This window comes from Ctenopharyngodon idella, chromosome 7 (genome assembly GCF_019924925.1).
Source record: "Ctenopharyngodon idella isolate HZGC_01 chromosome 7, HZGC01, whole genome shotgun sequence".
Classification (NCBI taxonomy): domain Eukaryota; kingdom Metazoa; phylum Chordata; class Actinopteri; order Cypriniformes; family Xenocyprididae; genus Ctenopharyngodon; species Ctenopharyngodon idella.
The window spans coordinates 31536357-31763637 of NC_067226.1; the positions used below are offsets into that span (position 1 = coordinate 31536357).

Below are 227281 nucleotides of genomic sequence, written 5' to 3' on the forward strand. Positions count from 1 at the left end.
GATCATGTTCCATGAAGATATTTTGTAAATTTCCTACCATAAATATATCAAAAATGTATTTTTGTGAGTGGATATGCATTGCTAAGGACAAATAGTTGTATCTCGGCCAAATATTGTCCTATCCTAACAAACCGTACATCAATGGAAAGCTTATATATTCAGTTTGCAGATGCATAAATCTCAATTTCAAAAAATTGACCCTTATGACTGGTTTTGTGGTCCACTGTCACAATTATTGGATAATCACAGAAATTAATGTCTGCCACATTTGGCACTTAAAGGGTTAGTTCACCCAAAAAATGAAAATAATGTAATTTATTACTCACCCTCATGTCGTTCTACACCCGTAAGACCTTCGTTCATCTTCGGAACACAAATTAAGATATTTTTGATTAAATTTGATGGCTCAGCGAGGCCTGCATAGGTACTTCGTCTCTCAAGATCCATAAAGGTACTAAAAACATATTTAAATCAGTTCATGTGAGTTCAGTGGTTCTACCTTAATATTATAAAGCGACAAGAATATTTTTTGTGCGCCAAAAAAAACAAAATAACGACTTTTTGACAATATCTAGTGATCTACTGCTCCGGAGCGTTATGAATCTTTTGAGTCGAATCAGTGATTCGGATCGCGTGTCAAACCACCAAACTGCTGAAATGACGTGACTTTGGCGCTCCGAACCACTGATTTGATTCGTAAAGCTCTGAAGCTTCATGAAGCAGTGTTTTGAAATCGGCCATCACTAGATATTGTTAAAAAGTCGGTATTTTGGGGCTTCTTGGCACACAAAAAATATTCTTGTCGCTTTATAATATCGGATTTAATCAAAAATATCTTAATTTGTGTTCCGAAGATGAACGAAGGTCTTACGGGTGTAGAACGACATGAGGGTGAGTAATAAATGACAGAATTTTCATTTTTGGGTGAACTAACCCTTTAACTATTCATGTTGAAATCAATAGTGCAACAAAAATATAATCATTACAATATTTTACATTAAAATATAAGGCAAATTAAAGATTACAAGAAATTATATTTTTATACTTCCAATATATATGTTACATTGTTTATATAAACATAGTTTATATTATGTCCTTTGAAGAGATTTTGGTTTGGTTTTCAGGTTGATGTCAGTCTATTCCTCACCATTGAGTCACTGCTTAAATAACAACCGGTTTGGGTTACTGAAAGCAATATTAACTCAAAACCAAGAGCAACTGCTTTGGGCTTCTCAACAAATTATATACATTTAACACTGACACATTATGAGTTGAAACATCAAAATGAATAGTTCCATTAAGCTGTTTTCTTTGAGACGCTGCAAAATAGGAGACTCTAAAAACGAATGACACACCATCTACTCATCCCCTACATGTCTAGACTAAGAGCGTACAGACTAAATTGACGCTTCTGGCCTGGTATTTTGTAATTATATATATTGTTTTGGAAACTGATATTGATATTGCTATTTACCTGTTTCAGTGTTGTTATTTGCTTGCTTTTAAGTTAAGGTCATATATGCTTGAATGCTTGAATGATTATGAAATAAAGTAACTGCAATACTTCCTTTGCTTGTTATAAGATAAGATTAAGCAACAGTTGTGAAAGTTAGGTTTTTGAGTTTGATGATTGTAACCAACCACAAAGGTGAAAAGAGCATGTTGCAACCTCTAGCGGAGGTAAGCCAGCTTCAGTGAAGAAGAGGAAGAGTGCTAGAAGAAGACAACAGCGTAGGCGACAGAGGAAGAACCTTTATTTTGCATTAACTGCTTGGTACTGTAACCAATAAAAGAGGTATTTTATTGCTACGATTGCCTTCTGTGAGACTTTACATATAACTACAAACTGAGCCTCAATAAAGGTCATTCCTGAAGGACTTCAACCTGCCGGCTGGTGAGTACTTTATGGTTTAGGTTAGATTTGACTAACCTTACCCTACCTGAATAATCCTAGGGTTAAAAGGTCACACTGACTAACTATATATATATATATATATATATATATACACTTAGCATTCAAAAGATTTTTAATGTCTTTAAAATAAGTTTCTTCTGCTCACCAAGGCTGCATTTATTTAATTAAAAATACAGTAAAAACAGTAATTTTTTTTTTTTTTTAAATAACTGTTTTCTATTTGAAAATATTTTAAAATGTAATTTACTCTTGTGTTAGCAAAGCTGAATTTTCAGCATTATTACTCCAGTCTTCAGTGTCACATGATCCTTCAAATATAATTCTAATATGCTGATTTCTTTTCAAAAAAATAAAAATAAAAATTCTTACTGACCCCAAACTTATGAACGGTAGTGTATAATGTTACAAAAGCTTTGTATTTCAGATAAATGGTGTTCTTTTGAATTTTTATTCAAAAAAAAAATCCTGAAAAAAAAAAGGACAGAACTGTTTTCAATATTGATAATAATAAGAAATGTTTCTTGAGCAGCAAATTGGCATATTAAAATGATTTCTGAAGGATCATGTCATGGGCGAGCTTCGAAGCTTTATGAATCTTTTGTTTCGAATCAGTGGTTCGGAGCGCGTATTAAACTGCCAAAGTCACGTGATTTCAGTAAATAAGGCTTGGTAGCACCGTGTCCTAACCAGACGCGACGCAATGCCGCGACACGCAATAAAAGGTATCTTTTCCATGTTAAACTGGGTTTTTGTCCTAACCAGCCGCGACGGCGACACGCGAATATTCTATTTTAGAAACAGCTTCTATTTCTCCGCGACGTCGCGGCTGAAACAGCAACACAAAGTATGGCAATGTTAATATCAGGTACTGTTTATGTGCTTTATTTAATGTTAAAAGTGTTTGAATATCATTCTGTGTTCCCAGCTTTTTAGCTATAATGAAAACAACTGGCCAATTCACCTCAGATCTTGAAAATAAATAAATGGGCACAAGAACATTCAAACTGTCAACTCAGTGCGAACAAACAAGTGTATTCTATGACAAAGATTGGTTCAGTCACTCTGTATGTACTTAAAACAATGTTTAAATTGTGTAATATTCGTGAATTTTACTTTGTACTTACCCATTTAATTGTGTCTGCTGTGCTCCTGCCGACAGAGCCCGCCCACACTCTCTTCTGATTGGCTATGTTTTTTGATTGATTTTATCGCTTCTCATTGTCGCGTCGCGTCTAGTGTGGACAGTCAAATTGCTCGTCGCTGGAATCTTATCGCATCGCGTCTGGTTAGGACATGGTGTTACATCATAAGTGTTTCGAAATTTCAATGGTTCACCACTGGGGGGGCCGTGACTTTGGCAGTTTGATATGCACTCCGAACCACTGATTCGAAACAAAAGATTTGTAAAGCTTCAAAGCTTCATGAAGCGGTGTTTTGAAATCGCCCATCACTAGATATTGTTGAATAAAGTCGTTATTTGTTTTTTTTGGCGCACAAAATGTATTCTCGTCGCTTCATAACATTAAGGTCTTTTAGTCTTTAGTAGCTTTCTGGGCATCTGAAAGTGTTAATTGTCTTGCTGGCAATGCAGGCCTCACTGAGCCATCGGATTTTATCAAAAATATCTTAATTTGTGTTCTGAAGATGAACGAAGGTCTTACGGGTGTGAAATGACATGAGGGTGAGTAATTAATGACTGGAATTTTCATTTTTGGGTGAACTAACCCTTTAATGGGGTTATGAACTGAAAAATCAAATTTTCCTTGAGCTTTTGACATATAAGAGGTCATCGTACTATAAGAATATCCTGTAAGTTTCAGAACTGAAAACTTCCTTGTTAGTCCAAAAACAGCTTTTATTGTAACCAAGCCCAGATATCGACTCGTTGTGGAATGTGTCTCTTTATTACGTAATAGTGTGACAAAAGACCGCCTCTGCAGAAGAAAATCACCGCCTACTTCATCATTGCAACTTTAGCCCCGCCCAGCGTCGTGTTAGTGAGATGATGAGGAGAGAAGAGCACAGGATCACTCACTGGGCAAAAAAAATAACATTATCTTCCAAAGGATCCTAATGCTAGGAATATGGTTATTTATTTTCAACAATGTGAATGTCTCAGTTGAGCTTTATTTATTTGTATTCAGTACATTTCACTCTGGATTCTTTGGTAAATCAGTCACAATTTAGGTGCAGGCTTTGCAAACAGACTTTTACGATATGGACTCGACAGTAATGCAATAACATGTAAGTAACTGTGTTAATTCTAATGCCTGATCTGTGACCAGTGATTTCTGATATGTAATGATTCATATTGCTTCTCTTAAAATGTGATTAAATTACATATAGAAAGCAATCAAAGAACGCTTTCTTTACAATCGCTGGAGAAGCTGTCAATCAAACAGCACAAGTTTATCAGTTCTGGAAAAACTCCTGTTATAATAAACAGATCTCTTATTTACATTGTGTTTGCACTGTTTGTTATGATGAAAGCATTTGTTAGTGTGCAGAAATCGAGATGCAATGATGAGATCACTGCATTCATGTGCTGAACAACATGTCTGTGATCGGCTACATTCTCATCACTACAACCTTTCATGCCACAATCTCAATATAATCCCATAGATCTAAATGTCATGCTATAATCAACACTTTCATGATTAGTTAACCTTGAGAGCTGTAATAGTAAAAACGTGCTAAAAGTTTTCAAGAGAGTAATACTTAGCTATTTCATATGCAAAGGTGTTAGCCAATCACAGCAGTGGGTGTTTACACTGAAGTCTCATAGACACGCCCCTTAAAACAGTGTTCAAATCAGAGGGCTAAAATCAGGGTAGCAAAAATGCCTTTTATTTCTAAATTATGACAATTTTTGACATAAAAATCATACTAACATTATAAGTGCACCCCAGGAAACATTATAAAACAATAAAACAATGCAGTTCATGACTCCTTTAATCATTTAGCAGACAAAATGAATAAAACAAAATACAAATAGAGAAAAATATAATAAAGTAAAATATAATAAAGCTAATAAAATAAAACTGCCATTATTGTGAATATTTTCAGCCCTCCACATTACATTGACAATGATGATGATAATAATAATAATAACATTAAACATAATTAAACAATACACATAAAAATTGAAACACTCTAAAAAATGCTGGGTTAAAAATAACCCAAGTTGGGTTAAATATGGACAAACCCAACGATTGGGTTGTTTTGACCCAACCTGCTGGGTAGTTTTATTTAACTCAACTATTGTTTAAAAATGACTGTATTGCTCACTTAAAATAAACCCAAAATACATTGGAAATTAACATTTATTAATATGTTTAATAAATGAACATTTATTGATAAGTTTAATAAATAATAAACATTCATTAAATTGCTTATTAATAAATGTTCACCTTTTGATTATTATTGTTGCCTCTAGTAATTATGTTTCTGATTTTTAATTTCCAACCTATTTTGGGTTCATTTTAAGCCAGCCATACAGTAATTTATAATCAATATTTAAGTTAAATAAACACACTGGTCAAAACAACCCAATCACTGAGTTTGTCCATATTTAACCCAACTTGGGTTGTTTTTAACCCAGCATTATTAAGAGTTGAAGTAATAAAAAGTGCATCATCATTAATATTTTCAGCCATCCACATTACAGTGTCCATGATAATAATTATTATTATTTAAAAATATGTCTCAAATAAAACAAAATAAATAATAATAAAATAAGTAAAAACTGCATTAGTGTGACTATTTTTCGGTCTCCACATTACAGCATGGTCACAAATTTCAAGTATAATATGGGAGACAAGGGTCTGACTATTAGGAACGGGCATCATTACTTATTTTGAGATGGTCAAAAATATATCAAAATGCTCTCAATGAGCTCCGAATTCCCATATTTTAGACAAAGGTGATTCTATATATTAGAATTTATAAATAACTGTAATTAACTCCCTTCCAGTGCTGAATATCATAATTTAACCCCGAGGCTGATACGATCCGTTTTCAAACAAACAGGAGATAGACAGTAAAACAAGCTCAGGGTTTGTTTGGATGTTGGTGGTCCTTTCTCTAATGAAACAAGAAAAGCTTTTTTGCTGAAGTATAATCTGTGACAGTCTTGATTATCAGCATAATTACAGAGCTCTTTCGGCCCAAAGAGGAGAGCACAAAAGAACTGTGTTAACGCGGCACAAATAACTCGATCCTGGCACACACATTTAAGCTCCTGTCACATTTCGAAAATTATAGGGAGAGAGCACACATACACCCATTTAACAAAGGACTGTACATCCACGGCCACCCAAGACTACAACTACTGCAAACCAGCCTTGAACGAGCACAAACTGTACCAACGTGCCCTTCCGATCTCCCCCACCCCGTTCCACCCGCTGAATGTTTTGCCTGTCCTCTTGCATTTGTTAAATCCTCATAAACCGTCCCCATAATACAGCCCACCTACCTCGAGCGCCTCTTGTTGGTTTAATTCTCTCTCTGCGCTCAAGTGGAAATAAATGTGTTTACCACCAGCGGGTCACACATGCTAATGAGCGATTTTTTGTTTTTGAGGAGTAATGGAATTCGGGATGAGATGGGAAAAGGAGAGAAAAATTATAAAAGTGCCTGAATCCAAATATCTCCTTACACACATAAATGTTCTTTATTGGCATCTATGGTTCTGTGAAGACCCTTTAACTTCCATTGAACCTTTCTATTACACAGCAGGTTCTTCATGGTGGAAACAGGGTCACACCAAGAACAATAACTGTAACGATAACGATACAGTTTTAAATGAATAGCACAGTCCACACCACAACTGTAACGATAACGGCATAGAGGAGCAATGTCGCTGAAATCGCTTTCAGATCGATTGTTCTAGCTGATGAACATTAACAGCCAATCAGAATCAGACCTGCTTTAAAGAGCTCAAGCATTTAAAGCGACAAAACTGCAGCACATGCTTATAGACCAATTTGGAGCAGACGTCACAGTTACGTCACATAGTGGTGACAGACAAATAGAGGTAACAAGTGGTGGAAAATGGACAAAATCCACAGAATAAGAGAAAAATGTTTAGTTGTGCCTTTGGATGTCAGTATTGGAATGCAAAAAATACAGTCTTATTTTTCTGGACTGATGAAACTTGCAATGATTAGTCTACTATTAAAGCATGAATTTGATGTAAACAGTAAGTCTACATAATATTCACATATGCAATTCATAGAGGACATTCATACATAGCAGTTACAGCATGAAATAATATTTAAACCTATAACATTTTACATAGATAACTTTTAAACATAGCCTATAACATTTTTTATTTTACAATTCTGACTTTTTTTTCTTGCATTTGCATGTTTATCTCCCAGTTCGGACTTTATAACTTGCAATTGTGAGTCTATATCACAATTCTGAGGGGAAAAAAGACAGAATTGCGTGATATAAACTTGCAATTCTAAGGAAAAAAAAGACAGAATAACGAGTTTATCTCACAATTCTTGGAAGGAAAAACAATTGTGAGATAAACTCGTTATTCTGTCTTTTTAAAGACAGAACTCGGATATAAACTCGGACTTGCAAGAAAAAAAGTCAGAATTGTGAGATAGCCTATAAACTCGAAATTGACTTTTTTTTAAATTCTTTTATTCCGTGGCTTCCACAGACTGCTACCAAAGACTATAGAATAACACAAGACGCGTCACTCATATTGTTTTGAACGGGAGAAAGTGCAACGCGCAATATGGCGGAATAAGTCTCGCCCAGATAGGTCTCGCCTTATATCAGTCGCCGATTGGTAAAGTCATCGCGTCACTGCAGCGGCCGTTAGAAGCTCCTGTTCCTATAGAAACCAAACAGTCAGAAGCGCGCCTCCGAAACAAAGAGTTTAGAAGAGACGCGCATTTAGGATTGCGCATGCGCATTAGCTTGATCCATCCTGAAAAATACAATTTTTTTTGTCATGATTCGAGCGTTTAGAAACAAAATTTATGAGACAGTTGTTGTTAGATTTCATTGATTTCAAATATGAAATTTAATCGAAAGCTTGGCAAACAGCTTTGGAGAATTTGATGTTTCCCCATTCAAAGAGATAAGGAGCTGCACTTGAATGCCCGAGAAGTGTTTCAAAGATGGCCGCCGAGTGAAATGACTTGTCTTAAAGGGACTTTGCTGCTACTGCAGAACTGTCGTCTTCTGCCACCAGGTAGGCTCCGCCCACAAAAAACATCATCGCTACACAAAATAGGTCTATAAAATTAATTTAAACAGGGTTAGTTCACCCAAAAATGAAATTTCTGTCATTAATCACTAGGGCTGGGTAAAGAATATCGATTTCTCGATTTTAATCGATTTTCATTTTTACCAACCGATTGATTCTTAAATCCCAAGAATCGATTAGTCTAGTCTGTTTTCAGTTGATGAATGAACATATAGCGCGCCTCCCATCCAATAAATCGCAATAATCTTTGCACTTTGTTAAATTTTTGATATTGGTAGATCCAAAATGGTCAATATTCATATTCATGCATTTTATTCATATTTTATGTTAATCATTTTTGCTGCTGATGATTTATCAATATTACTTTTGATTTCATATATTCATGTACTCCTACTCTATATATTAATCCTCATCATATTTTCAAGTATTTACTCTTTATTGTACCCCTTTATGGTTATTATTCTTTTATATTTAAGAGTATGTATGCTTGTTATATTCAGTTGTTCTTTAAATGTTCCAGTGTGACAAGTCACGTTGACATGTTTGTGGTTAGATATTAAACGTCTGCCAAGTACTGCAGAAGCGATGTTTTCGGAATTAGTTGCTCATTTGAACTCGATGTACTTTTGTATCAAAATATGTCCATTTCTGTTTCTGCTGACATGTGATAATGTAAGATCTGCAAAATTCCCTTAAGGGTGTCAAAACAACCCCTATATCTATTTTCATCTATTTTTGACATCTAACCAGTCTATGACATAATGGATAAATCCATCTGAACTTTTTTTATTAGACCAAAACATAAGTTTGAGTGGGATGTAAGTTTCCCTATGCTAATGGTATAAAGCAGACTGGGTCTTTGATAGTTGAGCTTTTTCTTGGCTTTTCTTTACTTCTTTGCTCTTTTTGCTTCCAGCATCTCTTCTGCATCGTCTGCTTCTGCTTCTTCTCTTCTATCTCTCATTTCATTCTGCAAATGTCTTAATTTTGTTCCTTCTTCCTGTATATTCTTCATCTTCATCTATTAGATACAATACTCTGGATTTTGTTATTAACTATTAATTACTTAATGAATTTGTTTGTCTCTATAACTTTTAATGAATAAATTTGTTATTCCTTATTCAAATTTGATCTCTGACATAATCATTGCTGGACTGCCTGGATCTCATTTTCTCAAGTTTTTGCATCAGATATGAAGCAAAGTCTCAGATTTCAAATGACGTCCATCTTATTTTGAGATTCAAAAAATAAATACCGTTTTGGCGTATAGTACTGTAACTGATATACTACATCCAAAATAATCGATATCAAATCGAAATCGTAATCGAATCGGATCGCAAGCATGTGAATAGAAATCTAATTGAATTGTGAAAATTGTGTCAATACCCAGCCTCATCAATCACTCACCGTCATGTTGTTCCTAACCCGTAAGTAACCCGTTCCTAACCTTCGTTCATCTTTGGAACACAAATTAAGATATTTTTGAAATCCAAGAGCTTTCTGACTTCTGATAGACTGCAATGTTATTGCCACTTTCAAGGCCCAGAAAGGTAGTAAAGACATTGTTAAAATAGTCCATGTGACTACAGTGGTTCAACCTTAATTTTATGAAGCGTCAAGAATACTTTTTGTGTGCAAAAGCAAAACAAAAATAATGACTTTATTCAACAATTTCTTCTCTTCCATGTCAGTCTCCTACGCTGTTGATGTAGTGAATTCAGTGCAACGCTTCCAGGTTCCACGTCAGAACACAGACTCAGTGTTGGCCGGCTCCTGCATCATCAGCATCACACGCATGTGTCATGCTACTCACGTGAACATCATCGGAGACTGATACGGAAGAGAAGACATTGTTGTTTGAAATGATGTCAGTAACCAAGCAGATCTCGCCCCCCATTGACTACTATAGTATTTATTTTTCCTACTATGGCAGTCAGTGGGGGGGTGAGATCTGTTTGGTTGTTGACATTCTTCCAAATATATCTTGAGTGTTCAGCAGAACAAAGAAATTCATACAGGTTTGAAACTACAACCCGAATTCCGGAAAAGTTGGGATGTTTTTTAAATTGAATAAAATGAAAACTAAAACTTTCAAATCACATGAGCCAATATTTTATTCACAATAGAACTTAGATAATGGGGGCATGTTTACCATGGTGTAGCATCTCCTCTTCTTCTCCAGTTTGTAGACGTCTGGGCATCGAGGTTATGAGTTTCTGGAGTTTTGGTGTTGGAATTTGGTCCCATCCTTGCCTGATATAGGTTTCCAGCTGCTGAAGAGTTCATGGTCGTATTTTTCGTTTAATGATGCGCCAAATGTTCTCTATAGGTGAAAGATCTGGACTGCAGGCAGGCCAATTCAGCACCCGGACTCTTCTACCACGAAGCCATGCTGTTGTAATAGCTGCAGTATGTGGTTTTGCATTGTCCTGCTGAAATACACAAGGCCTTTCCTGAAATAGACGTAGTCTGGAAACCTTTATATACCTTTATATCAGCATTCAAAGTGCCTTCCAAAACCGTATGCACTTATGCACCCCCATACCATCAGAAATGCTGGCTTTTGAACTGAACGCTGATAACACGCTGGAAGATCTCCCTCCTCTTTAGGCGTCCGTGATTTCCAACAAGAATGCCAAATTTGGACTCGTTTGACCATAGAACACTTTTCCACTTTGAAACAGTCCGTTTTAAATGAGCCTTGGACACAACGGCGCTTCTGGACCATGTTCACATATGGCTTCCTTTTTGTATGATAGAGCTTTAGTTGGCATCTGCAGATGGCACGGTGGATTGTGTTTACCAACAGTGGTTTCTGGAAGTATTCCTGGGCCCATTTAGTAATGTCATTGACACAATCATGCCGATGAGTGATGCAGTGTTGTCTGAGGGCCCGAAGACCACGGGCATCCAATAAAGGTCTTCGGCCTTGTCCCTTAGGCACAGAGATTTCTCCAGTTTCTCTGAATCTTTTGATGATTTTATGCACTGTAGATGATGAGATTTGCAATTTAACGTTGAGGAACATTGTTTTTAAAGTATTCCACAATCTTTTTACACACTCTTTCACAGATTGGAGAGCCTCTCTAAGACATCCCTTTTATAGCTAATCATGTTACAGACCTGATATCAATTAACTTAATTAGTTGCTAGATGTTCTCCCAGCTGAATCTTTTCAAACTTTCTTGCCTTTTCAGCCATTTGTTGCCCCCGTGCCAATTTTTTTGATACCTGTAGCAGGCATCAAATTTGAAATGAGCTCATTAGTGGATAAAAGTGAAAATTTCTGAGTTTAAACATTTGTTATGTTATCTTTGTTCTATTGTGAATAAAATATTGGCTCATGTGATTTGAAAGTCTTTTAGTTTTCATTTTATTCAAATTTTAAAAACATCCTAACATTTCTGGAATTCGGGTTGTATTTGAGGGTGAGTAAATGATAACAGAATTTTCATTTTTGGGTGAACTAACCTTTTAAACAGAACGTTATCATGTGCAGTGTTGGGTGTAATTAATTACTAAGTAATCTAATTACTGTCATTTAATTACTTTCCCTTGAAAAAGTAAAGTAAGGGATTACTCTGAGTTTTTCTGTAATTTAATTACAGTTACTTCTGATGTAACTGCATTAAATACTGTAGACTATAGAACAATTCTATATAAAACAATAGTGGATTTAACATCAAAATGTAATATTAAAATATATGTTTTTACTGTAAACTTCTCCCTTTACACACTTTGGTCATTTCAAAAATAATTTATGCAATTGCATATTATTTGAAAGAATTGAAAGAACAGTGTCTGTCCTTGTATTGTTTAGCTGGTCGAGGTTGATAGGGGATTTACAAAGTTATTAGTAATCAGTAATCCAATATATTTTGTAAAGTAATCTAATTATACTGTCGAAGATGTAATTAGTAGCTAGTAATTCATTACTTTTTTTAGAGTAACTTACCCAGCACTGATCATGTGTTGGTGTAGATGCTAATATAGTTATTGTTTAAAGTTATGATCAGGCCTTCATATGGCATTGCTGCGCAAATGGAACCTTTATTTTTAAGAGTGTATCAACAAAAACATCCTGGATTTATGGAAAGGTTCAGTCTATCTTTTTGAGAATGATTTCAGGCATCAAGGGAGCAGTGAGTTATCCTGCCATATCTGAAGAATATAACCAGACTGACTGAATGTTGGCTAAACAGCATGTTGTTTTTTTTATTTATTGCGCAAGTCGTCTCAAGATTGAGTGGGTCATCTGGATATTATAGGCTTGTAATCAAGGGTTCCTTTCATAAAAACAGTTCAGACTCTACACATACGTTTAGTAAGATGGACTGTACAATAGCTGGGCCAACAAGTATTATGTTGAATGGATGCATAGTATTACACTTCAGAATGATTTACACTAATACAGTTTACTTCGTCTGCAAGAAGGAGTGATTCATAATAATGGCATGAAACCACAGTACTGCAATTGAGTCCTTTCTAACATAAAAATCATTCTGGAACTAACTGAATATTATCTTACTAGTGCAATTAATAAATTACAATTTACACAAAATATTTGTGTAGAGGCTTGACTAGGTTGTATTCAGGTTGATTTGTTAGTGTGACCAGCAGAGGGCACCACAAAACAAATCTACAGCCTTCATCACTGAACCAAAACAACTGGAATGGGCTGAGTTTCTCAAAAAAGCTTGTGAGCTTAAGTTGATCGAGGAGACCATTGGTGGCTTATACAATGCTTTTGGGAAAAACAGTCCTGGATGTAAATTTGAGATGATGTCTGACTTTAAAAAATGATGAAATAATACTTAATGAAATAAAATAAATAAGAAACTTGTGAATTAGGTTAAACAAATAGGCTACAGTTTTTAGAAAGTTTTCTTGGATGTTTTTTTAAATAAATTTGAGGACTTTCCCCCCAGTTTAAAATAAAAGATGACGACTGCTGATTTTATGACAGTTGGATATTCATAATTTATATAATTGTTTATATAATCTTATTTAAACTAAATAATTATATAATCCATGTTTAGATAAAACATAACTAACTTTATTTGATTAAAAATTTGATTTCAAAATGTAAAATATTCGTAAATATAATATTCTTTTAATTTCATTTAATATAATATAATTTAAAGAAAATGTTAAAAATTACATATTTGGCCTGGTATTTTGTAATACAAAAAAAGAAAAGAAAAAGAAGATAAAAGGAAGATAAAAAAGAAAGAAAAGTTAAAAGCCCATAGTAGCACTTAATATCACTTTTAATATAATTTTTAAGAAAATTTATATCACTTTTTTATAAAACAATATATTTTAAAAAAATAAAATCACATCAATAATGTTTTGAGTGTGTTTAATTTAATTATAAGCATTTCAAAACATCTAATGTAAAATGATACATTAGAAATTCTTATAAATATAATGTTCATTTAATTTAATTTAATAAAAAAAAATGCTCATATAGCATATGCTTCTGTCCTGGTATTTTGTAATTACTTGTGTCCAACGAGAGAGAGAGAGAGAGAGAGAGAGAGAGAGAGAGAGAAATAAAGAAACCTGCCAGTACATTCACTACCATTACTGAAAATTAAAATCACTTTTTATATATTTTATAACTAGTGTTGTCAAATCGATTAATCGCATCTAACATCAAAGTTTGTATATAAAATGTGTGTGTATATATATATCATGTGATTAATTGTGGTGAATCGATTTGACAGCACTATTTATAACAAATTTAAACAGTATTTCACAGAATACTGACTATAGTTTCCTCGCTATATTCTTTTCTATTAGAGTCAGTCATCTTTATAATTAATTCTCTATCATAAGATTGATTTAAGACTGATTTTAAAAATGTGAAGAAGAGGTGCTGGTCTCATCATGCTGCAAGTGGTCAGCGCTGCAGTGAATCAGTGCTCATGTTAAGCACCACTTGACCATCCAAGCTGTAGAGACGAGAAGCTCATAAATAGACACTGTAATGCATTTCTGTATTCTAGCCATGCAAATAATATTGATGGTGTTATGAATTCAAACCAAAGGCTTCCCTCACAGCAGTAAGTTCAACCAAATGTCACAATTTTAGAGACACATGAGATAATGATATTAATGAAATCAGCATGAGCAAGGAATGTGAAAAGTGCAAGGGGAATTTTCAGACTCTCTGGGCAGGAAGTCTGGATTTCAGCTATGACACTATATATAATATGATACTAGATGGAAAAGCTAGGTCAGAAAGAAGGAAAATAACAGAAACACACCTATGCACACATACCACTATCCTCACGATGATTCTAGCTGTGCATGTTCACATGCATCTGTCTTTACGAGACTTTAAACATCATTGCATGACAAGATTAGATGGCTCATCTAGCTGATATTTTGATCCTGAGGGTCAATGCCTTACTAACATTATACCTTACAAATTAGACAAAATGTATAAAATTGTATAAAAAACAAACATACGAATTGGTTGCAAATGTAGCGTTGTTAAGCTGTAGATCAAATGTTGGTTTATATATACAACCCGAATTCCTGAAATGTTGGGACGTTTTTTAATTTTGAATAAAATGAAAACTAAAAGACTTTCAAATCACTTGAGCCAATATTTTATTCACAATAAAACATAGATAACATAAATGTTTAAACGGAGAAATTTTACACTTTTATCTGAAAAAGCAAGAAATTTGTAAAAGATTCAGCTGGGAGAACATCTAGCAACTAATTACGTTAATTGATATTAGGTCTGTAACATGATTAGCTATAAAAGGGATGTCTTAGAGAGGCAGAGTCTCTCAGAAGTAAAGAATGGCAAAGCTGTGAAAGAGTGCGTAAATAGATTGTGGAATACTTTAAAAACAATGTTCCTCAACGTCAAATTGCAAAAGGCTTTGCAAATCTCATCATCTACGGTGCATAACATCATCAAAAGATTCAGAGAAACTGGAGAAATCTCTGTGCGCAAGGGACAAGGCCGAAGACTTTTATTGGATGCTCGTGGTCTTCGGGCCCTCAGACGACACTGCATCACTCATCGGCATGATTGTGTCAATGACATTACTAAATGGGCCCGGGAATACTTCCAGAAACTACTGTCGGTAAACACAATCCGTCGTGCCATCTGCAGATGCCAACTAAAACTCTATCGTGCAAAAAGGAAGCCATATGTGAACATGGTCCAGAAGCGCTGTCGTGTCCTGTGGGCCAAGGCTCATTTAAAATTGACTGTTTCAAAGTGGAAAAGTGTTCTATGGTCAAACGAGTCCAAATTTGACATTCTTGTTGGAAATCACAGACACCGTGTCCTCCGGTCTAAAGAGGAGGGAGACCTTCCAGCGTGTTATCAGCGTTCAGTTCAAAAGCCAGCATCTCTGATGGTATGATGGAAGTGCATACCGTATGGGCAGCTTGTTTTGGAAGGCACTATGAATGCTGAAAGGTATATAAAGGTTTTAGAGCAACATATGCTCCCCTCGACGTCTATTTCAGGGAAGGCTTTGTGTATTTCAGCAGGACAATGCAAAACCACATACTGCAGCTATTACAACAGCATGGCTTCATCGTAGAAGAGTCCGGGTGCTGAATTGGCCTGCCTGCAGTCCAGATCTTTCACCTATAGAGAACATTTGGCGCATCATTAAACGAAAGACCACCATGAACTCTTCAGCAGCTGGAAACCTATATCAGGCAAGAATGGGACCAAATTCCAACACCAAAACTCCAGAAACTCATAACCTCGATGTCCAGACGTCTTCAAACTGTTTTGAAAAGAAGAGGAGATGCTACACCATGGTAAACATGCCCCCGTCCCAACTATTTTGAGACCTGTAGCAGGCATCAAATTTGAAATGAGATCATTTTGTGCATAAAATTGTAAAATTTCTCAATTTAAACATTTGTTATGTTATCTTTGTTCTATTGTGAATAAAAATTTTGGCTCATGTGATTTGAAAGTCTTTTAGTTTTTATTTTATTCAAATTTAAAAAACGTCCAAACATTTCCGGAATTCGGGTTGTATTTTATAGATAGACCTACACTAACCTTCAAAAGTTTGGGGTCAGTAGTTTAAATATCCATTTTCAAAACTTTATTAACTATAATAACTAGCTTCCGGCAGACGGCCCATACACATTGATCTGCTGGAAGCTAGTTTTTTTTAGATTGTATGTTTTAACTATAGATATTTGTCTTACAAAAACACATCACTTCGCTTCAGAAGGCCTTTATTAACCCCCTTGGGCCGTGTGGAGTACTTTTACAATGGATGAATGCACTTTTTTGGCTTCAAAATCAGGCCCCCCATTCACTACCATTATAAAGTTTGAAAGAGCCAGGATATTTTTATTTATATCTCCGATTGTGTTCATCTGAAAGAAGAAAATCATATACACCTAGGATGGCTTGAGGGTGAGTAAATCATGGGGTAATTTTCATTTTTGTCTGAACTATCCCTTTTAAATTCAGAGGACAAACCCGAGTTCACGTGTCACTTTAATTAATGCATTAACTAATGTTAACAAATGAGACCTTATTGTAAAGTGTTAGCAATATTCTTAAAAAATGTTATGGTACATATATTTTTTTTCTCAGAAGTGTTCAGCTCAGTACTTATGCACATGTTTCTGGTGGACCAATTCCAGTAAATTGCATTGCAGCCAGTCGATCAGTTTAAAGTTTACCAGTTTGAGAAAGCTCTTGCCATTTTTGTGTACAATATGCATCAGCCGGCCAGTCAACAGACTGTGGGCGGTCCATGGGTGTGCCGTCTGAGGCTGAACCTCTATTTGACAGCACTTTATCTAAACACTCCCCGTAATGTATCAAAGGTCGCCGAAGGTTGAGTGAACCTGCTGTTGCTCCTCAGATCTCCTGAAAAGCATAACAGCCATATATTCAGTGCAACGAGGTGCAATACTTGATCTGAGAACAGCAGTAGGCCGTCCAGGCCACCCACCACTGCTGGGCTGTGTCTGAGCTCTACAGGAGGCTGCTGTCCCTGCCACAGTTGGTCCTTGAACTTCACAGCTGTGATGCATCAATGCCATCAGCCTGTGAATCAATCTCTAGTTTGGATATTCGCTATATAATGTAATCTGTTGGAGACATGGCCTGCCAAGCAATGCATGCACTTTGACATGTGCAGCGATGTGATTATCAGCTTCCTCAGTGGATGCTCTTTTAATTAATAATGCACATTTATTTTCATTTTAATTTTTTTTATTAATGAGGTAAATACTGTGCATATATATATATATATATATATATATATATATATATTTACACACACTCTGCTCAAAAAAAATTAAAGGAACACTTTGAAAACACATCAAATCTCAGTGGGGAAAAATATCATGCTATCTATACTGATATGGACTGGGTAATGTGTTAGGAACGAAAGGATGCCACATCGTTTGATGGAAATGAAAATTATCAACCTACAGAGGACTGAATTCAAAGAAACCCCGAAAATCAAAGTGAAAACATGATGCAGCAGGCTAGTCCATTTTGCTGAAATTTTATTGCAGCAACTCAAAATGGTACTCAGTAGTTTGTATGGCCCCCACGTGCTTGTATGCATGTCTGACAACATCGGAGCATTGCTCCTAATGAGACGACGGATGGTGTCCTGGGGTATTTCCTCCCAGATCTGGACCAGGGCATCACTGAGCTTCTGGACAGTCTGTGGTGCAACCTGGCGGCGTCGGATGGACCGAAACATAATGTCCCAGAGATGTTCTATTGGATTTAGGTCAGGCGAGCGTGGGGTCCATTCAATGGTATCAATTCCTTCATCCTCCAGGAACTGCCTGCATACTCTCACCACATGAGGCCGGGCATTGTCGTGCACCAGGAAGAACCCAGGACCCACTGCACCAGCATAGGGTCTGACAATGGGTCCAAAGATTTCATCCCGATACCTAATGGTAGTCAGGGTGCCATTGTCTAGCCTGTAGAGGTCTGTGCGTATGTGGATATGCCTCCCCAGACCATCACTGACCCACCACCAAACCGGTCATGCTGAACCATGTTACAGGCAGCATAACGTTCTCCACAGCTTCTCCAGACCCTTTCACGTCTGTCACGTGCTCAGGGTGAACCTGCTCTCATCTGAAAAGCACACAGACCTGCCAATTCTGGTGTTCAATGGCAAATGTCAATCGAGCCCCACGGTGCTGGGCAGTGAGCACAGGGCCCACTAGAGGACATCGGGCCCTCAGGCCACCCTCATGAAGTCTGTTTCTGATTGTTTGGTCAGGGACATTCACACCAGTGGCCTGCTGGAGGTCATTTTAGTGCTCATCCTGTTCCTCCTTGCACAAAGGAGCAGATACCGGTCCTGCTGATGGGTTAAGGACCTTCTACGGCCCTGTCTGGCTCTCCTAGAGTAACTGCCTGTCTTCTGGCAATGGCACAAATTGATGTGCCATCCTGGAGGAGTTGGACTGCCTGTGCAACCTCTGTAGGGTACCAGTAGTGACACTGACTCTAGCCAAATGCAAAACTAGTGAAAAACAGTCTGAAAAGATGAGTAGGGGAAAAAATGTCAGTGGCCTCCACCTGTAAGTAAAAGTCGGTGGTGATTGTGGTACAAAGACGTGAACAGACAAATTCAGACATGCACAGAATAGTACAGCACTCTACAATATATAAACAGTATTAACAAGGAGCAACACAAAACTAAGCAAAGCAACTATTAAGGTGTAAACAACTAGGCCTGTTGATATATTTATATTATTATAAAAGGTATTTGCCACCTACTTTGCTCTATGATTCACAAGAGTTTTGCCCAGCACACAGGAATTAATTTGTGCCAATGCTAATGGACATTAATAATGGAAAACAGGAGAGAAATGTTTATAAACGCAAACCTCTGCACTTATTAATTGGCATTCGCTTTAGTGCACACAATCCAAAAGAAAGAACCCCACAATAAACAACAGAACTTGAAAGACAAGACAATGAGCACCAGATGTTCGTGCCCTCATTTAGATCAGTCAGAAATTATGTTTGCCAAACTTCTCTCGACTGCCCGGACGCTTAAAGCTGTATCTCTCAGAGAGCATTCTGCAACAAATATTTTTTCGGATTTTCTAGACTATTTTGAGTTGTAAAGTGAGCAGGGTATATTAAACATTTTTGTAAGGCTTCGGCAAGGATGTATGTACTGTATTATGATACCAAGCCGGTCTCTGAGCCCTCCCCAGCTCTACAGCGCCCCACAAATTTCCAATATAAATCTGTGGTGAAAAATGGAACTGCAGCGTGCTCTGATCGAGAGCCATTGGGGCAGATTTCAGACTGGCCTGCTTATTTTCACATTATCTTACGTAAACCTCGCTCCAGACCAAGACGATATCAGTCCGCTTCAGCTGTGTCTGCATCAGGTCAGTAACTAGTTGGCATGTCTGTTCTTCCCATGTGGAGTAGCATATTAAATTAATCCTTTAGTTTAAATGTGATCATAGCCTTTATATACAGTAGTTCTGTTGTGTTTGTTTTATGTTTGTTCTGAGAATAGACATGACTTTTTGTTTTCTTCAATGGAATTCCTACACAACTTGCAATATTCGGAGGCAATAAATACCACATTAAGGCAATTCTAAGATGGCATTCTATGCGTTTTGTTGCGTGTACTTAAATCTGTCAATCATCATTAGAGCAAAACCTTCAGGCAGAATAACGCAAGGACATTAGAATTCTACCAAAAGTGTCTGATGTGTTACAAAATGTTTATCATAAACTAGTGCTAAGAACCAGAATCTGCCCTACCTAAATTTACGGCCAAGAGCTGCTACTGAAAACAGACACAGTGCTAGTGTCAATAACTTCAGACAGAAAGATCTGATGTTCTCTGCTCTAAAGAGGTTAACAGAGTCAAGTGAGGTATTCTAAAGGTCCAAATGACCATCCTGCATTCATTTTCACACAGGAAATGAGATTCATGTGTTTAGAGGCCAAGGTATTTGAACTTAACCACCAAGATCCACAGAGACCAAAATGTTCTACATTCTCCTGACAGTGGTGAAATTCTTTTGTGGAAATAATCGAATACTCACCAGTTTTAACCATACTGTCAGTTCTCTCTCACATTCAGCACATTTCTTTTCTACAGTCATTATAGTTTGATATAAAACCTAAAGACACTGACTTTTAGGGATAGGGACAATTGTCATTATTTACTCATCCTCAAGTCGTTCCAAAACCTGTATGGCTTTCTTTCTTCTGTGGAACACAAAATGAGATATTTTAAAGAGGTTCAAATGTTTTTGACAACACATTGAAAGTCAATAGGGTCTAAACATTGTTAAACATCCATAGAAGAGACTAATTGACAAGTACAGATTTTATGTGATGTTTAGGGGTGGATAAATCTGAATTTAACAATATACTGGCATGGAAAAGAATCTTTTAAATAATTTGACAGTATCTCTGAATGGTAATACAGAAAACATTAAAGAAATTCGTGAAAATCACCAGCTGAAAGGCAGGACTTCCATTCCTACAGCCGCCATATTGAGAGTTATTACGTGTGGCCTGTGCGACATGTAGTTCTCCTTAGAAAGTACACACACTATCTATATAAAACCCTGAGGTTCTTGATTCAATTTTAAAGAACCTTATTAAGGAGAAATGTCTTGTATTACTATATAATACTTTCGTGTTTAATTGGTTATTTCTATTTTTTGTAGTGATAAAGTTTACAAGTATGATTAATTCAAAGAATTCAATCAAAAATGAATTAAAACAAAAAGGGAGAAGACAAGACAGGTTTTAGTAATGAGACATGAAACGTGGGGTTAATTCTAAGGGAACGGGGGAGAAATAAACGATAAGAAACAGGGTTAACTTTCCTTGCTATGCGAAAAGGGCCAATGTATTTCTGGGAAAGTTTCTTGGACTCGACCCGGAGGGGCAGGTTCTTTGTAGCTAGCCAAACTCTTTGACCGGCTCGGAAATTAGGGGCTGTCCGGCGGCGGCGATTAGCCTGACTTTGGTATCTCTGGGAGGTCCGAAGGAGGGTATGCCTAGCCTTCCTCCACGTTAGCCGACAGCGTTGGACAAAGCGCTGGGCTGAGGGAACACCAACTTGCGCCTCTTCCTCAGGGAATAATGGAGGGGTATATCCAAACTGGCATTCAAAGGGGGATAGTCCAGTGGCCGAGGACTGGAGGGTGTTGTGGGCATATTCAGCCCAAATGATATAGGTGGCCCAAGACGTGGGATTACTGGCCGCCATACACCGCAGAGTGGTCTCCAGATCCTGATTAATCCGTTCCGTCTGGCCATTAGACTCTGGATGGAACCCAGATGATAGGCTGGCAGTGGCCCCAATAAGCCTGCAGAAGGCTCCCCAGAACCGGGACGAGAACTGGGGACCTCGGTCGGAGACAATGTCCAGGGGAATACCGAATATCCGGAAGACATGGTTCATGAGGAGCTCTGCAGTCTCCTTGGCCGTAGGCAGCTTGGGCAGGGGAATGAACCGGGCAGCTTTAGAGAACCGGTCTACAACCACCAGGATGACTGTGTTGCCCTGGGATGGTGGGAGTCCCGTAACAAAGTCCAGAGAAAGGTGCGACCATGGCCTGCGGGGGACAGGTAAGGGACGGAGCAGTCCTTGAGGACGCTGACGTGTAGACTTTCCTTGATTGCACACGGGGCAGGCCTCCACATAGACCTTAACGTCATCTTTGATGGACGGCCACCAAAACCGCCGCTGGAGGAAGTCAAGTGTGCGAGCAGTTCCTGGATGGCAAGTCAAGGGAGACTCATGACCCCACTGCAAGACCTGGGCCCGGGCAGATAGAGGAACGAACAGGCGTCCAGCAGGACCACCTCCTGGATCGGGCTCACGGGCAAGGGCCTCTCGCACCACCCTTTCCAGTTCCCACTGAAGGGGCGCGACAATCCTAGACCTCGGAATAATCGATGTCAAAGGCTTCTCTTGTGTCTCGGGAGAGTAGGCTCGAGACAAGGCATCCGGCTTGACATTCTTGGTGCCGGGTCTGTAAGATAGGAGAAACTGGAATCGATTAAAAAACAGAGACCATCGAGCTTGCCGAGTGTTTAACCGCTTAGCCTGCTGGAGATATTCTAGGTTCTTGTGGTCTGTAAGAACCTGGAAAGGGTGCTGAGCCCCCTCGAGCCAGTGGCGCCACTCCTCCAAGGCAAGTTTTACCGCGAGCAATTCACGATCCCCCACGTGGTAGTTGCGCTCAGCATCTGACAGACGGCGGGACATGAAGGCGCAAGGGTGTAACTTTCCATCCTCACCCCTCTGAGATAGGATGGCCCCTACCCCCACCTCTGAGGCGTCCACCTCCACCACGAAAGGTTTTTCTGGGTCCGGGATCACAAGAATGGGAGCGGAAGTGAAGCGGCGCTTGAGATCCTCGAAAGCCCCTGCTGCCTCTGGACCCCAGTGAATCTTGGCTCCTCCTCCCTTGGTAAGCGCCGTCAAGGGGGCCACCACAGAGCTGAAATTCTTAATGAACCTCCTATAGAAGTTCGCAAAGCCAATGAAACGTTGAACCTCCTTGAGTGTGGCAGGTATGGGCCAGTTGTGAACTGCCTCAACCTTCTTAGGGTCCATCTCCAGGTGGCCAGGAGTGACGATGAACCCGAGAAACTGAGCCTGGGTAACATGAAAATCACACTTCTCGGGCTTTACGTAGAGATGATTGTCAAGGAGTCTCTGGAGAACCCTGCTAACATGCCCCTCATGCTCCTCCAGTGACCTTGAGAAAATGAGGATATCGTCCAGGTATACAAAGACGAATTGATTAAGCAGGTCCCGGAGAACATCATTAATCAGTGCTTGGAACACTGCGGGGGCATTGGTGAGCCCGAACGGCATCACGAGGTACTCATAGTGGCCCGTGGGGGTGTTGAAGGCAGTCTTCCATTCGTCCCCCTGCCGGATACGCACAAGATGGTAAGCATTGCGGAGATCCAGTTTAGTAAAAATGGAAGCCCCTTGAAGCAGCTCAAAAGCCGTGGCCATAAGAGATAATGGGAAAAAACCACATGGGAAAATAAAAACTCCACGAGGGGAGAAAACAAAACTAGAGAACATTAATAACCAAAATAACTCAGAACACCTTACTTGAGATAGCTTGGAAAGACTTGGAGAGACAAAGCAGGAAGCACGCGGCCAAGACTCAAAAACCAAGTGAGGAACAAGGGGAAAAAACACAACTAAAATACCCTAGGAGAAACAAGGCACAGGTGACCTGGATAATGCTAACAAGGATCCATGTGGAAAAACTAAGGCAGAGGGGAACACAGGGGACCTCTAGAGGCATGGAGACAAACTACAGGAGGTAGGATGCTGACAGTTATACATATCATGAATGCATGAAACGCATGATTTATGGCTTGTTTTAACTTGCATTAAAGTTCCTACTGGAAAGGAATTTTTTTTGGAAAAGAATAGCAAGCAATAAGAACTGATAAAAGAATCAAACACCTGAATGTGTTTCCCTGATTTGAAAGAAACTAAAACATATGTTTAGCTATTAGTTGTCTGTCTATTAGTGTATTTGATGCAAACTGTACTTTCATTTTAGTCACTTAAAGAGCGTCTTTAAAGCTGTGATTTTCTGGTTATTGCCATTTGAAACACATAACAGCGGTTCTTGCGGGAAATTGCAACATCCCTGGAGATGCTTTATAGCTCTGTTGGCAGTTATTAGAGGCGGAATATGATCTCTAACCTTTATTAGGTGCAATACTTTAACATGTGCAACGACACATATTCACACTTCAAAACTTCAAAAAGTTCCCATCAGATTTGGGGTTAAAGTTACTATAACTTGTTTGAATCATCTCTTGAAACAATAGCTGAAATAATATGAGGCTCACTTCTGGTTGTGAACATCTCCTTTAAGACTTTCTCTCTCTCTCTGTTTGGCATTCCCTGCACTGTATTTCAGCTGAAATGGTTTATTGTATCCTGTTGGCAAAATACTATCACTTGCATACTGAGAACAGATGAGTCTCTATTAATTTCATACTGTTTGTTTCATTTCGCCTTTATTTTTTAAAGGAAATGAGGAACAATACAAATAATATACAAATATTTTTAAAGAAATTAATACTTTATTCAGCAAGTATGCATTAAATTGATCATAAGACATTTATACTGTCACTAATGATTTCTGGCAACAGTATAAATAATGATGATCTGGATCATGGTTTCTACAAAAGTATATTAAGCAGCACAACTGTTTTCAACATTAATAATTATCAAAAATGTTTCTTGAGCAGCAAATCATCATATTAGAATGATTTCTGAAGGATCATGTGACACTGAAGACTGGAGTAATGATGCTTTGATCAGGGGAATAAATTACATTTCACAATATATTTACATACATACAGTTGTTTTAATTTGTAAAAATATTTCACAATATTACAGTTTTTTTTGTATTTTTGATCAAATAAATGCAGCCTTGGTGAACAGAAGAGACTTCTTTAAAAAAATTAACCAAAAGTCTTTCCAACCCCAAACTTTTGAATGGTATATTATATTTTTTTAAGGTGTTTTTTGTTTGTTTGTTTTTCGGTTGATGCGTGATGCTTATTTTGTCCTAAAGGTCAGATAAACAGTGGGAGACTTCAGTATAATCAAAACACGTCCAAATCACCTTTCAAGATCATGAAGGTTCGTCACAGGATAATGATAAACAGTATAACAGCAGCATAATGAGCCTTCCATTTTTGCATTTTGCTCAATAATACAAAATATAGCCGAAGTAAAGAAATCTTCATTTTAATATATCTTAATACTGTATCTAAATGTTTAAGTTTTTAGTTTCAGAAGAGTCTTATTGTCTTTCAGCTTACAAACATAATCTGAAAGACAATCATCTCCAGCGTGATTTTTCCCCTTAAAACCCTCAAGAAAGTTGTCAGATAAATCTCAGTCTGTGTGTGTATACGTGTGTGTGTGTGTGTGTGTGTGTGTGTGTGGGTGGGTGACTTGGCTTTGGGGTGTGTATTTGTGTGAAAAAACCTGAGCTTCGTTTTGCCCCTCCTCCCAACTGGGAAGGAGTGTGTGTGTGTGTGTGTGTGTATGTGTGTGTGTGTGTGTGTGAGAGAGAGAGAGAGAGAGAGAGAGAGAGAGGTTTGTTTTTCCCATCAACCTCATCATATACACAACTCTCCCACTTCTGTGAATTTCCCTATGGATACCTGGTATGTGTACTTTTACTCTTCTTTTCGTCTTAGTCGAGCATGCGTATGTCTTTATTTGATTTGACTTATCTCACACAAGAACTAAGAAGTCTTTTCAAAACTGCTGCAAGATTTCTGCGTTCCTGCGCTGTTGCATGGCTTTCCAGACAGAGTGATTTAGCATATGGTCAACGGATAAGATAGGATTCTTTGCAATGTGGGTGTTTAATATTTGTAGTGCAGCTGAGAATTTGTTCATGTATTACTTACTTACCTCTAATAACTTCCAGGTGGAGATGGTTGTACACAGTAGTATGAAATGCTTAAAGCTGTCAGTCTGTGTAAGACACAAGCGTTTAGTATAAGCAAGACGATTTTACATGATAGTGATCGCATTAATTTGTATATGCAAAACTATAATATGCGACAAAGGGTTTGGCATATCTGTTAAGATACGTTGAGAACAGCATGAATTTCCATACTGGTTTATACTGGCTTGTGCTGATCCAGTTGGTGGACTTGCTTGGCCATATATATATATATATATATATATATTCTCTAAAAAATGCTGGGTTAAAAACAACCCAAGGTTGGGTTGGGTTGAAAATTGACAAACCCAGCGATTGAGTTGTTTTAACCCAGCAGTTGGGGTTAAATGTTTGCCCAACATACTGGGTAGTTTTATTTACCTCAACTATTGTTTAAAAATTACTGTACTGTTTGGTTAAAATGAACCCAAAGTATGTTGGAAATTCAATTGCTTATTAATAAATGTTCACCTTTTGATTATTATTGTTGCCTCTAATAATTATGTGTCTGATTTTTAATTTCCAACCTATTTTGGGTTCATTTTAAGCCAGCCATACAGTAATTTTTAAACAATAGCTGGGTTAAATAATTTTTAAATAATAGTTGGGTTAAATAAAACATTTAACCCAACCGCTGGTTTGGGTTTGTCCATTTTCAACCCAACTTGGGTTGTTTTTAACCCAGCATTTTTATATAGCATTGAAGAAATTTAAAAAAATAATAAAATAAAAATGGGAAATAAGATAATTTTTGTTTTTCATGAAAAACCTTATTGGTGTAACGATGATTATATTTTCATTGCCCCCTTATGTGACAACTGCACATTCTTTTTTTTTGTATCTCAATGCAAAAACATCTGCAAGTTGAACTTTCACATACATCTCCCACTTACAAGCACAAAATTATTCTTCTTTTAAAAAGACAGCTCACATTATCCATTGGTTTAAATGAGAATTAATCATCGGGACAGGGAAAGCATCCCATCTCATTCCGTCCTACCAGCTGTTGCTATAGATCACCAATGAGATGGCCCATTCACACATAGGCCTGTTCACTTTTGCACATATTTCTTCCCATATTTCTTCATCCTAACACATAAACAGCCGTTAAGTGTTAAAATATGTGCATGTGTTTGTTGACTGAACTCACATGATAACAGGAAGATGGAATGTGACACCAGCCATCAAGAGGAAGCACCTGTGAAAAAGAGCACAAAACAAATTAGTGCATTGAATTATTCCAGATGTGCATTATGTGACTTTTTGTACTAAGACTAAATATTAGGTATACCTAATGCTTAGATTGAGTGTAACAGCGATTGTTTCATTCTTCAACACAAAACAAAATTGCCGATTTATCAGCAAGTACTAAAAATTAAAATACCAGTATCGGACTCGAAAAAGTGGTATCGGTTCATCCCTAGTAGAAAGAAAGTCATTCACTTTGAATCGACATATTAGGGTGAACTAGATAAAAAGTTCATTGAGACAAACTTTGAGAAAGCCTGACCAGAAAGTTTGAAGAAGTTTTAAAGTTTTTTCAGTTTGTAATAGTTTTAAGTTTTAGTTTAGTAGTTTTAAAAGCTAGCTAGCTAAGCTAGATCTATAAGTTTAAATAGCATTTCACAAGCAACTTAACTATTCCTTTACTACAGTCATTTTACTTGAATCTTTAATGAAACATTGCTTCTTCTATGTATTCTAGGTGTCACCGAAGATGGAAACCATCTATTTGTTTTTGTTGAAAGCAATGTCATGCTAGCATCATCTCAACAACACAGCAAAGAAGTAAAACGCACATAGACCACCATTTCTTCAACTCAAACTGCAGTGAACAATGGGGAAAGGATATTACATCAGCAAACAAATGGCCACTGCAGCCATGGTACTGGCTGCAATAGCCTTGTTGACCATCATTGCGTTATCAGTCGTTTATAATCGAGAAAAGTCCAAAAATGCAGCAAAATTCACTAATGTAACTACATCACCAGTATCTCCCACCTCGAAGACTTCGAACGAACCCTGGGACAAATACAGACTGCCCGATACTTTGTCTCCGCAGTACTACAACGTGACTCTTTGGCCTCGTTTGGTGATGAACGCCGACGGGATGTATATTTTCACTGGGAGCTCGGGGGTGATGTTTACTTGCGCGAAGAAGACAGATCTGATATTAATTCACTCCAACAAACTGAACTTGACTCTGTTCGAGGGGCACCATGCAAAGCTCACGGGTCTGAACGGCGTAACAGCTCCTGAAATAAAGACCACCTGGTTTCAGACGGAAACACAGTACTTGGTGATTCGACTGGAGGGAAAACTGAAGCCTGGGAAGTCCTACTGGCTCTATACAGAGTTCAGAGGAGAGCTTGCTGATGATCTGGAGGGTTTCTATAGGAGTGAATACATGGAAGATGGTGAAAAGAAGTGAGACGTTGTACATGTTTGTGCTAATACAATTTCCCCAAAAAGTACACAGACACTAAAGTAGATAAAATGTCCCAATGTTATTGCATTACACACAATCTATCACACCAAGCGGCACATGCAAAACAGATGATGTGAGAGACTTTTCGCAATTACTTCTGTTCCCTTCAAGTTCTCAGTTCTAACCACAAGCGTACATTCCTTTTTGTTCAGCATTCAGAAAATGTCAAAATACTTTATATTTATGTTTATTTTGAACAGTATACATTACTGTTCAAAAGTTTGGGGTCAGTGCGATTTTTTTAAAAATACTTTATTCAGGAAGTAAATCGACCAAATGTGACAGCAAAGACATTTATACCGTAACAAAAGATTTATATTTCAAATAAATGCTGTTCTTTTGAACTTTCTATTCTTTAAATAATCCTGAACAAAATGTATCTTGGTTTCCACGAAAATGTGAAGCAGCACAACTGTTTTCAACATTGATAATAATCATAAATGTTTCTTGAGCATCAAATCAGCATATTAGAATGATTTCTGAAGGATCATGTGACACTGAAGACCGGAGTAATGATGCTGAAAATTCAGCTTTGATCACAGGAATAAATTACATTTTAAAATATATTTATTGCACTAATATTTCACAATATTACTGTTGCTTAAACAAATAAATGCAGCCCTGGTGAGCATAAGACACTTCTTTCAAAAAAAAATCTTACCAACCCCAAACTTCTGATAGTTGATCTGTTGTTTTATGTTTTAAACATCTAACAAACGTCTTTTTTTCTGAAATGTTTTACAAAAGTGTGCTTGTGCTATATTTCAAAATAAATGCCACTTGGTTTGATATTTTTGTATGTAATGCAAATCAAGACATTTTGAAATTTAGATGACTTTATAGTGTTGTGATCAAACACTTCTCTCATGTTTTCCAGAATTATTGCCATCACTCAGATGCAGGCCACTTACGCTAGAAAAGCTTTCCCATGTTTCGATGAACCTGGCATGAAAGCTGTGTTTTACATCACTCTCATCCATGACCTGGAAACTACAGCACTGTCAAACAGCCAGGCATTTAGTAAGACAATCAACCCATCGCAAAGAGTATAATAGCACCGTAACTAATGCCATTTGTGCTCACTGAAAGACTGAAGGTTTCATCTGTATGCGCTAACAAGCTGCAGCAAGGGTTTTTTTAATTAGGCCAACTGGACATTTTACAATTCAGTTATTCTGTCACCTGCCAATTCTACTTCAAAGGGATTGAAATTACTAACTTAAAATTATCAAAATAAATGATCAGCAGTGCTGGGTAGTAACTGATTACATGTAATATGGATTACTTAATCAGATTCCAAAAAAAATAAGTACTTCAATTATATTACATTTTAAAATCAGACTAATCAGACTACAGTTACTTCTCTATTGATTACATGTTATTCTTACAATGGCAGTAAATTATTCATAATTAATTGATTCTACTTCTTTGCTATATTTTAAATGTTCTTTTCTAAAAAAGTCTACTGCCTGTATACGTGCAGAAGTTCTTCCAGGTTTGTGGAATTGCACACACTGACCACCAGCCTCTGGTCATGTGACTATCACTGAAAACTGAGACCCACACAGCAATTGATCACTGGATTTACAGAAATCATTCACTTTTAATAACTGTTTTCTCAACATTGCAACATTGCACAATCAGCTCCTGACAAACATTATTATTTGAATGATCACTCATTTAACCATGTATTGCTGTCTCTGAAAGGCTTTTGTCTCTCAAACACATTAAAATGTGCAAATTCACATCATTTCATATTTACATGTAAAGCAGGGATTCTCCAACTTTTTTTGTCAGCTGAACCTCTAATATATTTACTTGAAGTGAGCCCTTAGATTTTAAGTCAATAAGTTAGGACAATAATAAAATTAACACAAAAATAAATAATAAAAAGTTTGCACAATAAAAAGTTCACATGATAGGTAAACAAATATTTTTCAATCTTTTTTAGTAAATGTTTTATTATGGTTGTTTTTATTTAAAATATGTAAATTGATTATATTTATTACTTATTAATTATAACTTTTGAGCATTAGTGATGAACACCTGCTGTTAACAAGCAGAATCTCTGAAGAGAAACACAGTAACTACAAATGACTTCCAGCCACAGCCTTAGATGAAATCAACTGAAGATAAAAGACATTAAATCTCTCAAGATCTGATTAAACAACTCCACAAACAGCATATCTCATTAACTTCAACTCTGCTTCAGTGTTATTTTAACTCTGTGTAGAGAGGGACCATATGTTCTCTGAGCAGAGTTGATTTAACTGAGGATTTTGCTGTGGTAGGAAACCCTGTTGTTGATGTTGTTGATAACAAATGACAAAATATATTTTCTTTCTCTTTGTATCTTTAAATCAATATGGTACAAGATTATCCTATTCAAATCAATGTGATGAGTTAAGTCAAAAGTAATCTAAAAAGTAATCAAAAAATAGTACCTAAAATTAGTAATCTAGATTACATTACTAAGGGTCGATTCACATAGAATGCTTTTTTGCTGTTAAAAACGTGAGACGCTGGAGAATGGAATGAAAAAACGAAAGGTCTAGAGACATGTTTTTTAAAAGTTAAACTTCTTTTAACTTGAGCCCCATGTTAAAGATGCTGCAAAAGATGCAAGAGATGCTGCAAAAGATGCAAGAGATGCAAGCGCAATGGTCATGAACATTCGTCTAGTGCATGTTTACATAGAAAAACAATGGAAAAGTAGCACATTGGAATGGAAAAACACATTCTGTGTAAACAGCCCCTGACTACATTTTTGGTACAATTTGAAATCAGTAACTGACTACAATTTGTTAGTAATCTACCCAGTACTGATGATTAACAATATCAAAAAAACTAAAACTAACATGCTCTCGCGTCAACACAACATGTATGTGTTGTGGTGCTCACGTTAATGCGTGTTGAAGATTAATATTTTGTAAATAAAGTGGTATATATATATATATATATATATATATATATTTTTTTTTTTTTTTTTTTTTTTTTGGCGCAAACAAAGCACTCACGTTGCTTCATACAACTGAGGTTAATCCACTGGAGTCACATGGATTACTTTAATGATGTCTTTACCACCTTTCTGAGGCTTGAAAGTGGTAGTTGTGTTGGATCTCTATGGAGGGACAGAAATCTCTCAGAAAGTCTTACGGGTTTGGAATGACATAAGAGTGAGTAATTAATGACAGAATTTTCATTTTTGGGTGAACTAACACTTTACAAATGATATTTAAAAAAAAAAAATCACTATGTGTGAATCATGGAAGAAACAAAGTCACAGGTTTAGAACAACATGAAGGAAATGACTAATTCCTTTAAAAGTGCAAAGTTTGCATGTTGTGTGTGGTTTTTGAGTCATGGTAGTCTGCTGGTTATGTGTCATTCGCAGCAAGTCAGCATTTGTTTTCTTTGCAATTATTCCCTCAGCTTCCATCAGCTTCAAACTTAATCTCTTGACTATCTGAACAAACCATGAGCAAACCAGGAAAACTTTAGCCTCAAATCATGTTTTGCTTGCAGGGCCAATTTCAAATCAAAACAATGTTTCTGTATCCCATTAATTATATCCTGTCAAGATTTTCTAATCTATCATTGTTAAAAATGTTTTTCAAATGCAGAATGGATTGCTGCAGTCAGGCCAGTGACAGACTTATGAAATTAATTAACAATAAATTGACTTCTAAAACCACTTTATTTATTCAATGATTTCACCTGCCATAATATATGTAATGTCTTTTAACTATCTTTTTGTTATATGCAATTAGTTTATATGATTAATTAAATGGCATTTGATTAATTAATTGGCATAATTAAAGGCATTTTTATAGCTCAAACAGTACAGCATGGCACTACCTATACTGAAGTCATAAGTTTGATTCCCAGAGAATCCGTGAACTGAATAAATAAATCCGTTAAAGAGATAGTCCACCCGAAAATGAAAATTCTGTCATTATTTACTCACCCTCATGTCGGTTCAAACCTGTATGCATTTCTTTCTTCTGCAGAACACACACAAAAAGATATTTTGAAGAATATTGGTAACCAGACTGTTTTGTATCCCATTGACTATCATTATATTTCATTTATAGTCCATAAAATGTAAGTCAATGGGAACTGAAACTGTTCAGTTACCAACTTCTTTAAAATATCTTACATACAGGTTTTGGAACAATATGAAGAAGATTTAACTTTTTGGGTGGACTAGTTCTTTAAAAGCAAAGTAAGTCATTTTGAACAAAAGAATCTGCCAAATTTATAAAGTAAATGCATAAAGGCAAATAGTTAATTTTATTCAAAATCCTTAAATTAATTGACAAATATGTCTGATTGTAGTTTCTTGTTTTTTCCCAAAGTCCCTTTAAGACGAGTCATTTCACTCGGCGATCATCTTTGAAACGCCTCTCGGGCATGCAAGTGCAGCTCCTATCTCTTTGAATGGGGAAACATCAAATTCTCCAAAGCTGTTTGCCAAGCTTTCGATTAAATTTCATATTTGAAATCACCAATGAAATCTGACAAGAACTGTCTCATAAATTTTGTATCTAAATGCTCGAATCATGACAAAAAACAACATTTTTTAGGCTGGATCAAGCGAATGCGCATGCGCAGTCCTAAGTGCGACTCTATAGGAAGTACGCATCTGACTGTTTCTATAGGAACCGGAGCTTCTAACGGCTGACTTTACCAATTGTGCCATATTGCGCGTTGCATTTTCTCCCATTCATAATAATATGAGTGCACCGTCTTTCTATATATAATGTCTTTGTTTTTTCATCTTAGAGAAAGAAAATGTCATCATCAATGGAACAGCCATTACCAGAACAATATTTGAACCCACAAAGAAGATGTCAACATATCTCGTCGCATTTATCATCAGTGATTTTACCCACATCAAGGCTCAAGTCAACAAGGGTGTTTCGGTAGTACCTCCATGCCAATTTATTAATCTAAATTCTGTGATGGGGAATTTTTTTATAGCCATGAAGTTATGTTTGTTTGGATTGTCACAGGTAAGAATATGGGCACGGAAAAAAGCCATTGAAGACGGGCAAGGACACTATGCGCTCAACATCACTCAGCCAATACTGGAGTTCTTCGAGAAATATTACAACACTAGCTATCCGCTTTCTAAATCAGGTACGGCCAACTACATTAAGAAAACATTTAACCTTCAAAGTACAGCAGAATGCAAAGTTATCCTCCTCTTTTCTTAGATCAGATTGCGCTGCCTGACTTCAATTCGGGAGCCATGGAAAACTGGGGTCTTGTCACTTACAGAGAGACTGCGCTTCTATATGACCCGCAGACGTCTGCCAATGGCAACAAGCAGAGGATTGTAACTGTGGTTTCTCACGAGCTGGCTCACATGGTACGTCTAGGCCCAGTAAAGGGAACTCTGAGTACTTTTGCTTCACACAGTTTGCCATGTGATTTATGTCTTCCAGTGGTTTGGAAACCTCGTGACGCTGAAATGGTGGAATGATCTCTGGCTGAACGAGGGGTTCGCTTCATACGTGGAGTATCTGGGCGCTGATTATGCTGAGCCAACTTGGAACATTGTAAGAACAATGTTCAAAGGATTTGTGAAATAGTCCCATTGTTTGAGATAATTTCAAGATGTCCACAAGATAATCATGTGCTCACACTATTACATAATCATCAAAGCACTTACATAATGCAGAAAATCTTGCCTGTATTTAAAGGTGAAGTGTGTACATACTTTTTCTATCCCAATTTAAATGAATAGACTATAAACCATTTTTAGGCTGATTTCCTGAGAAGTGTAAACACTGTGTTTAAGCAAAGGGGTCAAGGTTTGGCTGGTTAGCATGGTTCAGTTAGTCCCTGCTGGTGGATGCAGTAACTACAACATCCCTGCCCGAATAGCGTCTTTCTCCTTTGATGGTCATTAAAAATGGAATTTTGTTTGCAGTCAAAATATAAAAAAGTGCTTATTTATTTATTTTGAGGCCCAAAAAAATCTTGGTAAACCTGAAAATGGTTTAATAAATTATTTATTTATTAAACTCTCCATTTATGATGGATGGATGGATACTATAGATGGATGGATGGATGGATAGACGATGGATGGATAGATAGACGTACGGATGGATGGATGGATGGATGGACAGATAGACGTATGGATGGATGATGATAGATGGATGGATAGACGGATGATGGATGATAGATAGATGGATAGATTGATGAATATATGGATGGATGGATGTATAGATAGATAGATAGATAGATGATGGATGATGGATAGATATACGGATGGATGGATAGATGAATAGATAGACGGATGGATGATAGACAGATGGCTGGATGGATGATAGACAGATGGATGACAAATAGACAGATGGATGGATGGACAGATAGACGTATGGATGGATGATAGACAGATAAGTGGATGATGGATGGATAGATGGATGGATGGACAGATGGATGGATAGACAGATGGGTGGATGAAAGGATGGATGGACGGATGGATGGATGAATAGATAGACGGATGGATGACAGATAGATGGATGGATGGATGGATGTATAGATAGACATGGATGACAGATGGATGGATGGACAGATAGACGTATGAATGGATGGATGAAAGACAGATAGATGGATGGACAGACGGATAGATAGACAGATGGATGGACAGACGGATGGGTGGACGAATGGACAGATAAATAGATGGATGGATGGACAGACGGATGCATGGATGAATGGATGGATGGGCAGACGGATGGATTGATGAATGGATGGAGAGACGGATGGATGGATCCACCCATCCATCCATAGTCCAAATCACTTGTCCTATGTAGAGTTGCAGGGATGCTGGAGTCTAAAATAAATAAATAAATTCTTCTTAGTAAGAAAGTTAATAAATTCTTATTCTTCTTAAGTTCTTGGTAAATCTGTAAATATTTATTATTTTTGCAGTTTTGTTTATAGCCATTAGTGGTGCAGAAATGACACACTTCACCTTTGAGAGAGCATGATGCAGTGTTGCAGTGCAGCTAAAAGTTTAGAAGAGACACCTTGTAACACTTAATTGATGATCAACTCTGTCCCTCTCCAGAAAGACCAGATCATTCTGTACGACCTGCAAAGAGCGTTTGCTGTGGACAGCTTGACTTCCTCTCACCCTCTCTCCCGAAAGGAGGAAGAGGTCAACACTCCCTCAGAAATTAGCGAAATGTTCAGCACCATATCCTACAGCAAGGTACAAAAATCTACTGCATTATCATAATCTACTGCATAAACCTAGCAACACCTAGCAACCAATAAGAACACCCTAGCAGCTGGACTGAAAAATGCTAAGAAAGTTCAAAATACCATAGAAACCACCCACAACCCCCTAGCAACCAGACAGCAACACAAAGAACATCTTAACAACCACATAACAACGCCCTGGCAGCCATAAAGAAAACCCCAGCAACAGGATAGTATCGCACACTAAGCAAAACAACCATTCAGAATATCCCAGCACCAGACGGCTCTAGCAACCAGATAGTGACACACTAAATAGCACTCTTAACAACCATATAGCAACACCCTGGCAACCATCCACAAACCCTTCTGACCCCCAAGAACTAGAAACTGGATAGCAAACAGGATAAAGACAACTCAGAACACCGTAGAAACAGGAAAGCAATGTGCTAATAATTACAGAACACCTTAATGACAACCTAGCAACGCCCTGGCAACCACCCACAACAATGTAGTTTTACACCCATTACTGATTAAACTTTGAAAAAGTGCATTATCATGAGACCTGCTAATTTAGCAATGCCCTAGCAACCACCAAGAACTGAAAAACACTAAGAACACTCAGAATACCATAGCAACCATCCACAACACCCTAGCAACCATTAAAAATACCCTAGCAACTGGATATCAATGGATTAACAACAGTTCAGAACCATCCATCCACAAACCCAGACACTGGATAGCAAACAGAATAACGACCAGTCAGAAAACCCTAGAAACAGGATAGCAATGTGCTAATAATTACTCAGAACACCTTAATGACCACCTAGCAACGCCCTGGCAACCACCCGCAACATTGTAGTTTTACATCCATTACAGATTAAACTTTGAAAAAACGCATTATCATGAGACCTAGAAATATAGCAATGCCCTAGCAACCACCAAGAACTGAAAAACACTAAGAACACTCAGAATACCATAGCAACCATCCACAAAACCCTAGCAACCATTAAAAATACCCTAGCAACTGGATATCAATGGAATTAACAACCATTCAGAACCATCCATCCACAAACCCAGACACTGAATAGCAAACAGAATATCGACCACTCAGAACACACTAGAAACAGGATAGCAATGTGCTAATAATTATTCATAACACCTTAATGACAGCCTAGCAACGACCTGGCAACCACCCATAACATTAGTATTGATTACAACATTGAAAAACATTTTGGATCTTATGTTGGATGATCCATGTTGGGTTTCAGCTTCAGCACTGATAGTGTGGAATTTCGAAAGACCATTAAAAGCACTATCCCTTAAGGGGTTACAAATACAGTCATAAAGCTGTCAGGGAAGTTTCAGTCCAGTCTGAGATAAAAGCATTACATATGTTTGTCATTACAGGGAGCTGCGGTGCTGAAAATGCTCTCAGAATTCCTGACAGAGCCTGTGTTTGCCAAGGGACTTAGCGTAAGTCTTACGGTAGTCTCAAGTTTTTGAACAAGTTGAAGAGTTCATGCAACTTTAACTCCAGAGCTGCATGATCTATCATTAAAAGATCGCAACCTCATTTCAAACACCCACTCAAACTAATTCCTAAATGAGAATGATTTGGCTATGTCTATTAAACCTTAGACAAGTATGAACACATCCTATTCTTCTGTATTCCGGAATGGCAGCACAGCTGAAAGGCTTGTTTGTTTGAACTGCGCCCTCTACTGTACAGGCATGAATTTGCGTTTCCTTCAGCCTCAGGCCTATAGACCTATTTTGTGTTTGCAAACAGTGATGACGTTTTGTGGGCGGAGCCTACCTGGTGGCAGAAAATGACAGTTTTGCAGTAACAATCAATGGAAGCCACAGAATAAAAGAATAATAATAAAAAAAAGTTAATTTCGAGTTTATATCTCACAATTCTGACTTTTTTTTCTCATATCTGAGTTTATATCTCACAATTCTTAGAAGGAAAAAAAGAACTGTGAAATATACTTGTTATTCTGTCTTTTTTCCTCAGAATTGTGATTTTATATCCCACAATTCTGACTTCCCCCCTCAGAATTGTGATTTAAACTCATAGTTACGAGTTACAAAGTCCGAACTGGGAGATAAACATGCAAATGCAGGAAAAAAGTCAGAATTGTGAGATAAAAATGTTATAGGCTATGTTTAAAGAAGGTTATCTATGTAAACATGTTATAGGTTTAAATATTTCATGCTGTAACTTGAATGTCCTCTATGAACTGCATGTGAATATTATGTAGACTTACTGTTTACATCAAATTCATGCTTTAATAGTAGACTAATCATTGCAGGTTTCATCAGCTGTGACTTGCAACATAAACTTCTCAGTTTAGCTTCAAAGGACGTCTTCAATGACGGTATTCTATAAAAATGAAGACTATATTTTTTGCATTCCAATTCTGACATCCAAAGGCACAGCAAAACTTTTTTCTCTTATTCTGTGGATTTTGCCCATTTTCCTCCACTTGTTACAACTGTTTTTCTGCCACCACTATGCGCGCAGCTGCAAGTGATGTAACTAACGTCTGCTGACGTAACTGACGTCAAGTGACGTCTGCTCCAAACTGGTCTATTCATTTCACTTTTGGTGTGAAAGGGCCTTTATATTTGCCAAAAATAAACTTTTTTGTTGTAATAAAAACAAACAGCCAGTAACGCAAGTAGTTACTTTTTTAGGGAGTAACGCAATATTGTAATTCATTACTTTTAAAAGTAACTTTCCCCAACACTGCTGATGTATATGGTAGCGATTAAAATAGAGCAAATCTGCAAGTAACTTGGCACTTCAAATAAAGATTGTAACTATTACATCATTACACCAGCAGGTGGCGACAAGGGACTATTTAGAAAAATTATTCGTTCAATCATTCATTCAAGAGATTCGTTTAAAAACACTAGTAATGAAACAAGCAAAGTCTTTATGAGTGAGTCGTTGAATCATTTACTCAACCCGATTTTTTAAAATAATTAATTCAAATTAATTAAATGTTTTAAATAGATTTCAGCAATTAACATTTTGTCAGAATCAGTTGTAAATAACATGTTATTTTTTTTTAGTTGTCTATTCAGAACCGTGGGAGAATCATGATCTCTATTTTAAACCAAAAAATCGTGATTGTCAATTTATCCAGAATCGTGCAGCTCAATTTTACTCCACACTTAATGACCAGAGAAAAAAAGTTTGTGTTGTTCCTCTCCCACAGAATTATCTGAACCATTTTGCTTTTGGAAGCTCAGTGTATTCAGATCTCTGGGATCATCTTCAAAAGGTGGGATATTTATTAACTGTTTGAGATTTATATGTGGTGTAAAGAACATACTGTGAGGCATGCTGGAATTCAACGTTATGCTCATTTTCACGTCTCAACCAGGCAGTAGATCAAACTCCAGGGGTGAAACTACCGTATAGTGTTCATGACATCATGAACCGCTGGATACTACAGATGGGTTACCCAGTAGTCACCATTGACACTCGAACAGGGAACGTCAGCCAAAAGCACTTTCTCCTGGAGAAAGAAGCAGTGGTGGAAAGGAAATCTGAATTCAAGTATGTTGTCAAGCATCTTCATTGCAATATATAATTTCTAGATCATTTGAAACCCCTTCCTATAAGTCTAACTGCTGTGTTAAACCTCAGTTATGAATGGTTTGTGCCCATCAAATGGATGAAAACAGGCCAGGAACAGGATCAGCTGTGGCTTCTACAGAAATCAGGTACATTAAACCTTCTAAAGTCACTTTATACTTAACATCAACCTCAAGATCTTGCAACAGGTCTTACAAGCTCTCACTCAGCCAATAAAATTGCAGGTCACTCGGTTATGGGTCTCTGCACTCCATCACAAGAGCCAATCCGTAGTAGGCAAAGAGTCAAATGTTACTAAGTAGCCTATTCTACAGGGGGCTGGATTTGCATGAAATCCTGGATTTTGGAAATTAGATTTGATTTTGGAGGACAAGGGAGTGAAGCTTACAAAATCTTTTTGGCTCGAGAGAAGGCCTTGAGTGCACGCATTGTTTTTTTTTTTTTTTACTTTTACTGAAGATAAAAAAGTGTTTTATGTGCAAAACTTGCAATCACAATGCCAGGATGTTTTGGGTGGTTGCCAGGGTGTTGATAAGGCACTTTGAGGGTCTGTTAACATGTTGCTCTGTAGTTGCCAGAATGTTCTGAATGGTTGCTAGGCTGCTCTGGGTTGTTAGTAGGTTGACTACTGGCCCAGGTCTAAAGAGTCTAAAAAGTAATAGTTTTTCTGTCATTTTAAGTTTAGCTAGGGTTTGTTCAAATATTTGTATATGTAATGCACTATTTAGAGTCATTTGTGCAAACAGCTTTAATTGATTCAAGTTTAGAATTCTGAAATATTGTTGGCTCATTTTAATTTAAACATACACTGCTGTTCAAAAGATCTCTTCTGCTCACAAAGTCTGCATTTATTTGATCAAAAATGCAATAAAACAGTAATATTGTGGAATATAATTGGAATTTAAATAATTTGTATTTTTAAGAATATTTAAAAATGTAATTTATTTCTGTGATCAAAGCTGAATTTTCAGCATCATTACTCCAGTCTTCAGTGTCACATGATCGTTCAGAAATCATTCTAATATGCTGATTTGCTGCTCAAGAAACATTTAATAATATTATCAATGTTGAAAAACAGTTGTTCTGCTTCATATTTTTGAGGAAACAGTGATAAATTTTTTCAGGATTCTTTGATAAATAGAAAGCTCAAAAGAACAGAATTGATTTGAAACAGAAATCTTTTGTAACATTTTAAATGTCTTTATTGTCACTTTTGATCAATTTAATGTGTCTTTGCTGAATAAAAGCATTCATTACTGACTCCTAAACTTTTGAACAATAGTGTAATAATTAATTACTTACTGTCAAATTAAATGCTTTTTCCTTGCTTGAAGATACTACATGAATTATGACCTTATTTTATCTGCTCTAAGCTATTCACAAACTCATGAAAGTCAGCAAAAGCGAATGGGTGCTGGCCAACCTCCACGTGTCAGGATACTTCAGAGTGAACTACGACATTGGAAACTGGGAGCGACTTCTCAGCCAACTGGAGTCAGATCACCAGGTCCTACATTAATTATGAGAAAGAACATTCACGAAAATGCCAAAAAGACATAAAAACAATCTTTCATATCTTTTCTTTACATAGGTGATACCTGTGGTGAACAGAGCTCAGATTCTGGATGATGCATTTAATCTAGCAAGGTGAGAGTTGTTAGGTTTGCACTCATTTTCACATTTCATGTACACTATTGTTCAAAAGGTTTTTTTTTTTGTAAATTATTACTTTTATTCAGCAAGTACGTAAGTAAAATGAATCAAAGTGACAGTAAAGACATTTAAAATATTACAAAAAAAAATCTATTTTACATAAATGCTTATCTATGTATTGCAGTTTCCACAAAATATTAAGCAGCACAACTGGTTTCAACATTGATAAGAAGTAATGATTCTTGTAGCAGTTCTTTTAAATTGTAATAATATTTCACAATATTACTATTGTTACTGTAATTGTGATCAAATAAATGCAGAAGAGACTTCTTTCAGAAACATTTAAGCATCTCACCAACCCTAATCTTTTAAATGATTCGTTTCAGGGTTCCCACGATCTTGGGGTGTGTTTTTGTTCTGGGAAAGTAATGGAAATTAATCAAATTAAATTAAACATAACATGATATAATAACATGATATTTAGCCCCTGGAATGTGACTTTTACCAGGGGAACCCTGCCAAAAACGTTTATTTTAGCACGATTTTTACCGAGGGACCCCCCCTGAAATGCGATTGGGCTAGTTTTGGGCTAGTTTTGGGCTAGTTTTGGCCTAGTTTTGAGTAGCAATTGGGTGGGTTTTGTTGTGAAAATCTGGCAACCCTGCTAAAGATACAAAACACAGAAAAACTGCGCTCATTTTATGTGCGTACGTATGATGGTATATGATGGAGCTAACTCGTGAAGAGCTTATAAAATGTGTAAAGGTATCAAAACAGAAGCAAGAATCCCTCTGTTGCACACACAAACGAAGATCTGCTGCGAGGAGACGCGGTTCTGATGCCTGTTGCAGTGTTGCCAAGTTTGCGTTTTTTTCAACAGAATTGGGTTACTTTAATACTGTTGCCGCGGGTTGTTTTTCATGTCCGGGGGTTGAAGTGACCCCAAATAACATGATATTTAGCCCCTGGAATGCAAATTTTACTAGGGAACCCTGCCAAAAACACAGATTTTTACTGGGGGACCCCCCTGAAACACCATTGGGCTAGTTTTGGGCTAGTTTTGAGTAGCAATTGGGTTTGTTTACCGCATCTTGTGACATCACGTTCTGTTTTCGGTTCGTTTAGATGTCTTTGGTCCATGTTGCACTCATATTTCACTCAAATCTCATCAGAGTTCATTTGGAAGCGGACTGAGACCCACCTTTTCAAGGGTCCCGGTCCGCTTGTTTGGTGCGCACCAGGGTTTGGATGGCAGCATTCACACTTAATCAAATGAACTGCACTAACAGAGCAGACACACCAGAGTTTGTTTTTATAGAACCAAACCTGCCAAGTGTGAACACATCCTTAATTATTTTTTAAAAATCTTTATCGATCCAGTAATGACAAACAACTGTAAAAGTCAAAAAGTGTGGGAACTGTGAATGCATGAATTCCTTGTAAAACTGTCATCTTTTTGTTTATTTTTCCAGAGCATCCATTATAAACATAACACTCGCTTTGAGAACCACTAAATATCTCATTAATGAGCGGGAATACATTCCATGGGAGTCGGCGCTTCGGAATCTGAACTATTTTTTCCAGTTGTTCGATCGCAGTGAAGTTTATGGCGCCTTGCAGGTTGGTTGAATCTCATCTTTATAATCAAATGTAAAGGAAAACAGATAGATTACAGGGACTGCTGTATGGATTTCTTTCAGGCTTATCTCAAGAAACAAGTCAAACCTCTGTTTGAACATTTTGGTACTATCAGCTCAAACTGGACAACAGTTCCTAAAGGCCACACTGATCAGTAAGAACCAATCTTTTATGTCACACACTTCCCAGACTCTATTTGATTAATATTAAGTAATGTTTAATAATATGCTATTTTTTTTTTCCTCAGGTTCACACAGATCATTGCACTCTCACTAGCCTGCAGTACCGGCGTGGAGGGATGCAGAGAACTAACCAAGAGCTGGTTCAAAAGATGGATGCAGAATCCTCATATCAATGCGTGAGTGCACACTGCAGAGGAAGTTAAGCAATTTCCTATGTGGCAGATTATACTCCATGTCTGAAGCAATATAGAAATGAAGAAATTTTTCCGCCAGTTAACAGTTAAATTTGCAACGCACATACGCACATCCGTTTTTAATTCATGCGCCAAATTAAATGGAAGTGCGGCCACAACTTCCTTTTCTAGTAAAATTAGCTCTCATCATCTACTGAAATATTTTCTCATTTCAGTAATGCGCATGAATGAATTTCACTGAGGTTGATCAATGTTTTCACTAGTGTTTGTAAGTCTTCTCAGTAATGTGTATGAATGAATTTCACTATGGTTGATTAATGTTTTTCGTTTCACTAGTGTTTGTAAGAGGCTTTTCAATAATTATGGCCTATATGGCCCCTCATAAGAGCCAGTTATTCTACTTTGAGATGTGTGTTCCTTGTTGGAATGTCTGTTTTTGTTTTGGTCTGTGTGTGTCAACATGATGTCCTGTATTGTCTGCACCAGTTCTCGTTAGTCCCTGATTAGTTTACCTTCCTCCACCTGTGCCCGTTTAGCTCCCTCATCACTCTGTGTATTTATACTCCCCGTTCTGTTCATCCTGGGTCGGTTATTAAATGTGGTCACACTGTTTGCTACCTGGGGGGTATTCCAGAAAGCAAGGTTAACTTACCGTCACATATACCCTGAACTCTCGGTTGAATAACCCAAACCTTGCTTACTCGAGGTATGCTGGTTCCAAAAACGCGTCCGGGAGTAAGTTCAGCCAACCCAGAGTCTGTTCCTGGTTAAAACACAAGACATTTTCAAACAAGCGACGAATCGATGATTCACCATGGAAACAGACGCTAAGAAAATGCGCGCCATTCTACTTCCTCTGTATTCTACACTATATTGCCAAAAGTATTGGGACACCCCTCCAAAGTATTGAATTCAGGTGTTCCAATCACTTCCATGGCCACAGGTGTATAAAATCAAGCACCTAGGCATACAGACTGTTTCTACAAACTGTGAAAGAATGGGTCGCTCTCAGGAGCTCAGTGAATTCAAGCGTGGTACCATGATAGGTTGCCACCTGTGCAGTCCATTCATGAAATTTCCTCACTACTAAATACTCCACAGTCAACTGTTAGTGGTATCATAACAAAGCAGAAGCAATTTTGAGCAACAGCAACTCAGCCACAAAGTGGTAGGCCACATAAAATCACACTTTCTGCAGTCAATAGCTCAGATTAGCTCAAGAACAGTGCGTAAAGAGCTTCATGGAATGGGTTTCCATGGCCAAGCAGCTGCATCCAAGCCTTACATCACCAAGTGTAATGCAAAGCGTCAGATGCAGTGGTGTAAAGCACGACAACACTGGACTCTAGAGCAGTGGAGACGTGTTCTCTGGAGTGACGAATCACACTTCTCTGTCTGGCAATCCGATGGACGAGTTTGGGTTTGGCGGTTGCCAGGAGAACAGTACTTGCCTGACTGCATTGTGCCAAGTGTAAAGTTTGGTGGAGGGGGGATTATGGTGTGGGGTTGTTTTTCAGGGGTTGGGCTTGGCCCTTTAGTTCCAGTGAAAGGAACTCTTAATGCTTCAGCATACCAAGACATTTTGGACAATTTCATGCTCCCAACTTTGTGGGAACAGTTTGGGGATGGCCCCTTCCTGTTCCAACATGACTACACAACAGTGCACAAAGCAAGGTCCATAAAGACATGGATGAGTGAGTTTGGTGTGGAGGAACTTGACTGGCCTGCATAGAGTCCCGACCTCAACCCCATAGAACACCTTTGGGATGAATTAGTGTGGAGACTGCGAGCCAGGCCTTCTCGCCAACATCACTGCCTGACCTCACAAATGTGCTTCTAGAGGAATGGTCAAAAATTCCCATAAACACGCTTCTAAACCTTGTGGAAAGCCTTCCCAGAAGAGTTGAGGCTGTAATAGCAGCAAAGGGTGGGCCAACGCCATATTAAACCCTACGGATTAAGAATGGAATGCCATTGAAGTTCATGTGCACGTAAAGGCAGGCGTGTGTATGTATATTATATATATATATATATATATATATATATATAAAACAAATTTAGTTACATTAATATAACTATATTAATTATATAACACGCCCTGGAACATAACCTGCTTTCGGGAATACACCACTGTTATTCACTGGTTAACTTAAATGTTATTTGTATCCTGCATCCCTCATCTTCTTTACACGGTTGGACCGTAACAGTGTGATTCCGCCCACAGCCAATTTAACCAATAGTATTTCGACACCCCGGGTTGCCAGTTGGTGAAAAACACAGCGTATTGCAGCCAAGGAAGCCAGCAAATGAACTGGGTCAGAGATTGCAGGTTCTACCCAACCAAAACAGCTTCAGCAATAAAAACATTGCAAATGTGTACATTAGCCTTGTACACTTTCCATCGTCAATTGCGCTTGTTCGAGTCTGGCAACCTGCATGAGCATGTTGACAGCTAGCAGTCAAGTCTGAGGACGACGGGGCAGGGGAAACAACTGTCTGCAGTACTTGCAGTCCAAATTCAAAATATTGGAGAGAGTTGTTTCCCCCGTCTTGTCCTTCTCTGACTCGACTGTTAGCTGTCAATAATACATACTGCACATTTAAGCTGATCAAAGACTTTTATAATGTTACAAAATATTTCTATTTCAAATAAATGCTATTTTGAACTTTCTATTCCTCAAAATATTCTGAAAAAAAAAATTATCACATTCTCCATAAAAATATTAAGCAGCACAACTGTTTTCAATTTCTTGAGCAGCATATCAGAATGATTTCTAAAGGATCATGTGACACTGAAGACTGGAGTAATGATGCTGAAATTCAGCTTTGATCACAGGAATAAATTACAGTTTATAATAGATGAAAAGTTATTTTAAATTGTAATAATATTTCATAATATTACTGTTTTACTGTATTTGATTAAATAAATGCAGCCTTGGTGAGCATAATAGATTTTTCCAAAAATATTAAAAAAAAATCTAAGTAAGCCCGAACTAGTGTTTGTAATTATAAGTACTTTTTTTTATTCACAACAATCCTTAAATAGGGAGGACAGACGTTAAACACCTCCACCACTCTCACACACACACACCTCCTTATAATAATTCACACCCTGGAATTGGTCCAGATGGTCTTTTTTTCCTCATTCCTTTCAGGATTCATCCTAACCTGAGGTCCACAGTGTACTGTGACGCCATCGCTGCGGGCGGAGCAGAAGAATGGAACTTTGGCTGGCAGATGTTCAAGAAGGCCACAGTTGCAGCTGAAGCGGTCAAACTGAGATCGGCGCTGGCCTGCACCAAAGTGCCCTGGTTGCTGAACAGGTATAGCTATGGGAAAGCACAAGGCTCAAAGATGAATAAGAATCTCTTAAATGATGAAAAGGAAAAAAAATATTTTCTAATTTAAAATTCTTGTGCAGTTCTTAGAAATTTCTGAATTATCAATTTTGTTTTTAAACATTTTTCACATATTAATATTGCTTAATATTCGTATGCTTATTATGCAGTATGCTTTTTAGGTGTTGAAAAAAGGATTATGGGGCAACGTTTTATTTATTTCTTTTTTTTCTTTTTGAGAATTTCAGCCTTTTAAGTGACTCTCAGGACAATTACAGCACCTAGACTTTTTTACTTTAACCCTCTGGTGCTGCTCATGTGGCAGTTATTTCAATTAAATGAATGTACTATATTTTAGTTCAATAATGTTTTTTATTTATTTATGCAGTAGTTATAATCCATGTGTTCACTTTTTGAGAAATTTCCAACTTAAACTGTCATAAATCTTGAATGCTTTAAGACTTAAAAGGTTAGTTCACCCAAAAATGAAAATTCTGTCATTAATTACTCACCCTTGTCATTACTTACTTACTTGCATGTCGTTCCAAACCCGTAAGACTTTCGTTCATCGAGGTCAGAAAACTCTCTGATTTCATTAAAAAGATCTTTGTGTTCTGGGTTTGGAAAGACATGAGGGTGAGTAATTAATGACAGAATTTTCATTTTTGGGTGAAACTAACCCTTTAAGTTTGGTCTCTTTTTAAAGATGACACTTGGCAGATTATTGAAGTGAAAAAGCCTTTCGTACCTTACTGCTTTTATAAAATGGTTACCACACAATACAAATATTAAAGCCAGAAATATGTATCAATGCAAAATTTATAAAGTAAACTTTTTCTAAAAGCTTTCCTTCCACCGGAAAAAATAGTCCCTGACTGTGAACAGCAACAGCAGTTACATTATTACAGCATTAGATGGCAGCAAAGCCTGTCTTTATGAGTGTGTCAGTCAGTAGCGAAAACTTTTACATTGAAAAGACTGAATTTTTGTGAACACGGAACAAGACGCAACTGACAAATGCTTTGACTAGTGCTGTCAGTCATGGGAAAACCCCTTAACTGTTAAAAGGACAAGATAATACATCGGACATTTAAACAGATTTTTTTATTATGAACATAGGACTGACCTAAAGGAAAATGCTAAATCTAAATGCAGGTAATAAACTCGCTCACTCGATCTCTTTCTCAAAATACTCTTCTACATAATACAGTAAGCTTCAATGAACAATGTTGAGAACAAACAGTTTACGTTGCTAAGAGTGGTTGTTAAGGGTGTTGTGTAGTGATACACAGAACCGTTGGGTGAAGCGGTCATAGCCGTGTTTTATTGTGAATAAAACACAGCTATTGACCAATCAAGGACAGGAACCAACCGTTTTATAATATTTCATAAAACATGTTTTACTCTAAAACTGCAAGAAAATCAAAGCCATAAATCTAAATAGGCTGTGTTCCAAATTTGAGCTTGATATCTCAAAAAATTAGCAGTAACACTTTACAATAAGGTTCATTAGATAACATTAGTTAACTACTTTAGTTAACATGAACTGCACTTATACAGCATTTATTAAACTTTGTTAATGTTAATTTCAACACTTACTAATACATTATTAAAATCTTGTTAACATTAGTTAATGCACTGTGAACTAACATGAACAAACAATGAACAACTGTATTTTCATTAACTAACGTTAACGAAGATTAGTAAATACAGTAACAAATGTATTGCTCATGGTGAGTTCATGTTAGTTAACACATTAACAAATGTTTAATTAATGAACCTTATTGTAAAGTGGATGAAATTCAATGGGTAATGAAATTCATTACCCATTGTGCTCATTTTTGACCACGAGGAGTACAAGTGTACAACGACCATTTAACCTTTTCTAATCATGTCCATGTTTTTTTTGTGTGTATGTTTACATAGCAAGTGCCAAAACCTTTATCAAGTTTCATTACATTCCGACGAAGTAAAAAATTCTAAAAGAACAAAACATAACTTTTTCGTTCAAAGATGACTGAAGAGCATCAGACGCTTAAGCCCTACAAAACAAATATCAAAATGAATTTTAATTCAGAAATGAAAAACATGTTCATTATAGAATTGGTGTTCGAATGCCTGTATGAGCTGCATTTTTTTTTATGTATTTTGAACGCAGGGACAGTTTATGTACATACATGGTAATACGAAATACAAAGAATAATGTGTAAATTGTTTCATGTTTTACTGAGGTACCTGGAATATACTATGAATCCAGAAAAGATCCGCAAGCAGGATGCCACTTCCACCATTGGGTACATTGCCAGTAATATTATTGGCCAACCTTTGGCATGGGACTTTGTCCGGGCAAACTGGGACTATTTCTTCAAAGTGTAAGTATGGCAAATACCACAACACACAAACACACTCACTCACACACAGATAGAGCAAAAGATTAAAAAAAAAATATGTGAAAGTATCCATTTTTGGTTTTACTCAACAGGTACGGCACTGGATCATTCACTTTCTCCAGATTTATTGGTGACATCACCAGTAGATTCTGCACACCATTTGAACTCATTCAGGTACATGACCTTTGACCTTAGAACCACATTGCAAAAATCTATTGCATGCACTGTAATATGATTATGAGGCCGATACAAACCAACCTGACTTAAGTGTTAAATCCTTGCCGTCTTTGTTCAGTTGAAACGGTTCCAACAGGACAACGCTGAGACTGGATTTGGCTCGGGAACTCAAGCGCTGCAGCAGGCCATCGAGAAGACAACAGCCAAGATTAAGTGGCTGGCAGAGAACAAGGAACCGGTGCTGCAGTGGCTCACCTCACAATCAGTGTAAACTTCATATCTGATCAGAGTCAGTTCAGGTATTACTTGAGTTATTTCAACTGGATGCACTAGAATTCAGAAATGAGCATTCTGTCATCATTTACTCACCCTCTTGTTGTCCAAATGTCCAATGACTTTCTTCTTCTGTAAAACATAAAAAGGGGCATTTTTTTAATATCCTGGGTGTTCCTTTCTGTATAATAAAAGTGAATGGGAATGATCGCTGCAGTCAATCTCCAAAAATGTCCATTAAAAGCACCATAAGGTAGCTTGAAAATGTCCATTATAAGCCATAAGGTAGCTTGGCGTGAGCAACAACTGATATTTAAGTTGTTATTTACTCAAAATAACCATACACTACCTTTCAAAAGTTTGATAAGATTTTTTTTTTTGTCTAATCTATAATAATGAATGTTTCTTGAGCAGCAAATCAGCATATTAGAATGATTTCTGAAGGATCATGTGACACTGAAGACTGCAGTAATGATGCTAAAAATTCCGCTTTCCCATTACAGGAATAATTTTTTAATTTTGAAATATGTTAAAGGGGACATATCATAAGAATCTGACATTTTCCATGTTTAAGTGCTATAATCAGGTCTCCGGTGCATCTACCAACCCAGAAAATGTGAAAAAGGATAACCCAGTAACTTTGTTTTGGCAAGCCTTTCTCTGCAAGCATGTGAAAAAACAAGCCGCTCAGATTTCGCTCCCCTTGTGATGTAGGAAGGGGATCTTATTATAATATTACCGCCCCTTAATCTGCACGTTTCCACCCATGGCGCCGCCATTTTGTTTTCACAAGTGAAAACGGTGTACCAGTTCTAAGGCCATGGTAAAACTTCGAGCAAAGCATGCTAACTGTTCTTTCGTTGGCTGCACAGACAAGCACACAACACTATTTAGTATTTAGAGTCTTGTTAGCTTGGATAGCCTGCAAGTTGCCCCTGGTGAGCTTGATTGCTAGAAAAGGAGCGTTTCTGTTCAAGCGATATTTTTGAAAAAAATATTAGACCATTCACAGCATTTGATAGCAATCAGAAACGTTAGCCTGGTGTGTATGGCTCTGTTTGGCAAACAGGTACATTATGTATAGTGGGCGTCCATACGGGTTTTGCACAAAAGATTAACATGACGGCACATGCTAGTCGATGAGTTGAATCAACTCCACAGCAACTACATAAATTTATCCACTAACCATTCAGAAACGTCCAGTTTCATTCTAAAAGTTTTAACTTCTTACAATTGTCATTTTGGCTGCGTGAGATTCTCCAGCTTTGTTGTTGTTGAGCAACCGATTCCTCAATATTACTGTTTTATTATATACTTTCGCTAAAAATCTTACCATCTCCCAAACTGCTTAACAGTAGTGTACAGGTGCTGGTCATATAATTAGAATATCATCAAAAAGTTGATTTATTTCACTAATTCCATTCAAAAAGTGAAACTTGTATATTATATTCATTCATTACACACAGACTGATATATTTCAAATGTTTATTTCTTTTAATTTTGATGATTATAACTGACAACTAAGGAAAATCCCAAATTCAGTATCTCAGAAAATTAGAATATTGTGAAAAGGTTCAATATTGAAGACACCTGGTGCCACACTCTAATCAGCTAATTAACTCAAAACACCTGCAGAGGCCTTTAAATGGTCTCTCAGTCTAGTTCTGTAGGCTACACAATCATGGGGAAGACTGCTGACTTGACAGTTGTCCAAAAGACGACCATTGACACCTTGCACAAGGAGGGCAAGACACAAAAGGTCATTGCAAATGAGGCTGGCTGTTCACAGAGCTCTGTGTCCAAGCACATTAATAGAGAGGCGAAGGGAAGGAAAGGATGGGGTAGAAAAAAGTGTACAAGCAATAGGGATAACCGCACCCTGGAGAGGATTGTGAAACAAAACCCATTCAAAAATGTGGGGGAGATTCACAAAGAGTGGACTGCAGCTGGAGTCAGTGCTTCAAGAACCACTACGCACAGACGTATGCAAGACATGGGTTTCAGCTGTCACATTCCTTGTGTCAAGCCACTCTTGAACAACAGACAGCGTCAGAAGCGTCTCGCCTGGGCTAAAGACAAAAAGGACTGGACTGCTGCTGAGTGGTCCAAAGTTATGTTCTCTGATGAAAGTAAATTTTGCATTTCCTTTGGAAATCAGGGTCCCAGAGTCTGGAGGAAGAGAGGAGAGGCACACAATCCACGTTGCTTGAGGTCCAGTGTAAAGTTTCCACAGTCAGTGATGGTTTGGGGTGCCATGTCATCTGCTGGTGTTGGTCCACTGTGTTTTCTGAGGTCCTAAGTCAACGCAGCCGTATACCAGGAAGTTTTAGAGCACTTCATGCTTCCTGCTGCTGACAAACTTTATGGAGATGCAGATTTCATTTTCCAACAGGACTTGGCACCTGCACACAGTGCCATAGCTACCAGTACCTGGTTTAAGGACCATGGTATCCCTGTTCTTAATTGGCCAGCAAACTCGCCTGACCTTAACCCCATAGAAAATCTATGGGGTATTGTGAAGAGGAAGATGCGATATGCCAGACCCAACAATGCAGAAGAGCTGAAGGCCACTATCAGAGCAACCTGGGCTCTTATAACACCTGAGCAGTGCCACAGACTGATCGACTCCATGCCACGCCGCATTGCTGCAGTAATTCAGGCAAAAGGAGCCCCAACTAAGTATTGAGTGCTGTACATGCTCATACTTTTCATGTTCATACTTTTCAGTTGGCCAAGATTTCTAAAAATCCTTTCCTTGTATTGGTCTTAAGTAATATTCTAATTTTCTGAGATACTGAATGTGGGATTTTCCTTAGTTGTCAGTTATAATCATCAAAATTAAAAGAAATAAACATTTGAAATATATCAGTCTGTGTGTAATGAACGAATATAATATACAAGTTTCACTTTTTGAATGGAATTAGTGAAATAAATCAACTTTTTGATGATATTCTAATTATATGACCAGCACCTGTACAGTATATGTCAGAATTTTCATTTTTTGGTGAACTATTCCCATTAATCTAAGATGTAATTGAATTTCTTTGTGTGTGTATGTGAGTGTGTGTGGTCCAGGTAATGCAGTTATGGGGACAAAATGTCCTCACAAAGATGGCAATATCTGAAATTCTTGTCCTTGTGAGGACTTTTTTCTTCCCCATGAAGAAAACAGCAAATGAACCATATTAAATTATGTTTTTTGAAAATGTAAAAATGCAGAAAGTTTTCTATGATGGGTAGGTTTAGGGTTACGAGATAGAATATACAGTTTGTACAGTAAAAAAAAATCATTGTCTACGGAAAGTCCCCATAAAACATAAAAACCCATTGTGTGTGTGTTTGTGTGTGTGTGTTGCAGGACTGGCTCCAACCTCACATGTATTCATCATCCTGTAACTTGACTGAATGAAAATGAACGGATGCTAACAGCATTTTGGCAGCATGTTTTTAGGAGCATTCATATCACAAGGACAGCCCCTCCTGAAGTAACCTGAGAAATGTCTTGCTCAAGGACACAGTGATAGTCAATGGAGTGCTTCATTACCAGCTAAGATATTTAACCACTACATCACATTACTCTGATGCAAATGACGATACATAAGAGACAATACAAAATACTTGGATTGAAAAAGCAGGGAACCTTTCAGAATTTGTGTATAATTAGCAGTGTTGCCAAGTCGAGCATCACTATTATTATTATTATTGCTCATACTTATTGTTAGGAATTTAAACAAAGTCCCGATCCTATGCATTTAATGCACTGACTCATCCTGCACCATATCTGCTATGAATATAAGTTATACTTCAAATAATGCAGGTTGTTCAGAAGAGGTGTGCTACTTTTCTGAGCGTTTGCACTTGGGTGAAAAAAAAAATCCTATAGATGAATCCCGAATCTGAGCCTTATCATAAACGAAAAACTTGTCCTTTTGACTTGAGTAAGTAGCATCCTAGCATCTGTCCAACCACACACGAGACCAGTTGTTACTGGGAAACTGGCACTCATATTTTCGCATAATTAAAATGTAAAATATTATTCATTTTTTTATTGTTAACTTGCTATTATTGACTGGATTATTCATTTGATATTATGCTGCCATGAAACAGTACAGATATACGTTACTGTTTAAAACTTGGAGTTAGTATGGTTTTTGGGGGATGAAATTAACACTTTTATTCAGCAAGGACACATTAAATTAATTAAAGACAAGACATTTATAAGGTTACAAAAGATTTCTTTTTTAAATAACTGTTGTTCATTCATTTGAACAAAGTATCCTTAAAAAAGAATCATTTCCCACAAAAAAAAAAAAAAAAAAAAAAAAAAAAAATTAAATAGCACAACCATTTTTAATATTGATAATAATCAGAATCTGGTCACACTTTATATTAGGTGATCTTATCTACTATGTACTTACATCAAAAAATCAGTACAATGTACTTACTGTGTTCATATTGTATTGGAAAACACAAGTACTGCTTTTGAGGTGGGATTCGGGTAAGGTAGGGGTCCTTGATTATGATTTCACTTTTTTAACTTTAGTTAGTGTGTAATGTTGCTGTTTGAGCATAAACAACATCTGCAAAGTTACAACACTCAAAGTTCAATGCAAAGGGAGATATTTTCTTTTACAGAAATCGCTTTTTAAGGACTACATCAAACGGCTGTTAGGGACTACAATGAGCTTCTTCCTGGGTTGGTGACATCACTAACCCTAAAATTTACATAAACCCCACCCCCGAGAACACGCAACAAAGGTGGTGCGGCCATGTTGGGCCGCTTTAGAGAAGAGGAAGAGTTGCTGTAGTAGAGTGTTGTTGACATGCTGTCATTTTACTCCGGACTGCTTCACAAACGAGGGTCAATTCAACGCTGGATTTACACAAAAGATTAACATGACGGCACAAGCTATTAAAGCTCCGCCCTCTTTTGGAAAGGGGGCCAGGAGCAGCAGCTCATTTGCATTTAAAGGGACACACACAAAAACAGCATGTTTTTGCTCACACCCAAATAGGGGCAAATTTTTACAAGCTATAATAAATGATCAATGGGGTATTTTGAGCTGAAACTTCACAGACACATTCTGGGAACACCAGAGACTTACAGTACATCTTGTAAATAGATCCCCTTTAAAATATAAGTACAATGTAAAAACATGCATGTACACAATAAGTGCATTGTATCAAATGATTCATTTAAAGGGATAGTTCACCCAAAAATGAAAATTTGATGTTTATCTGCTTACCCCCAGGGCATCCAAGATGTAGGTGACTTTGTTTCTTCAGTAGAACACAAATGATGATTTTTAACTCCAACCGTTGTGGTCTGTCAGTCGTATAATGCTTGTCAATGGGAACACCATCTATAAGAGTAAAAAAAACATGCACAGACAAATCCAAATTAAACACTGCGGCTCGTGACGACACATTGATGTCCTAAGACACGAAACAATCGGTTTGTGCGAGAAACCGAACAGTATTTATATCATTTTTCACCTCTAAAACACCACTATGTCTCTAACAACGGAAGTGATGTCTCGCACTCATTGAAGTATAAGCGTGAGACATCACTTTCATCATCAGAACGCGTGTTCAGACCTCACCAACCGGATGCTCAAGGCAGTTGGACATAGTGGTGTTTTAGAGGTGAAAAATGATATAAATACTGTTTGGTTTCTCGCACAAACCGATTGTTTCGTGTCTTAGGACATCAATGTGTCGTCACGAGCCGCAGTGTTTAATTTGGATTTGTCTGTGCTTGTTTTTTTTTACTCTTATAGATGGAGTTCCCATTGACAAGCATTATAAGGAGTTAAAAATCATCATTTGTGTTCTACTGAAGAAACCTACATCTTGGATGCCCTGGGGGTAAGCAGATAAACATCAAATTTTCATTTTTGGGTGAACTATCCTTTTAAATGTTAGTACATAATAGTTAAAGACACCTAATATAAAGTGGGACCCAGAATTTTTTTCTTGAGCATCAAACTATATTAGAGTGATTTCTGAAGGATCATGTGACACTGAAGACTGGAGTAATGATGCTGAAAATTCAGCTATGATCACAGGAATAAATTAAATTTTTACTATATTTCTGATCAAATAAATACATAGTCCTAGGAGACTTCTTTCAAAAACATAAAAAAATCATACTAACCCCAGCTTTTGAAAGGTTGTGGTAGTAGACATTGTACAAAAACATTTTAAGGCATTTTTTGATACATGTACATCTGTTATTTTTTCTCTTGAATAAATAATCAAGGTGTTGAAACTTCTTCCTCTTGCATCTTCCTCTTTTCTGTATGAGCTTATACATCGTCATAATGACACATTAAACACGTAACCTTAAAATAAAGAATACATGCTTGTTGACCTCAGCTGGAATCATTTATGTCATCCACGATCATAACCACATGTAAAATGAATGCCAGGAGGCTTCTCATAATATCTGAAATATTAACTTGGAACAGGTTTAAAGCGATTTCAACAGTATGCAATAACCCTGAAGTGATCAATAAGCCCTGCAACCCAGTTTCACTTGGCAAACAAAAGTCACATGCAAGTCAATTGCAAAGAATAAAGACATATTTGCCATTGTTTTGTTTTGTTTTTATAGGAGAACTATGCTAACATTTAGAGCTTGAGTAACTATTTTCCACAGAAGTGGTAGAGCAACCACAGCATGATTCATCACAGTCAGCACTATTTAATCACACACACACACACACACACACATACAGTTCAAGACTGTCCAGATAGACTTGATTCTGTCCTGGCCCCATCATTAACTCCTGTATCTTTCCTCACAACATCTCCTGAGACTTCATTCTAACTCTGCAGTCATGGGGAAAGGCTTTTATATCAGTAAGTCCACAGGGTTTGTGCTACTCGGGTTGGCCGCTGGGGCCGTGCTCACCATCCTTACTTTATCAGTGGTCTACGCTAAGGAGAAACGGAAAAACGAGGTGAATAGCACTGACAAGACTCATATGGTGACGACCACAGCACCCTACAGCACCTCAGCACCATCAAACGAACCCTGGGACAAGTACAGACTGCCTGACACCCTTCGTCCTGAGTACTACAATGTGACGCTTTGGCCTCGGTTGGTGGCAGACAAGCAGGGCATGTACATTTTCACTGGGAAATCTGGAGTGGCATTCAAGTGCGTGAAGAAGACCAACCTGATTATTATTCATTCCAATAGACTGAACTTCACCTTGCTGTCGGAGATGCACTATGCGAAACTGACAGGTTTGGAAGGGACACACGCTCCGGCCATACTGAAAACCTGGTTTCAAGAACAAACACAGTTTATGGTAATTCAACTGAAAGAAGATCTACATGTTGGAAAATCCTACTGGCTCTACACAGAATTCAGTGGAGAGCTGTCAGATGACCTAGGAGGATTTTACAGGAGCGAATACGTAGAAAATGGCGTGAAAAAGTAAGATGTGTTGTAGCTATAATTGCTGCTGAAATGACTTTGGTAAGGAGAGATTGAAATGTTTGCATTTTAACAACTTTTGCAATCAGTATCGAAGTAAATACTTATAAAAAGGATATAATAATAATAATAATAATTATTTCATAAATATGAAATGATTTATTATAAAACAATATTTTAATTTTATAAATCAGTATTTAAGTAGGTATCTTTTTTAATTTATAGTATTCTTATGTATAAGGTAAAGGTATTTTAGGTCCTTTAACAGATTACCATTTCTTATACACTATGTTTTTTTTCCCTACAAACTTTAATCAAATTTATAGTTTAAAAATTTAAAAATATTTAATGTATCTCAATTACTAAAAGATTTAGCAAATACAAAAATTTGGAAAAATATATAAATGTAAAAAAAAAAAAAAAAGTTTAAAATAGCTCTGCACTCTTAAAAAATCCATAAAATAATAAAATAGGGCACTGTATTAATTTAACAGACTTTTCCGTGTTTATTTTTTACAGGTGTTTTACATGTATTTTGCATTTTGTGCTTCATTGCGTTGTGTTTTAGGGTTAACGGAAATGTCTGTAAAATTACCGGATAATGTCCTGGTAATGAGCTGCCAGTACTTCTTATTTTATGGATTTTTTTACAGTGTGGAAATCTCAAAAAGTGGAAAAGTCACTGCTGTATATTTTCATAGTTATTGAATTACTAGATGTTTCAGTACACTTTATAATAAATATACAGTAATAAAGTTCTTACAAATCATTAACAAACCATTAGTTTATAGTTAATTCATAGTTAATATAGTCTCTACATTGTAAATATAGTAATATGCTATATACAAATAGTGAGGTCTTCTTTCATTGTCACTGTAATTAACACAATTATTATTGTTTAATAAGCTTGTTTAGGAATTGTTAATTAGCTATTATGAATAAATAGTTCTCACTTTAGATCATGTCACGGAAAATGAGAAAATGTCATTAATTAAGTGCTTTAAACCAACCTTAATTTGACATTAACTGCATTTATATTGAATGTTCCTTAAAAATGTTTACAAATACATTAAGCGCACGCACACACACACACACACACACACACACACACACACACACACACACACACACACACACGTTGGAATATGTTGTTTAAGGGAACTCTCCATAGGCCTAATGGTTTTTATACTGTAAAAACTGTTTATTCTATCCCCTTACACTAACTCTACCCCTAAACCTACCCACCACAGAAAGAATATATATATATATATATATATATATATAAATAAAGAAACACTTAATACTAATGCAGTTAATTTCTAATAAAGGTTGATTTAAAGCAGCATGACTAATCTAAAGTGAGAACTAATGCAGTTAATAAGTTAACAAAGCATAAAAAACATTATATAATGCTTTAGCTAATTAAACAATAACTTGAATGAAGAACTCACTATTTGTATATAGCATATTAATATATTAACAATAGTAGAGACTACAATATATTAACTATAAACTAATAGCTTGAAAATGATTTGTAAGTTCTTTATTACTCTATACTTTTATAAAGTGTTACCAATGTTTTCCTATGAATTCCCTTGAATTACACACTGAATACTAAACATGATATTTGTAAAAACTAGATTGCAAACAGCTGGAAAATTTCCGGAAACTTTTCATGGGAAGTTAAGCTTGGGAATTTTAGAAACTTTTCAAGTTGGAAACCTAACAGGAATTTACAGGAATTAAAAGGTATTAATTGGTAACGTCTTGGGATAATTTATACAAACTGCATAATATCCTAACATAAATATAAACATTTTGTTTGGTCATATGCAGACGTGCATGCAAACTTACATTTTTGACAAACTTACATTCATATATTTGTGAGTATTTAATCGATTCTTCCTTTGAACAACTAAAAAGCATGAATGTTGAATAAAATAAACATATTCCCTATGACCCCCCTCCCCCATTCAAAATGTAAAATGAAAGCAGATTCAGGGGTGTGGCCTCAACAGCCCTGCAGTAAGTAGTGTGCATGTGATTGAGGAAGGGTAGAAATTCATCCGAATTTGCATTAAATATGGTTCTTTTAACCAAGATTATGCTGCAAGATGTTTTTTTGTTTTTTTTTCAACTATATTTAAGTCCCCTGTAACCTGCAAAATTTCCAGTTTATTCCCATATATTCCCGTTAACTCCCATGGAAAGGTTCCAACTTTGAAAATTGCTGGAATTTTGCAACCCAATTGAAGACTAGCTAAATCACATACAAACTTAAAAATAACTTTCATTCTGTCAGAGTTGTTGCCACAACACAAATGCAGCCCACTGCCGCCCGGAAAGCTTTCCCCTGCTTTGATGAGCCGTCAATGAAGGCCGTCTTCCATCTGACTCTCCTACACCCTCCTGGAACTGTGGCCCTTTCTAACGGCATGGAGCTGGGTTAGTGCTCACACCAATGACACGTGTAATAGGTAGCCTATTGAGGGTATCATAATATTTATATATTTATAACAAGCTCAACATTCAAACACATCTAGCCTATATAGCCTACTAAGGGTTTGATTGTGTTGATTGAGACAATAATTAAACAATTTTCACAACTGAAATAACTTTCTGAAATAAATATCATATAAATTATGAAAATCATCAATTATGACATTGAGCATGTGCTTCTAGATTCAGTGGGATGCATATCTTATGACGACTTTTATTTTTATTGATTTTTAAAAAAAATAGTAGGCTTAAACCAGAGGATCTACATCATGGCTTTTAAAGTAAGACACAGTATCAATCAGAGATTTTGAGCTCACAAATCTTTTGAAGTTGAAGACACATTGCCAATCTGAAAGACTTTAGAAGTTTAGACCTTACCAATTATGTCAGCTTGACTGAAGTTTTTCCAAAGTTGTAATGGTAGCCTTGATTGTTTGGTGTGGTTTATAATCTGCTCTTTAATCATTGATGCTTTATCATATTTTCCCCTACAGCAACAGTGTTATATGACGAGATTTGCATTTAACATTTATTTTCAAAGGTTTTTTTCCTATATACTGCTTGGGGTCATTAAGATTTTTTTTAAAGAAATTATTACTTTTACTCAGCAAGGATGCATTAAATTGATCAAAAGTGACAGTAAAGACATTTTAATATTACAGATAATTTCAAATAAATGCTGCTCTTGTGCACTTTTTATTAATCAAAGAAATGTTTTCAAAACACACTGTTTTCAACACTGATAATGTTTCTTGAGCACCAAATCAGCATATTCGAATAATTTCTGAAGGATCATGTGACACATGATATTTAAAATATATTAAAGGTGACCTATATGCCCCTTTTTACAAGATGTAACATAAGTCTCAGGTGTCCCCAGAATGAAAAGTTTCAGCTCAAAATAATACCCCATGGATTTTTATTATACCATGTTTTAACTGATTATTTTTGTTGTCACTTGTGAAAACATAATAGCGGCGCCGTGGGTGAAAACCAAGCGGCAACCTCCCCCAGTTTCTCTTGAAGCCAATACGGAAGTGACTTAAACTGCAATTCATCGACTGGCCAAAGGCTCCAAAAGAGAGCAGAATCTCATTGACCCCCATGTTAAAATGCCCAACTTTACAGCAGAAAAAAACATGTTTACAGCCTGGTACAAATTGTGGTTTTGGTCTGTACAGCTAATTTTGCCCTTCATGATAACTCTGAGGGGGGTGAATTTTTTTATAACTCATTCGTTTAAATTATATTAAGCCTTAAAGTTCTGCATAATTAAGGGCGTGGTCACTTGAGTGACAGGTGGAGTGCTGCTGCTGTCTGAGCCGTCATGTTACCTCAGCTAATTCCAGTCGCTGAATTTGGCATCTCTGGCATGTTTGTGCTTTTTTGGGATTATTTTATACAATTATAAAATAATAATATATACAATTATAAAATTATATGGCTTGCTGCGTTAATGGTTGAGACTCGAGACAGATGTGTGTGTGTGTGGAAAATAAACAGAACACGCGTTGTTGGATCGTGGCATTGGCTAAAAGTTTTGTTTGTGAGATTTACTATGACAATGGCGGGAGGATATAAAACTTCGACAGCAGTGCTTGGATATAATAACTAAAACTGCTGCATTTTGAAAAATTATACTTTGGATGCGGGCTCATTTGTTAGTGAGATATATACGATCATATACAGCTTTACAACATAAACGCTGCCCAGGTTGCATAATTTCTTAAAGAACGATGATGGAGAGCAGATCGTTCAGAAGAAATGTGATGCAAACAATGGATAATCTGTATCTGGTTAATATCAATATTTCATGGATTTAACACTTTTGTGGACAAAAAGTAGTTTTTAGTTTTTCGATGGACGGAATATCATGGATATTTTACCCAAGTGCAACGGATTGGATTCATCTCGCGATCGCCATTTCATTATAAAGGTATAAAGTCCCGTTTGATTTTTCGTGTTGTTATTTGCACACCCGACACAATTTACAATTACTGGTGCTGGAGCATCTATATCATAAAAAAGACACTGTAGATTGACAGTAAACCTTTAGAACTTTCTAATGATATAACTTGTTATCTTTAGGTGTCTAAGATAGATAGATATCTCCTTTGCCTGCTTACATGATCACGTCGCGCTAGGCGGGCGTGCTTGCAGCGACCAGGCGCCTCAGTTCCAACCATGTCCCGCCTCTTTGCCCATTTTCAGTTATCCGGGAGTGACAGTGCTAAGATGGCAGCAGCCTCATTTTCGCTTCAAAAATGTTTTTCAGAAATCTACGGGTGACGTCATGAACACTACGTCCATATTTTTTTTACAGTCTATGTTGAAAACATACAGATTAAGTGGTGGTAATATTATAATAAGATTCCCTTCCTACGTCACTAGGGGAGCGAAATCTGAACGGCTCGTTTTTTTTTCACATGCTTGCAGAGAAAGGCTTACCGAAACAAAGTTACTGGGTTGTCCTTTTTCACGTTCTCTGGGTTGGTAGATGCACCGGAGACCCGATTATAGAGTTATAGAAAAAGTCAGATTTTCATGATATGTCCCCTTTAAAATAGAAAATACTTATTTTAAATTGTAATATTATTTCAATTATAATTTTACTCTTTTAACTGTATTTTTGATCAAATAAATGCAGCCTGATAGGTGAGCTTCTTTCAAAAACACTAAAGAATCTTATAGACCCCAAACTTTTGAACTAATGTATTGCATGGATTCAACTGCAGACATTTTAATTCTTAACTCATGTTCTCACATTTCTAGGCACTGAAAGCATCAGCATAGATAATCAAGAGGTTTTACTGACCAGATTTGAGCCAACTGAAAAAATGTCGACATATCTGTTGGCCTTCGTCGTCAGCGAATTCATCAACATACAAACCCCACCAGAGACCAATGTTTTGGTAGACAATCAAGATATTCTCACTCTCTAGCTCTCTTCTTTCCTTTTATACAAATCTTTTAAATGCAGATAACAGAATAAAATTTTTTTTATTACATCCCCTGTTTGTATCTTTCCATTAAATGCATAAAAAAAACACCTTTTTATTTTAGATCAGAATCTGGGGACGTAGAGAAGCCATTGCGAATGGACAGGGAGATTACGCCCTTAATGTGACATTCCCTATTTTGAAGTATTTCGAAAAGTATTACAACACCAAATACCCCCTATCCAAATCAGGTGAGAGTTTAAACATGCAAGTTCTTTCCAAACTTTGTGTCTCAATCAGTTACATACATAAACAGTGGGGGGCCATTAAGGGGAAAAAAACGGTCAGACTAATACTTTCCTATCCCTAGACCAAATCGCACTGCCTGATTTCGCTGCTGGAGCAATGGAAAACTGGGGTCTGGTCACATACCGAGAATCATCTCTTTTCTACGACCCAAAAGTATCCTCTAATGAAGATAAAGAATGGGTGGTCACTGTAATCACACATGAACTTGCACACATGGTATGTGGACTATGTGGTATGTTTCTAATAGTGGTCTTATTTTAAAAACTACTTTATCTAATCAATTTAACCAATGACAATAAATAAATTTAGTGGTTTGGGAACCTTGTGACCATGAGATGGTGGAACGACCTGTGGCTCAACGAAGGCTTTGCGAGTTATGTGTCATATCTTGGAGCTGATTATGCTGAACCCACCTGGAATGTTGTAAGTTTTTATTCACTATATTATTCACTATATTTAATAAAGATCATTTATATGTTCACAAAATACACAATAACCATAAATTAGGATTAAACTAACCTTCACGCAGATGACGTTTCAGACTGCCATTGTTTGTTTTCTGTTGCTGTCCATCCAGATGACTAGTAAACGAGAACGTTTTTGTATTTACTCAGGTTTTAATCTGCATTTTAATCAGGGTTTTAGCGGCTTGCTCCATGAACCGTTGTTTGAGTATCACGTTAAAATATTTACGTCACGCAAACACCCGCTTGCTATTTTCCAACGAAAATCACTCCTTTTTGCGTACGTTATTAAAGGTATCATTTTGATGTGAATTAAGCCATACACGTAGCTTAATTAATACTTATTCATTCTTAATTTGCGACATGATTAGCAGCGTCTTCCTTTCACCCTAAATGCGTGGCCTACGGGGTGAACGTCACGTCACGTAATTAATATTCATGAGCAAAGTTAAGACGTTTTTGCTGGCTACAGATAGTTTGTGCTCTTTATAGAAGTTACTGTTAACACGTATGTACTTTTTAATAACATTAAATAATGCTTAACAGATAATTTGTTAAAATACATAATGAATAAATATATATGAAGATGTAACAAGTTAGCTGTCTTTTGTCTCTCCCGAAGAAAGATCTGATGGTGCTGCAGCAGGTTCAAAGGGCATTTGCAGTCGACGCTCTTGTTTCCTCACATCCGCTGTCTTCAAGAGAGGATGAAATCATTACACCGGATCAAATCGATGACCTATTTGATACCATCACGTATAGCAAGGTTGTCAAAGACAACTTAAAATAACACTATTAAAGGGTTAGTTCACCCAAAAAAGAAAATTCTGTCATTAATTACTCACCCTCATGTCGTTCCAAACACGTAAGACCTTCGTTCAACTTTGGAACACAAATTAAGATATTTTTGATGAAATCCGTGAGCCTTCTGGCCTCCGATAGACTACAACACAATAATCAATTTCAAGGTCCAGAAAGGTAGTAAAGACATGGTTAAAATAGTACATGTGACTACAGCAGTTGTTATGAAGCGGCGAGAAAACTTTTTGTGTGCAAAAAACAAACAAAAATAACAACTTTATTCAACAATTTCTTCTCTTCTATTTCAGTCTCCTATACTGTTGATGCAGTAAACAGAGTGCAGAAGAAATTGTTGAATAAAGTCGTTATTTTTTGTTTGATTTTGTGCACAAAAAGTATTCTTATTGCTTCATAACATTAAGGTTGAACCACTGTAGTCACATGGACTATTTTACCGATGTCTTTACTACCTTTCTGGACCTTGAAATTGATTATTGTGTTTAAGTCTATCGGAGGCCAGCAGGCTCTTGGATTTCATAAAAAATATCTTAATTTGTGTTCCGAAGATAAACGAAGGTCTTACGGGTGTGGAACGACATGAGGGTGAGTAATTAATGACAGAATTTTCATTTTTGGGTGAACTAACCCTTTAAGCTTTGTTATATTGCAATGTTTTTAGTTAGTTTTAGTTTACCATAAATCTTTGTCGTTGCAGGGGGCTGCAATACTGAGAATGCTGTCTGAGTTTCTGTCGGAGCCTGTCTTTGCTAAAGGACTTCATGTAATTAAAGGGTTTGATGTTTTAAAGTTTGAGTGACTTTTCCCCTCAGAATAACACTTGTACATGATTCCCACAGAATTACTTGCATGAGTATGCATACAGCAACACTGTGTACACAGATCTTTGGAAAAAACTGCAGGAAGTAAGTTACAAAATTGATGGAATGGATTCCTTAAATATTAGTGTTACTGTGTTTGTTTTTCAGCCATCATTTTTATGATAATTTGATTCGTATGAAATCTTTTTTTTTTTTTTTTTTTTAGGTTGCAGATGCAGATTCAAGCGTCCAGCTCCCAGCCTCAATAAATGAAATTATGAATCGCTGGATTCTTCAGATGGGTTTCCCTGTAGTAACTATTGACACTCAAACAGGAAGTATCTCTCAGCAGCACTTCCTGATAGACCCAGAGGCAGTAGTAGACAAGCCATCTGACTACAGGTATGTTTACCCTGACAATATTAGTCATGTTCTATTGTTTTAGAACTTGTTTAAAGTGTACTCTGTGTATTTTCAAAAATAATTGCAGTTACGAATGGTTTGTGCCAATCACATGGATGAAGAGTGGCAGTAAAATGGGCCAGCGCTGGCTGCTTACAAAATCTGCTTCATATGAGTCCATGAAGACAGATACTGACTGGGTATTGGCCAACCTAAATGTCACGGGATACTACAGGGTTAATTATGATTCCCACAACTGGGAACGTCTTCTTACACAACTGACTACAGATCATAAAGTGAGTATCCCTTTACATTTAAAGGTAGGGTAGGCAATATCGGAGAGACTAGCAATAGCAAGCTAGCTTTGAAAGCATAAGATCCCACCCTCCCTTCAAAACACATGAACGCACACATCAGAGTCTGCAAAGCATCACGAGAGATGGCGTTACATTACCTCATGTCTCAAAGCACATAACCTTACAATAATAATGAACGTAAACAACTTACAGAGCTCTTACTTGTACCACCTGACTGCTGCAGATTCATTTTGGTGTTGATAGTGTAGATTCGGACCAAATGCAATGATTGGACGAACATTTTTTGGTCCTCAGACTTCCATAGAAGATATATACGTACATGTTTTTTTAATATTTAGACCACTTCTGTTATTGATTGCTATCAGGATGTGAAGAGAGTTTCAACCAGTATAACAAAAAGTGTTCATAAAAAATATATATATTTTTATAAGTTACATATAAGTTTTTTTAACCCCTTTACACATAGGTTATTTCAGTTCTTAACAGGGCCCAGATTATTGATGATGCATTTAATTTGGCAAGGTAAGCTCTCAGACATTTAATCAATGGACAAAATTAATTTGCTCTAAATAATAATAAAATTGATAATCTGAATCTGATTCAAAGGGCAGAGATAGTCAACATAACCCTGGCTCTGAGAACAACCATGTATCTCTCCAAAGAGAAAGAGTACATACCATGGGAATCTGCCATAAGAAATTTGGAGTACTTTTTCCACATGTTTGACCGATCAGAAGTTTATGGACCTTTGCAGGTATCCATTTTAATCTATTATAATTAATAATATGCTTATATATTTATATACATACATACATTCTACAATTTTATTAATTTTCATAACCCACAGTCAGAAAATGTTCATTCAGGACTGTAAAATACCAGATGTTTATTTATCTATTTCTTTAAAACAATCCAGACTTACCTGCGGGGAAAGGTGCAACCTCTTTTTGACCACTTCAAAGTTATCACATCAAACTGGACTCAGAAACCCCCAAGATACTTGGACCAGTAAATACAAGATTCCCTCTTTCACATTTTATTCTAAAATTACTTTAATATCACAACACACATATCCAGGGCTTGACATTTACACCTGCCAACCCGCCAAATGCGGGTGGATTACAGCAGTGGCGTGTAACGCAGTCACTCCTACTAGCCACACTGTTGGGTTGAATTTTATATATAATATATACATTTTTCAATTGTAGTCTTCTGAAAGGCATCTTAAGTGCAATGTAGTGTTGTCAAAAATATTGATTTTTCGATACTGAAATATCTGAAACACTTCCAATACTCATTTTCCGCAGAATAGATACACGATACCAGCTGCTCTTTCTCTCTCTCTCATCTCTCCGACAGCGAGTCGACACACAAACCCTCCTCCGCTCACTCACTCGTTTCATTTGCTCCGAATGAAATATTGTTGGTGTTACAGGGCATGAATTTTGGCGTGGGATTGCGCATAATTTTACTAATTCCTGCAGATTTTGTGATCACACCCAAAGTGCGCCACATAAATCCGCCTCTCAGTACTAAATTGAGTTCTTTTTCGCTGCTTATTGCACTTAAACAGTCAAATACACACAAAATAATCAATCGGATTGAAAAACGTCCATGTAAACACCTTAATTGATCTGACTGAGCTCGATCCAAATGAAATTTCGATTAGATTGGAAGGGGTGGTTTATTCCTTTTCTAATTCGATCCAACAGCAAAAAATGACCATGTAAACGCTCGAATCCGACTACTTTCTCAATCGTATTCAGAAGTCTCTGGGGCGCATGCGCAGTGCAATGTTAACACGCATTACGCAGTGCGCAAGTTTCACGTTCACAAAAAAAAAATGTTGCTAATTTATGAATGTGTATGCCAACAGGGCAAAAATAACGATGAGCTCTGTTTGTGACACGTCCATGGTTGTCTCCGCAAGTGTGATTGATATGACGTCACATGCAGAGCGCGTGCGCAAAAGTTTTAATCGGAATGTATATAAAACACATATAAACGGATATTTGAATCAGATTACAATGTTTAGAGTACATGTAAACAGATCTGCAATCAGATTCAATTAATTCTGATTGATGAAAATAGGAGCATGTAAACATAGCCAATGACACTCAGGATCTGTTGTGCACCAAATCCTTTGACATCCTGTCAGTCATCTCTCCTTACTCTCGTCACTTGATAAGTGAAATCTGATGTACTGTGATCTACCGCAGCAAGCCTAACCATGTCCCTTTGGGGGCTCCGTAGAATGCATTATTCATTTTTTCCGTGACTTTCCAAATTCGGGCACATCCCTACTAGGCATTCTAGAAACTTCCAGGCAGGTGTGTTGAGGCAGATTTAGTGCTAAACTCTGCAGGACAGCAGCCCTCCAGGACAGAGTTTGGAAAGTTAAACGTACTATGAAAACTTCCTTCCCAGTAAAAAAAAAAAAAGACATTTATTGAAACTAAGCAACTCGTTCTGTATTGACGTCAGACAGACCATAAGAAGACATGACCACCCATTTTTAAACATTAACATGACCACATTGAGGTAATGAGGAAATTAATATATACTATTATTCATTATCATAAGAACAATCTGTCAATGCTTGTGCAAACCTACTGGTAATTTCGCGTGCAAGAGAGGATGTTTACATAAAAATCATATACTGTAGGCACAACCACAAACAACATCTTGTTTAATTATAATGGTCAGAGTGGAATATGGTCTTAAAAAAACAAAACTATTTCTGTTATTGCTGGCACTATACGTGGACCTCAGTAATAATAAAAAAATGAAACAATGAAATGACCCCTTTAAACTCTCCTCTAAATGGAGAAGTTATATAACATATGAGAGTTAAAATCACTTCTGTTTTTGCATAAAAATTAGGGATGGAGTTTACTGAAATACTGTCTGATTTGTGTGATTTCTGTTTATAGATACAACGAACCGAATGTTATTTCAATGGCCTGCAAAACTGGAGTGAAAGGATGTTCAGAGCTCACTAGGATGTGGTACAGACAATGGATGAAGACGCCTGACAGTAACCCGTATGACAACCACTTCTCTCAGCCCGAAAGTTTATTTCATGCCAGTTCAGTCTGATTCTGCTAATCACTTTTAGTTTTGTTACAGTCAGAATACAGTTCAAGCCAGTTTAGTTCACTTCTCTGTTCTTTTCATTTGGTTCATGGGAGTTTAATTCAGTTCAGTTCTACTCTGAAGCTAGTTCAGCTCGTTCCAGGTCTGTTCACACCATTGATTTTAGTTCATCAATTTAATTCAGTTTAAGTCGGAGTTCAGTTCAAACCAGTTCAGTTCTTTCTAGTTCTGTTCATTCAAGCATTGATCACTCTTACTGGTTCGGTTCTGTTCAGTAAATTTCAGTTTTTTTTTTTTCCACTCAAGAATTCCCCCACATCTGAAGCCCACCGTGTACTGTAATGCCATCGCCGCTGGTGGTGTTGAGGAGTGGGATTTTGGATGGAAGATGTTCAAGAACAGTACTATTGGTGGAGAGGCAAAGAAACTGTTACTTGGTCTATCATGCACTAAAGTGCCCTGGCTGTTAAACAGGTGAGCCCTATATATACTGCATCTCAGAACATACACTGTTGTTCAAATGTTTGGGGTCAGTAACTGATCAAAAGTGACTGCAAATACATTAAAGGGGTGGTTGATTATGATTTCACATTATGAAGTATGAACTTTAGTTAGTGTGTAATGTTGCTGTTTGAGCATAAACAACATCTGCAAAGTTACGACGCTCAAAGTTCAATGGAAAGGGAGATATTTTCTTTTAAAGAATTGTCTGTTTAAGGACTACAACAAACGGCTTGTAGGGACTACAACGAGCTTCTTCCCGGGTTGGTGACAACACTAACCCTAACATTTACATAAACCCCACCCCCGAGAACACACAGCAAAGGGGGTGAGGCCATGTTGGGCTGCTTTAGAGAAGAGGAAGAGTTGTTGTAGTAGAGTTTTGTTGTCATGCCGTCATTTTACGCTGGACTGCTTCACAAACGAGGGTCAATTCAATGCTGGATTTGCACAAAAGATTAACATGACGGCACATGCTAGTCGATGAGTTGAATCAACTCCACAGAAACTACATAAATTTATCCACTAACCGTTCAGAAATGTCCAGTTTCATTCTAAAAGTTGTAACTTCTTCCTGAGTCTCTCCATCAGTGTCGACTCCGGTTTGAACAATGTAAGGCTGAACACCGTTACTGACAATCCTCATTTTGGCTGCGCGAGATTCTCCAGCTTTGTTGTTGAGGAACTGCAGCACGAGCTGTTAAAGCTCCGCCCTCTTTGTAGGAGCAGCAGCTCATTTGCATTTAAAGGGACACACACAAAAATGTGTTTTTGCTCACACCCAAATAGAGGCAAACCTAACAAGCTATAATAAATGATCTGTGGGGTATTTTGAGCTGAAACTTAACAGACACATTCTGGGGACACCAGAGACTTATATTACATCTTGTGAAAGCGGCATAATATGTCCCCTTTAATAATGTTTTAAAAGATTTGTTATTACGAAATGCTGTTCTTTTAAACTTTCTGTTCATCAAAGAATCCTGATACAAAGTCTTTTACAGTTTCCTCAAAAATACGAAGCAGCACAACTGTTGTCCACTTGGATAATAATCAGAAAAGTTTCTTAAACATCAGATCAGCATATTAGAATGATTTCTGAAGGATCATGTGACACTGAAGACTGGAGTAATGATGCTGAAAATTCAGCTTTTAATCACAGGAATTAATTACACATTAAAATATATTCACATAGAAAACAGTTATTTAAAATTGTAATAATATTTCACAATTTTACTGTATTTTTTATCAAATAAATGCAGCCTTGATGAACAGAAGAGACTTCTTTCAAAAACATTTAAAAAATCTTACTGACCCCAAACTTTTGAACAGTATAGTATGTATTGGTATTCTGTTTATTTTAATGAATTTGTTTTAATAGTTTATCTCTTGTCAACTTAGATACTTGTATATGTAATATATACTGATTTAATTGCCTTTTGTTTTATAAAGGTACCTGGAATACACAATGGATCCGAACCAGATCAGGAAGCAGGACATTATGTTCGCCATTTCGTATGTTGCGGGCAACGAAATAGGGCAGCCGTTGGCTTGGGACTTTATCAGAGCCAACTGGGAATCTTTAATTAAAGAGTAAGTAGTGTGTTTCCTTCTATCTGCAAAACATGTATTATTTATTCTCTCTATTGACCTTTTCTGTTACGTGATCTCCATAGTTATGATGGCGGATCCTTTTTTGGAAGTTTGATTCTGCGCATCATAAAAAAGTTTTCTACAAAATTTGAACTGCAACAGGTTTGTGCTATTTGAATGGGACGGGTCAAATACAAAACAAATATTAATACACTACCGTTCAAATGTTTGAGGATGATATGATTTTGAAATAAGTCTCTTATGCTTACTAAGACTTCATATATTTATATAGTAAAAACAACAATTTAAATCGATAATTTTCTAATGTAATATATTTTAAAATGTAATTTATTCCTGTGAGGAGAAAAAGGTTTCTAATTATTTCTAAAGGTAATTTTTATAAAAACAATTATTGAAGCCAAACTTTTGCACAGTAGTGTCTATGTAATATTTTGTATTTTAAATTTATGCTTAAAATTAATGTCTGTTGTTATGCTGTATTCTATTTTTTCTTGAGATATGTAGTAGACATGACACATGAAAATGTGTGTATTTATCTCTTTCTTTCTCTCTGTTTCTTTGACAAACCACAGTTACAGCAATTCAAAGAGGACATTGCAGCGAGTGCTTTTAGCTTTGGCACACATGCAATAGAACAGGCCATCGAGCAGACGAAAGCCAACGTTAAATGGGTTTCTGAAAACAAAGCTCAAGTGATGAATTGGCTGACTGAACAGTCGGTCTAAACACAGTCTCATTATGACTGTTCTATATTTTTGTATATACTGTAATATTTTCATATTTACATAAGTATTTTACAGTATATATTTATATTTTGAAAACACACAGAGCTTTTCTAATCAAGTCTGATTATCTGCTGTGCCTTTGATTTATAAATTAACTAGATAATTAAAATATTTATTTTATATCTTTGTCATTTATAATCCTGAAGTCAGTCTTCCTACACTCAAATAATGTATTTTTATGCATTTAAATATTTTGCAATAAACATCAAATATGTTTATGCTCTTAATCTCTAGTGTTATATTGTAATGTCAACTTCAAATCAAAAAGTTTTGAGTGTGTGTGTGTCTGAGTGTGTCTCTTGAGTGTGAGTGTGTGTGTGTGTTTGAGTGTGCGTGTTTTTGTGACATATCAGGACACAAATTTGTATAATGACATGGGTATGACATAGGTATTACAAGTAGAGGGTGACTTATGAGGACATTACCCCATGTCACCATTTTTCAAAAGGCTTATAAATCAAACAGAATGAGTTTTTTTGAGAAAGTAAAAATGTGCACAGTTTCCTGTGATGGGTAGGTTTAGGAGTAGGGCGATAGAAAATACGGTTTGTACAGTATAAAAATCACTACGCCTATGGAATGTCCCCACAATTCACAAAAACAAACCTGTGTGTGTGTGTGTGTGGTTCAGTTAAACTTAATGTTATGGGGACAAAATATCACCACAAAGATGGAAATATGCGAAATCCTTGTCCTTGTGAGGACATTTTTTTTATCCCCATGAGAAAAACAGCTTATAAATCAAACTAAGTCATGTTTTTTGAGAATGTAAGAATGCAGAAAGTTTTCTGTGATGGGTAGATTTAGGGTTAGGAGATAGAATATACAGTTTGTACAGTATAAAAATCATTATGTCTATAGAAAATCCCCATAAAACATAAAAACCCAACATGTGTGTTGTAAACCCTACGTTATGGGGACCAAACGTCCCCACAAGGATACCAGTAATTTTTTGTCCCCATGAGAAAAACAGCTTAGAAATAATTTGAAATTATTATTATTATTTTTGAAAATGTAAAAATGTAGAAAGTTCAGGGTTAGTGGATAGAATATACAGTTTGTACAGTATAAAAATCATGGAGCGTCCTCATAATGATAGGAATACCAGTGTGTGTGTTTAAAACATCTATGAAGAAAATTAATGGAGAAAAAACTTATATTGCACATACTATTTAAAAAGGTACAGTGAAATGGAGCACCAATAACAAGGGCCAAGATGTAACAGCACTTCAAAGCATTACAGGACTTCCTGATTCTGTAGGTAGAATGTTGTTAATTCTTCTGTGTCATTAGGGACTCAACAGAGGAAGTAGACAAGACTGCACAAATGGGAGGAAGGGAGGGTGAGGAAGTGATTCATTATTATGAGGTCTGAAAGCAGCTGCAGACTTGTCACCTTCAAGACTCTTAAGACATAAACGAACATTGAACAACAGCTGTCACTAACGTCACTAATGGTGCTGTTAATATATTTAACAAAGTCACAGCAAGGGTTTTTGTTGTTGTGCAATCTGATCTGATCATGAGATGCTCAACACACTGCCTTGTTGCTAGCACACAAAGTCGGCACTAAGCAGAAATTGCAACAACCTTTTCTTAACTGTTGTGAGTGAGATGGCATTTAAATGAAGAAGTGTGGGGTGAGACTTAATTTTGTCCATAGGGATTTGATTGGATGGTAGTGGTTTGCTATTGGTGGATCTCATATGAGTGACAGGTTGCCCCGCCCTCATCATCAGAGAAGAGATGTCGCTGCAAGAGGGAGGGGAGGTTATTTTGATTAAAGATTACAAGGCCACATGAATATGAAAAAACAACAACAACTAATTATGTGCATGGATATTCCATTAAAAAAAATAAAAATAAAAAAATAAAAATTGTTCATTTTGATTTCATGGTGACTTTAAAATGTAAGAGGTCAATATTGCTCTTAAAGGGATAGTGCACCCACAAATGAAAATTCTGTCATTATTTACTCACCCTTAAGTTGTTTCAAACCTGTATGAATTTCCTTCTTCTGCTGAACACAATAGAGGATAATTTAAAGAATATGGGTAACCAAACATTTGATGGACCCCATTGAAGTCAGTGGGGTCCATCAACTGTTTGGTTTCCAACATTCTTCAAAATATCTTCTCTTGTGTTCAGCAGAAGAAAGAAACTCATACAGAAACAACTTGAGGGTGAGTAAATGGTGAAAGAATTTTTTTTATTTTTGGGTGTACTATCCCTTTAAGAAAGACATGTGATTGTTTACAGGCAAATGCAGAATGCAAATGAACTCCATTAACAAACCTGAGTTTATCTTTCTTGCTTGAAAGAGGCATCAGACTCTTGCATTTTAGAGGAAGAGCCCCACAGAGCTTTGTTTACCATCTGAGGGGTATTAAAGGATCTCACCTGTGAGAGTTAGTTTACTATCCTGCCCACATTAATGCTCGCTCTGCAGGGGTGTTTCCTTAAACATGTGAATTACAGCGTGGAATGACCATCAGGCAGCTGTCTCTCATTAGGACACATGCACTATTAAGTTAAAAAACTACTCACACAAATGATGTAAGACTTTTCAAGGCTTTATTCGCTGGAAAAATTACAATTCATAAATATTAATATATTTTTCAACATACAAAAAAATAAATAGCTGTACAAACATATTTACAATAAAAATAAAGTATTTCATTTTCATTATCGTACAAAAATTGCACAAATTAATATTTGCATCCAGATTGTTTTGATCAGATCAGCACTGTCCATGGAAGAAATCGTGTTGCTGGGGAAACCAAAAATCCTGAGCTGGGAATGAAAGGAAATCGCCTTCAACTGGATTCTGAGTCTGGAAAAATAAAATGCAGATCGTTAAGAAAAAGAACAGGAGCATTTTTCAATGTAATTTATTTTTGAAATAAAAAGAATGTTATTATTTTTATTAAAATTAAAATAGGGTCAACTTTAAGTTTTTTTAACCGTAAAAAAAAACAGGATTATTATAGTAAACCAAGCTAAAACAAAAACTAAAATTTTTGTTACTTGAAATAAATGTTAAATAAAAATAAATGTACAAAAACTTGATGTACTAAAATAACTAAATTAAATTAATAAATTAATATAGACAAAAAACTAATAAAAATGACAAAAACACGCAACAAAAATACTAAAACTTTAACAAAAAATAAGATAAAATATATTTAGATTTTTATTCATTTAAACTATTAATAAAAACCATAATAGTATCTCAGCGAAACTAAAATAACATCGTACAATATTGCCTATAAAGTTTAAATTTAATTAAAAAAAAATAGTAGTAGTTTGTACACTGTAAAAAAAAATTGTTGTTTTAACTTAAAAAAAAATAAATAAATTACCTGTTGCCTTAATTTTGAGTTCATTGAAATTAAAATTTTGAGTTAATACAATGAAGGTGATTGGTTTAATCAACAGAAACTCAAAATATTATCTGAACTACATTAATTATCTAAGTTGATTTGACAAAAGAAAAAATGTTGTGATAACAAATCATGAAAATAATTTTTTACAGTGTAGTATATTAAGTAAAATGTCCGTACCTGATAACAGGTCATCGATGGGAACTGCTGAGCTGGAACTGAAGGTGCCGCGCTGAAGCTGTCAAACATGGTTGATGGGGCGATGACCTCGGCCTGATCGCCTCGATTCACCTCGTCTTCACTGAGTTCAAGCTGAGCAGACAGACAGGAGATGTACTGGATAGCGAGCCGTAGCGTCTCAATCTTGGTCAGGGTTTTTCCGACAGGAGCCACAGATGGAGGCAGGTACGTCCTGAGGTGATGAAGAGCTTTGGTCAGATCCCTCATCCTCAGCTTCTCCCGTTCACTTGCGGTTTCACGCTTCACTCCAGGGAATTTTGACCTCGGCCTTCCAGTTCTCTTGGGTGGCTGGACCTTGTTCTTCTCCTGGGTGGTGATGCTGTGGAGTGGGAAAGCCGGCAGTATGTCGTGTCCCGCTCCGCAAGAGTACGCTGGAGGGGAGAAGCCGCAGGAATCTATGGAAGAGGTTGGAGACAGGCTGCTGCCGGCGCTGTAGTAGCCCGCATCTGAGACGCCGTAGCTCGGATCCAGAATGTTCTCGCAGTCAAGAAGGAAAGCGCTGCTGTCTTGGAGCTGAAGAGCAGAGCTGGAGGTATCCATGGCTGTAGAGTTGAGACTGAGGTTGTGGTTGCTGGTGGACCATGTTCCTCCTGTATATATCCTCTGTGAGGTGCGAGTTGGCACCTCTGAGGATTCCAGTCAGTACTTGAGAGGAGAAGTGACACCAAGAGTAGGGGGTCTGTGGGAAACAGCAGCTTCTCCAGCCTCAGATGTGAGGTGTGACGGCCAGAAACAGTTTAAATGATAGATAGATAGATAGATTTCCAATTCATTTCCATTTCATAATGAATAATGAATGTGTAAATAGTAAATACATATACACTACTATTCGAACATCTTTTTTAAAATTAAATAATACTTTTCTTTGCAATGATGCATTAAATTAATCAAAAGTTACAGTCCAGAAATTTGTAATGTTACTTAATTTGCTGTTCTTTCGAACTTTCTTTTCATCAAAGAATCCTGAACATTTTTTTTCATGGTTTTCAAAGAAAATTTGTTTTTTTGTTTTTTGAAAGAAACTAATACTTTTATTCAGCAAGGATATGTTAAACTGATAAAAAGTGATAGTAAAGACTTATATTGTTAGAAAATATTTCTATTTTGAATGAATGCTGTTCTTTTTAACTTTTTATTCATCAGTGAATCCCGAAAAAAAGTATGTTGTTATTATCAATTTTTCCAACATTGATAATAACAGAGTATCAAATCAGCATATTAGAATGATTTCTGAAGGATCATGTGACACTGAAGACTGGAGTAATGATGCTAAAAATTCAGCTTTGATCACAGAATATATATATTAAAACAGAAAACCATTATTTTAAATTGTAATAATATTTCACAATATTACTGATTTTTCTGTAAATGCAGGCTTGATGAGCATAAGAGACTTCTTTCAAAAACATTAAAAATAGTAATAATAACCTATACAGTATATATATATATATATATATATATATATATATAATTTATTGCAGTTTCAAGTACTTTACTATAGTAGAGCAACTACTATACTAATTGAATATTTGTACTTCAAATTCATTTGTCACACTGAAGGATTGTAAGTGAACTGAAAGGAAAAAATTGAAAATATTAAAAATATTGAAAAACATATACGAAATTTAAATATTGAAAATATATATATAAACATGACTGACCAGTCACATCACTTTCCCTTATACACAAACATCTGAACCTACATCTTGATGCCCAGGTTATTTGTTATTAACTAACCAGTACAAAGCCAGAGTCGAATTAAATGCAGAACAGTTCTTTTGTCGCACCTATACAGCATTTCAGAGAAGTTTAGCTTTAGTGCTGCACTCGGTCTGAAGCTGATAATGAAGAACTTCTATCTGTGCTCATGTGTATTTGCCTCATGAACAGTCCAGTGTCCCTGGATTTTTCAAGGTCAGTGCTGATGACATGCTAGCATCTCGGGTTACAAATCCAACTCCTCCACTGACTAACAAACACACAGAGTAGCACACAGTTTATCAGTAAATCTGGCTTCTATCAAAATATGTGTGGAGAGGACCATGAGAACAACTCATGGTCCTCTCACATCACACCCGTTCCTTCAAGTTAACATGATTAACACCACTTTGATTACATTCTTAGCTAGACATGAAATTTTGACCTCAGGGGTCTGAATATGACACCTTCTTAGGGCTCCTGCAGTGATGAAGCAGATGATGGTGGTGGACGAGATCAGTGGCCGCAGTTCCCACAAACAGAAGTGTCGCATTTGACTCCTGCATCAACAGAGACACACATACACATAGTCATAAACACAATTACATGCTTTTTAATGTTATCTGAAAGGTTTCAGCGATGTGCTCAATGAATGTGATCACAATTGATGCATTAGTTTCATTTTAAAGGTCAATTTTAACAAAGAAGATAGTTTCCCAATCATAGGTGTGAAGTCACACCTCGGAAATGTTTACAGGTGTTAGTTCAGAAAGTTCTCATGGATTTTAATGTTTGTACTTTTAGGGGCAGTTTACACTACACTGTTTTTAACTAAAAATGTAAAACTTTTTTTATGCATTTTGTTCGTTCATTTACACAACTTTTGGGTTTCAAAGTGCATCGTCTTCTAAAACGATACCGTCATCGTCTCAGTATAAACTATATAAATGCGAATTTGTGAAAACGGTGACGTCATGCGCATGTGTATTACGTACGGAGCCCCGGACATGACATGCAGGAAAAAAATAGTAGGCTAAATCGTGCGCACGATTTATAAATCGAGGGAACGAGATAGTAAATCGTGCACACGATTTAATATTTTTTCTTGCATGTCATGTGCGGGGCTCCGTAATTACGTGTTCAGTCTATAGGTGCGTAGTGTTTCTTTACAAAGGGACATCAACTACTTTTTAGTTGTTTTTTTGCGCAGATCCGTGTGAACAGGGACCATTTTGTCAACGTTGTCTGTAAGTAAAAAAAAAATGGAAAGGAAAAACTTTTCTGTTTTTAGTACATCATTGTCATGTGAACATACTCTTAAAAAGAAAAAGTTCTATATAGAACCATAAAAGGTTCCGTCAGGAGCTTCATATATAGAACATTTGAGGATTTAGTTTAAATGAATTTAGTTTTAATTCATTTTAATTAAAAAAAAAACAAAACAAAAAAACCTTTACCTAAATCTATTTAAAATACATTTATTTCATACTAAGTATAAGGGTCATTGACGAATAAGGTTTTTAAAGGTGTAAAAAAAACATAATGGAGATAAAATTAATTATGAAGTTTTAAGTGTTAACAATGAGATTATGTGGTTTTTATAATCAATTAACACTGCTTTTGTCATTTTTTGCAAGATGGACAAAATTTGTCACCAAAAAAGTCATTCAGTTTAACCAAAATTTCGGTTTTACCGAATGACACTTTTGGTTACACCGAATGACAATATTTTCAAACAATGCTAACAGGCTAATATCTAGCTAGCTAACAAAAGGACAATCAAAAATTTTATATTTAGTACAAGTTTTTAAAATATTACAACATTTTCCATGTTTTACAACGGTTGTACCGAATGACCTGATGCGTATGAGCAAGTGAAAACATGAACTTTTCAGATAGTTAGGAGAGAGTTAGTTACTTTGCTTCACGACCATGTGGTCCTTTGCAGGTGTCTGAATGATGTCACATCCTGTCACATGATACTGAACGCATGACTTGATCCAAAATGGTCCCTTTATATTGGTTACTCCGAATGACATCAATGAAATTCATTTTTCAGGACATTCTTTCTCATAACAAAGCAACGGCTTCTACACATAATTTTAATACCATTTTGCACTATGTTGATATATAATGTTATAAAATCATGCCAGAATAAAAAATATATACATTTATTACATTTTAAGATATTTTAATCACAAATGAAATGGCTGTATTGGCCTTTGGACGGTTAAACCGAATGACCTTTTGACACTTCAAAATCTTTAAAATACCTTTATATGTAGAAAAATATAATTAAAACCTTTTGGATTCAATCAAAGAGATCTAGTTGTACTACCTTACATACTTCGGATGTCATATCATTGTTTTTTGTATTATTATTAAGGCCTTTGGACAAAAAAAAAAAAGACCCGTCACATCATTGACCCATACTCAAAGACTATGGTTTACTTCAAATCCATTAACATATTAATTGACATATCACATATCAGACTATAATTAAACTTTATTTGGCGTATTTCTTTATTGCACAATGCACTTTTTTTAATATTATGCCTAAAGAGGGTTTTAATATCACTATTAATTAGGACTGTATGATCATTGTATAATATCAGTCTTTAAATGCAAGATATTTAAAGTGTACCTAAAGTATACTTGCAATAGTTCCACTTTAGCACAATCAAATATACTTAAGTATATGTTTAGTTGGACCTTAGCACTACTTCCGCACAATTAAAGTGCATTAAGTACAAAATTAGTTGTTCCAATTTAGCAGACTTTAAGTATACCAGATTAGTATACCAAAAGTACAATTGCAGGGTATTTTTATTTTTCACATAAATATGTAAATGTATTTGTAGTATACTTAGCACAAAATAAATGTGTTTCAAATACATTTTCACTAGGGAGTTCATAAACACAATAGAAAACTTTAAATAACCCATTAAACAAAATTATTATGCAATCATTTAACACATTTCTTCTTATATTAAACCTTTTTGGCATAAAGCGTTCTTTAAAATTGAGTTATTGAAACATAATAAATGTGATAAACCTGACTAACCTACCTGAATGAGCCGGTGTCACATCCAACCTAGTTTGAGGGATTTCCTCTAACTTTGTTTAACACCCATGTGATTATGAGCCGATTAACACGTGATTGTTACACATTCACACATTTTAATTGTGTATTTGCCTTCCAAGATGAAAGAGCTGAATGTGTGTATTTGACATTGGGATTTGCACATCAAATATCCCTTATTAGCTGCCAAAATAAACTTTGTTGGCTAATTCCACAGCATACTGTAATTCACACGCAACTGTTCTATGCATTTAAAACGCAGCTCACTTACATTAGGTAATGTGAGGGGGGTCTCGAATGCTAGATTTGTGGCTAGACTTAGTGGTGTGAACGGGCTTTTCACACGTAGTTGAACTTCATTAGCAACAATAAGCTTTACTTGTCACCATCTAAATACACATCACATCTGAAGGAACATGCCTGGTGCTTAGATGGAATATATACAACACACAAAATAACTAACATTTGTGATCATCAGAAGTCAAAGTAATTTCCTTCCTGGTTATTTAGTCAAATCGTCCAGGATATGTCACATTTGCTTTCTTATTATGATGCAGCTCTGTGCTAGATTCAACAGATGTAGTTACATTGAATACAATTACAAGATTCAATGAAACAGAACGTAAAACATTGTAAACAGGTAAACAGATGTGAAAATGTCTAATGAGGGTGAAATATTGTCCAAAAAGTGGTAAAATCTTAGTTAAAAAACAAACAAACAAACAAACAAATCTTGTTTCCCTTGATTTTGCCCAAATATTTTAGTTTTACTCTCAACTCGTATTGTTTTCTGAGGGAGCCTGAACTATTTTGTGGAACGTATTAGTGCTTAGAATAAACTACTATGTCCAGAAACCTCGATATTGCCATGATATACCCTACTATACGCTAAGGTTTGGGGTTGGTACAATTTTTTAATGCTTCTAAAATACATTTATTTACAATAATAATAATAAAACCGTCACTTTCAATCATTTTAATGGTAAATAAAAGTATTATTTTTTTATTTTTAAAGAAATCTGACAGCAGTATATGTCCAAAAAGCATGGTATTCCCATAGTAATGGTATGGTAAAAATAACCATAGTCTTACAACAAAATGGCTGTTACTGGATTATTTATTGTTGCACTGCATCTATCTCTACTGTCACCTTCCTCTGTACTACATACAATTATATAAACTCTATCCACCTTATTTTTCAACGCAGAAGTAAGGCTTTCTGTGAATGTACGAGACTTCCGATTATATAGGGAAATAATGAGAAGAACATCAAAGTGCAGTAAACTGTAAAACGGTTTGCGCTACAAACCAGCGTGTTTATGATTAAGACCAGTGTCGTAGTCGAGACCAGCTCATTCGAGTCTGAGTCGAGACCGAGACCAGAGAGGGTCGAGTCTGAGACCAGAGAGGTTGGAGTCCAAGACAAGTTCAAGTTCACATAAGGTTGGGTCTGAGACAAGAACTAAAAAAATCTTCAAGAATATGTAAATGTTTGGTGGAAACAATAAAATTGGCACCATACTCATCAAATATACCATGGCATGTAAACTGTATTTTATTTACTTAGAGTGATATTGGTTTAAAAAAATATTATCAGTTAAGGGTAAAAAGGTCACATAGTAGGTGGTGTAAAGGTAATTTGTTAGAAAAGATTTCTATTTTGAATAAATGCTGTGATTTGTAACATTTTTAAATCAAAGAATCCTGAAAAAAAGATCATGTCCAAAATGCATAGTAATGGTATGGTAAAAATAACCATAGTCTTACAACAAAATGGCTGTTACTGGATATTAAGCTTTAAAAATTATTTATTGTTGCACTGCATCTATCTCTACTATCACCTTCCTCTGTACTACATACAATTATATAAAGTCTATCCACCTTATTTTTCAACGCGGAAGTAAGGTTTTCTGTGAATGTACGAGACTTCCGATTTATTAGCCGCTATAGGGAAAAAAAGAGGAGTATATCAAAGTGCAGTAAACTGTAAAACGGTTTACCCTACAAACCAGCGTGTTTATGATTAAGACAATACATTAAAACATTATGGTAAAAAAAAAAAAAAGCTACCAGTTTACAATATCAAGCAGCATAGCGAGCTGTTTTGTACAGCTAAAAATAACCGGAAGCGAATGACTCCGGAAGCCAGACACATAAAATTTACAAATGGCCGCGCCCGCTCTTACCTGAAAAATAAGGCTGTATCGAGTTTAGTTACCCTTTTGCTACATCTACTTCAGTGGTTCCGACTCATTACTGTTGTTTTATTACGGACTGATGATTTTTTATATATATACAAGGATTTCACATCTATGAATAATTCATATATACTCACATTATACTGCCGATGGTCTGTAGGCTACTTCCAAGTCTGACTCCAGCGAACACTATGACAATTAAACACTGACTTAAACTTTTTCTTGTCTTTCATATGTTTTTAAAACAAATAAAGTGACAAAAATATTATCCAAACCTTTTAATAAATCTATAGTCTTGAGTTCATTAGGCTACATCTTTTGAACTTTCTATTCATCAAAGAATCACAGGAATACCCTTGTTTTACAATTAGCCTACGTTTTTTGAGTTAACAGACCAAATCACATTAATGTTAAAGACAAACTTAACTCGAGTATGAACACGGTCAGTCATCAATCTACAAGTTATAACTATATTTACGTGTGAAACAACGCGGATGAAAATGTTTTCTTTTTATTTTTGAGTACTTGGATTTAAGTCGGCTACTGCTAAGATGTTCTTTTACACATGCAGACGTTACTGACATCTGGTGGAAATTTTTTGGATTAACTCAAATTAATCCTAAATCTGGAGGTAACTGAGGAGCATTTTGGGACATGTAGTTTTTCAGGCACGTTAGACATTTTCATGTTATACTGGTGTGTATTTGTTTGCTGTATACCAAATATGTGGTAGAAATACTATTTGTGTCATATTATAAATGACTGCATCTGATTGGCTTCTATACACATATAGGTAATTGACCACAATATAATGTAGATTTTGAGGTCATGATAAAGCTGATATTTCAGTATACAGCCATGGCCAAAACTCTTGGCAATGACAAAAATTGTGTGTTTCACAAAGTTGGCAGCTTTAGTAGATTATTGTTTCACATAGTCTGTTATAATAGCTGGAAAACAAATAAGCATTTCATAAGTTTGAAAGAATTTTATTGGCAAAAACATTTAATATATGCAGAGAGTGAATATTTACAGTGTTCTGCTTCTTCATAACCTCTGCAGTTCACTGTGGCATGCTGGATATCAGCTTCTGTGCCACATCCTGACTGATGGCGATCCATTCTTGCCTTATTAGTTCTCAGAGTTGATCACAATTTGTAGGCTTCTGCTTGTCCACTTGCCTTTTTGGGACTGACCACAGGTTCTCTCTGGGATTGGAGTTGCCTGGCCTTGGATCCAAATTTTTCTCTGAGCCTCTTCGTTATCACTCTTGCCTTGTGACATGGTGCTCCATCATGCTGGAAAATGCACAGATCTTCATCAAATTGGAGGAAAAGCAACCCCACACATGGACGATCTCAGGATGCTTCACTGTTGGCACGACACAAGACTCAAAGTGCTCACCTTTTCTTCTCCAGACAATCGATTTTCATGTCCCAAACAGTAAGTGGGCTTCATCAGAGAAAATAACTTTGCACCAGTCCTCTGGTGTCCAATCCCTGTACTTCCTGCATAATTTCAGTCTGTCCTTGATGTTTTTCTGACACAATTAGTAGCCGATTCCTCAGGAGGAGACGTCCTGGCTCTTACTGGACACTCTGCGATGTCCTGAAGCCTTCTTCACTGAAGCTGAACCTCTGTTCTTGAAGTTCTTGATGATCCAGAAAATGGTTCTTTCAAGTGCGATATTCTTTTCAGCAATTTCTTGCATGTCAGGCCATTTTGATGCAAAGCGATGATGCCTGCATGTCTTTCTTTGTAGGCAACGATTGTTAACACAAGAACACAATGACTGGAAGCACTTCTTCCCTCCTTTATATCAGTTTGCTCTTATAATCCAATCTGTATGATTTCCCCTGATTAGTACTCGTTCACACTTTTTTTCCATGATGATATGATTAGTGAAATGATGTTAACTGATTATTTTGTGCAAGATCAAATAAAATAAAATAAATAATTTTTTTTGTGATAAAATTCTTTTTGCAGTTATTTAAAATGCATCTGATCACTCTGCCCAATAATCTAGAAACAATGTGAATCAACACCACAACAAATGAAGCAGCAAACTTTTCAGAATACAAAATTAATGTCACAGCCAAAACTTTTGGCCATGACTGTATATTTCAGTATACTGTCATCACTGTCAGTGAATGTTGTCAGATTTCCAATAGAGGGCGCTAACTTTAATAATGTTTTATTCAGACTCCCATGCCAAGTCTGCCTTGCTGTGAGAATTCAGAACAGACCGGAAAACAAATAAATTTTATTTATAAAATCCCATTGTAATTTCTCTTATATATATATACACATATATATATATATACATATATATATATATATATATATATATATATATATTGCAATGGGATTTGCAGTTATTATATATATATATATATATATATATATATATATATATATATATATATATATATATATATACACATACAGCCAAACCAAAATTTATTCAGACATCTTGAACATTTCATTCATTAATACAGTTTATTCACTATAGTTTAAAAAAATGGTAATAAAATATGACAAGATCTCAGAATTAAACTGTGTCAGAAAAAATTAATCTTAATTATGTCAGATAACACTTAAGCAAAACATGGTCAGGTCAAAGTGTCTGAATAATTTTTGGTTCCAAATTTTTATCAGTTTTACTGGTAGTCCACTGTATGTATATAATAGTCACAGTTTATTTCGCTATCCTCACTTACATAATAGAACTATACACTTTTGATGCTGTTCACTTTATTTAAACAATTTATTTTGATTCAACACCATCAGGTTTCTGGTTTAAATGTGATTGATTCATGTTAAATTGACTTGAAACGATTACTCTTTGACTTAACTTGATGTTTTCATTTTGAAATAACATGTTTCAATCAAGTAACCCAACCAGGAGTTAATCAAACAGGACTTTTACTTCCCATCATGCTTTGCAAAGGGGCTGAACAGAGAGAGTAAATGTTGAAATAAAGTTATTTTGAGCATTTTTTTAGCAAGATGAGAAAATGGAGTGTCTTTTTAATGATTACTGTTCTATTATGTTGGTATTTAAAAGTTTCTGTTATGTTAATGGTTTTGGGGTTAAAATAAAGTGATCACTATGGTAGTGCTCTGGGTAGTGCTTCCCAAAAGCATCGCAAGCCTAAGTTGATCCTAGCTGTATTGGTGGCAATGGTTCAACTTAGGCTTATGATGCTTTTGGGAAACGCAGCCCTGGAAGAAGCCAGTATCACTTTTAGACTGCCAACACAGAACATCACATCATGAATTTTATGTAAATCACAGGCAAGCATTAATTGTAGGATTATTTGCATAAATCAATTTAAATTCAAATCTAATTGAAACAACAAGATAGATATTCATTAAACTACCAAAACCATACATAAACAAGACATTAACTAGTTGATGTAACAAGGCAGAATTTTGTTGAATTAAAGTGCATTACCACAATAACACAATACAAGTATTTTGACTCAACTAGTTGCAAAGAAGTTACATTGACATATTAAAATCATGTTTAAACTACAAATGTATATTGTGTTCATATAAAATATTCAAAGTATTCCAAGTTTACTTGATTTGATTAGATGCATAATGGATACGATTAAATCATGTTCATTCAACAATTTATTTTTTTGAGTGTAGTGTCCTGCACCCACTAGTAAAAATAAATCAAAAATGTCTGAATAATTTTTGCTTTGACTGTATATATACAGACACTCTCAAAAAAGTCTTTTTCAAGATTTGCGCATTTCAATTAGTAAAATTCCATCAAATTTAACTGAATAATCCTTATGTAAAAATATGTAAGGATTATTCAGTTATTCAATTAAAATATGTAAGGATTATTCAATTCAATTTGATGGAATTTTACTATTAATTGAAATGCGTAAATCTTGAAAAAGGCTTAAAAACTTTAATAATTTTATATATAAACACACACATACATTTTTCATGAACATAATAATAATTCATAAAATTGTAATCAACACGTCTGAAACACCAGTAAATATCAAAAAAGAACCAGAAAAAAAGCTATTTTCAATAATGCAGGTTTTATTATAAATACATATCAAATATAGTTTTGTATTTACAGAAGACAGACATGGATAAGACACATAACTTAAAATATAAGAATATCAGGAGTAACGTTGGTTCACATTTATTGCTTTCACAAAATAGGATGCCAAACATCCACATCGATGTACTGTACACAAAACAGTATAGCTTTAGATGTGATGAAGAAGTTTCTGCTGTCAGCTCCAGTAAGCTTGAGGAACAAGATGATAGCCAAAGTTTCTTCCATAAACCTGAAACAGAGGATAGAGAATTGGTTAGAGCATCTAAAAAGTGCTTGCTTGATTTGTTCATTTAAAGTGGTTAGTTTTGTGTCATGATGAAACTATTAAAAGTTGAAGAAGAAAATGCCTTGCAGTCAACGATTGCTCAAACAGAAATCATAAAGATATTAATGTTTTAAGCTTATCTGAATTCCAGTATTATATATCTAGAAATAATCTTTTAAAATGTATTTGTTAAATATTTAGCATGTAGGTAAGTAAAATAAAGAAATTAAGCAACTAAATAAACTATTTTTTTGACACACTCAAAGGCTATTTAATTGCACCGTAAATAACCTAAAAGGTGATTTAAAAAGTGGAAATAATGATCAGTTACATAAAAACTGCAATTATACGAGGTATCTTGCGACACCTAGGCGGTCCATGGCGGTACTGCAAGGAGTCCACCAATCATTATTTTGATTTCAAACTGATTAATTAAACTTAAACTAAACTTGAACTAGTTAAAGCTAAAGTTCAACTAAATATTTTGTTGACCCTCCCGATATATATATATATATGTGTGTGTGTGTGTGTTTAAAAATATAAGTATTATTTACATACCTGGTATGTCTGTGTTTGAGCACACTGTTGTGACTGGAAGAAGTCTATATTTGCAGAGATGTTTTGCTCTGTTGAATGTTGCTGTGGATAACCGCTATACTGATCCACACACTGACTAGAGTTGCCCTCATACTGTCCATCACAGTGACCGTAACACCGTCCCCGTCCGACACAATTTCCAGCCATAGAGCTGCACTGAAAATAGCCAACGATCTCTGGAGAATATGAGCCGCCGCTGGAGTTCATGTGCTTCCTGTGGGTCAGTTCTTCCTCACTCAGACCCAGCTGAGCTGACAGAAACGAGATGTAGCGTATGGTGAGCCGTAGCGTCTCAATCTTGGTCAGGGTTTGTCCGACGGGAGCTACGGACGGAGGCAGGTACGTCCTGAGATGGTGGAGAGCTTTGGTCAGATCCCTCATCCTCAGCTTCTCCTTCTCACTGGCATTCTGCCGTTGCTCGCTTGGGTTCTTCAGCCTCAACCTGCGTTTTCTCTTGACGACACCTGTAGATTTGACTGATTTGGAGCACGCAGGCTGCGCCCGGTGGGACGGGGAGAAGCCCTGGTCCGGCGAGACGGTGTCCGGAGAGGAAACGCTGCAGAACTCTGACTCAGAGCTCGAATAGATCCACTGGTTCTGCTGGCTGTGGCTTGAGCTTTCCATAGTGTGACTCTGAAGGCTGGACTGAGGGCTGGAGGTTTATATGTTGGACTCAGAGGTGCGAGGTGACACCTCTGCAGGCTTACGCTAGCCATCGCTGTCTCTCAGACCCCAGGACTCGGCCTGGATCTGTCTGGGAAAGGCTCGGAGAGGCCACAGGAGCAGAGGTGTGAATTTTGACTCCTCTTCAAAACAACAAACCAGAGCAGCTATTCTTCCAGGGAACTGATCTTGTACAACTGACCAAACAATGTATGGCTTCTGTTTAATCTGTTTTCATGCATCTATGAAATTCACTAGCTCTGATAAATCACAAAAAAAGGGGTGAAAAAGTACTAAATTCTGTATGTGTAAAAAACCCTACCGGGCATAAATGAAAAAATAAAGCAATCACACTCAATAAACGTCTAACTTTATGGTCAGTATTTTTAATACTTTTATTCATCAAGCATTAAATTAATCATAAGTTGTAAAGACATTTAGAAAGTTTCAAATAAAAGTTGTTCTTTTAAACTTTCTATTCATCAACAAATCCTGAAAAAAGTATCACTATTTCCACAAAAATATGAAGCAGCACAACTGTTTTCAACAATAATAATAATCATAAATGTTTCTTGAGCAGCAAATCATCAATGATTTCTAAAGGATCATGTGACACTGAAGACTGGAGTAATGATGCTGAAAATTCAGCTTTGATCACAGGAATAAATAACAGTTTACAATATATTCAAACAATTTATTTTAAATTGCAATAATATCTCACAATATTCTTTTTACTGTATTTTTGATCAATAAATTCAGCCTTGGCGAACAGCAGAGACGTTTTTCAAAAACATTAAAAAAATCTTCCCAACCCCAAACTATGTTATTTTTATATGTTTAGTTTTAGGTTTAGCTAGAAAAGTATAAAACACTCGAGTTTAGTCATTTGATAAATTCGTCTAAAGCAGCCTATTATATATTATATTTAAGAGACAGTCCCAATAATTCAAAACTGCTGCTGATTGTCTGTATGGGGTTGTATTTCAAAGAGCTAAGCAGAGTAACTGGCCTTAATGATGTTTAATGATGCTTAATAAACTCCATTAGCAGGTTGCACTTGAGGTGTGACATTCACACAAACTGGCGAGCAGGTTTGCAGTTTAGTGGTCGAGATGGTCATTCGCTCAGTGAAGTGGGTCTCATACAGAGATTCAAAGTGATAATGAGTTCATTATTTAAAGAAAAATTGTATGAATGAAGCAGTGGCCTATAACCTATTTATATATATATATTTTAATTTATTTAATTTTAATAAATTAATTTTATAAAATAAAATTTAAATTAAATTAATGTTAAAATATATTAATTTATAATATAAAGACTGCCAAGTAAGATGTAAGATTTTTACAGTTTTTGTCTCTTATGCTCACCACCAAGGCTGCATATATTTTAATAAAATACAGTAAAAACAGTAATATTATTACATTTTACAACTGTTTTGGTCCTTCAGAATTAGTATGCTGAATTAGTATGAATTAATATGCTGATTTAGTGCTCAAAAAACAGTTCTTATCTTAATATTTTGTGGAAACATCATACATTTTTTAGGTTTCTTAGATGAACAAAGTTCAAAAGAACAGTATTTATTGTACACAAAAATCGTTTGTAGCATTATAAATGTCTTTATTGTCACCTTTGGTCGATTTAATGTATCACAGCTGAATAAAAGTACTAATTTCTTTAATAAATAAATGATACGTATCATACACGACGTCTAGTAAATGTGAATTGTGGCGTGTGCTTGTTAGCCTGTGGTTGCTAGTGTGTTCTGAGGTAAATGCTGTGTTTACTTATTGTTCACACTGGATTTTGATTCCGGAAAAATGTATATGAAACTAGTGGAGAGCCATGGCTAGGGGAAAGAGGCCAATTTTGCAAATGGTGCTGGAGGTAAGTAGTTTTAAGTTTTAGCGCCATATCACATTGATCAGTACGCCATTTCTTGTTGCATTTTGGCTAGTCAGTAGACATACAGTAGGTCGTAGCAGCAACACAATGTGAGATGATCATGCTAAATTTCTGACACAAAATGGCCGTCTTTGAACCTCTCTCACTGCACGATGCAGGACCACCATTTAGGATCCATGACCACACACAGAAATCGCCACGATTGGTCATCTTTTGTCTGGGACAGCCCAAAATTGTACAATGTGTAGAGGGCATAAGTGGTCGCACGAAGCAGGGGGGAAAAAAAGTGTGCAGCCATCTTTAGAATTTTGTCTTTGAATTTCAATTTTTGAAGTAGCTCTGCTCTGTATATTTCTATGGCATGTGGAAGCATAATTAGCTGGTGAAGTGGATTTACTTAATTTAGAGCTAACTAAAGTTATAATGATCATTGTTATGTTTGAAGCGGATGTCATAACAAATATAAGTTGACTGGAAGATTTTAAAATGAGCTGTTCATTCGTAAATCCGTAAGATCTTCCCTTCATTCTGTGAAAAATACATCCCGGAAGACAGAACACAACGAGCGCAGCGCTAAAAAGGGGCGGGGCTACAGAAGATCTATAACAGACAGAAAATAAATAAATAAAATAAAAATAATAATAATAATCTCAATAAAAAATAACAAAAGACTATGATGAACGATAAACTAGCGGTGGGTAGGCTATAAACCTATTTTGTGTTTGCAAACAGCAATGACGGTTTTTTTGTGGGCGGAGCCTAAGCCATGAGAGTATAAAAGAATAAAAAAAAAAGTTAATTTCGAGTTTGTATCTCACAATTCTTAGAAGGAAAAGCAGAATTTTGAGATATACTCGTTTTTCTGTCTTTTTTTCCCTCAGAATTGCGAGTTTATATCCCACAATTCTGACTTTCCCCCCTCAGAATTGTGATATAAACTCGCAATTGCGAGTTATAAAAGTCCGAACTGGGAAATATAAACACGCAATTCCAAGAAAAAAAGTAAGAATTGTGAAATAATAATGTTATAGACTATGTTTAAACGTTATCTATGTGAAATGTTATAGGTTTAAATATTATTTCATGCTGTAACTGCTATGTATGTGTGTCCCCTATGAACTACATATGTGAATATTATGTAGACTTACTGTTTACATCAAATTCATGCTTTAATAGTAGACTAATCATTGCAGGTTTCATCAGTCCAGTCTGTGACTTGCAACATAAACGTCTTCATGGTAACGTGGTATATTCTATAAAAATAAAGACTATATTTTTTTGCATTCCTATTCTGACATCCAGTGGCACAACAAAACATTTTTGTCTTATTCTGTGGATTTTGCCCATTTTCCTCCACTTGTTACCACTGTTTTTCTGCCACCACTATGTGACGTAACTGTGACGTCTGCTCCAAATTGGACTATCCTGGATGTGTGTACGAATAAAATCACACGGGAAAACTAAAGCAGTTCCACCAAACAGCTTATCCATATCTAATACCCGTAATAACGGAATTTCCAAAGATGTTATCATGTGAACTGCCCTGTGGTTTTTAAATGATATACAAATTAACATTTGTTTCACGATAGTTTTATTGTTTGTCCTCACAGTTATAATGTAACCAGGTACCATTTTCAGGATCCATTTCCTGAGAACTGATTCTCTGATGACCTCTGTAACCAGTGCTGTGACCTCCAGGCCACCCTGACCCTCTCTCTGTCTTTCTGTAGTGTGAGAGTGAATGAGAAGCGTGCGAGATTTGGCACCTCCTTACTGCAGAAGAATGAGTGAAGCTGGCACCTGTGTGTGTCTTTCCAATTTCTGCAAACCAAACTCCCACAGAAACTCAACTAAAATATCTGTTGCTTGTGCTTTTTTTTGCAGGGGCAGCATATATGATAATGCATTTGAACATTTAGCAATTTGCATGATTTTTACTGTGCCCTGGCAAGATGTAGCACAGTGAGGCCTTTCACACCCTTGGTATGAAATGTGACAAGCAACTTAATCACAGGGTAAATATAAAGCAAGAAACACATGATGCATGAATAAAACTGCCATTGCACAAGAAAATTCCCTGTATTACATCATTGAAAATAATGCTGATGATGGTTGCCTAGATGATTAAATAGAGAAATCTGGTGAAATAATTATCTAGATTTTTGTTTCACACCTTTGCATAAATAAATGGCCATCACAAGAGGTGTGACTGATTCACACGTTTGCCCCGGCCGTGTTTTCACAAGTGCCTTTCCGTGCACTCATACTCACGGAAAAGCATGGGAACTTTATCCAAGACCAAAATACTGTGCTTTTACCATTTCAATATATTGTGGTGAGAAAGAACATGAAGCACTGAAGACCAAAATTATAATGTTTTATATTTTATTTTTATACCATCACAAACCAGAACAAACAAAACAAAAGGTGAACTGATCTTTTCTTATTTGAACATGAAATATAAAAAGAATTTCTTTTAGATTTCTCTCGACATAAAGCTGTTGTAGCATTTAATCAGTCTTTTTTTAAAATACAGCCTTTTCTGTGGTCAAACGTGAAAAATAATAATAATGATCATTTGTGAGCCATTCCTACATATTTACTAAAAAGGAGACAAATAAAATCAAAATCACATGATCTACTTTTTTTTTCCTCACAGGAAAATGAGCATTATACATACTTCACATACAAGTCAATTTTAAAAATGTCTATTTTCATACAAACAATGTCATTCTGCTGTAGTATGATGATCGTCTTCTACTGAAAGGCATGACAAATAATAGTTGAAAAGATCCAAGAATATTAGAATTAAAACACAGTGAAAATATAATTATCTAATGTGAAATAAATATATACCACAGTAGTTAACAAATACGACACAACAAAAACTAGCTGATGACCAAAAGTTGGTGAGCGGATGAAGTTGGAGAATTTTAATATTACATATTAAATAAAAGTAAAACGCAGAGATCTCATTAAAAGATTGAACTTACACTCAAAGTTATTTGTTCCAATATAAAAAAAAGTGAATTTGATATCAATACTCATCTCTAAATCAATTTGTACCATTGTAGCAAAGATATTGCCCCATATTTCCACATACTGGATTTCTTACTCAAAATACAGCCACCGTGAACAACATAAACATATGCTCTACATCTTTAGCTTAAAAGAAGTAATACTATGAAAGTAATATTACGGTACGGTGGTTCTAACATACATAACACCATTTCAGCTTTCAGCCCTCTTCCTGTTAGTGTTCATTAGTCTAAGCATGCGGTCATCCAGTGTCCAGCTGGACCAAACGCTGAGGCCTTGAGGAGTTTGGCTTTTTCACTGAAGAATGACCTCCCGAGTCTCAGGTAACTTAAATGCTAGCAGTCCTCCGCACACCAGCGCTGAGAAGGACAGGATGATCGGGATAATCTTGGTGATGCCGATGAACTTGCCAAAGATGAAAGTGCTAATGATAGCTGCCAGTTTACATGTGCCATTCAGCACACCAAAAGCTGTGGCTCTGAGGACACAAGTGATGGATCAATGAGTATGGAAGAATAAGCACATACTTTACACTCTTAAAAATAAAGGTTCCAAAAGGAGGGTTTCGCAGTGATGCTATTGAGGAACCGTTTTAATAACCTTTCAGTGACTAGTTCTTGTGTTTTTTCTTAATTTAAAGTACATTTTAATAATCTAAAGAACCTTTTTTCACTATTAAGAATCTTTTGTGTAATTGAAAGGTTCCATGGATGTTAAAGGTTCTTCATGGAACCTTCAATGTCAATAAAGAACCTTTATTTTTTTTTTGGAATTTATGGAATTAAGAGCACACACCATATTAAATTTGATGTAATTTAGGTTTTAATATGTTGTGCTGTTTAGTGAAAACATCATAAAAAAAGTGTCTTTACACATTTCCAGACAAAAACATTTGAAAAAACTTTAAGATGGAATAACCTATTGGACATACTTTTATCTCTTATAGCCTCAATCTCATTTGCATCAAATGAGAAAAATGCTCATTTGTATATGTTCACCCAAAAATGAAAATTCTGTCATTAATTACTCACCCTCATGTTGTCCCAAACCCGTAAGACTTTCGTTCATCTTTGGAACACAAATTAAGATATTTTTGATGAAATCCGAGGGTTTCTGACGCACACATAGGCAGCAACGTCATTGCACCTTTTGAGGTCCAGTGGTTCAACTTTAATGTTGTGAAATGACAAGAATAATTTTGTGTGCAAAAACAAAACAAAAATAACGACTTTATGTAACAATTTGAACGGTTGTCACACACAGTTGACGTAGTGAATACAGTTCAGCGCTTCCAGGTTCTACATCTGAACAGCGGCTTATTATTGGCCGAAGCTATTCACGTGAGCAGCACGACACATGCATGTGATGCTGATGCAGGAGCCAGCCAATAATCAGCCAGCGTTCGGAAGTAAACACGGAAGTGCTGCACTGCGTTCACTACGTCAACAGCATAGGAGACTGAGGTAGAGGAGAAGAAATTATTGAATAAAGTTGTTATTTTTGTTTTGTTTTGCACACAAAAAGTATTCTCATCACTTCATAACATTAAGGTTGAACCACTGTGGTCACGTTGACAGTTTTAACAATGTCTTTAATACCTTTCTGGACCTCAAAATGTGCAAGGTTGCTGTCTATGTGTGGTTCAGAAACCCTCTGATTTCATCAAAAATATCTTCATTTGTGTTCTGAAGATAAACGAAGGTCTTACGGGTTTGGAACAACATGAGGGCGAGTAATAAATGACAGAAATGTTATTTTTGGGCGAACTAACCTTTTAAATGTTGACCACAGTAGCTAAAGGATCTGAATTATTTAAATCAATAATAATAATAATAATAAGATTTACACTACCATTCAAAAGTTTGAATTCATTAAGGACAGTAAATACATTAATAATGTTACAAAAGATTTCTATTTCAAATAAATGCTGTTCTTTTGACCTTTTTATATAAAAATATCAGTTTCCACAAAAATATTAAGCAGCGAAACTGTTTTCAACATTGATAATAATCAGAAATGTTTCTTAAGCAGCAAATCATCATATTAGAATGACTTCTGAAGGATCATGTGACACTAAAGACTGGAGAAATGATGCTGAAATTCAGCTTTGATCACAGGAATAAATTACATTTTACAATATATTAACATAGAAAACAGCTATTTTAAATTGTAATAATATTTCGCAATATTACTGTTTTTACTGTATTTTTGATCAAATAAATGCAGCCTTGGTGAGAAAAACATTAAAAACATCTTTTGAATGGTAGTTTAGTTCAGCAAGTAAATGGAGTTTTGAGAAAGTACTCAATAGTTGTTGAAAAGCATCTGCTTTATATTAATTCTAACTATCAGAGATGTCTTTTGGCGATGGATCTTTTTGTACCTTTTCGAGGCTGGATAGAGCTCCACAGTGACGACCTCGATGCCATTCCAGGCTGCCGCACCGGCTGCGAAGAAGAGGCACTGGAACAGGACGACAGCCCACTGACTGAAACACAGGAGCAGGAAGAACGTGCAGAGGGCGGAGACTAACATGGATCCCCCTGCAAACAAATACACACAAACCCTCAAACAGAATTCATTTACATATTATAATAAACCATTTGAAAGTTATTGATAAAGTCGTAACTGTTAGTGCCCCTATTGTGCTATTTTAAAGGTTCCTAATTTTGTTTTGGAGTCTCCTCCTAGTTTTACATGCATCCAATGTCAAAAACACTTTAATTTTCTCATAATATACATTGCAGCATCACCTCTTTCCTCGTCGTGTCTGAAACAGTTAGATAAAGGATTCGGTCTCTCTAAACCCCTCCTTTCTGATAGCTGACTCTGTTCTGATTGGTCTGGTGTGATTGGTCTACTCTGCTCTGATTGGTCAGATGGGCCAGTCAGGTCGGATTACACACTGCATAACAGGTAAAATTCAAAAAAGCATAACAGAGGCACTTTAATAACCACTCACCTATAATTTTAAGTCGTCCTATTTTATCCATTAATAGACCTGCTAAGATGTTGCCCGGTATCACAGACAAACTGCCCAGGAAGCTGACTAGATAGATCAGGATGTCATTTTCCTCTTGGAAATTTAGATGGCAGCCTTTTTTGGGGTGCAGAAATGTTGTATTTTCCAGCTTACAGTTAATAAACTTGGAATCTTCCCACAGGTCTGTAAGGAACATGACAAAAAAACTCCCCCTCAAAAATCATTCAAAATCTAATAAGATGAAGGTTAATATATTAAAAAAAACACTTTGTATGAATTGCATACCAGTATTGTAGAAGACTGTGTTTTTAAGGGTGCAGTTTTCAAAGAAGGTCTCTGTTGATCTGATGTCCTCAAAATAACAGTTCTCAAACAGGGACTCCTCAAACTTCACGTTTCTTATTTCTATGTTGATAAACCTGTGTGTAAAGTAAATAAAACTGACTACTCAACCAATACACAACCATTCAAAAGTTTGGGGCAAAGATGCATTAAATAAAAGACATTTATAATGTTACAAAAGATTTTTATTTTAAATAAATGCGGTTCATTTGAACTTTATATTCATCAAAGAATCCTAAAAAAATAAATAGCATAGTTTTCCACAAAAATATTAAGCAGCACAACTGTTTTAAACATTGATAACAATCAGAAATGTTTCTTGAGCAGCAAATCAGCATATCAGAATGATTTCTGAAAGATCATGTGACACTGAAGACTGGAGTAATGATGCTGAAAATACAGTTTTGATCACAGAAATAAATTACATTTTAAAATATATTCAAATAAAAACCTAGACTTCTTTCACATTATTTCAACATTAAAAAAAATCTTACAGACCCCAAACTTTTGAACAGTATGTACCTGCATTTTATAAAACATCATACTGTATACAGAGACAGAGGGACGGTTAAGCTGATAGTCTATTTTACTATTGTAAATTAATAATGAAATAAATATACCTGTCATGGATATACTCCCCCTCTTTGTGGACCTGATTTTGCAGAGTGAAGTTAAAATGAAAGCGTTCCACTTTCTCACGATGGAAGATCTTGACGTTGGACTCGTACTCCTCAAACTGGAGGTACTTGATCTGGTCAGGAAACCACGCTCCCAGGCCATAAAAGCTGTGTGGTGGAAGATTGATTAATACTATAGGTTGTTTACTGTTAAAGGAGTCATTTTGCTTTGTTCCAGAACCTACTGAGTTGCCTACAGAAAGATCATTATATACTGTACATGCACCAGACATGATGGTGACAGTATACGGACTCCTAAAATTCCACATTAAGCAGCATGAAATGTAATTTTCATTTAAAAGGCAATCCCAGAATGCACGTGTTGTCAACACGCACACACACACACACAAATCCACTAAGATGGCAGATAAACCAATAAAAATGTTGATTGTTAAAAATGTTGAAATTGTTTTAAATATAGCTTACTTATAACTACATCCAGGTTACGGCACCAATGTAACCCCACTGGTTGTATTCGCACCGCTCAGAGTAGGAATCAAACTGGCGTCACTGGCATGGGAGGCGGGCGCGCTAACAAGGACGCTCAAGACTGCAGCCTCTAGTGTCAGTTGCCAGTACACCTCTTGAGGCTGCGGGGGTGAGATTTACACATACAGCTTTTTACTAGCTAACCTCCATTACACTCACCCCTAAAACCTCACTCCCATCCGGATCACGGCAACAATGTAACCCCACTGGTTGTGCTCGCACCGCTCCGAGCGGATTCGAACTGGCATGGGAGGTGGGTAGTTAACAAGGACGCTCAAGACTGCAGCCTCTAGCGTCAGTCGCTAGTGCGCCTCTTGAGGCTGGGGGGTGAGATTCACTTGCACAGCTTTTGAATAGCTAGCCTCATTTACACTCACCCCCTAAACCTCACTCCCATCTGGTTCACTGCACCAATGTAACCCCATTGGTTGTACTCGCACCATTCCGAGTGGGATTCGAACCGGCGTCACCAGCATATGAGGCTGGTGCGCTAACAAAGATGCTCAAGACTGCAGTCTCTAGCATCAGTTGCTAGTACACCTCTTGAGGCTGCGGGAGTGAGATTTACACATACAGCTTTTTACTAGCTAGCCTCACTCACCACATAAACCTCCCTCCCATCCAGGTCACGGCACCAATGTAACCCCACTGCGCCTCTTAAAGGCTGGGGGAGTGAGGTTTACTTGCACAGCTTTTTAATAGCGAGCCTCCATTACACACACACCCTAAACCTCTCTCCCATTAGGGTCACGGCACCAATTTAACCCCACAGCGCCTCTTCAGGCTGGGGGAGTGAGGTTTACTTGCACAGCTTTTTAATAGCGAGCCTCCATTACACTACCCCTCTAAACCTCACTCCCTTCCGGGTCACGGCACCAATGTAACCCCACAGCGCCTCTTCAGGCTGGGGGAGTGAGGTTTATTTGCACAGCTTTTTAATAGTGAGCCTCCATTACACTCACCTCCTAAACCTCACTCCCATTAGGGTCACGGCACCAATTTAACCCCACTGTGCCTCTTGAGGCTGGGGGAGTGAGGTTTAACTGCACAGCTTTTTAATAGCAAGCCTCTATTACGCACACCCCCTAAACCTCACTCCCATCCGGGTCACGGCACCAATGTAACCCCATTGGTTGTACTCGCACCATTCCGAGCGGGATTCGAACCTGCGTCACCAGCTCAAGACTGCAGCCTCTAGCATCAGTTGCTAGTACACCTCTTGAGGCCGCGGGAGTGAGATTTACACATACGGCTTTTTACTAGCTAGCCTCACTCACCCCCTAAACCTCACTCCCATCCGGATCATGGCACCAATGTAACCCCACTGCGCCTCTTAAAGGCTGGGGTGCGTAATGGAGGCTTGCTATTAAAAAGCGAGCCTCTATTACGAACACCCCTAAACCTCACTCCCATTAGGGTCACGGCACCAATTTAACCCCACTGTGCCTCTTGAGGCTGGGGGAGTGAGATTTAACTGCACAGCTTTTGAATAGCTAGCCTCCATTACGCACACCCCCTAAACCTCACTCCCATCCGGGCCACTGCACCAATGTAACCCCATTGGTTGTACTCGCACCATTCCGAGCGGGATTCGAACCGGCGTCACCAGCATGTGAGGCTGGTGCACTAACAAAGACGCTCAAGACTGCAGCCTCTAGCATCAGTCGCTAGTACACCTCTTGAGGCTGCGGGAGTGAGATTTACACATATAGCTTTTTACTAGCTAGCCTCACTCACCCCCTAAACCTCACTCCCATCCGGATCACGGCACCAATGTAACCCCACTGCGCCTCTTAAAGGCTGGGAGAGTGAGGTTTACTTGCACAGCTTTTTAAATAGCGAGTCTCCATTACACACACCCCCTAAACCTCACTCCCATCCAGGCCACGGCACCAATGTGGAGGGAGGTTTACTTGCACAGCTTTTTAATAGCGAGCCTCCATTACACTCCCCCCCAAACCTCACTCCCATCCGGGTCACGGCACCAATGTAACCCCACTGCGCCTTTTGAGGCTGGGGGAGTGAGGTTTACTTGCACAGCTTTTTAATAGCAAGCCTCCATTACGCACACCCCCTAAACCTCACTCTTATCCAGGTCACGGCACCAATGTAACCCCACTGTGCCTCTTGAGGCTGGGGGAGGGAGGTTTACTTGCACAGCTTTTTAATATCGAGCCTCCATTACGGACACCCCCTAAACCTCACTCCCATTCGGGTCACGGCACCAATGTAACCCCACTGCGCCTCTTGAGGCTGGGGGAGTGAGGTTTACTTGCGCAGCTTTTTGATAGCGAGCCTCCATTACACTCACCCCCTAAACCTCACTCCCATCCAGGCATGCCACCAATGTAACTTCACTGGTTGTACTCTGGTTGAGACAGGCACGCTAACAGGGATGCTAAAGACCGCAGCTTCTGGCGTCAGTCTCTATTGTACCTCTTGAGGCTGGGGGAGTGAGATTCACTTACACACTTTTTACTAGCTGGCTTTCCTTACAAGATCATTCCAAATCCATCACGTATGAGATTATATGACTGTTAGAATAGGCTATATAGAGAGTATGCTGCAAGAAACTCACTATAGCAGCTATATGAAGTTGCTCTATAAGGAGTTTCTCACCTGAAGGCCATCGTAAACCACACAATGGCAATGAACAAACCATGGAGTCTGAGATCAGGTGCAGCCAGTGACATCATGTTCTTCATGACCTTTTGGAGAACAATGGAAACAATCACTTCATTTGAAAAACAAGAATCTTAAGACCCAATCTGCAAAAATGACTATTTTTACATTTTCTGAAGAAAATGTTGGTGGTGCTTGGCCTGCCATGCTAGGGTGGTTGCCAGGATACATGACAATGTAAGTCTATGAGATTTTTATTGCATGTTTCAATCTTTTTTATCTTCTGCCGAACAAAAACTCTAATTCCAGTCACTTAGAAAGGTAAAATCATCACTCTCCTCAACAAGCTTCACACTTTTAGCTATCATTCAGGTCTGAAGCTCAAATGGTGCAGAACGAAAAAGAATATGGTGGCAGATACTGATTGTACTATAAATTGTAAAAAGGATAAATTGGTTTATGTCAGCATACCTGTTTAACCAGGGTCATATGTCTGACCATGAATCTCTGAAAGGCAGTTCCAGTTTCACTCTGAATCTCAATGAACTCGTCATCTTGTGTTTGAGGTATCTTGAGCTGCGAAATCTGAAAGAAAGGGATATATCTCTTCATAGTTAAGACCATGTAAGCTGAGCCATTTATCAAGTGTCGCCAATTTGGTTACTAATAAAATCAAGATTTTACTCAGTAAACTCATCACAGATGTGGATCTAGGGTTAATTCTGCTGCTTTGCTGTTATTTAGTGGTGTAGTAGTTTAAAAATGGACAACATTACTTGAAACACTCTTTCTGGCTCTCCCTTTGCCCTCCAGTTGGTGTCATGGACCTGCCGCAAGACCATCCAGGCCTCATCGTGTCTTGCAGTCTGAAATTCACAAGAGACAGTGTCATTTTAGTTTTCATTCATATTAGCTTTTATTTTTATTTTTAGCTTTGATGTTAATTTTAGTTTAACTTTTAGTAATTTTTTTTAGCAATGTGCTTTTGCCATTTTATTAGTTTATTTGTTTAAATATTAAATATTTAGGTTTAATTTATTTTTAATGTGAGTAGTCCAGTTAGTAACTGTAGTGTCATTCCAAACCTGTAAGACCTTCATTCATCTTCAGAACACAAATGAAGATATTTTAATGAAATCTGAAAGCTTTCTGTCCCTCCATTGACAGCTATGCAACTGACACTTTCCCAGAAAGGTATTAAAGACATCATTGAAGTAATCCATGTGACTCCAGTTGGTTTAACCTCAATTTTATGAAGCGACTTGAGTGCTTTGTTTGCGCAAAAAAAAAAAAAAAAAAATGCAATTTATATATAAAATATTAATCTCCAACACGTTCACTCAACAACATCTGCTCTCACATCAACACGCATGTTGGATATGAATATTTTGTAAATAAAGTGGTACTGTGTTTTTTGCGCAAACAAAGCACTCGCGTTGCTTCATAAAACTGAAGTTAAACCACTGGAGTCACATTTACTACCCTTCTGGGGCTTGAAAGTGTCAGCTACATATATTGTCAATGGAGGGATAGAAATCTCTCAGATTTCATTAAAAATATCTTAATTTGTGTTGCGAAGAACGACATGAGGGTGAGTAATTAATGACAGAATTTTCATTTTTGGGTGAACTGACCATTTAATAATGTATCGCAATGGACTAAAATGACTTTACATGAAATTTCTATAAAATTCTGAATTTTGAGAGGAGAAAAACGAACTAATGTATTATAAAGTTTTCATTTATAGATAAAGAAATGAAAAATATAAATATAATGAAATAAATATGTGATAATTAAATAAATTCATGTGAAACAAAAATATATACAGTATGTGATAAATACCCAGCATGCTCTACTAGTAAACTATCATACACTATATTACCTCCAGGAGGAAACGGGGACTTTCTGGCATGAACACCAGCCCAGCGAGAGCAGCCACAGAGGGAAGGAAGCAAACCAGCACAAACACCCTCCAACTGTGGAACTGGAACTCAGTCCCCATACTGAAACCCCAGCCTGCAACAGAAAAACAACCCAAACCTTCAGAAACCTCATGCGAAACATGGCAACATGGATCCTGAAATGTAGTTTTATGTCCAACAACTTCTAATATTGTTATAGAATTACACTGACTTTGCTCCAAAATGTCCTGCTTTACATTCGCAAAGGCACATTTAAATGAAAACAAACAAAGAAAAAACACATCCTGATTCTTTGCTCAATTCAATTCTGTTATCCAATTACCCTATGTTTTATCATCTATTCAACAGCGTTATTTTAGTATATTATTTATATACTATTATAGTTTTTATACTATATTTTGGTAACACTTTAGTTCAGGGAACAATTCTCACTATTAACTAGTTGCTTATTAGCATGCATATTACTAGTATATTGGCTGTTTATTAGTACTTATAAAGCACATATTAATGCTTTATTCTTCCTTAATCCTACCCAATACCTAAACTTAACAACTACTTTACTAACTATTAATAAGCAGTATAATAGGTGTTTCTTGAGGCAAAAGTCGTAGTTAATAGAGACTAATCTAACCTATATTTTAATTCAGTTATTTTTATAGTTGTTATTTCAATTTTAGTTAGTTTTTTTTTTTTTTTTTTTTTCTTTCTAATTAATTAATTACTTTTTTTTACTAGTTATTAATTTTAGTGGTTCATCTTCAACTTATTTTATTTCAGCTTTATTTCAATTACCATAAATATTTCAAACCATAAATTCAATTAATAAATGTATAATGCTTTTAGTTTTTAGTTAACGATAATAACCCTGCAACCCTCAAGTCTGCTCTTACAGCTGTAGTAATTGGCATTATTAAAAACATTATAAGGATTTACGATGAGTGACCATAATGTGGGATGATTCCCCATGCGGTGAAGGAAGCGTACAGTCCTCCGAGCATCCAGAACAAGCACAGCCAGCTGAGATGTTCTCCTCTCTTATCCATCTGCAGGAACTCAGCGTAGTATGTGTACACGACAGGGATTGATCCTCCGATCCTGCAGGAGATCATCAAAAACTGTTTCTTGATATCATTTATTGGACATATAAAATACAATTTTACCATAAAGCCAGTAAGAGATTTCATCATTTCATTATTTAGCTGCAATATACAACCATTGGGCAGAATTTAATGCTTTTTTTTTGCAAGGATGCATTAAATTGATCAAAAGTGTCAGTAAAGACATTTATAATGGTACACAATATTTATATTTCAAATAAATGCTGTTCTTTTGAACTTTCTGTTCATCAAAGAATCAATAATTATTATTATTAAATTTCAGTAATATTTTATGTTAATAATAATTTCCCTGTAATGTCTTATTAATTAAATGTATTATTATTGTTATCATTATTATTATTATTATTATGCTTTGCAATGAATATATATTACTATTCCATTTAAAAGTTTGGGGTCAGTAAGATTTTTTTTATTTTTTTTTTTTTTTTATTTTTTTACAAATACCTTTTATTCAGCTAGAATGCATTAAATTAATTAAAAGTGACAGTAAAGACATTAATAATGTTCAAAAAAATGCTGTTCTTATGAACTTTCTATTTGTCAAAGAAACATGAAAAAATGTATCATGGTTAGCACAAAAATATGAAGCAGCACGACTGTTTTCAACATTGATAAAAATAATAAATGTTTCTTGAGCAGCAAATCAGCATGTTATTATGATTTCTGAAGGATCATGTGACACTGAAGACTGGAGTAATGATGCTGGAAACACAGCTTTGATCACAGGAATAAATAGACAGTTGTTTTAAATTGTAATAATATTTCACACTATTACAGTTTTACTGTATTATTGATTAAATAAATGCAGCCTTGGTAAGCAGAAGAGACTTCTTTCAAAAACATTAAAAAAATCTTACCAACCCCAGACTTTTAAACAAAAGTGTAGATGCATAAATAAATTCCTGCTGCTTTCTGTGAGTCTCACCCAATTCCCGAGCAGAGTCTGAAGAAGATGAAGAAGCCGTAGCTCTGTGCGAAGCAAGACAGGAAAGAGAAGATGCAGTTGATGGCCAGAGCGTAGAGTAAACACTGTCGTCTGCCCAGTTTATCAGCCAGACCCCCCCACACGACAGCGCCGACCATCATGCCCACGTACACTATTAAACCTGAACACAGAGACAAAACACAGAGGCAGACAGTTACTGAGGAAGAATAACACAGTATAGTAAAACTATGTGGTACTTCTGCAATATTTAAAAACCAAACAACAGTTTTCAACATTCATGTCTTCCCTGACATAAAATGATGCAGTAGGTCATTTACAAGCATTATATAAATAAAGTTCATTAGCAAGTTCATGCTTTATAAAGACTCAGTCCTCATTCACTTACTGAATTAGTCTCCAGGATATTCTTCAGAAATTATTTTGTGTGTGTGTCCCACAGACGAAAGAATGTCATATGGGTTTGAAATGGTATGAGGATAAATAAAAGATTTTAATTCTGACAGAATTTTAATTGTGGATGAAATATCCGTTTAAATTCACCATGAAATAAAAGTTGACTATTCTTTTTTTATGGAATATAACAGTATTTATTATGAATGATTTATCTGTTTACATCATTATTAGTTTTTTTTAATTCATGTGCCCTTGTAATCTCTTCTCTTCACTGATTTTGTGTGTACTGGCGTGAGGGGTGGGGCAACCTGTCAATCACATGACATCCACCGTTCCACGATCCAATCAATTCCTCATGGACAAAATCAAGACCCGCCCTACATTTCTTCTTGTTCAAGAAGATGTTTCACTCAGATGTATATACAACTCACAATAGAGTAGAAAAACTATCGCAACTTCCGTTTCATGTCAACATTCAAGGGGACCTATTATGCTTCTTTTCACAAGATGTAATATGTCTCTGGTGTCTCCAGAATGTGTCTGTGAAGTTTCAGCTCAAAATACTCCACAGATCATTTATTAAAGTTTGTCAAATTTGCCCCTATTTGGGTGTGAGTAAAAACACGCCATTTTTGTGTGTCCCTTTAAATGCAAATGAGCTGCTGCTCCCGGCCCCCTTTCCTAAAGAGGGCGGAGCTTTAACAGCTCATGCTTCGGTTGCTCAACAACAACAAAGCTGGAGAATCTCACGCAGCCAAAATGAGGATTGTCAGTAACGGTGTTCAGCCTTACATTGTTCAAACCGGAGTCGACACTGATGGAGAGACTCAGGAAGAAGTTACAACTTTTAGAATGAAACTGGACGTTTCTGAACGGTTAGTGGATAAATTTATGTAGTTGCTGTGGAGTTAATTCAACTCATCGACTAGCATGTGCCGTCATGTTAATCTTTTGTGCAAATCCAGCGTTGAATTGACCCTCGTTTGTGAAGCAGTCCGGTGTAAAATGACTGCCTGTCAACAACACTCTACTACAACAACTCTTCCTCTTCTCTAAAGCAGCCCAACATGGCCTCACCCCCTTTGCTGTGTGTTCTCGGGGGTGGGATTTATGTAAATTTTGGGGTTAGTGATGTCACCAACCCGGGAAGAAGCTCGTTGTAGTTCCTACTAGTCATTTGTTGTAGTCCTTAAAAAGCGATTTCTGTAAAAGAAAATATCTCCCTTTGAGCGTCGTAACTTTGCAGATGTTGTTTATGCTCAAACAGCAACATTACACACTAACTAAAGTTAAAAAAAGGGACATTATAATCGACCACCCCTTTAACGTATAGTATTTATTAGTTTGGAGAAATTAATTGTGATTTTTATCATAATCAAGTGGATAATATTTAACAGAAGCATCAAAATTTCACACAACATCCTGTCTCTATTGCCTTCATCAGTGCTCTGCTACTCTCTCTCTCTCTCTCTCTCTCTCTCTCTCTCTCTCTCTCACACTCACGTGGGTTTCCATGTTTTATGGGGACATCCCATAGACATAATTTTTATACTGTACAACCTGTATATTCTATCACCTAACCTTAAACCTACCCATCACAGAAAACTTTCTGCTATTTTAGATTTTCAAAAAAGATCATTTTGAATGATTTATAAGCTTGTTTCCTCCAAAAAAACGTCCCCAACAAGGTCAAATTTTACTAGTATGGGGAATACCAGGACCACACACACACACACACACACACACACACACACACACACACACACACACACAGCTAATTAGAGAATGGGATAAGTGATTATCAGGCACGTGGCAGGGATTGTGAATCTCCCTGTGGATTACACACCATACTAGACAGCGGCAACTTTCATCCCTGACTGAAACTTTTCCTGCTTCTCCCTCACTATTGCACGCAATCTAGGAAATATTCTCATTCAACTTGTGCTCTCATTCTGTCACCAACAGAGCTGTTTAAAGAATCAGTACAGGGAGATATACTTCGGGGTGTGAATGGAGTCTGATATATGCTTGAGAAGGAAAAAAATATTACAATTTTTGGATGGCAATATTTGTTCAAAATCAATAAATATACACTATTGTTGAAAGGTTTAGGGTTGGTAAGATTTTGTTTTTGTCTCATTTTTTATCTCATTAAATCTCTCACACTCAAGGATGCATATATTTAATGAAAAATACAGTAAAAACTGTAATTTTCTGAATTTCACAATTTAAAAGAACTGTTTTCTATGTGAATATATGTTAAAATGTAATTTATTCCTGTGATCAAAGCTGAATTTTCAGCATCATTACTCTTAAATTAAACTTTGCATTAAACCACATTAAAATCAATCTAAATCTTTGCCAGGGCTTTCTTATAAACAAAGTCTCATCAAATTGATTTTGTGTGATCAGAAATGAAGCCGATTCTGATCCCCACTCACTCCTTCACTCACCCAGCATTCCCTTGTCAGCATTCGACAGGCACATGTCCTTCTCAGCACTGGGCAGGGCGAAACTCACTACAAAGCACTCCACACCATCAGCCATCAGGGCCAGACCCAGCACCGTGAAGAGGGTCCACTGGAAGCGCCCGTGACCGCAGTCTTCCATGATGCTCTCGTATTGCTCAGGCAACGTTTCATCTACGACCTCAGCTGCCATCCTGGCCTTCATACGAGCCTCCCTTCGTGCGGCTCTCCGCGCCTCCTTGATCTCGTCCGGATGAGGGATGCCTTGGTACTCCCCCTCATACATCTGCTCATCTTCATCATGCCCTTCGGTGGCATCACTAGCAGCATCTTCGTCCTCCTGAGGAGGGTAGTCTGTCTGATAAGGGTACGTGTACTCTCCTCCTTCTCCATATGTGGGATATGTATCTCCCTGCTGGTTTATATTGTTTTGGTAAGGGTCATCCATTTTGGCTTGAGTTTGTTAAATTCTTAAAAGACAAAAATAGCTAAATTAACATAGTCCTCAGAAATCTCTGAGTCTTTGTTGACAGTTCCAAATCCAAAATGGTCTTAAAAATATAAATTGCACCTCAGTTAAGTTAAGGCCTCAATATTTATGAAAGCAGTGAGTTATTTCCCTTTGGTTGGTTCTACACAAGGCCACATGCTGCACCTGAAAGACAAAGAGCATAGTTAAAAAAGTTAATTAGTTAGTTAATCAACCTTATTCATGGTTTCATTTTACATGAATGAACAAGGCTGAGAGGTAAATGCAATTCCATTGCATTTGGGAATCGCACTACACCGTGGCGCTGTATAACGTATGTTTGATTTATTCAAATTACCAAGTCAACCGACTCATTTGTCATTTGTTTGGGAATTGCACTGTAGACTACTGGACTGTGTCCGAAATCGCCCCCTATACCCTTAAATAGGGCACTAACAGCCATTTTTAGTGGTGTCCGAAACCATAGTGGATGTTATCGAGTGCACTCATTCAATCCCATAATGCACCACAACAACTGATGTACACAACGACTAGAGAATACCCATAATGCACTGTGAGAGTCAAACGCCATATGAATTCCTGCGTCTGACCAGGAGATGGCGCCGCAGCTGAATCTTCCGTCCATCCATTTTCCAAACCGCTGGTCCAATGTGGGTACATCGTAATATCATCCAGATATAAATTCATTTTTAATTGATTAATAAATTGTTTAATTAAGGTTTATACATGCTTGCTTCCATGACAGAGTTCAGGATACATCTTTTAATTTCTACTTGAGCTGCCAGTTTGTTAAGTTTCAAGTGATTATTAGGGCCCTAAGATCCAGAAATCTTGGTCTCCTCTCTGTTCCTAGATCTAGGTTCCATTGCAGAGGTGATCGAGCCTTCGCTGTTGCTGGTCCTAGTCTATGGAACAATTTACCAGCTTCTATTAGAGCTGCGCCCTCTTTGCCTGTTTTTAAATGCCGGCTTAAAAATCATCTTCTGTCAATAGCTTTTATCTAGCCATGTAAATTGTATTGTTATGCTGTGTTTCGATGTTTTGTTGTCTCTTATTCGTTTTATTCTACCTGTATTGTACAGCACTTTGGATCAACCGGTAGTTGTGTGAAAATGCTTTATAAAGAAAGAAAGAAAGAAAGAAAGATTACTAAACAGCAAGCACAAAATGCAAAAGCGGCAGCCCTTCTGGCGCACTCAGTGTCCGAAATCACTCACTCATCGTTTTCATATCCCTCAAGTGAATTATATTAGTGGACTAACGTAGGGAATAGTGAATGAGGGTACAGGGGACAATTTCGAACACAACCCAGGTTGCACTGTATGGTCGATTCACTAAAAAGAACCAATTAATTTGTCATTCATTTGAGAATCGCACACTGGTTGCACTCTAGACTATGTTTGATTCAATGAAAAGAACCGATTTTAGTCATTCGTTTTGAAATCGCACTACGCTGTTCGCGCTGTATGATTCACTGAAAAGAATCAGCTAATACTGTCATTCGTTCTGTAATTATACTTCACTGTTCTTCTCATTGTCACTTTAGTAGTGATGGGAGAAATGTTACTTTTCAAAGCTTCAAATCAACTAAACTAATTGCTTCACAAAATGATTCACTGTTTTTAAGTGTTCGAAACACCACACACTGGTGACACCTGCTGGTTAGAACAGTGTAAATACAACAAAAAAACTCCGTCCAAACACGCATAAAAACTACTATTATTCATTTTAATTATACAAATGTCTAATTAAAACGTCTACAAATGTGTAAAACGGATCAGAGATCAGGTAAAAACCAGACACTTGTTCAATGGTTCGCCGCTGGGGGGTGGTCTCAGTGAATCAGCATGATTTATGGGTTCACAGAGATCAAAGACTTTAAATTTATATGGGAGAAAGTGCAACACCAATATGGTGGAATAAGTCCCGCCTTCTAAGTAAGAGCCAATCGCTGACTGGTAAAGTCATCGTATCCCTGCAGCAGCCATTAGAAGCTCCAGTTCCTATAGAAACAGTCAGACGCGCGCGCTTCTTATAGAGACGTGCACTTAACTGCGCATATGCATTAGCTGGATCCAAAATGCAGTTATTTGTCATGATTTGAGCATTTAGAAACAAAATTTATGAGACAGTTGTTGTCAGATTTCATTGGTGATTTCAAATATGAAATTTAATCGAAAGCTTGGCAAACAGCTTTGGACAATTTGATGTTTCCCCATTCAAAGAGATAGAAGCTGCACTTGCATGCCCAAGAGGTGTTTCAAAGACGGCCACCGAGTGAAATGACTTGTCTTAAAGGGACTTTGACAGAGATCATTGGAACGTTATTTGGCCCAGGTATTTTAAAAAGGGGACCGGTTCTTAGTTCACAAACCACTGAACAAACTGCACGCCGATCCCTTACAGCCTCATTTCCATTCATTAAAAAATAAATATGGCATTTACCCACGACTAAGCTCAATATATAGGCTATAGTATTTTCAATGAAGCATTAAAATAAATGCAATATGATCACATAGAGGAGTAAAATACAAGTGACACACAAATGTCATACAAAAATAGAGTTTTATCAAAAGGTTATCAGAAACAGTTTAGCTTACTGTTCAAAATGAAAACAAGTAATTGGACACTTTGTGGTTGTCAAACATTGACTGTCCAAATGCTTTTTGGTGCCACTTTATTAAACATATATGTCCCTATGCATTGATGTGTAGATGCTGTCGATATCTTTGTTAACAGAAGCTATAAATGAGAAGTTTACAAACAACTGTAACTTCCTCTTGTCCCATGCTGCCATTACAGTGTCTGATACAAGACGACAATCACTGGTCAAGACTAGACCTCATTATAAGCCCCTACTTATCCAACCAAAGCCATTTGATCTGACCATGCCAGAGGCAAGACTTCCTGCTCATTGCATGCCTGATAATATCAAAGTATTTTATAGTGAACAGTCATGTATTTGAGCATCTGTCATATACGGATATTATGAATATGAAAATGAGGCAGCTTTAATGGCCATGCACATATGTTCCTGTGTGTGTCTGTTTAGCTATATGGACCAAAATGTGACCATATCAAAATGTTTAAGTACTATAAAGACAGACTGCTTTTCTTGTGTCCTGACATGTGCCATATTTTCTCCTGCTTTCCAAGTGAGAGCTATGATTTAATCCAGCTTAAATCCAGATGAATTTATTCATTCCCAGAAGGCCAGATTAAATTTGGAGTGTGATGAACATGTCTCTTGATGAAATTATCAAATGTTAGGAATATAATATATAAGAGCAAAATAGATCCACAAATTGTGCCAGTTTGCAAAGAAAATGTATGTTTTTTTTTCCCAATACAGTAAAAACAAACCATTCATCCATAAACACCGACAATTGTCCCTTGCCCAAAGCATTTGAAAAGAGATTACTGAGTGAATACATCTACATTCACTGAGTATCCTGTCTCGACCTGTCATCGTGATCTGACGGTCCCAGATGGGCATTATGTAACTTCAGACTTGTACTGTGACCAAATAAGCTAAAACAAACGTTCTAGCAAATGCATTAAGTCTGTAGGGACTGTTATGGGATTAGATCATGATATTCATCCATTTACAATGTTCTACATGTATTTTCTAATGTTTCAATGTTCATATAAAACACATTATGCTAGTATGCACATACATGTCCTAGCACTTTATTAAAATATTTATGAGTAGATGACATGAAAGTAAGCAGTGACAAGTTTCCTAAAGTGTGACATGCTATTCTTCATCTAAAACTACAACTAATAATATATACAAAAACTTCAAATTTCATTTAAAATATGAACCAACATTACAGCATATTATGGTCTGATGTCCGAAAGCTAAACTGAAAGCAATAATTAGTTATTTATAGAGAACCTTCACGACAGGCGCTGTAACCAATCAAAACAGACTGGGCCATCTGGCCAATCAGAGCAGAGCAGGCTTGCGGAAAGGCGGGATTTAGAGAGACTGATTCATCGGATGAGTCATTTGAGAATCACTGAAAAATGTGGTCATGTGCGATGTATATTATGAGAAAAGTGTTTTTTGATCTTTGATGCATGTAAACCTGTTGTAGGAGACCTCCTAAACAAAATTAACAGCCTTTAAAATAGCATAATAGGGGCACTTTAAATTCATCTTTCTGTCAGGTGATATATCCATATATGGCTGAAAGTGCACATGGTGTGGGCGGGTCTTTAGTGATGTCACCGGGAGGAGATGGTAGCTAATGGAGGGCAAGTCTGAAGGGCACGTTTGCTTAAGCATGTCACCTGTAAAACTATAGAGAAGCCTCTAGATAATGGCAATCATGCACCTTTATCCTTGTATCAACATACTTTCTTTATAATAATTCGGATATGTTCGGACATTTGAATTGTTTGTGGTCATTATTTGCCATTGATGTTTATTAAATATTTAAATAATACTTAAAAACCTTTGTAAAACATCTTAAGTTTAATAATTTTCCCTTATTTTCTAGATTCACATTACTAAAAATCACTCAACTTTTACATTTGGATCATATTTCTTTTTCTTTTCTCTTTTTATTTTTTAGAAAATAATTACAAAATGTTATGATATATAATGGTATACAGATTGCAAAATGTAATGGAAAAAATATATATATTTTTCAGTAGTTATTTTCATTTTAGAGCTGTTGTCTTTTTATAATTATAACCTCATTGGAGGACACATAGGTCAAAAAAATGTCAATGGCTAAAAGTCAATAAACAAATCTATTGTACATAATGAAAGGCAACATGTCATGATGTAGGATGGAGCTTTTCCATCAGCTTTATAGATCTGCAAAATACTAGTATGTCACTTTCAAAGTGTAAATCTGATCTCTGCTTATGGTTATCATTTCACAGTTGTGATCGAAACGGCCGAAGTCAAATATTGTGATCTGTGATTTTTTTGGAGGATTATAGACATTTAAAGTTGAATGTAAAGCATTCACCAAATGCCGTCCTCTATCAGGCATAATTTAAAAGCAATGGCACTGAAAGCAAAATAACCTTAACATTCAAATGAAACGAAATGAAGTTAACTTACCGCAAAAAATATTCCTTTATGTATTATGGCGTTCGATATAAATCATAAAAAAATCCAAAGAAAAATCCTGGCAGAGTTTCAGAAGGCAAGTCCTACATGTCACCTTAACAGGAGTCTGTTGGGCAGACCAGGGGATTATGGGTCGACTCCGGCTCATCCAGATGGAATCTCCCTACGCTTGATGCTGCCAGACCAAATGGTAGAGTCCACATCCAGTGTAATGAAGACATGCTGCAACAATAGAACAAATCAGATGTGTTCCTGTTATGATACATAATGATTTTACCTACACTAAATAATCACTGAGAAGTTACTGAATGAGAAAAGATGACCCCATTGAATATGTTTTAACTCATTCATTTATATAAAGCACAGATTAAATGGCCAAATGTTTGCTTGCCACAAAGTGCAATATCTTTCAAAACTTTATTTTCATTAAACAGAAGTTGCAGAAGTTCCCTAGCCAGTATATCCTGGCTTCTCGAACAGGAAAAAATGTAGGGCGGGACTTGATTTTGTCCATGGGGAATTGATTGGATGGTTGTGGTTTGCTATTGGTTGATCTCACGTGAGTGACAGGTTGCCCCGCCCTCAAGCCAGTAAACACATCATCAGAGAAGAGATGTTGCTAGTGGGAGAGAAAGTTATTTTGATTAAAGATTACGATGGTGCATGAATTAAAAAAAATAATGATGTGCACAAATAAATCATTTATAATAAATATGACAATATTCCAAAAGAAAAAAAAAAAGAATGGTCAATTTTGGTGATTTTAACATGTTCTTTCAAAACACACAGACGGGATGCTGATATAATTTCCTTCTCAAACTGACATCAACCACACATTACGGCTTAACTAGCTGAAGTAAAACGCTCATTTCTGGTGTTGTGCCGAATTTCAACTCCCCCGCCAGATTATTACCCCCCTAGTATTGGTAGGTTTAGGAGTAGGTGTGGGGGAGGGGTTAGGATTAGGGGTGGGGTTAGGATTAGGCAATCAGGTAGCGACTTTAACAGGGTCGATAATTTGACAGGGGGTCGAAATTTGGCACAACACCAGCCACGCTCAGAGTTAGTTTGTACGGCCTGCTATGGGACGGTATTATAGAGGGTAGATGTCTTGCACACAGTAAAGCTGCCTAATCCCTCAGCCAGTAATTCTGCTGCAAAGAGGATTAGCTCCACCCCAACAGAACCATTGGCTATATTTAGATCACATATTCCTTGTGTTTTCTCCGCTCGCTCCGCCTCTTTACTTTCCCCTCCCTCTAATTCATCTAAACTCCCCAAGTGGGCAGCTGTACCCTGATCTACTGTAAAACTAGCTTCACCTGCACAAATCATTGGTTTAACACCGTTGTTCTCAAACCTTGACAGGTGGCAGACCACTTAATACACCACATTTAATGTCCTGTCTTGACAAATCAATCCATAATTTTGCTATGTCATTGAATATAACCCCTGCATGAGCCAACTGTTCGCTAGCTACATGAGCCCAAACACGTACGTATGTTGTGCATAACATGACTGAATTTAAGTAATTTATTATATTAATATAATAATTAACTGTATGTAAATTATGTCAGGAATTAGGAAAAAATACCTTCCACTGAATGACAGAACATCTGACTGTTTGTGTTGGTGTCAGATATACTCGGTCAGTCTTACTCTGTCTTGTTTTCCAAAGGCCAGAGGTCTGCAAGTGTAATCCCACAGTATTAAAGGGAACAGAGGTGGGAAGGAAAGACAGTAAAGCACACACAACCAATCTGAGCCTATCAAAACCTTCAAAGCTGATTGGAGCGTGACCGCAGTTCAGATCACCTGACTGACAGACATGAAAGCCTCTCAATACGTAATAAGTATTTGATTTCTTTAGATAATGATTTTCTTTAGATAATAAATATGTGGCATTGAAATGCCACTGATAGTTAAGTTCTTATTTTGTATCTGTTCATCAGAATAAGAAAGCGTTGTGAAATTGACTTTATCCTCAAATCTACTCCACAGTGAAAGATAAAGTCGCCATCTAGTGTTTCTTTGTGGAAGAAAAATAGCAACTAAGGAATGGAATATTAGCTTACTATTTATTGAATATTGTGTGCATTATACAGCCTGAAAATAATGAATCACAGTTTCCACAAAAATATTAAGCTGCACATCTGTTTTCAACATTGATAATAATAATAATAATAATAATAATAATAAATGATTCCTGAGTGCCAAATCAGCATATTAGAATGATTTCTGAAGGATCATGTGACACTGAAGACTGGAGTAATGGAATATAATAAAATACATTTTAAAATATATTGAAATGTAAATTTTAAATTGTAATAATTTTTATAAAATATTACTGTTTTACTATATTTTTGATCTAATAAATGCTGCCTTGGTGAGCATAAGAGACTTACAGACTTACAGACCCCAATAACATAAATAAATTAATTAATTAAACTGATAAATGTTCACATTATGTTAAAAAGATCAAAGCATAATTTTCAAAAAAGAGGGATATCACAGAATATAGATATTGAGCAGAGAGCCAAAACAAATTAGACTCATGCTTTATCTTAACATTTGCATGTTTTAACTGAAAACAACTTTCTTAAAATATGTCAGTGCCATTGTTTTGTCTCAAGGTGCATACCATTTTTTCTTTTTTTTATTTCTTTTTCTAATTCACGTTTATAAACCGATTTAAAGGTAGGGTAGGCATTAGGCAATTTCAGAGCGGCTAGCAATAGCTAGCTTTGAAAGCATGAGATCCCACCCTCCCTTCAGAGCGCCTCCAAAGCCACGCCTCCTCCAAAACACATGAACGCGCACAGCAGAGTCTGACGCCTGTTTCACACATACTCTGTTTGCAGTGCGTGTTGCAGTACTTATGTGTTGCAGAAGCAGCACGTGCTATTGCTCTTTCACATATGCCGTGTGAGATGTCATTTGCTGGTGTGTTGAGCATCAGTAGTGTAATACTTAGTTTATCATCAGAATATAGTCACTTAAATAGTCAGGCATAGCATTAATTTAGTTATTCAAATGTAAGACAATAAATAAATAAAGATGTACCTCAGTGTTCCTCCTCAGCTAAATTCAATTCGACCATCAGTTTTTACACTTTCGTGTGAAAAAAAGCGTCAAAAATTAAATATTTATTGTGCACTTTAGTTTGATTCATTAAATAAATTGTGTTTTCACAAGTGTGCTGAAATTATTGATGTTGCGCTGCACTGACTGACAGCTTCAGTGATTACAAAGGGAAAGAGCGGTGCTCGCTTTCTGTGTAATTCATTCACAAGAAAAGTTATTGTTTTTTGTAAGATTTTGTGAGTACTTCACACTTCACACTGACAAAATGTATTTTTAAACCTAGTTATTTTATAATGTTTAATATTTAGTCAAAAACGAAACTATAGGTGAAAAACGATTAGAGGAAATGGCTGCTACTCTGGCGCCACCTGCTGGTTATAGCAGGGCCGTAGACACCACCATAGACATTGAGGGGGACAGTTCCGTAAACAGCTCTGGGTAGAATGTCACGGGTTGCCATCATGTAATTACGGTTATGACATGTCTTCAACGCAGCATAAGCTTGTTGTTTTGGTTCAGGAGGAACTGTAAAAGGCAGCTCCTGTTTGTTTGTGGCGCTCTGTGACTGTCTCTGTCTACTCTGCATAGGGGAGGTATGAAAATACATGTTGACAGGCCCGAATGCAATGACTGGACAAACATTTTTTGGTCCTGAGACTTCCACAGAAAATTTACGTAGATGTATTTTAATATTTAGACCACTTATATTATTGATTGCTTTCAGGATGTGAAGAGAGTTTCAACCAGTATAACAAAAAGTGTTTATAAAACAATTTGCCTTGCCTACCTTTAAACGTCCTAATTTAACGAAGGCCTAATCCTGGCTTAATCTAAGCCCTGTCTGTGAAATCAGGCCTTTTTTATAACCTTGAATTTCTTTTAAAATCCCCAGAAGAGGAAGAGGAAAACACAATGACATCCACAAACTTCCCAACTTAGCATGAATCAACTTTGACATATCTGGCCAGTGTCTGACAGCCCACCCTGTCACTGCTAGCCTCCTCCTCCTCCAGCAAATCCTTCAACGTACAAAACAGCTTTTGTGACGGGACAAAACTGGCAATGTACTTCATTGTGCCAAGCTTGTTTCCCATCTCTCTTCATTGGTGGCAGACTGGGAACATCGGATTACAGATGGCATATTGAAATTCACCTCACGTTTTCCTCTACTCCGGCTATCGTAAATGTGTTCAAGTGCAGCTCAGCATGACATAGAGAGAGAAGAGTCTTTTCTTGTACTTTTTCCTTATTTATCTAACACCAGAACTCTGCTGGGGGAGAGAATGGAGGCCTGGGGCTTTCTGAAGAAGACACAGTTCATTGAGGATCATGAAGCTCATTATTCAGAGACCCTTGAACTTCCATTCACAACACACACAAGCAGTGCTTCACAATAAATATGCAAATAATGTGTTTTGGAAATATTATTTGTTTTCAAAAGGGGTTAATAATGTCAGATGTAGCAGTAGGCACATCTCTACTGTATCACACTTTCATCTGGACCTTCATTGTTCCAATGCAAGAAGAACCGATGGATATTTTGAATATGTTTTGATAAACTTTTTGATGCTAAAGACCCCCAAATACAACCTTGTTGATAAATACAAAGGCAGTTTTATATTTTTATGTGTAAAAATCCATACAGAATGAGAAAATATTAAATGTAATATTATTAATTAAATCAAATAATTGCTTCCAAAATTAAATATTTTGCTCTTCCATTGTCAGTTTACTAAAACATATGGTTAAAATATTATTTGGAAAATATTTATTTTCTTTTTTATACATGTTAAAAATTATCAGAATAATAAAAAATATAAAATAATAGAATTAATGTCTTGATTTTTGAAAGGACAGTAAAATAACTACATTAAGTGAATGTCAGTGCAAGATTTCTTAAACATATTTCATTAATATTTTAAGTGCACACATTCATTTTGTAAGCCCTACAATGCATTTTTGTAAAAACAATAAATAAATAAAATTAATTACCCTAATAAAAGCTCTCAAAATTTTATTCAAAATACCCTCTGGTTTGAAAAACCCATAGGCAACATTATTAACATTAACAGAATGCTCATATAATTAGAAGAATATTCTTTATAACACACTTTGTTTTGTCAATATGACCGACTGTTTTCTCACTTTTGTTTTAAAAAGAACTCGAGTTTTTGAAATGCAGTCTATTTACCTACCAATAGGGGGCGGAACAACAAACTAAAAAACACCTGCTGATGACAAATCCTGTTGAAAATATTAATTTTAACATCCTTAAACAAAAAAAGTAGATTGTGCGGGCAGTAATATCAGTAATATAGTCTTAATTTACCCTGTATTATAAACTAAACTCCAGAAATGTCTCTGGTGGAGACGCTCATCAAACTGATATTTGGTTTTATTCACGAGGGACATTAGAAGGGCGTGGCTTAGACATCCCGTAGGTTGTCAAGTTACGATGGGTCTAAATAATAATTTTTCTATTTAAACTAGTAACTATGTATTTTAAATTCAATGTGTATAAATGTTTCTCAGTCTCATTACTCATGTGTAAATTATTATTCAGACCGTTGCTGAGCAGTCCATAGACAGTGTTGTCACCTGATTCGTATTACTTTTTTCAGCGCTGGTAAAGATGGACCAATCATATTCGTTTGCGATTACAGAATAATGTGTTTTTTTGGTGACAATTTTATAGAGATTACTGTGGCGTAGTTCTTTTTGATTGTCAGGTAATATTCCTTATAAATACCAGATATAAATGATTAAACTTTTAGTGTACATATGTCTGTAATAAGGAAATAAAACGACCCTAAGATTTCAATGCTCTCCAATGGTAGATTTGGATTTCTGGGCCACCAAAAAAAAAAAAAACTGATAGGAAAGTTTTTGGTCATCAACATTTACCTCCCACTGGTTAAAGATCACGGTTGATTTGTTTCTTCAAAGAGTATCATGAAACATGGATTTCATCTGACCTGTTTCCAGTTTATTTGTACCCTCATGCGTCCAAAAGGGAAACTACGGCGGTAGACGTGTTTATTTAGAGGTAAGTGGTTTATTTCATGCGTACTTGGAGAAATATAGAGACGTGTGAATGTGATTGACAGCTTTTGTTTGGTTATAACTTATGGATACACCTGACGTGTATTAATACAGACGTGCTATGCTATTAACACGTCAAAAAACAAAACAGGTTTCATGTTCTCACGTGTTTACGGTTAAAGCGGCTTATTAAATATAAGGAAATTACATTTGACTTGAATCTCGTTAAGTAGTCAACAGGTGCACAAACCGACCATAGTATTTAAACACAGTATAGGGTGAATTCAGGTTGATTGGGACACTTTTCAGTCATCTCAATGGCAAAAAGTGTCCCAATCAACCTGAATTCAGCTCTACAGATTGAATCAGTTTTTCTTTGTGTTTCATTGTTATTTTTTTCTAGCTTAATTTAGTTTTTAATGCTCTTTAATACAGCAATATCTAAAACTTAGGCTTGCGTTTGAAAGAAGTTAGTCAGTTACTTAGCTTGTTTGTATGTTTATTTATTTAATAAATGACTAGCCACTGTATTGTGCTTTACTTCAAAATTTAAGCAGTTGTGTAACATATAAGTTCCACATTTCATCAGTTTTTCTTGTGTTTTGTTCTCTATATTCTTTTTAAATATATGTTAAAAGCTTTCAGTACAACACAAAAATATCTAGCTAGTATATATCTATTTATTTACTTATTTATTTATGCTCATGTGTTGTAATATCATATGATAATTGCTTTAATTGGAGCTTAATACGTTTCATTCAAGTCTAACAACTAATGCACTCAACGTTAAACCTGCTCTTTAAAGATTATAGTTATTTCTCAATCTCTAGTGGGCTGACCAATCAATCATTTATATCAATTAGTTATGTTTGTTGTATTTAGTGTTTCTTCTTGGCATGGTTTCCTCTTTCAGTTTTTACAATGTGACATCAGTAAGGAAATACAGGTAAATATTGCCCCATGAAAAGGGTGACCGTTCCCTCAGGGAGTAAAGCAGCAGGAACAAACAGCAGTTTTTGAGAGCATCAGGTAGGAGAACATTAACCAGACGCAGGCATCAGACGGCACAGCGAACATCAGTGGCCTCTGTTACTCAAGTGCTCTTGGAAACAGACACCTGAGCCACAACCTCCTTGTCCTCCCCCACCCATGACATCACACGCCTCTTATCTGCTGCCAAACACAAAGCCGCATTTAGCTCGCAGTAATCAGCGCTGTGACCTAACCTGCCATGCACTGGAGTTGCATGAAGATTCAGGTGTGCTTTTTGGTACGTTTGATTCGCGTAATATTCTAAAATAATAATGGATCTATGAGCTCTGCTGGACTCAGCTTGGAGTTCTCAAGACCTGAGGTAAGATGTCATCCAAGGAGTTTGTTAAAATGTGAGAAATGCATATAAAATATATGTATTAAAAACCTGTGGCATGAGTTCTGAGCCAATGAAAGAGCAAACTGAGCTTTGGCAGCAGACACGGTTTTAGAAGCAATGAATTTAGAATTTCTTTTAAATGTGTTTGTCAGTAGTTTTTAGGTTTTTAGCTGATCTTTAAAGTTACATCATACTGTCATGTGTCACATGAAGCACAAAGGGAGCCAACAGGCTAGAACTAGTATATTATTATACTCTACTGTTCAAAAGTTTGGGGTCAGTTAGACATTTTAATGTTTTTGAAAGAAGTGTCTTCCATGCTCACCAATGCTGCGTTTATTTGATCAGACTCTGATAAAATTTGTGAAATATTATTATGATATAACTGTTTTATACTTGAATATATATTTTAAAATGTAATTTATTCCTGTGATGGCAACTTTTTTCATCAGCATCATTACTCCAGTCTTCAGTGTCACGTGACCCTTCAGAAATCATTCTGATAGGCTGATTTGGTGCTTAAGGAACAGTTCTGATTATCAATGTTGAAAACAGTTGTGCTGCTTAATATTTTTGAGGAAACTTTTTTCAGGATTCTTTGATTAATAGAAAGTTCAAAAGATTTTGATCAATTTAATGCATCATTGCTGAATGAAATTACACATTTCCTTAAAGGGGACCTATTATGCCCCTTTTCACAAGATGTAATAGAAGTTTCTGGTGTCTCCAGAATGTGTTTGTGAAGGCACAGCTCAAAATACCCCACAGATCATTTATTATAGCTTGTCAAATTTGCCCCTATTTGGGTGTGAGCAAAAATTCGCTGTTTTTGTGTGTGTCCCTTTCAATGCAAATGAGCTGCTGCTCTGAGCCCCCTTTACAGAAGAGGGCGGAGCTTTAACAGCTTGTGCTTCGGATACTCAACAACAACAAAACTGGAGAATCTCACGCAGCCAAAATGAGGATTGTCAGTAACGGTGTTCAGCCTTACTTTGTTCAAACCGGAGTTGGACACTGATGGAGAGACTCAGGAAGAAGTTACAACTTTTATGGGGCGTTCACACCAGACGCGACTTGCGCGAATACATAGTTGGACGCTTGAACATTTTGGGTTTACTCGCTTCATTCGCGTGTGAAATTCGCTTCACAACAGACGCAAATTCACTTCATGGGAGGGGAAAGTAGTTGTAAAATACGGCGAATAAGCTCAATTTGCCGGCTTTAGCTAGCTTGTAGTCTCAATATAAATATATAAATATATAATATATAGCTCAAATTGAGTAAAGAGCATTTTTTACAACTTACCAGATTGTCTGACCTCCTCACTCACTTTCTTCCAAGCAAGATCCTTTTTATTCCTGTTTCTATAAAAGTACGAAGATGTGTCGTACAGCTCCGGGTATCCACATACAGCAACAATGATTTTGTCCTCCATTGCTGTTTCAGATTTCTGCCTCCGCTCGCTACGTCGTAATCACGTCACTACTAGAGCAAGCTCCTGATTGGTTACCGCGGCGCGAATATTCGCCAAAGTTCAGATTTTTCAACTCGCATCAAACGCCCGAAACGCTCAGTTTGCGCCACAGGATGTCTATCGTGTCTTTGCATTGACTTAACATGTAAATCACTCGCGCTTTACGCTTCATTCGCGTCTGGTGTGAACGCACCTTTAGAATGCATCTTAACGTTTCTGAATGGTTAGTGGATAAATTTATGTAGTTGCTGTGGAGTTGATTCAACTCATCGACTAGCATGTGTCGTCATGTTAATCTTTTGTGCAAATCCAGCATTGAACTGACCCTCGTTTGTGAAGCAGTCCGGCGTAAAATGATTTGCACAAATATGTAACACTTACTTCGGCACATTTCCTTCGTATATGAAATTCAACTACGCTGTCTTCAGTGGCTCAGATGCTGGGAGTCTCTGGAGATTTGTTTATTAATGCATCCAATAACAGAACATTTGTAATTTTTTTTGCATAGACATTGTATATCTCCAACTGCTACAGCGAGTAAACAGAAATGACGGACTGCTGCGGCTCACTCAAGGTGGGATCTATGCTAATAGGGCAGATCGTCACCAGTCGTGAAACCGTGGGTTAGAAGAGACTTTATGATTTATGGGGATTACTATAAAAAAAGGATTGCATGGATTTTTACAATTATAGACTGGTTGTTTACACTGCAGTGCCGACACACATCTGTATTCATATTATTTTGCATAATAGTTCCCCTTTAAAAAAAACGTACTGACCCCAAACTTTTGAATGATAGTATATAAGGAATAATAGTGGTACTTGTCTTGGCAGGTAGAGATCTGATTCAAACAGATAGTTTTCAGTGGTTAGATTGATATTTTAGAGATAAATATGCTGTGGTTTTCCAGCCGTAAAACTTGGATAGAATGGTGGCCCTCACGCTTTGAAGTGTCAATCATTGTCGCTATGGAAATTCAAACAAACCAAGTAGTTAAACATCAAGCTCCACCTCCACACCTTTCAGTTGTGACCCTCCCCCAAAACACACACATAAACGCTCACTCAGTCACTCAAGCATTACTAATGCGGCTCTCTGGAGATAGACTATAAACAGTTACAAATTCAGAGCAGCTTTTGAACTGCAGTACATCAGGAACCACTTCAAAACGTGCATTGATCAGAAGGTGTGGTCTTTTCAGGTCAGAGTAATAAAAGAAGCTTTATGTTTCAAATGACATTTAATAACACTCAGTTTCCACACCCAGAAGGACAGTTTGTGTTCATGACTCAGGATTATTGTTGACATGATATTGACAAATCTTTGATATTTTTATTTTATTTAGTTAAGCTGAGTATAAAGACTGATTTTGCCAAGTGTTTTCTAATAGGATGTAAAAGCGAAGCAGGCTCTGCCTTGCCCGACAGTACCGTCATGATCAGATGTCAGTAAGGGACACCAGTATCACATGTCACTATTGAGTGTTGTTGTTCCATGTGCTTGAACACTGTCACACCACAACAAAAACAGTGGTATTTACCTGATGTCGTACAGTTTTCAAAATTGTATGATCACACAATTGGCAAGGGACTGCATTAAACTTGGTCATATGATGTATGTTTCAGTGCTTCCTTAGTTGTATCATTCTAAATAATGCCTAAAACCAACAAAGGTATATCCTACACACATCCTAAACCTATTTACAGTGCCTATAGAAAGTCATCATACTCTGAAAATCTTTACCTTTTGTCACATTACACTGTAAAAAGTAATACGCTATATCTACTCAATAAAATTGTAGCAACAGATTACAAGCAATATTATTAATTAAATTCAACATATAAGAATAGAGTTAGAATTAATCAAATTAATTCCTTAAAAGTCAACCATTTAAAATGTGTAAAGTTAGCAAACACGTTACAAAAACCACAAACTGACATAAAAAGCGAAGAGTCAAACTGCCCAATTAAATGAAACACTGATAACCATAATAGTGACCAAACATTTAAACATCTAAACCTCTCTTTCCTTCAGTGATTCTGCTTGTTATCATCAGGTTTCTTCAATGTTGGCAATAAAAAATAAAGAGTTCTTAGTTCATCTTTGACACTGTCTGTTATTCAGATATTTTTGTTTAAATTTTACTTGTTTTAAATGGTTGACATTTAAGGAATTAATTTGATGAATTCTAACTCAATTCTATTTTAATAGATAATATTGCTTGTAATCTGTTGCCAAAATTTATGGAGTAGATAATAGCGTATTACTTTTTACAGAAAATAAAATAAATATTCTTTTTTTTTAGCTGTATGTATGTACACATTATAACCCTCATCATCAAAGTGAAAATAACATTTTAAAACATTCTATTAAAAATAGAAAAACTAGAACAACAGGGTTGGAAAAGTCATCAGTCCCCTGATATAATACTTCATCAAGCCACCTTTTGCTTTAATTACAGCCATTAATCTTTTTGGATATGTCTGTACTAGCTTTGCACACCTAGTTTGGGGAATATTTGCCCATTCTTCCTTGCAGAATTGCTCAAGTTCAGTCAAATTCTGTGGTGAGCGGCAATGGACTTCTCCCTTCAAGTCCATCCACAGATTTGCTATCGGATTTAAGTCAGGGCTTTGACTTGGCCACTCAAGGACATTCACCTTCCTATCCTTAAGCCATTGCGCTGTTCTTTTGGTGGTATGTTTAGGATCATTGTCTTGTTGGAAGCTGTCTAGCAGAGGGACGCAGGTTTTCCTCAAGAATTTGGATGTACTTGGCAGCATCCATTTTCCCTTGAATCCTGACCAATCGCCCAGTCCCCGCTGAAGAGAAACACCCCCACAACATAACGCTGCCACCACCATGCTTCACAGTAGGTATGGTGTGTTTTGGGTGGTGTGCCGTGTTTTCTTTTCGCCAAACATAGCGCTTGGAGTTCAGACCATGGCACCTTTTGGCAGATGGCATCAGAGTCTTCCAGGTGTGTTTTTGCATAGCGCAAACAAGGCTTTTTCCGGAAAGGCTTCTTTCTTTCAGCGCTATATGTTCTAATCTAATCTGTGGATGGACTTGAAGAGAGAAGTCCATTGCCACTCACCACAGAATTTGACTGAACTTGAGCAATTCTGCAAGGAAGAATGGGCAAATATTCCCCAATCTAGGTGTGCAAAGCTAGTACAGACATATCCAAAAAGATTAATGGCTGTAATTAAAGCAAAAGGTGGCTCTATGAAGTATGAAATCAGGGGACTGATGACTTTATAGTTATTTTAATTAAGTTATAGATTTCCATGAAATAGTTTCAAGTTACATGTTGCTTGCAACAACCTACACGCCCCAGCATTAAAGCTCCAGATAAATTATTTATTAAAGCGTCTACATTCACACACTGTTAATTTTAACAGAAGAGAAAGCATACTGTATGCGTGATTTTGCATGGCAGCCGATACAAATCATAAATAACAGTTGCCTTACCTGATGCACCAAAATCCTATGTTTAGACTAGGCCTGGTTCCAGAATCAAATCACGGAGGGTGCTTCTGAAATTATTGAGGGTATTTCTCATCCTTTGCAATAGCCTACAATTATCACTGTGTCAGTCATCACAATTTCGAGAGTGTTTATAAGTGGATGGGCCTATGTATTGAAGTGTGTATGTGGCAATAGGAAAAAAAGTTTTATTCAGATTCTAAATATTATATTATTATATATCGCCTAGACAGGGGGCAGTTGTGGCCTAATGGTTAGAGAGTTGGACTTGTAATCCGAAGGTTGTGGTTTCGAGTCAGTACTGGCAGGAAATGTTGTGGGGGGAGTGAATGAACAGCGTTCTCTTCCACTCTCATTACCCACAACTGAGGTGCCCTTGAGCACCGGGCACCGCATAGCACTTGGAGTTCAGTCCAAAAAAGCCCACTGCTCCGGGTGTGTGTTCACGGTGTGTGTGCACTTATGTAAAATGCAGAGCACAAATTCAGAGTATGGAAGACCGTACTTGGTAGGGGTGGGAATCTTTAGTCACCTCACGATCCGATCCGATTCCAAAACGATTCTTTATCTACTTTTTTTTTTCTTATTCATTAATTAGTTTACCAACTTAACCTTAAAATCCTTAAATTCACTTATCCTTACATAAGTTATTATAAGTAGGCCTACTTTTTAAAATAAGTGAAAAAAATTAAAACAGTTGTATGTTAAGAATTTTAAACTAATATAACTTCAAAACATACAAGCAAGTAGCAAATAATAAAGAGGAGCAATGAAACCTATTACAAGCAATAAACAAAGAGTGCTTTCAGTATTTAAGATTATCTGAACGTTTTCTTTCTCATCTTTACTGTCTTTACATCATAGACAGCGGGAGATTTAAGTTTCATTCGCGCACGGATCTCTTTTTAAATATAAGTAATACGGTTTGTCCTGTCCATTTAATCCCTTAAGACAAAACTGGCTGTGTTTACATTAATTTTGCGTCATAAATTCATTTTGAGATGCAAGTACATTAAACCACTTAGACGGAGTCGCGCACAGCCGCATTGCTCACCGAAGCGAAAACATTAAATCATTTGATGCTCTCCAGAGCACAAACACAGATACGCACTGGATCGTTTGCCAACTCTTTTCCACCAATAATATGCTATTATTACGAAGATATTGTTGTATTCAATTATTTGCATTTAGCTTTATTTTCCCAGTTGTCTACAAAATATGCAGGTCAAACTTGCAACCCATTTTTGATTGGGTTGTTTTAACCCAGCGTTGGGTGAAATGTTTGATCAACCTGCTGGGTAGTTTTATTTAACTCATATATTGTTTAAAAATTACTGTATGGCTGGCTTAAAATTAATCCAAAATAGTTTTAAAAAAAAATTACAAATCAGACACATAATTACTAGAGGCAACAATAATAATCAAAATGTGAACTGTTATTAATACGCAATTTAATAAATGTTTATTGTTTAATTATTATTCATTAAACTTATTAATAAATGTTCATTTATTAAACTTATTAATAAATGTTTATTTCCAACATATTTTGGGTTCATTTTTAGAAAGCAAAGCAATACAGCAATTTTTAATCAATAGTTGAGTTAAGTAAAACTACCCAGCATGTTGGGCAAACATTTAACCCAATTGCTGGGTTTGACATTTTCAACCCAACTTGGGCTGTTTTTAACCCATAATTTTTTTGAGTGCACCAACTGAGAACCACTGTCTGATATTATCAGAATCCACTAGTATTTATAATATTTTATATTGATCTAACTATCTAGAATTCTATTTGGACTTGTACACTTTGTATAGTGTGGTCTTTTGTATCGTGTGTGCATAATTTCTCTGCTTTGTTTAGAAAAGACAGGCTTATTTCATATGGAAATCAATTTCAATATAGAGTAAAGCTGCTTTGAAACGATATGTATTGTGAAAAGCGCTATACAAATGTGAGTAGATTAGGGGTTTGTTCTGTCACTTAGGAAGGGGGAAAAAAAAGAGTAAAAAGCAAAACAAAAGCAGCTGCTACTTCAGCCACATTTTAGACTTCTGCTAATTAAATCTTCACACCTGAGGCACTAATGCAGACCTGATTATTTCTACACTACCAAGTACCTGAGCATGTTATTGCCTGTTTTAAACACTGACTGTGCTTTATCTGCTGCACAAAAGTCCAGAGAAAATTGCACAATGCTGATCACTCCGAGGTTTATGCAAAATCAAAGGCCCCATAATCTTCATTCAAAGTCTTGACACATAATAATTATCTCATAATTCAGATAAGCTGCCCCGATTATTAGGTTAGATCAAATTATTATAATTTGTCATTTTGCAGTCGCTTGTAATTCCAAAAGGCCTTAAAGACATTAATTGCAGGGTCCTCGTGGATCATCATGCGATCAAGTCCTTCGCTCGAGGGTGAAACATGCTGATAGGTTTTTCTCAGTAATTCTCTAGTGCTCAAGCTTGAGATTTAACTTTTATTCTCTGCAGTACAAGGTCAATTCAAAAGTTTAAGCTTGGTAAGATGTTTTTGAAATAATTCTCTTATTGAAATCAAAAATCTTTTGTAACATAAATGTCTTTACTCTCACTTTTGATCAATTTAATGCATCCTTGCTAAATGAAATTATTAATTTCTTTAAACAAAAAACTTAATACTACCATACATCAGATGCATCAGAAATGTGCAGTATATATGAACCTGGTGGTTGGTCATGAATTGCCCCTTTAAGGGTTCGAGCCTAGCTACAGGTACATTGTTTCAGTGATCAGTACAGATCTTTAACCCTGTTTACATTTGGTATTATCATTGTCCATTGGTGGTCAGTCAGAGGAGATGCCTTACACCAACTTGTATCATCTCAAATGCTTTCTGACCACTTAAGATGTGATTTGGAGGAGCGGGTCTCTGATTTTGTGATTAAAAATTGTGCATCATTTATACTTATGTGCTTTTCCAGATTTTCAATTGGAAAATTATTTTCTCCTAAGGCAAAATTTAATACCCTTTTGCAGGACGCATTAGCGTACAGACTACAAATCCAATGTGGTCGCGGTTTTCAACTACTACAGAATGTGTTTTGAGTGATTGGTGTACCAATCACCAGGTGTAAACTGAGCCAAAAGAGCCAAGCTGACGGTCGGACGTCGGGCAATGTCGACCCATTTTTGAGCATCAGTCGGCTTAGTTTTGTCAGCGTGTTCCACACCTTTGGCTCTAGTTGGACACTGTCGGGGGTTTTTGGGTTGATTCAGCATGTTGAATCTGTGTCAGTGAGAGAACTCTGATTGGCTGTTCAGCTTAGCGAACGAGTCAATGCAAGAGAATAAAAGCGAAAGTGATGAAAGCGAGCAAAGAAGTCACGATGGTACAGACAGAAGGCTATTCTAATTTTACATAATCTTACCTGAGCATTCCAGTGCACAAATATTTTCATAATAACATGAGCCATCTGTAATGAAGAAAATGATCAGCGCGATTGATATTCAGAATCATAAGCAAGCACTGCTTTGTTTACGGCTTGTATATCTGCAGTCCTAGTTTTGGATTCCTTTTTTGAATGATGAATGTAGACTATTGATACCTGCTGATTTAGACAGATATTTACTTACACACAGGCACAGAATGCACATGCTTGTTGACAGTCGCCTTTAGTCCTTTTGGTGTGTTCAAGCGCAGTTTTTTTGGCCGAGACACAGCCGACGAGAGGCGACAACACAGTCAGCTTGGTGTGCCCCGGGCTTAAGTCTCACCAGAATAGCATCTGTTAGTTATGAAAGCTTGTTTCCGCCATGGTATATAAAAAAAAAAAAGGTAGTTGAGACTTTTTATCTCACAATTCAGACTTTTTTTCTCAGAATCGTGGGATATAAGCTTGCAATTGCGTGTTACAAAGTCAGAATTGCGTGATATAAGTTGCAATTGCTTGTTATAAAAGTTGTCACCTCTCGTCAGCTGCATCTTGTCCAAAAAGCTGCGCTTGAGCACACCAAAAGGTCTAAAGGACCTTTTTATAGTTTATATCTCGCAATTCTGACTTCTTTACTCACAATTGTGAGTTTATATCTTGTAATTCTGAATTTTTTCTCACAATTGCGAGTTCATATCCCGCAATTCTGACTTTATATCTCACAACTCTGACTTTATATCGTGCAATTCTGACTTTATATCCTGCAATTCTGACTTTATATCTCGCAATTCTGACTTTATATCTCGCAATTCTGACTTTATATCTCGCAATTCTGACTTTTTTCTTGCAATTCTGACTTTATATCTCGCAATTCTTACTTTTTTCAAGCTTACAAAGTTCATGTACTATAACTGATTTATGAAGCTAAAAATGACACTTATTGGTTGTATTTGGCCTTTAATGGTTTACAGTTGATTTTAAAAAGAATCAGTCATATTATATCCATATTTAGAGTGCTGTAAGAATAAGTCCTAAAACCAATAAATAAGCCAATGTTTTTTTTTTTTATCAGTAATACCTCAATTGTGATTTTTGTACATTTTACACGTCTTGAAAAAGGTGGTTGCTAACAAGTGGCTAAGTGGCACAAACATCATTTTTTTTATTTTGTGTCTTACATCACCCCTTCATTTTGGGAAAGGTTCCTCTATGTATTCACATGTTCCTTGTCACTCTCAAATGAAAATAACAAAGCAGTCCTGCCTGGTACTAGAGATTTCCATTTGACAGGTCTCAGGTCTACTCATTTCCTTCCTCCCTCATAAAGTCAGTACTATTGCTATTGTTCATTAGTATGTAAAAGCAGGTGTCAGAAAAAGAGGTTTCCGTAACCATTTCAGCTGGGAGGAAATCTATATTTGATCTTTGTTCTTGTCACATGAACAGCAAAGTGTTTCAGTGCCTATGAGTGATGAAACAACTTCCCCTTTTAAATTGTTGCTGGTATTGCTCTTTGTGCACTTTATGCAATAGAACATTATGAAAGGAACCCAGAAGAGCCACACCTCAAGGTGGGAAGTCCAGTTTCTCCTTTGATGTTCTGATGGCTGTAGATGAACTCCATTGCCAAGTATTTGAGGTATAAGATTGTATTGGTATATATCCGCTTACAGCACAGGTGTATTGTAGTGAAATGCTAGACAACTTAAAGGCAGTTTCACTGGTCATTACTGCATTCAGGTTCAACCAGGTGTTTCTGTCTTATTTCATGGAGAAGAATACCACACTTGACCTGCACAGCAAAAACTTTCTTCCTCAATATTACTGGGTCTCATAAATGAATAATTGCATGGATTATTTATATTTATATACACATTGGAGAACTTCTCACAAAATTGTATCCACCTAACTCACAACGTTGTGTTCGTAACCTCATTAATGAATTTGGAGTATTATAAATGAGAGAATGCTTGTCCAAGTTTATAATTTGCATAAATATTTAGATTTAGATTCATGTTCAGAAGGCCACTCATAATAATTTTGCATGCATGTTTGTTTCTACATTTTTTTTTTTTTTCTTACATTTTCTCACATTTTGTTGTACTGGTTGAAACTCATTTGTTTATCCTGATCGCAATCAATAATAGAAGTGATCTAAATATTAAAAAATGTACATATTTCTTCTGTGAAAGTTAGGGATGCATGATATATTGGCCACCATACTGGTATCGGCCAATATATGTTAATTTTTAATGGTTATCGGCCCAATAAGAAAATTTGGCCGATATATTAAAGCCGATAAATAATGGATTATTTTTCATTCAGCTGAGACACTTCAGATGCGCACTGTTCGCCATGATGGTTTGCTTAAAATATGATTGGAGTCACTTCAAAATAGAAAAAATACAGTTAAGTGCAACATGTGCAGCGCAAATATGTCATATAGGCTACATAAAATTATAATGATATAGTATAACATCATTATAATTGTGTGCTTGGGACATGGCTTTTAATGGTGATCAGACTCTCAAAAATTATATAACATTTGGATTTAGATTTATCAACCAATATATCGGTTATCGGCTTTCAAATATAAAGAATTATTGGTTATCGGTATCGGCCATAATTTTCATATTGGTGCATCCCTAGTGAAAGTCACAGGACCAAAAATTGTTTGTTCAATCATCACGTTCCTCCTGAACTAAAACAACGAGCTTATGCCACATTCACGCCATGTTGTAATTACCATATAATAACGAGATGGCCACGCGTGACGTTCTACCCGCCGTTGTTCACGTCCTCAGACTCGGATTTATTCATTTCTGTGTCCACACTATTAATGCTGAAGTGAATCTGCAGCAGTCAGGTGGTACAAGTCAGAGATCCTCAAGTTGTTTACACTCATTATTATTGCAATGTTATGTGCTTTGAGACATGAGGTAATTTAACCGTCTCTCATGACGCTTCGCAGACTCTGCTCTGGCTGTGTGCGTTCATGTGTTTTGGAGACTCTCTGAAGGGAGAGTGGGATCTTATGCTCTCAAAGCTAGCTTGCTATTGCTAGCGCTTCGAAATTGCCTACCCTACCTTTAAACTTCTTACCGTATTGGCAAATAATTTGTTCATGCTTTTAGATTTATGCTTACAACAAGACTGTCAATGCAGTAAGAAAATTAAACTTAATTCATGATGTATTTTCTAAAAACAAGACTTCTCAAGTAAATGTATATTTTCTTCTTGAAAACAAGAAAAACAAAGTGATTGGCATTTGCAGAATCAGATGTTAAAGGTAAAAAGTGTGTGTGCATTGACTTCACTATTACTTTTGGTTGTATGAAGAGAGAAGGCAGAGCAAACTGAGCACAGGAGAAGAGGATTAGGATGGGTATTATTAGAGTCATCTGTTTATCCTTTCACCTGATCCTCCTTAAATCTAACAGCGCTGCTTTTATTTACTAGTGTGCACTGAAAATGCATTAAAAGAATGGATGGCCAATGGATTGCATGTCAGATTGTGGGTTTGTTTGGTCAATGAGGGTAAGCTGCAAGAAAATATGTCCATGTTTCACCCCAAAAAACAAAACAAAAACTTAAAAAAATTAAGCCAATTTTCAGGACCATAAAGATTCATTCTAATTTATTGAGACATTCTGTTAATGAAAATGAACATTTACATACAAACTAATGATTACAGAAACACATCTTGACTTTTTGTAGTTCAAAATGCTCTGAATGTAACTTCCTTCTTTTGATTTTCATCATAATCTTGACGTGTCGTGAGATTCACCCATGAACTTGGTGTTCCTGTAAACATTTAAACGCATCACTTTTCTGCTAATTACAGGCCAGAGAATTAGCAGTGTATTTTAACATGTCATTGAGACTGAAGGTGTGACTCACACTCATGAATATTTTTTCAGCCTCAAGTGCCATTTAACAAACAGCTGCTGCTGTACTGTCAGCAGAAGTGCTAATTTGAATTCGTTCCACATTTGCAGAGGGTATTTTCATGCTCAAACCTATCTAGTCATAAACCTTCTTTTATTATTGGGCCGAAAGAAGAATCAATATTCTGGTTGATCTGATAATCTACTGGTAATTTGCTTTGACCTCACACTGTTTTTTTTTTTTTTAATATCTTTTCAGTGTCCAGAGTCATGAAACTTAGTCCTCGTCAAGCTCCATTATATGTAAGTATCTTGCTTATTTTTCATTCCTCTTTATGTGCTCAGTCAAATCACAGATAGAGATGCAATTTTGTTCCACTCACACACAGATAGACAGAAGCACAAGTGTTCATGTGAATTTCAAAGTAATGTTAGCTCACTGCAATTTCAGCATTATCATATCACAAGAAAGTTTAAATAATGTCTAGTGTCTGTGCTGTTTCTCTCTAGAATTTATAACTGAAAAAATGTACTTGTTTGCATGTATCTATTGTTGCTACCTTGTCCAGTTGTTTGTTGTTCCGTCTATTTCTTTTTCGACTGTGAAACAAATAAGGGCTGTGTGCGTACAATGTGTGCATACTATGCTGATGACAATTTACATCTTGCACACGGCGCACCCTAGCGTGCTCATAAAAAACAAAGAATACCTTGGGATTTAGAGGCCATTCGTTTAAAAATGCAGAATGTCTCTCTAGAGCTTGCATTGTTTTTCATTAGACTAGCCTGTGTCTCGCATTTTTAAAATGAAAAATGTGAGACGTGGGGCAGTGTAATGAAAAATAACACAAGCTCTATAGAGATAGTTGTAGAGATTTTAAACCCAAAAACATGAGATGCAGAGCAGTTTAATGCCACGATTGAGCGAGACATAAGCGCAGTGGTCAAACGTGTCTGTCTAGCACAGGGGTGGGCAAACTCGGTCCTGGAGGGCCACAGTCCTGCAGAGTTTAGCTGCAACCCTGATAAAACTCACATGCGTGTAATCCTGAAGAACTTGATTAGCTGGTTCAGGTGTGTTTGATTAGGGTTGGAGCAAAACTCCGCAGGGACAGTGGCCCTCCAGGACCGAGTTTGCCCACCCCTGGTCTAGCACATGTTTACATAAGCCACGTTCACACAGCAGCAGAATATGGTTGTCAGTCCTGTATTTAAGTCCTTAAAGGGATAGTTCACTCAAAAATGAAAATCTTTTCATGTCGTTTCAAACCCGTAAGACTTTCGTTCAACTTCAAAACACAAATGAAGATCTTTTTGATGAAATTTGGGAGAATTCTGTACTCTCCATTGACAGCTATGAAACTGAAACTTTGACTCTCCAAAAAGTTCATAAAGAGATGAATCGAGCGGTTTAGTCCAAATTTTCTGAAGAGACTCGATCGCTTTATATGATGAACAGATTGAATTTAGGCTTTCATTGATTCAGTCATTTTTACAATTTTAAAAGAATTCCAAATTATCGCTGTCAAAATTATTGTCTTTTCTTCCAGTAAAAATATCTAAAGAAACTTAAACCAAAATGCATTTAGTTTAAGAGGCAAAATTCTGTAAGATAACAAAGCTATTTAGTTGTGTTCTTGAAATAATCTTCTTACCGTATTGACAATTTGTTCATTTTTAAGATAAACCTAAGTAAATTTTGTTAGATTTATGCTTGCAAGAAGACAAAATCTATCAAATGCAGCAAGAAAATTAAACTTTATTTCAACAAGATATATCTTACATTATTTTGCTTCTTAATACGCTGCAAAAAATGTTCTTCCTCTATATTTTATCTTGTTTTTAGTACAAATATCTAAAAATTCTTAAATCGAGATACATTTACCTGAGAAGCAAAATTAGATATTAAGTCTTGTTTTTGGAAAAAAAGAATAAAAATTGAGAAGTTTAAGCTTAAAACGAAAAAATGGGGTAAGAAAAACAGAAATAATCTTGTTTTTCCTTTGAATTAAATTTATTTTATGACCCTATTCACAGTTTTTTTTTTTTTTTTTTTTTTTTTTTTTTTCTTGTTTTAACCAAAAACTCACTTCATTTTGATACATTTTGATACATTGTTGCGTAATCAGATTGCTTTTTTCAAGTAACAAGTAACACATTACTTTTAAATTTACAACAAAATATCTGATAAATTGATTTTGGATAAATTGAGAATCATGATTTTTTTGTTTCAAATAGAGATCACGATTCTCCCACTACATGAACATGTAATTTGCTAGAGATTCTGACAAAGTGTTAATTGCTGCAGTTTATTTAAAATGTTTAATTAATTTGATTGAATTATTTTTTAAAAATTTGAATGAATGATTTAATGACTCACTCATAACTACACTGTAAAAAAATCAAAAGTTGAGAAAACTTAAAAGTTTAAGGCAACAAACTTCAGCAGATTTGAGTTTTCTCAATTTGTTTTTGTAGGAGATTTTTAGTTTTCTCAACTTTTTGTTGTATAAACTGAATACAACAAGTTGAGAACTCAAATCTGCTGAAGTTTGTTGCCTTAAACTTTTAAGTTTTCTCAACTTTTGATTTTTTACAGTGTACTTCGCTTGTTTCATTACTGAACAGATCAGCATTTTTGAATGAATTTCTTCAATGAATGATTCAATGACTCACTTATAACTGCTTCACTTGTTTCATTACTGAACGAATCAGCGTTTTTGAATGAATTTCTTGAATGAATGATTCAATGACTCACTTATAACTGCTTCACTTGTTTCATTACTGAACGAATCAGCATTTTTGGTTAAATTTCTTGAATGAATGATTCAACGAACTACATTTTAATTCACTTGTCACCACCTAGTGGCGTAAGGATGTACTTGATACAATCGTTATTTGAAACGCCAAGTTGCTTTCAAAAGGATTTGCTCTATTCTGATTGCTACTGTAGACATCAGTGTTTATATCTGAACTATAAACGTTTACCCCAGTACTTCTGTGATAATTTGAATATTTGTAGAACAGAAATAATGATACTGTCTGGTTGAAAAGACAGTTTCTGAAAGCTGTAGCAGGCAGGGTGGGGCCGAGAGCCGCGGGAATGGAGTGAGGCTGGTGGTGCGAGTGCTAATGAACGTCGCCTGCGCGCCACACCGGTCCTGAGTCCCACAGAGGAGCTCCGGAAGTATAAAAGGAGGAGTGACGATAGTGAAGGACGAGAGTACCAGGCCTGGACTTTATGTTGTGTTTTATTATGTTTATATGTGGCAGTCGTCCGTGAGGGACTGCCATTTTACTTTAGTTTTGTTGTTTGTTTATTTGATAATTAAAATTACGTTGAAAGTTCGCCGGTTCCTACCTCCTCCTTCCCTGAGCCTTTAACTTTGTTACACAGGCGAATCGTTGTCATTTAGGAGTGAGATCGTGTGGGTGTTTTAATCAAGATTGCGATCTTTTAACTGCAACTCTAAGTACTATATTGATAGTCGAAAACACATAAATGGAAACATTTTTAGGTGCATTACCAAAAAAAAAGTCTGAGGCTGGATACAAAATAACCGGCAAACAAATCCTTGTGCACTGGAAGAGCTTGACCAGCAACACATCTACTGTATTTGAGCGCATCATTTGTGCCTTGCATTTAGGTATGTGAATAATGGCAGTAAAAATAACCACAAAACTTAGATAATAATCAGAATAATGAAAATTGCATTGAAACTGGAGTGCTTGTGTCATGTAGACATCTTGCTGCAATTAAGTCCTTACTCTAAATATTAGAAAAAAAATCACATTATTAGTGCACATGTAAACATAGCCATTATTGTGAAATATAATCAGAAAAAAACAGTCCAGCTTCGCCAGTTCCCTCAAAGTCTGCTGTCCTTTTAGCCGTCTTCAACACAGATCTTGAAAAGTCAATAAAATTCTCATTCGGAAGACTGGTGATCCCAGTTTGAATACTTCCCAGGGAATATGACTGTCAGCACCTTACAAGAACAGAAAATGAGTAGAGCAGCGGGAAGGATGTATGACGGATATTGTGTTACTATCACAAGAAGCCCATCTCACATACGGAGTACAGTCAACAAAGAGAAGGGGTTTTCCCTCCTGTGCTGTGAAATCTGATCAGGGTTCAAAGACACTTATCTTTGTGTTAATGTCTGTAATTAACTGCTGAAACGATATTAGATTATCCAAAAGACTGAGATAAATGGACACAATGGTGATAGTGATAGAGGATGGATTAGGCCGGTTTTGAATACAGAAGTATGTGTGACACCCCTTATTGTGCCTTTATTCCCATAGACATCTTTCCTCTCCTGAAATAATTTCAGGAGTCAGTATGCAGCTCAGATTTCTCCAGTTCTATCTGATTGTCAATCATACCATAGTACGGGCTCCATCGAAACTCGAATATATACTTTCTTTCGCTTTAACGCATGATGAGCAAGATCTTTACCATGAAACCAATGTTCTTTAATGGTTCAGCATAATCACTTCATCGGTTTCTTGAGTCGATTGTATTGTGGTTCTTTGGAGATTCATGTTCTTATATGTTTTGGAGAGAAAGTTCTTAAAGTTTTTTATAGATTCTTAAAGGAACACGCCACTATTTTTGAAAATAGACTCATTTTCCAACTCCCCTAGAGTTAAACAGTTGAGTTTTACCGTTTTCGAATCCATTCAGCCGATCTCTCGGTCTGGCGGTAGCACTTTTAGCATAGCTTAGCATAGTTCATTGAATCTGATTAGACCGTTAGCATCTCATTCAAAAATGACCAAAGAGTTTCAATATTTTTCCTATTTAAAACTTGACTCTTCTGTAGTTGCATCGTGTACTAAGACTGACGGAAAATGAAAAGTTGCGATTTTATAGGCCGATATGGCTAGGAACTATACTCTCATTCCGGCGTAATGATTAAGGAACTTTGCTGCCGTACCATGGGTGCAGCAGGGCAGGCGCAATGATATTATGCAGCACCTGAAAATAGGCTAACTTCCGTCAACATAACCAACGTGACCACCTGCTTGCACAGGGAGCGTGCCTTGCAACCATGGAGACATTTGTGAGAGACAATTCAGAAGATATTTACTTTGGTGCAGATCCTGAATCGTATCTATTTGAAATGGAATACACTGAAGATGAGCTTTTTTTCAGGCGCTCTGTAATATCATTGTGCCTGCTGCACCCATGGTACGGCAGCAAACTTCCTTGATCATTACGCCGGAATGAGAGTATAGTTCCTAGCCATATCGGCCTAGAAAATCGCAACTTTTAATTTTCCGTCGGTCTTAGTACATGATGTAACTACAGAAGAGTCAAGTTTTAAATAGGAAAAATATCGAAACTCTTTGGTCATTTTTGAGCGAGATGCTAACGGTCTAATTAGATTCAATGAACTATGCTAAGCTATGCTAAAAGTGGTACCGCCAGACCCGGAGATCAGCTGAATGGATTCAAAAACGGTGAAACTCAACTGTTTAACTCTAGGGGAGTTGGAAAATGAGCCTATTTTCAAAAATAGTGGCATGTTCCTTTAAGATTGGCATATTGGCTTCTGCAATCTTTAAAGCAGGGCCGTAACCACCATAGACATTGAGGGAGACAAATCCCCCCTAATAATTAGAAATGGCCAAATTGTCCCCCCCAATATTTGAAAGTCTTGCACTGCTCTGCTGTACTCGATTACGCAGCGCTCTGCATGTTGTTAGGATGACAAAAAGGTTTAAAAGTTACAATTTTAGTTTGGTCTGCCTCAGCGGTCTAACAGCGATCGTCAGTGTAAAAAAGATTGAGATGGCCAATCAAATCAAAGTAGGCAGGGTTTACTGAAGCGTCAGTTTAATGTTGAAAGAGAGTGAGGTAAGATGTACGTAAATAGCGAAACATTTAATACATGTTAACTGTTTTGCAATAGAAATGTTAAACGACCGACGGTAACATCCAGTGTTGCAACTTGACTTTTTTCTCAAAAATTTATTATTATTAATAATGTTGTGCTTAATGATTTTTGTAAAAACTCATGTATTTTGTCAGGACTCTGACTAATAGAAAGTTCAAAAGAATACTGAATGTCTTTACTGTCACTTTTGGTCATTATACTTGGTGAATAGAAACATGCTTCACATTTTCATTGTTCCATGTGATATTTTCATGTACAATTGTCCTGTTTATATAGGAAATACATTTAGATTCTAATTGGAAAAGTGATAAAATCCCAGTTTAAATTTATCAGGGCCTTTGCTGTGGTGGTTCCATTGGCTGCTGTGCATGTTGTTTGAATTTTAAGATGCAATTTTTTCAGTGTATTAGTCTGTGACAGTGTGATAGGAGGAGATACGCATCTCACCTAGACCCTCAGGGCGTGTGCTGTTAAATTCAAACGGCTATCTGTGTTAATCTGTGCAGACCAACATGTGTGTGATTTCCTGTCGCAACCACAACTTCAGTTATTTCTCATTGCGTTTGACGTTTTGAGTTCTTGGGTTAACGATTTATGAGAGCTTCCATTTAAAAGCAAAGATAGTACACTTTTAATAAATCATGTACATTTTTTTTTTTTTTTTTATGATCAAGTTGGCTGAAATGCACATTATTAACAGGTTCATTCAAATGTCTTCTAACATGTGAAGGCTTGAATCAGTTTGGCATTATGTTTTTTGCACATATATGTATAGTCAGTTAATATTCATAAGCACATAATCTTGTATTTCAAACCTCTCTGTTTTTCTGTGGCAGGGCAAGTGTGTGCTAACAGTTCAGCTTAGCGATGAGGCACTCCGTGAAGGAGAACAGGGGGAGGTTCAGTTCTTCCTATTGTTCACCGGCTCCTCTCAGAGACATCTAACCAGCACACTGAAGCTCAACCATGGCACCCTTCAGGCTGTGTGTCCAGGTGAGCGTATTATTGGGCCCTTAGATCTGTGATATCATAGTCAACTGCATCCCAACTGCATCATTCTTTCTGTTTGAAAGAACATTTTTGTCTCTTAAAAGAGGTTTTCCCGACAAGAGAACTGCAGGGGTTTGCGAGTTGACGAAAAGCTAATTAATTAAATCGTAAAAATGTGAAAATAAATTCATTAATATAAAACACTTACTAAAAAAGATGTCATATTTAATTGTTTACTTACATGTTAAGTGACATTAACCGACATCAGAGAACCATGAACATTCTAACATTTTGTAATGTTAAATTAAGAAGACATACTCCAAGTAAATATTTTAGGTCAAAAGGGATTGGCTGACAGATAAGTTTGGGAATCCCTTCCTTAGAATAAAGTTTATTATAAAGTTGTGATTTGGTACTCTAGTAGTAACTAGCACTACTAAGATAAGTTAACATACAAAGATAAGATGTTAATTATTTTTATCTTATAGCCGATCTCCAATAAATGGTCGGTATTGTAAATAGAGATTTGAAGCCCGAAAAAGTGCATCCATCCATCATAAAAGATATCCACACGGCTCCGGGGTAATAAAGGTCTTCTGAAACGAAGCGATGCGATTGTGTAAGAAAAATATCCATATTTATAACTTTAAAGGGTTAGTTCACCCAAAAATGAAAATTCTGTCATTTATTACTCACCCTCATGTCATTCCACACCAGTCAGACCTTCGTTCATCTTCAGAACACAAATTAAGATATTTTTGATAAAATCCGATGGCTCAGTGAGGCCTGCATTGCCCAGAAAGCTACTAAAGACATATTTAAAACAGTTCATGTGACTACAGTGGGTCAACCTTAATGTTATGAAGCGACGTGAATACTTTTTGTGCGGCAAAAAATACAAAATAAGGACTTTATTCAACAATATCTAGTGATGGGCGATTTCAAAACACTGCTTGATGAAGCTTCGAAGCTTTACGAATCTTTTGTTTCGAATCAGTGGTTCGGAGCGTTCATCAAACTGCCAAAGTCATGTGATTTCAGTAAACGAGGCTTCGTTAAGTCATAAGTGTTTTGAAATTTCAATGTTTCACCACTGGGAGGCGTGACTTCGGCAGTTTGATACACGCTCCGAACCACTGATTCGAAACAAAAGATTCATAAAGCTTCGAAGCTTCATGAAGCAGTGTTTTGAAATCGCCCATCACTAGATATTGTTGATTTAAAGTCGTTATTTAGTTTTTTTGGTGCACAAAAAGTATTCTCGTCGCTTCATAACATTAAGAGTTGAACCACTGTAGTCACATGAACTGTTTTAAATACATGTTTAGTACGTTTCTGGGCATTGAAAGTGTTAACTGTCTTGCTGGCAATGCAGGCCTCACTGAGCCATCGGATTTTATGAAAAATATCTTAATTTGTGTTCTGAAGATGAATGAAGGTCTTACGGGTGTGGAACAACATGAGGGTGAGTAATTAATGACAGAATTTTCATTTTTGGGTGAACTAACCCTTTAAAAATTAAAATAACTAGCTTCCGACAACGACTATATGCATCGATTTCCGGCGAAAGACCCGACGCATGACGTAATGATGACCGCAGAAGCGCAGAGGATAGAGCAAAACAAAACACCGGTCATGAATTAGAAGTCTAAAATGAGAATTTTTAAAGAGAAATGTCAGAGGATTTTGATATAAGAGAAGAGGGTTACTCTTGTGGCGTATGTCGACATGCGTACAGCCGTCCGCTGGAAGCCAGTTATTTTAGTTTATAAAGTTATAAATATGGATATTTTTCTTACACAAATGCATCACTTCACTTCAGAAGGTCTTTATTAACCCCCTGGAGCCGTATGGATTACTTTTATGATGAATAGATGTCCTTTTTTGGGCTTCAAAATCTCAAGCCCCACCATTATGAAGCTCGGAAGAGCCAGGCCATTATTTAATATAACTCCAATTGTGTTCATCAGAAAGAAGATTGTCATATACACCTAGAATGGTTTGAGGGTGAGTAAATCATAGGGTAATTTTCATTTTTGGGTGAACTATCCCTTTAAGTCGTTTACATGACAACGATGTAATAAAAAAACGGCTTTGCGTTTTTCTCATGTACAGATGACAACGTTAACAAACCGATCCCCATTCACACAGATCTAACGACTAAAAACACTGTATTCTGCTGCCACGGCAGTAGTTGGCGATGTCACTTTGTAAAGAAACGCTACGCGCTTATAGACTGAACACGTAATATGTATGCGCACGACATCACCATTTTCACAAATTCACGTTTTTATAGATTATAAACGGAGATGATAACTGTATAGTTTTCAAATATTTGCGTATTGAAACCAGTTTTCAAAAGTTTGCATTTTCAGGCCCCCGAAATACTGTTGTGTGAATGAACAGCTAAAACGCATAAAAAGTTTTTATTTGAAAAGGGTATCATGTAAACAGCCCTAAAAACCATAATGTGTCACTATTCTTTTATTGAGTGCTAGATGATGAACTACATATTGAAATAATAAAATAGGGGGAAACATTTTAATATCCAATATCAGGCCATACCTGCAAGGTCAAAGTTTTAAGAACACTTTACAAGAAAATCAGGCTACAAATGATAAAAATGAATAAACTGGGACAAGATAAAGTATTTTAGCATTGAAAAATGACACTCACCGAATTTCGGATTGATTACAGAAATGAAGTTTCACATTAACTTATTGCCAAATATTAAAGTTGAGGAATGTGTTTGTTCTGGGTGTGACTGTGAGTTTGAGTGACGAATGTTTAGCTGTCCATGTTCTTCTGACTGTGTATTTTGGGACTTTTTTTGTTTACTCAGTAGGGGGGAAAATGGATTTTGTGAACATGCTGCCCTCTGTCCTCTTTTTAAGAAATCGCTTTTGGCAGAGAAACATTGCTCACTTTGCTCATGTACATATAGATAATCTGGTTTTTAAGCTGTAGTTTCCTATTAAAGATCATATTAAATGAATTAGTCCTAATGTAAGCTCTCGATGTGGACAGCTTTTGGCTGCACTTGGTCCTGTCAACAAAACATGTTTGCTTGTTGATCGGATCCTATTAAGGGATTGAGCCAAACTGAACAAGGTGTAGTTCAGCCCCATAGAGAGACTTCAGCGGAGAAACTTGATCCGCTGTGTATTTGTAGCATAAATTTAGGCATATCTCATTATAGGACGCTGTTTTTAACTCATGTGTTTTTATTGTCTTTTCGGGCTGTTTGGTGACTGAAGCAAACCCTCTCGTTACGGAGATGCTCACTCAGCTTGAATGAATGGAGTTGAGAGCAGCAATGCTTACTCCTGTGTTTCAGTCATTATGTTCAGTGTCAGGAGTAATGCCTCAGCAGTCAGTGAAAGGGATGATCCGCTGATCAGGGAGATTACAGGGAGAGACAGTAGGCACTTGTGAATCCAGTTTGAGTGCTTATGTGTGACTTTTAAATATGAACTCAGTGGACAATATTCCGAGTAAAAAAAACAAAAAAACAAAACAAAAACTTTTCTTTCATTTTACTTGACAAAATTTAAAGTGTCCCTATTGTGCTATTTTAAAGGTTCCTAATTTTGTTTTGGAGTCTGCTACAATAGGTTTACATGCATCCAAAAACACTTTAATTTTCCTCATAAAATACGTTGCAGCATCAGCTCTTTTCTCACAGTGTTTAAAATGGTTCGATCAAGGATCCGGTCTCTCTAAACCCCTCCTTTCTGAGAGCCTGCTCTGCTCTGATTGGTCAGATGTCCCAGTCTGTTTTGATTGGTCTTCTCTGTTCTGATTGGTCAGATGCCCAAGTCTGTTGTGATTTACCATATCTGAATTTCAGCTCTTCCTCAGCGCTTGTATACACGGTGATAAGAACCGTAACAGTAGCACCGGTTATTCCATATCAATTCGAGGCCGATTCCTTATCCTTTGGAAGCGCAGAAAACAGCGTCTTCTCGACATGTTGACAACACAAACTACAACTACAGCATTTGAGGGTGGGTCAAAGCAGATGTTGTTCACAGGCAGCCAATGAAGACCATAGGCAAATGTGTTACATTGTTATGTAGGTTTGTAACAGGAAGTAAGACTGGAATTACTGACGACTCATTTCAGGCAGTTCAGAATCCCTTCTTTCATTTGGGAGACAATAACTCCATTTACGGTGCACTTTGATTCAGACCCTTTATATTCACAAACAGCTATTTTACACACTACATGAAAGGTAATATCCAAAAAAGCATAATAGGGGCACTTTATTGATTTACTTTTTCTGAAGGTGAGGGAAAAATTACATTAACCAGTAACACTACAGCATGTAATCACATTTTATCCTGCTGGATAAAATTGGGTGTCCTGCTCTACATTATTTCTTTATTAATTTCTTCATTTCAATCTGAAATATGTAACATTATGGATGTTAAATATTAAAGGGTTAGTTCACCCAAAAATGAAAATTCTGTCATTTATTACTCACCCTCATGTCGTTCCACAACCGTAAGACCTTCGTTCATCTTCAGAACACAAATTAAGATATTTTTGATGAAATCCGATGGCTCAGTGAGGCCTGCATTAAGAGCAAGCTAACTTAGACATTCAAACGCCCAGAAAGGTACTAAAAACATATTTAAAACAGTTCATGTGACTACAGTGGTTCAACCTTAATGTTATGAAGCGACGAGAATACTTTTTGTGCGCCAAAAAAACCAAAATAACGACTTTATGACAATATCTAGTGATGGGTGATTTCAAAACACTGCTTTATGAAGCTTCGAAGCTTTACGAATCTTTTGTTTCGAATCAGTGGTTTGGAGCATGTATCAAACTGCCAAAGTCACGCCCCCCAGTGGTGAACCATTGAAATTTCGAAACACTTATCACATGACGAAGCCTCGTTTACTGAAATCACGTGACTTTGGCACTCCGAATCCCTGATTCGAAACAAAAGATTCGTAAAGCTTTATGAAGCAGTGATTTGAAATTGTCCATCACTAGATATTGTCATAAAGTCGTTATTTTGTTTTTTTGGTGCACAAAACGTATTCTCGCCGCTTCATAACATTAAGGTTGAACCACTGTAGTCACATGAACTGTTTTAAATACGTCTTTAGTAGCTTTCTGGGCATTGAAAGTGTTAATTATCTTGCTGGCAATGCAGGCCTCACTAAAAATATCTTAATTTGTGTTCTGAAGATGAACGAAGGTCTTACGGGTGTAGAACGACATGAGGGTGAGTAATAAATGACACAATTTTCATTTTTGGGTGAACTAACCCTTTAATACTGCTTTATTTTGTCTTTAGGTTTGGTATCCTGTTCTTGCATTACTCTTCTGTAAAGTGTGTAAATAGGACATTGCTGAAATATTTGTGCCGGAAATAGATGTTACACCATATACTATTTGTCCTATTCACAGTTTTTTCATGTAGTTGAGATATTACAAAGTCATGTGCATTACAATCAGCAGTAATTTTTTTTAGAGCTTTATATATTCTAAGCATTATATTATGTGAGTGTGAATGTTATTTTAGTTACTCTTCAGAGACTGGTATACACATAACAGAAGTCAAGACCACTAGGAGGATGTTTAGAATTCTCGGAAATGTTGTTGCATATAAATATGGGTTTGTCCCTTTTCCCAGGAGGTTGACCATGTGCCACTTTGTGTGGTGAGACCTGGCTGTCATTTTTATATGTACCACAGGGTTCAGCCACAGTAATTATTCTCTTAGTATGAGCTGCCACTGCAGTAATGTTTTGTTGTTTTTATAACTGCCAGGAATGAGATATTGCATTTACTAGTGGGACAAATTACTGTATTTAACAGTAAATTGTGCAAACAAAATGTTGACAGTAACTTTACAATGATACCAGACATGAGTTGGATGCCTGTACTGACAGCTGTACCCAACCTAATAATCTTTTTTATTTTATTTTATTTTATTTTATTAATTTATTTTAATTTAATTATTTTATTTAAATTATTTAAATTATTTATTTTATTTCATTTTAATTATTTTTTATTTTATTTTAGTATAGGTCAACTAAATGACTCAAATGTCTGATAATGACATAATTTTTGCTGTGCTTTCCCCCCCTCCATTTCCCTTTGACATTTCACATTATTAGTCATCAAGATCAGTTATTGTCTTGAACGTTTTTAACCGCTGTCATGATGTGATCTTTCCCTCTCTGTGCAGCTCATAACTGCTGTGAGTCAGTGCTGGTCACCCTGTGCTCGGCGGGACCGGACGGTTACGTTCATACTCTGGCCACCGAGCACCTGCGCTTCATGCAGGACCTGGCCTTCGACATGGCCCAATTCCTGGTGAGTGCGGTGGGGCAGACGGACATATTGGAAGAGGCTCTACTACTGGATGAGCATCAGATCCCCCTGCAGGAGTGCGAAAAGCTGGACCAGAGTCTGTCCCTGGCCCTCAGACATCTCACGCTGCCGCCTGGCTGGAGCCTGCTGGGGAATAACACACGTGAGTGCATCTTAATGGAGGATAGTTGCTAGATCTGGGCTTGTAATCAAAAGGTTGTAGGTTCAAGGCATGAGGTATTATTGTCTGATACACCATGAGCAAAGACTCAAAGTAAATAGTAAGTTGAGTAGTCATTAATTTGTTCTAGTTTTTGGTTTCATTTGTTGTAACTATTTATCACAAGAGCTTAAATCAGCATAATATTTTGTACCTTAAAGGCACACTATGTAGATTTTCGCCACTAGAGGTCATCTTTTCAAAACAAAGGCGTAGCTTGATGACACAGAGATTGAACGTGGATGTCTTTACCTCACAGCCGGTGGAAAAGAATCCGATGGCACTCGGGCAGAAATCATGTTCATGGATGAGATTATTAACGTTACTGTAGTTTGAAGCAGAGCGGGGCGAGTGCTGTGGGAGCGGAACGAGGCCGCTGGAGCGATTGCTAATGAGAGACGAGCGCAACACACGGCTCGAGAGCAGCACAACTTTTATTATGCCGCAGTTGCTGCTTCCGCTTCTTCTGGTCAACCGTATGTGAGGTAAAGCAGCGCTGTTTATCATATTAGATACATTTGTGTGTTGAAAATGATGTTATAACATTATTGTTACTGTGCGTTTCCTCTGTGGCTGCAGTTTCACACTGCAGTAATCTAGGTCGATATTAGCCATGGTAAAACACGGTACTCGCTGTAAATCAAGAAAACGAGATTCAAACAATGAGACTAAACGTGTTGAGCTATATAACATGATTAGTTTTCTGTCTATAAATGTATCAAAACAGTTGCTCACCTGTCTAATAAAACACCAAATATATTAAAGCGTCTTTGGTGTTTCCATGGTTTCTACAAAATAAAACATAAAACCGGAAATCGAGGGTAACGCGGGTATGATGCCATTGATAGGCGATGCACGGACATGGTCCGTGTCCTGGTTAAAATTGCTTATTGTAAACATTCTTAGAAACATCTGGGATAATGTAAGTACACAAGTCAACAAAATATATAAAATATTGTGCCTTTAACTCAAAGAAAAGTCAGTGTTTAGGTCTTTCTATAAGTTCTTGTAAAATGAAAACAGCCCTTTGCTTTTACATCTCTGTACATCATCCAATAGGAGATTATCATACATTATCAAACAGGAGGATTATCTCAGGTTGATCCTGTAGGGGGCGACTAAGCATTAGCATTAGTGTAGTTCATCAGGCTTATATTTGATTTTACACATTCTACAAAATACAATTTACTGCCACATTTAATATAAACTTATATATTATGTATTATACTATAAAAATATAAACTGCTACATTTTCACAAACCCCCAGTTTCACAGACAAGGCTTAAGTCTAGTTCTAGACTAAAATGCATTTTTGAGCTGTTTTAACTGCAACTTGCAATGACGTATCTTAAAATATTGTTTGTCTCAAGATGCCCACCAGTAATGTTTTTTTTTTTTTTCCAAGTCACAGTTACAGTATTTTTGGTCTATGACTGTTTTGTCTCCATTTTCTCATTTATTTTTGGGCTTCATTACAAGTTTACGCTCCTGGGTAAAAAAGAAGGGCCAAGCCCAAAATGGCAAAATATTTGTTGGTCTTTTAATGGTCTTAACCATTTAAATTACAAATCACTGGTGAGGAAATTAACAAGAATTGCACAAATACTGTAGATAAAGTAACTTATCACGGAATAGCGTTCTCCAACTCTCCGACCACTTCTTTACAGGAAGAAAAGTCAGTGTTGTTCCACTCAATGATAATGGCTTACAACAGTTCATAGTAATTGAAAAATGTATGAGTTTAATGTGAGACCAAATAATCACTATAGGGTTCAAATCAGGCCAAAACATGAGCCTGATGGACTTGTTCTCAAGCCACTTCTTGGTTGTCTTTGCAGTTCAGGCAGGAGCATTGTCTTGTTGAAAAACAACATCTGGTCATTCCTTTTTTGATAACAACTTTTCATTTATGGGAAGCAAGCCATTCTGCAATATTCTCCTGTAATCCAAAACGTTAAATGTCTTTTCACAGTGAAATAGCTCACCAATACCAGCAGCAAAGATGACAGCTCTTCCTCCATGCTTCACTGTGCTAGAGATGCATTTGTTATTATATTTCTCCGCAGATTTTCGAAGACACCGCTCTGGAGCATCACCATGCAACTCAATGTGTGTCATTGTGATTCACTCCACGCACTTCCCACATTCTGCTAAAAACTTCATTCTGTCTTTGATGTTTTTCTGAGACATCAATGGCTTTTGAAGTAGTGCATTTGCTTAAATTTAGCTAATTTCCTGACCAATAATTTGTGGTTAAGACAATTAAAGGCTTAGTGTTTAGCCATTTTGGGCTCAGCCCATTTTGTTTGCCCAGGAGTGTAGAAGAGAATGTACTGGATGATATTCTAGAGCACATATCTGCAGAGCGTCCCTAAATGACATTCCCTAAATGACATTCCAGATCAGGTTCCAAGTAATCAGAACGGTTCCTTTGAGTTCACAGCGGTCACATGATGGTTGACAGGTCAGTTACAGTTTGACGTTAATTACAGCTGCCAGATCTTTTTAAATATTTAATTAACTGTCATTGTTTTGGCCTGGTTTTTCTCTGTTGAATCACAGTGCTAAGTCCTTGTCTTAAACTTGTCTGGTGGGTTTTTATTCTGCGTGAAAATAGCTAGCTAGCTTTTAAAACTACTAAACTAAAACTTAAAACTATTTCAAACTTGAAACCTTTTAACTTCCTGGCTAACTTTTCAATCAATACTGATCTCTAGAGAGAAAGCCATTTTAACTGTCCCACTTAAGTCCCGGTATTACAGTAGCTGCTTTCTGCCTCGACCAAAAGAAACTTAAACTAATGGTTCCTGCAATAATGTGTTTAATTACCCACCATATTCCTACTTAAAATGAACATCTGCACTGGACAAAATATTTAACACTGCCTTTTATGCTTAACTTGAACCAGAAAATAATTATTCATCGTAAAATATGAAATAAATGTCATAGAAAACATTAACTTTATCGTACATGTCTACACTAATTTTATGTTTTGAAACAAATTATAAGTAAACTGTTTGTGTTTCTTGAAAAATATTGCTTCAATTCATATTTTGCCAGGTAGAAGTTTCTATCTATATTTGACCCGTTCCAAAAATCCCCATTTACAAATTTGAGAGGATTTTGATATTGTACATTTAGAATACATTTAGGGTCTCTGTCAATTTTCATGTATGAAAGAGACTTGTTCCCCATATCATTTTTGCTATATGGAATGCAAAATCTTTGAAGTTCAATATCTCAAAACCGCTCAGAATGCAGATAGAACCTTATAATTCCAAGGTGGTGATTTGTCTCTATTTTATTGTATTTGTGTTATCGTTTGTTCATTTGTGTGTAAGATATTGCAACAAAATTACCTAAATTATCAAAAAACATTATGAGATAATACTTACATTTCTATATTGCAGTCTTCCCTATGATTTTGAAAATGGTATTGAATATTGATATTTTTCAAGGTATCAATACGTAGTTAGAAATTCCTGTATCGTGATAACACTAGGTTATAGTATTCTTAAAGGTGCAATATGTAAGATTTTTTCAGTAAAATATCCAAAAACCACTAGGCCAGTGTTATATATTTTGTTCACTTGAGTACTTACAATATCCCAAATGTTTCTAACTATTTGTAAATCGTGAGAAAATTGCAATTTTAACCAAGGCTCCGGGACGTGTGAGGAGTCGCCTATCAATTGCGTCATACCAGCGTTACCCTTGGTTTCCGGTTTTATTTTGTAAAAACCATGGAAACACCAAAGACGCTTTAAAATATCATGTTTTAATAGACAAGGGAACAACTGTTTGGTTACGTTTATAGACAGAAAACTAATTGTTGTTATGTAGCTCAACACGTTTAGTCTTATTGTTTAAATCTAATTTTCTTGATTTTTTTGCAAGTACCACGCTTTACCATGCCTCAGAGAAAAACACTATTTTGTGAAGTAGCTAACATAGCATAATCAGATGCAGCTTTATTTTTAGTAAGAGTAATACAGAATTCTCTCCATCATACAATACGTTTTAAAATTATTTGCATGCCATTTATCAACATAAGCCATCCAGCATTTAATATGATATTCTAAAATTGATCTATCTTACTGCAGTGTGCAACAAGTGTCTCACAGCAGCCGCCGAGCGAACGCACATAGTAACATTATAACATAATTTTCAACACTCTCAAATATGTCTAATATGATAAACAGAGCTGTGTTCCCTCATACTCAGGACAGAAAAGCGGAAGCGGCGCCGGCGACTGTGGCATAATAAAAGTTCCGCTGCTCGCGAGGCATGTGTTGCGCAATCGCTCCAGCGGCCTCGTTCAGCTCCCACAACACTCGGTCCTGCTTTGCTTCATACTACAATAACGTTAATAATCGCATCTATGAATATGTTTTCTTCCTGAGTCGTATCCCGATTGTTTCTACCATCCGTTGAGGTGAAGACCACATGTCCCAAGATTCCGTGCTTAAACTTGCCATCATCAAGCTACGCCTTTGTTTTGAATAGACCTCTAGCGGACAGAAAATATTACATATTGCACCTTTAACTAGCTGTATATGAAAACAATTTTAGTCTATGGAATGTCCCTATTTGCATTGCTAAGTAAAATGTGTGTGTGTGTGTGTCAAAACACTTCAAATAAAGTTATTGATTATTATCGATATGCTTTTGATGCTTATTGAAAAGGCAAACACTGGTCTGGTTTGTGTTCATCCATTTTTTTTTTCTCTCTGAACACTCTTGTTTCTGTCTTTCAGGACTGGAACCTCAAGAGACACTTCTACACTTTGCAGCTCGTCGTGGGCTCCTCAAAGTGGCCAGTTTTCTCCTCGAGCAGCCAGGGGCCCGAGAGGCCCTCAACCTGTGTAACAAACAGGGAGCCACACCGGCGGTCATCGCTGAGAGCCGAGGACACACAGAGCTGTTGGAGCTCTTCAGCCGGTGAGTAACGCACTTACACTTATGTTGTTTTCATGTGAATAACAGGCTAAATCTGTGCTGAAATGATGAGTGACAGGAGTGAACTCGATGGGCACCAATCTACTGTTGAATAATTGTCCTCACACTGTAAGTTAAATACTTAAAAACACAAGTTTTTGTATTCTAAGTGAACTTAGAATACATAGAAGTTAGAAGTTGTATTCTAAGTTCTAAGTGAACTTAGAATACAACTATTACTGATGGACTTTAGTTCACTTTTAAGCTGAGATATTATTTGTTTACAGTTTTAAAACTCACTGACTATTTTATACCACAATGATATTCATTATAAAAATCAACAACAATGTCATCATCAGTAACTCGAGGCTTATTGAAGGATTCACTTGTTGGGTGCGCTGTTAATAGCTTCACAAATCGTGTTTGCATTTTGTTTGTACTTTATATTTTATTGATTTTTTTTTTTTTTTTTTAAGTTACAGGGTTATTAGCACTAAAAGTAAAACCATAAAAATGTTGTCATTTGACAATATAAAAACCTTAAACATATTTTAGCTAGCTGCCAAGGCAACATTTCTCATTTAGTTTAATTTAAAGTACTAAAATAACTATAACAGCAATAAAAATGAAAAAAACACAACAAAATTACTAAAACAAGCTAAACGGGAAATATAAAATCTATAATAGTATATAAATGCCAATAAAATTACAGAGTGTCTATTTACACTAAGTGCAAAAAGGGTTCCTTTGTTGGCAAATGCTATTTATACTAGCACCGTCCACCAATGTCTGGTTGAGCCACTCAAGTTTAAAAAACGATGCGCCGAAATCAGCATTTCTAGTGGTGTAATAGTAGCGAGTAAGGCTCACAGACCTGACGTTTAACGCAATCGACTTGGGTTCGAATTCGCCTTTTGCCAAGCTCACTCTTCTCCGTTTTCCCATCACATATCACATCAGAAAGGCATTTAATGTGGCTATTAAAGCTCAGATAATTTGTATTTGGAAGAATTCAGTAAAAAAAAAAAAAATCAATTTATAACAATCTCTGACTTTTGTTTGCAGAGATTAGTATTTTGGTAAACACTGAATATAATACGAGACATCTAAAATCACCTTGAAATCTAGTTGAGAGGCTTTTTTCCACACAAGAAACATCTGAGAAGCAGGAAGTCTCCATTATCTCTCCTTTTAATCTCATTGCTGAGACTTTAAAGCTATCTAATTGCGTATTGTTCTTTCATCTGAAGCGTGCTGCTTCAGAGAGCAGTGACAGTTGCTTTCCTGTGAGCTCGTTGACAAAAATCACTCCACCCAGCATTAGTCAATGCTCCAGGCCCAGATTTTAACCATTACCTCTTATTATTAACATACTCGAGTTGGCCAAAGAGTAGAAAATATGCATTCGGCTGCATAATAACTTGTGTATTTGGTTCATTCTCAACTGCCTCTTGAACAAATAAATCAAAGCAGTACATGCATAAGAACATTTAATTATATTGAGTGTCTTGATAACAGCAGTGTTATTTTGTTTGAAGTTGAAATGAAACCGCCTGGGCATATCCTGTTCATCCGAGGGCTTGTTTTGATTTAGGGAGGATTTGGATACAGACGCTGGCGTTGAGACGTTCAGACAGATCTCCTCCTCGGGCAGTCATGTGGTACAGCACCACCCCTCTCTGAACACCTACACCCTCTCTGTGGGCGCCGAGCCGGGCGGTGCATCACCCAGCCTGCAGGCCGACATCCTGGAGCTGTGCAGGCTGATCCTCTGCCATTGTCAGGGGAAGGTGAGTCAAGTCAGTCTTTTCATGTTTCACTCAGTCTGTTTCTCTCTCTCTTTCTCTCCATCTGTACTTTTGGTTCTGGATTCAGTTTTTGAGTGTGATGAGCATCTCTAGAATTATTCAGCATGATGAGGACAATATGTGTAAATGTGAAGAATAATGAGGATGATGTTTTAATAAAGACAGAATAATGCGAATGTAACGGAAACATTACTTCAGTTTGAACCATGTGGTTAAAAATGTGGTATCAAAAAGATATCACAAGATTTAATTGGAATTGTCACAGCTTAAGATGATTGAAAGTGCAGGACAAAGTTAAATTCTTTTCAACATTGTTGTATTTTTAGAGAAAAAATAATAAACAGTAATAATACGCATTATACACATAATACACATTCATATCAATAAATGCAAAATTTAGGTAGTATTCAATGGTTTTATTGCACCTAACCCATTAAAATGTAATGCTGCCAATTTGTGACATGCATATAGTCTAAAAATTCTGATGAAAAATGTTTTTCCATTACACGCTAAACACAATTATTTATAGTGATTGATCGCGATTAATCACATCTAACATAAAAGTTTGTGTTAACATAATATGTGTGTGTATATATATATGTTGAAATTCATATATATATATATATATATATATATATAGTATGTCTGTGTGTGTGTATATACACACACATATATTTATTTATTTATATGTGTATATATATATATATGTGTGCAAGGGTGTAACTTTGGTTTGAGAAGTGGAGGGGGGGACACAAAATGGGGGAAAATGTTTTTGATTTGAATCCCATTTCCTGCATTTACATACATTTAGGGACTATGGTGATACAAAATCCAGGAAATAATTAAGTTGATTATAATGATAAATTCTGCCAAAAAGAATAGTAGGCTACTAAACTATGTATGAAAAAGATGTCTTACTTTCTTTATTGTTTAATAGGGGCCGATCGTCAAAAATGTTCACCATTTATGTTTGGCAGCGGCTATTTGCACTAAGTGAATATTATATTTTCTTAGCGATAGATGCTATTTAAACTAAGTGCAAATAGCAATATATTCTATTTACACTTAGTGACAATAGCAGCATTTTCTTAGCGATATGCTATTTACACAAGGTGAAAATAGCGATAGATTCTATTTACACCATGTAAAAGTATCAGTTCTTTGCAATAAGAGTAAAAATGCTATCTATACTGGCAGATATATATTAATATTTATATTGGCAGATATTATTTGCACCTCGGTATTTTTGTACATTAAAGGGTTAGTTCACCCAAAAATGAAAATAATGTCATTAATTACTCACCCTCATGTCGTTCCACACCCATAAGACCTTCGTTCATCTTTGGAACACAAATTAAAATATTTTTGATTAAATCCGATGGTTCAGTGAGGCCTGCATAGACAGCAATGGTACTTCCTCTCTCAAGATCCATTAATGTACTTAAAACATATTTAAATCAGTTCATGTGAGTACAGTGGTTCAACCTTAATATTATAAAGCGACGAGAATATTTTTTGTGCACCAAAAAAACAAAATAACGACTTTTTAACAATATCTAGTGATGGCCGATTTTAAAACACTGCTCCGGAGCGTTATGAATCTTTTGAGTCGAATTAGTGATTCGGATCGTATGTCAAACCACCAAACTGCTGAAAATTTGACGCTCCGAACCACTGATTCGATTCATAAAGCTCCAAAGCTTCATGAAGCAGTGTTTTGAAATCGTCCATCATTAGATTTGTTAAAAAGTTGTTATTTTGTTTTTTTTGGCGCACAAAAAATATTCTCATCGCTTTTTAATATTAAGGTAGAACCACTGTACTCGCATGAACTGATTTAAATATGTTTTTAGTACCTTTATGGATCTTGAGAGAGGAAGTACCATTTCTGTCTATGCAGGCCTCACTGAGCCATCGGATTTAATCAAAAATATCTTAATTTGTGTTCTGAAGATTAATGAAGGCCTTACAGGTGTAGAACAACATGAGGGTGAGTAATAAATGACTGAATTTTTATTTTTGGGTGAACTAACCCTTTAATAGGATGCAATAATGTCATAGAGTGTAAATGATTATATTTATTAAAATTATTAAATGGATGCTGACATGTCCCCCCTGTCCCCAGTGGAAATTAGCCCCTGTATGTGTGTGTGTGTATATATATATAATAAATATATATATATATATATATATATATATATATATCCTTAAATATTATTCATATTATGAATTAAGAAATTTAATTATGAAATAAAAAAAACTAGAGATTAATAAAACATGTATAAATTTACCATTTAGATTATGTGATTCATATTCATAAACTTAAAAAAAAAATGAAAATATGAATGCAATTTTTATGAGTATTTATGAATACAATATTTATGAGTACAAATCACATAAACTAAATGGTAATTCCCTTGTTCCATTAAGATTTATACAAAATGTTTTATTAAGTTGTTTATATATAATATATATATATATATATATATATATATATATATATATATATATATATAAATGTGTGTGTGTGTATATGATTGTTTTTCACTATTTAAATAAATTAGCCTTTACTTCTCTGAACAACTTTAAACATTGTACTTCTCATGTTACTGCCTCTTTAGGATGAATCGCTGTGTTGTCTTCGTCATTTGTTGGATTTTGGAAATGTCTCCTAAATGAATACATACTATTATGTAGTCAACAGAAGAGAACTTGTTTGCCAAGAAATATCCCTCAGATTTCAACCTCCACCATACAACTGTAGATCTGCTATTCATTGCAGTGACATAACTGTAGAGTTAGAGAATTGCTTGAGGGAGAGAAAACTCTAAAGCTGTTGTTCTCTGTTCATGTTCAGGGAGGAGTTGTGTTTCAGCAGAGCTCAGACTCTCCACACATTGCCCAAGAATGTGATCACGGCCTGGAGACCAGAGTTTGCTGTTGTGAAGAGGCACCGCACGACTCCCTTGATACCAGAGAACGAGGGTTTAGCACAGAAGAAAACAAAGGAGAATGTAACGACCGCCTGGATCCCTCGCAAATCAGGGAGGGTGACGGAGGACCCTCGCTCAGCTGTGAAACTGCCACGGCTCTCCTACACAATGGCAGTAGTGAAGATAAGCGGGCGTGTGCTTGTGAAAACAGTGATACCGATTGCACAGCACAAGTGGAGAGCTCAGCTGCTGGTGTAGTTAGTACCGGGGACATTGGCGATAGTAGTGATGGTTTGCAGAGCAATTCTGAGAGCATAGCCTACAGAACCTCTTCCTGCGGACAACAGAAAGAGGAAGCTGATAAAGCGGACGACTTAGTCTGTGAAAGCCAGGAAAAAGGACACAACTCTGTAGAGGAGAAAGCATTGGAGGAGAAAGAGCTATCTGAGCGTAGCCCCACCGCTGAGTCAGGAGATATGGGAATTACTCAGTCTTTGGACACGCCGGAAAGCTCAGATGTTGAATCTTGTTCTCAGGGTGCTGAGACTGATGATGAGGAAGAGGATGGATGCGGAGATCTCATAGAACCAGAAGAGATGCGAGAAGAAAGCAAGGAACCACTGGAAGGAAATCCAGATGGAGATTGCTCGAAACATGAAAATGAAATGCATGTTTGCCGAGACGTTTGTGATGAAACTGGTGACCCAGGAAGCCATAAGCTGGAGGGATCTGAGGGAGGTGTTTGTGAGAATATCAGGTGTAATGTGGAAGGTAATCAAGACAATCTTGATTCTTCAAGAACCTCTGATCAAGAAGATGCCAATGAAGAGTTTCAGGAGACTCTAGAAATGCCATACGTGGAAACAGATAGCGACCAACAGGAGGAGGAACTCTCAACGACTTCAGCTGCTGAACATGAGAGTGTTTCATGCCTGCATGAAATAAATCAAGAGCTGCCGCCTGTAGAAAATCCAATTACTTCTATTGAAGATGCAGTGGAAGTAGGAAGTGAGGTAGACGGACAGAGACTGTTAAGTTCTTCTTATATCTTACAAACTGAGCCTGAACCAGAACCTGGATCTCCTACAGGAACTAGTGAGGACACCTTAGAACCGGAAGATCTTGAGGTTCTTTTAGGTTCTGGCTGTGAGGGGATGGAGAACGTCCAAGAGAACCAGGAGAACAAGCCCATTTGTGAAACTCAGGCAACACTGGAGGAAGTTCTTGAGTCAGTGATTCCTGCTGATATGGAGAAAGTGAATCTCCCAGATGATCAGGATCCCAGGCAGGATATGACCTCAAACAATGAGGTCATGCAGGGTACATCAGAAATAGAGTCTTCTGAAGGAAATTCAGACAAAGTTTTTGTAAATACTAATAAATCTGGAGATCAAGACACACCTGTACTAGTAGAGTCAAATAAGTCTGGAATCTCTGAGGAAAGTCTGGCAGTCAATGCAGAAGATCTGATGAGTGTTTTGGTCTACAGTGACCATGTAGATGGTACCTTACACGTCTCAAAGGCACTTGATAAGGATGACATTATAGATTCTTCTGTATGTCCTGAACAAGCCCGGGAAAGATTCAATCTTTTGTCTCAAGACGCTGAATCTGCAGTGCATGAGGTTGGACAACCAGTGTGTGAAGAAGACCTACTGAAAGGTGAGTTGAACGATATATTTATGATATACCATATTTTCTGGAAAATAATCTTTTACGAACATTATAAACACTATAAACTACTTGCGTGTGGGAAATGCTCTATACAAATAAACTTCAGCTCTCATACATCTCTGCGCTTTGCACATGTTTTACGTGCTTGGCATAATTGCATTATATAATTACTTTGGAATATAAGAAATATGTGACTTACATTATGGATAAAACATATGTCATGGGCATATATATGATGACGTGTATACAAGCAACCATATATATACCACATCAAATGCATATAACACCGTATTTTCCATACTGTAAGTTACACTGTTGAAGCAACTATATATATATATATTATAGTTGCTTCAGCAGTATTGCTGGTCCAAAACATGGCATTTTCTGAATCAAGTAGAAATGTACTAAAATCCATTGCCAAGATCCAAGTTTAATTTGATCACTGATCGAATATTGCAGTGTGATTGCGTAACAGGTTTTCCAAGTCTCTCTGAAAGCACCCGCCTTCCATAATAAACCAGAATTAAATAATTATATCTTTCAGATCCAACAGAATAATTGTAAGTAGTCTGTGCGCCTCCATCAGTCTGAGAGAACAGGGCGTATTTATCATGATATATGTACATAACAAAATGTAGCTTAGCAACAGGTGATGTCATTATGGGATGTCCAGGAAAGTGAAGTTACAAGACGAGGTCAGCATCCATTTCCTGACCTTTTTTCTCTGTTCTCACAGTCACCGAAAAAGTACATCGGTACACCCATGTTTTTGAAGGATATGGTTATCTTTGCGGAGTTACGTAACTGAAATAGCCAGACTTATAATTTCCAGAAATATCCCTGTTTGGTTGATGCGTTTGCGGTGCAGGAAATGTTCACTTAATAAAAAGTGACTCATATATTCCATTCTTGAGGGAACTAACACTTGGTTGTTTCGTTATCAATGAAAGTTTTTTCTTTATTTATTTTCATGAAGGAAAATTGTACTGTTTGTTCTGCTACTTTTTTGTTAATTAATATAAGACTGATTATAGTTCTTGTGAATGCTAAATGTTCTCTCACAGAGTCAGATGCACATTTGGAGGATCAGATGGACTTTCAGAAGACAATGTGGCCTGATATCATGGATAAAAAAGATGCACCACTGGTTAGTACTAAAAATAGAGTGTTTTTAGATTATATATTTAGTTTACTGCACTTCACTTATGAAATATGTTGTGAATGTGTGTATGACTAAATGACATCCCATGATAGTTGGGTTGCAAAAATACTAGGGCTGTCAATCATTTTTTTATTTATACTGCCAATACTTTGCTTTGTGTTGATGGATGTTTTTGACTGTTGTTATGCAGAATCATGTTTATTTATAAAGTTTTTTTAATGATTTTTGGCAAACCCAACAAGACAAGTCGAACCAAAATAGGCTCATGCCTTTTTGTTATAAGCCCTTTAGCATGGGCTCAGTATTTACTGTTGCTTTGAAGTCAATTATTTTAAGCACCGAGCTCCAAATGGGGGCGATATTTCCATGAAAAACAAAACGTAAAGTCCTGTTACTCAGCAGCATTTTGGTCGAGTCCCATGGTGTCGGGCCCATGTATAACCGATAACAGATGTGGTCCCCCCTTTCATCTTTAGCCTTACTTGTTACGTAAAGATCTGAGAATTATTATAAACATCTGAATATCCAGCAGTAATATCTTGGTATGTATATAGCCAATGCTAGATTAAAAAACAGAAATACAGCAGCGTTCAAATCTTTGGGGTGAGTAAGATGACTTTTTTAAAGAAATTAATACTTTGATATAGCAAAGATGGACTAAATTGATCCAAAGTGACAGACAAACTTTTACATTGTTGAAAAAAATGTATTTGAAATAAATGCTGTTTATTTTGACAAAAAAAAAACCTGAAAAAATATATCACAGTTTCAAGCAAAAATATGAAGCAGCACAATTGTTTTCAACATAATAATAAACAGAAATGTTTCTTGAGCAGCAAATCATCATATCAGAATGATTTCTGAAGGATCATGTGACACTGAAGACTGGAGAAATGATGCTGAAAATTCAGCTTTGATCACAGGAATAAATTACATTTTAAAATCTATTCACATAGAAAACAGTTATGTTAAATTGTAATATTATTTTACAATATTGCTATTTTTACTGTATTTTTGATCAAATAAATGCAGCCTTCTTTCATAAGCATAAAAGCCAGATTTTGGCTTCATTTTTGTTGGTTTACTCTAAAGTGCTGCACACACAACATGAGTGTGCTCCTGTTATTCAAGGTAAAAGAGTTGCTTTTGTGTCTGTGGTCACAGAAACACTAGATGTGATAGCATTGAGGCGTGAAGTCCAAGGAGCAATGTGGATTTGTTTATTTTGTGAGAGTTCAAATCAGAGGACTAGAAGAGAGAGGAGAGGAGAGAGAGAGAGAGAGAGAGATTCAGTTATTCTCTATGGGGACAAAATCTCTTCACAAGGATAGTAATAACAGATTTTTTTGATCTTGTGGGGACATGTTTTGGTCCCCATGAGGAAAACAGCTTATAAATCATATTAAATTATATATTTTTTTAAAGTATAAAAATGCAATTTATTCCTGTGATGGTAAAGCTGAATTTTCAGCATCATTAATCCAGTCTTCAGTGTCACATGATCCTTCAGAAATCATTCTAATATGATGATTTAAGAAACATTTCTGATTACTATCAATGTTGAAAACTGTTGCTGCTTAATATTTTTGTGGAAACTGTGATATATTTTTATTTCAGGATTCTTTAATGAACAGAAAGTTCAAAAGAACAGTTTTTATTTGAAATAGAAATCTTTTGTGACATTGTATATGTATTTGGGTACATGCATATTTTTGTGCCCAAGTGCATTATTTCCTTTTAAAATAATTTGTTAAATTCATGACATATATCACTTTATTCTATAAAACCTATTTAGTCTGAATTCATTTTTAGTACATTTAAATAATACGTATTATTTTATGGTTTGTTATCCCAAAATATCAGGTGGTGTCCGAACAAATGAACAGACTTTTAATTAAAAATTAAAAGCTAAATACTATATGCCATAATTTTAGGTTTGAAACCTTTCATATAAACACATTTTATAAATATTAGTAGTTTTAAAGCAGTTGAGATAATTAAAAAAACTTTTGTCCAGCAATTTGTATGTTCTCAAATGTCAGGGTGACACAACTGCAAACATGTCTCTTTTATTATGAATTGAAAAGATAATAACAGTAAACATGATAACCCAACTGATCCTTGTGTCAGAGTGAAAAGGTTTGTAGATCTCTTTGAAATACTGGTAAAACTGCTTATTTCAAGTTTGGGTAGTTTGATACACTTTCCATGTCAGGTGGTTCAACTATACAACTATTTGGTTGTACGACCTGACACAAAAACACGCAAAAAATGATTTTAAACGCTTTGAAAAAATGTTATTTAATGACTGAAACTTGTTTAAACACATTCATGACTCATTAAAAACACCTTTTTTGAAGCTTTATTTGTCAATGACCATTTACTGTCACTTTTGATCAGTTTAATGTGCCTTTGCTGAATAAAAGTAATAATTTCTTTAACAAAAAATCTTAATGACACCAAACTTTTGAATGCTATTTTTGAATGCTTACAACAAATGGTTAAAAAATATAGTGTAGGTTTTCAAAAAAGCATGTGACAAAATGTAGTTTGGGCATAAAGTAAGGCTGTGCTTTGGTTTGGTCTTGTTTGTGTTGATTGTCCGTTCTCCTGTTGGATGTTGACAGTTTTATGTCATGACCTCTGGGCCAGCTGTTCATCCACAGGTTTCTTTACAACTGTTTGGGGGAACGGGGGCTGGGGTTACCCTTTAATGTGAACCACAAGTGCTGAAGGCCTTTTCCTGCAAATTATAACCAGCCCCATCCTGGCAACACACGAAGCCATGGTTTCTGCTTATTTCAGCTCTGGAGATCATGAGCAGATGGAAGAAATCACTCGTAGGTGTTGCTCTGCCTCGTTTCCTCTGGGCAGAGGGTGTGTTTGTGATTGTGTATATACATGGCACACTAAACACTGAGAAGCTTTGACAACGTTTCAATGGTGGTGTCAATCAGAAAGGCATCAGGGCTGTTATCAGTGTGTCCCGCCGGACAGGCTTTCCTGCAGGGACTGAACTCATCTGATTCAGAGAAGAAAGGAGAACTGTGACAGAGAAAGAAAAGTGACTGTGATTTTTGTTCTGCAGTATTTTTTGAAATGCAAAAATGCTAATAAGGAGGAATATATAAAGTATGCTCTGGCCAAGCTAAGATACTTGATTATTATAACTTGATTATTTACACAATGGCAAGACAATGAACAGGATAAAAAAAATAAAGAGCTAAAGTTTGCTTACTTGTCAACTTTTTCAACCATAATTCCGCAAATCCATTTTTAATACTTGCTGATACCAGCGCTGTTGTTTCTCAGACAAATTATGTCACTTCCTGGAGGATGATGTCATCAAGGAACTGGCTTTTGTTAGTTTTGGGAAATGACAAACCTAAGAGCAGGGGAAACTGATATTGAGCACAGTATCTATAAACAGTGCTACGAAGTATTTAACAGTATTTTGAATTAGTTCATGTTTTCAGTTTTTATTATAATTTTAGGCAAGTTTATTTATATAGCACATTTCATACACAATGGAATTTCAAAGTGCTTTACATAAAAAAGGAATTTAAAAAAAATCATAATTACAGCAGATGCACAGGAATTAAAAATAGCATGCTTAAAAATAAATAAAAGTAGAAAATAAAAATGGATATAAAATGTATTAAAACAGTTTAGAATAAAAATAACTAAAAAAGGTTTAGTAGTTATGTTGTTTTTGTAATTGTGTGTATATATATATATATATATATATATATATATATATATATAGTTTAAATAATCTCATGAAAACATTTTAATTACAGAAAGAAAAAATGTGTAAACATATGGACATTTCTTAATAAATTAATACATTTTTATATTAGTATGTGCAGCATGATAACAATTACATCTGCTCCTCAAGGAAATGAGTTTAAATTTATTGTCACTTGATTGTGAAACAAACTATAAATTGTGAATTATAATATTTCATCCGATATATCCGGAATGACCCATGTGCAGATGTGTGAGAAAGAGCCCATAGGGTTAGGATGGTGCAGGCGCAACGAAAGAGGAAAAGAGACTGTTCGCATATGCGACTGTGTGTGTGTGTGTGTGAGAGAGAGAGAGAGAGAGAGAGAGAGAGAGAGTGGGGGATGAGCGAGGGAAAGGGGCCGGCCCTTCACACAGATGTGAAAGATTAGGAGCGTCTCATTTTTCCAAACGCTTTAGCCATGGAGATTGAGCCTGTCAGGACCTCATGTGGGAAATAAGCTTTGTTCAGTGTCACAGTTTCTCTTGCGTTTGTTGGAAAGATGTACGAACGATACAAGCGGAGGTATAGTTTGTGTGCCAAAGGAGAGAGAACTGTGGATGTAGTTTTAATCAAGGTAAGGGGATCTGAAAGGTTGACATTCAGTGCTGTTACATTGTGACTTTATATAAAATGAATTGTAGGTATTAAACTTGAGGTCTTTTACGCTAACTTTTTATAAATCATTAACAAACAGTACAATGCTTAACATAACTATTTTTAGTTGAGTATATAGTAGTTGCACATTTTGTATTTTGTTAATATCAAGAAATAAGTTATATATACAATGCTATTAAAATGTTTGTATATATGTTTATATATATATATATAATATATATATATATATAGCTTTATAAAAACAATGTAAATGTTTATAAATGTAAATTTATAAAGACAATGTCATCTGCAGACATAGTAGCTCAACTTAAATGTGTTCTCAGTTATGCTTCACTCAAGTCTGAACTTTTTCTTATAGTTTCTCCTTAAAGTCTTATGTAAAATTAGAGATTTGTTGCAAGAATACAGTGTTATCAAATGAATGTGGACACCATTGCTCATTAGATGCATTGATCTTGGAAGATTGTGGTGAGAAATGTTTGAGTTCAGGTTGAGATAATCTCAGAACTGAATCTCGTTTATGATCTTTCCTGTGTACTGCATGCACTGATTATAAGTGGTGTATGTTTTTCATAGGAGCCAAAGAGTATTAATAACTTGCAGTGTTTTTCCAATCTAAGCACAAGTTTCTGCTCATAGGAAGCGTCTGTTCTTGCAAAATGTGATAGACATGTTCTTTGGCGTCCCGTTCAGGAATCTCTGCACTCAGCTGTTCTTTCTGAGCGCCCAAACGGTGTCATGTCTTATTTGTTGATTCATAGTTCTTTTGTTGGGTTGAGACATCTGGCATTCACACATTATGGCATACAGTCTGAGAGTGTGTGTATGCGTGTGTGCACAAGGTGCGGCTTGTTTTCAGCTGTTTAATGTGGTTCAACAGACAAATACCCTGAAGCACTGATCTGACAGTTCGATCGCGTAATGAAGACGTGCCGCTTGATTTGTCTTTAAAGCCATTAGCACAGATGTCACTGCTTTCCAACCTCAAATCATAAGCTCTCAATAAACTGTCGAAGTATATGTGTTCAATGTTATCGCCTTAAAGCCTTTGTTTTTCTCAAATGTAACACATGGCAATTCATGCCTCATTTGATTCAGTACAGTTGATTCAATACACTTGAGTCAATATAAACAGAATTCATAGTTTTATTGTAAGTGATTCATCATTGCACATTATTTCAAAGAAGTGCAGTTCATGTCTGTGTAAAAATGACTCAATGACTTTCCTTTTCAGGTGATTAATCTCTCATATTTTTCAGCCTTTTTCCAAAGAGACCACTTTCCAAATTCAGGTTAATTACTGATTGATAAATTTAGTCACACTCCACACATTTTTCTCATTGAATGTGTTTTTAACTCAGGAATACTTCATATACTACCATTCAAGAGTTTGGAGTCTGTAAGATTTTTAATGTTTTTGAAAGAAGTCTACCAATGCTGCATTTATTTGATCATAAATGCAGTGAAAACTGTAATATTATGAAATATTATTACCATTTAAAATAACTGTTTTCTATGTGAATATGTTTTAAAATGTAATTTTTTCCTGTGATCACAAACCCTGAAGTGAATTTTCAGCATAATTACTCCAGTCTTTAGCGTCACATGATCCTTCAGAAATCATGCTGCTTAATGTTTTTGTGGAAACCATGATATGTTTTTTTTCAGGATTTTTTTTTTTGATGAATAGAAAGTTCAAAACATACAGTAGAATTCTGTAAAAATGGTAAAGTTTTTTGTCACTTTTGATCAATTTAATGCATCCACCCAAGTATTAATTTCTTTAAAAAAAAAAATAAAATCTTACTGACCCCAAACTTTTAAATGGTACTGTATTTTTTGCAGTTTCCACCGCAGGAACTTTCCCCAGGAACTAGGGACTTTGGGGTGTCACTTGGTGTGTTGCGACCGCAGGGACTAGGGTCTAAATGAAGTTTGGGGTAAAAATTTCCCCCTCAAAAAGTCCCTGCTCACGAGGTAGTACTTTTTCAAAGTTCAGGAACTTTTGGGGGTGGATGCTGATTAGTTGAGTTCATGCAGAAATTTATTTCAACCATCATTTTTAAAAGTCTGTTGTGGTGCGTGCAGTAAGAGTTGTTTGCTATTGGAATCAACAATGGAGTATAAAAAACACGATAGACGGACCGACGGCGAGGTTCAGGATTCATTAAAGTCCCGCTGTGGTGAAAATCAAGTTTTTAATATTGTTTATATGTCTATGTGGTTTTTTTAACATGCTTTAAGACAAACTATGTGCAAATTCATAAGTCAACACCATTGCTGAATATTTTCTCTTTAAAACTGGTTTGAAATCGCTGGTGTTTCTGATATCCCAAACTACCTTGTAACCAATCACGTCAACGTGCCGGCGGGCTTTAGCATATCATTAACTGACCGCGCAAGGGAGTCTCAAAAGAAGGTTATCCCAGTATATTTTTCTGTTGATATGAAAATCGTGTAGATTTAGCAATATGGCAGGTGTCTGATGTATATTATGATGTTATGATGAACTATATGCCTTTCTCCGCTGGCGTTCTGAGTTGTTCAAAGCGTTTCTAAGGATACTGATTGTTAGAAGGCAGCTGTCTGACTCTGACGTGGCGAACGGGAACAAGGTTTGTGTAGCATTAGCAACACATTATTAGCTGTTTGATAACGTAGTCAAGCAAAACGCTAATCATATTAATTACTGTTATGTGTCCGATGTTGTAAAGAGCGATACCATTGTGCAGTGTTTACCTCAGTAAGTTGACCGAGTGGATCTCTGAGGTCGTGCGAGTGAGTGGAGGCGGGGCTAATTATCATATTCATAGATCCGTGTATATTAAATGAGGCAAGGGTGTAGAGTTACATTCAAGCTATTTTAAGGCATTAAGATTTTTTTTTTTCACAGGAAAAAATGTTTAAATATGTAATTTTTGTTTTGTTGAGTTTTAAGGGATAAAATTATTGACTACAGGGGGACTTTAAGCTTATATATGGAGGACGAAATCCAGTGGGAACTGGAAAGTCACGCGCAGTCCTGCGTCACTGGACTAATTTGCCTAATCTTCACAGTACTTGAGACCACGACGGAAACTCAGACAGCAACAGGTCTGGGGGAAAAAAGTTCCTGGAACTAGTTGTTCCAGTAATTTCGGTGGCTATAGTTAACCCTGGGTCATTCTAAACTCTGTGTAAATGGAATCCTGGGTTATCTTGCTTCACGTTTCACACTGCTCATAATTTACCCGGGGTTAAAAATTAATCCTGGGTATTCGTAAACTGACGTTTCACAATGTACATACCTAAACCCTGGGTTAATATTCTTATTTGCTTATGTGCGGTGTCAATGTCATTGATTGGATGAACGCAGTACGCAACCTGTTTACATAAAAGCTCTAGCATTGCGCATCCTCGTATTGACGACTGTACTATCGAGTTTATACTGAATGGACGTTTTGGACTATAAGGGTCTCATGTTCACTCAAATTGTTGCGGTTTCTGTCAGCATTTTACATTTTTCCTCTCAACCGCTGAATTTACTGATTATATACAATGCGCAGTGTTTCTGTGACTGTCCAAAGCACACAAATATGAGTACGCGATTGGTTGTCTGTTGCTAGCTGTAACAATCTAAAACCGTATCGTTTCACACTGTTCAAGTTTGGCACCACAATGCGGGTTTGGAGCAGGGTTTCATAACCCTGGGTAAAAAGCAGTGCTAACCCCTAAATTACAAGTGTGAAACGTTCCTTTACCCGGAGTTAAAAGCGGTGTTTATAATGACAATAACCTGGGGTAAAACGCGGTGTGAAAAGCCCTAATGACTTCAGTCTAGCACATTTGATTCAGTACATTTCTCTAGATGGATTTAAGAGCCTTCCATTCTTAATGACTCCTAAAGACTGGATGGCTGTTGGATTGGAGCAACTCCTCTGGGAAAGCTCAGATACAATGTTTTGACTGTAAATGGAGTTTGAGCATGAGTGTGTGTGTGTGTGTTTGCGCATACATGTGGAGGTCAAGAACTGCGTGAGTCGAAGGGGCGTCTCAGTTTGGTGACAGTCTGGGAGCCGCTGCTCAAATCCTAACGGTTTCCTTTGGCTCTTAGCCTGGAGAGAATGATGGAAACGGGCCGCTGGCCAAGTGACTTCATAGCGCTGTACTGCAACTAAAAATCACCGTCTTTACAATCAGTGCAAACTGGAGATTTTGAAGCTTTGCACAGATTTAAGACAGAGATCTCGGGAACAAAAAAATGGTCCTGTAGGAACATAGCAACGTCAGGCACAGAAATTAGATTCAAAAAATGTCCCACTAACTGATTAACGTGTTCTTATCGTGCCGTAAATTTATTCCCAAAGCAGTTGCTTTTGTATCACAGCTTTTGTTCCCTCTGCATGCATCGAGAGCCAGCGCACAGTCTGTGCAATTTCAAACCAGATGTGTTTTTATTGGGTACACTTCTGAATGTCTGCTGGCACTGCCTTTTTGGTTTCTCCCCTAGCGCCGCAAATATGCAGTGAGAACAGCAGTGGTGCCAGATTCTGGAAAGGGACACTGGGCCATGTTTGGCTCTGAGTAGACTTCAGGGGCTGGGCACATGTTATGGAGGTTTGAAACTGCAGAGATATGTGCAGTGATTTTAGAGCATCATATAATATAGGAATGCAGTTTTCTATTTGATGTTACCATGTGATTTTTCTCCTTTGGATCAGATTGGAGAAAGACAGGAAATGCCTCAAACCTGCATTGCCTGCATGAGCACCACAGCTCAATGTGTCAGGAGCATGTTTGTTAAACGCTGCACCATAGCTCTGAAAGTTTGCCTTTTGCCATTATTTATTATTTCATGTGCATTTTTCAGAAGGTGCATTTTGAACTGAGTATTAGGATTAGTTCGCTTTCAAATGAAAATTAGCCCAAGCTTTACTCACCCACAAGCCATCCTGGGTGTATATGACTTTCTTCTTTCTGATGAACACAATTGGAGAAATATTAATAAATATCCTGACGCATCCGAGCTTTATAATGGCAGTGAACAGGGGTCACGAGTATGAACTGAAGAAAGTGTCACCCATATCCATCTATCATAAACATACTCCACACGGCTCTGAAGTGTTAATAAAGGCCTTCTGAAGGGAAGTGATGCATTTGTGTAAAAAAAAAAAAAAATCCATATTTAACAAGTTATGAAGTAAAATATCTAGCTTCCGCCAGATCGCCTTCCATATTCAACGTACGAAGAAAGTGTAAAACTCTCGCAGTTGAAAAAGCTTACGCTACGTCCTACACCTTCCATATTCAACTTACGGAAAAAACGTAACTTGCGCGACGCCAGTTCTGTTTTTTTCGTAACTTGAATATGAAAGGTGGTCTGGCGGAAGCTAGATATATTTAACTTCATATCTTGTTAAATATGGATATTTTTTTTTACACAAACGCATCGCTTTCTTCATACTCGTTTATCCGGCTCACTGCCATTATAAAGCTCTGATGTGTCAGGATATTTATTAATATATCTCAGGTTGTGTTCATCAGAAAGAAGAAAGTCATATACACCTAGGATGGCTTTGTGTAAAGAACATTTTAAAAATCTAAAATACGTGTTTTTTTTTTTTTTTTTTTTTTTTTTTTTTTTGTGTTTTTTTTTTTTCCTCACTATAAACAACCCTTTGTGGAATTGAAAGGTTCAGTGGATGTTAAAGTTTCTTCATGGAACCATCAATGCTAATAAAGAACATTATTTTTAAGGGTGTAAACTATATTATCGCAGGTTTAATGAAGTCCCTCTTTATCTTATATATTTGAATGTTGTTCTTTTGTGTACATATAGCTCTGATTGCATTGGATTTTATATTTATCTCCAATTAAGTATTATATGTTACATATGCCATTTTTCACTCAAAACTAAGTATTTTTTTTACCGACTCAAATCAGTTTAGCTGTTTGTAGTTTGCTGCTCATTTCAAACTTTACCATTGAATCAGTATACATCTATTATGTCAAAAAGGTTTTACCACTTTAAGGGCCAGATTTACTAACAGCTTGCACCAGCGCAAAGCTTCTTTTAGCGTTAAAAAACTACTGTCAGGAAAGACAAGCAGTGAAAAATTAGTGCTGAAAAGGCATGAACAGGGTTATTTTTGTGGCTGACCTTATTGCATATGCATTTGTAGGAGTTTCCCTTTCAGAAACAAAATTTATGGGAGGAGAGTATTTAAATGAATCACGCAACACGATTTACTAAGGTTTGTGCTCGTCAATTTACTGGTATTTGCGCCATTATTTACTGCCAAAAAAAACATGCCGTAAACCAGATGCTTATTTGCGCTGCTCTTGGTAGATTGCATTTGTCATTATGGAAGTGATCTGGCTGCGTCTGTGTTCTTTAATTTGCACATCGTCAGTAGATCAAACGCTGAAATTTCCACTCCCATCTGTGAGGGAGTTTGTAAAAAAAAAAAATTTTTTTAGAAAATTGCGCTCTCATGCTAATTTGCCCTATTTAGTAAATCTAGCCCTAAGCTTTTAAAAGGTCAAAAGTTTAGGGTCCGTTAAAAAAAACAACAACTTTTATTCAGCAAAAATTTAATTATTAAATTCAGTGACAGGATTTCTATTTCAAATAAATGCCATTCTTTTAAACCTTCTATTTATCAAAGACTCCAGAAAAAATATATATCTTGGTTTTTACTAAAATATTAAGCGGCGCAACTGTTTTCAATATTTATAATAATACAAAGTGTTTCTTGAGCATCAAATCATCATATTAGAATGATTTCTGAAGGATCATGTGACACTGAAGACTGAAGTAATGATGCTGAAAATTCAGCTTCGCATCACATGAATAAATTATATTTTAAAACATATTAGAATAGAAAACATTTACCTTAAATTGTAATAATATTTCACAATATTGCTGTTTTTTTTTTTTTTTTCAGAATTTTTATCAAATAATTGTAACCTTGGTGAGCATATAAGAGACTTTTTTCAAAAACATTAAAAATCTTACCAGCCCCAAACTTTTGAATGGTAGTGTATGATAAAGGGCTGTAATTGTGCATAATTTATTATAATTTTGTTTTCGCATATCATCTCGCAGTCCACATTTAATTTCTTTACAGGCTGTCTTTTTACCCCTGGATGAATGCATATGATTTTAGCGTGAGCAAATCTACAATCTAAAATCTTGAAAGGATCAATTCATCCAATGAAAGCATCTCGTACACTTTATAATTACACAAACCCTCAATTTCTCATCTCATTTATAGTTCAACCGCTATAATTGTCATCTGTGAGTCAACAATACAGCTCTTTTCATTTATAATCTTTTTACGATCACAGTATTTCTTTTTCGGCAGCAGTGGATGTGAGATATCATCACACTATACTACAAATAACTCAAAAAGAGCGTGTGATTGTGCTCTCTGGCCTGTCTGTAGGCAGGGTTTGTGCTCGGGACAACAGACAGCAGTGTTCTCCACACTTCCTGCCTTCCCAGAGGCACACAGTCGACAGTCAGAGGCCTGGCATGGACGTGCTCATCAATGGAGTGTTGTGCATTGTTAATTGCTTTAAAACTGTGCATGGCCACTTGGTTTTTGACAGGCTCGAAGGGTGTGAACATAATTAGTCCCAGGCCAAGATGGAAACGTGAGCTGCTCCTGGGTCAAATCAGAAGCGATTTATCTCGTTCGTCCTTTTTCTTCACGTTTTTCTCCTGTATTCCCTCCCTCTTGGTATCCTTTGTTGGCCATCTTTTTCCCCCGTCTGATCACCTGTGTGACCCTGTCGCTGGATTGTAACAAAGGCGAAAGAGCTTTTCACTGTGCTTTCCAGCCGAGTGAATAACCATCAGCGGTGCAGGTCGCTTTTAATACAGGCTTTCTATTGTGGGAGATTTGTACAGGTTGCAGTTCAGTACCAGTACTGGCCGTAACATGAGATCTCTGTAAACATTTCCAATAGACTGTATGCATGTATTCACCCTTTCAGTGCTTCAGATCAAAAGCTGACATATAGTAGGCAAGCAGGCATGACAGTGTTTGGGACTCTTTAGTATAATACAGACTGAAACTGGACTTTGAAAAAGGAAATACATTATACTAGATACACAAGAAATGCAAATACTGGCCCTGTTTACACCTGGTATTAAGATGCGTTTTAGTCGATCAGATCACAAGTGAACGAGGGAGACAAATTCCCGTTTACACCTGGTGTTTTAATCCGTCTCTTGTGTCCACCTTTACTCTCTTCTGTCCTGATTTCTTCGAGGGGCGGGTCTATGGGAGGGCAAATGTATGGGCTTTTTCAGATCTTTCAATCTAATGGACAAAATAAGCTGAAGCAATTTACACATGAAAGCACTGGAGACGATGGACAAAAAAACCCTGAAAAAATACGGAGAGCGTTTCTGCTCTTACAGCAGCAAGATAGACCAACGCTGTGAGTGTGTGTTAGAAATCAGAAATGGTGAGAGAACATTGTGCTTGGTACATTTTTTCTCCTCAAACCAAACTTGAGTCTTCACCCAACAAAGTTTAAATCCCGTCTGGCTAGCGCGCTTCCCATAATGTTTACGCATCAGTAGACGGTCTTTAGTGGCTGTTCGAACCATAGACTGTAAAAAAAGATGGACAACGCACCTTCACTCTCTTCCATTGTTGATAAGTGAAGCCACCAATGTCCAAACATGTCGCTGACATCTTGAAACCTGAGTCTGCGCAGTAGTGAGCACGAAGTGGAGCCGCGGTTTCAAGGCTCCGCCCACACTCCCGCAGAATCAGTTAGTACATTTTATTGCAGAACAACTCATTATGTCGGTGTGAAATAAACAGTTATGGAAATGTAGAAGTTAAAGCTTCATCCCGTTCCGAGAAAAATCCGTTGATGCTTCAGTGACTACTTCACTCAGAGAAACTGTCAGTCTCAGCTGTTAATCATAACGCCACAGTCCCGTTTTGATAGCATCGTATAACTAACTAAAACCAAACTTATTTACAAAAACAAACACTTGAACTTGATAAAAACTACATAAAATGTCAGAAAGCATCTTTGAAAAAAATGTATTTGAAGTGTAATTTGATTTAGTTTGTCTCACATCCCATTAGATTACATAGAGAGGGCGGGGTTTATAACCTATACTGCATTCAGCCACCTCGGGGCGATCGAGATGCTTTGGCTTCACTTTTCAGGACTTGTGCTGCACACTTGGTTTGAACGCATTCGACCACGAGAGCGTCTACACTACGAAAGCAATCCGGTCGAATGCGATTTAGACTACCTCTGGAAGTGGTTGAAAATGGACAAGCTCAAAACGTTTTACACCTGTATTTAGCATCATCCACTTGAGATCCGATCGACCAAAATGCATCTTAATACCAGGTGGAAACAGGGCCCAAGACTTTGCTTTTTAATTCCAAGCTATATGTGACTTAGTTTGCTTAAAACAAATGAAGAATGGCAAAACGCACTTCCTTCTATAGTTCTTTTTTATGTTAACATAAGCAGTGTGATAAAAGACAATTATGTTTATATACACTACTAGTGGTTAAACGGATCGTTGTTGATCCGTGATCCGTTCGGACCAAGCCCCACGGTTCGGCACGCATGTGATTCCCGGATCAATTGCAAGTTTCACCTCAATAGAGTAAAAGGTTATCATTTGCACGTGTTTTGCCTTGCTAGTTTACACATTAAATAGATATAAAACCAGCGCTAGAAGAGGCAAAAGAGGATTTAATTCGGTAGGCTATCTATCGCGCGCCATGCTATTATCGGTGCGCACAGAAGTACAAGGCTCGCGCGCACACACAGAGAGAGAGAGATGCGCGTTTCAGATAGTTCGCGAACTCCAAATTGATTTCTCTTTTGCGTCCTCAATGCACTTGGATGGACACATACACGCATTATGTCAGTCAAAATACCCCTCAGCAAGTATTCTCGTAAACACATTTGGTTATGTCTTAAGTGAACGAGGTGAGAATTCGGATGTGTATCTATTGGATGTGAGCGTGCATGGGGTCTTACTCTTAAAGTGACAGCAACCTATAAATACCTGCTGTTGTCTGTCATGTAAATCAAACAACATAACACAGCTTTAACAAAGATTAATCTATATTAAATGTATTCAGTGAACAGTGTCATTATTACATTTCTGTACATGAAAATTAATACTACAATTAGACCGATTATACTTTATTTGTAACTTTATGTTGTATTTATCTATTCTTGTAATTGGTGTACAGTATTTGTTCTTTTTACAGTCTGTTCACGTGCCTTTAATAATGTATTAGTTAGGCTAGTAGTTTCTGCTGTGGTATCGGAGTAGTTAAAGTGGGCTAAGTAATAAATGCAACGTTACCCCCCACCCCCCAATTTATTTTTATTTTTTTTGTGCTGATCCGAAAAATGATCCGATCCATGACTTAATAACCGTGATATGATCCGAGCCGTGAGTTTTGTGATCCGTTGAACCACTATACACTACCGTTCAAAAGTTTGGGTGTGATTTTTAAATGTTTTTAAAAGAAGTATCTTATACTCACAAGGGCTGCATTTATTTGATCAAAAATACAGAAATATTTAAAGTAATGCTTTTCTATTTTGATACATATTAAAATGTAATTAGTTATTTTCAACATTTTTCAATGTTGAAAACAGTTGTGCTGCTTAATATTTTTGTGGAAACTGATAAATTTTTTTTCATGCTTTGATGAATAGAAAGTTCAAAAGAACAGCATTTAATTGAAATAAAAATATTTTGTAACATCTTTTGAATTTTTCCTTGCTGAATAAAAGTATTCATTTCTTAAACAAAAAACAAAATAATTTTTGATCGGTAGTGTTTAATAAATAGTTGTATTTACTGCTATAATAATAAATGATTCTGGCTTAGGGTACGTTTACACAACAAAGATGCACTGAAAACAGAAAAGTTTTTCCTTTGCTTTTTTCACGTACAGATGACAACGTTGTCAAAACAATTTTCAAAAGTTTGTGTTTTTAATTGAAAATGGTGTCGTGTAAATGAATGGTCAAAAACGTGAAAAAAGTTTTTGTTTTTAGCATAATTCTAGACTATTTGTCGTACGGCTGCTGTGCAACAATAACATAAAGTACAATTTGTCCAATGTGTTGCCACAAGTATGCTTCGGCTATCGGCTATTATTAAAAATGAGCCACAATCAAAGCTTTTCAAGAGTGCACACCTGTGAATTTCATATAATTATACCAGTTTTTTTAGCCTATAGTTAGCCTACATGCTAATGAACAATGTTACGTTTAATATGGTTCATTAGCATTAAGTTTTCTCCCACAGTTTTCTCTTTTCATCTTTTAGCTCATAAACATGCATTTGCTGGAAATTAAGGCCAAACAACAATGTAGTTTTCAACACATTTATACTGATACTTTCAAGACTATTTTTATTTATTAATTTAGTTTTTTTGTATTTATTTTATTAAACTTAACTATGGATTAAGGCAGGTAATTCACTGTAGCGCACAACTTCTCTTTGCTTATTGCTTTATTTTACAGCACACTCAATCATAGCTTATCTTATTTGAGCTGAATCTGCTTTATATGCTGCGTTTTACCACTGCAGCCTTTGTTTCTTCGATGTAATTGGATTGAGTCCAACCAGAGGTATAGTTTGTTTGGATGTCTGGCTTGTGGGGACCATCTCAGCATTGGATCCTGATTGCTGAAGCCTCTGTTGTCCCTCAGGGCTGGTGTGAGGTGGTGTGTGGTCTATGATGAGCGAGATGCAGCTGTTATGGGGTCCACAAACCACAGACTGAGCTCAGACTTCATATATGTTGCAGTCTCTGAGCATATGTGAGCGAAGCTGCTGCCTCTGTTACCATGTTGCCTATGCATTTATTAGCAACTTTCACTGACCTTTTCAGCAATTAGAAAGAAATTGGGGGGTGGGGTTGGGGGGGAAGACATGCATCTGATGTTTATTTATTTGTTTTTTTTTAGTATGTCAAGCAACTCTTTCCAGTTAGACAGTCACATGCATAAAACCATATCTTCCTCTTTCTGTCTCCAGATCCACAGAGACAAAGACGCGCTGTGTTCCAGTGTTTCCCAGAAGAGACACAGCCTGTCCACAGGTAAGATCACACATCCCTGCTATCATTGTCGATGGTGAAAAGAAAAACTGTTATTTACGTAGTTAGGGTCTAATTTTAGCTTGTGGCTTTTTATGGATATATTATACAAACTACTCAGAAGATCATATTTTCATTTGTAATTTAATCCTGTAGGTAAATAAGGCAACAGAGAAATATCAACTATAAATATACACTACCATTTAAAAGTTTGGAATAATTCATATTTTCTTTTATGTTTTTGAAAGAGGTCTTTATGCTCACCAAGACTGTTCAAAAATACAGTAAAAACAGTAATATTATGAAATATTTTTAGAATTTAAAAGAACTGTTCTCTATGTGAATATATTTTAAAATACAACTTATTTCCTGTGATGCAAAGCTGAATTTTCAGCATCATTATTCCAGTCTTCAGTGTCACATGATCCTTCAGAAATCATTCTAATATGTTGATCTGCTGCTCAAAAGTATATATTATACTAAAATGTTTTGACTTTTTGACTTAAAACAGTCTAATTTTATGATCTTAATGCTTTTTTATGCTTATGAAGTAAGCTTAGCAAAATGTTAAGGTCATTTTCTATTTGAATCATTTGTGAGTCACATGGCTCATGCACTTCATGTGATGAGTGTTATTTTATGTGGCATGTGTGCTCACTTATGAGGTTCCATGACTGTCGGGATGCTGTCTATGTAGGCAGGATACAGTAAGGCTGTAATGTTAGTCATAGTTCCTTGAAGCAAAAAGATTTCCACCCTCTCCCTGACCCTTAGAGTTGAACAGGCTGTTTTGACTTTTGTACCTTTAATGTTGGCTAGCTTCTCAGGAAGGCAGGAACTTTGCTTGTAAACATTGGAGTGTGTCTACACAGATTGAACTCTGTTAGGTCCCAAATGAAGTATGAAACAGAAGATAGTAATGGCATGTGCTTGTATAGATGACTTTATCTTTACTTGTAAGTACTCTGTCGACTGCTCGTCCTTCAATACACAAGCAGCGGTTGATATTAAAAACAAAATGCATTCAAACCACAAACATATGATGCAGTGGTGAAAAGAGAGATCTACTGTTTAATGAAAAGTGAGAGTGTTTTGTTTGTCCTGTTGTGAATATAAGTGGCCTATAGCTCTTTTTTTCCAGTTATACTCTCCTGACTGGATTGTCATGAACACAACTTAGTTGGAATCACTGCTGTATTGTTATAAATGCAGGAAGCAGGTTGAGACTTATTGATCACATGAAACCTTTTTTCAGCATTTAACAGCCTTGCGTGGTTGTGGTTTCATCACAGTACAATGCTTTGAAAGCCATACTGAACATAAAATTTCAGTGTTTGGTGTTCCCGGTCAAAAAAACAAAACAAAAAACGGCCTTGTAAATCACTTGTTATTGGATTCAATCTTTTTTTCAACTTGTTTTCTTCCAATTAGGACATGTTTTGTATTTCTTTTTGCAACTGATTGATCGTAGGCCTCATTGATCTGAGCTTATGCACCTCAGTTTTTGAAAAAACATTATTTGTGGATAATTTTTTAAAAAAAGCACTGTTTATTAGGGATGCACCGATATGAAAGTTAAGTTTGGCTGATACCGATAATTCTTTATATTAAAAAGCCAATATATATACCGATAAATCTAAATCAAAGTTTTTATATAATTTTTGAGAGCCTGATTACAAAAACAAAAGTCTCACCATTAAAAGCCATGTCCCAAGCACACAATTATAATGTTCTCATTATAATATTATGTAGCCTATATGACAGATTTGCGCTGTACATTGTACTTAACTGTATTTTCCTTTTTTGAAGTGATTTCAATTATATTTCAAGCAATTAAAACCATCATGGCGGAAAGTATGCATCTGAAGTGTCTCAGCTGACGGAAATAATCCATTATTTATCGGCTTTAATATATCGGCAAAATTTTATCGGGCCGATAATGATAACATTAAAAATGAACACATATCGGCTGATACCGATATGGTGGCCGATATATCGTGCATCTCATCATCTGTTTATCAAACTAGTGTGCTCTAATGTTTAACCAGGAAGTTTATTTTGAAATGCTTTTATTTTGTACAAAATGGGACAAAATTAAGCTTGTGACTCTGAATTCTTTCAATTAGGATATGTTTTGTGTTTCTTTTTGAAAATGATTGATCGTAGGCCTCACTGGCTACGTTTACATGCACCCAAATAATCCATTTGTAATCGGATTGAAAAACGTTCATGTAAACACAAAATAAATTCGATCGGATTGGAAGGGGTGATTTATTCCTTTTCTAATCCGATCCAACAGCAATAAATGACCATGTAAATGCTCGAATCCGACTACTTTCTCAATCGTATTCAGAAGTCTCTGGGGCACATGCGCAGTGCAATGTTAACACGCATTACGCAGTGCGCAAGTTCACGTTCCCGTCTTTAGTTTTAAAGATTTATCAATGTGTATGCCAACAGGGCAAAAATAAGGATGAGCTCTGTTGGTGACACGTCCATGGTAGTCTCCACAAGTGTGATTGATATGACGTTACACGCAGAGCGCGTGCGCAAAAGTTTTAATCGGAATGTATATAAAACACATATAAATGGATATTTGAATCAGATTACAATGTTTAGAGTACATGTAAACAGATCTGCAATCGGTTTCAATTCATTCGGACTGACGAAGATTGGTGCATGTGAACATAGCCAATGATCTGAGCCTCATTGATCTGAGGATAAAGTTCATCTCTGTGAAAAAGAAAGCCTGCAGTACTCAAAATAGTTTGTTTGTGTACATGAATGTGTGAGTTGTGTGCGCGGTAGGCCATTCACATGTCCAAGGCCTTTATCTTTGCAAACGCACATATATGAACATGAAGATGATGAACATGCTCTTGAACACTAAATGTTTCTCTTATTTTCGATCTCCCTCATTCATTTTCAATGAGTGGTCATTTCGACCAATATGAGCTGAAATCAATGAGGCCTGTGTGACTTTTTTTCCCTTTTGCACAAGATAAAAGCATTTCAAAACAAACCTGGTTAAACATTAAAACACACTAGTGTGATAAACAGTGCATTTTTTTCATATTTTATTGAATGTTCACAAAATTATCCACAAATAATGCTTTTGTCACTCAAAAACTGAGGTGCTTAAGCTCAGATCAAAACCGCCTATGACCAAAACCTCCAAAAATAAAAACAAAACCTGTCCTAATTGAAAGAAAACAAGTTGACAAAAAGATTGAATCCAATATTTGGTGATATTGTAGCATAATGAGAGATTTATAAGCTATTTTTTGTAGGCCGATCCTTTTTGTCCGGGAACACCGCAAGTGTAAAAGTGTAAAAAGTCCCAAAAAAGTACAAAAATTATCCCAAAAATTTTGGGAAGTAGTTACACCCTGTGTAAGCAAAGTCAGTAAGTTTTATTCCAATGCGATATTATCTAACATTTTCAGGAAAAAGAAAATCCTCTCCAGGTCAAAATGACCTGGATACAACATAAGGGTTAAATTATTTTTAATTATTATTATTATTATTATTATTTTTACATTTTATTTTATTAACATGCTAAAAATATTTTCATTTCATTTCAATGGTAAAAGCACCACAGAGGCACGTTATTTACTGCTTCTAAATTTTAATTTAATTTAATTTAATTTTTTTATTATTTTATTTTATTTTATTTTATTTTACAATGTTAAAGAAGCAAACACGCTCTGAGACAGTACCAATTTCCAGGTACTGGGACAGGAGTACGTTTTTTTTTTTTTTTTTTTTTTTACATCTAAAAAATGACATGCATCACCTTCAAATGATCATGTCAAAAATATTCCAACAACACTTTTGTCATTGAAACTTAACTGTGATTATTTATAGATACTAAACGCTGACGTTCTTCTCAGAGGCCTGTCGTGGCCTGTGTTTATGTTTTCAGTTGTTTGAAATGACGTTTGCTTTTACTACAGCATTCGTTCATTAACAGCACACACACACACAATGAGAACGGGCAGCTGTAGTGGTCCTAGCGAAACCCCTCCTTCACTTCCCAAGACATGGAGCCACCTGTGTGCAGTTAGACAGCTGACAAAGCTCACACTCTTGTGACAGATCTACTAGTGTTGATCCCAGATCCAGTTCATAGAGAATGTGTTGCTCTTAAAAAAAAAGTAGAATAAAGTGAAAGCGAGAGAGAGCGAAGGAAACAGGCGGTAATTTTTTCTAGGTGATGGAATCTGTTGAGGTTTGTCATGATGGTTTCATCTCACACGTGATATGGTTTTGTTACCCACGCGATGGTATGGTACTGACAGATGCTTCAAACTTTAAGCTTCAGACTTTGCTGTCGTGAATACATGTGCTGTTGTACAAAGATCTGTTCTGAAGGAGAAGTCGCATGTTTTGTTTAAGAGGATATTGGGCTTGAGTAAGAGAACTTATTTGGAGGCTTTTATCATAGACTTTAACTGGATAAACTAGCTTTTTTTTATTTTTAGCACACAGCTTTTTAAAGTAACTTTAAATTTGTCTGTCATTGTGTAAATGTGTGTTTATGTTTGTTGCAGAGAGTTCACAGTATCCAGAGTTTCACACTTGCAATTCAGAAACGGTCACATTTCGAGACTCAGGCAGCGATACGGATGGATTTCTCAGTCCTGACACTGGAGAGGACAACGTCTTCAGAAAGGTGAGAGAAAGAAAAAAAAAAGATTTTTCTGAAGAAAATATGTGTGTTGTTTGCCACATAGGACATTATGTGGTTGTTCTAAATGGTTGCTTTGGCCAAGTGTTTGATTTTTTTGGTCCCTAGATATGGCTTGGCTGTCTCGTATGTATGTATGTATGTGTGTATGTATTTATTTATTTATTTTTTATTTAGTTAGTTTTGTTTTTATGTATTTATTTATTTTGTATTTATTTTTTTGTATTTATTTATTTTGTATTTATTTTGTATTTATTATTTGTGTATTTTTTGTATTTATTTATTTAATTTGTATTGACATATTTATTTATTTTATTTATTTATGTAATTATTATTATTTTTTTGTATTTATGTATTTATTTATTTATTTTGTATTTGTATTTATTTATTTTATATTTATTTTGTATTTATTTAATTTTACAAAATTCCAATGTTATCATCCAGCTGGCAAAATTGTTAGTCTCCTCACTTAGAAAAACAAAGAACAGAGCACAATAGTAAAATAGTAAAAAAAAAGAATAGTAAAAGTGATGTCTTAGCACAGGGATTTTCAAATGTTAGAGTACTGTTAGATTAGATATAAAACAATAGCTGTCAATAGGATAAAATAATTGTGATTAATGTCATGGTTTTTGACCAGTCTTTTGAAGGCAGAATGAAATAGTGGTAATGTAAAATTCAGTGTTTTTTTTCCATGGACCCCCATGTACCCACATGTGGAGCCCAGTTTTAAAACACCTGCTTTCTCAAACACCACTAATAACTAGATAGTGCTGAGAAGAAATTCAGAGTTATGATACTATGAATGATACATATCCTTTAATCTCAGAATTGGCCATTTTATGTGATCATGTGACTACAGTTCTGTTTTTTTTCTTCTGATTTTTAGGACACCTAAATGTTAAAAAGCACCAGAGGTTTTTTTTCCACAAGCTCACGTGGTTATAAGTTCTCTAGAACCCTTTTAAACCTCATACACACAACCTTATAAACCACCCCCTCTGCTTCCTTGCACACATGCTCAATAGAAGCTATTTCAGGGGCCCATGAATAGAGGGCTTTCATCCCCCACCCAGAGCACCAACAAAAACCTCAATGTGTGTCAAAAGCTCAAATCCTCTTCACCTTGTCTCTCACGCCACCAGTGCTTGGCACAATAGACTCATCAAAACCTCATACCAAGGAACTTCATGACTGCTTTAAGTTTAGGTGTAGGAGATCATAGGTTACTGTTTGTGTGTGTGTCACAAAATGCTTGTGTGAATAAAAATAAGGAGTGAGTGAGTGAAGTGAGTGAGTGGGTGAGTGAGTGAAGTGAGGTGAGGTTAGTGAATGAATGAAGTGAGTGAAGTGAGGTGAGTGAGTGAAGTGAGGTGAGTGAGTGAAGTGAGGTGAGGTTAGTGAGTGAATGAAGTGAGTGAGTGAAGTGAGTGAGGTGGGTGAGTAAAGTGAGGTGAGGTTTGTGAGAAGTGAGGTGGGTGAGTGGGTGAGTGAATGAAATGAGTGAAGTGAGGTGAGTGAGTGAAGTGAGTGAGGTTAGTGAGTGAGTGGGTGAGTGAATGAAGTGAGTGAAATGAGGTGAGTGAGTGAAGTGAGTGAGGTTAGTGAGTGAGTGGGTAAGTGAATGAAGTGAGTGAAATGAGGTGAGTGAGTGAAGTGAGTGAGGTGAGTGAGTGGGTGAGTGAATGAAGTGAGTGAAGTGAGGTGAGGTGAGTGAAGTGAGGTGAGGTGAGGTGAGGTGAGGTGAGTGAGTGAAGTAAGTGAAGTGAGGTGGGTGAGTGAATGAAGTGAGTGGGTGAGTGAAGTGAGGTGAGGTGAAGAGGTGAGGTGAGTGAGTGAGTGGAGTGAGTGAAGTGAGGTGAGGTGAGGTGAGGTTAGTGAGTGAAGTGGAGTGGGTGAGTGAAGTGAGGTGAGGTGAGTGAGTGAAGTGAGGTGAGTGAGTGAATGAGTGAGGTGAGTGAGTGAATGGGTGAGGTGAGGTGAGTGAGTGAAGTGAGGTGAGGTAAGGTGAGGTGAAGTGAGTGAAGTGAGGTGAGTGAGGTGAGTGAGTGAAGTGAGGTGAGTGAGTGAATGAGTGAGGTGAGAAGTGAGGTGAGTGAGTGAATGGTGAGGTGAGTGAGTGAGTGAAGTGAGGTGAGGTGAGGTGAAGTGAGTGAATGAGTGAGGTGAGTGAGTGAAGTGAGGTGAGTGAGTGAATGAGTGAGGTGAGTAAGTGAGGTGAGTGAGTGAATGGGTGAGTGAAGTAAGGTGAGGTGAGTGAATGAGTGAGGTGAGTGAGTGAAGTGAGGTGAGGTGGGTGAGTGGGTGAGTGAAGTGAGTAGGGCTGCAACAACTAATCGATGATAATCGATAATGAAAATCATCAACAACGAATGTCATTATCGAATAGTCACGTCTGCCCATCTTGCAAGGAAAACTTCTGCCAGTTGCATCAAATTACAGCAGCTGACAGTCTGGGCTTTTTAAAATTTGGCTTTTTATCCGTTTAATTGATTATTCGAAGAAATTATCGTCTAACTAATCGATTATCAAAATAACCGTTAGTTGAGTGAGTGAGGTGGGTGAGAGAGTGAATTGAAGTGAGGTGAAGTGAGTGAGTGTTGAGTGAGTTGAATGAGTTGAGCGAGTGAGAGTTGAGTGTTGAGTGTGCAGTAGTGTAGTGGGTGGGTGAGAGAGTGAATTGAAGTGAGGTGAAGTGAGTGAAGTGATATCCACCTTACCCTTGGTTTTATTTTGTAGAAACCATGGAAACCCCAAAGACGCTTTAATATTAACATGTTTTAATAGACATAGGAACAACTGTTTTGATATATTTATAGACCGAAAACTAATTGTTGTTATATAGCTCAACATGTTTAGTCTTACTGTTTAAATCTAATTTTCTTGATTTTTCTTTTTTTTTTGTGAGTACCATGCTTTACCATGCCTCAGAGAAAAACACTATTTTGTGAAGTAGCTAACATAGCATAATCAGATGCAGCTTTATTTTTAGTAACAGTGATACAGAATTTTCTCCATCATACAATACGTTTTAAAATTAATTGCATGCCATTTATCAACACAAGCCATCCAGCATTTAATATGATATTCTAAAATCGATCTATTTTATTGCAGTGTGTCTCAAACAAGTGTCTCTCAGCAGCCGCCGAGCGAATGCACAGAGTAACGTTATAACATCATTTTCAACACTCTCAAATGTATCTAATATGATAAACAGAGCTGTGTTACCTCATACTCATGACCGGAAAAGCGGAAGCGGCGCTGGCGACTGTGGCATAATAAAAGTTCCGCTGCTTGTGAGGCGTGTGTTGCGCAATCGCTCCAGTGGCCTCATTTTCAATTCAATTCAATTCACATTTATTTGTATTGCTCTTTTCACAATACATATCGTTTCAAAGCAGCTTTACAGAGAATGCATGTCAACATTACAATTTGGAGAAAGCAGTTAGCTAATAATGTAATAATTTAGGCAATTAATTTACAATCACTGTTAGCAATTTAATTGAAGGTAGAAGCAAAGAGCTCCTGGAAAAATTAATTGCATATTAACAATAATTAGGATATATAGAAATTTGCGAATGTGCGTGTTGATCCAGATGTTGCATCTTCTGAAGTCCTCGCAGGAGTTGGCGCCGTCTCTTCAAAAGTGTTGCTCGGGCGTCCCGAGGTAAAACGGAAAAGCAAATGGAGAATAATTAGCATAGCATAGCTGCTCATTTAGCTCCCACAACACTCGGTCCTGCTCTGCTTCATACTACAGTAACGTTAATAATTGCATCCATGAACATGATTTCTTCCAGAGTCCTATCCCAATTCTTTTCCACCGGCCATTGAGGTGAAGACCGCATGTCCCAAGATTCCGCGCTCAAACTTGGCGTCATCAAGCTACGCCTTTGTTTTGAATAGGCCTCTAGCGACCTCTAACGGACAGAAAATTTTACATATTGCACCTTTAAGTATTACATTTTCTATGTAATTTAAAATGTAATCAAAAAGGTGAAGTGTTATATTTTTTGATGTTTAAATACCTTCTTCTAATTAGTCAATGGTGGTTTGTTTTCCCCAAATAAATTTGAGCATCCTGACCGGCTCAACCAATGGTGTGAGCTTGGGGGCGGGACTATCTGTTTGACCGACTAATGACAAAGGGGGGAATTGTTTGGGGGGAAACCTGCTTATTTTTGCAAATCTGTTCAATGCCAAATTCATAAAAAACGTAGTCTATAAATAATACTAAGGGTGCGTTCACACTTGTTGTGTGTCAACACACCCTAAAATAAGAATGGCCGATATAGAATGTTTAAAGAAAATCAACACAATGCTACTTTTCTAACACTAAATCTACAAAAACAGAAGATAAAAACTTTTAGGATCCCCCCCCCCCCATCATGCTGTGAAACAATTTTTTAAAAAATAAATCACTTCAAATACCCTTAATAGCATTTTTGGCAGCATTAATGCTTGAGTTCTTTTAGTTGAACCATTTTTCTTTTGCACAATTTCCATTTATCATTGACAGGATGTAGCCAGTCTTTATATGTAGTAATTTTTCATCTGTCTGAACAAAAAGACTGTTTGTTAATTTCTGTCTGATTGGCGTTTATTGCTCAGGGGCAAGAAGCAGTAGGGGGAGGTGACAGCACAAGCGAGGTGTCTGTCTCATGCTCCTCCACAGACGACACAGCCAGCGTCGGGCATCCCAGCTCCTCGGCCGAGAGTTCTGAGGAGGTGCGGCAAGGAGGGGAGGCAGAAGAGGAGGCCAAAGACAGGTTAACCGAGGTGCCGCTCTCCGCCTCTCTCTTCCGGTCCAAAGTGCGATCGCCCTCTCCGTTCCGCAGGCACAGCTGGGGTCCTGGGAAGAACCAGGGAGGGGAAGAAGAAATGAACCAGCGCAGGTACGTGAGAAGATGTTGATTACACTGAAGTGAAGCTTGTTCTTAGGATCATTAATATATTTTTGTGAATAAGTGCTTCTTGGTGCTTGGTAATATAAAAAATTATATTAAACCTCATGGTTGTATTTGTATGGCTTTAAATTAATTTAATTGTCATGATATTGCAGTGCAAGAAATCTTATGGTCGTTTTTCTAATGAAATATGTTATTTATAGATATTGTATTATAGATATTTTTCTCAGAAAATTTGCTGACAGACAGACTACATTTCAAGAGAAATAAGTCTCTTCTGCTCACCAAGGCTGCATTTATTTGGTCATAAATACAGTAAAATTCAGTAATATTGTGAAATATTATTACAATTTTTTTTAAAAGATTTGTAATTTATTCCTGTGATGCAAAGCTGAATTTTTATCATCATTACTCCAGTCTTCAGTGTCACATAATCCTTCAGAAATCATTCTAATACGCTGCTCAAGAAAAATTATATAACTTTATACATGTCTTTACTGTCACTTTTGATCAGTTTAATGTGTCCTTGCTGAATAAAAGTATTCATTAATTTCTAAGTGGAACCACAATATAGTAAAGGAATATAAAGAACATTTATATCTCACCACAGACACCAATTTGCCCAAAATGTATTTTGGTTTTTAGGTTTTGAAACACTGAATACGATCCCACTCACACTGAATGCTAATGCATTAACACCTTAAACATGACATCGCTCACACTTCTTGATCATGTGACACCCTCAAGCCTTTGCATGCTCCTTCAGTCATTCTCACCTCCCTCTTCCCTTTGTTACTTATTTGCATTCACTCTTTTTCTAGAAGTAATTCCATACTTTACTAGTTCCATTTTTATCCTTCAAATGTTCTTATTATACAGATATTTGAAGTCAGTCATAGTAGTAAAAATCTCTCATATTTCCATGTCATCTCATACCTCATCTTTCCATTTCCAGTTCTGTACGAGGTACAGGAGAGGAAAGACCTGTGTTTTACCGAAGAAGGTATCTTGTTTTCTTTTATATCCTTCAAGTGTTTTGAGATCTGAGTGCAACAGTGATTCCTATTCATGCTAGCAAATTATAGTACTGGCATTTGGCATTTTAACATAAATTAATATGTATAAAACAAATAAGTTTTTGCCAAGTTTTTTTTTTTTTTTTTATGTGGAGAAAATGAATATCATGTTTACTTCTGGAACCCTACTGTTGCATTCTAATATCTTCTCTTAGAACAAAAGGTTCAGTGGGGTTCTATATAGAACTCAGGGTTCTTAACTAAACTTTAACCCTCTGGTATTGTTTGGCCATTTTAGACCGGAAAAAAAATTGCTGCTACATCGGAATTGTACGAAACTCAGGTACTTTAATGACAGTCGCTATGTGACTACAAAAAAAAATTAAAAAAAAAAAATAAATTGTGGATTCAAAAAATCTAAATAGTCACACTTGTGTTGCTCGCCATTAAAATTGGTGGGTATTAATCAGCCATGATGTAGACAAAAGCACACAGCAGTGAAGGGGTGACACTAAAATAACAAAAGTGCAAAATAAACAAGTAGACACATTTCTTCAAATCATAGAAATTTTATTGAATTTTGATGTTATATTTAAGTTTGACTATAGTAAAATGTATGCAAAAACTGACATTTCAAATCAACATTTCAAACTAAAAATATCTAAACCTTGACAAAAAGTAGTCTTTGAGAATGCCTAAATACAGTATATATACAAATCCACAACCTAATAAAAGTAAGTTATGCTAAAAACTACTACAGAATTTACACGCCTCTTTATATACTGTAGGAATCTAGTAGTTACACCATGGCTTTACAGATGTTTTTCTTTTTTACTCTCACCAGATGGCACTAATTAGCCTTCAAAAATTGGATTTTAAAGGCATTGGGCCCTATTTTAACGATCTAAGCACATGGTCTAAAGCGCACAGCGCAATTGTGCTTAGGGCGTATCTGAATTTGCTAGTTTAAGGACGGGAAAAATGGTCGGCGCGCCCGGCACATGGTCTAAAAGGGCTGACCCTATTCTCTTAATGAGTAATGGTTGTGTTTTGGGCATGATGTGCAATAAACCAATCAGAGTCTCATCTCCCATTCCCTTTAAAAGCCAGTTGCGCTCGCACCATGCCGGATTCGCTGTTTACATGACAGAATTTGCAAGTGGAAAAAAGAAACGCTTCTCTAGTGGGAAAACAGATCTGCTCTTTCGTGAGGTTAAAGCACGTGAGCAGACCATCTACGGGACAAGCCGGATTCCACCATTTTTTTATCCTTATGCACACAATAATAATCTTTTACATTGTAATCCTTTTATTTTTAATATTAGGCATGTCCCTGTGTGAATAATAAGCAGAGTGTACGGGCGTTGTGTACCCGCATATAGGCGCATATTACTAAGGAGCTCTTTAAATAACAAAAAAAATATTCAGGCGCATTGTTGGCGCATTGCTATTTTGAGGCAACTGAAATAGACTGCGCCATTGACCAACTGAAACCTGGTCTAAAGTCAATGGCGCAGTCTATTTCAGTTGCCTCAAAATAGAAACGTGTCAACAATGCGCCTGAACACACCTCGTTTTCAGACCAGCACGCCCATGGGCGAACAGATGGGTGCAAATGCATTCGCTATTTAAATAATGTGGGTGCTGAATGTGAAAATGATAACTGCGTCAGGTTGAAACTAGCAAAAAACACTTGCATTGCGCCTGATGCCGCATTGCGCAGGGTGTATGATGATAGGACTCTATGTCTCTATTTTAACATGAAATACAGCTTTAATTAAAAAAAATAATTACATTGATTTTACTGAAAATAAAAAAAAGTTAAATTTTCAGGTGTACGGTCACTTTTGACTAAAAGTGTGACTCCCAAATGAACAATACCAGAGGGTTAAAGAACACTTTATGCCAACAAAGTCTTAAATTATTGCATAATATGTTCATGTTTTATGGGTTATTTCAGTTTTTTTCTAGTGATAAAGTAAGTTTACTTGCTGTTTTAATTCATAAAATTGAATCAAAATAAAAAGTGGATTAAAACAAAATTAAGTAATTAAAACTAAATCCATAAACTGAAACCCCTTCTTTATAGAACCTTTTCTTCTAAGAGTGGAGCACAATAATCAACCCAAACAAACTGTTTACTGATTAAGTGCTCATTTTTCTACCCTACTACCCCTCTAACTGATTTGTGCCCACTGGCGCCCCCTATATTTTGCCCAGTCTGAGCTGGTGCCCCAGTGAGCCCTGTCGAGAGCTGGAAGAAATTAGAGAGCTCATCAGGTACAGAGAGTGTGTGTGACCATGTTGTGTGCAAGCTTCCTGTAAGTCCAACCGAAGAGCCATCCCCTTTGACTAGCACAAAGAGCTTTTGCATCATCATTTGCATTACCTGTTTGTCTGAGAGTGAGGCGTTTATTTAGGTCTTATTTTGTGCTACAGCTTGGATAAATGATGGCTTTTAAAAGTTAGAAGTGTTGCTGCTGAGATACGTACGGGGAGCTGTGTTTTGCTGTGTAGTTTTTGTTGTGGCTTTTTTTGTTGGTTGCACGATGACTAATATTGTTGTTCTCGTATCTGGCCCGAATGTCAGGTAAGAGGAAGTTTGTTACAAATATATTTCATACTGTTGCACCAAAATGTAAAATATTACTAAATATGACTAATTTGACATAACTACACTAGGTTACACCAATTAAGTAACTGTCATGTTGTCATTTAGAAATAATCGACATATTCACTTTTTTACATTAAAGTTGATTTGAGGTTTAATACAATTGTGATCTCTATATAATTCAGATATAGGAGGTCTGGAAACATTCTAGTCACCTTTAAAACAAGACCCTCATTTATTTCTTATATAGTGCGATATGTACAGCACAGTTTTGATTCTTTATTTCTGTTAGGCTAGTACACTTTTATTTTTCTTGAGGTTTGAATGTCAAATGCACTCTTTACATATATATTTAGCATTTCTAATTTAACCTTAGGTTGTGCTTTTCATTGTGCTGCTTTGAGCTTTACTGTATGTCTATGGTGTCGCTTCTAAGATCAGACCTGGTGTCTCAGACTAACAGCAGCCATTCTGTTTTCATATACTAGACTGTAAAAACAGCTTTGCATAGTCCCAAAACCATCCAACTACATTTTAATACTGCACTTTTAGTACTTTTTTATTGTCTAAAGTTCTTTTTTTAGTATTATTTAGTTTTAGTACTTAAGTAGTTGCAATGAAATACATCATAATGTAATTTCAATTGTTATATTATTGTATAATAAATAAGTCATTTTTCGATGCTTCTGTGTTGGGTTTAGTGTAATATGAACATCCACTTTGCATATTTTGCATCTGCTAGGTCAGTAGAACACCACACACAGACACATGGGGACGCCTTTTTGGGTGGAAAGGAAACTATGTAGACAGACGCCATAATTTCTAAAAAGTTGTGCGGGACAGATATTTATTTGTTTTCTATTTATTTTGTTATTTTTTGTCTCTTTTTTCTTGGCATAACTGAGCTGTTTGCAATGTGTTCTTTTGCAGTTATAGTCTGGAGGGTCTGGCAGCAGGAATTGAGGATGGCAAACGTTGGATACCGCAGTCCGGAGGTCCATCCACGGATCAGCGAGGAGTGCAGAGGCAGGAAAGTGAAGAGAGGGGATCACTGATGTCTCTCACAGAAGAAGGTCCTGAGTCTGATTTGGGAGACTGCAGCAGTCTGGGTGGTCAGGTGAGATAAGTGTTACCTTCCCCAAATCATGACATTTTGGTTAAAATAGAGTAACCTTTTGAACAGGTTACCTGAAGCCAACATGAAACGACCTGAGCAAGTGTTGTGCTTCCATAATGTGCTGTTTTACCTGAAAGAGCTTGAGAGAAGTTTATATTAGTCATAATGATCAACAACACAGACAACTGTGAACTTCACAGCTTTACTTTCATGCGTCACTTCAAATAAAGCAGCCACCCACTTACTTTCTTTCTTTCTTTCTTTCTTTCTTTCTTTCTTTCTTTCTATCTTTTCTTTTTCTTTCTTTGCCCATTTTGTCAAGTATCCTCATAAGAGCAGTCTTAAATGAGCTACAGTAAATAACGTGTTAAATGAACTTAAAGAGTTGTAAGAAAATGAGATGAGCGTCAGATCCGCGTCACAGCAGGTCTTAAAGTGACAGCAGCTAGGGCTGCACAATAAATCGTATTTTCTTTCGATTGATTACAAATAACCATCACGTATTGGCCCGCTCGTTATTTATCCTGAAAACGTGTTTTTTCTTTGGGATTTGCGTTATCTTGCATTGACAACAAGCCTCCACTAGCAGTCATGCTTGTGGTTGCCAGATGCAAAGAGCTTAAATCCCCCAAATAGAGTTTTTCCCTTTAAAAAGGATATACTTTCTTCCCAGTGTTTTACTTAATCTATGCAATCTGCAACTCTGTGCACGTGCTCCCTCTAAATGCGGAAAAAGCGCTGATGATCAGAAAACAAACGTGCGCTGGAGTTTAGTGATCTCCACAGCGAAATTCTCCTTCAATGAAAGTGTCATACAGCCAGTCTTTGTTTCTTCACAAGCCACTTGTACTGTTTGTGTGACTAAATCTCTTAATGATCAAACCTTCAGCGATGAATTTCAACAAATGCAACACGGATCTCCACCTTACTGTTTGCAGAATGCACTTTTGCAACCTATGTGACAATTCAATTGGGAAAATGAACATAATTTTGAATTACTGGAAATAATATTAGGAGTTTCACCGTTTTATGTTTTGAAGTTCCTAAAGGTTTTACCAGTTTTCATAATGTTAATCAGTTGAAAATGATATCGCCACTGGGACTTTTTAAAACGCTTAACGTTAAAAAGCTTAACGTGGCTTAATTTACTAAGACAGTGTTATTAACAAACCAAACTTAGTAAACACCATACTAATGAAGCATACTATGTACAGAAAAGCAGATGAGCCCAGAATATGAACGAAACACGTTTAATTAGGCCTACACGTTAAGCATTTTCCTTCCATAAAGAAAACGCTTAACTTGGCTTAATGTACTAAGACATTAAACATTTAAAAGACCAAACTTAGTAAACACTATACTAAAAAAAAGCATACTATACAGAAAAATTGGTTTGAGCAGAATTTGATCTTTTAATATCACTTAGTAGGCTATAGTGACGTTAAGCTTTTTCTTAATAACGTTTTCTATGGGAGGAAAACACTTAACGTGTAATTAAACGAATTGCGTTCATATTCTGGGCTCAACTGCTTTTCTGTACATAGTATGATGTTTACTGAGTTTGGTCTGTTAATATCACTGTCTTAGAACATTAAGCCACGTTAAGCATTTTTTTCACGTTAAACATTTTAGGATGTCCCTAGTTAGGGATTTTTTTTATGTCAAAGAGCATCATTCTTTGCTTTACGAATTTACAGGGCAATCTGAATCTGTGGTTTGTCTCATTTGCAAATGAATTGTGTTGCTTTAAAAATCTAATGTGAATACAGATTACAAAGCGCTCACCAAAACAATGTGTTTTGTATTGATTTACCATCTAACGAAGTTATCATAGTTGGTTAAATGAAGTCGGTGTGCCACCTACCGGCCTTTTGAGTGAAGTGTACGTTGGTAAAGAACGTACAAAATGGCCATTACTACATTACCCTTTTTGATAGAATAATCGTGATTATAATTTTGAGCAAAATAATCGTGATTATCAGTTTAACCATTATCGTGCAGCCCTAACAGCAGCCTAATAAACCATTTTTTGTGATGTCTGTCATTAATGTTATTCAAAGAACAAAGATAACAGAAAAGTGTAGCTTTAATAAGGATTAATCTATATTTAATTTATCATTTATGCAGTGAAGACTGCAGTTACATGTTTGATAACTTTATTCAATTTCTGTATATTTCCTCTACCTGTTAGACAGGTGAAGGCCACAGGTAAATATGACATTTATTATAGTGGGTTTATGTGAAGATTGTTTTAAGTTCACTTAAATTAATAGTTTTTTTAAAGCCTAATAAATGTTGTAATTGATAGCTTTCAGTTATAATGTTGAATATTGAATGTCTATCATTAATGTTTAAAAAAATCAGTTTCATAGAGACATCAGTAGCAGTATACTGGCCTTCATTCATAAAAAGATGCTATTAAACAAATATTTAAAATATACTGTATTTAGGTTGCAACTGTGAAATTATTACAATATGAAAATATTAAAAACGTATGAGTTTTTAATCCAATAATCACGATTAATCACGATTAATTACATGGAAAATGTGTGATTAATTAGTTTAAAAAAGTTTTAATCGATTGACAGTACTGTTATTTATATATTTCTTTATATATTTATTGGAAAAAAAGTTGCTATTTTTATAAGCAACTGATTGTGCTTACATCATGTTGTGTTTTTCCTGAAATAACTTTCGGTAGAAAAAGATGTTTAAGACTGTGCAACAATGTTCCCTCTATTTTTTTTTTCTCTCCAGGCAAAGCTTTTCTCTGTTAGGTGGAAAATTTGGCCACCTGAGCAAAAATATTCTTTATACCAGATGGTTTGATGAGATGGTTTGGGACAACCATAATGTCTGTATGGTCAATTATTGACAATAGATAGCATTAATCCATGAAAATTAAATCTCTATTTATTTCTCATGAGATAAATTATTTATTAGGCTTATATAATATAATATTTCTATGAAACCTGTAAACTGAATTCACCGACCGGGGTATAAGAAGTGCCCATCTCAGAGGGAACATTGCTGTGCAATATCTTTCTGTGAACTTACCTTTAACACTAAGCATCTAAGTTTGTGATTGCAGAAATCGAGGAAGTATCATCAGTTCAGACACAGCGGTCCATCTGTGACTCTCCCCCTCATGAAATCAGTCTCTATGCTCTCCATCAGCCAACGGGACATAGATGGTAAGTAAAGCTGCTTGATTTCCAACTCTTCTCTCAAAATACTAGATATTTCTAATTAATTCCTTGTTTTCAGAGGTGGTGCAGGTTGTACTAGTATAACGTAATTTGTTTTCTTCGTCTGGTTTGTGTTAGTTGTCCTCCACCCATTTCTCATGCCCCCTAAATCATCTGCTTTAATAAGTACTTGCTCTGACTTTTCCATCCCCAATGCGACCGCCTAGCGATAGGACGAACTCGGCGAAAGAGGCGGATCTCTTTTACCTTCAACCTCTCACCGATCCTCCCCAAATCTAAAACTGTGTTTAATGTCACCTCTTCATCTAGTGATGAGGAGGACATCATAAGTAAGTTGCAGTAGGAGCTGGATAATGGCATCTTCAGCATAGTATCCTTTAGCGTCGTGTCCCTAGATGATGTCCTGTGATTCACAGTAGATGTAGAGATGATCTTAAATATGCTAGCCACCTTTGAAACCTGACCCTAATATAGATCAATCCATATTCTGGATCTTTACTGTAGAGCCCTGAATTATTGCAATTTCTTTTCTGACAGTATAAAATTAGGGAACATTGTGTATATGTACTTTGTAACAATAGCTGTTCTATCTAGATCAGTGGTTCCCACACTGGGATACGCGAGGTGACAGAAGGGGGTACACAAACAAAATGCTGAGTCTTGCTGTTCATTTAATTCTACCTACCTTAAAATAACATTAAAACCGAGCATGTATTTCTAACTGCCAAAATGCTGCAAATCTTTTGTGGTGAAAACTGACACACAAGCAGCGAGCATATGACATATTGCATGCAGAGTACTGCCATCCTTGACACCTTTGTAAAGGTTTTAGCACTTACTCACATGAAAAACAAATATAGACACAGTGGATTGAGATCGATTTAAGACTCAAAGTTTCTTCGATACAAAACCATACCTTGTGTGAGTTCTTGTATTTAATGTTGATAGAGAGCAAGAATGCAATTGTTCCCGAATATCCATATGATTGCAAACGTAGCATTGATTATTATACAACAGGTCAACAAACAAAATGTGCATTTTAAACAACACTGTCAGTATTTAATCTATTTTGCAACAAAATAATAGTTCCAACGAAAACCACAGGAGAAGCACAGCTGGCGGTTTTAGCACTTCATTTTTACCATCATTGCATATTTCTCTACTGAACATTAATTAAAACATTATTTATTTTATAAAGTTATTGATAAAGGTAAAAAAAAAAATGCACTGGAAAATCAATTTAGGTGGCATATATATTGTCCTTTAATGAAAAAGGGTTGACTGCAGTCTAAGTGGAAGACAGGGGGTACAGCACTTTAAAAAGTTTGGGAACTACTGATATAGATCATGTCTTTTCAAGGGGGGCAAAAAAATCACACTTTTTCGAACATTTTTCGAAAGCAAATGCACACAGGAATTGTTTTGCGTGCTCACACAATTTCTATGGCCGCTTGATTTCCGTGATGCAGAAAACACGGACGGAATCACGGAATCCAGTCATAAAAACGATATTTACTGTATAACGCAGAATGTCACGGAATTTGCCAATTTTAAAACTCAAAGGTCTTCATGGCTACCTGTCAAAATAAAAGTTCGGTTTAACTTGAAGAAATAGTGACAGAAATATATTACTGTTGTACAGTAGAATTTAGCTACTTCTCAAAGTAATAATAATACTAACACTAATAATAATAATAATAATAAATTATTATTAAAACTTTATTTTTAAGGAATTAAGGAATAATCAACAAATTGTTGTGCAGCACTTTGACAAAAAAGTTTAATTTCATATGATTAAAAGATAAATTAAATTAATGTTTTATGCCTTCATTAGATTGCCAGAAACATTAAAATACACAACACAGAATTTCAGAACAAAAAAACAATAAAATAAAATAAAAAGAATTCATAGAAATAATTAAAAAAAAAAAAATAGTTTTTATGAATTTAATCAAATAGACATGCTTTTTGATTATTAAAATTTTATTAAACCATTAGAAAGGAATCCATACAACTTAAAAAATAAAACGGAACTTGGAAAAAAATAAAACATATTTCATAGGGCCCTGAACAATGTAATTTTTGTTAAACTTTTAATAAACTGTTGTTAAATTGTATAAGTTTCATGATTTCAATTAATTAGACATGCTTTTTGATTACTAAAATTAATTTTAACCATTAAAATGGAGTCAAAAAAAAATTAAAGAAAAATTAAAACGGAAAAAAACGGAATTTGGAAAAAAATAAATGGAATTTGGGAAAAAATAAAACTGATTTCATAGTGCCCTAAATTTCCGGTTTATGTACATACTATATCCTATTCCTTTGTGCGTCACTGCCATTTTACTATGAAGAAAATGAGAGTATGGATGCACGTGAATTAATAATGCTGTATTTGCTCTAAATTTGGCCTTCTTTAGGGCCGTATACCTCTATGAGCGGTCTTATGTACGCTTTAACGCATCCTCTGTGACGGCCAGTTTCTCGGCCATCACAGAGAATGCTTTAAAGCAGATATAAGGCTGTGATATTAGAGGTATACTGCCCTAATGAATGCCAAATTTACAGCAAATAGATCTTTATTAATTCATGTGCATCCATACTCTTGTTTTCTTCAGAGTAAAATGGCAGTGACGCACAAAGGAAATGCTATAGATGGTATATATATATAAAATGGAAGTTGTAACGTGTGAGCACGCAAAAAGTTTCTTGTGTGCACGTGAAAGTCTGTACTTTATAAAAAAAAAAGTTGGAAAGTCTATATTTTTTTCATATTTATGGCTTTTTTTTTTTTTTGGTACTTCTTTGTTCTTTGACATTATACAGGGAAATTTCTCACAGTAATAACTAAACATGATTTAATGATAGGAATATACTGTTGATTATTGATTAAAATGGTCTTGCACATAGCATGTTCATGGCATAATGAGTGATTTTAATCTAGTTGAAATCCTAGACAAATCACGTACTCTGTGTGCAGACGGACAATTTTGCATGTGTATGTAAATCAGGCTCTGCCGGTGGAGGCTGTTTGTTGTTGTTATTGATGCCAATTTGACTCCATCATTGTACTTGTAGGCATGACGTCATTCACCAGTAACTCCAGTTCCATGGGATACAGGTAAGACACCCATGAATATTTTTAGCTCAATTCATTTGGACATTTCTGGAAACACTTCTATAATGCATGTCTTTGTATCTAGCATCACAGAGGAGGAACCTGGACCTTTAAGAGGAGATTTTGAAAAAAATACCACCAAAGTTGGCCGGACTTTCAGCTACCTGAAGAACAAAATGTACAAAAAAGCGAGAGTAAGTCATCGTTTGCAGTCAAGTCATTTTCATCAAGTAATTTCCTTTCTCCCAAGAGTGTATTTGTAGATTAGATCATCGGATTTATTTATACTGATGACTCTATCACTGTGTCAGTCAAATGCAAGACAGGAATTTACCCTTGTACTGAAATGAATGGAGAAGTAGATTGTGTGAGGGGTTGGAAAAGCACTAGAGAAAATAGGACAATAAGAAGAGGCACGATAATGCTCCATTCTTTACAGTTAGCTCAGCATTTCACCCATTTACAGGACCAGTACTTTATTTCCAAACTGCAGAGACCTAGAGATGGAAACTCAAGTCTTCAACTTGGACTCGAGTCGCACTTAAAGGGTTAGTTCACCCAAAAATGAAAATTATCCCATGATTTACTCACCCACAAGCCATCCTAGGTTTATATGACTATCTTCTTTCTGCCAGACACAATCGGAGATATATTAAAAAAATATCCTGGCTCTTTCAAGCTTTATAATGGGAGTGAATGGGGCTCACGATTTTGAAGCCCAAAAAAGTGCATCCATCCATCATAAGAGTAATCCAGGGGGTTAATAAAGGCCTTCTGAAGCAAAGCGATGGGTGTTTGTAAGAAAAATACTAGCTTCCGGCAATGGCCATATGCAAAGTGAACTCTGAACATGTCTGCAGAGACCTAATGTGCACACTGAAAAACTTATAGAAAACCTGAAAATAAATAGTTTTAGAAATTTAGCAACTAAATACTGACATTTCTTTGCAGATGCCACTTGGTTTGATGTTATTTTTTTAAAGCAATATATTTTTAATATATATTTTTTGTGAATATAGGGTTTTAGGGTTTCTGTAAATACATTATTTCTGAAGTAGCCTCAGGCACGTGCACACATGGATATAAAAGGGGGCTTGAGCACCTGCCCTTTTTCTAGGGTGCTTTTTTTTTTTTTTTTTTTTTTTATAAATAAATTAATATATATTCCTGTTTGTGCGCAGCTTCCCTGTCAAACAAATATATTTACTGAATAAAAAAAAAATACTATATATCAGTTCGAGTTCAGATGCCCTCTCTCCGTGACACGTCATTGATAACTTGTGACAACTATGCTCGGGAAAAGACAACAGCTGTCTGCCGATGAGACGCAAAAAAGAAAAAAGCCCTAGAATCCCATGCATCTCTTTCAGGTAGCCTATGTTCACAAACATGTGAAATTTTTAGCTATTTAAGGGTGTGTTTATTTATGTTTAACGCCGCGTTAATAATTTGACCACCAGCAACGCATCTGCCTGATTTGATACTAATGCAGTTTGTCATATTATAATTTCAGTTATTTTAATGTGCTATGTGCATTGTGTTTTGAACCATGGTAAAGATACCTGTAGGGCTGTCAATACCGGAAGTGGAGCATTCCATGGACGCGAATGCATGAACCGCATTATTAGACAGTTTTCTAAGCATGCACGATTTATTAAAACCATTTAAAAATCATAATATAGCATTGCATAATGCTATCATTCCTAAATCTACACTTACACAGGAGAATACGTTACATCAATAAAAGTTTAAACCCTCGCTCTGATTGTGCATGTTTTGATGTCCACATATTCTTGTTGAAGAAATTATAGTGGCTGTAGCATTTCTATAATAAAGTGGCCAAATATTATTATTATTATTTAACTAATGTTGTATTTTTAATTATGCTGGTTGGCCAAAAACAAGGATTTGATCGTGCTGTGTAACAACAACAATCACCAGGCTTTTGGCGCCCTCTGCAGGCATTTGTTATAATACATATTATGTACTTGCAACATTTCAGGGGAAAAAAAAAAACTCTTGATGTGTTTAAATATGCAGATTAGCTTGTTTTGGTTAATTTAGAAGAAATCTACAGATGCAAACAGACGGAGGATAGTAGGCTTAAAACAAACACCATCTAAATGTGAATTTTGGAAGTTTTCTTTCCATTAGAGTAAAAGACATGGAAACAAAAATAGACCAAAATCTTAAAATTGTCCACAACATGAAAGAAGTATTCCAATAACACCAAAAGAATTAAAACGATTCATTGATTTGTGCAAAATAAACAAATTATTAGTGAAACTTTGTCCCTCTTCTTATGCAGTTATTATTCTTAATATATAGCTACTTGAAAATAATAGTGTAGAAATCAAGCACACTGTGGCATAGTTTCCTTTGTTGTTGTGATAAACCTAGTGAATACTAAAGAAGACTATGGTCTCTGTGTGAACTGTTATTTTGTAGAAATCTGTGGAGTATGAAACAATTGCATGAGTGTGAGGGGAATTAAAATAAATTGGTAAGGAAGTCAATGTTGTGTTAATATATTTAACGTTTTGTTTATTATTTTTTTAAATAAATAATTATGAGAAGTGCCCTTTTTTCCACTTGAGCCCCTGCCCCCCAAAATGTCTGTGCATGTCCCTGAGTAGCCTTGTATTAATACTCTAAACTTCCTGAAAGTCACTCAAGATTTTATGGATTTTATAGTTTCACATGTATTTTCTCATGTTTCACAGTGTAAAAACTAAACATTAAAATGAATCCAGCTACCACACACTGGGAACTTTGTTAAGTATACTTTAAACGCTAAATTCATAGTCTGAAAGGCTTGCAGCTCTACTGATTTGCTATAAAAGTTTTCATAAGGGCATTTTTACACCAAAATGTTCAGATTTCATCAGCACTTTGCTGTTCTGAGACCAGCAACGACAGTGCAGTAAAAAGAGGAAGTAAGAGTCACAGCACCTCCCATCTCGAGTTTGATCACTTCCTCCTGAATCTGAGGTGATGCTGAACGTTTTGTCTCAGTTGAGAGTCTTGCAAAGGCTCTGCCTCCTACAGTAATGCTATATAGAAAGTTTTGCGAGGTGCAGGGCCGCTATCAGAGGAAGAGCTTGAAGAGAGAAGAGGTAGGCCAAATCTCAGTCACTGCCTCGCTTGAGGAAAGTGATGATTTGCCCCTGGGGTCTGTTCACTTTTTGTAGTGGTTTATCTTGTGCTTCTTTTTCTCTTCTCACTTCTTGATGTTCAGCTTCTGAAATGGTTAACTCCTTAGTTGCTTAACAATGGTTTCCAGTGACTTGCTCAGTGTTTTGTTGTCATATCGATTGTCTTCTTTCAGTACAGTATTTGATTTATGGTGCTTCAACTATACATAAATGAATATTTCATGTTTAGAATAAGCCTGATAATTATTGTTACTTTAGCAAAAATGGTTGCTGTTTCTAAACAGTTGCTTAACTTGAGGCCTATAATTACAAGTAGGAAGCTGAACTTTGTTACAGGAGAACTTGACAACAATTGAGAGGATGTTTGTGCACAACAGTCTGAATCACAGTGAAAATGTCCTCCCGTTTGAAGTGACATTTTTTACAATAGGGCTGCGCACTAAGATCCTCTTTTAAATAGCATACTCATTAGCTCAGGATCCGGTGGCGCTCATCCATACAAATTTTGTCCCATGTCCCGTAATTCCCGCACCTTGTTTTGTGTCACGTAAGGAGTTTGAAGACAGGGTGGTGCACTAAATAACTTTGCAGAAATACCATTAAAGAAAATGATAAGCAATTTAATTTAATGTGTTTAAACTGAAGTATCTACAACGGGTCATTACAGTGCTCTGCAAGTGTTAACAGCTGTCACCTATTGTAATATTTCTCATTCCTTTTCTGGCACAGGAAAAAGACAAGGAAAAGAACCGTGAAAAAGACAGAGAGGCAAAAGAGAGAGACAAGAAATCAGTGAATGGACACCTGTTCAGCACGTCGAATTTGCTGCATCCGGCTTTGTGCCAGCAGTGCAGCAAAACCCTCAACACTAAAGATGCTGTCAACTGCACAAGTAAGAATCAGTTCATCATATTAGGTTTCAGTTACTTAACATCCATTTGATTTAGTTACACCCCAATGCTAGATTTCACATGAACAACCTCTAGTATGTGCAGGAAAAATATATAATAGAAATGATTTTTGTTTCTTTAAGTCCCTTTTTGCTATTTTAATGGTTCCTAATATTGTCTTGGAGGTCTCCTACAATAGGTTTACATGCATCCAAGGTCAAAAACGCTGTTCATAATTCACTTAGTGTCTCATTGGTCTACCGTGCTCTGATTGGTCAGATGGCCCAGTCTGTTGTGATTGGTTGACCGCTTACAGAGTATGTAACGTCCATTACCATATCTGAATTTCAGCTCCAGATCTCTCAGCACTTGATACACAGTGACACGAACAGTAATAATGGCGTCAGTTTACTGTATCAATTCCTCATTCCTCATCGTGTATTCGCAACACTGAAAACAGCGTCTTCTTGACATGTCAAAAATACGAACCAAACTCTTCCAGTCTGGGCTACAACTATAGTGTTTGATGGCGGGTCAAAGTAGACGTTGTTCGCGGGCTTCCAATGAAGCCAAATTTGTTACACTGTTACATGGGTAGCTATGTAACAGGAAGTAAGACTGAAATTGCTGATGACTTGTTTCAGCAATTCAGAATCTGATTTTTCTTTTAGGAGACAATAACTACAGTCAAACCAAAATTTATTCAGACACCTTGAACATTTCATTCATTAATACAGTTTATTCACTATAGTTAAAAAAAAATGGTAATAAAATATGACAAGATCTCAGAGTTAAACTTTGTCAGAAAAAATTAATCTTAATTATATTAGAAAAACATGGTCAGGTCAAAGTGTCTGAATAATTTTTGGTCCCAGATTTTTATCAGTTTTACTGGTAGCCCACTGTATGAAGAATTTTTGGGTATAATATGTCACAGTTTACTTTATTTTGCTATCCTCACTTACATAAATTAACTATAGTGTCCTGTACCCACTAGTAAAAATGTATCAAGAATATCAAAAATGTCTGAATAATTTTTGGTTTGACTGTATTTGTCATGCACTTTGATCTTTAAAACTTTGTAGACCTTTTACATTCTCAAACAACTATATTACACACTGAATGAAAGGTGGTATTTAAAAAAGCATAACAGTGCTTTAATAAGTATGGCGAAAGAAAAGAAAAACACTTTTAAAATTGAAGGGTGATTTAAAAATGACAATCAGTCTGAACTGTTGTGTCATTTATTTCAAAAGAGTCTTTGTGCAAAAATAGGAAGCAGTTCTGGTAACATCATTCACTTCCTCATGGAGTTGCTGGAGAGAAAATCTTATTCATTCAGAGAGAAGTTTTTTGTTGTGTTGTTTTTTTATATTTTAGTCTCATATTCATATTTACTGTAAATAAACTTTAAACTTCCCATTGAGTCTATTTATCTGTCCATCCTTCCATAGCCTCATTCCCCAGCCCATTGGGAGTAACAGAAATATATAATATAAATCTATATAAAAATAATAATAAAACCATAAATAAATAATTAAAAAGTAATAAGAAACACTACTGTTCTATATATTTAGAGTCTGCTCTTTACGAAACATCAGTATTTCTAGAGCTTGTTTGGCATGTTCTTGGGATTTAATTTGTGTGCTTGGTGGAGTTTCCTGACTGGAAGGAATTCCTAACCCTAAGCCCAACTGTCTTTACCACTTTGACCATGAGCCAGAATAGCAAAAACAATGGCTTCCATTACAAGTACATGATTAAATCCTTATGTTTGGTCATAGAGGTGCTTTTTATGCTTTGGTAACAAACTGATATATAATGATGTACGCTTACAGCATCCACAATATAGCATCTTTGTCAAGAATTGAAAGATTGAAAACTCCTTCATTATGAGTGGACACACCCCCTACTGATGATTGGCTCACTCTCCTCCCCCATCATGTGTGGACACGCCCCCTACTGCTGATTGGCTCACTCTCTCTCCTCCCCCATCATGAGTGGACATGCCCCCTATTGCTGATTGGTCTATAAATAATCATGTGCATTTGATCTGATATAACTAGAGTACAAGGTTATGAGATGTATTATGTGAATGCTTGGCTAAAGAGAAGTGTCTTTAGTGTAGATTTAAACTGGGATAGTGTCTCTGAGCCCCGAACAGCATCAGGAAGGATATTTTAGAGTTTAAGAGCCAAATGTGCAAACGCTCTCCCTCTTTTAGTGGACTTGGATATCCTAGGTACTACAAAAGTCCCGAGTTTTGTGACCTTAAAGAGTGTGATGGATTGTAGGGCGATAGAAGATCGTTTAAATACACAGGAGCTAAACCATTTTGTGTCTTGAGTAAGTTGTTAAGTAGGCCAGCACTCTGTCTAGAGCGAACATGAGCGTGACCCATCCAACGTATCTGCGCATTTTTTACATAATGCACCACAATCGAAGTATACATTATAAACTGGTACATTTGTCTTTCTGAACGAGTGTATGATTGTGCTGTATGGTATTGAAGCGTCCGCTGTAGCGTATAGCATCTAAATGCACTGTTCACTTTGACATGTTCATGACCTGTTTAATCTTTGACGCTCTAAATGCAGTATATTTTTGCTTACACTTCTGTACCCGAAGCTGAATGTCTTTTCCCCATGTAACACATCAGCCATGGTCAAACAACCTCTGGCTCCACCTGCTACAGTAGCCACGCCTCAAACTCACGCTATAGGTTGAGCTGGAAAGAGAATATGGGCCGTCTGCTCTCTAATCCCTCTCATGGTACTTTGATGCCATACACTGATCGATCAATCTGCGCAGCGCCGCTTCAAGTGGAACACACCTTTTGACGGATCTGAGCGGACCGCTCTCAATGTTTTGTTGATGCCTGGGAGGCTCAATGTTTACACTTTTGGGAGAGATAAACCCATAAATGGCATACTGATAGCAGTCAATGAACAATAAACTGGGCTAAGAGAATATATTTTAACAAGAAATCTGTACACTTACAGCATTCACAATAGAGCATCTTTATCAAAGAAGTGAATTACAAATGAGTAATTTGCAATTCTTTTTATGTGATATGTTTTTTTTTTTTTTTTTCCAGATTGCAGTGTGAGAGTTCACAAGAGCTGTAGAGAAAACCTCCCCTTTTGTCCCAAAAGCAGAATGAAGGTTTGCGTTGTTTTCATTCTAAAATCTGCCATATTCTGTCAGTTACACATCAAGAAAAGTGTCTGCATTGTGGTGTTAAAAATAAATATCTCTTCCAACTTTTCTGTTACATAAACAACAGTTTGCAATACCAGAGTCCACCAATATGCCTGTCGTCACGCTACGAACAAAATGTGAGTTAGTTTGTGGTTTGTTGGTTATATCTCTTATTTCATTCTCTTATTTTTTATGTCAACTGATGTGCACATATGTGTGATTTTGTGCGTAGCGTCCACACTGCGGGATCGTCCTTGGTCTGCTATCTTTTCTCCAGAGGAACATTCCGTGATTATTCCTTCCAGACGACCCACCAGTATTATGCCCTTCCACAGCAGCAACCTCTCGAAAAGCATGTCCATCAACAATATTACAATGTTAGTGCCTAAACACACACACCAACAAGTATTCTCTGAAAATATAGATCCTAATTATGTTCAGAATGGAATACAACTATACTGCCTACTGCATACTACACCGTATCAGTGTTGCTACTGATAACTAAAACAATAAAAAAAAAAATTGTTAATTAAAATAAAGCTGAAATAAACATAAAATAAGTTTAAGATAAAGTACTAAAATTACTAACTGAAATAAAAATAAATTAAAGCTAAATAGAAATATTAAAAAAGTACTTATTTACTATAGACTGACTTCTATTTAAAAAAAGATGCATGTGAAACTATAACATATGCAATGAGAAATTAAAAGTAGCATTCTACATTAACTCATTATGTTGCACATTTACAATCAACAAGAGGTGTCCAAATAACATCTTAGCTTTATATTCATAAATAGCATTTTTAAATCCAAGGTGAAGCATCCAATCAAATAATGAGTCACAAAATAGACATTAAAATCATAGTTGATGTTCCTTTGAACATTTTAATCCTAATAAAAAGGTCAAGTCAAGCTTATTGCATTGTGGGATACAGTATCTAGCACAGTTTCCCTAACATTCTTCACATTTGGGCAAGTATAATAAGTATTAATATAATAAGGTGCATATAAACATAGACAATTTTCATACTGTGCACAGCATGCATACGCCATTCTTAGTAGGAATAGTATGAAGTGCTTGATTGATTACTTACAAATTGTTACAGATAACAAATTACATGATGAACAAAGTAATGTAATATAATCAGATTACTTTTAGGTTACTTTTGACCTAATTCATTTATAACATTGATTTGCATAATATTGATATAAAAATACAAATAAAAAGAACTTGTGTTCCTATGGAGCTAGAAATATGACAAAACTGTTTGAATTGTGTACATTTAAATTATAGACAAGTGTCATTTAATAGAATTGAATATTAAGTGCCATTTTATATAGCTTTGAATTATTTGAATTTTTGAAACTTGAATCCTGGTCATTTGATATTTAACAAAATTGGAAAATTGCATTATTTTGTACATATGTATTTTCAAACCTATTTTTTTTTCTGAATTCTTCTATCTACTTCTTAAATACACTTTCAAGTTTTCAAGAAGAACAAATTCGAAACACCAAATTCAATATCCTAAAATTCAAAATGCAGAAATTCAGATTGTACTGAAAGTAGATCAGAGGTCCAACTTACAGGTTCCACAGGGAAGAGTAGAGGTTCTCGGAAAAGTCCAAAATGCAGCGTTCGACAATTAAATCGCGCCTGCTATGTAACACATATCTAAATAAATAATTCAGAACAAAAAATACACTGTTTGAAAATACATATGTAGAAAATTGCCATAATTTTCAATTTTGATAAATATCAAATGTCCAGGATTCAAGTTTAAAAAATTCAAAACTATATAAAATGGAACTTAATATTCATTTCTGTTAAATGACACTTGTCTATAATTCAAATTTACATAATTCAAATTAAAATCGTTTTGTCATATTTCTAGCTCCATATGTTCCATTCTTTGTCATCAACTACATGAATTACATTACTTTACATTGGGGTTTCCCAAACTGGGGTTTGTATGTTGATGAAAAGCATAAATATGTCAAATTAAAATAAAATAAATAAATAAATATATATAAAAACAATCAAAATAATCAGAGAACCGCGTCATGCAAATGTGGTGTTAAATTTGACAATTCTAGAAGATTTTCCAAACATATATAAGTAAAGACTTTTTACAAATGAAAAAGATAACAAGAATTAGGGAGAATCAGTAAATTAAGAATAATTTGCTGCCATTGTGTCAATAATATGTAATCATGTAATCTATAAAGAAAGTAACTGTAGTCTGATTATTAGTATAATAAAATGTAATATAATCTAATTACAAGTTCTTTTTTGAATCTGATTGTGTAATGCAGATTACATATAATCAATTACTACCCAGCACTGATAGTATGGTAGTACACCATTCTCAACATACAACTTAACTGTCAACTCTTTAGCTACTGATACCTAAAGCCAGCGAATCTGTCTGTAGGACACTTGACCTCACTTGACCCTCTGTCATAATCACACATCCTCATCACTTCCTGCAGGTTTGACGATATGCCTCTGAGAGGTATGCGGTATCTGTCGCAATCCACAGACTCCCTCCACAAACCCAACAAGGTCACAGCGTCCACTGAGTCTCTAGATGAAGGTGAGCAGACATATTTCTTCCTGTATTACACCAGATGCAATTTCCTGTCCTTTTAAAAGCTTCAAAGTGAGTCCAACCTAAAATCTTTCAGAAGAATGGCAATGTCCAGCATGTTCCCTCTTCAGCATGAAAAGCATCAGTCCTTATGCTCTTGAAAACAAGTAATTACTTGTCAGAGCTGTGGCTTCATGGTTTCTGCATGTATGTGGTGCTCATCTGTGAGAAATAGTTTTGAATCTGGCTTGTGTTTAGTTCCTTTTTCTTCCCCTTTCTACTCATTCTTCACTTTCACTATTAATAAAATGGCTTTAGTTTAAAGGTTTTATTTTTAAGTTTAAAGTTGTTTTTTTTTATTTGCACAGGAAGTCTAGTAATATATGTATGAATAAACATTTCGTTGGTGGCTATAGGAACTGAGATGATTGACAGCCGGCTGATGGGGGAGTTTGAAGCAGATGTTAAAGAACTGGAGGCCGACTCCTGGAGCATTACTGTAGATAAGAAGTGTCTGAAGCAGCTCAAGAAGGACATCATTAAGAGGCAAGACGTCATCTATGGTAAGACTATGGTAGAATTGAATACATTTTTTTATTTTCTTTATGGTCAAAAGCATTTGCTGTTCTGAGCTTTTATTTACAAACACTGAATAAGTGATTGCAAAATGTGTCTGAATCTACTAAACAGTGTTATTATTGTTAACTAAAGCTAAAACCATAAAAAGCAAAGAAAAAAACAACAACAACAACAAAAAAACATTTTTGTTCATTGAAATAAAATAAAAATTAACTGAAATAAAATATTTAAAAAAAAACATTGTTTGCTAGCTGGCAAAACATTTTCATTTAGTTTAACTTGATGTACTATACTAATACTAAAATTAAAGACGAAATAGAAATTAATAAAATATATTACCTTTTCACTGATATATGGTAGGGGGCGCAATTACACAACTTCTGAAATATTTCAGAATCTCTGTATCAAAACACAGGCAAAAAAGGAGCAGAAACAAGTGATAAAAATGTTTTGCTTATGCACGTTGTAGTTTTTGGGAAAAAAACACGATTTTTCTCAGCTTTTTGTTCAAAATGTTTTTTTTTTTTTTTATGAAACTTACCCACATTCAGGTGTTGATTAAAAATAAATAAATAAAATAAAAAGAATGCATGAAGTTAGAATTAAAGCAGAGGCTCTGTTCTTTCTTTTGATATATTGCATGTTCAGATGTTCATACAACAAAATATTCTGGGGGCCATTACATTTTTGTGAAAATGATCAAAAATGCTGGCAGTGGCTGGCACCTTTTTAAATAGACGCTTGCGGGGAAGTTAAAAATGACAAAACACAACAAAATTACTAAAACTTGAACTAAAATGAAAACTGAAAATACAATAATATTTAAAAAGCTATAATAGTATCTCAACAATACTAAAATCACATGCAAAAAAGTCATTTAGCAGCAGTGTTGACCTTCACTTGAAGCAGTTACTCTTGGTTCCTTTGATTAACAGTAGGTAAAAAGTGACAATTAACTTACTTAAATTCATTTAGATGTTAATTTACAATTAAAGAGAATAGTTTGAAGTAATTGGCAACTTCAGCACGAGAATCTCTTGTTGTTCAAACAGTCTGCATCTCCATTCACTGGCCCAAAACCAGTAAGAATGCTAACTGCTGCTTTTCCAGATGTCTGAATCTAAACATCATTTTCCTTTATCAATCCAGAGCTGATCCAGACGGAGATGCATCACCTGCGGACGTTACGGATCATGTCTGATGTGTACAGTAAGGGCCTGCTGACAGATCTCCAGCTGGAAGTCCAGATGGCGGAGAAGATGTTCCCCATGCTGGACGAGCTCCTGGAACTCCACACGTTCTTTTTCAGTGCACTGCTGGAGAGGAAGAAGGAAGCCAGGCTGGAAGGAACAAACGGCTTCATAATCAACAGAATAGGAGATGTGCTGGTCAACCAGGTGAGGATGTTTGATTCTACTTAAAGATAAAATTTGAGGGTTTCTCAGCGGCCGTTTACATAACGCCATTTTCAACTAAAAACTGAAAACGTTTTATGCGTAGATATGCGCGAGTACTTGACAACCCAAACAACGATGGCTGTGTTTGTGCTGCTCAAGATACTGAGTTTATTAATGCTTCTCCAACAAAGTGTAGATTTACTGCATCACTACTACAACCAGCGGAGACGCATTATTTACATTTTAGGGCTGCCCCCTAATAGTCGACAAACCGTTAGTCGTCGAGAAGAGGCTTAGTCGACCAAAATTGGTATTAGTCAGGTAGTCGCAGAAAAAAAACTCCACAGGAAGTGGCGAAATCATGCAGTCTGTGATGGACAGATCGTTAACGGCAGGAAATCCAAACATTTGCCCATCATTCATCAAACTCAAATATGGCTTATCACTTGAAACATGTAAGTAGTAGCAACTTTACGAGTCCGCTCGCTCTAGTGTTAGCCTAGGTAAATGTGCGCTATTATTTGGCGCATATTCAAGAGTTTGTGTGGAGAGCGTGCCTACTGCATGACATGGAGGCGCCGGTGCGATCACTTGCATTTAACTTAAAATACGCCATCATTTTTGGTCATACAGATAAGAATAATCTATCATTCGAAACTGTAAATTGTTTGCTTTTATTTCTGTAAACTCACAGTAACAACAAAACATTGTGCTTTTGTAAAATAATGAAAACAAACAGGATGCGCTTTCTGCTATCTCGGTCTCAAGTGAACTTGAGTGCATCACAAAAACAAAGTGAAACTCAGCATATTGCCTCACAGACATGAGAAATATATCTATGGAAAGCTTGAAATGTCTACTTTTAAATTAACTGATTCAAATCTAAAACAAATATTCTCAGATTATATAATCCGCATGAAAATTGCATATAGGCACGTCCTCTACTGCGGAGATCTCTACTTCATCTCTGCAGCCGAAAACACACAAAACACTAGTTAAAAAAATTATTAAAATATTTAGACAGTCTCCTTCTGCTTTTCATTCCACATTCATAATCGTTAGGTTTGCCAGTGCGTGGCTGCAAGCTTTATGTGTGATCACTGATTAGGCTATGTATTATATATATAGGTGATACTATTTCAAGTGAGGCTCACTATTATGATTTATATGGCTTATTAATATACACATGCGATTAGTCGACTAATCGCTTAAATGAACGACTACTGGTCGAGGGCAGCCCTATTACATATGTAGAAGAAATGCGTTTGTGCACAGGTGCGTAGTGTTTTTTACAAAGTGACATCGCCAAATACTGGCCTGACAGCAAAATGCAACGTTTTTAGTCGTTTTCACGGATCCATGTGAACAGGGATCATTTTGACAACGTTGTCATCTGTATGCAAAAGAAAAACTTTTCCATTTTTAGTACATTGTTGTCGTGTAAACATGGTTTGTGAATTGGTAAAAACCAAAAAAAGAATCAAATCATAATAATAATAATAAAAATCATTTCAAAATAAAAACAATCAAAATAAAACACTTAGTAAAAAAATATTTCACCTGCATGTTATGTGCATACGTCAGCATCAATTATCAGCAGATTCACTGATCATAACCTAGCTCCTGTAATAATTTATCACATGATGTGCTTCAGTTCTCAGACTCCAATGCAGAAAGTATGAAGAGAATCTATGGCAAATTTTGCAGTCGACACAGTGAAGCAGTGAACTTCTATAAGGAGCTGCATGCCAGAGACAAACGCTTCCAGGCATTCATCAGGGTAAGTGCTTCAATTCATTATTTTAAACATTCTTCCCACTAAGTGCATGAAGGTATCTAACGGCCCTCAATGTGGTCTTGTTTCCAGAAAAAAATGAGCAGCAGTGTTGTCCGGAGGCTGGGCATCCCAGAGTGCATTTTGCTGGTGACTCAGCGAATAACAAAGTACCCGGTGCTTTTACAGAGAATCCTGCAGCACACCAAAGGTGAGATTTACTCTGACTGCTTTCAGTCATGAGCTGCGATTTAGGGAGCTCTAATCCACCCCTCTCATTCCCAATAATTGCCCAATAAATAGACTAAATAAATAAATAAAAAAAGGAGCAAGGATGCATTAAAGGGATAGTTCACCCAAAAATGAAAATTATCCCATAATTTACACACCCTCAAGCCATCCTAGGTGTATATGACTATCTTCTTTCAGTCAAACACAATCAAAGTTGTATTAAAATATATTCTGGCTCTTCCAAGCTTTATAATGGTAGTGAATGGTAACCGATATTTTTAAGCCCAAAAAAATCCATCCATCCATCATAAATATAATCCATATGACTCCAGGGGTTAATAAAGGCCTTCTGAAGTGAAGCAATGCGTTTTTGTAAGAAAAATATCCATATTTGTAACTTTACAAACTATAATAACTGACTTAAGTACACGAGTCGATTCCGGCGGGAGAGTGAACTTTGACCCAACACATGACGTACTGATGAATGCGCAAGCACAGGGATTAGAGCAAAACAAAACACCGGTCACGAATTATAAGTCTAAAATGAGAATTTTTAAAGAGAAATGTTGGAGGAGCTTGAGTTTGTTGCTTCCTTGAGTTTGTTTATTCCTACATCCTTCGTCATACGCCAGATCTTGACTCTTTCGTGAGCGCGGGCGGACATTACTGGAAGCTAGTGATTATAGTCTATAAAGTTATAAATATGGATATTTTTCTTACAAAAGCGCATCGCTTCGCTTCAGAAGGCCTTTGTTGAACCGCTGGAGCCGTATGGATTACTTTTATGATGAATGGATGTGTTTTTTTAGACTTCAAAACCTCGGTTACTATTGACTCCCATAATAAAGCTTTGAAGAATATTTTTTTTAATATAACTCTGATTGTGTTTGACTGAAAGAAGAAAGTCATATACACCTAGGATGGCTTGAGGGTGAGTAAATCATGGGATAATTTTCATTTTTGGGTGAACTATCTCTTTAAATTGATTTAAAAGTAACAGTATTTCATCAATGAATCCTCCAGTATTTCCACAAAAATATGAAGCAGCACAACTGTTTTCAACATTGTTAATAATAATCACAAATGTTTCTTGAGTAAATCAGCATATTAGAATGATTTCTGAAGGATCATGTGACACTGAAGACTGGAGTAATGATGCTGAAAATTCAGCTTTGATCACAGGAATAAATTACATTATTTTACATATTGTAATAATATTTCACAATACTACTGTTTTTGCTGTTTTTTTTTTTGTCAGATAAACGCAGCCTTATAATAAAAGCATAAAAAAACATTACAAAATATTACTGGCCCCAAACTTCTGAATGGTAATGTAATTTATTTTTTTTAAAGAAAAAAAGAAAATGCTTCTTTTGCAGGTGCTGTATATCATAGATTGAGACATCACAGCCCACTTTCGAAGGTTTTGAACTACTCTGATTTTGCTGTGCTTAGTGTCATTTACAAATACACAGCTATGATGAGATGACAAAACAAGACAAAAATGAAACAGACACTATAAAATTGGACTTGAGCCAAAAGCAAAGTCAAAACCTCAGTTCTCCAAACCTGTCAGTGTTTAAATAACACCCCAATATTTCACTCTCAGTAAACACGGATCTTAGAGACGGGCCCTCTGCCGCACACATGAGCCGCGACGTGTAAACATTCCACATTTACCGCAAATCACTTCCAACTGTTGCACAGCGAGCCTGAAAGGCTTTTTGGTCACGTTCCCAACAAAGAGATTTTAAAATGAATTAGAGCATCAAGTATAACAAATATCCTTTCAGGGGCAATTTGAGAAGGAGCTTATAGCTCTCAAGAGGATTTTATCCTGCCAGTCTAATACTATAATTAAACTAAATGGACTTGTTCATTGTTTATAGGAATTTATTACAATTCAATATCATATTATAAATCTGTGTGTGTGTGTATGTGTGTTTGTGCAGAGAACGAGGAGGATTTTGAGGACTTGACGCAGGCGCTTCAGATGGTGAAAGACATCATTACTTCAGTGGACAGTAAAGTAAATGAACATGAGAAGAAGAAAAAGTTGAAAGAGATCTATGGCCGTATGGACAGCAAGTCCATCAGTCGCATGAAGAGCGGCCAGATGTTTGCCCGAGAGGACCTGCTGCGCTGTCGGAAGCTTCTCCATGACGGTCCTCTGCAGCTGAAAAATGCTGCCGGGCGACTGAAGGGTAAAACTCTTTAATATTGTTTCCACACAACTCATTGTAGACCAGGGGCCGTATTCACAAAACATTTTATCTTACCACTAAGAGTTCTCCTAAATAGCAGTAAAAGTTCTTAGCTAAGAGTTTTATCTTAAAACCTATTCACAATGCTGCTGAGACAAACTTTTACTAAGGAACAGAGAGAAGTCTTAAGCTAAGGCCCCATTTACACTAGTGCGTTTTTGTTTTAAAATGACGTTTTAAAATGAAAACGATCCTCGTCTACACTGGCGTTCCACAGCGTTTCAGAAACGATCTCCGTCTACAGTACACGACCAAAAACGCATGTCACATGACTGTTCATGCACAATGGGCATGCGTTTACAAGTGTAAACAGTTGCCTCTTGCGCAGTATTAAAAAATGCAGAGTTTACCTGCACAATGGCTGCTAAAAATGACAATAAAACCAGCAAAGATTGCAGTTCAGTCTCCATGTTATTGTTTACACGGTCGTCAAGGATACGCAGAGCGAACGTGGGCAGCCATGCCATCGTTTTGGTCCGTTTACTCTGAAACGCAACCCTGGCTTTTTCAAACTAAAACGGGGTCTGCACTCTCTCGGCTGGTTCCTATTCCCAGGATATGTTTTTGCCATTTTTGCCTTTTTATTATGATAGGACAGTGAGTAGACAGGAAGTGAAGTGGGAGAGAGAAAGGGGGGGAAGGGTTCGGGACAGGTCCATGAGCCGGAACTCAAACTCAGGTCATGCGAGATGCCCACAAGGTGCAGACGATAGGATATTATAGGATAACTTGACTGCAATCTTTTATTCTTCATCATTCAATAAATTTTTCCTGTACATAAATGAACCTTTATGTTATGTCATCGCAGATTAAAATCTATAAATCAAAATATTTCTTGCATTCATGAAGAAAAGGTTCAGTACCCAAAGCTTTATCGCCTATTGCTTCAATGCATACAGTGTCTTTGGGCGGACTGCTGAGGCGGATTGCCGGCAACAACCATTTTAGGATTGTTTGTGATTTGGTCTTAGTGACTTAGGAGTCCTCTTGACTACTTTTCACAGAGTTAGGAGCTAGTTTTAGCGCTAAAATACTTTGTGAAATTCTCTTAGAGCAAAAATTTTGGAATCCTAAATTTAGGACTAACACACCCATTATTTTTAAGAGTTTCTCCTAAATCGGCAAGTTAGCCTTAAAGATGTTTTGTGAATACAGCCCCTTATGTGTTCAACAAAACTGTTCAACTCTTAAAACACTTATATAATGGTCTTCTGTTTCAAAAAATGAAACATCTTCAAACTATTTTATGTGTGTTAAGGATCCCATGTGCTGAAATCTGATCACACTGCAAAAAATGCTGTTCTTATTTAGAGTTTTTGTCTTGTTTCTAGTCAAAATATCTTAAGCATTTTCTTGACAAGTAAAAATTATTTTCTTGTTTTCAGGAAAAATAAGTCAAAATTAAGTGAGTTTTTCCCTAAAACAAGCAAAATAATCTGCCAATGGGGTAAGCAAAATAATCTTATTTCAAACCAAAAATAAGGTATATAATCTTGTTTTCAGTTTGGATTAAGATTATTTTGCTTACCCCATTGGCAGATTATTTTGCTTGTTTTAAGGAAAACTCACTTAATTTTGACTTATTTTTCCTGAAAACAAGAAAATAATTTTTACTTGTCAAGAAAATGCTTCTTGATTTAAGAACTTTAGGATATTTTGACTAAAAACAAGACAAAAACTCTAAATAAGAACAGCATTTTTTGCAGTGCATGGGTTTGTTCGGCCTAAACGTGGATTTTTGAGAGAGTGTTGTATGTGTGTTGGTAATGATGTGTGACTGTAATGACAGATATTTTGAATTTTGAAGTGTGAATAAATCAGTTCAATAATTTTTTTATAAATAAAAAGAAATTGTAATAATCTTTAGGAAAAAAATAATTAAAAGCAACACAAAGTTAATATTGAATTATATTATTATTTTATTCATCAACCATGTAAACTATTTTATTTTTATTTTATTTTATCACTAAGGCGTAAGATTAAAATACACAATAAGGTTCACACAAACATATTTCACATGTCTACATAAAAAGTATTGCATTATTATTTGTGGTTCTAAATATAAAAATAGACATATTTTGGAAATTAATTAATTTCTTTATTTTTTATCCCTAGATGTCCATGCAGTTCTTCTTTCTGATGTCTTTGTGTTCCTCCAAGAAAAAGATCAAAAATATGTTTTTGCATCTCTGGTGAGTGATTTGATTTTTTTTTTTTTTTTTTGATACAGTCAGAACATAAGAATCATCCACTGTTATTTCAGATTAGTACCTACTGTATGCTTTGCATTTGGCAAAGGAAACATGTTTCATTTGACCTGATTTCTGAAGAAATAGCGTGTTGATTGTAAAATGTGGCCATATGGGGGAAAATCGAGAATGGGAATATAACAGGAAAAGCTGATTACTGATTTTTTTTTTCCTCTGTTTTTCTCTCCTCCTTTCTTTCCCACTTTCCATCTCTCTTTCTCTCTCTGTGTGTTCGTTCCCCTTCACTCCGCCCTCCTCATTCTGTGTCTCACACTTCATTTTCTCATCAACAGGACCAGCGAGCCACCGTTATCTCCCTGCAGAAGCTGATTGTGCGTGAGGTGGCCCACGAGGAACGCGGCCTCTTCCTCATCACGGCCGGCATCGCAAATCCCGAAATGGTGGAGGTTCATGCCAGTTCCCGAGAGGAACGCAACACCTGGATGCAGCTCATTCAGGACGCCATGCACTCAATGTGAGTACCTGATATTCTGATCCATCCCTCTCCATTGATACATTAAAATATATTAAAAAATAAAAAATGTATCATATAAAATTAAGTATGTAATTGAAAAAATGGAGTGGTGGATGGTTGGTGTTTTTTGGAGGAAATGTATATTCATAAAGGTACAGAGGGAATGAAAGAGTATTTGACAGCCTCTTGTGGGTTCACAGAGAAAAGGACGATGATGAGGGGATCCCGAGTGAAACGGAGGAAGACAAGAAGCTACTTGAAACCAAAACTAAAGAAATGAGAGGTGAGCATTTTTCTCTCTGTTAGCTTACAGTGCCTCTTTGTCTATTTTTTTGTATTTTTTTCTCACCAAAATAGTAGTAGTGTGTGCGTGTGTATATATATATATATATATATATATATATATATATATATGTGTGTATATGTGTGTATATATGTATATTTATTTATATATATTTTTTCTCAAATAAATGTTTTACATGTTTGTGCACACACATATATTTTTTACATTTGTATAAAATATTAATAATATTATTAATATAATATTAACATTATTATTAAATAGATTAATTATATTTTAATATATTAAAGAAAACACTGTCACTCTGTAGTGAAAACACCAACCATCCACCCCTCCATTTTTTTCTATTATTTAAATGATTAAATATCTAATTCTATGTAATCCATTTATTTTTTTTAATAAATAAATATTTTAATATGTCATTTTATATCTGTGAAAACTTTTTTTAGGTATCACAAAAGAGTTTAGGGTGGGACTACTAATCAAAAACAATATCTTTTTAATAACTTAATGTTTTTTTTTATGATAGTACAAGCATTAAAGACAAAAAAAATCAATAGTTCGAGACTGATTTGAGTCATTTTTTACCATTTTGTTAAAATGAACTGATTCAGACGAGTCATGTGCTTATGAATCGCTTTTTTACAGTATGTTTGTCAGCGAGGAACATGCACAATAGTTATCAGTTTTATTATCTTTGTCTTATTTCAGTTTTCTCATTACATTCAATTCAGACTTTAAGTTAATTAAATCTGCACTCTAATTTCTTTTGACGTGGTGTTCATTTCATACGATAGCAGCACAGAACCACAAATAATGGTGAAGAAAAGAGGGTTTTAGTTTTATTTAAAAAAAAAAAAAAATCCAGCTCGCTAATTATGATAAATCTGCAAATGACAACTCCCCTATCTTTTTAGACATGCTCCAGAGGAAAGATGAACAGATCGTCTCACTCCTGCTGGAGAAGATGAAGCTTTTCCGTGAAATGTGCGGTTCATCCGACGACACCGCTTCGCCAGTCAAAATGCTCTTCAGGGCCAACAGTGAGGACGTACCCAAGGGGGAACCCATCATGATAGACGCTCTCAGAGAGGGTAAGAAACGCCACCAGCGTCTTCAGCTGTTCTCCGCCTGTCGTCTTAAAACGGATGTGTTATTTATGAGTTATTTGTGTTTGGTGGCAGCTGTGGCAGCATCTCATTTCCAGCTCTAATGTTCTTCCAGGACTAGTAACTCACTTAATGTAATGCGGTTAGTGACGTACATGTGTGTGTTTATGTGGCAGTGGAGATGTTGCAGGCGCTGGTAAACAGCACTCTGGGAGGGGCGGTCGGGCAGCAGGTGGCCTGCGCTCAGGGGAACATGGGACCCGTGTGTCTGCCGCGCAGAGCCGAGACCTTCGGAGGCTTTGACAGCCACCAGATGAACATCTGCAAACGTGAGACATTTAATGTACTCGCCAGGAAATGTCATTTTTTTTGTCAAATTAATAATTGTTTGTATAACTACATGCAAACAAACATGTACCTATTTAAGAAAACAGTAACACTTTACAGTAAGGTCTCATTTGTTAACATTAGTTAAAGGGATAGTTCACCCAAAAATGAAAATTATCCCATGATTTACTCACCCTCAAGCCATCCTAGGTTTATATGACTATCTTCTTTCAGACGAACACAGTCGGAGATATATTAAATATATATCCTGGCTCTTCCAAGCTTTATAATTGGAGTGAATGGGGGGGTCTGATTTTGAAGCCCAAAACAGTGCATCCATCCATCATAAAAGTAATCCATACAGCTCCATGGAGTTAATAAAGGCCTTCTGAAGCGAAGCGATGGGTTTTTGTAAGAAAAATATCCATATTTAAAACTATAATAACTAGCTTCTGGCAGCCGACTGTACGCATACTGCACAAGTCACCTTGTGCCAAAAGAGTAACTTCTTACGTGATGTATGATGTAGGACATTTTGCTTTGCTCTATCCTCTGCGCTTTTGCATTTGTCAGTAGGTCAATAGGTCACCCTTTGGCCGGAACTAGACTCGCGTATGGCTGTTTGCAGGAAGCTAGTTATTATAGTTGATAAAATTTTAAATATGGGTATTTTTCTTACAAAAACCCATCGCTTCACTTCAGAAGAACTTATGAAGTTTGGAAGAGCCAGGATATTTTTTTAATATAACTCTGATTGTGTTCGTCTAAAAGAAGAAAGTCATATACACCTACGATGGCTTGAGGGTGAGTAAATTATGGAATAATTTTCATGTTTGGGTGAACTAACCCTTTAATGCTTTAACTAACATAAACTGACAATGAGCAATATATTTTTACAGCATTTATTAATGAGGACCTAGTATGCCCTTTTTCAAAGTAGGGCTGCACGATTAATCGTATTTTAATCGCGATAACGATATCTGCTTCTCTCGATTGATTACAAATAATCGTCACGATATTGGCCCGCTCGTTATTTATCCTGAAAACGTGTTTTTTCTTTGGGATATGCTTGTGGTTGCCAGATGCAAACAGCTTAAATCCCCCAAATAGAGCTTTTCCCTTAAAAAGATATACTGTCTTCCCAGTGTTTTACTTAATCTATGCAATCTGCAACGCTGATGATCTGAAAACAAACGTGCGCTGGAGTTTAGTGATCTCCACAGCGAAATTCTCCTTCAATGAAAGTGTCATACAGCCAGTCTTTGTTTCTTCACAAGCCACTATTTGTGTGACTAAATCTGCCATGATCAAACCTTCAGCGATGAATTTCAACAAATGCAACACGGATCTCCACCTTACTGTTTGCAGAATGCACTTTTGCAACCTATGTGACAATTAAATCGGGAAAATGAACATAGTTTGGAATTATTGGAAATAATATTAGGAGTTTCGCTCTTTTATCTTTTGAAGTTCCTAAAGGTTTTACCAGTTTTCATAATGTTAATCAGTTGAAAATGATATCGCCACTGGGACATTTTTTTTTTTTTTATGTCAAAGAGCATCATTCTTTGCTTTACGAATTTACAGGGCAATCTGAATCTGTGGTTTGTCTCATTTGCAAATTAATTGTGTTGCTTTAAAAATCTAATGTGAATACAGATTACAAAGCGCTCACCAAAACCATGTGTTTTGTATTGATTTACCATCTAACGAAGTTATCATAGTTGGTTAAATGAAGTCGGTGTGCCACCTACCGGCCTTTTGAGTGAAGTGTAGGTTGGTAAAGAACGTACAAAATGGCCATTACTACATTACCCTTTTTGATAGAATAATCGTGATTATAATTTTGAGCAAAATAATCGTGATTATCAGTTTAACCATTATCGTGCAGCCCTATTTCAAAGTTTGATTTTGTTTTTGGGCTCTACTTGAATGTTTTTCATGCTTTAATGTCGTGCTTGAACATTATTTTTCACATATTCTCCATTGTTGCAGCTCCTCTCTTCTCAGTCTGTCAGTAACGCTCTGTTTAGCTCCTGTCTCTATGAAGCCCCTCCTTCTGAAAAGCACAATGTGCTCTGATTGGTCAGCTGGACCAGTGTGTTGTGATTGGTCAAGTGCTTCCAGCGTGTTTGGGAAATGTCCCGCTCCTTACCATAACTGCGAGTTTTAACACACTACTAAGCAACTCAACCAAGCCCCGCCCCTTTATTTGCATTTGCCTTGGGCAGGAATTATTTAAATGAGGAATATCGTGACGTTCGTTCCCAGAAGAAAACTCAAGACTACAATGGAGACATTTCAGGGAGTTGAGAAACAGTGACACTGATAGAGAGAATAACTCCTGCTGGAGGGACTTTGTAACTTTGCAGACCTTTTTCATGCTCAAACAGAAACATTACACACTAAAGAAAGATGAACATGTAAAAAAGCATAATAGGTCCTCTTTAACTTACAATAACAGTTAGCAATATATTTTTGCAGCATTTATTACCTGTTAATGTTAGTGAAAATGTTCATGTTCGTGTTAGTTCAGAGTGCATTAATTAATGATACAACTTTTATCTTAAAAATACATCAGTAAATGTTGAGAATAATTGAACTAAGATTAATAAATGCTGTAGAAGTTTTGCTAATTGTTAGTTCAGCTAATGTTAACAAATTAAACCTTATTGTAATGTGTCTCCAAGAAAATGTTACAAATCTTATATATATATATATATATATATATATATATATATAAAAGCATGATTGATTGCTGATTGGATCCTGCTCACGCTCATTGTGTTTGTGTGGCTGTAGATGGCGACAAAGAGGAAGCTGAAGATCTTCGGAGGACAGAATCTGACAGTGTCCTAAAGAAGGTAGGAAGTCTGCTCCAGCCAATAGGAAAATAGCCTTGGTTCAAGCTAACACTATGTTACCCAGTCAGCATCTGAATTTATGTTTAAGTTTAAAACAGGAAATTATGTCTGTGCTGTAAACATATGATAAACATCTTAAAATGAATGAATCCTCATATCCTCACATACTTGTAAACCAAGGTGTCAGTGTCACACATTGTTACTCATGAATATTATTTAGTTATGGTCATTTTGATGTTCTCCAGTTTGACTGAAAAAAAAAGTTTGACTGTTTCCCAAAAATAGTAATCATAATGAAAGGGTATGCATTCTATCTGACTATATAAACTGAACCATATTACCCATACTGCCCCCTAGTGTCATTTAGTCTTTACTACACACACATGCGCTGTGATTCTATCCTGTCAGGTTTTGTAGCTAATGGCAGTCATTAGTGCAGTGGGAGCTCAGTGAAGGGTGGAAAATGAATAAGCGTCCATTAGGAGCGCCCAGCATCGCCTGACTCTTTAATGTGCGTAATGAGCAGCGGTGAGCTGGGCTCAGGCCTGCGCTCTGGTAGGTGCTGGGCTGATTAAACTCTCAGCTGGGCTCAGTAAAGCTGCAGTCTCTGCTTGTCTGCTCTACAGGGAGGAAACGCCAACCTGCTGCTCCTGCTGAAGAGAAACAGCGAGGTAAGACCGAAGAGCATGCTTCTTTTAGAGTCGAGGGTGTTATCCTTCAGAGCTTCTTGGGGTTGTGGATGTTGTTTTTAGCTCGTTGACCTGGCAAAGAATCAGTGGATCTGGATAACATGCAGAGATGATAACAACTGTTTCCTATGACATTCTTGAATAACTTTTAGATTTAATCAGTTGTATGTATTTTTGTGATGTTTATACATTTTGGTGTCTTTTTTCTTGCTGTTGTGAGACTTGACAAATGACAGTCTTTCCTGATGATTTGTGTTTCCTGACAGCAGGTCCTGACTAGTGTCACTCACCTCCATGAGCTCTTGACCTCACTTCAGGTGTGTATTTCAAAAACAGTATGACTGGTGTTTGGAGCCTATAGAATGCAGTTAGATGCTCCTAAAATTTAAGATATCAGGGCAAAAATGCCCCTGTATGAGTTTTTATCTCATATTTATATCATGATTATAGTTACGCAATATCACATGAGTAATTAGTGCAATATCACACACGTGCTGTTTTGTCCCGAATAGCACGAGTGCAGATGTGATACTGATTTTATACAACAGTTTAATAAAAAAGGGTTAATATTGTGTTATATTTTAGACACAATATTGTCTGCACAAATATTATCTGTAAAGCCAGAGCAGAACTGTTGTGCATCTCTGAGCAACAGTTTTCATTTCGAAATGAATGCACGTTTTGAACGAATAAGTCGTGTGAACCAATGATTCAGTGGTCCATTCATAAAAGCTTCGTCTCATTTCGAAGGCTGCGTCCTCCGGAGTTCGCATTTGTAGGCTGAAGACCTTCGTTCATCTTCGGAACACAAATTAAGATACTTTTGATGAAATCCGATGGCTCAGTGAGGCCTCTATTCAGAGCAAAGCCATTCAAACTCTCAAGGTCCATAAAGGTACTAAAAACATATTTGAAACAGTTCATGTGAGTTCAGTGGTTCTATCTTAATATTATAAAGTGACAAGAATATTTTTTGTGCGCCAAAAAAACAAAATAACGACTTTTCAGCAATATCTATATGGGCCGATTTCAAAACACTGCTTCATGAAGCTTCTGATCTTTATGAATCTTTTGTTTTGAATTAGTGATTCGGATCTCCTATCAAACGGCTAAACTCCGATTCCGCTCCGATTCACTGATTCGATTCGTAAAGCTCTGAATATCACTAGATATTGTTGAAGTCTTTATTTTGTTTTTTTGCCGCACAAAAAGTATTCTCGTCGCTTTATAATATTAAGATAGAACCACTGAACTCACATGAACTGTTTCAAATATGTTTTTAGTACCTTTATGGACCTTGAGAGTTTGAATGGCTTTACTCTCAATAGAGGCCTCGCTGAGCCATCGGATTTCATCAAAAATATCTTAATTTGTGTTCCGAAGATGAACAAAGGTCTTACGGGTGTAGAACGACATGAGGGTGAGTAATTAATGACTTTATTTTGATTTTTGGGTGAACTAACCCTTTTAGTCTCTCCATCAGTGTTCGACTCCGGTTTGAACAATGTAAGGCTGAACACCGTTACTGACAATCTTCATTTTGGCTGCGTGAGATTCTCCAGCTTTGTTGTTGTTGTGCGAGCTGTTAAAGCTCTGCCCTCTTTTGGAAAAAAGGCCGGGAGCAGCAGCTCATTTGCATTTAAAGGGACACACACAAAAATGGTGTGTTTTTGCTCACACCCAAATAGGGGGAAATTTGACAAGCTTTAATAAATGATCTGTGGGGTATTTTGAGCTGAAACTTCAGACACAATCTGGGGACACCAGAGATTTATATTACATCTTGTGAAAGGGACATAATAGGTCCCCTTTAAATAAGACATCCTTGATGACGTATGCAGCCTTCAAATGTGACCTCCGGAGGACGCAACCTCCGAAATGAGATTCAGCTAAAGAGAGCCATTTACTTTATTCCCGAATGAATTAGCCGTTTGAACGAATCAATCAGGTGAACCAATGATTCAATAGCCCATTCATAAAGAGAGCCATTTACTTAATTCCTGAATGAATCAGCTGTTTGAACGAACTGAATGAATGAATGACTCAATGACTCACAAATTTAGACATTTACTGCCACCTACTGGCAGTTTTAGTTTTTTATTTAGAGTATTTCTTTAAAAAAAAAAAAATGTATATTTACATATTAATAAAAAAAAAAAAAAAAAGGTATAGTTCACCCAAAAATGAAAATTCTGTCATTTACTCACCCTCATGGCCGCTGAAGCCTAAAAGTTTGTGTAATAAATTCTCTGTTGAATCAAATCAAAAAAAAATTTTTTTTCTAAAACTACTTCTTGTAATGTCCATTTCATGCTTTTTTAAATTATGTTTTCAGCCAAATCTGATGTGTGATTAATTAGATTAATTGATCGCCACATCGTTTAATTAATTAGATTAAATATTTGAATCGCTTGACAGCCGCATATATATGTGTGTGTAAATCTGAATGTATAATTTGAAAATATTCAAATATAACAATTTAAATTAGATTTGTATACTTGTTATATATTTTTTCCTTGTTTACTATTACTAGCCACAGTGTGTTTATATATAATGTCTTGTTTTAAATGGTTTCTGTGTGAATCTTGTTTACAGGCTGTGGTGCTGCAGCAGGACACTTTTATCGAGGACCAGCGTCAGGCCCTGAGCGAGCGCACCCCGTCCCGCTCCTCTCGTCCCCCCTCGCTGGTGGAGCAGGAGAAACAGCGCAGCTTGGAGCGGCACCGACAGGAAGCCGCCGCTCTACAGCGTCAGCAGGCAGCCCACGCCGAAGAGAAGCGACGCAAGGAAAAGGAGTGGGATGTGAAGGAACGGGAGCTGATGGACCGGGAGGTGCTGCTGAACGTGAGGGAGGAGGAGATGCGGAGGAGGAACAAGGAGTTGGAGGATGCGCAGCAGGAGCTGCTGGGAAGGAAGGAGGATTATCAGAAGGATCTAGAGAGACTGAGGGATGCTCAGAGGAGGCTGGAGAGGGAGAGGGAGCAGATGCAGAAGGAGCTGGAGAGAGTGGAGCACCTCCGGGAGGTGGAGGTGAGGCTTGAACTGCACATTTTGCACCCTTTTTCATCTGCACATGACTCATTAACTATTTCGAATATGAATTCACTCCAGATAAAGATTCATAGGCCATCATATTTTTTTTCTGCAGAATTTTATTGAAAATTCTTTTTTTTTTTCTGGCTTTTGGTTTGAGAGCAACCAAAAATATTAGTTTTGAGGAACTGTTTGTGACATGGTCATTTGAGAAATTCCAGAAATTTGACCGTGTGCATGACTAAATAAAGTTGGATGAATTACAGGGTTAGTTCACCCAAAAATTAAATTTGTCATTAATTATTCACCCTTATGTCGTTCCACACCCGTAAGACCTTCATTCATCTTCAGAACACAAATTAATATATTTTTGATGAATCCGAGAGGTATATGACTCGTCCATATAATCAACACTTTCAAGGTCCAGAAAGATACTAAAGACATCTAAAGGTACTAAAGACTAAAGACTTCTGAAGATGAATGAAGGTCTTGCGGGTGTGGAATGACACGAGGGTGAGTAATTAATGACAGAATTTTCATTTTTGGGTGAACTAACCCTTTAAGAAAGGTCTAATTTTAATCTTTTGACTATCATCCTAACGTCTTGTTCACTTGTCTTTTTTTTTGTTTTTAATTTTTTTTTTTATTTGTGAGATAAAAATATAACCAAGAAAATACTACAAATTAGGTAAGCAGAATATCAGTTATTATTGACCAGTTATTATAGCTCATATCAGTTGCGTTATGTACAGTATATGCTGATATTGAAAATATAATTGTGCATGCTCATTCTCCTACTTTAACATTTAGTTTTTTTAAAGATTAAAAAACAATTGAATCTTTCAAAACACTAAAAACAAATGTTAGGTGTGTGTGTGTATGTATATATATATATATATATATATATATATATATATATATATATATATATATATATATATATAATATATAAATATTCATTTGTTTTGTTCCGAAACAGGGACTAAATTTGTTACGTTACATTTTCTTCTTGGTTCGGTTCGCTTTCACATGGCAACATTTCAAAGCGTACCAAAATGTGTTTATGCGAGTCTTATTGGTCAGAGTTTTCTCAGCGTCATTCATCAAAATGATTGACAAATTAGCTCCATGAGCTTATTGTGGCTTTATTTGTAACTGTGGAGACACGCAAATACAAACTGGCCGTCATTCCCGCTGTTAAATTATGTTCTGCTTTTATATTAATACTGCGGCAAATTCAAACACGCTCTCTCTGGATCACCCAGCGCTGTCTAGTAGGCTAAATGTGTCGAGACCATATGTGAATGTTATAATGCAGGCAGAGCTGGAATCAAGGCTTCGTCTGGACAGCGTTCTTGCATGGAGAAGCACAATTACACAACATTTTTTTTCAGCTACGGTAACTAATGCGCTCACTCACAGAATCAGACACTACTGCCTTTTACATAACACATTTCCCATTATGAATTATAATATCATTTTGTTCGTTGGTCTGTTGGGTCAGATTGCTTTCACATCTTAAGCAAAGCGCTCCAGAGTTCATTTGAAAGCGTACCAAGAGGTCTTGGTACGCTTGTTTGGTTGGCTTTTGGTGCACACCCGAGTGCGATTACTGCTTTCACACCTGCCCAAACGAACTGCTCCACGGGGGACAACAAACTCTAGTACGATTCATCCGAACTAAATGAGGCAGGTGTGAAAGCACCCTTACTCTCACTTTTGATTAATTTAGGTCCCTCCTTAATATATATATTGTAATATTGATGAGTCTGTTGTTCAAATTATAAATTTAAATATTATTATGAATAATTACAAGTTCTTTTTGCACCTTAACATACCTTTTTTTTTTTGTAAACATGACTTGTCAGACTTCAAAGACTTCTGCGCTCTGACTAACAGAAGTCACGTAAAGCCAGTGAGTCGGTTCGGAGCTTGCTGTTGAGTTCGTTCCTCTCCAGACCATCTAGAAAATAGCATGCATACTTTGACACGTTGACCTGTGATGCTTGTGATTGAGCTCATGTCATTTCCTGATCCCGTTCTGATTTGAGTTTTAACTCATAACCTATCATTTATTTCTACAGGCTCGTCTTCAGCGCACCCCGTCCAGCACATCAGAGGACTCCCTGAAGCTCCAGAGCAGCAGCTCCATAGAGCGAGAGATCTGGGAGGGCGAGTTATCGTCCAGCCCCAGGAAGAACTCTTTGTCCAGGATTGACTCCAAACAGAAGGGCCGCAGCCTCTTCTCCTTGGGCGGCAAAACTCAGAGCATAGAGGGTCAAAACCAGATGCCCACACGACTGCTTCAGCTGGCTACATCTAAGGAGAAAAAGGACAAAAAGAAGAAGAAGAGCAAAAACCAGCCTCCTCAGGATGCAGGTGAACACAGTGAACTCACAGGCACTAATTCAATAGAGATAATGAGAAAGAATTAATTCAGTTAGCCTGCAAATCACAATCTCTGTGTCCGTTCTCTGACGCAGAACGTCACATATTTCCATTTAAATTGTAAAAGGAGGAAGATCTTTGCACATACTGAAGAAGTGAATGCATCAATGTCCGTTACACTGAGAATGATGACTGTATCTATTGTGGTTCAGTCTAGATGAATCATCTTCTCAAATCCTGCTGTGTTTTGTCTACAGCATCACATCTGTTGCCCCTGGCGGAGCCTCCTATGGATGGAGAGATCTTCTTCTGCTGATTTACCCATCATCCCTTCTGTCCACATCATTCCCTCTCATGGACTTTCTATCAAATCTTGTAGGAAGTTTCCCAAAGTGCCCTCATATCACAGTTATGATTCGGCAATCTTTCTAAAATATGATAAATCACACAAAACATATCCAAGTCATATTATATCCCAAAATAAAATATTATATTTTAGTATTGTTTTATTATTTTTTTTTTTTTTGTATTATGACATTATTTTAATAACAATTTAGGACATTTACCCCTAAATTACTGTAATGTAGAAACAGTAATAATATATTATTTAAGTTGTATTTATATAGCATGGTAAATGTTCCTTTTATATAATATTTTATATAAAATGTATTTTTGCTGTTATAAAGTTAAAAACTTGCTGTATTACAGTAAGAATTATTTTTTTATATGTGTGTGTATATATATATATATATATATATACACACACACACACACACATACATACATACATACATACATATATCTATATATATATATATATACACTAAAAATGTTTCCATCGAAAAAGTAACATACCGTAAAATCAATGCATTCTAGGTAATATTATTTATCGTTTTCAAGAAATTATCCTATAGGTTACTTTCTCGAAAAGGATAAATATTACCCAGAATGCATTGTTTTTACAGTTTATTACTTTTGTATATTACAATGCATTCTGTATATTATAATGCATTCTGGGTAATATTTGTCGTTTTCAAGAAAGTCGCCTATAGGCCTCTTTTCTTAAAGTGACAAATATTACCCACAATGCATTGTTTTATGGTACATTACTGTTTCAGTGGAAAACTGTATTTTACTGTGTACATTTTTTCATTTTTTTTTGTTATTTTTTAGCGTGTATATATAATTTTTTTATTTTTTAAAGCTTTAATTTTTTTTAAAACTTTAATTTATAATTTATATATATATATATATATATATATATATATATATATATATTTATATATAATATACACTTTTTAAATTACTATTATTTTTATTATTATTAATTTATTTTGGGGATAAATATGACGTGGACATGTTTGTGAGATTCACCCAGAGAACTACACATCAATCTTAAGATTTGCACTTTCAAATGTTTGTTAATCAGACAAATCCCATCTATCCATAACATTTTAAAACATACAGATTTCTGTATTTCTGTGTCTCAGTTGTCGGCACTCATTTACAAATCAGTTGTTCCACCAAAAGGTTCGGAAAACGCAAAAATTGTAATCAATTATAGCCCCCCCTTTTGGCCAACATTTTAGGACGAGAAATCATTTCAGCTTATTGCACACAAGAATGACAATTTAAAATTTAATCTCAGTTTTAACATTTAAACAGATTAGGGCAGAGAGGTGGTTTTCCATTTTCCCCATGTCTTCTATTTTAGGTTCCCGAAGGAATGTCCCGTCTTTGAAATGCCACCGAGCACTTTAACACCCTTCACATGTTACCCCGAAGATGACAATCAATTTTTCATTAGCATTCCAAAGATAATGCCCTAAGGACAGTTTTTGGGGGCCGTTGTATAACATACCAAGGCATTTGATGCTAGTTTGAGATTCTCTGATCCATCTGTGTTTAATACTTCATGACTTTAGCAGGACAGATGAGCTGTAAATACTGTATGAATCGTAGACTCCTGGAGGATATTTAAAGCTACCTGCTGGACAGGTAATGGAGATAAACATCCACACAGGATAGTGAACTTAGCCTATACGTTCACCCTTATGGATCGAATGAACCATATCATATCTAAATGTCAAAAATAATACATTCAACACCCCGGTTTTGCACACAAAGTGTCCACTTATTTCATCATACATGAATATTCACCCTACAAGCATACAGGCTTTTGTTCAGCTAGAGATTCTGTTGGCCTGATTTTGTTAGGAGTTATTGGTCCAAGAACATTTGTTATTTTTATTTTAATTCTGTTTTTTTAAGCAGTACATGCTCTTAAAGTCCTACTTGTGCAGGTTTGCGTTGCAGTTTTCACCTGCACTGACTTAACTCCACCATGAGGGTGCAGCAGAGAAGCATTTTATAATGGAAAGCTCCTCTGTGGATTTACATAACTTGATGTCAGAGGAGACACAGTGACGCAGTGCAGGAATTATTATTTCGTCACACGCACAAAGGGAATTATTGATTTGTAATTTAAGAACGGTGCCTTTGGCCTTACAGAACTGTCAGTCACACTTTTGTCCTCAGGAACAAAGCGACAGGGAAAACTCAATTCAGGCAGTATATTGTTGAAATGTCTCATGCATAAACGTAAATTGAAGTTGCTTAGCCTTAAAGAAATGATGGCGTGCACTAAAATATAACCCTGCATTTTCTCAGGAGTATAGTTTCATTTTTTTTGTTTATCTTTCATTTGTACATTGAGGTACATGTTTTCTTGCAAAATAAAAAGGAAGAATTAATATGTAAATATTGTAACATGTTGAAATGTAAAATTCTGAAAATGTTTAATTTGTGATTAATTTTGTAAGATGTGTTTGAGACGTAATGCTTTATTTATCATTGATCCCCTTGTGTTGAAGCAGAAGACGCAATATTTTCCTCACATTAAAAGCTATTGCAAATTTTCTCGTTTTTGATCTGTTCATTGTATTGGAGGTTATTTTATGTTTCATTCAAATTCACAAGTGACTGAACAAACAGATCAAGGTCACCTTTTTCTTTTAAAAAGATTAAAGCATTTAAGAAATTGCCACTGTATAAAGACTCGCATATAAACAGAGCCTTTCATCTATTTCATGCAGTTTGGTGATTCATGAAAAATCAAGTTCCAGTGACACCACTAACCTGTCATTGATGGCCAGAGATTATATATGAGGTGGGTCATTTCTACTCGCCAGTATTTTCATGTCCCCATCATCATCGTCATCTTATGCCTTAAATATAGTGAAAGAAAAAACTCACTTTTTTAAGAAGTAATTTGCTTCACAATTAATGGATAAATTTGGATGTGAGCAGAAATTGCCATTTTTGTCATGTTCCTGGGTTCTGTTTCTATATTCTGTTCTATAT

At 36.3% G+C, this 227281-nt stretch overlaps 6 protein-coding genes across 14 annotated transcripts; 3 read left to right on the forward strand and 3 right to left on the reverse strand.

Annotated features, from left to right (window-relative positions):
• Positions 1 to 25169: 25169 nt before the first annotated feature.
• Positions 25170 to 55076, forward strand: anpepa (alanyl (membrane) aminopeptidase a). Of its 2 annotated transcripts, none has more exons than XM_051900607.1 (22): positions 25170 to 25356; positions 27349 to 28070; positions 29009 to 29151; positions 32917 to 33056; positions 33147 to 33273; positions 33351 to 33505; positions 33582 to 33695; positions 35213 to 35356; positions 36754 to 36819; positions 38574 to 38639; positions 38742 to 38917; positions 39008 to 39084; positions 40330 to 40463; positions 40548 to 40603; positions 42082 to 42229; positions 42310 to 42401; positions 42495 to 42605; positions 45779 to 45946; positions 48193 to 48333; positions 48444 to 48525; positions 48647 to 48827; positions 52160 to 55076. In XM_051900607.1, exons 2-21 carry the CDS (start codon positions 27481 to 27483, stop codon positions 48797 to 48799), a joined length of 2883 nt encoding a protein of 960 aa, XP_051756567.1. In that variant the 5' UTR covers positions 25170 to 25356; positions 27349 to 27480; the 3' UTR covers positions 48800 to 48827; positions 52160 to 55076. The 2 variants fall into 2 exon arrangements, with proteins under 2 accessions (XP_051756567.1, XP_051756568.1); XM_051900608.1 differs by lacking the exon at positions 25170 to 25356 and adding an exon at positions 25534 to 25552.
• A 435-nt stretch (positions 55077 to 55511) lies between these two features.
• Positions 55512 to 71020, forward strand: anpepla (alanyl (membrane) aminopeptidase-like a). Its single transcript, XM_051900606.1, has 19 exons — positions 55512 to 56248; positions 58551 to 58693; positions 61520 to 61659; positions 61811 to 61937; positions 62057 to 62211; positions 62305 to 62418; positions 63082 to 63225; positions 63976 to 64041; positions 64118 to 64183; positions 64305 to 64480; positions 64569 to 64776; positions 65264 to 65319; positions 65404 to 65551; positions 65714 to 65805; positions 67731 to 67841; positions 68200 to 68367; positions 69847 to 69987; positions 70071 to 70149; positions 70581 to 71020. The coding sequence occupies exons 1-19, from the start codon at positions 55644 to 55646 to the stop codon at positions 70731 to 70733; spliced, it is 2892 nt and encodes a 963-aa protein (XP_051756566.1). The 5' UTR covers positions 55512 to 55643; the 3' UTR covers positions 70734 to 71020.
• A 2327-nt stretch (positions 71021 to 73347) lies between these two features.
• Positions 73348 to 81946, reverse strand: mespaa (mesoderm posterior aa). Its single transcript, XM_051900044.1, has 3 exons — positions 81532 to 81946; positions 74357 to 76674; positions 73348 to 73626 (listed from the first exon to the last, which is right to left on the reverse strand). Exons 2-3 carry the CDS (start codon positions 74954 to 74956, stop codon positions 73534 to 73536), a joined length of 693 nt encoding a protein of 230 aa, XP_051756004.1. The 5' UTR covers positions 74957 to 76674; positions 81532 to 81946; the 3' UTR covers positions 73348 to 73533.
• Positions 81947 to 85662: 3716 nt separating this feature from the next.
• Positions 85663 to 87113, reverse strand: mespba (mesoderm posterior ba). The gene is made up of 2 exons (XM_051899520.1): positions 86311 to 87113; positions 85663 to 85716 (listed from the first exon to the last, which is right to left on the reverse strand). The coding sequence occupies exons 1-2, from the start codon at positions 86971 to 86973 to the stop codon at positions 85663 to 85665; spliced, it is 717 nt and encodes a 238-aa protein (XP_051755480.1). The 5' UTR covers positions 86974 to 87113.
• A 4181-nt stretch (positions 87114 to 91294) lies between these two features.
• sv2ba (synaptic vesicle glycoprotein 2Ba) lies at positions 91295 to 117620 on the reverse strand. Its single transcript, XM_051899368.1, has 15 exons — positions 117487 to 117620; positions 111593 to 111720; positions 106491 to 106574; positions 105905 to 106389; positions 103038 to 103218; positions 101938 to 102089; positions 100955 to 101088; positions 99849 to 99938; positions 99544 to 99657; positions 99070 to 99158; positions 95905 to 96069; positions 95228 to 95361; positions 94922 to 95125; positions 94343 to 94502; positions 91295 to 92437 (listed from the first exon to the last, which is right to left on the reverse strand). Exons 4-15 carry the CDS (start codon positions 106365 to 106367, stop codon positions 92254 to 92256), a joined length of 2070 nt encoding a protein of 689 aa, XP_051755328.1. The 5' UTR covers positions 106368 to 106389; positions 106491 to 106574; positions 111593 to 111720; positions 117487 to 117620; the 3' UTR covers positions 91295 to 92253.
• LOC127515560 (A-kinase anchor protein 13) lies at positions 117462 to 226836 on the forward strand. Of its 8 annotated transcripts, none has more exons than XM_051899359.1 (38): positions 117462 to 117628; positions 131523 to 131566; positions 138006 to 138162; positions 144368 to 144655; positions 149470 to 149653; positions 151245 to 151449; positions 154316 to 156053; positions 157130 to 157212; positions 173673 to 173736; positions 178287 to 178408; positions 183035 to 183318; positions 184286 to 184333; positions 186567 to 186626; positions 187888 to 188074; positions 191166 to 191268; positions 194362 to 194404; positions 194487 to 194595; positions 198286 to 198448; positions 201544 to 201611; positions 201733 to 201784; positions 201880 to 202024; positions 204141 to 204244; positions 204655 to 204801; positions 205967 to 206214; positions 207869 to 207994; positions 208082 to 208199; positions 210172 to 210423; positions 212599 to 212675; positions 213026 to 213207; positions 213408 to 213490; positions 214426 to 214602; positions 214794 to 214946; positions 217747 to 217808; positions 218435 to 218479; positions 218764 to 218814; positions 221093 to 221527; positions 223615 to 223909; positions 224176 to 226836. In XM_051899359.1, exons 2-38 carry the CDS (start codon positions 131534 to 131536, stop codon positions 224232 to 224234), a joined length of 6750 nt encoding a protein of 2249 aa, XP_051755319.1. In that variant the 5' UTR covers positions 117462 to 117628; positions 131523 to 131533; the 3' UTR covers positions 224235 to 226836. The 8 variants fall into 8 exon arrangements, with proteins under 8 accessions (XP_051755319.1, XP_051755322.1, XP_051755323.1 ...); XM_051899362.1 differs by having other exon boundaries at positions 218767 to 218814; XM_051899363.1 differs by having other exon boundaries at positions 151245 to 151440.
• Positions 226837 to 227281: the final 445 nt, after the last annotated feature.

What these genes read in the sequence shown, in the direction of transcription:
- anpepla (XM_051900606.1), top strand. Translation starts at nt 55,644, where the DNA reads ATGGGGAAAGGCTTTTATATCAGTAAGTCCACAGGGTTTGTGCTACTC. An exon ending in TTTGGAAAAAACTGCAGGAA is followed by an intron (nt 64,184 to 64,304) that starts GTAAGTTACAAA and finishes TTTTTTTTTTAG; the next exon opens with GTTGCAGATGCAGATTCAAG. An exon ending in GATGCATTTAATTTGGCAAG is followed by an intron (nt 65,320 to 65,403) that starts GTAAGCTCTCAG and finishes TCTGATTCAAAG; the next exon opens with GGCAGAGATAGTCAACATAA.
- LOC127515560 (XM_051899359.1), top strand. Translation starts at nt 131,534, where the DNA reads ATGAAACTTAGTCCTCGTCAAGCTCCATTATAT. An exon ending in CTGTTGGAGCTCTTCAGCCG is followed by an intron (nt 149,654 to 151,244) that starts GTGAGTAACGCA and finishes GTTTTGATTTAG; the next exon opens with GGAGGATTTGGATACAGACG. An exon ending in TGCTGCCGGGCGACTGAAGG is followed by an intron (nt 210,424 to 212,598) that starts GTAAAACTCTTT and finishes TTTTATCCCTAG; the next exon opens with ATGTCCATGCAGTTCTTCTT.
- mespaa (XM_051900044.1), bottom strand. Translation starts at nt 74,956, where the DNA reads ATGGATACCTCCAGCTCTGCTCTTCAGCTCCAAGACAGCAGCGCTTTC. An exon ending in CATCGATGACCTGTTATCAG is followed by an intron (nt 73,627 to 74,356) that starts GTACGGACATTT and finishes TTATTTTTCCAG; the next exon opens with ACTCAGAATCCAGTTGAAGG.
- mespba (XM_051899520.1), bottom strand. Translation starts at nt 86,973, where the DNA reads ATGGAAAGCTCAAGCCACAGCCAGCAGAACCAGTGGATCTATTCGAGC. An exon ending in CTCAAACACAGACATACCAG is followed by an intron (nt 85,717 to 86,310) that starts GTATGTAAATAA and finishes CCTCTGTTTCAG; the next exon opens with GTTTATGGAAGAAACTTTGG.
- anpepa (XM_051900607.1), top strand. Translation starts at nt 27,481, where the DNA reads ATGGGGAAAGGATATTACATCAGCAAACAAATGGCCACTGCAGCCATG. An exon ending in AAGTCAACAAGGGTGTTTCG is followed by an intron (nt 33,057 to 33,146) that starts GTAGTACCTCCA and finishes GGATTGTCACAG; the next exon opens with GTAAGAATATGGGCACGGAA. An exon ending in GATGCATTTAATCTAGCAAG is followed by an intron (nt 40,604 to 42,081) that starts GTGAGAGTTGTT and finishes TTATTTTTCCAG; the next exon opens with AGCATCCATTATAAACATAA.
- sv2ba (XM_051899368.1), bottom strand. Translation starts at nt 106,367, where the DNA reads ATGGATGACCCTTACCAAAACAATATAAACCAGCAGGGAGATACATAT. An exon ending in AGCCAGAAAGAGTGTTTCAA is followed by an intron (nt 99,658 to 99,848) that starts GTAATGTTGTCC and finishes CCTTTCTTTCAG; the next exon opens with ATTTCGCAGCTCAAGATACC. An exon ending in CTCTATCCAGCCTCGAAAAG is followed by an intron (nt 92,438 to 94,342) that starts GTACAAAAAGAT and finishes TTGTGTCCTCAG; the next exon opens with AGCCACAGCTTTTGGTGTGC.